Genomic DNA, 218,928 nt, shown 5'->3' on the forward strand with positions numbered 1-218,928 from the left:
TTGCCTCGTGCCTGCGGGACAAATGTCAAACTGTGGTGCCTGAATTTGGCCATTTCTCTGAGCTGAACTGCGCTGTGTACTGGATAAAGCACTCCATCTCCAATTCAGAAACTGATGTTACTGAGCATTGGGCAAATATCAGAGTTTAAGGGCAACTTTCTGCAGGCAGCCTTCCATTGCTGGAAGACTCTTCAGCGTTATTTTCTTGAGGACTGTTTATTATATTTGTTCAATCTGTGTGGTGTGTTTTATTTGATGTCTGCAAACTATTGAGCTGTCTGGTGTTTCAGCTTCTTCTACAGACACAAATGTTATTGGAAAATTATTTAGTGAAACTGCCTCTCCTACTTGCATGGATTTTGAGTGATGATAGGTTTCTAGCACTGGAACAGCAGCACTTTGCTCACCACTCTGTAGTGTACCAGACAAGATGTTTTTCCATAACTGCTTTAACTGCAATTAACATTGGAAGTTGGTAGCTTGTGGAAAGCCTTAGATTTTGTATACTATATATTTTTTTTGTTTATTTATTTATTTCACTTAAGTAATAGGAACCTTTTTTTAAAATGCATTTAAAAAAATACCAACACAAAGATAATGTTAAATATTAATTAGCTCTGGTCACAAGTGTTTCCTAAGAGAACAGAAACAGTGTCATAATTTCAAAATTGGATGGCCATCTTTGGGTAAAAAAAGAGGGATAGTTTGTATCTAACTTTGATTAATGACATTAACTGGATTTTTAAATGCTAGCAGTAAGAATAAGTCATACTGATTTTAGAATTTCACTGAGTGAGCATGTGAGCCAGTATTAACAGTTATCCTGAAGATAACAACAGATTTTAAATTAAAGCGATTTTAAGTCCTAATTCCCTATAGTTCTTCCAATGAATGGATCTGATTTCATTAGGATTGCTTTTGTCAGTAGGGATTTGCAATTGTGTCTAAGAAATCTGTGGCTGACAAAATGTTTATGGTGGATTGACCTTTGCTGAACGCCAGGTGACCACCCAGCAGCTCTGTCACTCCCCTTCCCAGCCAGACAGGGGAGAGAGTAAGGTGGAAAAAAACCAAACCAATTTGTGGGTTGGGATAAGGCACCTTTTTTAAAGCAAAAAGTAAAGCAAAGCTTGTGCGCGCAGAAACAAAAGATAGCAGGGTTTATTCTCTGCTTCCCATGAACAGCAATGGTTGGCCACTCCCGAGCAGCAGGGCTTCGGCACGCATGATGGTTTCTCAGCAGGCAGCAATTAGACAATGAATGTCTCCCCTCCTGCTCCATGCCTTAGCTTTTATATCTGAGCTGATGTCATACGGTCTGGAATATCCCTTTGGTCAGTCTGGGTCAGCTGGCCTACTTGGGTCCCCTCCCAGGATCTTGCCCTCCGCTAAGGAAGGAATGTTACAGTGTTGGTGCTGTGCTCAGCAGTAGCCAAAACACTGGTGTGTTATCAACACCCTTCTAGCTGTCAGTGCAAAGCACAGCACTGTGAGGGCTACTGTGGGGAAATGAACTCCAGCTCAGCCAGACCCAATACAGTGTCCTCAGGTAGAAATATTGTTTTCAGCTCACAGACTTAGTTTTGTGTCGAACACCCGTAGACTGGCAAACTCACACATGAATTGACTGAAAAACAACTGTCTACCTATCTCTGGAGCACAGACTTTCTGCAAAGTATTCTCCTGAGAGATTTGTTGTAGCCAGGTGGGTGTCAGTCTCTTCTCCCAGGCAACCAGCAGTAGGACAAGAGGGCGTGGTCTTAAGCTGTGCCAGACAAGGTTTAGGTTGAATATTAAGAAAAAAAATTTTACAGAGAGAGTAATCAGGCATTGGAATGGACTGCCCAGGGAGGTGATGGATTCACCATACCTGGAGGTTTTTAAGATGAGACTGAATGTGGCGTTTAGTACCATGGTCTAGTAACCACAGCAGTGTTGGATAAGGGTTGGACTTGAGGATCTCGGAGGTCTTTTCCAACCTGGTCAATTCTGTGATTCTATGATTTGTTGTGCAAACACGTTATAACCTGAATGATTCATGGATGAAGTTTTAGGAACTACCACTTGATGCAGACTGATATTACAGTAAAAAAGGAGAATTTATTTACTTGAGTAACCATGTCAGTATGTCATTAAAGCTCCATTAAGTGTCTTTCAGAGCAATGAGACAACTGAATCTGCATGACTTTTGTTTTAGAGACAAATTCCAAGTAAAATGAGGACCAGTGAGATAGCAATAACAGAAATTGCACAAATTCTTTGCAATGTAACAGACTTTTAAAAGAGCATAATTCAATGAAGAACATAGTTCTATAATGGTGTTGGACAACTTGGATGTACCTTTTATGAGTACATGTATTTTTGAGAGCTACATTTTCAAGTAATTTTCACAAAGTTGGTAGATGATTTCAGTTGTCTCTTCTGAGCTGTAGACTTCACATGGAAATACTGCACTACAGCAGAAGTAACTGGAAAAGGTATGTACGAAATGAAAAAGGTGGGAGGATTATTTAGAATGATCAGTTAAATTTTCAGCCTACCTCCTGTTTGTTACAAATGATAATGCTTGTCCTGACCTTTTCACCTGCAGGTGTCCTCATCTCTGTAAGGCACATTTAAAAGAAAGAGATACCTAAAGCTGTAGGCACAATAAAGCCAAATCTTCAAAGGTGAGAAGGATTGAAAAGGTTGATTTCAAGGGTTGATTCAAGGGCCTAAGCTTTATAGTTCTGTGGTATATAGGACCTTAATATGAGTTTCGTAGTCAGTGAGGGCTCTGGTGGTTACTTGTCACAGAATGGTGCTATTTTATTTTATCTTATTTTTGTCCCCCAAAACTGGAACTGGCTCTGCACATGCACTTGGCAGAGGGAGGCTGGTGTGGAGGTGAATAAGGTACCTGTGAATGTGTGGCAACGCTATGTGTTCCCAGGGGCTTACATGGCCTCTTGTATACAGTTCATAGAGTAGTCTACAGGCCTTTGATCCAAGCAGTCTTCCCTCCTACCATCCCTAGAACTATGCCACTTAGAACTGCTACTGCAGTGTTTATCACCATGCCAGCAGCACACACAGCATCCATGACTGGGATTTAAACATAGTGCTGCTATCACCTCAACCTCCTCTCTTGGGTGGCTGGTTTCAGCAGTGTTTGTGTGGAGCCTACACTGGTGAGTCTCCTTTGCTCCACAGGTTGGCTTTGCTCATTGACTAGTTAGATCATAGGTCAGGCATGACTGACAGGTTGCTAGGAAGCCTGGGTTTTCAGTGGCCATAACTCCATCTTTTCTCAGTTTCTCAGGCAAATCAATAAACATTGACTTAGGAAACTCTACAACCTCCAGTGCATGTGACTCATGAATATTTGCATACTGTAAGTTTCTAGGCCCCTTCCCATGGATTCAGGATCTTACTTTCTTTACCTCCCTTTGTTTGTTTGTTTGGTGGTTTTGTTTTTGTTTTTTCCTTTGGTAACCAGAGATCTTGAAGATGCTTATGTGAGCCAGAACTCGAAGCCTTCAGGGATTCTGCTCTAACTTCAGGTCTCAGGGTCCAGATTCCTGGGTCTTGGCTTCAAATGTGAGCTTTGATTTGAAACCAAGAAAGAAGGTAGAAAACCAGCTGAAGGGTTTGTAATGTTTTCCACATCTACAAAATGATGTATTTTAAGTCCACAAAGATGGCAAACTGTTTTTGTGTTTCTAGTAAATTTTTCAGTGCCTATTGATGCTGAAGTGATATGTTAAATCCTTCATCACCTATACTAATCACAGTCCACTTTTGTAGATTCATCTTTGAGATCATTATTATAGCTAAACTCAGGGTAGTGTTACATGGCTGTAGCTGCTCCCCTTGTGTTTGCCACAGTACTTCATTAAAAGAAATGGTCTTGGGGATTACGCTGTGGATAGCAGAAAAGGTTACAGGTTCTAATACCTGTGTAATACTGGGTTAAAGCTGTCAGTGTAGCTGCCTTTGGAAGCAGGTGTGTTTTCAAATCTGAGACTTGAGAAAACAGACAAGTTTAAGCTCTTTAGAGATATTTGCCCAGTCCTTTCCATTGTGTTACTATATTTTTGGTGCCTATTTTGGGCGTGATTAAAAGTGATAAATTTTTTTGTAAAACAGAGGCACAAGCACACTTCTCTGTGCTCTGAACTTTCCAGAAGGGTAATCTGGAGAGGGAGAAGGCAGATGTTGTCAAGGGACCCTTTCCAGCCCTATTTATTGGCTTTAACACCAACTGTTTTATAGTGTCTTGACTCTCCTAAAGAAGAAACATCGTATACCTGGTGTGAAAAATTTAAAAGCTTGTCTTTTCTTCCTTTTTTTAAATTTCTCTACAGTATCTGCACTATCATGTTTTACTTTCTCTGTGGACTAAGAGAAATATACAAAACGGTTTTATATATCTGGGCACGAGAATGTTAACTACTTTTTAATTATGCTGATCAATAATGTATTGAATGATGAAAGTTTTCCATATCCTTTCTCAAGCCTGCTCCCCATTCTCCTATTTTTTTTAATTGGCTCCGGTTCATTTCCTCTTGTTTCATTAGTTAGAGTGATTTTATTTTCTAGCAAATATTTTATTCAACAGGGAATATGGCTTAGCTTTCCATAAATACCAGCTCAACTCACTAAATATCTTTGGTCTATAAAGAGAGATTAAAAAACAAAAATTGGACCAATCATAAAAATCAAAAATAAAATATTAAGTCAGGAAGTTTGGGGGAAGAAACATGTACTGGAGGTGATGGTATTGTCTCTCCCATTTGAGATATTGGAGACCTTAGTTCAAATCCTATATTTGCTTTTGAAAGTGTGGCTCTACATCTCCCACAGGATTGTTGTGACTACAGACTACATAATATTTGGCTTTGTTTCTCTTTTTGTTTCTCTGATAATGCCCTTAGGAGGACAGAAGTTATTGCGTCCTCACAGGTTCTGTGGCTTTTGCCGAGGATGACACAAAGTGCACACAGAGTTAAGAGACGCCTAAAATCAGAGCAAAATGCTTTTGGAGGTAGTTGTAGAGAATATTTTATTCTTCATATAACAAAAATGCTTGAGTTCAATGCTCTCCAGCACCAATGTCTTTCATAGTAAGTGAGGTGTGGAGGGATATTCTTTCAAACTAAGGTAGTTCAGTATGACCCACCCTTAGAACACCATTTCTCTGTTACTGCACCCCACTACCTTTTGGGACTGTGTTGGAGTTCTGGTTTTGACCCTCAGTGATGTCTTGGGAAGCTTGGCACTAGACTTGAACCTCAGAGCTGGAGAACTTCCCTCTGGATGGCTAGCCCTAGGTGCCAAACCCAGATACTTCTGAAGTCTGGGAAAACGCAGATAGCTGCATCTAAATGCTGTAACAATGAAAAGCCCTGGTATACCAGAAGGGTGAGTTTGTGGACTTGTTTCATCTGAGAATCCAGTTGCAAGAATAAGAATCTTTGGCAAGAAAGAGCAAAAGAATGTTTCACAGGCTGCTGGCCTGGTAGTCCCTGGGGACTGTCACAGTTGAATCTCTTAGACATGAAGTCAATTGGCCTGATCACATGACCAGGTTTTCCAGGGAGATAGACCCTGCTCCTTGGTGCAGGTAAAATCACAAGTAGAACATTTGTCACAGTATTTTGGCATTTTTTTCTTCTTAGTGCAAAAGTATGTAAAAATAAAATTAGCTTATTTGCAGAGATTAATGGAACTTATCAGAACTGCTATAAAGGGTTTAATTTGGATTTGGGCAAATAAACAGCCTGTGTCCCTGCTACAGCCAAGCAATTCTTAAACAATGAGCTTAATGGTTTGGGGAAGTTTTGTATTCCTCTTGTTCAACAACATAAAATTAAGAGAAAGCCGGAGACAATGGAGAGGTAAAAACTTCACCAGTATTTTTTTTCTTACTTGCTGTATAATATTCAGTTGGATCCAGCCAAAGGAGAACCATCTGTCATGTGTTAAACATTCAGAACATGTGGTTATAATTTTTTGAGTATTTAGTGGAAAAGGACCAAGAAATAAATGACCAAATCACCTTTCTCACCTAAAATCAATGCTTATAAACTTTGATTAATAATAAAAGACCTCAAACCCCAAAATATCTCCTCAAGCATTAATCCCTATTAGAAAATTATGACAGACTGAAAATCTGACAGGAGCTTTCCCATTTTTCCTGTTATTGCTGCTTTTGCATGTGATCCATGGCAGTAATGGTGGGCTGGATCCCCATGCCTAAACCAGAGATAGATTAGGAAGTCTCAATTTCTTGTTCTCTTCACTGTCCTTTTGTCAACTGTCATTTGAGCTGGGAGACGTTTCTTATGATCTCTGTGTGGTTTTGTGTCTTCCTATATAAATGTGTTAAACCTATACACCCACCTTGCTTTTTCTAATAGTGCAAAGCTTACCTAAATTGTGAAGTTTAATAATTTCTATACATTAGTTACATCTGACCTCCTGCAAGAGAACTTCTTCCCTTCTACCTCTACTGATGTGAAACACAACAACTCACAGTTGTTTTCCTTTACTTCTCACAAAGCCCACTTGCAAGAGAAAAAGGAAGGCAGACTGCTACAACTCCAGTGGAAGTTTTTGTCAGCTGCAGTGAAATTGCATCAGAAAGAAATTTGGCCTTAGGAAACTCAGGGGCATGAGGAGTAAGAGCTGTGATGTGAGTTTGTACAAACTTGTGGTATAACTTTTTTTTTGTCTTCTTTTACTCGCAGATATGGACACACACACACAACCTATACCACCAGCCTGAGATTAAAGTGGGTATTAGGAGTTCAAAGTGTTATTGCAAGAGCTGTTGCAAAAGATGTGAGGCTTTTGTGTGAGAAAAGAAATGCTTACAGATGTAGAAACTATAGGAGTTGGGAGGAAACATGGCCAGATGTTGAAATCAGTCTATTAGGATCATGCAGTAATTGGGTTTATGGGAACAGAATCCTTATACCAAAATCAGTTTTAGAATAGAGACCTTTGATATGAATAAATTTATACAGTAAGAGTAGTCTCTACAAAACACGATACAATCCATATTACCCATGCATTCAAACACCTTGCTAAAAGAGAAATGGTTGTCTGCAACAAGGAAACTTGTTTTTTGCATACTGAATCAGAAAATTAACTTTTGTATTTCTGTAAATGTTACCCACTGTGGTATCCTTTCATAGTAAATTTTAAGGAATTGCAAAAGTGCCTATAGTCTTATGTAATGAAGCATAAAACATCTTCTGAGAAGCTGTTGAGAAGTTTCAGTCTTGTTTCAGTTAGTCCTGGATTATGCAATATCAGAAAAGTTCAGGAAAACCATCTCATTTGAGGCAGCTGTTGGTGGAGGGTTTTTTTGTATGTACCAAGTCCCTTGGAGTTTCTGCACTGCTTTCTGCACTCACTCTGTGTCCTTTCCCTTGTCCTTGCTCACATATCTTTGACCAAATGGATTATATTCTTGTAGTTTTCTTCCTCAGGGATGACTTGGGAGATGTTCTTCAGTGGCTTCTGTTCACAAGCAGCAGCTGATGGGACTGCTCAGTCTATTGTAGCTTCAGATGCTTTAACTTGAATCTGGGCATATAAGAGATCATTTGGCTTTGTTGAGAGGTGTGGATTTGCTACTGATTCCAGTGCCAGAGACACAAATGTCTTTTCTGTAAAAAAAAAGTTTCCAAAAAATTTCCTGAGATTAGCTCAGTTTTTTATAACGTGGAGCTAATAAGGCCAAGGTTGTGTGTTCAATCCCTATTGGAGCCATTCACTTAAGGGTTGGATTTGATGATCCTTACAGATTCCTCCCAACTCAGAATATTCTGTGAAAAGTTCCTGGAATCTGCCTGACCTGATGGGATCAAACTTCATTTTACTGTCCATTTTCCTTATCCGCTGCATTTAATGTGGAACAGTGTCTTTTGGGCAAACTAAAGTTTCAGAGGGATTTGGCCTTCATAACTGATTGCCTAAATGGTGATGAATAATTATTTTCTTAAATAGCCCACAATATGGTGCACTTAAGTATCTTCTGACTTTAGTACCTACCCTATATCTAAACCACTGCAATTTGCACATGACAAGATCATAAGTTATAGGGTTTGAGTGCATGGCCTTTGTGATTGAATTGATGAAGAAGATATAATCCCAAGTGTTTAAGGAAACACTTAGCCCGGGGTATTATACAATTGAGAGCAAATACAAATTAAGTAGATAAATAGAGTTTGTGGGGACAGTTTGAAACTACTGTTGCTTTTCCTTAGCATTTGAGGATGTAGAAGACAGCTTATTAATGCCCATGCTTCCTCACCTGGCTACCTACACCAGACAGTTTTTTGATGTAAAGCCACTGTTTGTGGTTCCTCTGCATGAATGATGGTCTGTTGCTTCCAGCTAATCAGATGGTCATCTTTAGCAAGTATTTTCAGTGCATATGTAAATTCAGTGAAACCAAACTTGCAATACAGACCCCTGTAATGGCTGTGAGTATGCAGAAATTTGCTTTTTAAAAGCTAGAGTCGAAGCAGGCTTTGCTTTGTGAGAGAATTCAAAGGAGGCAGGGGGGTGGCTGGTATATGGCCTTGCATTCTTCTGGTGCTCTAAAGAGAGCACACAGTAACTCTATTATAAAACCAGGGTTATGCAAATTTGAAAAGTAATTTTTTATTTGCTATAGCCAGAATCTGTGCCAATCTATTTCTTATGCAAGGCATCTTGCTCTTTGAGGAGAAAGACCTGTTGAGTGTTTGACTCTTGGCCAAATGATTTCTTGCTTTATATTCACAGCTTTTGAGAAAGACTCTGGCTGATTATTCTGTGCAAAGTACAAACCAGCTTTAACACTCATTTTCTACAATATATCTGAAAATGAAGTTTAATAGAAAATCATAAAAAAACAGAAGTTATAACAGAAGTTGGCCTTATGGCCAGCTACATTTTCTTTTTGACACTTAAGTCTTTTTCTGGCATGATAGAAAATTCTGGAATTTATTTAATGAGCTTGAGAATCTCATTTTGGTAAAATAAGCATGTAAAATACAAACATATGTTGTTATGTTCACCAAGCTTTTGAAATCTAAAAGTAATTACTGGTGTCTTGTAATTCAGGAGATGACAGGCTGCTGTAAAGACTTACCTTAAGAATATGTTACGATAGTCTACATTAATAGCTGATTTTCCATGCATTTCCTGATTTCTTCTCTGGTTTAGGAGAGATATATAAACAATGTAATTATCTCTGAAAACTGGATGACTACAGTGGAAGACAACATGGTCAGTGTTTGCAGCCCACTGAAAGAACAGTAGCAATTAGCTTTTGACAAGTTGTGGCCATACAGAAAAATTCTGGAAAAGAGGGTGACTTCCTGAAACTTTCCACTAAATGATTTGTGTGTGTAAATAGTGACAGATACATCAGCTGTCTGTCCTTTATATTGCATTTCAACATCCATTTTTATTTTCAAGAAAGTCTATATTGTGTTATGCATACCTGAACTCAAGAATTGGAATCCACGGTGAATGTATGTTCACATAGGGTGGTTTCTTCCCATCAGAGTAAAAGGGTCATGAAGAGATCTCTAACACAGCACAAAGCTTTGGGAGAGCTTTTACAACACTGAAGTAAGCATCAGCTGAAAAGAAAAGATGTAGAACTTCAGTCTTGAAACTATGTTGCTCTTTCTTGACAGTGTGTTTAGCATAGAGCCATGGGATACAGCCTGTAGTTTACTAGCTATGTATATAGAGAGTGCTGCTATAATGTTATTCCTCATCAAAGGGAAAATGAGCATCCTCAGTAACCATGAAAACAGCTATTGTACATCAGACTGAACTTTTGCATCATTCAGTGCAATGCTAATGCATATTTGCCTGTATTTAATTTCAAGTTGCAGAGCTGTGCCTTGCATTTAGAATTGATAGTGTAAAACGTATCTATGGCTGATTAAAGGCCACAGTAACAACCCAAGAGATTACAAAAGACAACAGATTTACAAAGTAAGCAGAGCCTAACAGTGTGCCTTATTGTCACAAATGTCATCAAGTTGTAAAACGCTAGTGTTGTCTGAACATGTCTAGGGGGGTAAATCCTTTTCCAGGATTTCCAGAACTACTCTCTCGCAGGCTATCAGTCCAACAGCCTTCAGTTCAAGATCTGGCAGAAGCTGGAAGAAATCTGAGTCCTTCCATTAGCTGACAGTAGCAACGTCTGAAGGGACCATTTTCATTGCTTGACTTTTCTAAGGCCTAAATCCTACTGATACTAACAGAACCAATTCTGTAACGAGTCATCTGTCTGTCTAGGTATCTAAATGCCTTTAAGACTTGGTTGTTCATCTCTACGTGCTTCAGGTTCCTATTTCTTCTAAGAAAGAACAATAAGCACTTTCTTACCACACATTTAAACACCAAAGATCTTGATGACTGTGAACATTACTTACTTTGGGTGGAATGAGGAGAAAAAGAAACAAAGGAGAAAAGAAAAGATTTTTAAGGAATCTGTCCAGATAGTAAATCTCTGCCTATGCAGAGTGTAGGCTCCATGATATCACTCAGAGGTGACTAATGAGCAGTCTGAGTAGAAACTGTTGTTATGATGGATGCTTAATATAATAACAGATGCATTAACAGCCTCTAGAGGAAAAAGCTTGTAAGGGCTGAGAGGGATGTGTGTATATTACCAAAGCTACTGAAGTAACTTGTTTGAGGCAGGGTGTTCTAGAGATCTCCAGGAGTCACCTGAACGATACCCTTGAAAATCTCAATAGTAACAGGCAGGCATCATTGCTAGACATTTTTCTCTAGCTTAAGAGGTAGTAGTGACAAGGAGCAAGCAAAGGCATAACTAAGCCCTCACTGCATTCTGCTGGGCTTCATGTTGATCCTCAGGAAAGCAAACTGTGAATACTGATTATCTGCCACATCTGTCTCTTGGCACAACGGTGCACACGATGACATTGCAGCAGATTGAGCGCTAATGCAACTACAAATACTAAGCCACACACCTAAAATGAAGCAGCTAGTTGCCTCCTCATAGCCCAGAAATGAAATACCAGAAGAATTTCTGGAGTAATTCAGACATGACAGAAGTTAATAGTGATTCTTCAAGAAAATTTTGGTATCAGCCTTGATTTCTTAGGACAGTGCAAAACTACAAATCACTTAGCCACATGACCAGTTCAGAACACCAAGTTTATGAAATCCTTTCTCTCTCCCTCCCCTTTTTACTACCATAATTTGAAAGTCCTTTTCTGTCTTTTGGTCCCTGATCACCAGATGCAAGTGAGAAGAGCTCTTTCTTGGACCCCAGTGTGTAAACATCAGTCACACAGTTGTATTTTTCAATCATGAGAGGCAGACAGGCAGGTGGACTCATAATTGAGAGGGAGAGAGAGCAAAGGCTTTCTGTCGTCTGCCTCCAAGTTGAGCTTGTTTGCCCTTAGGACCTGAGTCTTCCATGGCTCTATGAACTCGAGCAAGCAGCTGCTGTGTGTCTGCATTACTGCTGATACTTTGCTGTTGATGTTCTCACTGAGAAAGTCTAAACTGATAAAGTTTGGGTTAATCAGCTGCTTAGACTTTTTTAGTGCTGTCACTTGTGATGCAGGATTTTGTGGGCTTTTCAGTACTGAAGCTGAATCTCATATGTGTTATTAGACCTAAAGGAATTTATTGAGAATAAAACCATGGGCTTTAATAAGACATTAAAGGGGGCTGTTAGGTCACACATGGAATACTTTTTGGTCCCTGCTATGCAAAAAAAAGATGTGGACAGGCTGAAGAGGGTCCAGAGAAAGGCCAGAAAGATGATGAAAGGATTGGGAAGCCTTCTGTATCAGGAAAGGCTGAGAACTGGCCTTGTTCAGCCTTGAGAAGAGAAGGTTAAGGGGAGATGTTATCACCATGTTCCAGTATTTAAAGGGTGGCTACAAAGAAGATGGAGACTCCCTTTTTACATGGAGTTGCATAGAAAAGATGAGGGGTAATGGGTCCAAGTTACTCCTGAGGCCATTCTGATTAGACAGAAAAGGAAAATTTTTCACAAGAACAATCAGCCATTGGCATAATCTCCCCAGGAAAGTGGTGTATTCCCCAATATTGGACACGTTTAAGATTTGCCTGGACAGATGTTGAGTCATCTTGTCTAGATTGTGCATTTACCAAGAAAGTTTGGAGCAGATGATCCTTGAGGTATCCTATCCTACAATCTGGTATCCTATGATTCACTTACCTGCATAAGTAGTAACTTACGGAATCAATTCAAGAATATTCAAAGCTGGAACAACAGATAAGCATGTTTGAGTATTTGGAAACATGCATAAAATGCCAATAAATTATTAACCTAAGGAGGGTGGTGGCACCCTGTCATCTGAAACTGTCAAAGATATTACTTGAATAAGTAATATGTAATATGACTGTTTATAGAAATGACTGACTCTGAATATGAATAAAATTTTGTGGCTATATTGTAGAGAGTAAATATGCAATACACATTCTCTTTGAACTCATTTAACCTGCTTCATCCATCAATCAACATGACCATTTGACTAATGTTGCTATTCAAATGCCAGTTTTGTTTATAGTAACTGCCTAGTCACTATCTTCTTATTTAAATGGTTTTACAGCAGGTCTTGACAGTTTCTTAAAAAAAAAGTAAACACTAGCAATTAGCATTCATCAGTGGAGAAGTCGCATTCTTACTCATTTTCATTATCCTTAAACAACTTAAGTGTTTCAACTAAGTGATGTTCACCCACCTCTTAATTGCTGAGAAGTGTTCCAGTGTCTTTTAAATTGCATGGTATAAAGATTAGCATCTTCAGGGACATGCCTCAACTTCATGTGTATAAGGATGACAAATTGAAATGTCTAACTCTGACAATCTTTTATTAAGTGAGAAAATATGGCACAATATCTGCCTGCACAATTTTCAAGAAAAAATTATGGCCTACCTATTGTTTGCTTTGCTTGTATGTCCTAGGCATTAAGCTGAAAGTAATTATTCATTCTTATTGTCCATTCATTTTTAGGTGGTGTTGGATCTTTCACAGATAGAATTAACATTCATCAGTATAATCACTAATTAATTGACTAAATTAATACCCTTTTATTTTAACATACTATTTGCATTTTCGTATGATCTTAGTGCAGTTCTATTGCTGTCTTGAGAACACTGAAGGAGATAATGGATTATTCTATTTCTGCTGTGTGCTGACAAAGAATCAGCACAAATACTATGATACTCTAAACCTTGAAAGACCAGAGGCTGAAGAGAAAAATACTTATTTTATGCAAATTTTTTAATTAGCAACAGAAGAGGAGTCAATCTACTCCCTCCAGTATATGAAAGTTTTGATCTATCAGGTATATAATCTTTGTTATTGATGAATCTCAGAGGAATTTTATGGTAAACTTCCTTTACTTTGAAGTGGCTACCAAAAAAACCCTTTAGGAAATCTTTAATTTGCAGCTGTCTTTTTCCAACTGAACTTCTTAGGGGCGATCTAGTCTCTTTTTGTATCAGTGGCTCCCAGTTTGGGGATCCATTTCTTTCTGTTTGGCCTGGAATCTAGAAGGTTATCCACCTCCTCTACATGTTCATTTTTAATTTATGTCTCTGTTAACATGATTGGATTTGGTCTGCAATCTTGTCCAGGTAGTGTAAATAGCAATCAAAGGTTGCTAATTTACAGACTACCTCATAGACTGGTTGTCATCATATTCCAGCTGGTAGCCATGTGAGAGAGTCTCCTATGGAAAATCAATGTAAATTTGAAATAAAGTGAGGTATCTGGACACTATATGGAAGCTCTGGTGCCTTGTGCAGGAAAGGAGATGGATGTTCAGGAGCTAGAACACAGTTTATGTTGCCTTACGGCTACAGATGAACTTCGTATGGGTACAAAGACCTTACACTATTTTGTTTATCTCCATCTTGTTTGGAGGAGACTGTTGTATAAACATCAGATGGTCATATAACTCCTAAAAGTCTGAAGCCTCTGGGAGAAGTTCAAGGTTTTGCACTTTTTTTTTTTTTTTTTTTACTAAGTCATACTGAGAAATAAAACTCTTTAAGGTATCTATTTCAGAGCAGTGAAAATACAGCTTCCTGTTGCTTCTAAAGAGAGGTGGTGTTTAGCATTAAAAAGCAAAAAACTCCATGCAGGCCTTACAGGAGAGTTTCCCATTTTCCGCTTCCAAAAAATGCAGTAAAAGTAAGTAAAATGAAAGATAGCAATCAGAGGAGCATAGGAACATTTTCTACAATGGTATTACAGAAAGGATGAATAAGGAACAGGGCATAAATCAGGCCTGTTTATGGCTGCTGAATCATTGAAAAGATTCAGTTTCTTAACCTAGAGGGTCAGAAAGAGCAGCTGGAAGTAAAAATATAATAGGATGCAAACAGAAGTGGAGCTGAAATAGATCAAGAAAGAGGGGAAACGAGGCAGGTAGCGAAAACAGCAGGTGAAGTAGTGTCTTGGCTTGAGAAAGAATCAATCCATTGATTCCCATGCCACTCTTTCAACCCCCCTTGTGGCTCAGTGAAGAGTTGTTCTGTGGCTAGACTGTGATACTTCTCTGAACTCCAGCTATCCCTCATACCTGGTTTCTGTACTAGATGACATCAGGCACTCACAGGAAACATCAAGTGCCTTCTTGTGATATTGCCGCAAGAGTAGATGGTCCAGTCACTACTGTGGGGGATGATTTGTGATTTAAACCCAGGATATCAGTAAGAAATTGTGAGTCATTCAGGTGTTTGTGAGTTTAGGGTTCTATTGAAAGAAAAATGCTTTTGCTTCCATAGGCTCTTAGTAAGTTGTGGCCATATATGTTGTCAGATGAGGTCACTAATTCTAATTGTACACAGCAGGCTCTTCAGAAAGTGCAATTTCCTGGGTGTTACACAGCAACTGACTCACAGGGTGGCTTTTCTCGTGTGACACACTCCTGTAACTTCAAAAATGTCTTGGCTTCCATTCTGTTGTTTTGCTTTCACAGTTAAGAGTTTTCTGTCTTGGGCAAATGGTAGGAGCTCCAGGTACTCCAATTCATTTTTGGATTGCTGTTTTAACTCAGCTGTCTCCTCAGACAGGTACAAGTCCCCAAGGGCTCTTGAAATCCATTTCTAGTAGCACAGGCACTCTCGTATTCAATTGTCCATTGAATGAAATATCAGCAAGTGACAAGCCATGGTTTGCTGGTGCCATGCTCTGATTTAACAGGGCTGAAGTATGGCCTCTACCATTTTTCATTAGTAGGTGCTTTATTATTTTGACACTGCTTTCTACTGACCTGTTGTACTGGAAATAATGGGGACTTGTAGTGACATGCCTCGTACGTACTTTGCTGCAAACTGCTAAATCTCATGTTCATTAAAGGTGTCCTCTTGTCAGACATCACTAATGCAGGTACTTTAAAATGCAACAAGGGTAGTACTGACATGCACAGATGACTTCTAAGATATATTTCCTTGTACATAGGTACGAATTTGATAGTTTAAGACATAAATAGGTTTGTTTGCTTCCAGCAGCAGTGGCAAATACCTACTTTGCTCTAGGGCATTATATTTTTTTCCCTCCTTACACACCTACATGTTTACTTCTCTTTCTGCCCTATGCCACAAGCATCACAATAATTTCCTCAAACTTGCTTCTTATATGATGCTGGTGTAAAATATCATTGGTCCTACTTTTAGATTTTAAATCTGTAATGATTCTGTGCATGTCCTTTTAAACACTTTCTTTCTCTGATGTTTGAGGATTTTATTTGCATTGAAGCCAAGTCACATTTAACAATTAAATTTAACCCTTTTCTACCTATTATAATTTTAAAGGATAAAGCCTGGTTATTAACAATTACGCTCCATTTGATGTAACTAGTTTTATCTGTGGCACTGATCCCACTTATTTTTTGTAGGGGCTTGCCCTCAGCAATGTCTGCAGCAATCAAAGTTCACATTTTGTCTGATACCAGACAGAAACTTTTTCTTAAAGAGCTTGTGTGTGCAACAGATATAAAATCTAGTTCTGGATATTTTTTCTTCATAGTTCCTTTGTAAAGTACTCCAGAGACCATGTGTCTAACCATCATCAGATATTGCTTAGTTTTTATGGAACATTGAAATCATATATTTGAAACCAAAATACTTTTGTAGCCTTTTTGCTTGTGGGAAAGGTTAGGCTGAGAATTTCCAGGTCCCTTAGGCTGTAAAGAGTTTTATGATTAGTTTTAGCTCACATGGTTCTTCCATGCATGAAGACATGAAGCTTTAATGGCTATGGAGTAAAGCCAAAGCTTCTTTCCTTATTTATATATACTAATTTGTTTTATGAATAAGTGACTGCTCTCAAAGTTTGACTATAAAACTTTGAAAAACTATCAATATTCTCAATAGAAGAATCCAATGACAACCTAGTTTTGTGCTTAGATACCATCTTGGAGACTGAGACATCTTTGGTTAAGGTCTTCAGATTTCCAAATGTTTTTGTAGCAGTCAAATCCTGTCTGTTAACCAGCTTTGTAGAGCAGTATTCAGGATGCCAAGGTGGGTTGACTGAGCACAAATTTCTTTACATACCTTATATTGCAAACAAGTCTGTACTCATTCATCGTAGTGTGTCCAGACTGTATCATCTCACTACATTCACCTTGCTCTGCTGGATATTATTTCCATCATAAGGAATATTTGTTTAGCTTTTGCCCTATATCTTGTTTTTCATGAAAGGTTTATGAGATCTCTGGCTGCATTTTTCTCATATTTTTCTTAAATCAAAATGTCATTTTACAGACTTTTTACTGGATATTCTATAAAAAATGTGCTTTATCTTTCTGTACTGTGTGCAGTCCAAAAGAGAACAGTATCTTCCAAAGAAGGTGTTGGAGCTAGGTGAACATTTGCCTTGCCTGTGTCCCACTTAGAAATGCATTTGCAGTCAATCACCACAACAATGCTTTCTTCTTGTATGTGAGAAATATTTCCCACTGTTTATAATTTTTCTCCCCTGAATCTACCTGTAAGTGAAAACTCCACCTTTTTTTCTGGCAGTGACTAGACCCTCACTGCTGGAGCTCTGCTTGCTTTGGGGTGAAGTGTCTCATCTCCCTTCAGTTCTGAGGCATTTTCTTGGTAGCATGGTAGGAACTTGTCTTTCAATCTCATTCCAAATGTTTCTGAGATGTTATGGGGTTAGATCAGAGTTCTCTGCAGCCCCCTGTGTTGTGTTTGCAACAATGGATGCCCTCAGAAGAATATAAGAATAGGATAAGCAAATCTGCTTCCCTCTCCTGAACTCCAACATGTTGTTCCTGTGTTCCTCAGCCAAAAATGCTATCATTATTTAAGGTAATTTATTTTCTGTTGCTAGTATCCAGATTCTGGCAGTGGTCTAGCTTGTGCATAAGCACACAGTTTAAAAGCTTATACTTGTCCGAATTGCTTCTGGACTAACAGTTCTGTTCTCTGAAGATGCAACATTGTCCATTGCTCCTAATTACATCTACAGAGGTTTCCTCTGCATTAGTGGTGTTGCTGCCATTCTCTTGTTGTTGAGCATGCTCCTGCATCACTTGCAAACTGTTGGTGAGTGGCACTTGCTTGTAGTACCTGCCCCTATTTCCAAATGATGGGTATTGTTCCATCTTCTGTTTTCATACTCTGTATATATTCATACTCTGTATATATTCATATGTTTTTCATTGTGAAACACTTGTTTTTCCATGTATCTTTAAAATCTTTGATTCCCTAAAAAAGTTTTTGTTTGGACTGGGTGACATTCTTTGCTTGACAGATGTGCATTATCTTGCCAAGGATTAATTATGGACCTTCCAGTAGACCACGGTCTACTTTCCTGAGCCAGGACTCAATCTTCCAAAACTGTCCAATGAGACAGTTGGTCAGAGATTTGTCACCTTCTCCTCTGCTTTTACTCTCTGCTTAAAAGCAACACATGCATCTATCTCTTTTTTTTAGGATGCCTCACATTTCTGTAATGAGAATTAGAATTCATCTGTCTTTGTGACACTAATTGAAAACCATGGACAATACGCATATCTTTAAAACTGAATATTATCAGAAACAGTCTTATTTCATCTGTCTCTGCTGCTACCAGTTCCTTGTACATACAGATTATTTACATTTCTGTTCATGGGAGGGTTTAGATAAGCATGGAAATTCCTGAGGTGCCCCTACTTTCTACCAATTTGAGTAAAAAAAATTACCTGCTTTGCAATCTCAGAGCCTCAGCCAAGAAAGTTATTTATGAAGTGATGGAAACCTGGCAGCATTTTTTTGTTTAAATTTTTTTTTTTCTGGTCTTAGTCTATTACTTTGCTGGCGGGACAGTTTATATAAATTTAATTAATAAGCGAGCCAATACTGTCTGTGTTTCTTGCTACCACACTTTTGTAACTGATGTGGCCATACAGGAAAACCTCAGAATGATGTTTACTTCCAAATCATCCAGGTTGCATTCAAAAATTAGCCACTGTAAATCTTTTGAAAATAGTAATTGTTGCTAAACAAAGAGCAAATTAATAGATCCAAATATATGGTTATGGTGAAGAAGCAAATTCTACCCTTGAGCAGTGCATACTTCTCATAGACATCAGTGGAAGATTCACAGAAGGTTAAATAAATTAATTAAAATTTTAGTCTAATCTGTGAATGACAATTAAAAATAGAATGCAGGCTTTTGCCTTAAAAGTACCAGACACACCGGACCTGTCGGGGTTCTAATTTATGTCAGCTCCAAATCTCTCCAGTGCCTGCATCATGAATGGGACTGTACTCAAGACTCAGGTACTACCTGAGTAGTAAATTCACAACAGCCAGAATAAATTATGCTAATTTGGACCAAAGTACTCCTAATTTAGAGTAAGGGTATCCACATGAAGAATCAATCAGAAAGAAAGTATTCTGATTATTAAAAAGAATAGCAATTTTAGCAATAAACTAAATAGCAATTTTAGAATAAACTCTCTATCAAGAAAAAACCACATGCAAACAAATTGAAGGCAGAGTGAATACAGTAATTGAAGGGCTGATGAACCAGAAGAAAAAGGAGTTTAACAAGGAAAGTGATTGAAGAATGAATGCATAAGCTTGCAGGTGGAATGCCTATGCTTTCCTGTGCTCCAGGTCCTCACTGCACGTCTCTCCAACTGAGGCTGTCTTGTGCAGGAGTTAGGTGGTTCTAAGTGAACTTAAGGGTAGAAAAGTGGGTATCTAGGTTGTATAAATTTTCTTTTTCAGGGTAGTTAATGAACGGTCTTTCAGGTCAAGGGGATCATCTCTATCATCTTAAATACGAGCTGAGTTTGGTCCAGGCAGTGTGTGTTATTGAGCCAGCTGCAAGGGAATACTGAGGAGGAGGAACAACCCAGTAAAATGCTGAATTCAGCTTTTTCTAGTGAATACTAATGCCTAAAAAATTTATAGATGATATGTTCACGTCTGAAGCAACTGCCTTATGGATTTGCTGATCGTGCAGGAGCGGTATGCAAAACGAGAGGAGGAGGAGGAGGGAAGGAAGGGAGGGTGGCTCTAGGACCCATACGAGCAGGAGGTGGGAATTCTCCTCCAAGGCAGCAGGAGCCCGAGCCCGAGCCCGGTCTCAGAGCTCCAGCGGAGCCCACAGGAAGAGCCTGGCACGTCTCCTCCAGAGCCGCGGACCCGACCGGGATCTGCCCGCACCCCGCAGAGCCATGGAGCGGCTCCCACAGCTGGTGCTGTGTGTTACCACAGTGGGTAAGTAACTTATTTTCTTCCCATCATCTCCTTATGATGCAAAGTCCCTCTTATACCCAGAGACTCAGACTTATTTCATTGCCACTTCCCTTTTGCTTTAAAACCAGAAAAGCATTATTTTCAGAACAGTGGGGGGGAAAAGGAGGATGGAAAGAGAAAGTACCGGCATGAAACATATATAAAGTGGAAAGACAAATCTCGATGGTTACTGATTCTAAGTAAATTTTGTTCACTGAAATGAATAGGTGATCTGTAGTTTTAGAAAGGCAGTTGCTGTTGAGGCTCCGAGGCTGGAAGCAGACAATGTCATTGTACAAGGGTTCAGCATGAAACTAACAGTTATAACCCAGGACTATTTTGCTTCTATGATTACTGAATGGTTTTCTTTGGGACTATTTTTGAAAGGTGGGTGAAAGTAAAGCTCCAGAGCAGTGAAGGTCGCTTACAGGAAAATGCGTAGTTTAGAGAGGATGTTTTGTATAAGGAGAGAGATGAGGGACACAGATAAAGGGAGAAGAAGGGATTGGGAGTATGAAAGATAGAGTTATGAGCTCCTAGCTAGAAAGTGGTACTCAGGCTGAGTTTGGAAAGAATCTTTGTGCTGCTCTGTTTGTCACTGTCAGCTTTGGTTCTGAAACACAGCAAGAGGAATGAAAGAACAGCAAGAGAGCCAGAGAGATAATAGGAGGGAAGCTGCAGTAAAAGGAGAGAAGTTGTGAGGTGGCAGCATGCACACAAACAATGATGGGAGAAGAAGGTAGGAGTGGGACACATTTACTATTTGTGCACAGTGGCAAGCAAACTCGTTATGAAAATCAGGAGAGAAAAACCTGTATCAGGACATGCTGAACTTTTCAGAGAGCTGCAGGTATGGTAGCACACCCAGTGCAATGACGGGGACTATGACTAGACCCTTAGACAAGGATCAGGAGACTCTTATGTATTTCTCAGTGTAACAAACAATATAACTTTCAGGCAGGAAAGGAGGAAAGGCAAACAGGTTGTTGGACACTCCAGCTAGCTCCTGCTAGTGCAGTGAAATTCCCTCTCTGGCTAAATGATGAACTTGTATATATTTATTTTGTATGAAGACACACTGGGACATCAGCCTTTAAGCAGGTTTCATAATTTATTTCTATTTAGAGTTGTATGCCAAAGCATAGCACAGAGTTTTTAATTGCAGCCTTCTTCTGGCCTATTATTCCTATTGGGATGACAGAAGTTGCATTACTCTCAAAGGGTCCCAGGACAAGGGTACCTCATGCAAGCAGAGCTTGCATGTATGTCCCCATAGCCTCAGTTTTCATGGCATGTGGTCTCATCAGGAACTAAAAAATATCATCCCAATGTTTTTGGTGGAATGACTTTCAACATGCAAGTAAGGGTAATGTAAGGAATATATATATTTATGTTTGCTCTGTATCAAAGTTTGTGATATGAAGCATGACTGTATTAGGAAAGAGGTAAAAAAGGGTGTGTTTCAGAGAGAGCAAGTAAAGAGCTAAATGAAAATAAACGTACATTTTACAATCTCTGTCCAACCTTCTGCCAAAAATAATCTCTATCACCCAGGGAGAGACTTGGATGCATGAGCATTTAACTGTGTAGCTGCCATCACAAAGTTCATGTGGGGTTTGCTTATCTCAAGGGGCTATTATGGTCAGCTTTCAAGCTCTACAGAAATTATTTTAAAAACCACTTGTGTTTCCAAAGAGGAATTTTTCCTGGAGCATATTCTTGGGGTGGTTTCACATTTTCTTTATTTGGAAAGCCCAAGGCCTTAGTGATGAAGGAATTCGTAGGTCTCCTTTTCTCTCTTTTGTTTTACTGGCTGGCATATGCCTTTCTAGTGAGCTCTGTAATGAAAGGATGATTTCAGAGTTCCCATCCATTGAAAATTTTTGGCACACCAAAACACTGGAGAATTTTGGAACTCCTCTTGGTACAAAAATTAAGACTCTATGAGAAAACTCAGAAAGTTGTAGAGAATAGCAGCAGAAAAAAAACCTTAGAAAGAGAACTCCCAAGAGAACCAACAGTAACAAAACCAGGAAAGGACTCAGTGCATGGATGTGCGTTGTTCAGTGTCAAACCAACTTCACAATCGTTCAGAGGCTGAGGTTGCACTCTAGCCCCTGGTCTCAGGAGATGGCTAGGAAGAAGGTGATAAAAGACACCAGATGAATATCTGGGAGAATTTTCTTTTTATTTTAAGCCCCAGTATTACTTTGAGCCTTCATATTGGATGATTTTTTTTTCTATTACTTGAGCTTAATGAAGGGGGTAGGTCAGTCCTTTTCTCTTCTACGAGAAAGCAGGTTGTGCTTGGCCAGGTGTAATACTCTTGCCTTTGAAAGTGGAAAGCAAACTACTTGCAAAATTACAGTACAACATACATCCTGAGCAAACCTCAAACACCTTCCCAAAAATATGGTCATGCTTATGTTGTTGCTCAGAGTTTAGCTGTTGACTATAACCACAGTTGATGAGATAATATTAGTAGAGGCATTTTGTCAGGATTTTCTTTATAGTCTTTTCTGACACTTGTAGTGGGGCTGTCACAGATAAGGGTAACTTACACTTAATTTCAACCTGAGGAATAGTTATGGTTTTGGGTTTTGTTGAACACTTCTTAAGGCATAGAAGAATAGGAAGGATGATGGCAGGTTAAGGAGTAAGACAACCAGCTTTTTTTTTGTTTGTGGAATGGTATATCAGCATGGCAATGATGAATACCCCATTCCTGGATGCTTGCATCTGTCTAACAAACAGTTTTCAGAAACCTCAAATGTTTTGTTTCTCTCCCTGGTTTTATCTACCTCTCAGAACTGAGCTGGCCTGTTTTGTAGAGAGAGTATGAACTGGTTCAAGTTCTGTAAGTCCACATGTACATGAAGATATAGGAGTATCTAATTCTGTCGTAAGCCAGCTTAAAATAAACCAGTGCATCTATCTCACTTAGACAAACCCTTAGTGCTTTGTGTATCCCTTTGTCTGGAGGAGAGCATGCCAAGAGTGGAAGGGATGGGACCTCTTTTGCCTCTTCATTGAAGAACTTCTCTCTTATTCTTCTAGTGCCCAGTTAAAATAGCACACAGGCATAGTAGTGGTTTCAATTAAATGGTTCCAAGAAGGACAGCACCCAAGGATCCTTGAAATTTGTCTTAGGAATTAGATCCACAGTCCTTTACTGTGTAAATGACAGGATATCTCCATATACTGTGCCCAGTCCAGATATGCAGTTCAAGGCACTATGACTGTCACTGAAAGCCAGAGTTGGGTGGAAGCCTTGAAATAAGAGCATGACAGTTCTTTTTAAGTCATGAACATTACAAAGTTGAGGACCCTTTGAAATACAGTGGAGAAGGATAGGAGAGATATATGGAAATCCCACAGTAAGGGGTCACATGCAGACAAACACTGGGGATTTGTAAACTACATCAGGAGGGAGGACTAAGTTGGAGAAGGAAACAATTAGGTAGCGAGCCATGTGTACTCTTTCTTTAGAGCTGAAGACAACATCTTGTGATCAGCCATAGCAGAAATCCATCTTCCTGTCTGTGTTACATAGCTGCACAGTTTCTAATTAGTCCATAAGATCAAAGTTGGAGAAAAGGATGTCCCACTCCAATGAAGTTTCAAAAGCATTCCTCTCCCACCCCCTGGAGTCCAAACCAGATACACAGTAGGGTCCCTGTCTTCAGCCTGCTTACATGAGTGAGAGGGTGCACACTGGCTGTACTGGTGTGTAGAAGTGCATTTGTGACAAGATTGGAGAGAAATTTTCATCTTGAATTAATTTTACTGAAAAATGTTGATGTGGTGATGCTAAAATATTTTGTAAAGTGGTCTAGGTTTAGAGCTGTAATTTTGTTTTTTGTGTGCACCATTAGTTCATATTGAGACATTCAAATGAGTCTACCTGTTTTAATTCCCTTTTTTTTAATCCAAACTTTTACTTAGAGAAGTCTTTCATTCAGAAACCTGAAATCTTTATTTAAAAAGTGTAAAACATGACATAATATCAAATGTTTTGTTTTGACATGAACTGTTCTAGTCCAGTGCTCCCTGAAATGTGTTGGTCTTTGCAATTTTATAAAGCTTCTGAAAGATTTTTAGGTTGACCTGTGAGTGGGTTTGCTTGTTTGTTTGTTTGTTTTGTACTAAATCTGCTCAGTTATTTTTCAGTATCGCATACGGATTTGTACTTAGATTTGTGCATGCAGGTGGTTGTCCTTAGGCTGATGTTCATTACTGTGCATACAGACAGTGGCCGGTACTCTTTGTAACTTGATATTGGATCAAGTTCCTCAGAAATAAAGGAAAAATGTAACTTTTTGCAAAATGTTAGTAAAAGAAGCAGCACAAAGCAGCTGCTAAGAGGAGAGGCAGGTGAGTTTTTCCAGGAATAAATGGAGAGGAAAGAATCCACAGGGTTCATAGTTAACTCAAATCGATAGACCTCTGTGGGAATACAGTTACAGCAGTGTAACATCTTGCCTTTTGTATCCGGAGACTTTTATCTGAGACTCTTACGGGTAAGCATGATTCCTGTATTGAATCCTTAAATCAGAGGAGGAAAATAATGACATTAATTATGTTAATTAATTGGATCAGGCTTACAGTCTTTTCCTGTCTCTCAGCATCAGTCCTTCCTCTTACAATTCCTCTTCCTCTCATTCCATGATAATTGCTTCCCTGCTTCTCTCCTCCCCTGGCATGTAACAAACCCAGTGTTATGATGTGGCCTGCTGTCAGCAGGACATGGTGTGCATAAAGATGAAACCTGTGGCAGGTAGGACAGCAGACCAGCTTGGAAAAAGGGTGAGCTGTTATGTTTGATAAGAGGTGACTTGCAGCTGGTCTGACAGATGTGGTCTGAGTGCATAGGGAGAACTGAGCTCTCTTATGAGAGTGGTGACAGATCACACCAAAGTGTTATGTGTTGCAGGAGGAACACGTAGAACCTTTGTTTTGGACTGTGACTGGTTCAGCATCATTAGGGGCTGGAGGGTCTGTGCCTGGAGAATGTCAGGTTCCTGCCTTTTTATGCTGGATGTGCATGAGGGAAGGTCAAGGGGTAGCTGAGCAAATGTGGCATCAAGACCTCCTCAGGTCTCTGCAAAGCCTAAAGGAGCACAGCTCCCATACAATTGACAGGATGTCCCTGATAGAAACATGTGTGCTGTTTCTAAGAGCTTTTCTCGAGGTGGTGTACCTCCACACTGCAGCTTCCCCCGGTGTGTATCATACCAGCACAGCTGGACACCCAAGGTGTAATGAAAACAGAGGGAAATTACGTAAAAGGTAACAGAGGTGACATTCCAGTCTTCCTCACCTGGAAAAAGCAACTCTGTCAGGTGTACTGAGTAAATAAAGAGCTCAGAATTTCAGGGAGATGCTCACCCTCAGGCTAAGTTTTGTCTTTGTAGGAGAATTTCAGGTTGGTTTTCTATATGTGCTCCTTAACATAAGGCTGGCTGGAAGAACATGAAACTTTACACAATTCTTCACTTGTCAGTTGAAAAACTTGTTGAGATTTCCAGCTCACTTTATTTTAGGCAGTTGGACTGCTTGATTGTTGTAGGTCCCTTCCAACTGAATTATTCTATTCTATGCAAAGGTAAAAACCTCCCTGACAATGGTACTGATTGAGTTTTAAAAGCTACTGTACAGAAGTACAGTAGAGTTAGAGGTAGTCAAGAATGAGACTGAAGTATAGAATTATAGAATTAAAAGTGGTGTCTTTTCAAAAGCACAGATTTATCCTTGCACCTCAGCTTAGCTTTTGCCCTGTCTGATGGGAGAGCTGTGTCTTTTAATAAGACATCACAGATTTTTAGCTAATTGGTATCTGAAGTCCCATAAGCTTTGGTTTATCAGCCAAGAGTGATGCATTTATTCATGCATTTCAGTTGCTCAGTTAGGTTTTTGGTTTTCTTTTTTTTTTTTCCCAGTTTGTAGCACAGCATGTGTTTGAAGGTATAAACAGCCAAACTTTCTGAGGTTAGAGCATCCACACCTCTGTGTCTATGTTTATGATGATACATATTTATATATTAAAAATATAGGAGTGATAAAGTAACTGAGTGAGAGTGACACTAGGAAGTGACATAAAGGGATGTGATGGTGTTTTGTTGCACAGAATCATGTGCAGGAGATGAGAAGTGTCTGTTCCTACATTGTCTTGATGAGTTTTTTTGCTATCTAGAAGCCAAAAGAAACCCAGACTGGAATTTTTTTCTTGCCTTGACTCAGAACTGACACAATAATAGCAGTCGTATTGGAACTTCAAAGAGAACTGAACTGGGTGGGTTAGTGGTCAAGAGTCACAGCTCACTGAAATCACACTTCCCACAGCAGAGATGGCTGTTGGAAGCACCTGCTTCCATGCAGTGATGCAGAGCTCATTTGGGTGGCTCTGCAGCTGTGACCAAGACCTTTTTCTATATGCTGAGGGTGAACTCTTGAGTGCTTGGGCACTTCCCTTTGTAGCTCTGCCTCAATATCTGCTCCACTTTCCTGATCTTAGGGGAAAGGAGGAAACTGTGGGTATGTAGAGAGAGGATAGGAGGTGGCCACATCTGGACAGAAGAGCAGGATGTAGGAACTCTTTTCCAGTGGAGACAAGGAACCCAGCCAGTGTGGCTTTGGATTACCCAAAAAAGGGTTAGCAGCTGTCAACCTGAACTTACGAAACCTCAGGCAAAACTGAATTCAAACTGGAACTGAACAACTGCTTTGCTTTAATGGATAATTCATTTGGCAGTTTTGCAGAACCTGGTGCCTTGATGAATATTTTAGACAGTGTAAAGAGCATGGATGATTATACTTACACACTTTTAATACTTTAGCTTGATTTTTTTTTTCATTTTCTGTTTCTGTTGTTTGATTTCACTGCAGTTTTAATTTTCCAAGTATCTGCTACTTATAGGGTTTTTTTCCTACTGAACTCTGGGTGATTAAAAACCAATTTGCTACTCTGACTTTGGCAAATAGAATCATAGAAAAGCATGACTGCTTGACATTTTCATGGTCTTTAACATGTTTTTAGAGTTTTCTGTGTGGCATTCTGATGTGTATTTTGCTGGAGTTCAGATCTCTTTACCTGAGTAACACTTTTAAATTATGTAATTCACAACAGGAACATTTTCTGTGTTTACAGTCACTGTAGGAGCCCAAATAGTATTTAAAGTCTCCAAAAGAAGCTTTCTTTAACCCCACACAGGCTAACAGCCTAGAGTTTAATGAGACACTGGACTTCACGAATTTTATAAGCCCTGATAGGATAGTCATCACTATGACCATTTTTTCTGACTTTCCTGAAGTCCCACATACCTCCTGAGCCTTCAAGATCTATCAGTCTCCTAATAGAGTTTAAATTTTCCCAGAGTTTGACAGTTTGTGTTTGTCAGTCTGTGGTAGTCCTAGAGAAGAAAGTCAGTAAAATTTGCAAAAAATAACCTTGCAAATTAATTATAAGCACTGACTCCAGACACAAAGATTTAACTTCCCCTCTATAAGCTATTTTCACTTTTTATTTGCTGATAGGTTTTGGACAGGGCATAACTTTTTTTTTCTTACCTTTCTATTTTGATTCCATATATTTTTTTTCCTCTCCTGTGTACCTTCCTGCATATATATATATGTGTGTGAAAATTAATTAAAGGAAAAATCTGGTGGGTTTTTTTTTTTTTCTCTTTGGGGTTTTTGATTTTTTTTTCCTTGAGAGAGAACTATTCTTTTTACTTTTTTTAGGATCTGAAAAGATGTGGAAAACCCGTTTGCTTTGAACAAGTTGTCTTTCCCACTTTCCTCAGTAGATGCAGTTATCCAAAGCTCCTCAATTCTCAGGAATTGCTTGTGATTGTTTGTGACAATATTTTAATAACATATTTTATATATAGATTATAATTTTGCAAGGGTTTGTGTGTCATGTGACTGTATAGTTATCATCATATTATCATCATATTATCATAGTTATCACATATCAGCTATTTTAATCCAGCCAAGAGTTATTTTTCAATTAAGCTTCATCAGAAATTATAATCACTCCTGTACAAAGGTACTTGCGTAGTAAGTTAGAGAAGTTGTTTTATCACTGAAAGGAACTACTTTGTGGCTGCAAGAAGGAGGATTGACCAGAAGCAACAGCCCAATTAAGTGTTACTGACATTCCTCTGCAGAGAACGGTGGGCAGGTAATTTATGTCAAGTAATCATGGTTTAACTCCAAGGACCTTGCTTGCTTTCTCCCCAGCAGGTGGGATTGGAGACAGATTCAGAAGGGTAAAAGACAGAAAATTCTTGGGTTAAAATAAAGACAGTTTTATAGGAAAAGCAAAAGCCACACATGCAAGCAAAGCAAAACAAGGCATTGCTTCCCATGGGCAGGCAGTTGCTCAGCCATCTCCAGGAGAGCAGACCCCCAGCACACACAAGAGTTACTTGGGAAGACAAATTCCACCACTCCAAACATCCTCCCCACCCCCTTCTTCTTTTTTACTCTTCCTTATACTTTATACACTGAGCATGATGTCATATGGTATGGAATATCACTTTGGTCTCTTTGGTTCAGCTATCCCAGCTGTGTCTGCTCCCAGTTTCCAACGCACCCACAGCTTCTTTGCCAGTGTGACGGTACAAAAAGCAGAAAAGGCCTTAGTGCTGTGTGAGCACCGCTCAGCAATATCAAAAACGTCACTATTCTATCGACCTTGTGTTCAGCACAAATCCAAAACACAGCCCCGTACCAGCCACTGTGAAGGAAATTATGTCTACCCCAGCCAAAACCAGCACACAAGTAAACGTAGAACTTCAGAGATAGAAGTTTTGATTCTTCTACAGGTTTCTTAGGGCTCTTGAGACTGAGTGAACATGAAGGAGGTCAACATTTGGTCAGTGTTTAGCTCATCTCTCCAGCATGCATTTCCATCTTGACCACCTTGGCCAGCTCCAAAGTGACAGCATGGTCTCATCTCTCTTGTGTCAGTCAGAGTGTAGGGATGCTTTGAAAGGACCTAGGTTAAAAGCCAGCTTTCTTTTTGTACATAATTTTAATGTTCCAGTTACGATGTGACCCTATACAGCTTGTGTTAGGTACAGCTGAGAAGATGGTGATTGCTAAGCAAGGACAAGAAAGGGAGCCAGTCTCCCAGTGGGGCCAAAAGAAAGGTGAGCTAGGGAGGAAGGAATTGCTCTGGAAAACCCTTAATCTGTTGTGTTTTTTCTGAATCTCTCCCCACAGTCATTGAAATAAGTATCTTGTGAAACTAACCTGTAGGATTAGATGCCTGAATTTAGAGTATGTCTAAATACACCCTGATATAACTGTCTACATACCCTGTCTATATACCTTGGTACAAGGATATCTACTTTCCATTCTCTGCAAGGGAACAAGTGCTTGATGTCAGTGAGCTGACAACAGCCTTATGAATTGGTACCACTGTGAAATTACCTACAATCCTGTTTTACTAAGTAGAAAAATATTGTTATTAGCTATCATCTCGTTCTGGTTTTGACAGTTCCTTATTTTTGGACCATGTTAGGTTTTTTTTTGCATCCAGCTAACAAAACTTTTAACAGTTTTAGAGGATGAAATTCAGACTAATAGTCTGAATCCTATCACTGATGCTACATTACTGAGGAATAAGATATACATCATGGTGTTGTGTGGCCTTCAAGTCTCCCTCTTAGCCCTTCACACAGAATACTCTGTTTTCAACTTTGACCCATACCGTGTAGACTGTTGTTAAGAGGAGGTGCTCTTACATACATCTAAGGATAGGGCTGAACCTGCTCAGAAGGTGGACAGCTGGGGTTAACGTTATCATCTTAAAGGAAGACACTAAAAAATGTTGAGCCCAGGCTTAAATTTTATATTCAAAATATTTCATTAGTTCTGGCATGCACAGAAATGCTCCTAGTTTTTAAAAAAATGTCAGCCACATTTAAGAATACTCTTAAGCATATCCTTTCATTCTTGGTGACCCAAATACACAAAGGAGCAAGAAATAAAGCTGGACAATATACCTTTGCTTAGTCTTTCTGAACTTGGCAAAGGATAAAAGTATAGCAAGCACTGGTTTTTTATGCTACCTAAACTATCCAAGCTCAGGTTTTACATCACAACATAGGGTTAAAAATCATCAAATTAAACCAAACATATTTATGAGCCATCTGGTTTCTGAGTCTTTCCAGTTTGTGTTTGCTATCCTGGGTAACTATTAAGTCATTTTTGTTGCTGTAATTTTCATGTCATTACATGGCTCCAGAAACTGCATGTTTAAGAAAAACACTGTAGAGAACTGAATTCAGCATAGAATTATAAGCACTGGCAGCACTGGAGACATTTGTCATTCTTTCAATCATCCTAACGTACTACTAAAAGTAAATGTACAAAACAAATCAATTTTTTCTGTTAATATGTCCTTAAATTTAAGTTGGACAAAGACAGCTGGAAGGTCGTATTACCTATCTCTTTTACAATATGGTAAGGGGAGTCAAATGTCCAGGGGCTGGTTTCTAATTCTACCACAAGATTCCTAAACAATTTGAGGAAGACTACTTAGTTCTGGTGCCTTAATCCTTGTCCTATTTTGGCTATTTTATCTCCCTTATTCATATGTGGGGAGACATAATATGTTCTAGTCCCTTGAAATAGATCCAGTGTGCAGAATTTTTATTTTCTTTTTTTTCTTTTTTTTTTTTAAGTATAATTAAGGGAATTTTCTAACTCAATTTCAGTAGAAATTTGCTTTGAAAAAAGGTTTATTCTTTCACGTTGAATGTTTGGTTGCTGACAAGTTTTCTAACAGTATTGTCTTTTGTATTGGTGGAGGAAACAAAAATGTTCTCCTTAAAAGTGTGCATTTTTAATGCTTTTTCATAAAGTATCCTTATCTGCTCTTGAGAAGGCACAGCACCAGTTAATAGTAAAATTCCCTCTTGTTTTCCTGGTGACCTGACTGATATTCTTCATACCAGCTTGGTCACTTGTATCACTGAGTCAATTTTCAGAGTATAGTTTCATCTTAGGAAGAAAGAGAAGAAAGCTGCAATTGCATGTATTTGTTTTCTAGGTGCAAAAAATTCTGGTGCTATTTCAAAGAGACACGTTTGTGAATGCTGATTAAAATACTCTAATCTGCTCCTCTTTCTTGGTCCCCCTCATCATTTTGACAGAGCTATTTTCTGAACATTATCAGTTTTACAAAGTCAAATTTGGTTTTATGGGTCTTGGAACCTTTCTGGCTATTTTGCCTGCTGTGCAAACACATTCCCATGTCCCTGTACTTTGACAGCCCTGCTGCCATGTCTTGCTCTTTCTCATATGGCTTGATATCTCTTATACACAGTGGATAGGAGCACCTGGCAGGTTGAGCTCAGTGAAGGATGCACTGGTGTCTTTAGGTGTTGAGAGAAGTACACAGCTTGTTCCTCTGGTTCTGTTATTCACACCTGGCATGAGCTGTAAGAGAACATAAAACAGTCACCTCATGTCTCTATGCCTTTAGCGCCAAAGCCTAAATTCCAAGATGCATAAAGAGGAAGGAATAAGTGTATGCAAATAATAAAGCACACATTACTCAGGCTAATTGTGCTTTGGAGGCAGGCATTGCTTAGAGCAGCAGAGAAAGCTAGCTATGATGCAAGGAAGACGTTTAAAATCTTGGCTGAAAAACTGTTTAATACACTGCTTAAATTAGTGCTCAGTTTCATATTCCACCTTTTTAGCCTCCTCCGAGTGTTTGTTTGACTACTTTCCTCTTCCGGAGTCCAGCTGGAATTGAGAGGCTCAGCTGTTAGGAAGCCCATTTGGGAGGCTCAGCTGGCACTGGCAGACTCCACATGCTGCCAGAGCACTTACTGGCAAAGTTACGGTCCCTACCTTGGAAGCTGGCAATTTCTAGCTGAGGATGTGAGGAAGACGTTTGAAAGGTGTTTGACTCTAGAGCTGACAGGGCTATGCTGGGAGATAACAGCAGGGGTAGGTGTTTGTTGACCTTCATTGGCACGGTAACTGCATCTTCTTCAGAGACTGCATTGCACTGCGTGCTCTCAAAATCTTGATGTGGAGGTGTAGCAGTGGCCATGACTGCCTTCAAAGCCAAATGCAGGCCTCCCTGTGTCCCACACGCTGCAGCCTGCTCCTTCACAAGGCTGTATCAATGAGACCTGCCTTATTGGCCTCCTGAGAACTGAGCTGGCTTCCTGTCATGCCTCAGAGTAACTTCTAGAACCTTGTCTTCTCTGAGAAGACTCTGAGTAGAAGAAAATGAAGTAGAAATTCACTGTTCCAACAGCAATTACTCTCTACCCAGACCTTCAAAAATATTGTGGTATGAAAAGATGCAGTAAGAGATTCTAGCCTTAGATACTTCAGATGTGGTTATGGCACTATGGTAGGTTACACAGCACTCTCTCTTTTTGTTACCACAAGATGAAATTACTTCTCATCTAAGCCGATTCTTATGTGAAGGAACACACATAGGTATAGACATGTACATCTCTTTGCCTGTGTGCATGTGTGACTTGATTATGTATGAATGTTGGTTAATGTGAATCTATAATTGTCACTGTTACAATTACAGTAAATCCTATTAGCTTGCTTTTTAATTGTTGAACCAGTTAATGATTAAGTGTGGCTAAACCCTTCTGTACCCTTATCTTTTATATCTATATCCTTTGATTCTAATTTGATTTTCCTTTGTAAGTTTGACTTGTGGTAAGTAATAGAGTGAAACTTGCCACAGAACTCTGTCAAAGTTGCACTTCCACAAATTTGTATTAAAACTTGCTTTTTGCTAAAACCTGTGATTATTGATACAGCACAAACCACTTATTCTCAACAGAGGGCAAAGCAAACAGAATCACAGAATCATTTAGGTTGGAAAAGACTTCTAAGATGGAGTTCAGTTCTCAACCCGGCACTGCCAAGTCCACCACTAAACCACGTCCCTGAATTCCACATCTGAGGGTCTTTTGACCATTTCCAGGGATGATGATTCCACTACTTTCCTGGGCAGCCTGTTCCAATGCCCAACTACCCTCTTAGCAAAGAAACTTTTCGATGTCCAAGCTAAACGTCGCCTGGGGCAACTCAAGACCATTTCTTCTTATTCTGCCACTTGTTACCTGGCAGAAGAGACTGACCCCCTGCCTGACTACAACCTCCTTTCAGTTTGTTGTAGAGAGCAATAAGATCTCCCCTGAGCCTCCTTTTCTCCAGGCTAAGCACCCCCAGCTCCCTCAGCTGCTCCTTGTAAGGCCTGTGCTCCAGGCCCTTCACCACCTTAGTTGTCCTTCTCTGGACACTTTCCAGCACCTCAGTGTCTCTCTTGTAGTGAGATGTTTCAACATGTGCTTCCAAAAGAAAGTACTATCTACTATTGATTGTGCAGTTCCATCAGAGTGCATATGCTGTGCATGCTCTGTCACACTTCCTTGTTAGCGAAAGTAGAGTGACATTCATAGTCTACTTGCAAAGGAGCAGTAGCTTTATTGACCACATAGCTGGTTGTTGTGATCATAGGGGTTCTTGGAAGTGCTTGGGATACTTCTGGTATTTACAGAGTCATTTGCAACTTTCTGATGCAGAGGAGTTGAGGTTCTTCAGGGAAAGCTGATACAGCAAGGTTGAACACTCTCTCCTCCATTGGGATGGTATCTACTGGAGTACCAGGTGGGCAGTGGGAACTCTTGACAATCATATACAGAAAAGCACAGTACTGCCCCAACATGTATTTGGTCTTTTCCTGTGGATGATAATCTGCTAATTACAGCTACAATTTCAGTTTGTTTAGAGCTGAAAAGTAAAATGGTACGTTGGGTGAGCAGTCCAAGCATGATCTAAATATACGGTTTGGAATTTGGTGGGCACAGTGAGTCAAGGAACCCATCCTTGGTCTAGTAGTGCCTTTCTGGATATGAAAAGAATGTGCACTGAAAGCGCAGGAATTGTGTAGAATTAAAGAATGTTTCAGGCAATGTCTGTGTTAACTGTTATAAACCAAATACCACCGGGAGATGTTTTGTCACCTTGCAAACTGTCTTCTGTAAAAGATTCCATGTTGATATACTGCACTGGAGGCACAGCCACATTTGTTTTAGGACTTGTCATGATTCAGGCTTTTAGTGAGGAGGAACAGAGAAGAAAACACCACAAGCTCTTTACTTCATATTGGTTGTTTTCTCCATTGTGCTGGCAGGTGTCCTGGAAGCAAAGAGCTAAGGCTGTCTGCTGTTTGTCTTAGCTTGCTCATTTGAGGCCTGAGGAAATGAAACCTCATTTTTCTCCCTTGTGTGGACAGGTCTGGAGTGATTCCTTTTCAGCAAAGAAACTCTTGCCACAGGCCAGCAGTAGCCAGGCATTGATCTTTAGGGACACTCTACTGAGATATATAGTCTCTTTCATAATTCTCTGATAAAGGTTTGGTTAAAGCTGAAAGGAGCTGACAGTCTCATACCATTTCCTCTCCTGTCACTTCCAAAAACTGAGTGCTCTTCTTGTGATTCCAAAAGAACTCAGTATTTTGGAGGGTAAGCAGTGGTAAAGCAGGTCTGTCCTCCAGCGGCCAGAGTGTCATGAATTCACTGTAAAGGAGATGTGGGGTTTTTTCTCTTGCATAAACGTACAAGATATCCAGATAATTCAATATTTACATGTTCTCTTTGTTTGTATCCAGTATTTTTTTGTGTGCTTGTTTCTCAGGCATACAGGTACTTTCCAGATATATCCAGAAATGCATCCAATTATGTTTCCCTACTGCCTGCAAATTAAAAAGCTCAAAACTGGTGGAAAGGACTGTTCCCAACCATTTTCTTTCAGTCACTAATGTGTTCATTAGTGTTTAATCAAATTATCCACAGTCTGAAAGGAAGCCAGAAATTTTTCCAAGAACCTTTGTTTCTTTGCAGACTCTCATTCTGGTTTCTCCTATTTGATGTTCTTGCACTGATTTCTCACTGGAGTGGAATTTTTTTTTTGTGACATTCTCATCTCCAGTATGAAGCTTAAGATAGGCTGTGACATCTTTCAAAGGAAAGAATGAGAGGAACCCTTGTCTTAAAATGGGTTAGATCAGTGCTGGTGTGGTCTAACTATCAGTCATTTGGGTTTTCTACTATTCATTCACTTCCATGAAGCTGCCTGAATATAAGAACTGGGGCATATTATCAAAGCAGTTTGGGGTGTTAAGAGTATCAGAATAGCCATGATGATATTGGCTATGCCAGCCTACTAGAATAATTCATTAGGTTGTCAAACCCCAAAGCTCATCCTTGCAGTAATGAGAAAGAGTAACATGAGGTCCTCTTCCATGGTAGGGAAGAAATTCCAAACTTCACCATTTCTATTTTGGCACTGATTTGGAAGGACTCCTTTAAAGGAAAGTAAGAGCTCATTATTTTCAAGGGTTTCTTTCAGAAGTAAAATAAAAGCCTTCGTATGAAATATGGAAATATCCCACATGAACTGCTTTCCATTTGAGAAGTGTGGTATTGTAGCCCAAAGATCTTGTCTCCAACCCACACTTCACAGTCTAAACCACACCATACTCTCTTGCAAGCCAAAAATAAAATAAAATGAAATGCAAGATAGGTAAGGATCCTTCTCGTCATAGTCATTCTTTACAAGACAACTGACTGTCTTCTGTTTTATGTGTTCTGAGAACAGTGGGAACATCATTCCCACCATCTTCTAAATTCCTATACTAAAGGGGAAAACAAATGAAAAAAATGGAAGCAGAGGTGATGTCTCTTCTGTTTGCAAAGTAAGTTTCCTACCGAAAATGGAGTGGTACAATTAATAAATCTTGCTTATGTTGTTTTAGGCCATGAGCAAAAATTGTACCATGTTTTTTCAACACAAAGGTGATTTTTTTGGATCAAAAAATAAAGTTCAGGTCTTGGCACAAATGACAAAAATGTCTTTGAAAATAAGAAACAATTTGCCAAAAAGCCATATAGTAGTCTAAGTCATGCCTGACTTTTAGTCCTTTCAGGAAGTCCTGAATACCAGGGCTGTCCCACACACTGGGAATCTGTTAAACAAAGTTCATTGCTCACAACGGTAATCCCAGTTGCAGTATGAAAAAGATTCTGCACCTGTTTGATTGTACTGGCTGTGAGTGAAGGTATTCATACTGGAGACTCACCTCTCAGATGGTAAATGCTTTGGACAGTGTGAACGAGCTTAATCCTAATCCTTTGCACAAGAGAGCTGTGCAGATTTTAGGATACTGTCCAGACTCACCTTCCATGAAGGCTTGGCTCTCATGCTGCTCTGAAATAGTGAACAGTGAAAACATCCCTCTTTTTAAGGTTCAGCATACCATCAGGGCTCCATCCTTATTAAAAAAGTCTCACTGTTAAGAAGACTGCTTGTGTTGCTGCTGTGATTTGAGTTAGCACCCTAGCCATGTCTGCAGAGATTCATTTCCTGATGAATACTCCAAGTCTTACCTTTTTTCTCCCCAAGGTCCCTGCTGGTTCACAGCTTTTCTTTCCAACAGAGCTTTCACCAGCCTCATACATACCCTAGGAAGTGATATTCTTTCATGCTGCTGTGGCCTGTCAGGCCTCATTGACAAAGAACATCAACTGGGATTTCTAGCCAGCCTCCCACTTCTTTTTGTCCTATTACTGTTTAGGAAGGCCTCGGTCTCTGCTGTCCATCCCTGAGATACTCTTCCCTCTAGTTGAGCCCTTTTCTTTACCTTCCTGATTTTTGACTCAGACTGGAAATGGTGCCTGCCTGCCCCAGCACTGTGATTGTCTTCAGCCTGTCTGCACTGATGAGTCTGAGGTTACCTTGTAACTTGGTGCTCCCACAATTGCTGCCTCTTGCCACTGCTTTCTGTAGCTGTGCACAGACCTGCTCAAGGGCAGACAGTACACTTGTGGCCAAGGCCATGGCAGCGTGGCTTCAGGCAGCTTGTGTACCCTGGCACTTCCCTTTTTTACACTCTACTTGGCCCATCTCTTTTCCCTCTGGGCTGTAGCACACCATGACCATGTGGAGCTGTCTCAGTACTTCAGGTGCATTGTTGTCTGCTCTCTACTTCTGAAAGGGTGTGTTGTGATGATACAAAACTACCACCTAGTAGGTCCTCCTCATCCTCATGTCTCTTTTTGTCTTATGGTCATTATTTTCTGGTATTTTTAATGATATGTTGCCTTTTGAGTGTGTTTAATTCTCCCTTGCAGTTACATCTGTGGCATCTAGGACTAATGTGGCATGGTCTGTAATTTATTTATGGTGCATTTTTTGTCTGGTGCTAGACCATGCAAAATATACTTCCAATTTCTTAATTATAATTCATGTAAACAGGTCCATTTCTGGAGACAGGTTTTAATAGCAGCCTGCGGTGCTAAGATTATTTCTGCAGATAAAAGTGAAAAAAAAAATCATTCTTGCTTTACCAAATGTTGGGTTGAGATTTAAAAAAATGTGAACTGTCCTCTTGTTTATTATGTTATTTGCATGCCTTACACTTTTTTATTTGCATCTCTAATTAAATACATGTTTTTAGGTACACATAAAATTGGAAAATTAGTCAGTTATTAAACTTCAAACAACTCCTCTCTCTATCCCTCTTCTCAATTAAAATATTTTGTTTTAGTCATAACCTACCTTGCAGTGTTCCTTCAGAAACCAATAGATGTCTGATCTAGGGGGTCTCCATTCTGGTTTTCAGCTAATGCACATGTGCTTAATATTTGCTTCTTTATGACTCTTTGTTAATTGCCATGACTGGGTTTCATGATACTGCTTTGTCTCTTCCTTGACGTGATTTCTATCCTCTTCTCTCCATTCAATAAGCAGGAATATCCTGGGCAGTAGGTGGTTAGGGGTCAGTGCAGATTAATTGGAAACACTTTTCACTGCAGTCAGCCTAGTGGTCTACCTAGTCATAGTTGAGTGGATGTTATGTGAGCTCTTTTTCTTCCACATTTGCTGATTCCTTAGCTGGAGGCTGTGCCAGTGCTGATAAAACTCTGCATTTCCCTGGACTGCATGTAGAATTTATTTTTAGCTTCAAATTACTCCCTAGAGATCCATTTTGTTGGAGACCATTTTTTTTTATGCTATGTGACTCCTGGACAGGGTCTGGTTCTTCATCTGTATCTTTTATCTTCAGGATTATTCTTCAAAGTTGCTAGGTGATGTCAAAGTCCTTCACAGCGTGATATAAACATCCTCTCCCTTTTCTACGTCCTAACTCTTTTTGGTGGTATGGAGAGAAAGAATAGGATGTGACCCAGAAGAACTTATAGGATGCATCAAAAAATGAGCAGGATTAAAAGTTCTTCTGCCCTCTTTTTATAGATGACAGTCTGGGCACTAACAGAAGAAACCCCAGTATTGCTAATGCACTGGGGAATTTAATCCAGGCTCTTGATCATGAAGAATGCACGGGATGCTGCCAGAAAATCCAGGTTTTAATTTTGTACTTTTCTGCAACCTACTTTAGCCATCAAAGGGTTAATTCAGACATCAGCCTTTTATTGTCACGTCAGAGGTTCTTAACACATGTTAGGTACAAAGTGAATGTGTGACAAACCAATTCACTGCATGGCATAGGCAATAAAATTCCTTTTGGCCAACTTGAGCCATTGAGTGAGTGAGTAGCTTAAGCTAGTGTTTTAGACTCTTCCTGTAATTCTTTCCTCTCTCTGTTAACTAGCTCAGATTTAACACCCAAGTACTAGGTGGCTGAAGTCATAAATCTCACTCTTATATATTTACTGGACAATTTATAGTAAGAATAGTTTAATCTCTTAACAGCACAGTGCATCCCACCTTTTAGCAACTTATGCCTATGAAAACTAAATTTTGACGTGGAGCAATTGGAATCTCTCCTTCTGGAAAGGAATTTGGCGAATACTGAGGGGAGACTTGTGGCAGTACTTCCATATTTTCCTGGCGATGTTGCAGAGAAATTATAGAGGATGGAATCTTCCATGCTGCTCCACATAGCTGCTGCCAAGTACTGGTGCTAGGCATACTGCTAGATGAAGTTTAGTAAAATATTCCTGTATTTATAGTCTCATATGAAAATATGATTTGAGAAACATGGTGCTTTCTGACAAAGGAAAACCACAAGACTACAAGCTCTAATACAGCTGCATAAATCTGATATGTTAACTGGAAAGCTAAATTAAGACTTGAAATGCTTGTGTTGTAAGGGAAAAGTAGGATGAAGCAAGTTACTGAGAAAAATAGGTTGGGCACTAGAAGGAAAGTTAGGTGGTTTTAAGGTTGCATGAGCTGCTTTTCCCTGGCATACAGACTGTGGACAAGAGTACATAAATGTCAGTGATCAGACAACATTGTTTTAAATATGATGGCACAGAATTCTCTTAAAAAATAAGAAACAGAAAATGGAAAGGTTCTATGCTTCTGAAACCCGCTGTCCATGAACAGACCTAGAAGGTCCCTGTCAAAGGACATCAATTTATTATTCTTTTCTCTTACATGCAGAGCATCTGAATATCACTGTGGAAGGCAGGAGCTTGCTGCCCTAACGCTTCCATGTCTATTCCCTGGAGACTTAACATGTTCTTTGATATCTGTGCCACATAGTGGATTATAAAGAATGCAATACCAAAAAATAAACTAACAAATGCCACTAAAAAGAAAAATTGTGAAGTAAGCAATAATGTACTTTCATACAGATATATCCCAAAAGATTTCGGAAGTAATTTTTTGTTATGTTTTGGAAAGCTAGTGGAGTATGTCCTTGTCATTAGAAAATCACCAGCTGCAGGTGTGATTTTGAATTGATGGGTTTGTTGCAAATTTAGGGTATGGAAAAACTACAAAGAGTTTAGGAGCTGTCTGAAATGTTCATGTGGACAATGCCATTGTAGTCTCCAAAGAATAAGGTGGGTTTAAGACAAACTTTATTCCCTGAAACACTGTGTATTTACATGTATTTCTATTGTTAATTAATCAAACATAATACAATTTTCCCATTATTTTCCTCAAGATTGTAATCAGGATCCAGCATATCACTTGGGTTCCCTTTTACCGTTTTTAATTGTCAAGAAAACGCTCGCTTTCTTTTCATATTGAGATGCTTTCAGCATTCTGAAACTTGCTCAAATGAGTGTTATGGCAGAGGTACCACCAACCAGTTTGTTAAGGACCTTTGTCTAGAGCTCTTGATTTTTAAACTGTTTATGCCTGAGGAGGTAGTGCTCTTACATTCTTATATGGCATTTTTGTACTGGGGGTGGGGGTGGGGGTGTTTCCCTTGTAAATACAGAATCTACTGTTCATGGAACAATTTGCTTTTTCAGCATGATTACTGAGAAACTTAAGATTTCTATTTAGTAAATATCCATATCTTTTTTCTCTTGTGCTCTGTGCTACCTAATATTAAGCCATATGCAGTGAAATCTCCCATGTCTGAAGTACCAGTGATGTTATACAGCGTGTCACTGATTCGTCTCTTCTTTTCTCTAACACAACCTCTCCTGCCTATGCAGATTGATAATCTCATAGCAGCTTCCCTTGTATCTCAAGGGTTTTGAAAAGGTAATACCTGGGAGCTAATTACAGAGACAGATACACCAGTCGCTGGTTCACTGGATATCTGTTAATAACTTGATACTTCTAACCTTGCTGAATGACCTCTGGTTCTCTTTCTTCTCTGTATTAGAGAACTTATTTAATTTCTGTACTGTGGTTATTTTGTTACTCTTCTAGATCCTTGTGGTTATCTGATACCTGTCACTGTCACATGAGAATAAAAGCATCAACCATGACTTCTTAAAGTCAGTTGAGGAAGTTTTGTGCATACATCAGCAAAGAAAAGGGTGAGGAGTTAATAAAAAAATGTTGGTAGATTTGATAGATAGCACTTACAGCTATTACAGATGTGACCAAGTAGATATTGTAATTGTGTGAGCCACTAAGGTGTATTAAAACTCCGGTTGTCCTATCACTACAAGATGCACAACATAGGAATAAATGTTAATTCTTGACTGATGTGAAAAGAATGAATGTTGAATTCTGTGCTGCAAAGTGCCACCAAAAAAAAAAATCTTTAAATGGTTAGACAGCATCCACTATACTTCGTGATAGAAATGTTGCAAAAGTACATAATTTTCATGGAAGGAGCTGAATTAGTAGAAAAGCCTTAAAAGGAGGAGACAACAGTGCAGAGCATGTTAACATCTAAGCATATTCATTCTTAGGTTACCACAATTAAAATTCCATAACAAAGGAGTTCAGATAGCACAAGAGGGTTTTAATGTGCCTGATGAAAGAAAAAAACGAGGGTTTTTTATTATTTTTCACAAAACCTATGTAAGTGGGGTAATTTTGAAATTAACAGAAAGCATTGAATGGAACATAGGGTATTGACTGCTCACTTCTTCATGAGGATAGATTCTTTAAGCACTGACAATAGCAAAGTAAGATTGTGACCAGACCTAGGAAAGAAAACTTTAAAGACTAAGTGATAGGAGTTTGTTTATGGGCAGAAATCACTAAACACTCAAAGCCTGTGTTACAGATACTGTAGCAGCATCTACACTTCAGAAACTGAACACAACATTGCAAAAGTAGTTACTGAGAACAGACACCATAAGTTGTCTTAGAAGCATGCTTGAAACCAGACAAGCTATTAAATCATGGAAGAGTTAACACGAGTTTGAAGTTTGGTGGTTGGGAGGGATTAGGCTGATGTTTAGCTCCAGAAACATCATGTAATGTGGAGTGCCCCACTGTTTCTGTCCCCACCCTTAGACCTGGTTCTCCCTTCACAGAATAAATCTGTGTCTGAATAACGGGAACAAGTTTAAAGAGCAGACTTGGAAATAAGGCTATTTCCAGCAGTACCCATTTCTGGGAAAATGGGACAATAAGAAACAGAAAAAAATCTAATACAGATGTTTAAGAGAGTATTTTATGCAACTGGCCATAATTTCAAGCATAAAGATGTACTGTGCACAGCACTATAAGATTGCTGAATGTTTAATGACAGTATGCAAATGATTGTGTGAATACATAATATAGCATGCAATCAGAAATATCATATCTCAGCTTCAGCACCCAATTTACTACTGAGAAAAAGACAGGAACTTCTAACTTTCATCAGTGTACCTGTTGCCATTATAAGTAAATATCAAGATTAAGAAATATGTAGCCAGTTCTGGAAACTACCTTAAATTCCTAGCAGTGTTAGCCCATAGTGGATGTTACTCTTCTTGAAATAAACAGAAAACGTTTCCTTTTATTAGCTGTTATTCCAGTTTACTTGCAACTGAATTGGAATAGTTTCTAACCAAATGCATATGGGTAAACTTTAATTTACATAAATTAATGGACACGCTGAAAAAGTTGAGGGCAAAATTTATTCTCTCATAAATCAGATTCTCTACTTCCCTTATTTTCTCAGGTGCAGTGGATGGTGGTTAAGAGGTGTGTGAACGTGCATATGAGGTTTTGGGGAGGTTGTTTGTTTTCAGAGCTGCAAGTAGAGATTGTACAAGTTTGGGTGACGAATGGAAAGCAGTGGTTCAGCTGTGAGTTACAGCTATGAACATTCTGGGATCCTTTTAAGTCAAGACGATGCTGTCTATACTATCCAACAATTACTCCAAAGAGAGCAGAAAAGGAGCATCCTTGACATTGTCTTCTGTTCACCCCAGCTGAATAAGGCTTTTGTAACATTCATGACTGCTCACTGCACCATGGGCTCTTTTGACAGTGTCACTGTCATTGGGGTTCTCTGTGGAGAGCCAGGTCAAATTTTGAAAGACAAATGCCAAAGTGCTGTGGTTTTGTTGTGTTTAAATGTTGTTTGTTGTTTTGAAACTCTGGTTAAGGTAGCCAGAAGCATGCTTCTTACAAGAGAATTAGACCACACCAACTATTTCTAGGATGCAGAAGTCACTTAGCTGTCTGTGGATTTATGGTATAACAGGGTTTCTGAATCCCTGAGTAAGTGGAAGTCCATCCCAGTCTTTCTGATTGGGATAATAACCTCGTTTTGTGTAAAAATAAAGTTATTAGGAAGAGGGGCTCTTTCTCATGATTCAGTTGCATTGAACAGAAAAAATATCTCTGGTTTACTTTTGAGTGACTGAGAAGTGAAGACACTTGCCTTGGCTATATCAGTGTAACAGTTCAGTCCTGAGACACTGGGATTAATGCCACCTAGCCTGTCCAGAGAGGATTCAATTCTGTCACTAATCCACTGACTGGCAGACAAGCAATGAACTGCTGTCTAGAGGTATTCTTCTCTTCCAAGTGTTTATATAGGAAGCCTCTAGACAGATCATGTCATTTGGACATCTCCCCATTTAGAGAAGAATAATCTCATTTTACTACTAGTTTTTGTTTTTGTAACAAGCTACTGCACTGTTTGGTGCCAGTAACTGCACTCATCTGCATCAAAGCTTCCAAGATGGCAGAGCAAAAAACCCTCAGACTTAAGTCTCATTCTCTCTTCCTTCAACCTTGAAGCATGGAAACTTCCTTGTTCATTACCCTACAGAAATATGTAGAGGGTGAGCATGATTGAAGTGATGGGAAATAATGCTGTTAATTGTTCCCTGCATGTAAATGAGAACTGGGTAGTGGAAACCAGTAAGCAGGAGAAGAATAGTTATCCAGAGCTAGTACTGGAAGTTACCAGCCTGTTTCAATGCTGACTTTCATCAAACATTTAGGGTTTTGTATGTTAACATCAGAAGTAAGACTAGCAGAGCAATAGTTTGTTTAACAACGATGTGATACAAAAAAGAAGCTTTCTGCACTCTCTTAAAACTTGTTTCAGGGTTTAAAGTCATGTCATGACTTCCACAATAGCTGAACCAAGACCAGTATGCTAGATCAGAACCAAGGTGCAGCTTCATATCAAAGGAAAACAGCCATCACTTTCAATCTCCTGGTAGAGGATTGATGAAAAGCAATTCTGTCTGTTAACTTTGTGATTTGATTTGATTAGCTGATGCATTCATTTGATGATTTCAGAATTTGATTATGTAAGACATCGCCATTAACCTATTTGATTTATTGATCCAAATTCTTTGTGACCTAGACGTGGCTATAGTTAAATTTTAATTTAGAACAGTTAAACTGGTTTTGACCTAGTGATATCTTGGTTTGTTCTTAATATTTACTTACTAATTTTTAGAGAGGCAATCTGTGCAGAAGGTATGAATCTATGTTTTGTTATTATTTGCTCTTTAAAACCCGGAAACCTTCAGGGAAAAAAATGTAATTTACCTCTGATGTTTGAAAGATATGGCACTCTTTAAATTAAATTCTTTGTTTCCACATATTGCACAATACTTCAAGCATTGGGGAAGTTAAGACCCTCTAAGTTGCAATTTATTCATCACAAAATCCAAAATTAACTCATAACAGGTAATTACCCACAAACTTCCAGTCACTCATTTTAGAAAATCTCTTAAATATGTCAGTTCATATGCATAAAACCCAGTCCTTACTGTACTGTGAACTGAGTTATCAGAAATATAAATAGCTAAAGAAAATAATATCTAAACCGCCAACATTTAACTTGACTGAAATATCTTAATGTTGCTCAAAATGACTCATCAAATCCACAGATTTGGAGACTTGGTTGGAAGTCAAAAGCTTTTATATTTAACAGGATTCTTCAGTGAAAGTTAATTAATCCTGAAATGGCTGTGAGTGAATACAGTGTGCTAAGGAGCCAGAACAAAGGGAAAGCTACAATAATGTCATCTGTGGGTGGCAATTGAGACTGGATTTCAGGAGAGAGGTGAAAGGCTTCTACAGATGAGAGTCTGTTCTGCAGGAAGAGGAAATATGTGGTCTGTCTAGGAGGACACTTTGACTATTTATTGCTTGAGAATATTCAGAACATCAAAAGCGTTGCTGTGTCACTAATGCTAAAGCAGCCTTATAGCCTGGTTTCTTCATGGCTTTTTGTCTGGTTTGGTGTTCATGCCAGACTATGTGGACTTATGTGATGGTGGTGTAGCCTGCCAAGGTAAGGAGTCATCAAGTGTGTGACTTACTGACACCAGTTTTACTTGAGCAGCCAAGCATGCTGCGAAAAACAGAGAACTGTAGGATCCATCGAGTCCCTTGGGTTATTGAATACAAACTGCCACAGATCCAGGCAGCCCTGTCATGGAAATTTAGATGAGAAAGGACCACACAACACTCAACCTGTGCTGGGAGTGATGGTAATGCAAAAAGAAAGCAAGATCTAGCTGTGATGCTGAACTCTCAAATCTCTGGCAATTGAGCAGAACTGTCTTACTGGTTTTCTGATCCAGACCAAATGCAGGAGCCAAAGATTAGTCCTGATTTCTTTTCCATCTGCCAATTGTATCATTCCACCTGAAAAAGATAGTTGCCTCATTAAAAGATGATTTGGTTTGAACTGTGCCACAAAGGCTGCTGCAGTATTGCAGGAGTGTCAAACTAAAGTGGGTGACTGAACATGTGCTCTGCTTGTGGGAGCAACAAAAAGCAATAGTATGTGTTCTTTTCACTAGCTTGATTTTTCTAAACATCTGAAATCAATTTTGGACAGCTTAAGTAATAGTATCCCTCATACTAAGATTCTTCCTGTTTAATGGAATACGCTGAAAGGAAATTACTCTTTTTAATTTCTAAAATGCTGATTTAAAACTTTCCAAACAAGCTGTTCTATATACCAGTCCTACCAGTTAGGAAATGAAGTACTAACTGTGCAGTCTGCCTGCTGCCCTGATTTTTTGAGGTAATGAAGAAACTGGGATCATCCTTCCTTGCTCCTCTATAGTTCAGTTATTAGACTGATTGCTAAAGAAAGAGCAGACTTAGGATCTAAACCCAACAACAATATTTTCCATTAATCTCTCTGCTAATGGCATAACACAATGAAAAAGTAAGATGTGCTTTTACGGTGTTTGCTGATTCAAATGAGCTGCAAGTTCAACTGGATGTTCACTGATCTGCCCTTTTCCTTCCTGGTGTCAAATAGCCCAGTTTTACTGAGAATGGCAGAAGAATAATGGGCAGAAGAACCTTTATTCAGTCTTGGATTATGTGTTGAATGCAAAAATCGTCAAGACAGGATGTTGTCCACAAAGTCTTACAGACACCAATAGATTTTGACTTTTTCTGTTTTGTCTTAAAGCAGAGGCCTCTCTTGCTTCTAATCCATCTAACATTGGTGTGCAATTCATGAAAGAAGCAGATGTCCAGAAAGCTCTCCATCATGAACCTTCTCTTAATGGTCATTGCCTTGTCTGCTCTGCTGATTCACAATAACAGAGCTCACAAACTAGGTGGGAGGGGATATCTTTTTGAGAAGGTAGAGGATATATGGTTGACTTTAATTTCTTCCATTTACAATACCTGCTATTTTCCTCTGTCCTCTGAAAACAACCCCCCAACAAATCAAAAAACAACAGTACAAACCCCCAACTAATTGCAAATCAAGTAGCTTTATTGTCTTTTTCTATACGTGGCCAAAACCAAGCTTTCACAACTGGGTGTAAAATTGAGAACCATTTTCTCACATGATCTAGAGGAACGTATCCTGTATATTCCTTCTCCTTTTATATTCCTGGGGGAGCATTTTTAGTACATGATGTTGAACAGTGAATGTCTTTGGTCACGATTTCAATCAAGAAAAGAACTGTGATTTCTGTACTTTGCAGGACCACTGTACTTTGCATGCAGATGATATTTCCTAAGATTCCTTGTAATGACTCATCCTTTTCTCAGAACTGGGGCAAAGTATCCCCAGGAAGAGGAAGTCTGTCACACCTCAAAAGTTTGTATCACCATTAAAACTCATTCCTGCTTCATTTCGTATATTCATCAATATCTAGGCAAGCCTTTGCTTATTTTGAGGCGCATACTATTTCATATAAGGATGTGCTACAGTCTCTGGCCCTTTGAAAAGAGCAGGTAAAGTTTTTTTTGAGCAGGAAAGAGCAAGAGGTAAGTAGAATATGCAGTAGAAAAAGTGTGTTTACAATTTCTAAAATATGATTTTGCAGTATAAAAACTTATCTCCCCTTTAAAGATACAAACCTTCAGGAATGCAGTCTTTTGACTACCTGTTGCCATTTTTACTTAGATTTTGGTCTGCTTTTTTTTTTTTTCCCTGCCTCCTTTGTTTTTTTGCTTTACAGAAGTAAACAGTCTGCCTGTCAGGCACATTGACGGCACATTACAGGTAGAACAGCTGTCCAGGATGTGTGGGGATTGCTCTTGGGTGGTATGAAAAATGACTTAGATCTGAAGCTGCTACCTAAACTCCTAGCAAGACTTAAGTTATAGTGACACATATTCAAGGTCTAAGATTCTGGTCATAAAAATGCCCTTTGGAGTTTTAATAAATGATCAAAAGGGCTTTCCTAACTCCAAAAACAGGCATGGCATTGCATTGGTACAAAAAGAAGTCAGTTTATCTGTTAGGGAAAATTGATCATGACTAAAATTAGTCTCTGTTTTCATTACTTTCTTCTGTGCACAAAGCAAAAGTAATCTCAGTCACTAGTATAAGCAGGTTCACACGTATGCATATTAACATGCATGCTCAGTGACACTTCTAGATAAAATCTATAGTAATGTGTGAACTGTAAGTAACAATATATACTCAGATACTGCCTTCTTATGTGGAAGCTCACCATAATTATGGTGTGGTGTATTTTTCCCTTGTCACTGGGTTTAATAAAGAGTGATAGGTGGGGCTTCTGAGCAAAGTAATTCTGAGGAAGTCAGTATTGTACTGCAAAATGCAAATGCTGCTCCTCTAGAAAGACAGTGGTCTTGTACTCCATTATGAGGTTGCCCCAAGGTATAGCTACAGTCTTGGCTGCCAGCAAATGAGAATCTAAGGAATGGCGCTCTTGGATGAGAACATAGCTTTGTTACAATATAGTATCAGTTTTATTAAGTATGCTCCACCACTAACACTCCTGGTATGTTCTTCAGTTTCCAGGGGGTACCATATCTATTCTTCTGCTTGGTAAAATGGCAATTAACAGCATAGCTTATGACAGCTGAATAGTATTCACTCTGGGACTCCAGTGATGGGTATTACCTAAGGTTGATAGCTAATTTATTCAGTCTCTAGACCACAAAACAAAGCAAACCCCGCCTAAACAAACAAAAAACAACAACCATAAAGAACTCAATCCTCCACCCCCCAAAAAAAAAGAACAAAAACCTAAAAGATTTTAATATTTGAGTGCAATTAAGTTGTGCCTGTCTCTTCTCTCGTATGTGTTTATTCCTCTTCCCTCCATGCATCTTTATTTGCAGTGGTATTTCTTCATTATCTCTTGAGAATGTGAGGTGTAACCTGGGAAATTACCTTCCTCTGCACCGGATAGAGCCTGATTCTATTTTATCTGCATTATCTATGTGGAATGTATTATTGATAAGAGCTTCTGCCCATGCTTAAACTGTTAATAATCTATGGAAGAGCTGAAAATTAGACACAGTTCTTCAGGTCTTGAGGGTTTCTCTTTCCCTCCTGAATTTCTTAACAGATGTTTCACACAGCTCGAAGAAACCACAGTCTCATATAGCTTAAAAAGAGGTGGCCAGCAGCCAACTTTCAAATAAACACACTCTGCTCTTTCATTAAAAGAAAACATTATCATAATATTAAATTACAAGTCAAATGGCAAAGGTATCTTTCCTTGTGTATGAGATATTATGCTTTGAAGTCATAGAGCCCAGAGTGACTTTCACATGAGGGTGACCAAGTAGGAAAAAGGGAAAAAGTAAACAAAACAGTAACATTGGTTGTTTTTCTCATTCCTCTCCTGGTTATAGAAACACACGTGTTTGGATAATAAGTTTCTTGTTACACACATCTTTTTCTTTCCCTGAACTTTAACAGCCCTTATTCTTTATTTCTTGTCTAGGATATGTTACCTTTCTGGTATGCTTTTCTGTATTGACAAAAAGGGCTGACATTGCAGCTGTACTTTTGTGAAATATTCTGAAGTCAGACATTCTGTTCAAACTATCATTGATGCTGTCATGAGAAACAGTGGGAATCTTGGCAGTGAATCTATCTGAGATAAGGGAGAAATTTCATGAAAGAGCTGATAAAAAGACCAATTTTTGTCCTGGTTCCTAAGTAGCAAGCCTTGTTAAATGAAAGAGATGACTAACAACTAATCCCTACTTTTCTTCTTTTTTGAACAATGCAAATAAAACTTCTCACTCACAGGCTGGCACACTAGTCCTCTGTAGAATACAGAACCAGATGGTCAAGATGGGGAGTCAGGGAACTGACCTAGCAAAGCAGTGTGCGAGTCTGCCTAGTTTTACATTTGCACCAATAACTTATTTGGACTTTGGTTTCACAAAGTTTCTTGATCCCTGACCCTTCCCATCTCTGTTGGGGGTTTTATCTGGGGCTGACAAATGTTTTGGTTGGCAGCTCCTGACTGACTGTCTGGATCATCTTGTGTCAAAATGTATTTAGCATTCTAGATGCTACAAGAAAAATAAATGTCTTTTGTCCTTTGGCTTTTCTGGTTCTGAACGATCTTTTAAGAATTCTGGACACTTGCTTTTAATGCAAATTGTGCAGTTGCTACCCATTAAAGTTTACTATTGACTATCTCTTGGAAATTCTATATCCCCTTCTGCTTGCTGGGTAACTGGGTGACATTCTTGGTAATGTCTTGCTGTTCTGGTTCCCCAGCATGGTAGTGTTTAACTACCTCCCAGTTCATGTGTTTTTACATGTAAAGGCATCAAGCATAGGCAGTGACAGTTGCATTCTCCTCTCTTTTGTGAATCTGAATTACTAAGTGATGAATGATATGCTGAAATAACTATCACATCAAAATACTTGTTATTTGCTCAGCTCACCTTGGTACATTTGAAATTTTTGCTTAAATTAATTAATCGAAATTACCACAATAGCCGTAACTATAATAATCCAAATGCCATTTGCAGTGTTTTACTCTGTTGTTAGTGTGAAACTCTGCTTCAAAAGTAACAGTAATGGTAGTAGTTTGTAGTAATAGGTACCATTGCTGAACGGTTCTATACCAGCATCAGACCAAAGACAACCAGGAATATTCCTGTTCTAGCACCTCTCTCGATTTACACCCTATGCTCTGTACCTACTGCCCACTCCTTCTCTGGATGCTTTTTTTAATCAGGCATATTTTTGCTATGTTAGATTAGAGTTTCAATTCTTATTCTTATACTTTCCTACTCAAATCTCACACGTCATGCTTCTGATACCAGACTACATTTCAGTACTAGGAGGACAAGAGCTGGGAGCTTTTCCTATTGCAAGAATTTTTGCCTTCTTTAGAGACTATTCATGTACCAGCTCAAAATTTAGATGTAGCCATGTAGATATCCTTAGAGAATTGGTAATTTAAAAGCATTTTCCACAGTTTCCTAGGAAAAAATCAAATAGCTGGTACCACTACATCTCCTCCCTCTTTGTTAATCACTCTGCTCAAAGTTGTATGTGAGTGTATGGGTTGTTAATTTATTTTCTTTTTAAAGTTGCTTTGGCTGAGGGAGTGGGTTTTGGGGCTTATGTAGTAATTTATCTAATGATGAATCTGCAATGCCTATGAATTACCTTTTTGATAGATTTATTTAGACTTTACCTAAACCCTTGTCCCTCTTTGTGTTGAGATGAAACTCATCTCTAAGGCAGCCTCTGAAGAGATAAAGAAATGAGTAGAAGCAACTAACTAGCATCTCTTTCTGTCTTTTGTCTTTCTATGGGGACAATGTAACTCTTTCTTCTTCCCTCTTTACTTCTTATTAAAAGGAAGCAGAGAGGCATTTAAAAATTATAGATAAAAGCAAGGAGAGCCTAATTTTTTTAATCAGGTCATTAAACATTAGTAAGGATGATGAACAAAAAGGAGCTAGAGTAAGGTCATTGTTACATGATTACTACTGATTCCATAAGGAGAATTTTGTGGTTTAGAAGAGAAAACACAGTATGCCCAATAACAGGAAATTACCAAACAATATTCTTATAGATTGGTATGGTCAAAGGAAATGGGTACTTACTATTTACAGATTATGTGTATTATGTGTATTGGACTGACCTTTTTCTGATTAAACATGTGGGTTTTTTCAGCATTAAACATACCATCTGGTACTTTCCTAAACTGGCTACATTTATCACTGTCATATTTTGGAAACAACTGTATATATCGAGCTGGTTTGTTTATATATCCTCTATTTAATTTAATATCTGAGTGTATTCTCATTGTTAAAAAGAGATGGATTATTTTTCTTGTTTCACTGCTGGGAAGACTTGTGCAATTGGCTTTGTGCATGTGAACATTACATTTGTATGAGAGGACACAGTGTCCAACTGTATATGCCCTCTGCAAAGCAGAACTATCAAGAAGCACTTTGCATACAGTCTGTGCATGGAGCTTTGAGTATTAACATGGGAATATGGGGAGCATGCAAGTTTTTAGGCATTTTTCTTCTGTTACTAGTACCCTCTCAGTGCTGCAGAATTCACTGGTAGTCATGTGCTTTTCAGCAGCGAGTAGATTTTAGTAGGTTTTAATGAAACTAGGAGATGTCATTGTTTCTGATATGAAGTTGCAAAGGGATGGAATTACCTGCCATACCCTGGAGGTATGCCATAATCCAGAAGCCCTGGAGAAGGACTAGTGCTGGCTGAGATAGTTCCTTCTTCTCCAGGTGAACCAGGAGCATTTATAAGGCTACAGTAATCAAGTCTTTGCATCACACTTTTCCTTTGTTTTGCTAAAAGCACTTTCCCCAGGAGGTTGATCCCATCATTTGTGTTGTTATGCACAGTGACTCAGAGGGTTAATGGCAGGATGGGAATGTAAATCCTGCTCCTCAGTAGTGTCTCTGCCAGACAGTGCTGTGCCCTGAAAGCCTCTGTTCCTTATTGGGAACAGTTACCAGAGAAAGGTGTGCATCTAAAAAACCTTGCTTTTAATGATGTATGGAACATCCTTGCAGCTGACTTGCTCTGCTATGTAGGGGTTAAGTACTCAAAGGGGAATCCTTAGATGATGAAGAGCTGTTGGCAGTCATCCTTGTGTCAAAAGTAGATCATGGAAAAAGAAGTGCAGGAAATGTGCCTTTGTGCTTGGATAGCCTTTGAGAGTAGAGCAACCCCTGAGGGATTCTTGGAGCAATGCATAGATTTAGAGCATTTCTAAGGCTCTTACTAGTAAAACAAGAATGGAAAGGGGCAAAAAGCAATCTCAAAGATCAAGGCAGCTCAAGGACAGCTTAAAGTCACCTTTGTCCTCTCCACTTATGTCTGTGAAATCAAGTAATTGAAAATAATTTTCTTTCCACTAAATTGAATTCTACAGGATCAATTCCATATTAATTGTAATAATTCAATCAAAACCTGGATCTGAACATTATATTTCTTTTTATTTCTTGCTGGCACACAATTCCTCTCTTGTTGCAAAATGTTGCACTGCTGTTACACGGAAGATAAAGAGCGGGGACAGAGATGCTCCTGCCACAGGCCACAAAATGCAAAGGCATCCTGAAGCTGGTAGCTGAGCATCTCCCACAGGGCAGCTGTCTAGCAATTATGTATCTCCTTTCTCTTTCATCTAATTGTATTGGTTGCTCTGGACAATTTATGGAAGGTTTTTTTTAGCATCTCAGCATATGAGTCTGATGAAAACTAGGTATTCTGTCTCATGGGAAACTGATTTTAGAAGTCTTCTTTCATTTCTAGTCATGATGGAGACTCAAAATCTTAACATTTTTCACAAATCAAATTGTTCTAAATTCATGCTTTGACTTGCTCAATAAAATGAGTCATTCAGTATGGCAAACAGTCAGTTTTGAGAGCATGGAAGTATTTTTCTTTGGCTAGTTATTACATCATTTTACTGCATTAGTGTTACAAACTCAGAGTAGATTACAGAGTAAAGATGGCATGTTTTAACCTTAACAAAATGCTATAACAGTTTCCACGTGATTATTTGGAAGATATTAGTATTTCCTGTTAATACCAGGAACTGACAGTTTCATACAAAGACATGCCATGAGAAAATGGTCACTGCTCAGCATTTTGCAATTATCAGTAGAAAGAGAGGCTTTAAGTAACCTTGTGAGGGAGTCCTTCTCTTTAGCTTTCTAATTGTCTCTGCATCTGCAGGCTTCATGGTTTCCTTCACCTTCCCTTGTGTCTAATTATGCCTGTCACATCTGCATGTGTGAATTCACACATATACATTTACTTTTAAACTGCAGTGAAAAACCCTCTAAAGATTGCTGTTCTAAAGAAATAAAACAATTATATTTCTTCCTCTAAATTTATGTGAAAGACCACAACAGTTTTGAAGTGCTGTTCCCTTGGAAGACAAAATGTATTTCCATCCAGTATTCTTGGTTCTTCTTTGTAGCTGCTTGAAAGCCTCTATTAAGAGTTGGACACATCCCCCTAAATTTTATTAATCTAAGAGTTATACATCTAATGTAAGGCAGACATCCAAGTTATGTTCCCTCTAGGATGATGGTTCTTTGGCAATTTGTTGTAAAACAGGTATCTTAGGGTGCGATTTCACATCCCTTTTCTCTAATCGCAAAGCCAGCTTGAAAGGCTTGCATCCTTCCTCTCCCCAGCTCATCATCCTTGTGGTTTTGGCAAGGGACAGTGTGGCCTGACTGTAAACTAGATTGAAAATACCTAAAAAAATTAACTGCTGAGAGAGGAAAATTTCCTTTAGAATGGACAGTGTTTATATTGCAGAAAAATAAAAAAAAAGTGTTTTGAGGTTTGAAAACAATAGAAAAGGTTCTGAAAGAATCAAAAATAATTTTTTCCCCTTTCTGATTCACTTAACACTTTTGATTTTATTTATTTTTTTTTTTACTTCTTTTTCCCACCTCTGTTTTGGCCAGTTTTTAGGAACCTAAGAAGATCCTTATTCCTCATGAGATAAACAGCTATGCCTCTCTTAAATTATTTTGTATTTTTCTTTCCCCATGAGTGTGAGTGGAGGATGAAGGGGAGAAAAAGTTCCAGATTAAGAATTCAGGAATTCTGCTGTCTCTGACAGAAGTGTGTTTTTTATATTCTGTCACCACAGGAATGGTCAACTTTCAGATGCAAGACTGTAGCTCAGACCAATGAAATTCTACCAAGAAAACCAAAGTTTCATTGCCATTCAAGCTGTAGGTCGTATGGACAAATCCTTCTTACTCAGAACAAACATTGGTACAGCTTGTGTTAACTGTCAGTACCATGTCTGTACACAGCCAACAAAAGTGCAGTAGGTGCCTCTTCTAGCAGTCACCCCAGTCTGAGAAGAGAAAGTAAAAACTAGAGCAGAATGGAGTTCCTGCAAACAGTGTGTCTTACAGGTCCGTGGAAAGCCTTTGAACTATTGTGCACCGTATGATTGATTCCAGGCAGCCTTAAGAGAGGTGAGACACGATACAAAACCTAGCCCTTATTATATGTGAGTAATAAGCAAATAGTATTATAAAAATAGACATATGAATATTGAGCAGCTGTTCTATAGAAAGTTAAATCTTTCTAAATTAATGTGACAATATACGCACACGAGTATGTGCATATGTACACTGCATCATTAGTAAATTAGGACGATGAAGTAGATGGCATATTTTTGGATTTCAAGAAGTGGTTTTGGCATTCTATTTCTCAAAGGTAATTAAAATAGTAATTCAGATCTATTTCGGTAGGTGTAGCTATACACTGAAAACTGAATAAGAGATCATAATTAGCAAGTTGCTATCCAAAAGCAATATGCCAAGTTAGGGAAGTAGTATCAAGAGGAGGACCCAAGAATTCCATCTTGTATTTTATCCAATAGGTGAGGTTTGTGATAAAAATATAGGTGGCATGGACAAAACTTATTTTTGTGTGAGTGCTATCCAGTAGCTGTAGCACAGGGATGGAAACCTGCAATGTACTGTACTCAGTGCCAGAGCTTAATGAGTTTAATTTTTAAGTGAAGCATGGTGATTTTGTTAGAAACGAGTATTTGATGTATGAAGGGTTGAGTATGCACTCTGCAAAGCTTTGGGGAGGATAGAGAGTGATTGCACAAAATGATTCAGGAAACATCACTATCCAGGGAAGGAACTGGTCACTGAGCGACCGAATAAAGAAGGCGAGGAAATGAGAGACAAAGCAGCACTTTGTGTAACTAGAGGCAGTCAGGAAGCAGGCATGCTGTGAGCAGCAGGAGAGAGGACTGTAGGAATTTTGTGCAACCAGAAATGTCTAGTCATTCAGTATGTCATGGAAACTGCAGATGATCTTTGGCAATCCAAGTGAATATTATAACAGGGAGTTGCTGGTTGTGAAAAGCTCTTCAGAGTGATCCACTTACCACCCTTCAAGAAGATTGTCAGCAATCAGCAGGTGATCAAGGAGGTGGCATTCTGCCTCTGGTGGATGGAATACCAGATGGGACTGCAACATCTGAGAAGGTTCTTTGAAGTAAATTAGAGCGCACTACCACATATAGTCTGTACTAGCATAAATGACTGGGTTTAGTTTTTCAGAATATAACTGACTCTTGGAAATCTTGTTATGGTGCCAAAGAAGGTACAAGGTATGTTCTTAGATATCATTAATGTAAAATAGTACAGGAAGTCAAGTTAGCAAAGGAACAAGTCTGTAAGTATTCTGCTAGGCAGATAATTTGTATAAGACTTGGGTCAATGAAATGCATGTCTGTATTCTCTGATGAAAAGAGAGTGTATGGTTTGACTGGCCTCCAACTCACTGGAAGAGAAACAACCTTCTAGACTTGTTAGGCCAGACTTTTTCTGGTGGTAATTAACTAGCAACCAAGGGAAATTATTGAAAAGCAAGGAATAAAAACACTGGTTTAGCAAAGTCAAGGTGTTAAGAATACAATTAATCAAGGCACCAAGGACTGAAAGAGTTCTTCAACTGCCTACTACCAGCTTGATAAGGCTGGGTAATAAGCAAGTAGCAATGGAATGCAATTGCTAATTTCTAAACCTGGAATTTCTGACTAGGAGGGAGGATTCCCGTGATTGGAATCAAATGTTGGAAGTAGGTTTGGAACAGCATTGTACAGCAGTGACAGAAATGACATTACCTCTTTCCCCAGCTATTGAACAAAATTATCTTGAAGGACAATTAATACCTAAAATAAATGTTGATGTGTTTGCTGATGACTGCTATAGACTGTCAAATTCAGCTAAAGATCTGGATGAAATACTAAGTAGCCTATTGTGTGTAAGGGAGAAGAAAAGCCTTGTGTGTGTGTAGAGCCTTCAACACAACTGTCCTATTGGTGGTTTCATTCTGACAGTATGAGAGCATATTTGCAAATATTGTGGAGATGACAATACCTGAATCCAAATCCTCATGACACTTATTAGGATAATATTTTACACTCGTTCTCAGCAAATAAATAATTGAGGTAAGAACTGAGCTCAGAACTAAACTCAGATGTTCCACAAGTGGAAATGCTGGTGCTTGAATACACCTTTCTTTGAAACAGAACAAAAGTTGGAAACAGCTTGATATGTACTTCAGCTTAGGCATTCAAATAAATGGACTTTAATGCCTAAATAACACCTGAAAGTGCTGTATCTTGGTACTTCCAGAAGCGGTAAATCTCCCAGAATTTAAAACACTGTCACACTAACTAAGAAAGAAAATCTGTGGATAAAAGAATTCAGATAATAATTGAGTTCTTTCTGTAAACAGCTGGAAATACAAAAACCTATAGCTGAAAGGGAATGCTATGCTATTAAAAATTACAAATATATGACATTACTTGCAATAAAAAGAAGTTGAAAAGTTGAAAGTTTAGCGATAGATAAAGAAAGCAAAAGAAATTAAGAAGAAATCAGTAGGAAACCAAAGGAAATTTTCCAAGTGCATTAGTAGCAAAAATATCTTAGCAATTATATGAATCTATTATAGACTTGTGTGGTAGGTTTGTCAATAATAGAGACAAAAAGAAAAAGTGTTCAATAAATATTTGTCTTCTAGGAAAAAATAAACCAAACAATTGATATGTTACTGTCACATAGAAATAATGCAATAGTTTTCTTAACAACCCAGAAGTGCTGTGAAAGAGCAGTTATTAAAATGCCTGCTTTGTAAAAGAACTAGTCAAGACAGCTTGTGTTCAAGAATTTTGAAAGAACTATTTAAGGAACCTTGAAAGACATCCATGTTGAAATTATGCAGTAAGTGTCAGGATGCTGAGGAAAATCTGGGGAACTGGAAGAAAGTTAATGCTGCTCTAGTCTTTAAATGGGGTAAATGGAACATGCTGGATAACTGTACTTAATTACGTTTGCCCTACTCCTACAAATAAGACTGCTTGGTAATACGAAGATAGCTGTCTTAGCATCAGTGAGTAAAAATAACAGAGTATTTGACATCAGATCAGAGAACTAGAAAAGGGTTTATAATCACTTGTTAATCTAAAGGGCTCATATGAAAAGACTTCTTATTGCAGTGTCATTTTTTAAATGAGTTTACCAGTCTGACAAAAGTCATAGTGTGGACATTTCACCTTTCTGTTCTTCAACTGATAACTCTACATATGTACTTTAGTGAGTTCCTGGTACAAATCATTATGTTCCATGTGGGTTTAAAATTGAAAGTATAAATAGGAATCATTGTGGGAATTGTTGTCAATTAGCTCTGCCTATAAGTTTCCTGTAAGAGTAAATTCTGGTTATGTTCTATTTAGCAGTTTAGCAGTAAGTCAGAAGACAATATTAAAACTGTACTGATCTGCTGATAACTTAAGGAAGGAAAAAATAAGGCAGAGATCAACTCATCAATGCGATAAAAATTAGGTATCTCAAAGGGAAATACTACATATGTTGAAGGTAGGAATACCTGTTCTGGAATGGAATATGACACAGAGAGACTTGATGTCAAGGTGAGTGATTGATTAAAATAATTTTTTTTGGCCAAAATTACTGAGATTGTTGCATGGATGAACAGGGATGAGGAGGGAGCAGAATAGTCATTCTGCATAGCATGACATTAGTGTGCACTGATGTTTGCCTTTCTGCCTTTTTCCCTGAAAAACTGGAGAGGGTTCTAGGAAGATCCTGAAATATCACCTTCTATAATAAGCTTTGGCAAAACTGAATTTGGTTGTGTTGTTCCCCTTTCGACCATTACCTGCAATCTATCTAGACAGAGTACAATAAGAGTGATGAAATAAGCAAGGGACATGGAGATGAACCAACTGATGAGCAAAGAATGAAAAGGTCTAATAGTGAGCAGCAGGAGATCACAGTGACATTTTCAAGGTGAAAGATTAGTAACTTAAAGCTGTAAATACTCATGAAGGAGAGAGATTATTTGTTGAGCTGAAAGTGGAAGGTTTAGGAGCCATTGAAAAATACTTGGATAGGTAGGAGACAAAGAGTCTTCTGCTCAGTCTGACTTCCTGACAGTCAGACATATTACCCTGTACATTAGTTTATCTTTCTCAGAGAAGCAGTGAGAAATATTGAGTTGCTATTTTGATATCAGATGGGGAAAACCACTAGAAAATGCTCTAAAGGAAATCCCTACTTTGTCAGGAAGATGTCTTGGCTGACCTGGAATTGATTTCCCATCATGAGTTCTGTAAGTATTTTCTGCAATTTTCTTCTCTTCTACAAAGTAACATCAGGATTCAGGAAACAAATCAGCTCTCCAGATATCTTTTTTCCCTGCAAGATAGTGAAAGGAATGGAATTGCATTCTCAGTGCTGGAGGCTTCTGATTTTACTGTGTTTGTACTTTTTACAGAAAAAGAGATGGATTTGTGCTGTGTTATAAGATCCCATATTTTTTCTGTGACAGTTGAATATGTTACACTCACTGTTTCTTCCTGATCATTTTATGTTCCTTGATGGCAGACTTAGCGTAAAATCATGAATCTCCTTCCTTTCCTTCTTATGGTTTTTTTTCCACTTAAATAATTGACTTTTGCTGATCAATATAGAGAAATCATGAACTTGAAAAGCAATAGTCCTTATTATTTGTTTAAAGTTGAATTTCATGTCAAACAAAAATTACATATAAATGTGTGAAAGGATTATCAGAAGCACCTCTGCAGGCCCCAGTTTCTTTTAGAGACTATCTGCACTAGATTTTTAGTTCAATCAAAGAGGTTCAATGAGTGAGAGAGAAAAATAACAGAGATATATAGTAAGAGTGTAGCCTGGACTGGAGTGCTGTGAGTCCTCTTCTACTCCACCATAGCCAGAAATTCTTTGTGATGAGGAAATAAATGAATGGGTGCATGTTTTTGTGGGTGAATATGAACAAATTCATTGCCTAACACTGAGTCTAGGCCTTCTGTTCAAGTATATTTCACCTGTCAGTGAACTCAGCTGTAGTGACTGCCTTTCCTTCCTCTCATATGCCCAGTTTCTTAAGTGGCATCTTCCCAGAGTGATGAGAGTTGTTACATGCATTACAATGAACACTTTTTTGCTTCTTGTCAAAATTAAATAGGATGCTTTTGTTGGTTTTTTTTACCTTGTTTGTCTCAGCCATCACCAATGGCAATGGAAATTTTTTCCACACTAAAGGAGTAAATTCGTGTTCCAAGTAACTTAAGGCTCTGTTCATGGCAATCTGCCACTGCACCTTGAGCTTGCTAATGAGAAATAAGAGAAACATCCAGAAGGTGTTTGTAGTGGATGTGCAAGTCAAATATATTGATTAAGTTTTAGATTTATCAGAGGGAATGTCTCTAGCAGAACTTCTGCTATGAATGTACTATGTTTTGTGGGTCCCACGATATTCAGGCTATTTCCAAAACACACAAGCAGCTTGGAGTGTGTGAGTGGGTGGAATAGACTTTACAGAAAGCCCTGAGGGAAGTAAATACTGAAGCTGCAGTAGTGCTTAACAAAGGTTAGGAGATACAGAACTGAGCAACATCTCAACAGGCAGAGAATGTAAGTTGGGAGGAGCAGATTCCAGTTGTCAAGTTCTTCTCTTTTCTGCAGCAGAATTTCTTTTAATATGGTGAAATAGATTTATTGGCAAGATATGGTTAATTATTAGCATGGATTATTCATAAGGCAACCCTTTCGTAAGGCTGGCCCATTCTTTTTGAGGATTTCATTATGTGCAATGCAGAATTAACTTTTCCAACAATTATGTCCCTACATATTTGAAAATAGGGTCAGGGGAAAATGTAGCATTTGGCAATGGGTCTGTGGAGACCCCTAGTCTGTCATCAGTATAGCACGTGTCTGCTCTGGCAAGATGCCATTCTGTTCAAAAGTTACCCTTCCCTGGAACCCCTTGAATGACTGTCTTTAATAATATAATAGAAGGTGGAAGGATAGAGCATTTTCATGCATGAAATATTTCACAGCATTTTATTCACTGTGCGACGCAAGTTATCATATGTATTAAACTGAAAATTGTTATAGCAGTGTAAAATCAGACCAGATATTACTGAAAAATGAAACACAGTAGTAAGTGAAAAAGTTGAACACACGTTGAAGTTTGGGGGGGCTTTGCTTTTTATAGATCCTGGTGCATGTTTTCATAATATTAAATAATATTACTCTTCAGATTAGTTCTGTTGAGAATATCTCAGCTGTTAACTGTGGTATATCTATACATCTTTGTATATCAACTGCAATTCATGTGATTAGGATTCCTGTCCTCTGTCATGATCTGCCATTTTTATATTGCTGAGCTCATAACCCATGTGGTCAAAGTTTGAGAGACTTCAGACATCTCACTGTCTGAACATCTTTTGAAAACAAATGTTTATTTTAGCCAACTTGTCCATGATTTCTACAAAAGACTGGAAACTATCTTAAATACAGACTACTGCATGCTTAGTTTGGGACTTTTGTATTTTCACATACACAGGTTAAATAAATAAAATAACCATTGTTGGTATGAGTTGTTCCAAAGAGAAGTCTGAAGGTACTAAATATTTCATTGACAGAAATACTACAATGGGTAGTAATTCTGAATTGTTTTACTTTTAATAACAAAGATGATTCAGAAGTATGCCTTCATTTAAAACTAGCTAATCTTACCATGTTGGATCTACTCTTCACATTGGTGGAGAATAATTTCTATGCTGTTTTATATCTTCTGAGGTTTTGGTCTTTTTCTCCAGCACAACCAAACTTTACATCAGGACTCTACATTTTACATGAATAAAAATGCACAAATGTGTGTAAATTGGTGCTATAATTGTGATCAAATATCAGTTATTAATGGAGGTTTTTATAGATCCATGACAAAGGAATCCCAGAGACAGAGCAGCACAGGGGGATTAATACAAAGGGTATTGGAGAGAGTACATATTACTATATATCAGATAGAGGATTATTGATTCCTTTGGAAAACCCAGCCCTCATGCCTGGCAGTAAGAAAGGAAACTGTTTCCTGGTTGTGTGTAGTGATGGAAAGTTTCATTAGTGTTAGTTTCAGATGGAGTGTTCTTGTGTGGTGAAGATGAGAGCTCTTAAGCACATCCTCCCAAAAGATTGCTGATAAATCCATGTCATGTATTGTATGTTTTACAGTTTAGCTCTTTTTCTGATCATAGAATCATGGAATGGTTTGGGTCAGAAGAGGCCTTTAAAGTTTATCTGTCCAACCACCCTGTCATAGGCAAGGATATCTTTTTCACTAGATCAGGTTGCTCAAAGCCCTGTCCAGCCTGAACACTTTAGGGGTGTAATTGTTGGCTGGCAGGTAGATGTACTGTTACTGCAACATGGGCAGTACTGGAATGTACAGTGGCTAGAGGTTATATACTGGTAAAGATGGGAGTGTGTAAGAACCATAAAGAACGTATTACTAAGTGAAATATTTTGTTGTAGTTATGTTTCTGGGAAGTGGTGGGGCTATCGTGAAACATCATCAGGACAGTACTGCACCAAGAACTGCAATGAGGGTGAGAGTAATATAACAGAGATTTGTTAAATATGTGCTCATTCTTAACAATATGGGAGCATAGTTTTGTACAGAAACATCAAAGGCATCCTCTTTTCTTTTTATTTTGTTACAGCTGTTGTCTCCTGTTCTGGATCACAAGAAGAAAACTCTTCTTCACCAAATCCACCTCAGAAGCTCTCCCTGATAAAAAATAGGATGGTTTCATTGCATCAGCCTGCTAAACCAGGTACCACAAGTCCTCTTCCCTCCATCTTCCTTATTTCTCCTTCAGAGTCTAGATGTAAGATAGATGCCAGCAATCACAAACACCCTTTACCAGAAAGCTGTGACACTTTATTTCTGACTGGAAATGGAACAATGACTCAGAAAGGCCAGAGTAAACTTAAGGGAATCCCTTACTTCCGTATTAAACAAACCCAAACAAAACAAAGCAAGCAAACAAAACCACAAAAAACCTGTTCAACACCCCCAAAAAATAAAAACAAACAAACCAACCATCCCCAACACAGTAGGAAAAGAAAAAGAAAAAAGGAAAGGAAAGAAAAATAAAATATTTTCCATTCAGCACACTGAAATTCACCAGATTTAGGATTGGGAATTCTTAAAATAAAAGCCAATTAGTGGAGCTGCTTTCCCACAACTGTAGAACAAATTGCCTTTCTTGAAACTAAATGAAATTTTATTTTCAACTGGAATTTTCTTTATCTAGGCATTGTAAAAGCACAGTGAGCTGTGCTTTTTAAATTTGTGTCTGTTTCCTCTTGTCCTGTTAGTAGATGCTACTGAGAATTTCCTGGCTTCCTCTTCATTCCCTCTCATCAATGTGTTTGTACACAGTCATAAAATCCCCCTGATCCTTCTCTTCTACGTACTTGAACAGTCCCAGCTCTGTCAGCCTCTCCTCTAATGAAAGATGCTTCAGTCTTCTTTTTGGACCTGTGCTGGACTTGTTCCTGTAAGTCTGTATCTTTCTTGTACTAAGGAACCCAGAGCTTGAGCACAATACTCCAGATGTGGTATCACCAGTGCTGAGCAGAGAGGAAGAATCATCTCTTCATCTACTGGCAATGTTCTTTCTAATGCAGCCCAGAAAGCTGTTGGTTGCCTTTGTTCTAAGGGTGCATTGTTTACTCATGGAGAGCTTGTCCACCACATCACCCAAAGTCCTTCTCTTCAGAGCTGCTTTCCAGCCAGTCAGGCCCTGGTGCAGGGGGTTATACCTTCCGAGATGCAGCAGGAGTTGGCTTTTTCTTCAAGAGGTTCCTATTGTCCCAACCCTCAGCCTGTCTGGATTGCTCTGAATGGCAGCACAGCCATATGGTGTGTCAGCATCTCCACCACGTTTTGTAACCTCTGTGAACTTGCTGAGGGTCCACTCTGCCCCCTTGCTCAGGTCGTTAATGAAGATGCTAAACAATAAAGAAAGGTCTGTGGTGCTAGAAAAGTCATACATTCCTCCCAGGAGGTGGCTAGGTGACCTAGCCTTGCCTGGCTAGGCAATGTTGCTTGCAGTCCCATCTTGCGAATGGTATCTAATTCTTTAAAGTCCTTGGTGACATACCATGGACTGCCAGTGAGCTTTCTTCAATCTAAACTTCTTCAGAGCAGTTTTGTAATGTCTTAAGATATGCCCTTTGCTGATTGTAGTAATATAGATATATTTCTCTATTATACTTAGTTTTACCTTTTCATTTCTGTCATATTATTCCTTTTTGCTGACTTGGACTTGTTCTCCAAGTGCATAGGTGCTAAGAGAAGCTGGATATGAAACATCTGTAAGGTAGTACACAGCCGTGTCAGAGGTTTCAGCTTCCACTTTCACTGTGACCATGAATGTATCCAGCTCTTTAGCTCTGTGATTTATGTTAAACAACAGCTTCTTGTTGATCGGTCTTTCCACCACCATGCAACAACAGAAAAAACAATATTTTTTTTTACTGGATGTAAAAAACTTTCCTGATCTGTTTCAGACTCTTCCAGGTATTCAGATCCTCTCCACCCTCAGCTTGTGGCAGATAGGCTTTGTAAAGCCTAGACAGTATGTGAAGTAGGTGCTTTTTAAGAGGAAAGCTGTATTCACCTTCTGTCTGAGCTGTCAGCTGCTTTGTTATGTGAGGCATGCTCAAAGGATTAAGTCTGTATTGGTACAGTCCTTGCTACTGCAAGTGGAGGTATGGGTAACATTTGATGAAATTATTTTGTCATAAATAATAGTTTCAGTTCAAGTAACTGTCTATTAAAAAAATAGGAGGAATTTTTTCTTTCCTGAGCTTTCCCTTTGGTCTCTTCCACTGTCTTGCTGTTGTGAGAGAAATTGCTTTCTGGGTTTTATGATCAACTAGAAAATTATCTGATAAAAATATTACTTGTACTGACAAGGAGACTGTGGATACTAAGTTAACCTGACAAACTTCAATAAATTTGTAACAGCACAGCAGGTGTGGATCAGGACTCTGCTTTGTCTCACACAGCAATGGAGTTTCTGAGCTATTCAGATCCTTAAAGCTGTTTTAACTGGATCATCAAACCATAGCCTGAAGCTGTGCACAGACATTTTTCCCTAAATCCAGCAGAGCCAGGAGAGTGGTTCATACCTTCCTTCTTGTGCCCTGCTGTAATCTGGCATTTCGTACACAGACACACACATGCACAATTTGTGAGTTCATCTGCTTGTGGCTTCTATTTAAAAATGATAGGCTGAACACTGCAGCAGGCCTTTGCTAAGCTGTGTGCACTGGATAAATTGGGCTAAGAAGATATTTGGATGGTTCACCCAGGATTGAGAAAGGCAGCAACCTCCAGTTCTAACAGGCCAGAAAGGGTTAGAGAGTGTCCAAAGTAATTGTGGAGGAAGACGAGGAGCAATTCTGTAACATCCATGTTTCTCTTACCCATGTACACTGGGTGGTGTTTTGTAAAAACAAAGTTAGAATTAACTTCAATAATTACGAGAAAACTTGTCTCTTTTGAAGTTGCACTCAAAAGATGTTTCTGTTTCCTCTTTTTTTCTGGAAGTTTAGGTGAAGTATAGGAAATCTTGTGGAGGCTCTTATGTTTTTTATTCCTGCCCCACCTGTGTCACCTGTACAACCACATGTCCTTGTTATATCCCTGACCTTAACTCTGCTCTTCATACCTGCCTGTTCTCTTCTTCATTCATGTTCACAAGGTCTGAATACCCTCAGAACATCAGGATCCTAAATATGAATGTTTAGTCTTTTGCTATTTCTTATATGGCCTGGGGATGCTCCAGTTATTACTGTAATATTATTATTACTACTGAAAATAAATATCACGAAAGTTAATATCAGCTCACCATATCTATTCAGCTCCACTCTGTGTGTGGGAGAGCTTTGTGCAGCTAACATCCCTTCAGGGAGTTTATATTAGATTGATGAGAGAACTGAGAATTACTTTTTGTCTGGCTTATAACATGCTGATTAAGAAAAATTCTGGCCAGGATGATCTAGTGTTTTCAGTACTGCAAACAGACTCTGGAGTTTGTTAAGAGGGTGTTCTTATCCATCCTTCTGGAGGAAAGCAAGACTGTTTTTAAAAGATAAAAATAAAAGATTATGTGAAGCTTGTGTTGCTCAGCTCTTCTGCTTGAGACCCTGTCAAGCTCTTTGTTGCTGAGAGAGGGTTGACCTTAGACTATCAGTTCTTTCTCTCTGCCAAAATACTAAATCCATACAGTTTCAATATCCTTGTTGCACTAGATATTATTCTCGTTCAGGATTTTGTGTACTTCTGATCTAGACCTTCCACTGATATAAATTCACTGTTGGTACCAGTGGGAGGATGTTGACTTACACCTGTGAAGAATTTGCAGATTAGTTTTTCATTCTGGCATGTTCTTTGACCTGTTGTGGGAGAGATTCTGTTGTTATTGCCCAAGACAAACTTTCTTTTTTCCCTTCAGCTCTTCCCTTTCTTGGGAGATATAGCCCCCATACACTCTACACCTGTTCATTCATGTGTCTGTGTTACCCTTGCCCCTTGAGCTGTGGTAAAGCTTCAGTGAAACCTTTGGTTTCTCATAACAGAAATCTCTTGTATCATCGGCTCAAGCTGTTCATGGGTGACGTCTACAGACAGTTTTGGAAAACCAGACTGGGTGTTATCGTCCATCGGTGTCCTGGTGTCTCAGGAGAGGCAGCAGCTGCTTCTGGAAAACAGTTCCTCCTGTGGAGATATTGAAGGTAGGCAGTGTTACAGCTCCTCTTGAATGGATATCTGCTTTCTCCCAGCTCTGGTTGCAGCTGTGGGTGGCAGCAGCAGGAGTCAGCAGGCTGAGACCTCAGGTCAATGTGACTAAAAATACCACCATATGCTGGTTATGATGCAGTACTCCTAGAGGTGCTGTCAGTGCTCAAGAGTCAAAAAAAGCCATGTAATGCATGTATGCTGCCTAAATTTGTGTGTATGTATATACCCTTTAAACAGGTAGCCCCATTATATACTCATTTTGTATCTCCACATTTTGGGATAAGTTACTTTTTCTTACAGTGACTGAATTTTTCTTAGGAAACTCAACCCTTCATAAACCAGAGCTGGCTCCACATGTCCGCTGTCTGACTTGCAAAGTCTTTGGCTTTTGTTTTGTTGGACATGTCTTCACTTTGCTTTGTTTGGTTTCTTCTCTTCTCATTTTTTCTATCACTTCTTTACCTAAACCCCCTATTTTTGCTTTATTCTCCTTTCTCTCTTATTTTTTAGGGTTTTGTGCATAGTCCTGTCTTTTATCCTCATGATTCCTTTCTTCAAACTCCTTATCCATTTTCCTCCTATTATCGCTCTTCCATCCACACTGCGTGTCTCTTGTTTTGTTTTGTTTTTCTCTCCTCACAGGGGACATTTTCCTTCTGAACACCAGTAGGCTCCCAGATAGATGTGAGTTCAGCCTGCACAGCCCCATCCTGCTCGGGAGTTTGGACTCCTGCTTGCTGGAACTGGCCGTATGTTCACAGGATGCTGTTCCTCTCCTTCAGAGGTTCACAGTTGACATCAGATATGTGGAGACAAACAAAAATACAGCGATTTCTCTGAGAGTTGGCCATGAGGAGAATGCTGGGTAAGATAATCAGTTTTCAACTGTTACTCCTTTGAATTGCAAGGTAGAGTGGAGTTCCTCCAGGCTGCTGTTTATTGGTGTCTTCTCCCTTCTTGAGATCACTGCTGCTATTACAGAAGAAAATGAAGGTAGAACTCTCAGGACAGAAGCACACAGCTTCCTGACAGAATGTCCACAACAGACCCAGATTTTGTGTCCTCTTTGCAAAGAACACACTAGCATAGGTCTTACTCTTCTTCCCTCTCATTTAGAAGGGTGAAGCGTGGTTAATGCTCTCATTGATGCCAGAACTACAGATGTAAAATGAGTTTAGTCCAAAGACTGACTTGGTAACATGACTGATATCTCTAAGGATTCAGTGGGTCCAATCATTGTTACAATGGTCACAGCTCTCATGTTGAGGTGGGGTTAATTTTACCTCTTTAGTAATTCCATCCTTTCTAGTAGGTTCAGAAGCATCCATTTTTGCTTCATTTGTAGAGTTCAGGGAGGGGAAAAACTGGGGCTAGAGGTAAGAAGAGGTGAAGGAAAACAAAAGAAAGTGCAGAAGCCCCAGATCTTATCCTCTATTCACTTTGATCTTGCCAATATTTTACTTTTTCATTCCTGTGTGTAACAGAATGCAGTAAGGAGGAGAAATGGGCAAAGAGAACAAATCACAACAGGAAAAGAAGGAGAAAAGTCCACGTGTCATCTAATTTTGCCATTTTCCATGTGCTTGTTTTTCCTTTGCTGCAATCCAACTTGTAAGAACCTGGGTCAGACACACAACAGAGTTTTTTATTTCCATCACCTGACTGACTCCCATGGAGAACTTAAGCATTAGATCCCAGTTCTTGTTTTCTTTGAATTCTTTGGCACTCCCCAGGCTGCCATGGAGATCTGTAGCCAAGAGTCCCAGTCAGCCAAAGATAGCAGAGTTTGACAAAAAAAAATTTTTTTTTTTTTTTTTTTCAGATCTCTCTCTCTCTCACTTTTATCTGTTGCTCAGTTCCTTCCTGGCTACTCCTTCCCCATCTTCTTGCCAATTTAAAGGGGAATCTGTTGCATTTTCTGGGATTAGTTTCTAATGTCCTTTTTTACTTACTCAAAGCTGCCTTTGCTGCTTTGAGTATTTAAGAGGCTTCTGCAACTGCAGCTGCAGCTCCATTCACCTATGTAAACTCAGAAAATACTCTTTCGCTACTCCTAGCTGGCCAGACCAGGCTTTGCTAGCATTTGCTGCAGTGTCTCTGGAATGGATCATAGACATTGTTTAGCAGCTTATTTGAGCACTGCAAAACAATTTTAAGCGAAATCAAGATTACAATCTCTCTAAAAGTGACAGTATTTAGAGTTATTAGAATGGAGTTAGCTTTACTGGAAGTTGGCAAAGACACCGGTATTACTTTTTCTTAGTGAGTGAAGTGAAACGTTGGTAAGCTCCGAAAGTTTATTCTTCAGATTTTAAACATGGAAGGTGACTGAGTCCTGTTTGAAATCAAAATACAAAGGAGGGATAGAAAAGACACAAGCGAGAGATAGGAACCACGTTAGATGGTTCCTATCCTAAAAAACCCTTCCTTTTCCCCCTCATTACAGGGAAACTCTTTAAAATCTTGATACAATTCAGAAAAAAATCTGACCATGCAGGCAGAGTAGAATTTGTTTCCAACACAGTGATTGAGCTGCTTCTTGCTAGGCAGGTAGCCTGAAGTGAACATTCTCTCCACGACTAAGATTTTAACAATATTGCTTGCTGATAAGTGAAATCACCCTGAAGTGCTGCCACTTTACAGGGTCTTTCCATACAGAGTAGGAGTTCTACAAGCTTTTCTGTGTCAGCTGAACACTGCTATGCAATTTTGAGCCCAACAAGGAGGACAACGAGCAGACAACGAGATAGATGCCCATGTGTAGTACATAGTGTAAGCATTGACAATCACTACCAAGGGATTGTCTTGAGATCAGAGCAGGAATTTAGACATTAAAAAAATGCTAGATAGCACTTTTTTTCAGATAATCATGCACTCCAGAAAGTCCTGCTTCAGTCCCTCTTGTCACCTCTCAATTCCATGATCAAGCTATACCTCATCATATACTTCAGCTGCACCAGACTCCTTCAGTGAACTATCCTCTTTCTGGACCTAGAAATCTTCTCCTGATGATGTTTTCTCCTTCAGGACCCATCAGCTACACAGTTCTCAAAAGCTTAAATATATGTGTAAGAGAAAGTTGCTGGCTGTCCTGCCCACCTCACTAACTACTAGGATTTATCATTAAATTGGTAGTATTGAAGCTGCCACTATTTTTTTCACATGCATACCTGAAAGAATAAAGAAACGGATGGCCTTTCAGCTCCATGTCCTCCGAATAAGCTGGACAAAGTCACAAAGTGACAGTATTTATTGTTATATACCACATCTGTACATTATGGGTTTTCTAAGTCATTACCATTAGATGGAGACCTGCTCAGGGAGTGAGATGTTTGAGATCCTGTGTATTTACAAAAAATATATAAAATTGTATTTCTCATTATGTGCATAAAGCTCAAACATCAAGAGCCTGTGACCTTGCTTGCAAGTCTAAGCCTTCTTTTTCTGGCACTTAGCTCATAAAGCTGTCGTCACTTTCTCAGGATTGCAGTTTTGGTGCTCATTCAGGTTACAACTAAGGTCTTTTTATTCTGAAATATAACTGGCCATGGTAGTTTCGGTAGGTCAGAAAACAAAAAGTTCACAGCCATGTGCACACATGGGTTTTCAGTTATCCAACCTCACAAAACTGTTTATTTATTAGTTTTTTGTCTTCCCCCTTTTTCTGGAGGGGTGATGGTGATAAAATGCTCCACCACCTTCTGAGACACTTGTAGAAACTTGCCATTTTTGACACTTCTCTTCTACTAGTGGGATTGTTTTTATCCACAAAAGTTATTTAACTTCTCCTGCTGTACAGATGACAAGGGAGTAGTCTGGTAGAGGTCCTCAGAAAATGCCTAATGCATACTGACAACAATGAGCACAGCCGTTTCAACCAAAAAGTGTATCTAGAAAAGGTGAGGCTGTCCAGCTGTTATGTAAGACTATGATTTTTGAACACTAATCTGGGAGTATGATTTAGTTAGTGTCCCTCATGCCTCTGTTGAACTTGCACCCAAAAATACACTGGGCCAAAGAATAACCCTCTAACCAGTTGGTGAAGGCAAGAGGGGTGGGCATGTATTCTGCTCTCTCATCTATTTTCTTTTAAATCCAGTGGTTAGAACTGGATGCTTGTGAGGACTTACAGACAACAACTTCCTTTATGTAGAAAAGTAATGTAAACCTCCTAATTTTTATGTTAACTGATTAAATCTAGAAGCATCTACAATACAGCTTTGTGCAATAACCCATGCAGTGAGTCCCCCAATTTAGAAAATGTTTCAGCTTTCATGTTCTCCTGTATTGCAATTTTCACTCTTAATGAAGAAATGGTTATTCTTTATAATAAATCTTTCCTAAAATTAATCCTCAGTCACCTTTGTTGGATATGGAAAGCCATGGCATAGAAAGGATTGGTAAGGAGAGGGAGGAAAACATTTCTTCAGCAGAGGAGATTGAGAGGCTAATGCAAACCAAAAGTTGAAATGACAAATCAAAAGTTAAAATTAGAAGTTTGGAGGGTTAATCTTAAATTCTCTTGCCTTAAGCATTAAGTGCTTTGCAACTCCAAACTTTCTATCCATGCAAATTTCTCAAAATTATGTCATGCCCCAGTAGCTCTTCTGTGTGTGCAAATCAATTTTAACATCTCTGTTTAGAAGAAGAGTAATATTACCTCATTACTTGAGATCTGGTTTGACATAAAATCAATAGTAAAATTATTGCCAAGCCTGCTGCAATGATCCATCTTCTGCTAGATCAGCAATGGGCTTCATTCCTGATTCCATTAAGAAAATTACATTGGCTCTGACTAGCCCCTGTTTCAGTAGTGGGACCAAGAAAAAGAGGTGTAATTATTTACAGCTTTAGAAATCTTGCTGCAGTTGGATCTAGGGGGTGAGGCTTTCTCTGAAGGGGAATACCCTGATGATGATGATAAGATTCGATACATGGAAGTACTGTGTGATGCAAAGCTACTTGTCATTTTTGCAGGCTCTGGATGCTTGACAGCTTTTACTATGGTGTTATAAATGGAGCAAATTCCAATACCAGAGATACTTCAGTGCAGAGCTAGGATGTTTCATGGAACCTTAGGGCTCTGACTCAGAAGAGTTGCCAATTCACAGTAGCAGTAGTTCAAGACGGTGGCCTTACTCTTCTACCAGATGCCTCAGTTCTCCCAATAGAGCTGACAGAATGGTCTGGTCTTCCTAATTCATGGTATTTCAGAGGTTGGTTTATTGACTTGGATGACTAAAAGTTTTGATTTGTTTTGATATACACAGCAAGTTCCAAAGTGTCTGGCTCATAAAACAGATAGGACTAAGGGGCAGCAGCTGAACTAGTAATTGCTTTCAGCTGTGGGGCTCTTTAGTTGCTACTACTAAATGTGAATCAGAGGCTGTGTAGTGCAGGTTCCTGTGCTCAGGGGTATGTTAATGCTGGCAATACTGTGATGTCTCAGCTGGAGGGTGGGTTGTAACTTGGTAGAGGTTATGCCTCAATGCTTGGAAAGTCTTGTATGCCTAATGGGTAAATTTAAAATATTTTAAGACTGTCTTTACCTTCAGTGGCTCATTGAATCAATTTGATAAAGGTCCATTCATTTTTGTGGCCAGTAGGATGCAATAGGGGTATGAACAAAGCCGTGCCATGTGGCAGGAGTGATTCAGTTCTGGGTCAGTGCCAGATGGTCTCAGATGTGGTTTCACAGTGTGATGGGGGGGATATACTTATAAGAGTATTTATGTGATATATGCAAAATGAAAGAACAGCAGTTGTTCTCCTTTTTTGGGGAGTAGAGGTGGTGCAGTTGTAATTCATACAATTCTGAAGCTGGGTTAAAATATATTGAACTAATTAATATATTATGGTGAATATATTATAATAATTGTTTACATTATTGTCAATTGCAGATGAGTTTTGGGTATTTGTGGATAACTATATGTGTGTACAATGGTGAAAGTGGAAGGTAGGTGGATGCCATAGAAGGGACAGTAAGAAACTCTATCCAGAAAAAGGTATATAATTGATTTACAAAGGGAATAATGCAAATTAAAATTGCTTTGGATTTTTTGCCAGTTGCAAATGAGGTGGTCTGTGATTTTCATGTTGAGTCCAGTAGAAATGTGTTTGTAGTCTGGGTGTTGCCTTCTTATGTATTTCTAGTGCAGGATGAGGGCTAAATGAGCATGCAGCTGAAGGCATTTCTCAAATGAAAAGTAATGCTAGGAGCAAAACTTGAGCAACCTATTTTAACACTTAATGCCTTCTTATCAGCCCACTGGCACTGACTTAGGTCACTTGTCCAGTAGAGCCCTGTCAACATAAGCAATGTGTGCAGTATGGGTAAATTTATCTCCCTATGGAGAAAGAAAAGAGCTTAGAGCAAGAATTCCTTTGTCACTATCCTTACTACAATCCTTTTACAAAACAGTAACATGTAGTTTTAACTGTATTTTATTGTCTTGTTAATATGAGGCACAAGAAGAGTTTTTTAAAATAAAAATGAAGTAAAAATATTTTTAATAATCCTGCTGTATTTTTTTAAATGACACCTGGATACCCTGACTTTGAATGAGGTATTTCAAAAATTCCCATTTTATATCTCTCTGTAGTTCTTGATGTCTTATAAACCATCTTTAAAATCAGAGTGCATGGCACCATCTGTCTTTCTCTGAACTGTCACAAGCGCTGTACAGTTGAGAAACTTTTGTAGTCTAGAGCCTATGGCATTTGTTCTGTAGTGAAATGTAAGTGGCCAGTGCAATCTGCATTTCTTGAACACCACTTCTCTTCTTCCTCTTGCTATATTGGGTGCATAGTGGTTTGTTAAGGTGGGAAATTAGATAGACAACACACAGGAGAAGTTTCTCACTCTTGACACAACCCAGAAACATTCAGGGCCAGACACTTCCAGAACATACAGTGTCAGTGTTGGTTTGAGGAGATCTAGAGACTTGTGCAGCTGTGTGGTTGATCTGTACTTTCAAGAGTAAATAAAACGCAACCATGTATGTGGAAAGCACATATTGGGGTGGGAGGTGTCTGAAACTGATGATAATTTTAGCACCACTTAAGAATCATTGGGAGTGGTTGGATCTTTTCATCATTAGCAATAGGTTCTGCAGCAAAGATAACCTAACATGAGCGTGTTAGGCTGAACATCACTTGTTTTATAGTAATACCCATTTGCAATGTTGGTATTTACATGCATTGACCTATTTCCCATGTGGATACTATTATTTCTCTTTGGTACAGCACAAAATCTGTATGCTGGAGACTCCATGGATTCCAGTGTTCTGCGTGTATGTCTATAGCATTTTGTTATCCTCTAGGATGAAGTGGAGATACCTGGTGGCCCAGATTGGACGAATAGAGAGACCTTTTAAAATCACGCTGCTGTATTCAAACTGTGGAGCACAGGAGGCTGGAGTACTGGCAGTGGGCTCCTTGCAACTCAGGAACTGCTTTCATGGTATGCTGCAATACAGACAGGTTTGGAATAACCAAATGCATCCTCACCAAAATGGATGACTGTGATGAGGGATAGATTACAGATAGGATTTACATGAAAGCTGAGTCTCCTGTGGGATTTTTGGGAGTGCTTACCTGTCAAAGGTCACATTTGTATGTGTATTATGTATATACTTAAATGTAAATGCACTCCAAAGGCAGGGTTGAAACTCAGAGTTCTATAACTTTACAATTTAAGTGATCCTCTCTGCTTTTCAGCTTTGCTTTGCTTGATCTTTGTATGGGAAATACAACCCTAAAACAATCAAACCCAGGGCTTATCCTGCATTCAGCAACAAGAATGAAAAAAGCCTTTACCTAGATCATTGTAGCATTTAATATTTTTACTTCCTAAATAGTCAAGAACAAAAGACTACCCTGTGTCACCAAAGCCTTTTTCATACTTGGACTTTATCTTCCAAATCTATGAAGGAAAGAAACACTGATCTGCATTCCATGAGTCTGTTCACTACTGCCAGGCTGATAATTTCTGTCTACAATAAAAATAGTTGGAATGTAATATTTTCTCCAAAGTACTAAGTGCCCATCTCAGACCTCAGTTTTACCTGGAGCTTACACTTTTGTTGTGAATGTCATGCAAATGATCCTCAATCGCTGTGCAGAACCTTGCTGGTGTCATTTAGGCTTCTTGGAAGTGCAAGAGTCTGTTGGCTCAGGCATCCTTCAGGTTGGAGACATAATCATCTTCACTTCCTGGATTTCATACATTAATATGGTGTTATTGCCTCTGCTTTGGAGACTCTGTAGAAACAGCTTGGAATGTAATGTAAAAAGAAACCCTGGTTTCACGGAGGTGTTTCATAATATATCGTGAGACTGGTTTTGATCATATTAGAGATTTAATTGTATTGCAGTCATTAATCTTTTAATTTAACTAATGCTCTATTTTTAATATATTTTTGACAGTCCTGGAGTTTTGAAGGGATGCATACAGCCTGAAGCACTCTCAGTCTGTAAATAACCTGATGCATATATCTATCACAACACAGTGTCATGAAAAAATACTATTTCAGACTGTGTACCTGAACTGCTGCAGAAGTGTTCTTTTCTCGTTCTTCTGCAATTGGTTCCCTAACTTTTGCATTTTTTCCAGAGTAGTAATAATCCCAGTGGATCTTCTGTGCAGAGCTCTGATAAAGGGCAGCAAGTCCGGAAGAGAACTACACAAACCTGCCAGTCCATAACAGACCTGTGCACAGATACATCCACAGGACAGGCTGGGTACATTAACAGTCAGGCTTTTGGGAAGTATCAGACTTAAAAATTGTGTTCAACCTGTTGATGGGTACCTGTGCAGTCAGTCAAATGCTTCCAGAGTATAACTGACCAGACTAGCTAAAGATCCATAAATAAAGTTCCTGCACAGCGAGTCAACTTGCTGGCAAAGCAGCTATCTTCCCAGGCTGGATGCCACAGCTGGAAGCCAGTACATGAGTGCTCATGCAATGAGTTAAATTAGTTACACCTCAGTATCATAGCATAGCATATAGTCTGCCAGGACTGGAGCTAAGTGAGTATCTCTGCCTCCAGCCCCAGTGTCGTGCAGCATGCCACAGCTGCCTGGCAGGTGCACAGTCATGTGTGTAGAACTGAGGAGCACATCACAGTAGGAAATTGCAAGCTTCTTCATTAAAAAAAAAAAAAATGAAAAAGGAGCAATAAATTTGGTTCTCATGAGAGCTCAGGTGATTTTTAGGAATGTCATTCTGGATAGAAACCTACATAAAAAAGCAGAGATGAGTATAACTTATCATCCAAAGGACAATTTCTGAGGTCCTACATGAGAGGTTAATACTCATGAAGGGTCATACACATTCTGTCAACTCACCTCTGGTCTTCTTTCTCTTTTATTTTCTCCCATTAGATAAAGAAAATCAAGATCTTTTTATATATGACAAAGGCTCCACCTTCCCCTGCCTTCATGGAGGCTGTGTCAGCCACCTACAGGTCTGTGAATTCATCAGTGATTGCCCTGCCAAAGAACAGAAAGGAGAGAGGTGTGGTGAGTATGTGGCATGGCACTTTGTGGGAACCTTCATCCTAAGAGAAGAAATAATTTAGAGTGAAAAATAAATTGATTTTTTCTCTAGATTAATGCATTACTTTACCTCCTGAATTAATTTGGCCCATTTACATTAATTGGATATCCATATTCTCTTTGAAATCACTCTAAATGGAATAAAGTGGATTACATTTTTTTTATTTGTTTGAGTTTTTAAATATTGCAGGAAGGCATAGTTATTGCTACTCCAGTGAAAGACAAATCTTTATTTAGATGTCTGCAGCTGGGTGAGCATTTCCTTTTGCACACAAGATCTAAACCTTTCCTTCAGTGGAAGGTGCTTATCGTCTTTCCAACATCAGCCACCAACAATGTCATAAATCTGTCCTTCCAAGATCCTAGTTCAAAGTCCTTGCACATCAGGGCAGAGAAATTCCCTGACAGTATATGTAGCTCTGAGAAGCACAGTGTAGCTTTGTTGCAAGTACAGTGGCAGAGATCTAAAATAATCTGTTGATTTACCTTCCTTTGAGTGGACAGAGAAAACTGTGATGCCTGCAATGCCATATGCAGCAAGGCCTTTACAAACATATGGCAGTGATTTACCATTCCTTAGATTATGGGAGCTGCAGTTTTGCACAGTATCTAAAGCAGAAAGGATGGTAAAGTCTCAAATATTTCCAGAAGCAAAGTGTTGGCTTTCCGATGGTGACTCTGAAAATAAACAAATGACACCTATTTTGACATTGAAAAACTGTGTAACATAGATTGGGTAGCTTGGACAACCACAATGAGTTTTTACTTTTGCTGTTGTTTGTATTCTTCCATAACTAAGTTTCTCCTATTTTCCTATTTTTATTTATTCTCAATTGTAGACAGCCTCCCAGAGGGCTCACACTGCTCTTTTGAAGAGGGTCCATGTGGCTGGACACTGAATGAAACTGCAGGATCTCCTTGGTCTATTCAGGGCTTTTCTGAAATGATTCAAGGTGACTCATTTGTAGGGTCTACCTTGCAAACCACTGGTGGTAGGTTCCTCATAGTTCTCTCTCTCACTCTCTGTGTCTACATATACACAATAGCCTTGAACTTAAGTTTTTTTAATTGGTTTAAAAATTTTGGCACCATTGCCAAATGAACTTTAGCATCAGTATTATCTATTACAACTTCAAATATATCTAAAATTAGCTTTTGAACTCGATTCAAAACTTATAGTAAACAAGTTCTGCAACAAAATTAACACAGCTATGAGAGGCTAGGATTCTCCTCGCCTTAAAAAGTAATTCAAGGAATTTTCTTCTCTCTATGTAACTTCTTCCCACTTTCTTATTCTTATGATCTATGCAATTGCAGAGTACTTCTACAGCACTATGATAGCTGTTGCATCACAAAATAAAAATTGCCCAACAGAACTAGGCAGTTTGTGAAAACAAATCTTTTGAAGACCCTTGCCAAACTCCACCACTGGGTTTGGAAGAGCATCACATGTAAGCATATCCAAAGTGATCATACACTTTCTGTGCCATAAAATACTACAAAAAAAAAAAAAAAAAGAGTCAAAACGTCCTCAGAAGTGCAGAACTGTCAGCTTGGTAATTAAGAAGGAGGGAAACCAGACTCTCACATATTCAGGTTGAAAGTCAGAAGTGCTAACACACATGAGTCTTGTCTCACAGTTCCCTGTCAAAATCAAGGGTGTCCATATGAGTGTCCTGTTTGTCTCTTGAGAACAAAGACTACAGATAAGCTCTTCCAGCCCAGTGTTTGTGTCAGCAAGAGTCATTGATGCTAATGGTATAGGAATTTGGGCTGTAGGTTGATGTGAGCACCGGTATGGGAAGATCTGGAGTGATATCTGAGGTTTTTCATCCATGCTTACACTTGTGTGCATTTACTTACCTACATTAACATTAATGATGTTAAACTATTTTAAGAGATTACACAAAAAAGCAAATGATCATTTTGTCTTCTCTGATTCACTTTTATATTCACAGGACATTTCCTCTACCTGCGAGCAGACAGCAATCAGACGAGCGGTATGGCTAAGGCTTACAGTACCAGCCTGCCTGCCAGTATTGCCGCTGAAGGCTACCAGGTATATCACTGTCTTAACACCTTTATGGACAAAATCATCAGGCTGTAGGCACTATTTGCACAATTAGCCCATCATCCTGTCCCTCTGCACACTCTGCAAAACTCTGGAAAGCAGAAGAGTTGGCTATACTGCCTAGCTAGCTAGCTGGCTAGCTACTAGTTGAAAACTGGAAAGGAGATGTGAGGTGCAACCCCAGTAAAGTGAAGGCAGGAGTCCCAAAGCAGCCCCTAGTTATGGAAAACTCTCCAGCCAACCTGAATCAATTATTCCTCCAAAAGGTACCCAGCAGCTGAACTGTGTGGGTTAGCCTTGGTTTGTAGAAAAGGGAACTGGTTGGCGGGGCTGTTGAGCCATTCAGTGTACCTGCTGCTGAGACTTCTCTTCATAAATTCTGCAGTAGTTTTGTAGGAGTTAACAAACTTGACAATTTCACTGAGAACAGGAGTGTGAAGTTAGAAGGCATTAGATTTTCTAGAAATAGAAGAAGATAATAAACTTCTGTTTACATTCTTCAGGAATTTCAAAAAGTAAGGGCAACCTGGCCTGGGTAAAATCGCATAAGTTGTCGTGAGCTCAAATCTTTACAAAGAGATTTGGACAGCTCTGAGATGTTGGAATTAAAACTATAAAATATTATTATAGTTATAACACTTCGGAAAATTAAGCTGCAAGTTTGAGCTGGAGCCTCGCTAGGGGAAAAAGAGAAAGCTTTGATGCCTCTTAATTTGAGCTGGGAAAAGGAATACAGTGTAGGTGCCAGAAATGTGGCTTCAGCATTTATACTTATTTATAAACCCAGGTCATGTTTGCTGGCTAATTCCAATAAAATAAAATATGCTTGGAGATAACTTTACAAAACCAGGAGAGGAGAAGCATTAGCTGTTGGTTATTGTCTGGAAGTCACAGGAGATCTAGATCTATTCTCTCCTCCATTGGCAAGGATTTGAACCCACATTTCAGGAGCAAGGAACTTCCCGTGTCTGTGCTTTGCAACACGTGTGTGTGTGCTGCCTTTCCTGCCCATACCAGAGCTCTCAGTAATATAAAGGACAGCTGAGCATTCAAAGCAATAGTAGAAATGACAGTTTTCTCTTGCTCTGTGGCAAACTGGAAGTGGTTGCTCAAAAAAACCAGGAATGACTCCTACTTCAAAATATTCTTTGGCCTTGCCATGAAGTTGTTCACCTGTTATATGGTGCTACAATAGAAATGGTCCTATGAGTTGGAGGAAGTATATGGACCGATGTTTCCTGCTTCTAGAGGAAATACCCCTCATTTCAGGGGTATTTGGGGCAGGACAGCTCTCCCCTCAGAGAGATAGGATAACAAGGAAACCAGTGCTCTCACACCAGATGATGTATGAGGCCATGGATACTGTTGTTGTTGCCAGTGGCTAAAGAACAGTTGTCCAACAGGAGTGTCAGTAGGGTCTTCCCTAAGAAATTCTGTGTTAGGAATGCTGTTGAGTCATACACAATCAATGAGTGGGGGCTTAGTTATCTCTGTTACTAAGCAGTTTGGCTCAGGCTCAGATGTTTGGTGTCTCAAATCCCCAGGGAGGGGAGAAGTGACTACTTTTCCCTTTTTGTCACAAGTTACCATTCTTTTCCCTCTTCTTCCTTTATTACAGATCCAGTTCTCAGTGCATGTATTTGGCAGCTACAATGGTACTGTCTCCTTCTCTGTCAAGGAAGAGATAAAGGGAGCTCCAGTCATTTTGCCAATGTGGGAAAGGGCAGGGAGCTGGAGTGACCACTGGTTTCTCATCACCTTACCAATGCCAGTGCTTCAGAACCGGTAAGGGCTCCAACATCAACATCAATGGTTATGCCTATAGATTTAGTAAATTGTTACTGTCTTTATTTTGAAGTGTTGCTTTCATTCTTACCTTTTCTCAGGGCCATTTCAAGTGGCTCTGCTTGCTCAGAAAGTATAAGTGCAAATCTTTGCGCACATAGCTCAGCTCAACACAAGCCCGCACCATGTGACTGCACTTCTGTGCAGCCTCAAGCAGTACTTAGGTTTTGGGAGTAGGAAGCGTCTGTACTAGAAACATTTTACCAGTCTGAGAAAGCCAGTATGCTCACAGTGGCAAAGTGCTCCCAGTAGGTAAGCAGCTATATTAGCATAGCTGCACCCTGTGCTCCCACAGTAAAAAAAAGTCATGTCAGTCAAATAGGTGGTAAAATCACAGTTTAGCCAATACAACTGTCCAGTCTATGATCTATACCAGTGCAGCCTAGGCAGCTGGAGATCATTTGTTGACACATCACTGATGCAATAATCTCAGGAAAAGACTGTTGCCCAAATCAGCCTTGAAAACTTAAGTTTTCAAGGGTTTGGATTGGAAAATGCAGTGCAACGTTGGCTCTCAAATGAAGTCAAATATTGAAGATTCAAAGAATTTCAATGTGATCTAATTTTATTCAGATATTTCTCTTCCCTCACCCAGTGTCCCTCCATCTCAAGCTCTGTAGATGTTATTTTGCACAACAGGAACATGTTTTCAGTTTCTCCAATCTGTTCTTTTTCATTTTCCTCGGGAAGAACTCCTTCACATGAAACTTAAGACAAAAAAAATCCAAGTCTATACACATACTGAATATTATAAATGGAAATATATCTACTCAATATTGGTAACAAATAATGTCTCAAAATTTCAGGGGATAGAAGGTGTGAGGAAATTCCTTTTAACTTTAAATATTCTTTGCATCTTTATGTAAAAGGCTAAGGTATTTGGGTCTGGAAGTGAGAGAGAGCAAGAGAATGTTTTTTTACCCTGCTCTCACTATTATCATGTGTTCACCATATGCACTTTTGCCATTTATTATTCTTTTAGGGTAGGATTGGTCTGCCTGCTGGCACTGTATTTAGTATTCTTGTCTGACACAGTCTGGAGCCCTGTGGATTAGCATCTGTTTAGTTATGCATATGTAAAGTATGACCCATGAATTTGTCCAGAACAGCTCTTTTCCTAAGGCACTTTCATGTGGACCTATCTGCAGCAGAGACCATGAGGTTCTTCAGCAGTATTTAAGACCATCAGCTTCCTCTCATATATGGTTCCTTATGCTGGTTTCCCGAACCCTCCAATTCCTGTATGAGTGTTTAGTTCTGATACCAGGCATGGAAGTGCCAGGGATTAAAAAATTTAAAAGGCATTTTCTTAAAATTTTGACAGATTCTCATTCACATGGGGAAAAAAGCTCATCTCTGCCATGTGACTCTCTTCCTCAAAAATTTCACATCCCATTTCCAATACCTGGTAGTACAAAGCACTTAAAAATTACCAGCATTTTTGAGCATGGTCAAAATGATGAGCCCTTGCATTTTCTCATTCTCAACACTAGAAAAGTCATACCAAATCACCCAAAATAGAAAAGTTCAGCCTAAATTGCTTTAAGGTTAGTGAAGTTGCAAACAATGCAAAAAAATTGTAAGCAAAGGTGTGTAACAAACATTGTTGTACAATCTTAGTACGTTTTGCTATAAACCTCTGTGAATTACTTTTTCTGCACATTTATGGGTACTGTCAGCTTTCTGTGGTAATGCAAACTCTAGCAATGTTGTGCTTAGGGAAATTTTTAGTGCTGTCACATTGTTTTGCTGTATCCTGAATCTTCTGGAGACTCCTGTCCTTCTCTCGCTAGAGGGTTATATTTTTCCCTGGTTCCTTAAAGGGATGATAGCAGGTAATAAAATGGATAGGAAGGGGACAGATCACACAGGGAGAAGGAGTAGGCATGGAATGTAGCACAAATAGTTGCTGTAGCAGGTCTGAAACTTAATGGACCAGATGTAGAGAAGCCTTAGAGAAGGAATGAGGAAGCCATGGAAGTGATATACAGATAAGTTTTTAGCAAGAGCTCCCTCCAATTAATTTATTTCTTAGGAGAGAAGGAAGACTACACAGTTTGCCGATCAGCCTCCCAGTTGGGCATCTAACTACTTGGAAAACTGCTTCTGGTGATCAGCTGGCAAATTCACTTACTTGGTTCGTACCACACACAGGGGAAAAGGCTACTGTCAGAAGACAATCAAACATGCAAAAGTCCAGACACCAGAGAGCTGGAGAATGTAATCTGCTGCAGTCAGCAAAATGAGCTCAATGAGCAGGAACACTGGAAACCCCTCTGGCTAACACAGCACAAAGTTCAAAAGGCAAATTCTTCCCCTTTTTCTGAGCATGTAGAGCCCAGAGCTTATGAGATGTCTATTCTCATGCACTGGGGGAGGGTGACCATTCCCCAAGTTCCTACTTGTATTCAGCTGGAGCAGAAATTTACCTTATAGTGCAGTGCCATGCACTGCTCTGCCTCCATGGACCAGATGCAGCAGATTGATCTGACCAAAGATATAGTGTCATGTGAGTGTCTAAAGTAAGGAGTAGGTTGTGGTGCTGTATCTATGACTGGGGGTCCTAAAAGTGCCCTAGTTTGGGCTCAGGGTGCTGTGACTCTCTTCCATCAAATGACAGGGAAACTTACTGTTTCAATGGACTTACTCATGAGGTTAGAAAATACAAAACTATCGCTAAACATATTCATGAAGAGGAGTGTTTCTGTAGGAAGGGGATCTAATGAAAAATTCCCCCTCTAACCCCACAGCTAAAAGAGTGGTCATTCAAGAGACCCTTGATTGCATTCACTGCACCAACTCTTACTCCCAGAGTGCTAAGATCCTGTAGGTGTGGATCCTTTCATTTAAGCACAAGGGGTCATTCTTGAGTTAGGGTAAAAGCAGCTTATCCCCAAAGGTTTTGATGCAGCTATGCAACATTATCCTCACGACGGATATCAACCAACATTTGGTTGGTGGGTGGAATACACACACATATTTTATTGCCACTAATTTAGGACAAGTGTGTTCCTAGGCTTAATGATTAATGTGTAAGGCAGGTCAGTGCTCGATCCCTCATAAATCACCATTGAGCTTCACCAGAGATTGCAGTATGCTTTTAATAAGCTCTAAATGGACTAAACATCAGACATTTGTTTATTTCTGAAATTTAATGAAAAACTGTTCAGTCCTATCCATTGAAAGGAGATCCTTCAGCCCATTTTCTTTCTTCCTTGTGAATTCAGAATGTAGCAATGCACGTGGGACATAACAGAGCTCCTAGATAACTAACAACTGGTCACAATGGAAAGAGATGAGACAGCCCAGAGAGCTAACACTTCAGGGAGTTATGGCTGAAATTTAAAATGTCCTGACCTGAAAGAAACTCATGGCATCTTGTTGAGTTACACTGGCTGAGGATCAGGCCCAAGGCCTTTGGATATTGTGTTCATTTTTTACTCTAACTCTCTGGGGTGGAAAGCAGGAGATTATCTTCCCCCCTTCCCTTTTACACGTGTCCAATTTCATAACTGTTTCTGGTAATTTGACATGGAAGGTTGTCTGTGTATAACTATTAGTGGGGGACAGTAGCTTGTATTTCTACATGTGTGTGCAGACAGCAGGGGAAGTAAGTCTGCATTCTTGTTCCCCATTAATTGTGGAATTATATGAATGTTGGTTGGTCCTTGCTAATGTTTGATGAGCATCTAAGACGTTCAGCAAACCCTTTTGGCTACTCAGTAGGGTTTGTCTGGAGGAAACATTGCAAATGGTGACGATTATGTTTCCATGACAAGGAAACATTGTAATTTTAGGGTTGGGTTGGGTTGGGTTGGGTTGGGTTTGGTTTGGTTTGGCTTGGTTTGGATTCGTTTCTTCCCTCTCCTGCACCTTTGTTGGTCTTCCCTAAAACTTATGTCTTATTGCAAAGGTTTGAACTGCAACTCCTGGCAACCTGGGGCTGGAATTCCCAAGCTGACATTGCTATCGACAATATTACATTTGGACTGGACTGCTTCACTGATGGTGAGCCACAAATGTTGCAGAACTTCTTGAAGAATTTGGGTAGTGTAAACAGCATCCCACAGATCTAGGACACATGTTCTATTCTCCCCACAGAGTGCACATGGATCATTTGTGTTAGTTTTTCAGCACAATGCCATTTTATCTCAGACCTACTAAAGACTGCAAGTAAAGGCAATTTTATGGTCTGTTGAACTCTCCTAGTGCTCTTTTTTTCTCTAAGTTGGGATATCCTGTATCATATAGTTGAGACCTGTCCATGTGTCTTGGCAAGAAACACTAGACTTATTCCTTAGCCTCTAAGTGGAAGGATTACATCACACTGTTCTTCCACAGTCCCTGCTGACCTATTACCTCTGGCAATTGATAGCTGAAGGGAATTTGTTGAAATCAAAGGGGAAAGTCACCATATTTTAGTGGAGGAAATGAAGAAAATTAAGGAATAAAGTGACTCTCTGACAATAAAATTTAGATCACTCCAACAAGTTTGTTTTACTCTATGAGGAGGTGCATTAACTGTCACTGCCAGATATACAACAACTTTCCTTTGCTTCCTTACTGTGAACATGACTGACGACTATACATTCCACAGAAAAATGGAGCCATTGCTACCTTGTGAGACATGTTAGCAAGAGCTGGATTTTCTTAGCAAACAAGGGGTGAGAAGTTAGATAATTGAACCACATGCCAATAAGAGAAATGACATTTTTGTCCCATGGGAAAAGACATATGCTCTGTTGTAAAGGAACTGGAGGATATGTAACACTTGAATTGTGACTTCTGTTGAAGACAAAATGTATATTGGTGGTCCTGTGCCACACTTCATGTGTCACCACATCCACTATGTCAGCATTTAGTGTAATATCGTGTCCCTGCAGTGGCTAACTGTAGCCTAACATAGCAAATGGGAAGGCTTATATTAAAACAAACCTATGTTAAAAGCTCATCAACAAAAGCCCCTTTTCCTTCCCATCATTTTCTGATTCAGTCTCCTGTTCTTGGTCCCTTTGTTCTGTGAGCAGAAACCACTCTTCTATAAAATACTAAGACATGCATATTTTAGTTTGAAATTAAGAGATAAAGCTGTTCCTTAATGGTAATGTCATTTGTTCACTCTAGCTCCTTAACAGCCCTGGCTCTGAAACACTTTGGAACCTCCATGCTCACACTTCGTTTTGAAATCTTGAGGAAATTGAGGGTGACTCCAGAAGCAATTGTGCCAGCTGATGTGCACCCAGCTACTGGAGTTTATTGCCTTCCTGAGAGCAGATACAGCCTCCAGTTTACCCACAAACATTTTGCTGGGTCTAGTGTAGATATGCATCCTTTTGCAAATAGGTGGGGTGCAAATGCCCCTGCAGCAATGTTGTCAGAGCTTGTCCATTAGACTGCCCAAGCTACTCCTTATTGTCAACTGGTATAAATTGTACTGATGTCAAGGAGCATCTGGTACTTACCCCACCCGAAGGCATGACCCAGGGATGTGTGAATCACGCAGAAGAAACACATCACAAAGGAAACATGTTTCTCAGAAGCCTTGCACTTGCCACTGTTCCTTGAATCCTCTGTGCAAATTGATGTTTTCTCGCCTCTGAAAGCAACCCCTTGTATTTGTCTTCTCATGATTTTAATTCAGTTAGGTTGCAGAGAAGCCCAGTAGCTCTGCTGTGTTTTCAGTAATGAAATTACTTCTCCCTGGCAAGGGCAGGTTTCAGATGTCAGAGACAGAGCCAATTAAAATCCAAGCAGTAAAGTCTTTTCATAAGGGCAGCAGGAAGGATGTATGGCAGGAAGGAAGGAGTTGCTTCTTGCTAGGATGTAAATATTATTTTCTCCATCTATTTCAATCCTGTAGTTCAATTCTCTACAAAATCCAGTGCAGACTAAAAGCAGTGTTTATGTTTGCAAGATGGGAAAGAAGGTGAAGTTTTCCATACACCTCAAAATGGAAAGGAAAGTTTCAGTAAGATTTAAGAGGAGAAAACTGGGTAGTGAGGGCAGCTCAAGAGACATCAATAAGGAAAAAAACAAACAGACCATTCTTTGGATGGCAGCTTCTGGGCATTGAAAGATGGTTTCTCTGTGAAAAAGGTCAGATGAAACCACCTTCTGGTTTATACGATCACCCTATGTAAGACAGTGTCAGAGACCACATGGCATGTGTCTGGTTCATTGTGAGAACTTTAGATGGACAGGCATAAAGATATTTCATTGTTTTAGTTAACTAGTGTTTTCATGGGAAGAGGTTTGAATTTTCAGTGTCTAAATATGAAAACGTGGACTGACACAGCAAAAAGAGTGCTGACAGTTGTCCTCCTCATTGCCTTTGTTATTACCTTTTTGTGCTCTGAATATTATATTGTTCCAATTGAGATCACAGGTCTGTGATCTATCAAACTACTACTCTGGCCTAGAAACTACATTTCATTCTTTGCATTATTTACAATTTCTCAGAAGACTGGTTTATAAATGAAAAGACTGTCCAAAGAGAGCTTTTGTATAGCATATGTCTAGTTCTTGACTTTAGAGTCCCTGATCCAGCAAGGTCTGATTCTGTTGACCTGCAAGTCTCTTTGCTTGAGGTGAATGGTGGGGAGTGGTTCGAGACTCATTACTGCCTCCTCTCACTGATTCAAGAAGGTGTTCACTAGAAATGCAGTAGATCAGCCAAAAGGATTGGGAAGGAAGAAGCTGGTACAGCTTCCCCATTCTCTGTCCCTCTCCAGGACAAGCTGGAAAGGTGTCCTGGAATACTACAACCTGCATTAGTAAGGTGAGGCATCTTACTCAGATTAATCTCAGCCACAAGACTTCTGTTTCCATTACAGTCCCACACACAGAGAAGTAGGAGTGAAGTACTTTCTCTCTTTGCCTGCAGGAGATGCCTTGTCTTTCTCCTGTGCACTTCTCTCTGTCCTTTTTCAATGGGGAAATCAACAAGATTGGCTAAAACTTGGAGAAAGGAGTTCCGTGCTCTTCATATTTTTCTAATATAGATACACCTAATAGGAATTAATTCTTGTTCCCTTCCATTCATTTACAGTCAACATGTTGGCTGTTAAAAGATGAAGTACAAGCTAAAATACACTGGAGCAGCAGCCCCTGGATTGCAGGACTACACCATGTTTGTAGAAAACGTCACCTTACAGGTTCATGTCGTACAACACACAAAATATCAGCCTTCTAAGAGTTAGCAGCTCATGCAGACAGGGTTATGGTCAGCCTATCTTGCAGTTTGTGTGCTGCTGAACACAGAGGAGACAGAAACTTTCTTCCAGAGAGCGAAGGATTGAGACTGTTTGGAGAAGGAGGAAAGATTGTTTGTTTGGAAATGAGGCTGTGCCTTAGGATACTCAGTTGCAATGCTGAAAAAAATCGCTGCAGACACACAGATCAGCTCTCTGTTTTAGAGAATCATTCACATTCCTTTCCTCTGGTAAACATAAACAGACTTCTTGTACATCGCTAAATATCTGAAACTGTTGTGACCTTCAGGATTCAAAATTCAGTGCAGGCCTTGGGAGCATCTTTTCTGGTCCTTCATTGTGTTTTTCATTCTGTTTTCCTTCTTGTATTTGATTAATTTCATTTGGTTTTGGTTAATTTCACTTTTTACTGGCTTGACAATTTCATCCATTGAAGTTCTCTATCTAAGTATGAACAGAGCGTGTCAGGACAAAGCTTTCTTTTACTTCCATCCATCAATGTGCTTTCAGTCAGACCTGGGGGGAATTTTCTCAGGAGTAAAAGCTCAGCAAGGTCGCCATGCTTCAATTAGTTATTTGGCCTTTCTGACACAGCTAACAAAGGTGTTAATTATTGCTATTTAGAGCAGTGGCTTTGTGGCAGAGATAATTGTCCATCTGGAACTGAGTGAGTCTCTTTTGAATAGAGCATCAAACAGCTGTTAATTCTTACAACTGGAACAAATTGAAATATTTGTAATGTTTTTCAAGTGATGAGAAATGTTCAGTATTAAATTAACTGGGTTCATAACATGGAAGGAAATATGTCCTTTCTCTTATTGAGATTTTCCAATAAAAAATCTGCATTAAAATGGGTAATTTAACTATTGAAATGGAATGCTTACAGATTATAAGGCAAGGGTTCAGTTATTAGTTTTTCCTGTTGTAATGCAGCATTGGTTATGTGGTGTTCTCAGTGCATTCAGATGTTTTAGATCAGCAATTGATTTGAAATCCCTCTCTCTGAAAAGGGCTGATTTTTAAAGGCCTATTTCACTGGTCAGAAATGCAGAGTTTTGCCCTGTGGTTTTCAAAAGGGTTTGTCCAAACATTTACATCCTGTGTCAAGGGTATGCTGCTACTTCATAATTGTCTATGTTAGTGTGACATGTAATTTTATTTAGTATTTTATTCTCTAAGCAAGGTCCCAGGTGCTCAGAGTTGGTTGCCGAGAGGGGAGTGACCTCCAGAGTGACCAGTGTTAGGCTGGTTTACTTGCCATCACACCACTCAGAACCAAAGATAATGATTTTTGCTATTACTCTCCTTTACACCTCCACTGATTGGACTGTCCAGAATTGTCACTTGCCTGTTTGACCAGCAGAGCACCAATACCTGGTATCTGTTCTCCCACACTACATTTTTCCTAAAGTCTGTTGTAATCCCAGTTAGTGTAATTTGCTGGCCAAGGATCTTACTTATCCTGCATGGGATGACATGGAGGGCCTGTGTTCATGTGAAGACCCATTGACTTTAGCACACATACAAGTAGCTAACCCAAGACATGGGCTTAAAAGAGTAATACAAAATTATGATTGTCTAAAACACCTTTTCTGCCTGAGGTAATATTTACTTAATTTAACCAAATGGTTGTACTTAATTCATTCATGTGATCTTGAAATTTTCCATCCCTCTTTTCTACCACCCTCTCATCTCTCTCCTCTATTCTACAAACTATTACAGGAAGACAACCAAATAATATTGGTGGGAAACGCCAGTACCCACGTGAGATTAGTACCAATGAGCGTCTTCTGAAACCCCTGGAAGAGCCCTCCCTCTCAGGTACATGATTCAGTACTGAAAACCTGTCCCTTCATTGTAAAAGGTGGTTCCCTTCCTATCTCCTGTGTGTGATCTGCCTGCCCTGTAGCAATAGGGCAACTATATCCATGGCAAAGATGTGGAGACCATGTCAGGTAGACTCTGTTTCACTATGGGGAAGCAGTTTGCTGGAGCCCAACACACCAGTCTTTAAATAGCAAGTCCTCTTTAAAGAAAAGAAGTATCTCAAAATAAAAGCAGAAGCTTCATGACTCAAATTTAGAGTGCACCAAAGGCAGCTCAGGAACAAAAGGTGTAGACTGGCACAGAAATTTGGGAATAGAGATTTACTTGGATTTGGAGACCAGTGAAGCTGAACAAAATGAGTACAGAATAGCGGTGTAAAGATGAAAATCCAGGGAGGGGAAATAAGTAAGGATCAGGAAACTCACTGAATAGAAAAATTGGATGAAAAACTAGGAGAATGTGGGACTGGGGACTAGTTTACTGATAGTCGTAGAGATTAGCACTCTGCAAGACAGATAACAACTGTCTGGGTGAGAAGAGTGATCCAAAGGAAGGGCTGAAGGGGAGACGTTGTCCTTGAGGCTGTTTTGCAGCTGGCAAGTACCAGTGTGTGACTGTACCAGCTCCTGAAGGCTATGTCCACCTGGAATGTGACAATCTGTACTGCTGTCAGTTCCCTTTAGCTCAAGGGACAGAGATTTCTGTAATGTAGCTGACATTTGTACCGCAGTGATCCATCCACATGTTCACAGGAAGACATCTGTTGGGGATGGTTTTGTTTGTCTTTTCTTTTAAACAAGATTTGAATTTTTCTTTTAATGGTTTGTGATTTTTACCTCTATTTTAATCATTCAGCTCTCTGACAGCTCTACTTTTGACTCTGGCTTTGGTGCATGTGCTGCATCACACAATTTTTAGATATGTTATTGAAATTTTTTTTCTTAGGCCCCATTTACTTGCCTCAGGCTTCTTGTGCAAGCCTGAGACAAGTCACCTAAAACTTTCACCATGTTGCATAGTCATAATGGCAGATGTTTTCCACCCTTATTTCTGTGTACATGCTTTAATTCTCATCTGGAAAGCCTAATATTTTCTTGTTTCATACTGGCACTGAGAAGAGAAATTTGATCATGTCTGTGAGACACTTGGATAAACCTCCACAGAAGTCCTGTCCCTCTCCCCTTCTCACCTCCCCCTCACCTCTCCCCCAAAAAAATAAAAAAAATGATGGGGTTTATCTCCAGTCCATGATTTATTAAATATTGTACAGGAAATAAGGTGAGATGGAGAAAAAGCAAACAGTGACTATACCCAGAGCAGTAGTTGTCCTATGACTAGAACAAAGTGAGGATAACATAAGTACTCTATAATCTTATAATTAAGAGTGATATTTTAGTGGATTGCATTATGAGGGAGCTGCATTAAATTGAATAGATAAAAGCAACTTAAGTATGTACTAACTTTCAAGTCTTCACATTGTAAATGCAAGTTTAAGCATTTTTTGCATGATAATAATAATAATAACAATTATAAGAATGTGATCAAATAGATCAAAGAGATGCATTGAGTTTTAAAACCCTGTAGATAGCAAATACTGCTTCAACGTGGTCTTTCCTTTGATCATCTATTTTTTATATAGAAATGGTTAACGTTCTATGTGAATAACAGTAATAATAATGTGAATTTTGTTATCAAAGGATCATTAAGGAAAGATACCAACAAGAAACGGTTGTTTGTTTTAATTGCACTTGTCCTTCGGTTATGTAGTTCTGTGAGTTATCGCACATGTGGCTGGAAAGCTGCCCGATGGAAAAGGCCCTGGGGGTGTTGGTTGACAGCTGGCTGAGCATGAGCCAGCACTGTGCCCAGGTGGCCTCCATTAGTGCAGGTATTTAAAAGTAGTGTAGACGTGGAACTTGGGGACATGCTTTAGTGGTAAACTTGGCAGTGCTGGGTTAAGAGTTGGACTAAATGATCTTAGAAGTCTTTTCCAACCTAAACAATTCTATGATTGTGTATCTGAGAAATATGGGGAAACTCACACCTGACCTAACTCTTGCTGTTTTGGTCACAGGAGACACAACTGTTGTATTCTGGTGGTTCTCAACATGTGGTGCCAGTGGCCCTCATGGGCCAACTCAAGCTCAGTGCGACAGTGCCTATAAGAACAGCAGTGTGACAGTGACTGTGGAGAAGGAGGGCAGGCTCCGGGGAGTACAAGTCTGGAGAGTGCCAGCCACAAACCGATACAGGTGAATATCAGCGTGTTCTGGAGAGGCAGCCACATTTAACTACTTTTTGTGCGTGTGGAGTTTCAGCAACCATAAGTGTGGGACTATCTGCACTGAGTGGGGACAAAGAAATAGGAGTGGTAGCTACAAGGATCTGTGTTCTGAGCTACTGTGAAGCACAGAAGGGTGGAGTGGTGACTTAGAAGAGGTCAGAACAGGAGTGAGAATGGGCATGCAGCCAAGTAGAAGTGCTGCCATCATTTTAGTCCTGAAGTCTTTGACTCTTAGATTGGGCTATACCAGCTCGTGCTATTTGCTCCTGAAGTCTCTGCCTCCAGTACTCAAGTGTAGAGTTAGTCTGGGTCTACCTGGATCTGAGGCAAAGAATAGCCATGAGCTGCTACAGGAGGGGAGCCTGCTCTTGAGCAATGCCTGTTTGGAAATGAAGGCTGGGGAGACCTTGCAGATGGAGTTACTTTGGGGATGAGAAGTGTGAGAGCTGTTTCTTTAACTACTTACTTTTTCTTGCAGGATTTCTGCCTACGGAGCAGCTGGAGGCAAGGGAGCCAAAAACCACAATAAGAGGTCCCACGGAGTTTTCATCTCAGCCACCTTCCACCTGGAGAAAGATGAACTGCTGTACATCTTAGTGGGACAGCAGGGGGAGGATGCCTGCCCTGGGGTGAGAGCCACCAAACATGTGTGGGCAGAGACCTTGCAGATTTGATTCAGTGGGTGGATTGAGGTTTGGTGATAAAGATAGAAATTCCAGAATCCAGCAATAAAATCGAGTCAAGAGACTGGAGAGAACCAATAAAGCAAGTTAGAAAGAATCTCAAAAATATAAAGAACTCTGAAAAGAAAAACAATCCCAAAATGCACAAACAAACATGAAGCCCACAGGAACTTTGCTTTAAGCTCCTGGTCTTTGAAATAAGTTCCTCATCAGCTTTCTTGTGCTTATTTTAGGCAGGAAGCTAGTAGGTGAAAGTGGTGTGCTCCCTCTCTTGTTTTTCCACAGCCTAGGGTTCTTTCTGTCTGCCAGGATTTCGGATAATTTATTATCATTTGTGGAAGCATCCAGCAGTGTTGTGCCTGCACTGTGTTAAATACTCTCTAGGCTTAGAAACCAAGGTCTGAATTCAAAGCCTATCAAAACAATTGAGAATCTTTCCACTAACTACATTGCCCCCTGGATTAGATATTTGTAATGACAAAAAAACACTTATGAGTACTGGACATGAATACTTATATATGTGTCTTCTAATGCGAGACCAAATGATTTGAAAATCCTTTTATCACATAGGCACAAAAATGCCTCTTTTCAGCATGAGTTCTTTAATATTGCCTTTTTCTAGAAATGTGATCAGTTAACCCCTGCCCAGGAACAAAACTACTTTCTCCTTTCCCCACAGATTGAGGTGTTTCGAGATGCATAAACTATTCTTGTAGGGTTTAAAAATTACTGTTTACCTTGCCCAGAGCATATGATGCCTTACCCAGATGCTGCAACAGATTCTAAAACCAGCTTTTCTTCACTTCATATAGTACAAGAATTGTATCTATGTAAATAAAACATACGTTTGTATATCTGCAGTTCCCTTTTCAGTGCAGTCTCTAGTCTTAGGTCATAATCTGAAAAGTTGTCAATGAATTCCTTGCATTTCATGACTTGTTCTCCAAATTGCAAAGTATAACCCAGCACTAACTATCTCCCTTCGACAGGCTCTGCTGGAAACAGTTTCAGTTTATTTTTCCCATTTCCAAAGCCTAACTTTCTTTGGCTTTGGAAATCCTAATGAATCTGTATATTGGGTAACTGATGTTTGTTTTCCTTTCTCTGAAGAAGTTCTGCAGCTCTAAACTTTGATTCTCTCTCCTCAGATTTACCCCAGTTGCTTTTCCCTGTTCTTCATCTAACCTGTCATCTTTCATTCTCTTATTTGAATCACTCCATTAACTAAGAAAGGCCATGAACCACCACTACCAGAACTGAGAAAGAGCTCTCCCTCTGTTAATTTTCAATGAATCTCAAGTCTCAGTCTTGGGATGAGGTGCAATTGGCAGAAACTGGAACACATGATGTTCCAGCTGAATATGATGAAGAGCTTCTTTTTCATGAGGGTGACTAAGCACTGTAATAGGTTTTTCAGGGAGGTTATGGAGTCTTTTTCTCTGGCGGTGTTCAAAAGTGGTCTGAATTATTTGTTCTGAGGAAGTCTGCTTGAGCAAGGAGGTTGGACTACATGACCTCCAGTGGTCCCTTCCAATCTTACTCATTCAACCATTCTATGATTCCATGTGAAGGAGAGAACACAGGAAGTAAAACTGGTGCCATGCAGGAATAGCAAACTGGGTCTCCAAGTTATTCTTCCAAGACATGTCAGTAGATCATTCTTAACTATGTGCAGTCACCTCTGTGTGCTTTATACGTTTATAACCTTGAGAAATACCTAAAAAATACAGCAGTAAGAAAGTTCTGAGAATTAATCCATAATGAAAACCATTTTAATGTTTTTGGTTATAAGAAGTTCTAAATATGTGAAATATGAATTATGTGGTATCAGTAATGAGTTATCACTATTACTATATTTTCACTTGTATGTATAATGTGAGTTAAAAATCAAGGTAGCAGACAGACCTATCCCTTAGCTGTTGGTCCTTGCAGAAGAATTCACTTTCCACAAAGATAATCTACATACTGGTTTATATATGTCTGATATGTCATTATACTGAAATATACACACAGTGCTCATGAGTTGGACTTCACTGATATTTGAGTACATCTCTCATCTCCTTTCAGAGCAATCCTGAAACCCAGAAGATCTGCCTAGGGGAGTCATCTCTCATTGAAGAAGATTACAGAAAGAAAAAGGATCTGAGGGAATGGGCTGGGGGAGGTGGAGGTGGAGGAGGAGCAACCTACATCTTTAGAGTAAGTATTTCTTCTTTGCATCCTGCCTGAGTAGTGTCCAGCAGAGCAACTAGCTCTCACTGTCAATCATGTCATATGATAACCACTTCTTTAAAAAAAGGTGATGAAAAAGGACTCTGCCTTTCCTGTCTCTATCCCTCCCCTCACCTTCTGTCTCTCTTTGGTTTTTGTCTTTTTAATTATTTATCTCTTCTCATATCCTTGATCATATTTGTCAATGTCACTAAGCTAGTTGAACTGGTTTTTCAGTTCTTAACAGCTCAGATCTGGGAATTACACCAGGATCCCACTTTAATACAGACAGCAGTCCTAAAACAAATGAATCCTAAAATCTTGGTGTTCAGTTAAACAATTACTTTTGTACACAGGAACATGATGTAAAACATTTTCGTAATGATTCTGTGAAATAATCAGTAGCATTGCCCTGGCCTTGGTCCACTTTGGGATTCTTTCATGCTCATTGATGAGTTTATGTGAGTTCACCTATCCAAGGGATGTGAAGTTTTTCTGATGTTTGATGGGGGGTTTTCCAGCAGAAGGATGGGATTTTCGAACCTTTGCTCATCGCAGCAGGAGGAGGAGGAAAAGCCTACCTGAAGGCTCAAGACAGCTCCCTGGATGATGTACCCCTGGAGCAATTTGAGAACAGCACTGCAGTACCTGGAGTCAGTGGAAGGACTGGGGCATCAGGTGAGATGCTAAAACCACACAAGGTCTGAATTAGGTGGCTTAATACACACATTGTCCTGTGGGTATGAAGTGAAGGGCTTCTGTTTTGATCTTTTGGAATTTTTCTATGGCAGTAGTTGTTATAAATATACTGAGTAGTCTGTAAGGATGTTTTTTTATATAGTGTGTCACCAGATAAAAAGAATTCATAAGAAAGGCGATGAGTGCTCCAGTAGAGGCTATTCCATAGGAGGACTCCTCTCTTCTATGAACTGACCCAGTGAAAATGATTTTTGAGGGATGAAGCCCATTCCTTCACACTGCAACAATGGCCTTTGAAGAGAAGACTTTTTCCCTGTTACTCCCCCAAAACCCTACCTCGTGGTTTAGGAGTGATACTTTCCAATTTAGTGCTCTCACTGAGACTCTGGAAACCACATGCCACTTGCTCCCTGCAGTGAGATGGCGAGAACTGGAGGCACAAAAGGTGAAAATCAGGGTTTGAGTTAAGAACAAATTACCGGAAATAGCAGTGAGATAAGAAATGGAACAGTAACAACAACAATATTAATAACAAAGTGTACAAGATAGACAAATGATTCACATGTGATTGCTCAGAACCAGTTTCACCTGACTGCTCCCTCCAGCTCAGAACTGGCGTTATCCCACTGCTCCCTCCACCATGCTTACTCAACTTACTCCCCACAATGGAACTCCCTCCTCCCCCCCAACCCCCAGCAATGATATGAGGTGGTACAGAATAACTTTTGGGTCCTAGACATGCCCTCTACTGGCTATTGCAAAAATTAACCCTGTCCTGGCCGAAACCAGGATACCCTAACGACAAAAGTTATATTATGGAAATTATACCAGAAATGGAAGCTTATTTATAATCTTCTGTTGGATGTGCCTAGAATCCATACCTAAGATAAATCCAGTGGTTGTCCATCTCCTGCTGCAATAACCTCACAGAGGGGCCACTAGAATGAGAGGAAGAAATCCTGTTTATTTTTATTTCCCTGGGGAACTCAGCATCTCACATGGCTGAAAGGCCTAACCAGTTATCCTGAAGGGGAATGATGGGCTCCTTATTTCTTAAATGCCGCTAGAAACTGGTGCTAAGGTATTGGCTTATGCAGCACTTACCACAGGTTGTGCTTTAGATTTCCATTTGGTTATTGCAGCAAGGAGCTTGTGTGTATATTTCTTAAACTTAAAGAAAATGTTACCTTGAATGTAGACACTTAAGGTCTAATCTCTGTCTTTCTACAGAGTTCCTCTGCTTGTCTTTCCCTTACCTATTCTTGTTTTATTTTCTTACTCTCTGAAGGTGGAGGTGGTGGCTGGCAAGATGAGAGTCTTCTTCCTCAGACTGGGAAGTCCCTTCTGGAAGGTGGAGAGGGAGGTCAAGCTTGTCCCCAGGCACTAGACAAGCTCCAGTGGGCCACCTCTGGTGGTTTTGGTGGGGGAGGAGGAGCCTGTACTTCTGGAGGAGGAGGTGGAGGGTACAGAGGTAGGTCTGCTGGAGGAATCGGTCATGGTATCTAATTTTGTACCCTTCAGAGCACCTGCAGTTAAGGGCTAGCACTCAGTGCAGAAGGACACTGAGGCAGAAGGTGACTCACAGATACTTCAAGCTGAACAGTATGAAACCCACCCTACTCTCCACTGTCTCCCTATAACTGGGGAAATCAAGGTTATAGAAGTGTTCCTATGTGATTTAGTATTTGGAAGGTGTGGTGAATCACCCCTTCATCCACTCCCAAGTTATCCGTGTTCCATTTCTTTCTTCTGTTCTAAACAAAAACATTTTTACCTCGCTGAACTGAGAAACCTATATTAAATAAAGTCACTTCACTAGCCTTCGTACTGGCTGGGTCAAGTGAGTGTTTATCCATCAGTGGTATTGTACATACTAATATCACTGGAAGACTGCAGAGTGACCCCAGGTGATAAGTGCCAGGAATGAATGCAACTCTTCAGAGGCATCACATTTTTTGCAGAATGCGGCACTGATCAGCTAGCCATACTCTTCTCTCCCCAGGAGGGCATGCCTCTGATAATGATGATATTACAGCTGGTGGGCAGGATGGCATCTCTTTTGTGAACCCTATTGGAGAGATCTTCTTGCACCCTTTGGCAGGTACAAAATACTTCTTATTCCAGTTTATTTCTTTCCTCCTTTTCCCTTCTTCCTCTCTATTTCCTCTTTCCTGCTCCTTCTTCTCCTGTCTTTGCTTTTTATTAATTTCATTAAAGCTTATTTCATTCTGCAGGTCAGATCTTTAGCTGTGGTCATTTCTTTAAATATTTCCATAGTGCTCTGGGACACTTTTTCCCCCAGTCTCTAAATCAGGAGAGACCCAGTCAACAGGTTCAACCACACATCCTCAGTCCCCGACTTTTCCAGGTCAATTAACTTCAAGACCTCTCTGTTTGCTTAAGGAACCCAGTATCTTCTTCCCTACTGGCCCCAGTCAGACTTCTGACATGTCCACATTGTGTTGGACTACCAGATCTCCTGCAGAGAAGGAGAGAAGTTTTAGGTACCTGCTGGGTTTTGTTTTGTTGGGTTTTTTTACCTTACAGGAACAAGAGAGGAAAAACTGAACTAAGCTCACCTGTTGTGTCTTATCCCTTGTTCAGCCATGGAGAGTCACGGTGAGGTGGAGATTCAGATCTATCTAAATTGCAGCCACTGCCACTCAGACAACTGTAAGCGGGACCCTGACACCAACCTTCCAGTCTGCCAGTGTGAGATGGGGGCTGTGCTGGCCAATGACAATGTCACCTGCACTGGTAAGTTGTGAAATATTAGCTTCATTGGATAACATCTGTATTCCTTATATCACCTCTCCTGGCTTTTTCATGTTCAGTTCCCAAAGTTAGAGCTAGCGGCTCCAGTGGGCATGGTGTTGTGAGAATTGTCAGTCAAATATATGACTGAAAATTCCTGATGACCTTTCCTTACATGCTGAACTGGATCTCTGTCACCATCTCCAACATTTATGTTTGGATTAAGTAGAATGTAAAATATCTATAAAGAGATATGGTGTAAGTTTCCTAAATGGGCTTAGTGTATCAGCTATTTAAGTGTAAATACCTGTCCAGGATAACATACCACCTACTGCTGAGTTATTTAAGCCACAAATTACCTCTTTCCACAGCAGTTTCCCACTGTGTCTGTCAGCTGATGCCTTGTACTCACTGTTATTTCCTGACACAGTCTCTTGGAGTTCCAAAGCATCAAGACTGTAGAAAGTTTCAACTTGTTAACAGTGATGTTACCCATTTATAGAAAACTGAAGAATGTGTTTTATCGGTTAGTTTTCTATCTTCACAATGATTTTTAAACTGTTTAGGCTTTTTTTCCAACCTCCAGCGTTGTAGAGGGATTTGCTTTAATTTTTATAGGATGGTCTGGCCATGACCTCTCTATTGTTTTCTGAAATGCAAGCAACCTTCAGAGAGATGTGTTACGGTAGCTCTGGTTGGTTTCTGATTAATGCACAGGTGTTTTTATTATTTTTTCCAGTGCCTCAGGGTCCTATCCCAGAGGGATACCTGTCTCTCCCCCTCCTCCTAGCTGTGGTGTCTGTGATTGTGGTGCTTGGAATGATCCTCACTTGCGGCAGCCTATCTATCAGTAAGAAACACTTTCTTATCATCCATTGACTTGCTTTTCCCAGTTAAATTAGGCAAAAGGAAACTACTTAACCACATGCCACTGCTTTTAATATTTGGAGCCAAAATGTTGTCATGTCCCAAGTGGATCAGAGGGACAGGGAAAAGAAGTTATAGAAAACAGCACCCCCTGCAGTTACACATAAGCATAGTCCCAAAGGGTAAGGACTGCTCTTCCCTGGTATTTGCCACAGAAGGGAAAAAAAAAAAAAAAACCCCAGCGTGGAAAGCCTTCTTAGTAGCTGTTTCTTTAGCAGGCAGTGCTATACAGGATGAAGTCACAATTTGCATTAAACATATAATTCATTCAGGGAGATGGTTTAATTTTTGGGACTCAACGTCAGCAAGACTTCTTACAGAGCACTCTTTCCTCAGCCAAAGTACAAAGAAGCATAGGAAAACTAAGTTGCTCCCAGGTGCCTGCAGGAATGATTGTTTCCATATCCAGTGTTAAATCACTACAGGGCATAAAGGAGAGAGTGATACTGACAAGCTAAAGATGCTTCTTGAGCATTTATAAGTATGGGGTTTGTTTCTTTCTGTTCTGTGTGGCCAGCATTATCTTTTCTGTCCAGGGATTGACCTTGTTTGTGCATTTTGGTTTATCTCCTTACCTGCAGTTTATCACCTTAAGAAGCAGCAGCTGGAAGGAGCCAGGGCACGACTGCAGAGCCCAGAATATAAACTGAGCAAAATCCGTACATCTGCCATCATGACTGATTACAACCCCAACTACTGCTTCGCAGGGAAGGCTGCTGCTCTAAGCGAGCTGAAGGAGATCCCACGGAAGAACATCTCTCTGCTTCGGTAAGAAAACAAGGGCCACCTATCTGACTAACTGCAAAGTACCTAGTCCAAGTCAGACAAAATACAATAGATATGATAGTTGTTATGTTCTCTATGATATTTTGATGCCATGAAGTTCTCAAGCAGAAGTATAAAATCATGAGTCTCCTGTTCCATGTTCCCACATGCAGCATACAGTATTTTGCCTTTGTGTTTTTATGTGTTGCCCTGGATTGCACTTGCCTCCTGCCAGTAACTCCCTTCCAAATCTATAGCAATGTTTCTTTTTTAACATTTTCCTACCACAAGGAAATTTCCCGTCACAAGGAAATACATGTTAGGTTGCCCTTTGACTCCCTATCATCCAGATGATGTTGATCAAAGTTATAAACCTTGTAAGGAAAAACTTGATCACTCTTACGTGCTGTCTTACACTCTCTTCTGAAGACATCAGTCTGCAGCCATCTCATTCTGTTGCTCTCCATTTTCCTCTTGTTTTGCTATTGCCATACTTGGCGATTGGGCCTAGGATTGAGGAGGCTACTTTATTTGTTCAGAACCATCAAGGATCCAACTGCACTGTTTTAGTGACAGTGACAGAAAATACTGATAAGTTATCCTCAGAATCTTTGAGAGGAAAAAAACTCTGTTGTTGATTTCATGTCTTACAGCAGATTCTATTCCCAGTCTTGGACTAGATGAAGAGAAGAGCTTGGCCAACACTGGACCCAAGTGTATATAATATCTGTTCTCTCTCTTCTTTTCTTGCAGGGCACTAGGACATGGTGCATTTGGTGAGGTTTATGAGGGAACTGTGGTAGGCATTGCAGGGGATCCCAACCCTCTTCAGGTTGCTATCAAGGTCAGTACCGACAAATTTCTTATACAGCAATAATGACCCATAAAAGCCATATTACCTTTTTACTGTTCCACTTGGAGATTCACGTTCATCACATGCATAACAGCATACACAGATGTGTAATGCAGAGTTCCACGCTTTGCTGCATCCAGGAATTATCAACTTTGATTTTTAAGTTGTACAGCACTAGCACCAGCTAGAAAGTAAAGCATCTGTCTTTTTGCTTCATGCCTAATGGCTGTAAGGTGTGGTCTAAGCAGGAAGAGAATCTAAAAGGGGCAATCTGTTTTGTAAGCTCTGTTCCCATTGCTCGGTAGAGATAGAATCAATGCCCTCAGATTGGAAGTTGTGTGAATTAGTCACCTGGAAACTGCATGTTATGATTAGTTAAAACAATTAATTATCTATTAGCATTATTAAATATATCTCAATATATGAACCCAGTTCATCCCAGCAGAGAATCTGCCACAATGATTTATAGTTGTGAATAACCAAGAAAAAAAGAGTCTTAAAGGGAATAAAAATAGTAGTAACAAATAGAATTTTGGGACATCGAGGATTAGAATGGGATTTCTGAATTTTGTACAAAGAAAAGAAAGCACTGGATAATATTAGTATAAATAATTTATGTGACAGTAAACAGTAAACATTTACAATAATGCCTATATATTATTGCTTCTGCATTTCAGTGGGTTTGAGTGCTTTCTCCTAAGTTTTTCACATGATGTTATCATATTTAAAAATTTATGAGTTTTCTCAGTTAGTTTCCTTTACACTGAGGGTAATGTTTTCTACTCTATGTGAAACTTCTGGTAGTCCCTTGTTATTGCACAGTGTTAAATATGCTGTTGTGAATATATATTGTGATATTAAGCTAATTTCCATGTTATTAGTGACAAGAGATAACAGGCTGATTTTCTGTGAAATTACTGAGGTTTCCTCAGGATTTGTCAGTTACTCAGCCCTGAAGTTAAGGATGCTCATTGCCTGCTTTTGTTATTTTATAAGCTTGTGACTCAGAGAACCAAATCTACTTCTATGAGCTCAAGAATGTAGCCTTCATTAATAACAAGAAGTTCTACTGTTATTCATCCTGTCTTTCAAAACCCTCTTAAAAAAAAATAAAAGTGAAAGGATCATGCATTACAGCATTTTATTATGAACTTACCTGTGCCACTGTACTAACGTGAATGAAAACCCAGGGCACTAGCAAGCAGTTGGAACTGCCCAACTCAGTATCACTGTCCAGACTGTAGGAAGCACCAGAGCACAGTGGCAAACAGAAGAAGATGTCAACAGTTTGGAAAGTCTTGGCAGCAATGGCCACTTGTTATCCACATATTGTTTATGGGCCTTCCACCAATTTAATAGATGACCTGCACTGTTCTGTGTGAATCAATCACTTATTTCAGATAGCAAAATGCAGCCCTGCCTCCTGTACCCCACACTACTGATGACAAGAGCTGTTCCCATGCCAGACACACTGTGCTGAGCATCCCACTTCTCTGTGTGCAGTGTGGCCGTGGGCGCTACCTGCAGCTGTGGCCAAACCACCCCCTAATGTTAAAACAGTAGCATGTGCTGCTTCTACTGCTGCCTGTGCACTCTGTTCATCTGTGTCAGCGGAAGGTGCTGTCCAAATCTGCTGGCAGGAGAGAAAGTTATAAGGTTATGTGACACAAATACTTAAATCAAGTGGCTGTATGTGTCATATGACATGCAAGCATGTGCTGCAATGTGGACATAAAGAAAAGGGAGAATAAAATAGCACCCGTAATTTAGAAGAGCTTTCTAGGTCTGTAATTCCCCACCTAATGTCTTTCTTGATGTGTACCTGAAGCTATTTTTACTCCAGAAGTGTGCATAGAGCTAAATTCACACAAAAAATCTTGAAGTAAGTAATTAGTTTCCTCTTCCAACTTTAACTACCAAATGGGTCAAAGGCACTGCAACAAACCCAGCAGTGAAAAGATGAGCCGCTCCTGGTAGGTTGCTGAAGTGATTCACATTACATGCTTGTTCTTTTTTTTTTTTTTTCTGTTGGTGGTCACCTATTCTCAATTCTTTGGTGGGATGGCCCTCGCTGTCTTTACCTCTCAATAGACCCTACCAGAAGTCTGCTCTGAGCAGGATGAGATGGATTTCCTGATGGAAGCATTGATTATCAGGTATAGTTTAAAGTTTTTCTACTGATGGTGGGCAGGGGGAAAAGAATAATGCAGGTCATCATAGAATCATTTATCCACTTGCATTGAAATCCAGTTTTATTTTTCACCAGATGGCATTTTAGTAGCATATAAGTTACTGGTTTCAGCAACTTGTTTATCTCAAGATAACTCAGGTTCTTTTGTTGCCCATCTCTTGTGGTTTAATGCCAGCAGACAACTTGGCCCCACACAGCAGTGGGATGGAGAACAGAATCAGAGGGCAAAAAGAAGCTCATTGTTGAGATAAAAACAGTTTGATACATAAAGCAAAATCTGTGTGTGCAAGCCAAGCAGCGTTAAAGTCATTCAGTACTTCCCATGGGCGGGCAGGTGTTCAAGAATCTGCAGGAAAATGGGACTCCATCATGTGTAAAAGCTACTTGGGAAGAAAAATGCCAAACTCTGAATGACTCTTCCCCTCCTTCCTCCTTCTTTCCCCAGCTGTCATTGCTGAGCATGATGCCATATGGTATGGGATATCCCTTTGGTCATTTGGGGCCAGCTGTCATGGTTGTGTCCCCTCACAACTTCTTGTTCCCCTCCAATCTTTTCACTGAGGGGGAGGGAGATGTGTATGTGAAGAACCTTAATGCTGTGTAAGTACTGCTCAGCAGTAGCTAAAATATCAATGTGTTATCAACACTGTTTTGACCACAAATGCAAAATATAGCACCATATGAGCTACTGTGAAGAAAAGTAACTCTATCCCACCCAAAAAACATTACAACAATTTAACAAAATTTCTGCTGGTTGGTCTTGTTCAGAGGAGTAAGAAGGCACAACATATTTTACAAGTATGTTCTGCATTTGAAATGTTTGTCTTTTCAAAGAATCCTATTACTCTCTTATTAAGTATAGTTCATATTTTAAAGCCCTTGCTAAGCAAATTTTCAATGATGAAATGGAAAACAGTAGGAAAGATAAAGATTAGAGTTACCTGTGCAGTCACTGAGATGTTCAGCCTCTGCAAGAACAGCACCAGAATGGTGCAACACAGGCTGTGTGCTGTGTGCTACCTAGCCTTAGATGCTAGAGCTTAAGCTATATTATCTCTTGCAAATATAAGTTAATAGTTTTTATAGGAGCAGATTTGGCAGCTGAAGGAGAAACTGTGAAAAGCTTTGCCCATTATGGCTTTCAGTCAGTAGCTAAGTGTATGTGCAGCCTTTTTGCTTTTCCTATCTGCAGAACTGTTTGCCATAATAAAGCACTTTTTGCAATGAAGGTCCTGGGGCTTTTACACTTTCTTTACACAAAAATAACTGAGTGATACATTCTGAAACCTCAGCAGGGATAAGGTAGTGAATATGGCTTTGTCTGTGTAGCTTGCACAGGTGGAACAAAGTTCTTCTCTCAGTGCAGCCACTTTTCTTAGATGTGTTCTGGCTTTTGATGCCTTTGCAAGCTTGACAGAACCTTTATAAGGTCCCATCTGCATGACCTTCTGACAGTGAACTGTAAGATCTATAAAACCTGCCTGGAAAAGATAATAGACAGCCATTCCTACTACCACCTGTGCTTTAAATATTCCAGTCCTGGAATTTACTTTGTTAACACAAATACATAACTTAAAACAACAGTACAGTCAAGAGTGGCTTTACAACAGTAGTATAGTCAGGGTTCATTGTAAGTGACTGGAATCTATGCATTTTGAATTTGTGCAATATGAAGTTCCTCTTGCCATTGTCCCGCCCAGCTCATACCTAGATGCTGGGTTTCTGCCATTAAAGCATGAATCTCATGCCATAGCACCCCTTCCTACAGTCTGCAAGAACTTTGGCAGCTGAACAGGAGGTAACACTGATGTATGTTTTTTTGAAGAGCAATTTTAATCAATTACACAGCGCCTTGATTCACTTAGAAAGGAAGCTGGGGAAGAGAAAGAGTCATGTGCTACTATTTTTAGTTCCTTTATTATCCAGGTAATCACTGTCTAAGGGAAGATGTTGCTGTCTAATGACTGAATCTTACTGAGCTTCTTGACAACCTCAGCTTTCTTTTGTAAAAAGCAGAAAGCCATCACATAAACAGCTGCTCCAGCAGGTATGAGCTGAGTCCTTGTTTGGCAGATTAAATAGAGAACGGAATCCACCAAACTAGACAGCACTATATTTAAAATAACCAATGCTGAATTAAAATCCCTATCAGTCAGGACTTTGTTTCACAAATGCCAATAAAATTTTCATGCTTAACTTTCCTATCCCTCTGATATCACTCTCCTCTTTTAGTCAGTGTGTCCATTAAACTCTGTTTTCACAGACAGAAGGCTCTGCTTTGCTTTTAACTTTTCATACCTTCTGTTGAAGGCTTTCTATGGGTAAAAAGATATAATCCTGGTCATAACCAGGGAGGCATTTTGATATGGCTGACGTTTGCTTGGTAACTTGTACCACATCAAGATTTGCTTCTATACAGGTTGATCAAGGCACAGTGAGAGTGTGATGGACGATGGCCAGGTACTAATGCTGTCTTTCTCTTCTGTGTTGCTGTGCCATTGGCTTTCAGTAAGTTCAATCATCAGAACATCGTGCAATGCATTGGTGTCAGCCTACAGACACTGCCTCGCTTCATTCTGCTTGAGCTCATGGCTGGAGGAGATATGAAGAGCTTTCTTCGGCAGAATCGACCCAGGATGGTGAGATAACTTCTCTACTAGGTTTGTGGTTCACTTTAGTATGACTGGTTTTATAGTTTTATGAACTGAATAAAAACACTGAAGCCAAGCTAGGCTGTGTGTGTGTCCCAACTCCTACAGATTTCTGGACACCTATTTCTGTTTGCTTGAAGTAAGAAGGTGTCAGCGGGACAAAATGAAAGCAGAACCAGAACTGCAGTCTATTAGTAACTGAGGAGGAAAGAGTAAAATCCTGTCCTGCCATTCCAGAGTTCTCTGTCAACTGGACTACAAACTAAGGGACTTTCTTTCTCCACTGTCTGCCTGTTTTCTGTGCACTGTGATTATACATGAGGAGCTGAAGTTATAGCACTAATATGTAATAATGGGAATTCATAGCAGGTGTATATGAGCACCCTATGGAGATGCACAAATTTATACTAGTTGAAGAGCTGAACCTAATTTGTTTGATATAACTGTGATTTCTGATCATCTGTGTAAAAATTTCTCCCCACTCTTCCTCAGAGCAATAAAGAAATTCCTAGAAAAACACAGAAAATTTCCCTATGGATAAATAAATGACGGGGTGAAAATAAGCAGGGCTCCTGGAGAAACATTTCTTTATTATCTTAGTTAGGGAAGTGCAGATGGTGAAGGGTTGGTACCAGTCCTGGAGTCCTGTGGTAAAGCGTGCCTTTTTTGCATATTGCTCCTGAGGGAAATCGCTGTTCTACAAGAACAGATATGTTGATGAATGCTGACTGTTGGTGCAGAGATGTGCACTCAAGCATCTTTGCTCTCTCTCTTAGTTCACGTACTAATTTCTCTTGATAGTTTATTGACTCACTATTTACAAGTGGATGGATTTTTTTTCTCTTCCACCTCACCTTTTAAATCTGTTCATCTTTTGATTTACCCTTTACTAGGCTATTCAGGCCAGCTCATATATCTCTCACCAGCTTACTCATGTACTGTGCTCAAGAGAGGGGAAATTTTCTTGACTAAGAGTTCTTAACTAAGAGTTTACTAATTTTCTAACTCTTTGCTTTGATCTGCTTATGTTCCTCTTTGCTCAACCCTTCCACCATGATGAATGTGTGTTTCTCCCTTCCCCTTCTTCTGCCCCTCTCTGTTTATCCCCTGGCTGAACAATATTCTTCTGCTCCACTATTCTGCCCTCACTATTTTCTGTGTGTCTTTTTCCAGAATCGGCCATCCACGCTAACAATGCAGGACCTGCTGAACATAGCTAGGGATATTGCCTGCGGCTGTAAATACCTAGAAGAGAATCATTTCATCCACAGGTGAGGAGAAACAGTCCCTTTTGATGTATCTCAAGTTGCATGAGGCTCATACAGATTTAATTTGCAGTGGATTAGACAGGACTAATCTCCAGGGGAGAGACAGATATTTCCCCTACCAATACAGGCTTGTGCCTAGATGTCCAGGAGGGTCTCACTGGTTTTTGTTAGGAGTTAGGTTCTGCACTGTTCTTTGCACTGCTGGGGAGAAAGGAATCTTCCATTCAAAGTGATCAGTTTTAAGTGTTAATTTTCAGGTGCCTGCAATGTAAAGACATTTGAGATGAGCCCTGTAGTCCACTAGATGGTAGTGTCACTCTGTTTTGGCTGTTTGATCTCCCTATCTTGACTTAAATGCTTTCCCTATCCCACCAGGACAGGACAGCCCATCATAATTGAGCCAATGATTAGGGAAGTGTAGAACAGGGATAATAGGACACAAAACCACAGCTCAGGCTTCCTTCCCAGCTCAGTGGCTGACCTGCTGTGTGGTCTTGGGATGCCCATATTTGTCTGTTCACACTTTTTCCCCCCCTCTTCTGCAGAGCAAAAACCTGTTCATAAGGCAGGCTCCAAATAAGAATAAAATATTACAGAAGAGCTAAAAGTTATTGTAGGTATCCTTAACTCCCAGCTGGACACTGGACTCCTTTGTTCCCGACTATGAACTGTTTCAGCTCATAATGTTCCCAGGCATCACATAAAGCTGAATTCCTTACTATGAACTGCATGCTGAGTTCAGCCCTTATGTGTAAATCAGAGGAGAGACCTGCACAAGAGGGTCACGCAGGCTTTAACTAAACTGAGGTGCAGTCTAGAGATCTGCAAGTCGAGAACTGATTCACCCACACACATGAGCACGTGTACATATGCATGACACTGCACACAGCAAAGTGACAGAAATAGGCTAGAGTGGGTAGAGACTGGAGAAACTTAGGGAAACAAGTGGCAAGCAGCAATCAGAGCAAAAAGCCATGAGGTTGAGGGATGATAATATGTTATGGCTTCATGATTAGATCACATGAAGCAGTTTTCAGACTACTTTACACTGGAACAAGAAAGAAGTTCCTGTGAAAAAGTGTTAGAATTTCCTGTCACTACAAAAGAGCAGTAAGAATGTGCAAGAAGTTTTGGCTCTTAACAATTACAAGGGAAGATCAGTATTTTAACTGGAAACTTCTGAGTTAATTGCTATGGTATTATTTGATTAAAATCCTTACAGTAATACTAATATTCTTTTAACAGCATCTTAAAAATATATCCTTTAGTATAGTAATATCCTTTAACAGCATTTTAAATAAAACCCCTTTGGGTCAGTTTTTGAACTGTTAGATCTCTAGAATAAGCAACCTGGGAATGGATTAATTTGGTTTTACCAACAATCAGTATAGAAGGAATTTCATTCAGGTTCTGTATTAGTATTTTTCGTGGTGTCAGTATTGCTTAGGGTGGGTTGGGAAGTGAAGGTTATCACTATAGGTATCAGGTATCCTAGGAGCAAAAAGTAATGTAGTGGGGTTGCAGAGAGGTCACTAAGGGCAAGTATTGTCATCTAGGAGTCACAGCTGATAATGGAAGAGAAAAGTGAGCCTGACTTCCAAATCCTGAAGGATTTTTCATGGCTGGCAATGGGAAGAAACATGTGAGTTGTTCAAGGAGCTCATTTTTCTTGGCAGTCAACAGGACCCCCACAGTGCTATGATTTTTAATGAGTTTCTTTTCAGAATGCATATTTAAAATGAACACAAATCCTTCAGCCTTGGCCAGGAAGGCATCACTGCCATTTCTCGCAAGCTAAACCTGCACCCATCAAACAGCAGCTCACATATGGAGTTTTGCTTGATTCCATGGGAATATCTTCCCTCTTCTAACACTCATGTTCTTCGCTGCCTTAGTGAAAAAAGATGGGAGTAAGGAGTGTTTGGAAAACACTGAGTAGAAAACATAACTCAAATGCAGTTCAAGAATTGTGGTAAATGATAACTATAATATAGCTGGAATTATTTCTTTTTTTAACAAGGCTCTTCTCATTTGTGTAAAGATGGCTCAACTGAGACTTGCAGGACAGGGTCTAGTCTAATATTCTTTCTTTATTCCTTTAGCTACCTCAGAGTTTAGTATTAGATTTTATTTGTTTATTTATTTATTTATTTTTAAGAGATATAGCTGCAAGGAATTGCCTTTTGACCTGTACTGGGGCAGGACGAATAGCCAAAATTGGTGACTTCGGGATGGCCAGGGATATTTACAGGTAAGTGGAAGGTGATTTGAGTCCTGGGAATAACTCCATAATTTGTATCATTTTGACCAATCTGAACTGTCTCGTGGTAAATCAGTGGAACCACTCATATGTCTGACTTTGATGACCAGTTAACTAACCAGTGTTAACGGACTGTAAATTAACACATCTATGCTTACAAGCTGATCCACTTCAACTTTGGCCCCAGGAAAATGCAAACACATGTGGACACTAAACCAAGCATAGGCAAATTTATTAGATAATTGATCATAAACAATCTTAATTTAAAATGCCCCACAACAACCATAATTCTCAGTTTATTATGTCAAGAAGACTTGCTGCATCAACACCCTGCCAAGTTTGATGTCTTCAGCTGTGTACCTAAACATCCTCAGTTTCCATCTCAGTTGCAGAGAGGACACAAAATACCACCTCAACGCACTATTTGTGTTGATGACTTTTCCTCTTTCTCACTTGGCCCCCCTTGCCGTATGCAATCCCCAGCTGCTGTTACTGTGGTGATAAGATCTTTTATATATGAAAGCCCTTTCACGCTGTGTGACATTCTCTGTGCATTTTATATTTTCCAGAGCAAGTTACTATCGCAAGGGAGGAAGAGCTATGCTTCCTGTAAAGTGGATGCCACCAGAAGCTTTTCTAGAGGGTATTTTCACCTCCAAGACTGATACCTGGTAATAAATGTCTTTTAATCACTTCTGCTACTCACTGATCAGCATCAAAAAAGGTACTGCTCAAGAAAAAAATTGTCTGCTCAACAGGAACCTTAAAAAATGTCAGAATGTCCTAGAAAAATATGAGAAGTCTTCCCTTCTACTGCATTCAGTAGAAGCATGGCTAAAGAATTAAAAAGAATTAAGAAGTCTAATGTAAATGAAGGTAACAAAAGCTTCCCATGCATAAATGTAGTATCATATGAAGCTAATCAAGAAGTGAGAAGTGAAAGCAGATTAGATTCTCTAGAAATCTCAGTTAAAAATCCAGAGAAATACCATCAGCCATTTTCCTCAGCCCTCAGTATTTGCCACTCAATTTCCTTCAGTGACAAGACCCGTTTAAATACCTCTTAAGTGATGCTCTATACCACCCAGGATTACTCTTTTGTATATTGTTTTGTGCTGCATAGAGAATGACAGCAGATTTAATCAGAAATCCTTGTTGGTTGCTGAGGAAAAAATATTTATATCTTGATTTCTCATGTAATTTGAGTTTTCTCTAAAATAAGCACCCCCTCAACAGTAGTACATTCATGCACATTGCTGGATAATGGAAGCTTTCCAGTTGTTTAAGAGTGCCTCTTTCTCTGTACAGTAGATTCTTCAATATACTGTACTGGGACATTCCCTTAAATGCCACACTGACCCAGTTTCCTGAAGTTAGTGGTGCCGGAAGACACAGGACTGCTTATCAGCGCCTAACTGTGAGCAGCCAGCACTAAGTATTTTGAAGGAAAGTGCCACAGTTCCTGTAATAGGCTATTATAAGTACATGCATGTACTGGAAATCATTTTGACCTTTGCAACAAATAGTGACTCCTAAAATTCTGCCCCTGCTGAAGTTCTAATAGAATCCTCTTGACTTCCTTGTGTCTGGACATACACAATTTCCAGTGGCACTGCCTATTTAACCCATGCATGTAAAAAAGCAGAACAACCTAATCAGAACAAAAAAATAAATGCTGCTGCCTTCCAGTTTCACTGGATGTCTCTTACTTGATTTTATTCTTGAGCACCTTGTTCCCAAACACCGATCCAAATGTCAAGGAAATTTCCCTGTCTGACCATCCAGGAGCCAGGCTGGCAGTCACACTTGCACCACTCGCTCCATAGAGGCTCCTTGGCAGCTACACTCACCACACTCACACAGGTTTCCTCACAAACTCAGCCCCAGGTTTCCCATAGCAGAGTGTCAGATGTCTGGATCCTTAAAACAACTTAATTATGGTGCAAAAACAAAATAACAGCTTGAGCTGGTGCCTCCAAAGAGGGACCTCAAACAAAGGAAAACCTGGGGTTCTATATCCTCACACTCTTGGAGCTTGGGCAAAGGTTTTGATTGATTGTAGTTTTTTCATGCAAAAGTTGACTCATAATCACACTAATTGTACATTACTATGGTTGGACTGCACCTTTGAAAGTTTGCTGCTGTGGTGTTACCTACACAGCTTCACACTAGGTTTGTGGAGCACCAATGAAACCTAATTGGTATTGTTGGCTGGTTTCTGATGCAGGTCCTTTGGTGTGCTGCTTTGGGAGATTTTCTCTCTAGGCTACATGCCCTACCCTTGCAAAACCAATCAGGAAGTGCTGGAATTTGTCACCAGTGGAGGAAGAATGGATCCACCCAAAAACTGTCCAGGACCAGTGTAAGTATTTCCTTACTCTTACAAGCCAAGGTAAAGCAGGTGTCAAACATGTAGACAAAGACACCTCTAGTCAGGGATTGGTGATTGCCCTCAGTATCAGGTGGGTATTACTAAACGCCTCTTGAGCTATTGCCTCTTATATACAGCTAAGAGCACTATAGGATTTCCTTTAAGTAGTAGTTCCCTAATGAGACAGGATCCAGGGATGACATATCCACCTTTGTTCTCCTCCTTTCGCCCACGTACCAAGTGCTGTTCCTTGCACCCGTGATCACTTCATACTGAAACACTTTTTTCAAAATTTTCCTTCTTGATCAATACTTTTTTTTTTACTTTACTTACTTAAAGGTACCGGATCATGACGCAGTGCTGGCAGCACAGCCCAGAGTATCGGCCAAACTTCTCTACCATTCTGGAAAGAATCAAATATTGCACACAGGTATTGCTCTTTGGTATCTAGGAGGATGATAATCCATGGAATGCCCACTATCCAAAGACATTGAACACAAGCTCTATGAGGAGAGGCTGAGGGAGTTGGGGTTTTTTAACCTGGAGAAGAGAAGGCTCAGGGGAGACCTCATCACTCTCTACAACTACCTGAAAGGAGGTTGTAGCCAGGTGGGGTCGGTCTCTTCTCCCAGGCAACTATCAGTAAGACAAGAGGGCATGGCCTTAAGCTCTACCAAGGGAGGTTTAGGTTAGATATTAGGAAGAAATTCTTTACAGAGAGGGTGATCTGGCATTGCAATGGGCTGCCCAGGGAAGTGGTGGATTCTCCATCCCTGGAGGTATTTAAGAAGAGACTGGATGAGGCACTTAGTGCCATAGTCTGGTAACTGTGGTGGTAGTGGATCAAGGGTTGGACTTAATGATCTCAGAGGTCCTTTTCAACCCTGTTGATTCTATGATGTTGCTTGAAAACCACAGCTGAATGGTTATTGAGTGGAGAGGGGGAGTGAAATGCCTTGCTGAGTTCACCATTTAGTAGCATTTTAATCCTACAGATCTGGATCCAACTTCCCAAAGGAGAAATTTTATACTAGTGACCCTCAGATTAACCACAGATTTCAATAAAGCACAGCCTCTGCTCAAAGGAGGCATGTAGACAAGAAGGCATTTTTGCAACTCTTAACTCACGTGATATCCAGGTGGAACACAGCACCTTGTATATTGTGCAGGAATATTGCCCAAACCTGATGGCAGTCTCTGCCAAAACCTTTTTCGATCTCATAGCTATTTCTTTTAAAGTGCAGATGTGACAATCACCCTGGAGGTGTAACTGATTCTTGTCTCCGCTTTTAAGGACCCTGATGTGATCAACACTGAGCTGCCCATGGAGTGTAGCCCCACACCAGAGGATGAAGGGAGTATGGTCATCCACCCAAACATTTCCAGTGGGATAGTGCCACTGCTGGTAAGCCCTTCTCTCACACCTCAGACAACACCTAAAACAATGGAATCTCACCATGCTGGGCACAGACTTGTACAATGCCCACAAGAGCTACTGGTGGAGAACCTGAGCAACCGGACTGCCCGAGGACCCAGCCTGCCATGTCTCAGTGATTTCAACAGCGGGTCGTGGTTCCAGCAGACCTCAAACCAGAAGCTGGACCTCAGCAATCCAGCAACCCACAGACTTAAAAACAAAACGAAAAATCTTTGGAACCCAACCTATGGATCATGGGTGCTAGAGAATATCTGTCACTTCAGCCCCAGCTCCAAGCTCAAAGCAAATCCGGAGCGGGAAGATTCAGGCTTTGATGGGAATTGCAGTTCTCCTAGCTCTCGGGCATCTCCAGCATCTCCAAGTCGAAGCAACTGCCCTCACCTGGATATCAGTGGGATAGAACTGGTGAAACTCCAGACTTTCCCCTGTGGCAAAGCAAATTATGCTTACGATGACCTGTGCTACAGTGCTGAGCACCAGCCATTAGCTTTAGCTGAGGTCAGAGCAGCTGTGCTAAGAAGCTCCAGTCTGCACAGAGATGAAAACTCTTTTTACAAAACAGAAAAAACATCTAGAGAGAGGGACTCTGGTCTGTCTTTGTCAGATGACCTGAGTGTTACTCCAGTATAGTAGAAATGTTTTTTCCCAAGATCAGGGAATGTGTGTGTCTGGAAGGACTGCTTCCTATTTCACTTACTTCCTCCATTTTAACTCCTTCAGACGGGTGAAGTTTCAACCTCAGCAATGTTCTGCCTCCTCCATCTACCTGCTGGACCCCAAGATTGTTAAAGGCAATTGCATTTCTATCTCTGTCCTTCAAATGTGTTCCCGCTTAGAGGTGGAGAACAATGGCATTACTTCTCCGAATACCTAAGGAATGGACTCCTCAATATGCTCAGGTGAAAAGAAATGGATCTACCATCCAGCTGCAGCATTTGGATGGAAATAATGACCAACACAGGTTGTGTTTCTTTCTGACTGAAGAATCCAAAAACGTGTGCTGTGCCAGCAGCAACCAAATTGCAAAGGCTGTTACATTCCTGAGACCTTTTTACAGTCCTGATGAATTACTAATTCTCATGTAGTATATGGGAAGTAAAAAAATATAGCAACCACATTTTCATCTGTTTTATTAGTAGACCTTGTGAAAGCTATTGCTCAAATTGGAAGCAGTAGGAAACAGTAGGAAGGATGGAAAAAAAAAATAATCAGACTCCTCTGAGCATGTACTTTGAAAACAAGCAATGAAGAGGAAAACAAATTTACCATTAATAAAGCAGTAGTTGGTGGAGCTGATAGCATCCCTTTGAATAGTGGAGGAAATGTGCTGCTTACCTCACAGTGTAGCTCTCCTCACAGCTCCTGCCATTGAAGGGGCAGGTGGTTTTTCAAGAAAGGGAGAGCTGCATGGCGTGATAAGAAATGGACTGTCTTTATCTTCTAATGGACTTTATTTGAGATTAACTTAATTTTTATAAGAACTTTGATATTCAGGATTAATTCCCTGTGCTATGTTGGTAAGCATTAAGATGAGGTTCTTAGGTGACTGTCTAGCATTTGGTGTACTGGAGTCCTTGGTTTTAATACCTATGTCTCTGAGGTAGAAAGAAAGTCATGCAAAGGAAGGACAGAGTAAAGGGAAACTTAATGCAAACACTACTTGGGGTACTCTTTATACTGGAAGGCAGAGTAGCTCGACCATTTGAGAAAGCTAAAACCATGACTTGGCTTCACACAGCTGAGCAGGTCGTAATTTTTCCTTGCCTTGCAAGCACAGCACACAGACTTGCCGGTAAAGATAGTTGTTTGTTTTGAAGACAGCTCATTTCTAAGGCTTTCTTTGGTTGCTTAGGATCTAAACTGATGTTTACTGGTTAAAGCCTCCAAAATAAGGAGACAGAAAAGGCAGTTTGGATTAAGTCTGAACAGTCTTTGAAGCATTCTGTCTTTGTACCACTCCTGAATATCACACTGCCAACCTACAGTGGCAAATTCCATTACCTTTGTGTGTAATCAAGTTGGGAGGTGAGATGTCAATTGTAGACTACTCTGGTTTCTTTCTGGGGCAAGAGGGTCTCTGGTGCATGCTTTAAGCTTAGTGCTCATCTGCATGTACAGTCTGAAGATACGGGCTAATAGGAGAAGGTTTACTTTGACCACACAGACTTCCTGTCCTTTACATCATTTAGGGATGGACACTACTGAGCTGTGGTAAAGAAAAGCACAGAGTGAAGAGTGTGAATCAGTCCTCAGTGAAATGCATCCTCGGCACAGGTTTATGCTTCATTATCTTACTTTGTATCTGTTCCACACTTCCTATAGTTTTAGGACTTTGACTTTAGAATTAATAGTTTTATATAATGTCATTTCAGTGCATATAAATATCTTAAGAGCAGGTGTCAAGAGGACTGGACCAAAGTCATTCCAGTGGTACCCAGCAAAAGGACAAAGGGCACCAGGCACAAACTGAAACAGAGAACATTCCATCTGAATATGAGAAAAAACCTTGCTTACTTTGAGGGTGACAGAAAACTGGAACAAGTTGCCCAGAGAAGCTGCAGAGTCTCCTTCTCCAGAGACACTCAAAAGCAATTTGGATGTGATCCTGTGCAACCTGCTCAAGGTGAAGCTACTTTAGCAGGGGGGAGTTGGACTAGATGATCTCTGGAGGACCAACCCTTCTGTGACTTCCAGACACAAATGACCACCTTTCAGCAATGGCCTGTATGTTATGGAAATAATTCCAAATCCATGTTGTAAAATGACAGATGGTCAAAAGACAGGGTTGTCTCTGTGTGAGACAAATTCCAGTAGTAGTGTGAGCACTGTGAGGGGCTTAGTAACCAAGGGAGATGGTTGACCTTGCCTCCTGACCTTCCTTCTCTTTCACCTTTGCTTTAGCTCTCTGGTTTCTCTCACATTTAGCTTGTCACCTGTCCTATCTTACATCCAGGAGTTGCTACAGCCCAGTTAGATGAGGCAGAAGAGCCCATTTAGCAAGAAATATTATCATTCTTTCCTCTTGCAGAGCCCAACATTTGTGGTCATGTTTCAGAATGGTCATCTCTGGAATATTCTAGTCAAAAATCAATAGTTGCTCTTAGTTAATCGGAATTTCATCAGTTTATCCTTACCTTTCAGATTATATTAGTCTCACGGTTCATGCATTAGTACTTTTTTCCCCCAAAGGTGACCTATCAAACTCTCCAACAGTTATGACGTGGTGTCAGCAGGTCAGCTGCCTTCTCCCTGAATATGTGATAAGACCACAGCAGAGCGCAGTGAGCCTGGCTCAACTGCAGTGGACATGATGCCACCTCACTTTTCAACCCATGGGTATAGCAGGCTCTGTCCTGAGCAGAGCACTGGTGGTCATGACCATGTTTTTGCAGGCCCATAATGACTTTGTTTTCTCCTTACCCATCAGCATGGGTTGGAAACTGGTGGCAAGAGAGGACACTTGTTCAGAAGCCATGAGAAGTTAACTATACCACTTTCTCTTCCCACAGACTTTTTACATTAAAAATACAGAGAACTGTCTTGTGCCTGCTGCTTCATAAAATGACTATACAACACCCTAAGATTGCAGTGAGAAGCAGGTAGAATACTTGCTCTCCATACGGTTACCCACCTTGAACTACCACTGTCTTCCCCATACACAGCACTTGCCTCAATGTAATTCACAAATTTAGAAAGGCTGATAGGGATAAATCTACGTAAGCCATTGAAAAGTGAAGTGAGAGAAGAGCACAGTTCTATTACCAGTGCCACAGGCAGTCCTGACTGCAGCTGTGCTTCACTTTATAAACAGAATGCAAGTCCAGCACTTTGGAAAAATACCTGTTTTTACTGCATAGCTGCATCAAGGTAGTACAGGAAGCACATAGACAAAGCTGCACTGAGGCACAATAGAACTCTATCCTGACTAGGATCTTATGTCTAAGAGTGCTCAGGAGTGGGGTGTTGAAGAGCAACAGTAAGAGCTGAGTGAGGATGTATTGATTATTTCCTAGACATCCTCTGATGGTTTGCAACAGCATGTAGCTCAGAGCTGTCCTAAGGCAGATGCAGTCTCTTCTAACAAGACAGAATGTGGAGCTGCAGATACCAAATGGGCACTAAAAGAAAGAGCTGGGAATTTTAAAAGCATCTGCACTAACAACCTAAATTTTGTACAAGCTTTTCACTCTCTCAAATGGAACAATCTTCTGTCAGCATAGTTGCCATGAATCTTTGACCTGTAACAGGTTTTTTTTTAGCTGCTTTTTAAAAACCCTCACAGATAAGGAATTTTTAATTAGTATCTTGGAGGAAATAATGCTGAAATTGCCCCTGTTGTGATGCTGAATGCTACATGCTGTCCAAACCATATTATCTCAAAAGAAAAATAACAATGCCACACACCATAACCTTCAGTCCTTAAATTCTGAAACTTACTTCATACAATCAGAGATTTCATAGTGCTCAATTGCAACCATTTCAAAATATAACTTGCTTGAAACCATTTTTAAGGAGACACTTATAGTGATAATCAATGAGAGAACCCCATAGTGTCAAAATTAAATTACTTTGGCAACTGAAAGCTGAAACACAATTTTGATTCCTAGAGGAATGACATGAGCTGGAAACGTGGGATTAATTCAGTCCTGTTATGCATGTGAAGTCTTCCAACACTTCCCACTGCAGAATCAGCCATTATAGGATTATTATAAATTGCTCTTCCTGAGAGGTGTCTTTTAACATGTTAGCAAATTGGTTTTGTATTTGAGTGTATAGAGTTGTTTTTTCTTCTGGGTTCAGCATTAGTACTTTATGTTGCTTCATACAACCTCATACTTACATTTTAAAGAAGGGACTTAAAATAATGCAAATGTTATTTTGTCTTTCTCTGCTTTCTTCTCACATTTGTTGATATTCCTGCTTCTGATTTGTTATTTTTAATCTCAATTTAAGCGCTTTGCATCTTCATTTTTCCCTTGAAAGAAAAAGAATTTTTAATTGCACACATTTAAGGTGTTCCCCTCATATCAACTCTTTTCCTGAGCTAATTTCTCAACAGATTTGCCAATGGGCATGTGTGCACTAAGAAAGCTTTCCAGGACTAATAAAATAGTTAAGAGCTTTTGCAAGTGTAACTTATTCCACCTCCAGTACACTCCCCCTACTTACCCAAAAGAGAAGAAAACACTGCTGCTGCAAATATGGTTTTCAGCAATGTACTTGCGCCTCCACAGCTGGGTCAGCCAGGGATCAGACTTTCTTAGACTCTTGAGCAGCAGAGCTCTGTGAGGCATAGCTGTGCTCTCTCCTCCTGGCTGTCCACCCTTCTCAGTCTGATGAAGAGACCTTAGTGATATCATGTCTAATATCTCTCCATCACATTATCTGAATTTGTTTTGATTTGTCATTACCTCTGATCATGGCAGCACTTCTTGCCAACTTACCTTTCTGGGTGACTACTGTACATAAGCAGATGACAAGCCTGCTTCTATGCAATATAAAGTTGGACAAGTGTATCCTTCTATATTTGCGACACAAAATAAAGAGACACTAATGGTGGTATTTGCTTCCCTCTCTGTTACAGAACACTTTGCACGCAGGTAAGAATACATTCTTTCGTGCTGAGAAGCATTGCCGGTCCTGGCATGTTGACTGTTCCTTCCTGTGGCCATACAAAACTGCCCAGTGGAACAGCTAACTGCTCTGAGTCTGACAAGTGCCTCTTCATGCACATTTTTTTGTATGCTATAGGCTATTCACTGAGATTCACCTCAAAGGAAGCCAACAAGCTTTGTGTGAATCAGGTTCTAAAGTTAACACATACAATGGGGTTTGCGATCAAGCTCCAGTGTTAGCTTCCAGTTGTCTTAGAACTGGTTTTGCTTTAGGAAATACCAAATGCTAAAGACTAAAAGCAAAAGAAACATTGAAATAAATAGTTCTTTGTCCCTTCCCTAAGGAATTTCTGGAAGAAAATACATCATTCCCATGTGACCAAATCACAGCGGCTTTTTTTTCTTCAGTCTCATTTATTTAGTAGCATACACACTTCAGAGTAACAAACACTCATCCAATACAGTCAATGTCAAGAGTGACCATGGTCAGCATTGCATTGTAGTGTTCAGAACTGATGCATGTGGATGATACAGGCCATTTGATCTCAGTACCTTAAGAATAACAAATAACAACAGCAATAAAAAAATAGCAAAAGCCCTCTGAGATACTTAAGGGTTTGGTCCAACTCCCATTGAAATCTTTCCCTTTAATAGGAACTGGATCCTATTAAGTGAATTTCTCCCCCTGTACAAAATTTAGAGGGATTTAATTGTTACCATTTTGGTTAAATTTCAGCCACATTTACATCCCTGTGGGGCCTCAACACCCAACACCTTCAAACTTATCTGATGTATCTCTTTGTGCATTTCTTTCTATATTGCACCTTCCTCCAAATGATCTCACAGCATCTTGCAGGGAACAGTGAAGGACAGACTCACACCATTCCTGTGAGGTAAGTAGGAACTGTTCCCATCTGTAAAATGGGAAAAAAACTGATGCCTAGTTGTCCATGGCCAAAAAACCAAGTCAATGACAAGTTGAGGGAAAGAAGTCCTACTTTCAGATTCACACAGGAATGCAGCAGCTACAGCAGTAAGCATTGCTGCATCTAACCAGTGAGTTTAAAGACCTTGGTGCCTAAGTCAGAGGTCAGCTGTTCAGCACCCAAGTGCCTCTGGGCCAGCATATCTTACCATGCTGTGGAAACACACACACTCTCAGTGTCTCCAGAGCGAGGCACTATCCCAGCAGATGCACTAATGAACGACATCCTGGACTTGCGTGTGAACAAGTCCCTTGGTTACCCTGCATCAGCTCTTCAATGTTACGTACCTGTGCAAATGCATCATGCTGACTCTCTGGTAAAAGCTTATTGAAGGCAACTTACTCCATAGTGAAAGAAGGCTTCCACACACTAGCGAGTGTACACAGACAGGCCCTCTGGTCCATCTGATGAGAAACAAGGTGTCTAATATACCCTGTGGTAGTTGGCTTAGGAACTCACAGCCTCACCCCCCTAGAACTCCTGTGCTCAGTGGGAAATCCTACCCTTAGCAGTTTACCTAGAAAAGCTGCCTATTTCTCTTCTTTCCCATACCAGCAGCAGATCATTGTGATTTCTTCCTTTCTGATCCCTCAGCAAGGCAAAGAGGACATTTCAAAACTAACTCACTAGAACTACGTATATCATCTAGCATGAGTTTCCAGACCATAGTTTGCTATAGCAGAGATTTTCATTTTTCCCAGACCTTTCCAACAGTCATTCTAAAACTTTGTCTTAAATTCTCAACTGACATCTGAGCACCAACCTCTACCACCTAAATCTCTCCTCTAGAAAATAAGTTACACTGATGCAAAAGATTCACAGGTGTGGTAACAGAAGGAAGAAATTTAACTCTGAAGATTAATTAGGCAAACTACTAAATGAATTATATCTTCACAGTGTTATGTCTAACTTTAATAATTTTTTTATTATGGTAGGACTGCTTGCAATTGAAGTCTCATATAAAAAGGTATGTTATTAAAGTCCTCCCTGTGAGACCCATTTACCTGCTATTCTCCTTAAGCACTGTTATCTGGTGGCTTATCTGTTGGCTTCAGGAAAGGAAAAATACTTTTAAATTGTATGAAATTCACCACAGATTCATTTGTCATTTCATAGCAGTTCAAAAGTTAGGAGGCATCATCTGGAATGACATCTGTGCTGTCAATTAAAAAAAAAACAAAAAAACCAAAAAAACAGTGTAAACCCCCTAAAACACTTAAGTGGAAAATTCATTAACATACCATCATGCATATAAAACTGAGAGACTCTGAGAGGCCACAGAAGTCATCTGAATTTGCAGTGAACTGCAAAAATAATTACCAGTTTCAGACAACTTCTCGTTTAGAATGAAATGTTTCCACATGTCATTACTTCCTACAGAATACCTACTCTAAGCCATCTAACATTTATATGACAATTGAGCTTCAGTTTTTAATACTGCTGTTTTCTTTAGAGCTGACGAAAAAGTAATTAAATCTGACTGATCTTTTAGTACAGTAGTGTGTTATCCAAAGTAACTCCTTTTAGAAATTATTTTAGGCTCTTCAGTTCTAATTACAAAAGTTACACATAGATTTAATTCCAAACCTGAACTCTACAGGGTTTTTTTGCTCATGATACTGATTATTATTGAAGTAGCAGTTTCTCAAAGCATGGAGTCAGCTTCATATATCCAAAAGTTCTCAGAATCTCTCCGGAGCACAGGACACCAGCAAAAGACAGCAATTTCTGATCAATGTGCATTACTAGCTTTAGATGCTGAAAGAGGATTAACCATCGACTAGCAATGCAAGTCTAGTCCACATTTTGAAAACTGCATCATCGCATTATTGATGTTAAAACCTGGAATGTGAGTGAACATGAGACTAATGATAGTATTTACACTGCTAGTATTTAAAGAACTGTTCAAGTGACTAGAGGAAACCAAGGAGAAGGTATGTGAAGCTATTACAAGAAAACACTTCAGTCTTAACCTAAAAACTGTGGATTTTCTGTGGCTGTGCCTGAACCACAGTAAAAGAAGGATGAATCACAGATGGCCCTGCAATTCCAGACAGGGACTAGAGGATGTAATATATTGACATTTCTTCACCCAAACTGCCTGGATTTAACAGCTGATACCTTGGAGGAAGGATACCTGGGAATGATCTCATCATTGTGTAATGCTGTGAATGCAGAAACATTACCATCCTGATTGCTGTGCCTGTTTATACACTTAAGTGGCAGCATTGTATTTGAGAACAGGAACATGGCCAAGAAGTCACATATGTTAGGAGACAGTCAAACCATGATCTTAGAGATCACATTGGTTGCTGATTACTAGTGCGTGCATCTGTGTGCTTGTGTATAGGGGTTTTATCCTTATAAACAAGCCTTGGGAAAAAAAATCTTAATTCCCTGATCTGTGTGTGAAAGATCATTAGTGATTTTCAGAAGTGCAGTTCAGCTGCAAGAGGCCAAACTTGCCAAGCTACTAACATTTCAAACAGCCTACCCAGCTGGAAAGTCAAATGGTTTTGGAGACCATAGGCTGCTATTCTCTCCCTAGAGTACTTGTAATCTCCTGAGAAGCTACATAAAAAGCCAAGGCTGTTCTTGGATAGAAGCAAGGCTAGGGTGGGAAGGAGGAGGAATGGTCAACAGCCGTTAGCCACATCAAGCCACCACAAACTGCTGTCTCCCTTTGCTCCAGGTTCACCCATTTCCACCTTGTTCACTCTGTAACGAACGTAATGCGGCAGAAGTTGTTGGTCCAACCAATAGCGTACACAGGTGCAAGAAGACTTGGAATTAGAGAGGAAAAAACCAATCTGGTTTCAAAACTGAAACCATTTTTTCCCTGAAAAAAGATTTTTTTCTGTCCCAAATCCCCAAGCATTTGCCCTGGTTCACTATAAAGTAATCTGGAGTCCAATTTTGCCAGAAATCACAGTCATTCTGGTTTACCACACAGACCTCTTGACTCATGCTGGTGTGATTCCCAAGTATGGAGATCTTCATTCTCTGAGGACCAGTCTCAAGTTCATCTGGTGCAACAGAGACCAATCTGGAGTTATTGTTTACGTCCATAGAGGGCTGATGCAAAGTAATTTTGATCACTAACTGCTGAGTTCTGGATGTAGCTTCCTCTGCACCTCAGGAGCTTGTAGTTAAAGGTTTCCTTCTAACTGAGTTTCCTTCTACTTCAATAAAGCAGAAAATTACAGAGAAGCCCCACAAGTTTTGTGCCATTCTTAACTCATCTTTCAGTGATGCTTTCCAAGATGCCAATCAAATTGTCCAACCCCAACAAGTACCCATCCTCCCTATTGCCTTCTTGCCAGGGGATTCTGTGATCCAGTGTCTGCCCATCAGGGAGAAGGGTAGTCTTTCCAAAATCAATCAGCCACACATTGGCATTCCCACTGCCATCATGTACAAAAAGTAGTGAACTTCCAACGACCTGGAAGACAGATTGAAATGATGAGGTTAAAAATACATCTTCAGCCCTTCCCCATCACGTAACACTTCCTGATAAGAAGGTGACCTCCTCAGATAGCCTGTCACCCAACAGACTTTTGGGCTGCCCTTATCCATTGTTGACAATTTACATGCCCCACTTGCATAACCATTTCAATCAGTAAGGTATAAAAGGGCATGTAGATGAGAAATGGATACAATAGAATCTCACTTAGCAACAGGTCTCAATTTAAGCAATTCAGAAAGGCCAGTGGCTATTTTCAAACAGACCATGACCCATGATTAATAAAAATACCTCCAGAGATAAGAGGACATCAGTAAGGTAAAATAAAATGCCTAATCTCAGAGCTGTAACAAGCAGAACTTTCAATGCTAATGATGCCTTCTGCACATCAAAGCACACAGGGAGAACATCTAAAGCAGAATTATACAGTATTTCAATGTAAATCCATTAGAACTAACACAGTCCTCATTGTCAAACTACAACAGTGCCATTGTACTAAATGCAAACTTCCACACTGCCATTCCCCTGTAAAGATCCCCACTGGAACACACAAAGATTAGAGAAACCGCAGGAAACCAGTACTAATAAACCACTCTGTGCAGTGGCCCAGAGTTCTAAGTGCTGGGATATTATAAAGATGTGAGGATTTACTATTTCTCAACTAGTTTAATCTTCTGTATCATTGTGATCAAGGTTTTGTGGTATCTGTGTTGTTAACATACATTAGTTTTGTTCCTTTCTACTCATACAGCAGGCTATTCTTAAGTACAACTGAGTGACCAAATGAAGAAGCAATGCACCTCCACAACACTCACTGCTCACCTCATGTCGCTTGAAGAAGTCTGAGGATTCAAGAATGACATTAATTTCCTGCAGACGCTTGAGGTATTTTTTCTAGAGGAAGAAGAGAAAAAAAAAAACAAACAGCCCATAAACATTTAACTGAAGACTGAAAAAAGATACTCTATTTGCAAGAGTCAATATAATGAAGAGACCACATTAATTTTAGGCTAGAGGTCCTTCAAAACAACAGGTTCATAATTTGAAAGTCAATCTGAAAATACACTTCAGCAAGCTTTCATAGCGAATGAACAGACTGCAGTTCCTCTGCTGCATGTGTTACACTAAGCATACTTATCTGCCTTGATTTGGATGCAGTGAGGCTTTCTGCATCTGTTTTTTCCTTCTTAATAAAGAGAAAAATGTTTCAAGCAATTAAAAATCTTTCAGTTCTCTACAGTGAAAAGAGAATGAAATTGTGTCAGAGAGACAAGGAGCTTCAAACCATGGTGGGGGCAGTGGCGAGGATAAAAAGAATCAATGCCTAATGTATAAAGCTCTAGTGCACATTTTTAATGGTGCCCTCTGTTACCGTGCTCCTCCTGGAGGGTTAATCTGCTTCCATAATGGCTTCCACGTTGCAGCAAAACACTATGGTATCCTTTGAAGTTTCAAAGACAAGAGATGTGTTATGCCATCTACCACGTGCCTGCTGTGCTACCCATGAATTGCAGTACAGGAATTGCTCTTTGAGATGAATTTCATACGTGTGAGCACAGCCAGTCACGAATCTCACTTCCTGCCTCTATGCTCTTGTTTTTTCCTCCCCAGACTAAATTCCTAAATCACAGGTTTTCCTGTCAACACAATCCTTGCTTAGATATCATCATTCCTCTGATGCAATTAACACATGTGGTCGAAGCTCACGGGAAGTCAGTCTGAATGACAGTTTGCTACCACAAGGCATTTAGGGTGAACTCATGACACAAGCTGACAGAACTGGTCTCAGTCAACTACTTCTCGCAGCCCACCAAGTTCCCATGTCCACCATGTCCTGAGAGAAACTGAAGTCAAAACCATTTACTTCCTTGGTAGTCTAAGTCCTGTTTCACGTACCAAAAAAAGCTTGGCCCTGAAGCAAGTTCACTGGGCCCACGATCAGCTAACCTGAAGAGTTCAAACTCACCAGAATAGTTGTGTTGCCCTCAATGAATTCCACAAAAACCTGTAGAACTTGCTCCTGTGTCTTCGTAGTTTTGAAGTTTGTGTTACATGTTCCATCTGCCTTCTGCACAAACCCACACAAAGACAGAGATGATTTATACCACATGCATATCATTCCCTTCATCAGTCAATCCTCTTGAACCATCAACAGTTCAGCTCTTGCTAACCAGATGAAAGTGAGTAGCTGAACAGGAAGAGAACAGATAAACCAAGAAAGAAGTAGAGGAGAAGAGACACAAAAGCTGATTGGATAACTTTAAATGTCAGTGGTACTTCATTTCCTGTTGAGTACAAGAAAAAAAAAAGCAAACCTCATGATATTACAAGCTTGCAGGAGGTTTTTATCACATGTCAGTGGTAGCAGTTGCAAAGTTCAGTGGGGCAAACCACAGTGAACTCTTTGGTTGTCCTCTTGTCTTGCTAGATGTACTGAAACCCTGGCTGAGGGTGTAAGGGAACATTTCCACATCCAATTTTATTAGACCTTTTTTTTTTTTTTCTATTTGGTGAGGGTTTTTTGTTGTTGTTTGTGGGGTTTTGTTTTTGTTGGTTTTTCTGTTTTTCAATGGGGAAACCAAAGAATCACGGTTAGGACTCAGTTCCCAATACACCTTTGAACATTAATGTGACCTAGAAGTCACAGAATGGAACAGAAGTTGTAGACAGGAACAACCTGGGATTTGCAATGCTACCAGTGACAAAGGTAAGTGAATTTTGGCAGAGGAATGTTTAGGCATGCTTGTTCCATGTGGGTCTTGGAGAAATTCAGAGTATTTTAGTGCTAGCAGTAAGGTTCAGTACAGAAGTATCCTGCTACTGAAAAAAAGTCTTTTTATGTGCTGGTAGTGACCAGCTTGTGCTTCTGGAACTAAAAGTAAAGAAGAACAGTGCATTAACCAGAAGTATCTGTCAACATAGACTATATGAATATGCATGTCTCCAGCAGTATCCCTGCTGCTTCAAGAGACACAAACAGGAGATTCTAGGACAATCGTGTAAAATACAGCAATTACTACAGTTGGTAATAAAAACCCACTAAAACCCTGAAGGATTATCAATCTGTTTTCCTTTCCACTGTATCAGAAAATCCCTCATTTTCATTATAAGACTAAATCAGCAGGTCTTTAAAATGTGTTCTCTCCTACATATTAAGTCACTGTAACAAAACTGGATAAATTCAGCTCCAGTCTCAGCAGGTGAAACAATATTTATTCCACAGCTGAACTTGGCTTCTAACATATACATGAAAAAATTTCAATAATGCTAAAATTCCAGATCTCTCATGCAAGAGAATGAACTGACTGAATGGCAGAGCCATGCAGAACTGCCTCCCACCTACCAGACTTTCTAGCAGCAGAATAAACAGAATTTTCTTCCAAGGCTGTGGGCCAGATACAAGTGTGGCATGTCAGCCTGACGAGATGTGCAAGTTATGCAAGAGCAGTTCAGCAGGTAGGCAGTGAAAGTTAGGAGCCATCTGATCTGATGTATGAGAATATTCAACAGCACACAGAAATTTGGAACTTCATCCGATGCCTCGTACCTCTTCACTGGAGTAAGGTTGTTTTAAAAATAATTTCTCCCTGTGCCACAAATTCCAGTCTGGAATAGCTGCTCTGTGTTCCCTTTTCATCCTTTTTTTCTCTGAACAGACTAGTTGCTTGCTTCCTTGTGGCTGAGAAACACTGCTATGATTTTGCTCCTTTCCAGTGGTTGGCAGGAAATATAACTGCTGCCTGCCTTTACTTGCTGTAAAACAACATCCAGATTTTGAGTGGTACCATCCCCAGGATTCTAAACCAGGGCTCTGCAACCCTCCGGATGTACCTGATCCCCAGGAGGCACCTGCCTGGCCCACTTCTGGAAGTCATACCTTTGTCAAGGACTCCACATACATTCGTGCACAGCAGAGCAGTCCATCACACAGTGCAGCCCATGGGTCACTTGCAACACTTGTCATTACATGTGCCAGTGACGTGGCTAGCAGGGCAAGTTTCACAGCTCCATGAAGTAGCGTTACCTATCTTAACCCGTGTGGTCTCACTCAAAGTCCTCTACAGACTTCCCTTAAAAGACTCTGGGTTACCTTAATAGATACACAAAGATTTATGAATCATATCTGATATCCTCATGGGATTATGGCTATCCCTCATCTATGGCTAAAGGAATGGTACCAAAGGAAGAAGTAACTTTTCAAAGTGTACTGATACTCAGTGATAGAATGGGAAGCCAGAAATTCCAGTTCTTGGCCCCATGAATCTCTGCTCTGCAAAACTATTAGCTTCATATTGTAGAGAAAATGTTGTGATGCCTAGCCTTCAGACAGGCCCTGCCAGAGAGGAAACATGCATTTAGAATCTGGTAGACACAAGATAGCAAGTGTCAGGTTCCAGCTGTGGGGAAACCAAATGGTTTGAATTACTTAGGAAAAGTGACAAATCCCATAAATGAACCTGACATGATTTCAGAGATACGGAAGCAAGACAAGGAAAAGAGGCTGATCAACCCAAAGAGAAAAGGTACTCCACTGATGAAAGAGTGCATATAGTGAATAGAATCTCATTTATCAGCAGCCACGTCACAGAAGGGCTTATATGATTTCACTTTCTTTGATTCTTCTTCTTACTCAAGCAGCCACAGAACAGGAATATTTCTGAATGACCAAACTCAACGTATCTTCTCAGCTAACTCCAGGAGGTACCAATGTGATCAGGGAGAACATCCCCTTTTTCCCAACAACCACTAGCTGGCACCACTTACTCTTATAGGCTCTCCTCCCAAAATGGGGATCCCTGCAGAATGGCTTTGCTTTTCTGCAAATATACAGAATTGGATATACAGTTCAGCTGCAATGAAACAGTGTAAGGAGTACTGACTAACTGTATTGCTTGAGCAACTCACTTTCTGCCACCATTTCTCCATGTAAATAAAATTAGAGAATGACACCTATATATAACGGCCAGTCTTCGCGAGCGAAGATCCGGGGAAGGTCTTTACACCTTCCAGCCTGCGCATTGGATTTTTTTTAGGTGAGACACAGTGTGCGCGGAACTGAGCCCACCCTTTAATCCTAAGGTTCATCTGCCGGGGCCAAGCGAGCTTGGACGGTGGCAGCGAGGTCCTTAGGACGTAGGTGGGTTGCCTTTAAGGGCTAACGAGCTCCATCTGCCCGGGAGTGGCCCTGACCGGGAATCGAACCCGAGTCTCGGTGGTGATTATTAGAATGACACCTACATTCCTCATAACAGCACAGGGAGAAAGAGGGAAAGGTAATGTAATGAAGTACTCCAAAGCATTTCCTGTGCTTAAACAAGGATTAAGTATTCATGTTTTGCACAGTTAGAGCATTGTCTCCACAGAGGGAAATATTACTCAAGTCTTGTGCCATACTGCTCCTACCCATCTCTGACAACCAACAAAACCACAAAGAACAAGCCATGAGACATTTTGAATCTCCCGTGCTCCCTGAGCTCAGTCACTCTCCAGGATTCAGCATAATTTGTACATGTACACTGACCAACTATCTTTCCAAGACATACCTTAAAGGTCTCAAGATCATCTGGGTTTCTAATTCCATTACACAGAGTATACAAAAACCTAAGTGGTATAGGAATAAAACAGGCATCTTGATAATACCGTTAGTTGGCTAAAGGGCAAGACAAGATCCTGTGTCTTGGCTGGACTGAAGCCAGACCATCTACCACTCAGACAGTTCCTGTATGATGATGCCTGTGTCTAACAGCCAGGAGTGGGTGGCACAGAGTACAGAGGGCCAACACACCATGAGCTGGAAGCCCCAGTTCCTCTATCACAGCAGGAGAACCTGTGAATAAGGAAGGGAGAAGACAACAGAGGGAAGCAGAGAAGAAGGGGGTATTTTAAAAGCCTCTGTCCATCAGCATCACCCTCTTTTATACCTTTCTTATTTCTATGTGCTTGAATTGTGAAATGGAAGCAAAACTAATCTAGGTTACAATTTACAATGTCCTAATTGACCTAAATTAAATGTGTATACTCTGGGAACATCCTGACATCACACAGGGTAACCCACACTAGCTTCTTTACTGCTGTCCTGCCGTGCGTTTCAGGTAACAAGCAGTCACCCAGGGTGCAAGTGGGTTTGGACAGCCCTCCTCGTGCTCTCTGCTGCTACAAGTACACCTCTATCTAAACCCAAGCAAACTAGTTTAAGGCTGGCTGTGACAGGCCTATGCAAGCAGAAAACACATTTCTGGATTCCAGCAAGTGCTAACATTCAAGTAACTGAGTCAGGGTGATATTCTGAGAGAAGGCTTCTGGGTAGGTGTCTGACACTGCCATGGAGCACAACACATGGAGGACAGGGAGGTGATTCGAAACAGCCAGCACAGCTTCATCAAGGGTAAGTCCTGCCTGACCAACCTATTGGCCTTCTATGATGGAGTGACTACATCAGTGGACAAGGGAAGGGTTGCAGATGTCTTTTATCTGGACTTCTGTAAAGCCTTTGACATAGTCCCCCACAACATCTTTCTCTCAAAACTGGAGAGATGGATTTGAGGAGTGGACTGTTAGATGGAAAAGAAAGTGGGTTGGATGGTTGCATCCAGAGGGTAGTGGTCAATGGCTCAAAGTCCCAGTGGACATCAGTGACAACTGATGGTCCTCGGGGGTCCGTATTGTGACCAGTGTCATTTAATATCTTCATTGAGAACACAGACAAAGGGATCGAGTGCACCCTCAGCAAATTTGCAGATGACACTAAGCTGAGTGGTGTGGTTGACACACCTGAAGGACAGGATGCCACCCAGAGGGACCTAGACAAGCTCCAGAAGTGGGCTCATTGGTATCTCATGCGGTTTAAGTGCAAGGTGCTGCACCTGGGTCAGGGCAACCCCTGGTATCAATCCAGGCTGGGGGATGAACAGATGAAGAGCAGTCCTACTGAGAAGGACCTGGGGGTGCTGGTAGGTGAGAGGCTGGATGTGAGCTGGCAACAAATGCGCACTTGTAGCCCAGAAAGCCAATTGTATCCTGGGCTGCATCAAAAGCAGCATGGCCAGCAGATGGAGGGAGGGGATTCTGCCTCTATGCTCTGGTGAGACCCCATCCAGAATACTGCGCCCAGTTCTGGGGTCCCCACCACAGGAAGGACAGAGAACTGTTGGAGCAAGTAAAGAGGAGGGCCACGAAGATAATTAAAGGGATGGAACACCCTCTCCTATGAGGAAAGGCTGAGAGAATTGGGTTTATCCAGCTGTAAAAGAGAAGGCTTTGGGGTGAGCTAATTGTGGTCTTCCAGTACCTAAAGGGAACCTATAAGAAAGATGGAGAGGGACTTATTGCAAGAGCATATAGTGATAGGACAAAGGGGAACGGCTTCAAACTGAGAGTAGGTTTAGATTAGTTATTAGGAAAAAATTCTTCACTGTGAGGTTGGTGAGGCACAGAACAGGCTGCCCAGAGAACTCGTGGATACCCCATCCCTAGAACTGTTTAAGGTCAGGTTGGATGGAGATCTGAGCAACTTTTTCCTGTTCCACAGCATGGGGGTTACATGATCTTAAAGGTCCCTTCCAACCTAGGCCATTCTATGATTCTATGATTCTATTTAGTATGAAGAATTAATTGGTAGGAAACAAAATTGCCAAGCTTCTCTTGTGGCTGTAAGGTAGTATGCTAGGAAAGGTACAGGGGCACAGACTTATCTATCAAGAACAAACAGATAGACTTTGTTGATAGAAAAAATTTATTTTGGATTATTTTGGCTTTATTCCAGCTCCATCTATATTGGATATCGTCATGTACTTAAAAGGAAAAGCAATTTTCTCGATCCCAAGAGTATCTAAGCAAATGCTTTTAACGTGCCTTGCAAATAAACGTAACTGCAACAAAACCACTTTACTGTGATTCACTTGAAATAAATATGTATAATTCTTGGATAAAAAAAGTAATTGCTTGGGGAGAGGCGGTTAATTCCTCTGTTCTGAATTCCTCCTTATAACAGTGTCATTTTCATTCTATCTATACTGTGTACCTCCTTAAGGCCTTCCTGCAAGGTCTCTGTGGTGGATTCAAGTACGCCTGATGTGTACTTGAAGCTTAAATTCATTGAACTGCTCTGTTACAATTACAATGAATGCTTTAAAACTGCACTACAGTGAACTCTATGGTTTCAGTTAGTACATTTTCACATAATCCTTTGGACTAGCACTAGCTTTTTGATTAATCAGCACATCAAGCAAAGTTTGGTCTCCAGGAACAAGTAGAAATGAAACTATTACCTTAATTCCTTCAATCCTGAAACCCAGGTTGGCACTAGAGCTGATGGTTTCCCTCCACTGCATATAGCGGGGTTTGGTGACTGCATGCTGGGCATTCTCTTCAGCCGTGGGAGCAAGAGGATCCACTTCAATCATTTTTTTGTACATGTCCTTACGCAGCTTTGGTTTCTCTCGTGCCTTAGTCAACTCTTCCTCCAGGTACGTTCTACAAAAACATCCCATCCCAACAAAACTGTAAGGACTTCCCAAACATTTCTTTTTACAATTTACAAACTGGTCTCAAAAAATATCGACCAGAAAAGTCTGTGTTATCACTGCTCCAGTTTTGCATATGGGGAAACTAAAGAACACAGAGTAATGACTGTGCAGATGTATTTAGTGAAACAGCCGCAGGAATCAGAAACTGTCATTCACTTCTTGTTCTAACTACACCTTTACTTACTGTTACAAGTTATTGTTATGTTCTGGTTACAGAATAGGAGAAAGATGAATTCCTACTGTGACATGAAACAGAACTGTATTTTTAGAGGACAGCTAGGAGAGATCACTTAAAATCAAAAACAAATAGGGCTTCTGAAGACTTACTGCATTCTCTCTCTTCAAAAAAGCTTTAATATCAGTCATGAGTATTCTTTTAGGCCTCAGAAAGTTTAAGTTTTACTTAATGCATCACAGTGAAAGAATCACTCTTCATATAGTAAAAAACTAAAGAGTAAAGCAGATTATCTGAGTAGTTCCAAATCAGAAGAGGTAACTAAGAACAGGAAGGTGAAGGATCACAAACCTTCCATATTTTGCTCTTATCACTCAATCCGTTAATCTGGTAACCATTAGAAATGCACTGCCCATGTTCTCTACATTTCACTGGATTCCTGAAGCTTAAACTTTGTCAGGTGCCTGGAGTTTACTTGCTTCATCACAGTGTAACAAATCAGGATGGCGTTTAGGAGACGCTGTCACTCACTGCCAGAACATCACCTACTCTGAAGGTGTTGATATGTGCTGCTGCAAATCCTTCTCCTCTTCCTTCTGAACATACCAGTGCTACATATTTCTACTCTGATTTAGCTGACAATTCGTTTAAAATTTTGCATCTATTTGAAAAGGAATACCTGCACTCCTGTAAGTAGAGGAACTCATTTATGACAACAACTCTTGAGCATCTGAGCTGACACCCAAAGGATTACTATGACAGTTCATACCTCTCCACTGTTACTACAGACTCCCAACAGATCCCTATCTATTTGTTATGCTTAGATAATATTATTAAGGTTTTCCTCTTAATCACAGGCAAGGTAACAGCAACACCTTCAGATGTCAGAGTAGGGAAAAACACAGGTCAATCATGAGCAGATGGACAGCTCTTTACAGAAAAGATCAATATAAACAAAGACTCATTCAAGAGCTGGAAATGGACTCTCATGCTGCTATTCAGTCATTTGCATTTGGAGATGGGAATTTTACTCTTTGTGCAGCTTTCTGAAACACTGCATACAGAAAAATTCAGTGAACTGTCAGTGAATAAATCTTGTAGTTTTTTTCCCTTGTATTATCAGGCCACTGCAGAGAAACTTTGTCTTAAATCACCCCTGAAAATTTCTTGATGTGGACAGTTTGTGAGTCTATAGATCAGTTAGTTTCCAGAATCCATGTACAATCAGATAATAATGGGACATACTGCCCTCAAGCTGTCCAAGGCAATTGCCACAACAATAGGTTGTCTGTACTGAATCCTAAGGATCCAAAAATGTTACCACACTCCTCCACACAGAGTATGACAACATCTCTCCCTCCTTCAAATGCACACGGGTTAGAAAGCACTTTCTTTTTTATTTACCCCACCTGATCCCCATCTTGCAGTCCATCACACTCGGCCCTTCAAAATCAGTAAGCAAGTCATCCAGCTGAATGTAGCTCTCGCCATCTCTCTCCACCACACCATGGAAGCAAGGGACACAGGAGCGTAGTGGGTCTTTCATCAATCGTTCAAAACACTCTTTTTCATTCTCTGAGAAGCGTTTCAGAATCTTCCCACTATCAGCTGCCTTAAAACTCCCTAAAAAAAGAAATCAAACAAGTGCTGACAAGATTGACATGCAAAAAAAAAAACCTTCCCCCACCACTCCAGCTTCATCTACCTCAGCCTCATGGCACCAGTTAAAGATTTCCCCCGAATACAAGAGATAACATGCTTTTCATAAAATATAAAATACACAGGACAAACAGCCATTGGCAGTAAAAGTACATTTGGCTACATTCCCATGTTAGAATTTATAGCTTTAAGGAGTGTAGCTGCTCCAGGCCATTGGGCTGGTGTTTGCTTTTTTTCCAAGCTAAAGGTCTTTGCTAGGTTATTAAACAGTACTATACTTACTCAAATGCACAGGAAGAAGCCACAAGCCAGAATTCATTAATCCTCTGATAGGCTATTTTAAAGCTGCATAACCCTGCCAGCACTGGCTTTGTCCTTAATCCTCGCACAGGGTATCTATACCTGCTGAGTGTGCACGTACAGAGGCAGTGCAGTCAATCAGTGATCCTTAAACAGCCAGGAACAGGCCAGAAGCCAAGCACTGCCCTTTCTACACACACAGTGACTGCGCAAGCGTTTACCTGCAGGTACTGCCTCTTCTCTGGAAGCCTGCTAATACCCTGCAGGTACAGTCTGTAGTGAAATTGTCTTTTTTACAGTCCTGTGTCTGAATGGTATCCAGTACAAATGAGTCTGCATAGGCCACGATTAGCAGTAAGTAGACTCCAGATGTGTGGAGATTCCTGACCAAACACCCTCCTGTCTTGTAGCCTGCCAATAACACCTGAGGAAAGTACACATTTCATTCAGAGGTACCCTTTAATCTACGTGAAACAAACTGGGCACCACAGTAGGAGCCTTGCTAATCCTGGGGAAAACACTCAACTTTTATCACAGCAGGATCCTTCAGCCACTGCAAACTAGTTCTTCTCTAACAAATTCTAGAACTGGCAGTGCTTCGGCACAAGGGTAAGAGTGGTGATGGCCCAGGTTTTAGTCAGAAAAAACCTGTCATATCAGAGAAGAACAGCTGCAAAAAGGATGGACTAAACACAACCACAGAAAACTATTAAAAGGAAACCAGAACCATATCTCTCCTAATCAGCTTCTAGTAAACTCTTAACCATCCTCTTCCACCCTACTACACAAGCCTCCACAAGGTTATGATTACATGACTAGTACACCACTCCATGCAGATCAAGCCAACTCCATACACTGTCATAAAATCTGCACTAAGACTGGGTCATCTTGGCACTCTGTGTGATTCAAGTCAGCCTCACCAACAACACTGTGCAAAATGCCGCTAGGCAATTTCTAGAGCTAAATAAATTCCTCAGCACAGCTTTGAAGAGCACCATATTAGTGCATTACCATATAAAGAGGTGGTTCAGGTACTGCATTACAGCATGATGCAGCGTAGGTGTCTGCCCACATGTGTACTAATAACCCCCACTAGCACTGTATAGGAATTAAATGAAGCATGAGAGATGCAAACATGATGACTTCCCTTTGTTGGTTTTTTGCCTTACCAACGAAACAAAGCCTATATCAGGAGCACACTCACCAACTTCTACAGACATGAAACTAAAACCTGCCAACTGAGCTGCTCCTTGCACTCATACAGTGAACAGTGATGGGCTCACAATGCAAACACCTGGTCAGCAAGTCAATTTTTACCACATTTGTTTTTCACCCAAAGACCTACACTAAGATGAGGAGTTTGTGGTTGGTGTTAGAAACACTGTCCTTGCCAGGGCTGAAGCACATACAGACATGAACAGTAATCCTTCCCACTAGATAACTAACTATTGGCTACTCAGTCAAGAAAAATGATCTCATACCACAATGAACGACAACAGATGGATTAGGGCTTTAACTGCCCAGTCCCTCTTGTTTCCCTCTAACCTGTATTTTACACATATCACCTTGTAAGGAGGAATCGGGAGCCTGGCCCTTTCCCAGAGTCTCACCATTGCTTCCTTGCTCATCTCATTATTAAGGTGTATCACTCCCTCTTCCCTATCCTCAACACAACTGAAAGATGTTCTAGTTTACAGATTTATGTGATATTGGCTGCTTCCTTTTTACCTGAAGGAAACAGAGAAACATTGTTTTCCTCGCTGCTGCCATCCTCAGTCCAGAGACAAACACATCGAAGATATGCATCTCACCTGTATGCCCAGCCAGCTGCACCCATGAGTAGCGTTTCTTGAAGGGGCTGATGACTGGTAAGTTAACCATGGTTTTAATCGTATGCCATGCCTTTTTCTGAAAATCAAAGAAAAGAAACATTATGTTGGGCAGAAGCTGAAATCCTGACATGCCACAAATGTATCACATTGCTTCATGCACATTGAATTGTTCCTCACTAATTTGTAAGTGCTCAGAGGTGGAACCGCAAAGCAAACACTATGAGCACTGTTGGAAAAATATGCACACAAACCCAAGAATGGACAAATAAAGATAACGCCCTGCCATGCACAAGAAAGCTACTTGTAAGAAATAAAAAAAAAAGTCATACTGCACGTCACAGGCCTGTTCTTAGCCACACCTCACTCTCTCCATGTCTGAGTCACACAGTATGCGGACAGCAGATGTTGAACAAACACACACACACACACGCACATATACGCACATTTAAGTTTCCATGAGACATGCACATAAGCTGCTTGCCGCTGTCAGCAACACTTCCTTTCCCAGAGAACTTCAGCATCACCTCACAATAAACGGCTTTCTCCAAGTCAGCAGGTAAGTCTTACTGTGACAGACACATAGAAAACCTATCTCTAGTTGGACGCGGAACTCACCCAGGTCCCTCAGCACACACTGACCCTGTGCTGCAGAATCTCCTCTAGGTCACAAATTTTCCTGCTCCCTCCCCTCTTTCCCAATCTTGTTACTTTTTAACAAAGCTGGGCATTGCTCTGGCAACCTTTGGTGTACATGGTGCAGCTGTTTGGGTACTGCTGCAGGCAGAGAGGGAAACAGAACAGCTGCTCACAAAGAGCAGCTGAGTGCTCTGTGACAAAAGCAGAAAGGAAAAAAAAAAAAGTAGAAAGTGAAAAAGTCTCATGCTGTGGAACTCAAATGCAGGTGGGAGAGAACCACAGCCCACCAGCATTCATGTTACACTCTGAGGAATCCCGACGTGCTTTACGGACAAGGGGAGCAGCCTTATTCACCAGAACACGATACTCTGCTGGAGAAGAGAAACAGAGCTGCACGATACTCTTGTGTGACAATTTAGCGCTAAGGGGTTTTTGCTGAGATCAAGTATAGTTGGGGATTAGGCTGCATTTACAGAAGTGCTTATCAATGGCCTAGCTGGAATTCACCAAAATCAATGGGAGGCATTGATGTCACTGAAAATAAGTTTAGGTACTAGCTCATCACCTGAAAAATCCCCATTCAAAACAACCATGTCTATTCATGCAATATGAACACTGATCTGACTATTTAGGTGCTTGGGATACCTAATTTTTATTGTCTTCTACACTGTACTCCTGTAGAAGTGAAAAACAGGAAAAGTGACATTGCAGGCAATGATACACAGGCAAAATGTTGCTCTGCAGGTCCCACTCTGACCTGGCTACACTTCCCCAAACTTGTTCGCTTTAAACAACATTTTTTAAAAAGTATCCTCTAGCAACAGTGGTCACCATGTGAGGACAAAACCATGCAGCTATCTTAGAATGTATTAAAATGATATGTCAACTCACAGACACAAGCAAACTTTCTTTTAAGGATTTGTCTTCCCAAGGAATTTTCATGTTAACCTTTGAGTTAAACTGACATACCAATATAATCACCATATGAGCATACTTACTCTGAAATAACATTGCTTCTCCCTATTTAACTTACTTTGGTTTCAAACAGAGTTCAAGCTAAAATGAAGTCACTCTTGGTCAGATATGAGCCCCATGCATCAGTAATACTTTTGAAAACACACGATGCCAATGAGAGAAAGCAGAGAAAATCCTGGATGTTTGAGAATTATGGAGACTCAGTTGTACTTAATAGAACTTCACAGCTGTTACTAGCTCTAGCTAAACTCCAATTTCATAAATAACTTCTGCAGGTTTAAATGACCCTTTCATATGCTATATTATTTGGATTTCATATTTCAGATTATTTGCCTTAAGCTGTTCCAAACTGCAGCCTTATGGTGCTAAACAGCAACTTGCCTCTATGGCAGAGCTAGCTGCTGTTTAGTGAGGATGAGAGACTCTTGTACACCACTTAAACATGTCCATAGACTTCTGGAAGAAAGTGCAATGTAAATATTGTTATTCAAGCAGCAAAGATATATTATTTTTGTATAGTTTATTTGCCAGATTTAAGTGACAGCAAAAGTCCTTTAGTCTACTTTGCTGTTTCTACCACAGAAGGACACAGCTCCCACTTATTTAAAGAATAATTGAAAGTAAACATCACTCTGAAGTAAAATGACCCCTTTGAATGTAACTCCTGCTAAAGATTTAGTTTTTGAAGATCCTATACCAATTTTCAGGGTAACATTGCTTTTTCCCCATCCCTTAATCAGAAGTCAGCTCTGCTCCACAATCCTTCCATAAAGATCAAAATATATTCATCATAATGTTCCACTTTTAACAAACTGCATCCTCTTTCCCAATGACTTGTCATACTACTATATCCAGCAGTAATGAGAAACACAGGTTTTCAAGGAATGCACATCAACTAACTGTCAATGCAACATCCACACTCCAGTGGCTCTCCCACCTCCTCCCTCCCACCAAATTCTAAGAGGCTGAAGCTTTTATTTATACTATGGGTGTGAAAGAGAGACAATGGGCCAAATTCAGCCCCAGCTCAAGTGGACTTTGGCTGCTTAGGCTACAGGTGCCTTGGATGAGTATGTTTAAGTTACTCATCCAATAAATAGACACTGACAATTTTTGTTTACTTTTTTAAACATTTTAAATAATTTCTTCACAAAACCTTTTTCCCCCCTCAAGACAGGGAAAGCATAAAGCTCAAGCTAGGAGAAAAAGGACTGCTTTCAGACCCAAGCTGTGGAGCATGCTGCCATCAGCAGGGGTTCAGCAGTTGCATATTCCTCTGCTGCGACTTCCCTTCTCCCAGCTAACTCAACCAGGATACAAATTGCCAGGATGCAAGCAGAGCTGCATACTGTTGAAGCAGTGGTATGAGTGGGAAGATGAAAACTTTGTGACTGCTGTAGGAGGAATCTTTCTCACTTCTATTTCTAAAGCAAGATTTCTTCTTCTTCTTTGTTAGCAATGGTATTATGTGCTTGTCAAATCACTGTTTTATGCTGCAATGGCAAAGAGGGCTTCTACCACTGTCCATTGGTATTTGCAATCTTTATCTCTCTCAGTACCTGTTTCTTCTAGATTCCTGCTCAGTCTTCCATGATCTTTTGCTCTGCCTGGGTTTCTCCAGGACCTCATTTTTTCTAGATTCCCAACGAAAACTCAGATATCCCTGTATTGTATCTGCATTCATGACTGCCTGAATCAGATGCTCTTGACATCACTGATGCTGTTTTATATGCCTCTTGAGATCAATATACTCAAGAGTTTTCCAATAGTAAAAAAGAAAGCATTCCAAAAGAGTCAAGAGGCAAATATGAAAAGTATTAACCTTCTTAGATTCAGCATATAAATTACTCGAATGTGAATTATAACTGACACACCATATAAACCTCCTTAAGCAATAAAAGGTGTGGAACACTAAAGAGGGGAAAACCTAGTTTCCTGCCAACAGCTCAGCCCATGTGACAGGCTGACATGGTAAATGCATCCCTGGCAGCAAATGGACAAAAATTCAGGGAAGAGAATGGGAGAACCGATTCAAACAATGCTGACACAATGCACGAAAAGGACTGTGGTTTGGTATCTGACATTGATCTGTTATCTGAATTACTCTTTTGAATCACTTCTCTGAATTTGAAGCACAGATTTGAAGTATACATCCGTGCACACTTGCACATGTGGCACACTTGCATTATGTTAGCATGCCATATCCAGGCAAGATGCCAGATGAAGTATTCCCAGCCTACTCAGCCCTGGGTAATGGTGGCTGCTGCCATCATGTCTAACCATTAAGAAAGAGCAAAGAGCAGCAGCAACTGAGCGCTACTGGTTTCTGTGAGAAGCTTTCTCCAGGCCTTTCCTCATGATGAGCGCACAACTTTATATGTTACTAGTATGGAACAGAACAGCCATGACCACAGAATATGCCGAGTTGGAAAGGACCCTGCACAAATACACCAGTAGGACTTGCCTAATCAAAAACCACTAAAATTACTAGGAGGTGTTTAATCCATTTCAAGAGGTTTTGACTCCAGACCTCACTGTCCCCAAGAATTAATCTCCAGAGACTACCAGGCTCTCCTGAAACCCTCCCACAACTTCAGGACAAGGGCTATAACATCCTAATAGCCAACCTCACTGAAGAGATTAGTGCAAACTCCCTGAATTGGGTGGAGTTTTTTTGGTTGCTTTTGTTGTTTTACAGGCAGTATAGAACAACCAGCATCTCTTTGAGCATATGATGAATCCCTTCAGGGACAGGAGAGCCACTCTAAAGGCAACAGGGGATAGGGACCTGAACCTTCCCCTGCTGTTCTGTGGAAAAATAAAATATCTCCCTTATTTAAGGGTAAAATGAAAAGAAAACAAATATCTCAGTTCTGTGAATGCCTTAAACACACGTAACTACCCTCAGGCAAGCTTTGACAAGTAGGTAACATACACAAGATTTTGTTTCACTTACTACTTTTCAGCAATTACAATAATTAAAAACATCAATCATGTGTAAATTAGTAAGTGAGGGGGTATAAGAAAAATCTTTTTTTCAGAAAAAGAAAGTAATTCAGCTTTAATAGTTCTAGCACACTACTTGAAACTATAGTGAGCTAAAGAACAAAAGAACATCAAAATTAACATGAATCAACAGGGTCTTTAAAAGAGTTCATGATTCCACCAGCAGCAGTGGAGGACTAGTTTCTTGCCTGAGCTCGTAAATCTTCATGGAAATTCTACTAGACTACAGTAAACAATGACCCTTGAATCTTTTTTTTCCAGGAAGATTTCAACAGTTTCTTTATCTGAGACCCTGTTGTCTTTTTTTGTGCACTAGCACAAAGCCTACACAAGCCTACAGAGAGCTATTATGACAGCAAGAAACAAAAGGAAAATGAGAAGGTTTTTTGTAATTTTTTTTTCCTAAAAGGCTTTAAGAAAGAGTACTTAATTGTCAGTCATCATTATCTACTGTTCTCTTAAAGTCTTTACATCATTTAGGCTAAATTCTGCCACTCTGGGACATGGGGGCTGAAATCTGATCTATAAGGCTGGTTGCCACTGCCTACTCAGTGTCTCACTAACTCTTAGAAGGAACAAAGTTCCTCCACAGGGACTTGCAAGGAGTACAGAAAACTATAATTATCAAAAAGCAACTACTTGCATTTCAAAATAATCCTGTAAGAGCCCTGTGCTGAAAATGCAGAAGCACTGGAGCACCACCTTGCCTGGGATCTTGGCACACAGAGAGCAGCAAGTACGTGAGAAGGCGATGGGTGTTGGCCTCTTTCGGGGCACAGTAACCACAGTAATAGTGACTGGAAAAGTTACACCTGGGAACCCATCAGACCAGTGGCTGGAACTGCCTTCTGCAACCGGGCCCTAAACTAAGAATTACTAAGCTGGGTATCAGTTATGACTTATCTGTGCACAGTATTAGTCATTCTCCAGTAGCTCACTTTTCTGCTGTGATAGGGGTTTTTTTGCCCCCAATTCTCTTCCATTTTCCTTCCTTGTCACACACTTGCACCAATATTACTCTGAATGACACAAAAAATCCTCATGAGGTCCGTAATATTACTCCCAGAGGTGTCCTAAGTCACAGTGTGAGTAGGTGGTCACTCTCTGTTAATAACTGTTCCTTTTAAACCCTGTGTATCTTACACAGTTTTATCATTGCTTCACAGAATCACAAAAAGGGTAAAACTGGAAGGGACCACAGCAGGTCATCTGTCCAACCTCTCTGCTCAGAGTCATCCTAGAACACATGGCACAGGATTGCATCCAGATGGTTCTTATATATCTCCAATGAGGGAGACTTCATGACATCTCTGGGCAATCTGTTCCAATGCATGGTCACCTGCACAGTAAAAAAGTTCTTCCCTACATTCAGGTGGAACTTCGTGTGCATCAGTTTCTGCTCATTGCCTCTTGTCCTATTGCTTGGCACTACCAAGGGAAGAGCCTGGATCCTTCCTCTTGACACCTTCCCTTAGATACTTACAGACATTAATGAGGTCTCCTCTCAGTCTTCTCAAGGCTGAACAAGGTTCTTCTCAAGGCCCAGTTCCCTCAGCCTTTCCCTCATATGAGAGATGGTCCAGTCTCCTAATCATCTACATAGCCCTCCTCTGGACCTGCTCAAGGAGCTCATGTCTCTCTTGTACTGATGAGCACAGAACTGAACACAGCACTCCAGATGCAGCCTCACTAAGGCTGAGTACACGGGCCAGGATCACCTCCCTTGACCTGCGGGCAAATGCTCTTTCTAATGCACCCCAGGATACCATTGGCATTCTTGGCCCACAGTTTTACTTTCTATAGTATACATAATTACTAAACTGAAAATGTTTTTAAAACCCTCAGAGTTAATTTTATCTACAAAGCCCTTGTTTTATTTATTGCAGTTTATTAAAACAGAAATCAGTTTGAAAGCTAGTTTGTTTTCTTAATTCTCTATACCATTTTATTCAATTATTTAATAATTGAGACAATTAAATTAACATATTCAGATCTGTTCTCTGTTTTCATTAGTATTTGTCACTTTATTTGAATTGGCTTTGACCTGACTTACTGGACCTATATAGGTAAAGAACTTAAATGTAGTTCCAAAGCTACTAACCATATTATCTTAATATGGAACTAAGCCTAGCCCAAACAAAACTTTGTTTTCACCTATTTCAATGTAGTCAATACCTGCCACTACCACAGAAAGCTTCCATAAGAGATAATTTTGAGCAAACCATAACTAAGACATTTACTAGCCTAATTTAATTACCGTTATTAGATTTGCTTCTCTCTGTGAATGTAATCAATAACTACAGTCCTATAATTACAACCTATTAAAAAGCATAATCACGCAACACTTTAGCAACTGAAGTGTATCTACTGCTTTGTCAGAATCACAATACTCTACCAAGACAAGTTGTTATCAGCATAATTTCCCCCATACTAATGACTTTTCCAGGGGCGCAGCCTCACAGCAGCCAGCTTCAATGGTTATTAGGGGTTTAATTTTTTTCAGGGGAGTACAGCTCTGGGACAGCTCATCATCTCATGGAGAGAACTGGGGATTTGAGTGATGTTATATATATTAAAAAAAATTTAAAAATAAAAAAGATAGTGAGAGTTGCTGAGCAACACAGTATCTTTCCGGTTACAGTAACAAAATTTGCCTACCAAGGGACTCTGGTTTTGAGTTCTTTCATTTTGAGGCTTAGTGTAGTTGTCTTTGCAGATCTGAAAGAGGCAGGCAGTTGATTTGGTCAGATCCAGATCCTGAAACAGCAGACATTTTTACGCCAAATGTAAGCAAAGTATAATTATCCTTGGTGTTTCTCCTAGTAATGTATACAGATATATATACACACACAGTCATGCACACTTCTAAAATATCCAAAGCAGATAGTAAAAGCTTTTCATTGGAATTAAAAAAAAAAAAAAAGTAATGGAATTTTGATTAATTGTCCAGACTATAACAACTCCTAGGCTTGGGATCATTTGATATTTGAAGAAACTTAAAACACCTAACAAAGCATGGAGAAAGTGAAGTATACATGACAATTTTCCCTTATTTGTTGGGAGAAATATAACTCAAATATCTACAAAGGTTCTGTGTAGGGAAGCAAGGCATAAGGTTTTCCCATAGCTAAATCAAAAATACTCCAAATAACAACAACAAAAATCCCTGAATTTGTCATACAAGGCACTTACTTTATACTTTCAGCAGCTTGTTTCCATGCTTTTGCCCCTTATTAAAGGTTTGTGGAATCCTCAAGCTAAGGAGATTCTTGCTGCCAAGTCTACTACCCACTTGGCTGAATCAGACATGAATCACAAATTGAGACAAAGATCTCAATGGGTGGGAGGTGAAAGAGCAAGTCAAGAAGAAGGATGTTCCCCAAGCGTATGTGAGCAAACCCTCACACAAACCTTTATAACTAAGTTTCTGAGTGCAACACTTAATTCAGCTCCCAAGATAGGGTAAGGCTCCTACAGCAAGTGACTTAACCCTTGTAATACCAAATTTTATCTTCTCTTGGTCCTGGGCAGGAAACAGGTTCCTGATGCACAGAAACACTAATCTGCACAGTAGTGACTGTTTATCCCTGGACAAAAAGGTATTTAGGGCCAGAATGTTGCTCTACGATACCTTACATCTGGACAGCCTGGTCCAAAGTCCAGAGTCCTGAGCATCAGCTTTACAAAGTCTGCGCCCTGACATGCAACAGCACCATTCTTCAGACTGTCTGAGGTGCTATGGCAACCAATGACAACTGATAATTTGGCCAAATCACTGCAATTGGCCTTTTGCCAGGGCAGCTGTGTTACTTCAAATGCTGTCGGCTGTCGCTCAAGGAATACAAACAGTATAACCATGTCCCTGGTCAAGGATATCCCTGAGCGACCTCCACCTGCTGGACGCCTTGGCAGTCTTGACCATCCTTGTATCTGCTACAGTCCCCAAGGGAACATAACACTCACTGCTTTGTCACACAATTGATCTTCCTGTGCTGTGCAAGTGCCAGCTGGAGCTGTAAGACTGATAACAGCAAGGGAGAACACGTGCTCCTAAAGAATGGCAGTTTGCACGCTACGCAAGCAGCTTCCTGATCAACACCTCTCATCAGACTGCCAGGCAAACTGTGACTACACCTTCTTCTCTCCCTCCCTCTCTTTCACCATTCAGCCTCCAAACCTTTGAGGAGAAACAGTGCTCAGCCTGTACTTAGCCCTTGATATTTCTGGCTTTGCACTCAGCCATGGGTGAGGGCCGCAGCTGCTCAACCAGCGTTTGGCAGGTGTATCCTCTGACTGCAGGGTTTCCATTTCCTGTTTATTCTGCACTCATGATGGGCAGGGCGAAATCTTCAGAATCATAAGAAACACTTAATGCAATAACCAGAAACAACACTGAAAGTCAGAAGCCTCAGGTTCCTGTGTTTTCTCCTCTGTCGTGCCCTACCATGCAGTGAAATGCACGTATTATTTGGCTTTGCTATCCTTTAGAATACTTGGTAAGCTAGCTGAGTGTTCATTATGTCTGGGCAAAAGGAAGAAGTGAAGGTTAAGAGAAATGGATGGCTGGTATTGGACTAAATTACTAGGAGCACGAAATCCCATGTCCCACTCCACAGCTGGATTCTATTTGTAACTCCAGGAGCAAATTCCTCTCCAAATCAGAGGAAAAGGAACGACAAAGATGCAAAAGCATTGCTTGCCTTCCTGGAAACAGCATCAAGAGCCACAGTCTGCTGACTATTCTGCAGGAATCAATGTTGGCATCTTGTTTCTGGTTATAACAAATTGAAATATCTACAACCTCTACATTATTCCCAGGCCAAAAGACAAAATAGTCAAGTATAGATGGCTTTAAAGCTGCACTGTCATAAGGGTTTCCTTATCTCACAGATATGTTGACTGAAAGACAGACTGTATTTTAATACGATAAACATTTTCTGTTCTAAGGGATGCTGAACTGTGTATCTTTCATAGCAGGCATTAAACATGGCCATTATCTCTACTTTCACAGCTTGTGCTCTGCTCTGAAAGACACTGGTTCTCTAACAGGATGGAGCTCTGCCACCTATCCCCACTGAAAACAGGAAAACCGAACCAAAGACATTCTGCCTGTACCAGGGTTTTGCTAGAACATCAGTCTTGCTGGAAACTGAAATTTTATTATCCAAGAAGTAAATGGAATGTTCCTCACTATAGGAAAGTTGACTCACTTTCAAAGCCCAGACATCTGAGATTTGTTCAGGCTGTCCATCACCCAGAAAAAGTCTGTGGTAAATCAAACTTCACTTTAGCAGATGGTGTGAAAGCAGGAAATAAATATTTCTTAACCTCCAAAACAACTGCCGTTTCAATCTTTGGAAACAGTTTAGCAATTTGATAATTCTGTGCCCATCCCCCACTTCTCCTCCACCTGTCATGGGTCTCTGACTGACATCACCAGTTATGAGAAAGGGACATCTAGAAAGACAACACCTTAGATGATAAAATAAACTTAACATCCTATCAGGTAGGAAACAGAATTATCAGTTCCAAACAGGATGAATATTTGGGCATACTTAAAACCCAAACAGATCCACTCCTATCTATACATAGATCAATAAACAGGTTTAGCCTAAAACATAAACACAATTTTTTAAGGTACAAATGTGTCATTTGTGAACTGTGCATGACCTCAAATCCAAATGTACTGCAAGTGCCAATTCATTTAAATCAGGTGTAGTTTCTGCATAACATCAAGAGAAACTGTTTTCTGGCAACAAGCCAGGAAATAACTTCAAGAAGCTAATCTCCCCTGAGTGAACTTGGGAAGATGAAGCATGTGCTTCATCTCACTTGCTATGGTGGTGCACAGTTACCTGGAGATACAGCTCCGTCCTGCCTGCCCAGCAGTTTGGGGCTAGGCTCACCACCAGTTCAACACCCCAGTGATTCAGTGGCCACAAGACAATCTCCACTCCAAACAGATAAAGAGAAATAAAGAAAATGTTGACGCTTATCCTTTATTTACACTTTCCTACTCACCAGGAAACACTACCATCAGACTCCTCTCTTCCTATCTCTAGCAGCTTGGGTTAGTGGACACATGTTGAAAGCTTACTGTGCCCCAGAAGCCATATCCCATATATCTCCACTGAGACTCTGCCTGAAAGAAATATAACATTGTAATAGTGGGAGACTATTGTGCTATAATTAATTTTTTTTCTGTAGGAAACGACGGGAAGCACAAGGATAGAATTAAAGTTGCTGTAAATACCTACAATCTGTGATGATTGTGCTCCCTTTTGTTTGCTATTCCAAGAAAGTTTTGACAAACTGCAGGAAAATCCAGGGATGAATAACAACCATCATATTGCTGAGGACAAAATAATTGTTTATCCTGAGAGGACCAAGTGTGGCAACTGTTTTCTAATACACAACAAGGTTTCATAACTATAAGAGCAGTCAATTGTTCTCCATGACCACTGGGAATGACAAGAACAAATGGCTTTAATTCACAACAAACCCAAAATATTCAGGTGAGATATGAGAAAATGAGTTTCTGGGGTATAAGTGAGTTTTAAAACAATCTTGACAAATGCCTGTAAAGTTATGGTCTAACTCAGACACGGGAGAGACCTGCCACCAAGACAGAACTGGGCTGCTCCCAGTATCAGTGAGCTGCAATACTTTCAAAGGAGTCCTTGTCATAAGCCCCAAGATGGTTCATCATCAGTGGTCTCATGATTACTTATGTCCTGCAGGACTATCAAGAAAGTTACGTGAACCCTTTCTGTGCTTTATTTCCATTTCCTATAAGGTATTAAAACATTAATTTAGAAAATTAAGTCAGGTAAACCAATACTTGTCCACAAATAATATTTTTTTAAATTATTCTACACATGCATGTATATAGCCACATACATATAGAGAGGTTACCAGTAGGTATTGATTTTTAAAATGTTCTTACATAACTTTTTTCCTTCTTACCATAATAATTCAGCTTTTAACATCCTAAAATGTCAGACACCAATTTGCAAAAGACCTGAGCAAAGTCTACTTTTTCAATATGGGATCTAGGTCCAGACATATGTCCTTTCTCTGCTCCAGTTCCCATAACTGCAGGCTGTAACAGCCCTATCTCAGAACTCTGTTGAAGAATTTAAGTAATTAATGCCTGTAAACTAAATTAGAGGCACTCAAACAAGACAGTCAGGTACTCAAATAAGCAGCAACATAGTAGTAAGTGAAAAGGATTATTAGAGTGTAAAAATACGTCATGTAAAAAACAGATCAGACAGACACTGATAGTGGTTTGCTATCTGCTCTTCTAGTCTATCACAAGACAAAGTCCAGTACTCCATCTCTCCTTCCTCATCTCCTCCAAACTCACGCCTCCATTATCCTCCAAAGAAGCATAAGCAGTTACTGCTTCACCTATCTTGCACTCCACTATTCAAACACGGCCCACCCTTTGCAATGGAATGCAAGTGTCAACATGCGATAGGTACTGCTGTTTAGTGGGGTGTGGTATTTACCTTGGAAAAAGCCACATCCCTCAGCAACCACTGTAATAACTCTGAGCTTTAGCAGAGTAACTGTGAGATTCTTCCAAACCACTACACTGAAGGGATTTCATAAGAAAACAAAACAAAACAAAAAAAGAGACAAATAAAAAACCAAAACCACAAATGACAAAACCAAACAAAACCAAAACAAAATCACATGAAATCCAAAATGCAAACAAACAAACAAAATAACCCCAACCAAACAAAAACCCAAATTCCTATTTAAGTTAGCATCAGAACAGAAGAAGTGAGGCCAATGTTCCAGGCAGGATGGGAACTCATTAACGGAACATGGAATGATGAAGAAACCTGAAATTCTACGGAAATGAGGACCCTTCCCTTTATATCATCTGAGCGAGAGGATTAAAAGGTAGTTATTTGTTTTTGGAGCAAACCTAACATTAGAGAAACTCTTCCTGCCCCAAGTCAGCCCTAAGAACTATGTAAGGAATCCAGAGAAAAGATGATTTCTCCCTTCAGCAAAACTACAGGATCAAAAGAGAATTTATGTTAACAGAACAACGTAAGAGAGGCGAGCTGAATTCCTCCTCCGTATCAGAAGTAGGTAGCCCCAGAGACAAGGGATTATTTAAGATTTCAATTTCCATAATGCAGTCTTAAGAAAGAGAATCAAATTCACATCTTACATAAGCACAAGTGACTCAACGAAAGACTGAAACTGAAACAAGGCATCTGTCTTCCTGAAGAGTTGTGGGTGTTCGAACAATAGTGAATGTGTTTTACGGAGCATGTTTCCTCTGCCCTAAAGGTAAACACATGTGTTTAGGATCCGGATACTGGAGATCCCACATTTTTAGAAGCACAAACATCAATTACTAACTATTAAGATGTAAACCCACCTAAAATTAAAGTAAAATAAACAGGGTGTAGTTTATATAGACCATTTATCTACCAAAATTTTTATCTCATAGTAAAAGAGACAAAAAAAAACCCCATAAAACTTCAAAGAACTTCATACTGTTGGCTCCTAGCAACAGAACTGCAAGCCACACTCCCATATCTCGCACAACCACCTACACCGGCCTCCTGAAATATGGAGCAAGCAGCAGCTTCTCTGCCAGATTGGACATAGGCAGCAGAACCCAAGAGCGACCAACATCAATACCAGGGCTCAACAGACAAAGAAAAAACAGACATTTGAAATGTCATTTGCAGATGCTCGATAACCTAAACTGGGCAGAAGGGAACAAGCCATGCAGAGAAGTTACTTCAAAAGCCAAGATTCTGCTGCCCTGTCTGCCCTTTTTCTTTAAGAATGCGATGTAAAAAGAATATTGGTGACTCGGCTCCATTTATCCTATAGCCATCTCCTGTCCCAGACAGAATTGTTGCCTATAAAATCAGGACTGTGAAGGTAGACTAGGATCAAGACACAAAACTATAGCAATGGAAGAGGACATATTTCTACAGATAATGCAGAAAGTACCAACTGATAAATGGGGACAGAAAAAACAGGATGAGTTTTCTGCCACTCCAGTTTAAACATTGGAATGGGAAACCATGCTCAGGAAGTCAGCCAGTCCTACTGCTGGAAAAAGACCTGGAGACTGCTGGCATAGTGATTAACATGCACTGGGCTCTTAGAGAGCACAAGACTTCCTCCCTTCCTATTCTCTTTGTTGAAGGCACACATTCTCTTTGGTCTTGCTATAAATTTTAGGAAAGCAAGTCATGAAACTGTTACAGGGGCCTGATTAGTGCCCAGATCCAGACAGATCACTAGGCCAGAGAGAACCCTAGAGGCTCACTTCTTCCTAACATATTTAGAATATAGTTTCATTATTTGTATTACTGACTGCCTTTGGTAGCCATGTGTTGAACAAGTGATAAGCCAAAGCACCTGGAAGTCAGGAGTCTCCACTTTAAAATCCTTTAATAGGTTTTTTAGCAGAATGGCAGGATATGTACTGAAATGAGTACCTTGGGATTTCATTGCTTACTCCTAGGTTAGTACAAAGAAGGTAAAAAAATTCTTTATCTGAATTCCACAGAGTAAGACAATACAAAGCGTAACCAATTATCATAAAATTCTGATCCGCAGCATTTTCCACTAGGAAAAGTGACAGCTGAAGCACAGGAAGGTTTCTAAATTTCTTCAGAGTACATTTTCCTCTGATTAAAGCTGACCCTTTGTAGGGTTGATGATGCTGTTCCTACAGAACGTACATGGGAGGCAAAGGAGGGAGCCCACAGCAAGCAGAGCTTATAGTGATTAGAACATTCAGGTCAAGCGCACTTAGCCAACAACCCACTCAAACCCCACAGAAGATAACAGCCAATCTGCACGCAAGAACACTGTTCACACAGTGTTTTATCCTTTCTACTGCATCACATAAGCACACAACAATAGAGAAGAATACAGAGGCCACACAGACCTGCTCTAGCTCTGTCTCTTTCAGAAGATCAGGGTCTCAAAACCCAGATGTCCTGTACAGCCACCAAAGCATCAGTGCACAAGAATTCTTTCTGTTTCATTTTCTTGTTATTTGCTCAAAGTCACTCACCTCAAAGAAGGGTAAAATTGGCAAAAACTGGTTTACTTCAGATTGAACAACTCCAAAAAAACTTGAGCTGTTTCCAAGGCTATAAAAAGCTTACTGACCCCACTACAAAATTGCTAATGAATCCTCTGAAAAGCTTTTTAACCCTGAATTTTGAGGAAGAAGCCAGAAATCTAGGAAGAGTGGAGTTTTCAAAGCAGAAGCAAGCTTTGAAGAAGAAGCTTGCTTCTGAAGAGCAGTAGTCAACCTGACCAAATCTGGCAAATCGTAAGAACCTCAAAATAATTTGCAGTAGGCTTTCAGTAGTATTTAATTACCTTCTGTGGAGACTGCTGGGCACAGCACACACAAGGGCTCAATGGAGCTCATCTGTGAGGGATGTGTTCAGGTATCCGACTCTTCAAACAGAGGAGGTGAGTTTGAGGACATTCAGCCATGCATGAGGCAGCTGTGAACCAGGTTTTCCTGATACAAGAGGGCCACCACCTCTCACGGGGCTTGAAGAGCCTCTCTAAGTACAGCACTCTAGTGAGTGCCCTCTCCAGCACAGGCAGGTTAACCAGGCCAGCCAGTGCTGGGCTTGCTCTGCAGCACATGCTTTGGAAATGGAAGGAGGATGAAACATCAATGCCATATGTCAGCACCTTCTGCTACTGAATGCATTCAGATGCAGAATTCCATTTGCAATGGAACTTTAAAGATGTCTTAAATGCAAAACCAAGTATTCCAAAGTTAGAAATCAGAAGAATTGAAGTTTTTGATACAAAAGTTATCCTCTTCATGGCAACGCTTACCATTTTCTGCAGAGTTTATGACACAGTCTTTAATTATATAATAACATACTGTAGTTCCTATTTATCAATGTAAACAAACATAATAAACAGCATTTCTATAAAAATCAGTATTTTTTATTTTGCCCTCGTTGCCTTTACCATTTTTACTTCACCTACTGAAAATCTACTGTAAACATGGTTACTGAGTTGTGTTTGGCATTTTACGACAGCCACCACTGCAGCAGTAGAGTGTTTTCAAAATTTCAGTGAATCAGTTTTCACAATCTTGTTACATGAATTGATTTATTTATATCTTATAGGAAAAATACTGAAGGAAAGATAGGTTAATATGAAAAGTACCCACTAACTTTGAAAGCTTAATCTCAGATGTCAGTTTGCTTTTTCCTAACACCCGGTGTCATACAGCACAGCAGAACAGTGTTGTAGAACATCTCCCATTAACTTTGGTAGCATGTACAGATGTTGAGCATTTCTGCTAGGAAGACCCACACTCTCAAGTCAGTCAACAGGAGAATAAGAAAAATACAGTCAAGGGCCATGGTGAAAGTCTGTGTAAGTAACTTGCTTAGTTTTTCCCAGGGACACTGTGAAAGGCAAGTAGTTTCTCCACATCAGCGTTCAGCAGTGTTAAATGAGAAAGTCAGTCTTTCCCCTTCCTGTGATCTCCTGCATACCCATCTACGAAAAAACAGAGGTCCTGCAACATCATCAGTCACTGTGGAACTGTAACTTGTCCTTTGAGTTGACCGGAAACATCAAACACTTGAAAGTCATGAATTCTGTACATCGCATGCTATGCCCACTTGTAATTAAAGACTGTAGAACATTAATATACCCACACTGCAGGCACTTGAGTTCTTTCCTTACATATATTTCAATGCTTGACTGATGATTTCTTAATTTAGTTGTCACACGTTCTCCTGATCTCCTTTCTTTGAAAATGTATTTTCCTTGGTTTTTAAAGCAATAATAGTCCACTTGCCCATTAAGTTTCGATCTTCCCTCTAGTCCTTCCTCCTGCGTTTCCAATGGCCTTCCCAATCACTCCCCTTCTGCCTGTAAAAGCATTTGCTGCAGAGTAAGCCAGTGCTGGCTGACCCAGTGAGAGATGGCCCTCATATAGGAAAAACTAGTTCACAGCTGCATCGCGCACAGCTGAGCTTCCTCAAGCTCACCTTCTGTGTCTGGAGTGGGCTGGCTGAGCACATCGCTCACAGCTGAGTTCCACTGATCCCTTGCGTGTGCAGGACCTACAGACTTTGACGAGCACCAGCACCTCAAAGGTGAGAAGTAGAAGCCTGCACTCCACCACAGGAAGCAAAAAAAGTAGAGCACAGAAAAGATGGCCTGTCTAGAGTGAACATCACTGAAAAGAACTGTTGGAGTGTTCTCAACTACATGGAGCTGCTTGAAAAGAGCTAAGACACAAAGAAAGCTGTGTTCTCTGTAGCAGCTCAGAGTAGTGAAGGCAGATATATCTATGTTGGAATGTGGCAGAGACCAGGAGACAGAATCAGTTGTATTGATAATGAATGATGAGTTCCTACCATCACTGGTATTCTCTTTCTATGCAGTGTTCAATTTAATTTATCAAGAGGCATTATTCTTATCACATGAAAGTTGTATGAAGACTACAGTAATTTCCTCTGATACATCACAAGTGAACTGTGCCATTCCCACTAACTTATTCACAGAGTTCTGCAACATCCCAGCTTCGTCTTAAACAGGTAATCCTTTGGTGGACTGACAAATCACAGACATTTCATTACCAATTATGCACAGACATAACATGTATGTATACATATTCTTCACCATCTGTAACCACACCTCTGTTATGAATGTGGCTCAAGCACAGATGAGGTCAGAAGACAGTAAGACGAGCAGATTGAAGCTGAATGTGAGCAAAATGAAGGTGGTATCAGTGGGCTGGGGTAAACAGTTTAAAGAGTTTACATTCACTGCACCACCTTATTTGAATATCTCAGCCAGCAGATATGGAGTGTTCCTGGATTCTGGGTTATTGCCAAGCTCCCACAAAGCAGCATCTGTGTCATGCTTGCTATAGTCACCAACTGGCTTGGAGATTCTGTCCCAAGCTCTAAATCTGGATCATGTCAAGTCTATGATAACTGCTTCAAATGATCTGTCAATTGGTCTTTGGCTAACTTCTCCCCCGTCTTGCCAAGGAACAGAAGATTTGGTAACAAGCAATAACAGCCAGGCCTGATGAGTTCAGGGTAGGTTTCTACAGTATCAGTCTCATACCTCCATATTTTGGAACGTAAAAGAAAATTTCATCCCTTGTGAGAAGCTTAGCAATTATCAACACAAAAATCCACTCAAATGGTTATATGTTATCCCAAGAGAAAGAGGAAACAATATACCAGCGTATTTGCGAGTCTGACATTGGATGGACAGGCAGACCCTTCCTCTTCCCAATGCTTTTGTTCAGAAAGAGCTGATGGAGACTAATATCTGCTCACCCTACCCCCCTTTTGTCATTATATTTTTCCCCAGGTATGCTATGTTATGGACAAACAATGTCATCTTGCCCAACTTGTGAGCCCTTCAGAGGAAGCTCTTTTGGTAGGGAAGGTTGAAATGAGCACTTATAAATGCAATTTAAACCTGTGCTATCAAGATCTAAATTAACATGGGCTCACAAGGCAATTTTCTCTGCCTCAGACCCTTTTCTCTGCAAAAACTACACTGAGAGAGAAGGCAGAAGAGAGACAGACAGTGACTTTGTTGCTGCACATAGGATCACTTTTTCCTTCCAAGATGTATAAGGTTAATATTACCTTTTCTGCCATCACATTTTATAGATAATCACCACAAAATGTTGTATCATGATCCTTAGTTCTTCTTGCAGTCACGGTTAAACAACCAACCATCTACAATGTAAACACAGCAGGAATTCTCAGGTTTAAGAAATATTAACTATATTTAATTCCATCACATTGTGAGCATTTAACCAAACTGATTCAGTTAAACACATCCCATTTATAATAAGCTTTAAATGTGACAAGGTTATTTTTGAATGTTAGCTACCACATTAATTAAATGTGGTAGTTTAATTAGTCAATTAAATTAATCAATTAAAAAAACTGTTCACCCTAATCAAACCAGTCTAACAGGGTAATAAGTGTCAGAACCCAAAAATATACATACATGCAAAATTTCAAAGCTATTGCTCCAGCCACTACCCTTATTCCTTTTGAGACTGACACAGGTTTTCAGAAATAAATCTGCTCAGTCAATGATAGCTTGAGAAAAATATGCTGTGACCTCTTTAAATATGCATCATCCAATGATGAGGAGTTGCTATTATTTTTTCCCCTCTTTCTAGCTGTAGTATAACTGCAGAAGTGCGCAAACAAGAGAAACTTCTATAACATACCTAATCCAACAGGTCATAGGAAAAAAATTATCTTTCAATTTTAAACTGTATGCCCAAACAAGATGTCCTTTAACATCTGACAAATGAAATCTATCTAAGTGCAATTGATTCAAAAGACAAGAATCTTGTAACCTTTAAGTCACCATCCCAGATGTATCCATGATCAGAAACTCTTAACTGATAAGACATTTAATTGCCTCTCTCTCAACTGATTTGGTAAGAGCCAACTCATTTCCTTATAGACAAGAATCCACATTACTAATAAACAGTCACCATTAGAGCTGATACTGCTGATGTTTTGATATACTCCACCACTCAAGCGTACGGTGGCAAGGAATCCATCCTCAAGCTGAGAGGTAGCTCTCAATTCAGAATTTGTTCCAATAACTGTGCAACGTGCAAATGTGGAACATTACTGCTGTTCACCTCATATTTGTTCAGTATACAATAGGAATATTTCAGTCTATGGGACTGTCATTATAAATCTGGATTTTTTTAGAAGCATGAAAGGTACTCCCTTAAAAGTAGCTGTTTCGTGAGCAGCAAACTAATGAAGCCTGGTTTCTGCTTGACTGGTATCTTCTGTCCTGCACCTTTATCAGAGTATCTACAGTTTGTCCTCTACAAATTTTTTTCGAAAGCCCACCAATGTCTCTCACATTTCCACACCTCCTGGGAATTTTGTCACCTTTCTCCCGTCTCTTAACTAGTGCATTCATATTCCCTAACCTCACCAGCCCACATCACTGCATACTCCCTTCCATACTTTTCTCCTAATTACCCTCAGTACATGGAGACACTACCTGCTGCAGCTGGATCAAGCACATAAGCACCTCTGGACTAGCCAGTATGCACACACCAATTTGCTAGTCAATAAGCAAAACAGAAGACAACTGCTTAACTCCTCTTACACCTTCTTCCCCAGAGAAGAAAAAGTATGCACTTATTTTGGTTTCCTCTCTTCCACACAGAGTCTGATCTTTGTGGAACTTCAAAGAGCTCTTGAAGAAACTTTAAGATGTCTATACCACTGCCAAATTTGGCTGAAGCCTACTGAAATTGTTAAGATGGAATTGATAGAGTGATTACACAAGCTTTCTTTCCTTTTGAAAGTAGGCTAAAACCCCATTAACAGTCTTACTTATGTCATCCCTTCACTCCTATTCTTCCTTTAAAAATAACAATTTTATTCTACTGCATTAGCTTATGTAACCCACCCCTGAGCCAAAGTAGTTGAAACTTTCAGACTGTATATATTAATTTAGTTAGTTAGTTATTAAGTGTGTGTGCCTCTCTATACACTTGTCCTTTTTAAGGTATTTGGTGTTATGAGAAATAATGGCAAGAAGATCAGTGAAACCAAATACACTTCACTAATGGCTATCCCCCAAAGTTTCTGGACTGGTATTATTGCAGGCAAGAACAGAACTGTTTTTTCCTCTAGCGAACTGTCAGCTGTTCTCATGGTTACAGTTCTAGGAATTTGGAATGACAGGTCGCAGTTATGAAAATGAGTAGATTTATTTGGCATGTTTCTGTCTAGTAAATAACACTCTCCTATAAAGAGGACAAGAGGCTGCTGTACATTATCATGGTTTATTTTTTATGAAAACCACTTTTTAGAGTCTCTGTCCCAATGAAGAAGGTGCTAACCAGACTTCATATTTCTTAAAATTGTTCATTCACAGAATGAAGACAAAAATATATAGCTCTTGTACTCTCTCCATTACTATAAATGCACCACTGGTGTTTTCACTGCAAGATTCAACTGTGTGTATACACCTCCCAGATGGCATGAAGCATGGGTATAAAAGTATGATTCCCATTTAAATGCAAGAGAAGGCAGGAATGTTAGCTGTTGCCATAGGGTAAAATCTATTCTGTCAATTGGCTATGCAAAAAAACCCAATATTTTTTCATTAAGTTAATTGCCAAGATTGACGAAGCTTCAACTATGGCATTATGCTAATTCCATTAGCACCTCTTTGGCACAGCTGGTTTTCACTGAATCACAAGTTGAAGGAACAGGACAACAGAACAGGTTTCTCTCACACTTCTAACTCTTCACTGTTGGAAGGGTCTTCCTTCAGGAAACCCAGGAGAGCCCAGATTCCAAAGTCTCTGTTAATTACTGCAAAATGACATGCATAATGTATGCAGAGAAACTGGAACACCACCCACTGAGCTCCTCTCAAAGGTGGGCCTGCCCAGATGAAAACGTCATTTTGTTCCAGCGGAGCCACGCTGGGACTGCACTGTCACTGTCAGCCACTGGTTCCAAGGTATTCACGCCCCCCAACACAGGCCCTAAGACTCCAGGGACATGCCCACATACTGTGCTCAATAAGAAACAAAAATTTAACATTGTCATTATGTGTCAACCCATCCAACCCAGAATACTCTGTGAAACAACTGAATCACTCATCCTCTTGGAGAGCTGTTTACTAAGTGAGCTGCCAAGGAAAACTGTCCTTCAAGGCATACAGTTAGGGACAGCACTCCCAGGCATACCAGCCTGGGATTTAAGGCCTGAGAACTGCAGGGCAGCAAGCCCTGGACACATAGGAAGGGCTCCAGAGCTTCCCATCTCTCACACGGTCCTGTACAGGTTGCCTGAGAGCCCCCAGTATTTCAAAGACTCAGATGGGTCTTGATCTCCAGGTCAGCACAGTAGAGAGGTCTGGGAGGACCTTCTTCAGCTTATGTTCCTGGATCTGCAGATGGAAGCCTTGAAGCCCTGATAACAGGAACATTATCAGAACTTCTACTCCCACAGTTGAAGTCCTGGGCAACTTTCCAAGGTCCCTGCTAGGCACTGGGGAGCCCTGACAGCCCAGCAGTTCTTTGAGCACTGGTCTGACCTTAATCATAGGTGCCAGGCTCCAAATTAATTTCTAACCTTTCCAAAGAAAAATCTAAAGAAATTCCCCAATACAAGGGAAATTTTAAAATGTCAACACAGTAAGTCTGGCCCACCTCTGATTTCAGTTTCCTTCAGAAAAGTCTCTATCTTTTGTGTTCCACTCTGAGAACAAGCCTTCACCTATCAGAATACACTAAAATGAACAAATGTGAACAAAATATGCCAAAATATGCCTCCATATAAAATCTTCAAAATATAAAATCATTCCTTGGGTTATCACAAAATTTGTAGTTATTTTCACATGTATGTGCCTGCCTTGAACCCAAAGCCTTCCATTCTAAAACACACTTATTCATCCTGCCTCAAGATTTAAGAGTAGAAAGGACACATCCTGTAAAGTTGAACCCTCACAGATTCAAAGCACAGGCTCCTACTTTGGCACGGTATGAACTCCCTACTTCACTAAAGAAACAGTTTCTGTGAACTCTAGATAGCTGAGAGCAAGAATTAATAGTGTCACAGCACTGTCCAGTACCAGAAGACATCAAACACAAGAACAAGACTTTCCTGGATGCCTCCAGGTAGGTATTGGTGAACTAACAGTGGGCCATCAAGAGATGAAGGGCAGTGCATCTGACCACATGGGAAACAGCAGATTCCTGGGATTTGAGGGTAATGCAGAAAGGAAGGGAGGGATGAACTATGTGAGCTCTCACTGAGAAGACAAAATGTTTGGCCCATCTAATTTACTAGGCAGTGCCATGAAGTTCTGCTGGTTTAGAGTCCAAGGTACCAGTCCCTGCTCTGGTTTGACAACTTGTCACAGAAGGGATAATGAAATAAAGAACATCCATCAGAATGCAGGATCATGGTGGGCAGTTTGCCCCATCTTTCCTTACACTGCAGGTATGGAAAAATAACTCAGCCTTTTAAAACATCAAGTATTTTACCAGTTGAGTGAATACTTACTTTACAATGGAGACACTAAACAATTCTGCAGCTGTGCTAAACTTGGGAAAACTGCAAAAAATGTTTTCAAAAACTGAATTATCCTAATGCTATCAAAGTTCCCAATTTCCTAGATGCCTTAATGAACAGGACAATCTTTCAGAGTTAAAACATTTATAATAGAGATATTTTTAATTTGTCTATAAATCATTGTTAAAGATCTGCTTCTTTCAATAGTTTATTTTCTTGTAATTAAAAGGTGACTGAAGCCTTTTAACAGGTGACTTCAAAGATTTCTTAGAAGAAAGTAGTACCGCTCACATCCATTTATGCTGTATTAGATACATGCATGTCAGGCTACAGGGAAGGATATACTTCTAATCATTTAGGACTCAATATTGCATACAATACCAATGATTCCAGAGATGCAAAAGGAAAACCTTAGAGGTAGCATGGCTTCTTGTATGATGAATCAGTTTTGCTTCAATCTATGTTCACAAACAAGTTAACCAGATGCCACAATGCCATTTTGGAGTTCCCCCGTATTGTTAAAGTGTCATCACTTAATTCTTGTTCCCCACTAACCACGCATACAGCCATTGCAATAGCAGGGATATGGCCCTTTTTTATCTTTAATTTCTATTCTCCTGCTACTTTCACAAAATCCCCACTAGCACAGCATGTATTTTAGAAAAGAAAGCAAAACTACAGTAATTTTCCCCCTACAAACCGGATTCTATCTCAGAATGAAAGGTACAAATTAAATATTATTATTACAGGTTTCTTGATATTCAACATGGCAAAGTACAGAACCTTTTTTATTTTTTTTCCTCTTCCAAAACAGGCCACAAGTTGATGCAAACAAAACCAATATTGTGCACAGCATTTTAGCTCCTGTACTGTGCGTCCTCTAAAGTAGTAAATCCACAATTACCATGAGAAAAGTCCAGCTGGAGGTATCACCTACAAGTTCCATTACTTTTTCTTTATACGTTTTTTATTAAAGCATATGTTCTGCTTGAAAACAATTCAGCACCCATGAGCTGGCAGTAGAACGACAATTTAAGTTGTGGTGTCAATAAAGGTAGGAGGGGAAATTCACTAAAGCTGCATTTTCAGGTACAAAAGACTCAGAAGCACACTAAGGAGTCAGACAAATACATATTAAAGACCGTGAAAAAGCAACTAACTATGTGCCTTTAAAAGTGCACTTCATGGATGAAAGCTGCCAAATTACAGAGGGGATTTACTGAGAAGAATGTGTTGCTGCCAGAACGGACAAAAGCATGCATTCTATCCATTCCAAGCTCCTCCCCATCTCCTGTCATGCTCACAGCAAGAAGCAGCTCAAAAATTGACAACCACAGACTCCAGGATTGAAAGAGATAAAAAAATACCTGCTGGTAAGTGCCTGGAAAAATTTTATTTTTAACATCTGACACAGGAGACTGGGGGGAAAAAAAAGAAAAGAAATAACAACTCACTTGTGATCAAAAACCATCTCCCGGTATTCTTGGGACATCAAGCACAATTCCAGAGCGCACACCTGGCCGGGTTTTAGAAGAGCCAACGTGCAGCAGCGCTTTTCCAACAGGCGCAACAGCTTGTGTACGGCAGCGCACCGCTGCCGGCCCCCGGACAGGAGTTTCCCAGACTTTGCGTGGAGTTGGGTCACGGAAACTTCACTCCAAGCGGGAGCGCCTGGTGGCCCCGAGGCGTCCGTGAGACGCCGAGCAGCCCCGTCAGGCGCGAACCGCTCCCCCCGCGCTCCTCCCTACCTGGCTGGTGTCCTCGCCGTGCTCCAAGTGCACGATACCCTGGCTCCTGCACTCCGTGTCGCTCAGCACGTCGTCCTCCGAGTCCTCCAAGAGGGACGAGGAGCCGGTGGAGGAGAGCGAGGAGTTGGACAGCCTGCGGGACTGCAGGTGCAACGAGCTGCCCGTCCTCAGCCAGCTGCCCTCCGGCTTCGGCGGCCGCGCCTGAGGGCTGCCCTGCGTCTCCTCGCTCTCCTCGGCGGTGACGGTGAGCCGGGGGATGACGGGCGGCAGCACCCCGTTGGGGCGTCGGCAGCCCCTCTTCGCCGGGTCGGGCAGCTGGCGGGCGGCGGCGGCAGCGACGGCGGCGCAGCGAGCCTCGAAGAGGGAGCGGAGCTCCCCCACGCTCAGCCGCTTGGCCCGGCTGAGCTCCGGGCTGCTGTGCAGCCCCGCGCGGGGCTCCATGGCGGGGTCGGTGCCGGGCGCCTGCCGAGCAGCGCTCCAGGATCGGCGGCCGGAGGGGTGCATGGGGGAGCGCCTCGCCACCACCGCCGCCGCCGCCGGGAAAACTTCTTTGTGGCTCAGTCTCCGGCCGCAGCCCGAAGCCCGGAGGCGAGGCGCATCTCCAGCCTGCCTTCCCTGGGTAGCTCTGAGTCACCCGCGGGAATAGCCGGAGGCGGCTACTGTGCCCGCTGACCCAGCACCAGGGCCATGGGGGCGCGCTGAGCCCGCCCGCCACCACCGCCCGCTCCGCCTCGGCGCCGAGGGGAGGAGCGAGTTGAGTCGAGACGCGCCGCGGGGAGCCCCTTGCCCGCCCCTTCCCGCTGCCAGCGCCGCCACCCTCCTTTTGGTTTCGCTTTCCCTGAGGCAGCCCCGGGGAGTGGCCTCGGGGTGTCCCGGTGGGATGCCTCGGTGGGATGTCCCGGTAGGGCGCCCCCGCCTTACCTCCGATCGGCGCCGCCTCCCGCCCGCCGCCCCTCGCCGGGCAGCGGCTCCCCGGGCACGGCGGCTGCGCAGGGCGGCGCGCCCCGGCCGCCCGCGGGCCGGAGGGGCGGTGCGGCCCGCCCCAGCCCCCTCCCAGCTGTGGGCACGGCGGGAGGTGTTCTTTGCAGCTCTCTCAGGATTTCGGACCCTCTCGGTCCGCGTGTGATCCCTCCCCCTCGGTGCGCCCTACCAGCCCTCGGCGCACGCCCTGGCCTCCAGGGCTGCCGTCCGAGACCGCGGCATCCTGGGGGTGGCTTAGCGCTCCCCGCGGGGGCGGGGGGGCGACTGGGCTGTCACCAACCCGCAGGGGCCAGATCTCTGTGCGTGAGTGACCCCGCCGTGGGTCCGCCCCGGTGCACGGCGCGGGGCAGCAGCTGACTGAGCCTCCGGAGCGCGGGGGCTCCTCCGGCCGCGCTGGTGGGGCTGCGCGTCTCGCGTGTGACATGCCCGGCTGGCTGCGAACAGGCTCGCCCGCGTGTGACGGGGGCTGCGGGCCAGCGCCGGCCTCCCTTAAAGCCTGAATTTTCCGTCAGTCAGCGCCTTACCTACTGAGCTGTGCTTAATCAGGTTGCCTTAAGCTGCATGTTGCCGAGATACCCCAGCCCCCTTTACGAATTAATTTCAGCATTTGACACCCTCCCGCCTTGGTACTTCTTGCCTCCTTCACTCCCACTCTTTATCTAAAATGTAACCCGTGCTGGGCTGAGGCATGTGTTGTAATTGTAGCTATTAAGACCTTTGGAACAGGAAAGGCGTTCTGAACGTAGGGTTTCATCAGCTGAAATGGTTAGTAAAATTAATAATTTTGGAACCAAATGCTGAAGTCTTCAACTGATTTTTTGCTCATTTATCTCACTGTTTCCTTGTACGCTCCCATCTGTCTCTCACCATCTGCTGTCTCTTGCCTGATACTTGGGCTGTGAGTTCCTCGCAGAAGGGGCTGTGCTCGCTCCACATGTAACAGGCTCAGCCCAGGGCCGCGGGTGGGACTCCTCGGTCCCATGATGCTATAAAATTGTTAACCTGTCCTGTGATTTGTTCAGATTGCTCAGCTGCAGTTGACTATTTTACTGCCCGATCTTACAGGCAACCTTTGAAAAAGTCTCTTTCAAGATGACATGCCTTCTCCTGAGGTGACTGCTGTGCCTCTCAAAGGGCCCACAATTTGTGAATGTTTAGGAGCGGACAGGAAGGCAGCTGGGAAACTTAATAAATAATAATTCAGTCATCTTCAGATGCTTTTCTACAATTTGGTGGTGCCTAACTAGGAATTTGTGCAGTCTGAATTTCCAGTTTAAATGGACAAGTCTTGTGGTGGATTTAGTTCTTTGTGTACAAGCAGTTATGGGAGTTCTCCCAAGGTGTATGTGGTAGCTGAAGCAGGGGTGACAACGCCACCAAACTATGTAAAAACACTACCAGTAAAGTGCAGAGGGAAATGGTTGACAGTGCAGCTTTCCTCCAACAGGCAGAAAGAAAACCAAAGCATCTGTAGGAGAGTATTCCTTCATGTAAAACTGTAATGGATTTAAGTTCCTTCTCAGAGAAGATAGTCACTGCTTTTATTATTAACTTTGTAATTAGTTTGAGATTTCATGATGCAGAAAGGCAGTCTCAAAACATGAAATCTGATTAGGCCTAATACATACCTGAAGTAATAACAGTTTAATCAAATGCATGATTTTATAATTGGTGGTTTTATAAGAAGACTCCCAGTGATAAATTTATAGATAGAGTAGAAAATATAAAGGCCAGTTTTAAATGGGTATCCAGGATTGCACACACACAGGTTGGACACATGACTATTTTATGTCACTGTGGCACCTTCCATCTGTAGGCAAGCAAACTAGAAAAATATATTTATTCACAGCAGACTGATTAAGTGTCAGCTTTCACAGGCCAAATAGGAACCCTTCAGGGGTGCCCTACAGCATGTGGAAGGATATTTCGGTTTCCAGTCTCTATTAGCCGTTGCTCTGTTTGCTGATTCTGCAATGACAGGATTGTGTGTGGTCTATGGTTAGGAAACCTTAACCTTGGCAACGGCTGTGAAACTACCAACTCAGTTCAGTTATAAAATATCACTCTAAAGATTTTACTTTCAGTTAATGAAGGTAGAAATAAAAATACCCAGTGCATTTTTTAATAAATGCATAAAAATAAAAAAATTACCTTTTAATAATATTGATTAGTGGAGATTGATTGGTTTAATCGACTTCTTTTATGGGAGATATGCTTTATGCTTTAGAGAGCTAGTGATCTGAAGTTTGTGTAAGATTTAATTCCAAGTCTTTCAGCACTGCCAGGAGAATAAAGAGATTCTTCGGTCAGTATCACCACATTTGCTTGTAAGTGTACAGCTGTTTTCACAAAAGGAATGGTGCTCTGTGTTCTCCCAAAGTGCTAATGACTTGTACTTTCCATTTGTGAAATCCCGCATTCCTGACAAGACAGGGCTATCGGCGCTCATTAGTGATGCTTGGCAAGAGTTACAAATAAATATGTCTCATATACAGATAAATATGTCTCTGTTTTACAGATGGATAAACTGATAGACAGCACGTGAATGATCTACAGACATATAGTTTGTCGGGGCAGAAACGGGGAGCTTCAAATTTGCTCTCTGCTACTGTAACCGCCAGATCACGTTCCCACCTCCAGGGGTAGTGTTTTGCTTATCGCAGTCGTTCTGATTCATATCGGTATTGCTTTGCACTGCCGGGGTTTCACATTTCACACACTCCTGCTACAAAAAGAGCTTTCTGCCTTTATTTATATTGGCAAAAATAAGACTATTTCATTCCCATGAAATCCCTTTCTAAACATTGTTATCATTAACATATTGCTTATTTCTACTTCCTTTCAGTTTGCGTTCCCATAGGGTGTCTAAGCCTTGACAATACAGAAGCAAAGATGCGACGGACATTTCTAAAGAGATTTGAAAGATTTCATGAAGACAACATTTTAAATATGATCTAGAGGGGAGCTTTGGGTTTAGCTTGGCCTGTATAGCACAAAATACTTCGCTGCCCACATGAGATTTCTCAGAGAGCCTAGAGGATGATATCTGAGAAATGCTGCATTCTTTAATTCTAACCTGAGCAGAACTTAAAACACCTGAAAGGTACTTGAGAGTTGTGAATCACGTCTCTTTTGAATGCAAGACATACAAGCGAGATAGCTTTTATAAGTAGTTATTATATCTCTTTCAGGATATAACTGGGGAGAACAAAAGTTGGGTACATTTTTATACAGAAAGTTCCTTTTTTTCCAGAACAGGAAAAGCACATGGCCTGAGTGCTGGTCGTGCCTAAGGAAAGATCTGAGCTCACCCATGGGCCGTTCATACCTGAGGCGGAGGTTCCCCCCTGTGGCTGAGATGAGGAGCACAGGAAGTCCAGGGCGAAAGGAGTGGATGGGCTGCCTGCCTCTCAGGAGTAGTGTCAGGAGCAGCTCTGCGGCGGGATGCTGCTTCTCTGCACAAAAGAGGGGGTAGCAGAGCAGGTGATACGGTGGCCAGCTGGCCAGCCCAGTGCAGCTGGCAGAGTGAGCGGCAGTGACAACGGGCAGCTTCAGTGTCTTGCCACCAGCTCCCCGGGCTGGGGGCCCCGGCTGAGTGTTTTAATTGGTCTCTCTTTGCTGTTCATTAAACTAAGTGAGCAAGTCAGTCTATGTTACAGTCACATCCTCTTTTAGTCATACAAACACAAACAGATCAAATTATGCAAGTACACAGCTGCTGCGTGCAGGGGGAGAATGAGACTCCAAGGCCAGGTTATGTGACGTGAAAACAGTTGCTGCAATAAATTGAAGCTCCTTATTTTTCAGATTAATTTTTGTAGCCTATTTACCAACTTTCTCTATGCAAGACATGGGGTCTTTTTGATATAAACTCTGGGCACCTGCTACCTACATGAAAGCCATATTAAAAATAAATAACTAAAAAGAGGAATCCTTTCTTATCTAAGAAGCAGCGTAACTGTAACTCAGACAACAATTTTTAAAATCACACTGTAGCTGGATTATTAAGGTGTGCAGTGGCACAAAGAATGCTTCAGCTGTTGCTCACCCTGGACCTTTGGTCCATAATCTATGGATCAACACAGGCAGAAATCACTTTTTGCAGTCCCCAGCCCTGCTGTCAACTCAGTATCCCATAGTATTACTCCCAAGGAACCCAGAGGCTTTGGAAAGTTGATGACCTGAAAGGGAAATCCAAAGCTGCTGAGGAAACACAGGAAAGAAGCTCCTGGGTTTATGCAGTGGAATAAAGTTGGATGCAGGTTCCAAGATATGACAGTTGACTTAACAGGGGATCAAACAGATCCTCAGCTAGGAGGGAGATGTAGGATATCTGTGGATGTACGCATGGTTTTACAGATCTAAGTGCATGGATCAGATGAACCTGCAGGAAAGAGACAATAAGCTGTGAAGGTCCCCTCGTGGCTGGAATTAAAATTGCATTTCCAAGCCACATGTCTGTGCAAAGTACCTCCGACTATTCAGCTCCCTCATAAATAGAAGAGAGGGAGCTAGAGGGGAAGAAAACACACCTCAGGCACAGCCAGATACGACTTCCCCCTTGAAAAAGGGGTTGTAAGTGTTTGAGATCATAAGACGATGGCAGCCATGACAGCGAGAAAAGACACAAAGGACAAGGCCAGGGGGGAATAACGAGTGTCCACAGCATCCCTGCTACCCGAATGACCCACAGTGGTCTGCTGGTATATTGAGTGTAGTATCACTCTATAAGGAAAGGTAGGGAAGTACTATGGGAAGTGAGAGCTACACAGGAGGTGAAGATGATAATGGAGGGAGAAAAACCAGGGAGAGAAAACATTTTTCTCCCACATTTGCACCATCTCATGCTGCAGGCAGCTTCTCTTCTTCATGAAAGGAGAAGAGAAAGGCCTTTTCTTCTCACTTCTCTCTCAGCCTGTCACCACTACTTTTATCCCTCACATTCTTACTGTTGGTCTGGGAGCCAACATATTCAGGGAATAGAATAAAATGAGGAAGGAGAAACAGCCCCAGGTATACTATTCCATCATGAAAAATGTGTGCTGAAAGGTGCAACCAGGTATAGCATCACTGGCTGCAGGTTGTTAGTTTGACGTGTGCTCCCTCAAAGTTCCTGTAGCATGAGATACTCTCAGGTTTCTGCTTGTGTTTTCCCTGTTCATACATAAATGATTTATCTTCCACAACTGTCATTTTATCAGAAAATACACACAAAAATGTCATAACAAAATAAAAAGTGTTGCTGTCGTTTTTGGGATGATTACAGGTAATGGTCACCCTAACAAACACGTTCCTCTTAGTTCCCTGTGAGCTGACTGTGAGAACTTCAATATGAAGGTTTGATGTAAAGATAATTACTCCAGTGAAACCACTTCATGCAAGTATAATTGTTATTTTTGGCTAGCCATTTATAAACCCTTAGAACACCGGGACACATTTGCCTGTATTTACAGTGACGCTACATTAAATTTCATGGATTTATTCTTGGCTCATAATAGTGTAAAGAAGAGCAGGATATGTTTCATTGTAAATACAGACAGACTGTTCCAAGAACTTTAATCTCACCTGTTCGTTCATCCTGCAATCTGTGGGTGTGCTTAAAGAACAAATCATGGTTCTCTCCTATTAGAAGAGATTAAAAGATAGCTCAGCAAGAGGCTTTTCCACTTCTAAAACATTTAAAGGTATAAATTATTGTGGTGGTTTGATCCTGGCTGGATGCCAGGTACTCACCAAAGCCACTCAATCACTCCCCCTCCTGAACTGTAGAGGGGAGAGAAAATATGATGAAAGCTCATTAGTTGAGGTAAGGATGGGGAAAGATCACTCACTGATTACTATGCAAAACAGACTCAGCTTGGAGAAATTGATTGAATTCATTACTAGTTAACATGGGAATAGGACAGTGAGAAGTAATCCAAATCTTAAAAAACACCTTCCTCCACCCCTCCCTCCTTCTTGGGCTTAACTTTATTCCCAGTTCTCTACCTCCTTCTTTGCAGCAGTGCATGGAGACAGGAGTGGGGGTTCTGGTCAGTTCAGCACATGTTGTTTCTGCCACTGCTTCCTCCTCAGGGAGAGGTGTCCTTCCCCTGCTCCAGCATTGGGTCCCTCCCACAGGAGACAGGCCTCCATGAACTTCTCCAAGGTGAGTCCTTTCTATGGACTTCAGTTCTTCACAAACTGCTCCAGAGTGGGTACCTTCCAGTGGGGTGCAGTCCTTCAGGAACAGGCTGCTCCAACATGGGTCCGCCAGGGGTTCCCAGGTCCCACCAGTAAACCTGCTCCAGCAGGGGATCCTGTCTCTGCAGGACCACAAGTCCTGCCAGGAGCCTGCTCCAGTGTGGGCTTCCCACTGGGTCCCACCCTTCTTTAGGGCATCCACCTGCTCCAGTGTGGAGTCCTCCAGGGGCTGCAGGTGGGTATTTGCTCCTCCAGATATCTCCCACATATTTGACCTCCAGGGGAACAGCCTGCCTCACCATGGTCTTCACCATGGGCTACCAGGGAATCTCTGGTCCAGAGCACCTCCAGCCCCTCCTTCTGCACTGACCTTGCTGTCTGTGTATTTATTTCTCTCATGTATTCTCACTTCTCTCTTCTGTGTCTGCAAGTACTTTTGCATAATAACATTTTTTCCTTCTTAAATATGTTATCCCAGAAGCATTACTACCATCACTGATTGACCCAGCCTCAGCCAGTGGCAGGTCTGTCTTGGAGCCAGCTGGCATTGGCTCTATCAGATACAGGGAAAGCTTCTAGAAGCTTCTCAAAGAAGTCACCCCTGTAGCCCCCATGCTACCAAAACCTTATCATGCAAACCTGATACAATTATGAAAACCTCTCTGGATTACAGAAAAAAAATCCTGAAAGTTTGAAATAACTAGATTTTAATAAAAATTAAAGCCAATTTAATGTTTTCCACAGAAACCATTGCAAGTAGTAATTGTTACAAGAATCTGGTATGGTAGCTGAATTGAAATAGTCTTTTTAATGAAGGGTATTACTACACAAATGTGGCCAGAAGTTTATATCTCAACAGTCACAAGCTTTTCCTTTTCAAGAGGGAAATTTCTGGAAAACCCTTAAAGCTTCTTACTGCACAACTGAATACCTGGAGGTGGGAAGGGGGAATCTTAGCACCCTAAATATTTCTTTGTCCACTCAGTTTGCTTTGCCAGTTCATTGACAGAGCTGCACTAAAAGTCAAATACATCCTGAAAAGTCATAGGCACACTCTAGTGAAATTAAGGATGCCACAAGAGCATATTTTAAGAAAAAGGTAAGCAGGAGTATCTACTAAGCAATGAGCAAGCAGCTTTGTTTTAATGTGAGGGTCTGGTTCGTACTTGTGTGAAATTACTCAAACGGTTTGTAGAGGATTTTTTAGGTTATAAAAATGCTCTTTGGTATGACCTAGTTGCAAATTAGTGCCCATGTATCTATAACAAAAATCACTTTTTCCTGCATATTCCCAGCATGCCTATTGGCACACACAGTGCCCAGTTTTGTGGACTAGGCCATATTATGATGAAGAATAATGAAGGATTTGACAGGGATTTTTACTCACAAGACTTGGTTATTTGTTCTCTGGAATCAACTGAAATATAGAATAAAAATAGAAATGCATGATGTAATACAAAATAAAATAATTTTAAAAAATATTCAGGAAACTTTTCTTTGGGGTTTTTGTAATTTTTGTTTCATAGAATTAAATATTTTCATGCTTTATATTTATTTGCATGTGAGAAGCACTTTCTTCACTTAAAGCAGTAAAAACAGATTTAGCACTAATATAAGTATGTGCGTGTTATCACTGTCTTCAAGGGGTTTTTCACTACATCTATCCGGGAAATTTTTTAGGCCAAGAGCATTGCAAAGGAGTGCATTGTGTGATGAATTCCTCCAGTCCAACATAAATGTGTCAGGGAAAAGAGTGACGTATGAAATTCACCAGGAGCAGCAGAATTAAAATATAGGCAGAGAGGACGATTCCCACTCTCGCTGGTAACACGAGCGCCGTGCCGGTGCCGGGGCCGTGCCGGGCGGGCCGTGCCGGGCCGCGGGTCCCGTTCAGCACCGCGGACAGCTCCGCGTCCCGCTCACCGCCGGGAGCGCTCCCTCCTCCTGCCTGAGCCTTCGGCCTCCCGAGCGAGCTGCGAGAGCTTGGTTTGGCAGCGCCAGACATTGTGAGGCTGTTGGTACCAAAGCAGTGTCTCAAACCAACTCAAAACTTAGTGTTTGTACTGAGTGACGTTAGAGGTTCTGTCTTCAAAACAGAGAACACATATTTCATCATCATGAAATCCCCAACACTACTTTTACTACTTAGGCCTCTAAAAAGTTTCTGATAAGGTTCTTAAACAGTGTCCTCATTTGGGCTGGGACAGAGTTAGTTTCCTTCCTAGTAACTGGTATAGTGCTACGTTTTAAGTTTAGTATGAGAATAACGTTGATAACACACTGGTGTTTCGGATATTGCTGAGTAGTGCTTACCCTAAGCCAAGAACTTTTCAATTTCCCATGCTCTGCCAGTGAGGAGGTGCACAAGAAGCTCGGCAAGGGGGGAACATGACCAGGATAGCTGGTCTGAACAGGGCAAAGGGATATTCCATACCACAGAATGTCATGCCCAGTATATAAACTGGGGAGAGATGGCCAGAAGGGGCCAATTGCTGCTGGGGGACAGGCTGGGCATCGGTCAGAGGGTGGTGAACAGTTGTATTGTGTAGCAAACAACACAATTTTTCTTGTGTTTTATTCCTCTCTCTCTTTTTGTTCTCCCTCTCTTAATTACTATTACCATTACCATTAGATTTTACTTTATTTCAAATATTAAATTATTCTTATCTCAACCCATAGCTTTATGTTTTTCAGGTCTCCTCCCCATCCCACCCCGGGGACAGGGGGGAGTTGGAGTGACAGAGCAATTGTGTGGTACTTAGTTGCCAGCTGTGGCTAAACCACTATAAATAGTCAAGCAATGATAATACTGTAACCATAACGATGCTGCTAATGCAAGTGTGATATAACCATCAAGGCTGTGTGATGGTTTTGCTGGCATAAAACCTCCCTATTAACATGATATTTAACATAATGGGAAAAAATGCAGGAAAATTAAGAAGAATTGTCAGAGATACATTACTCGTGAATCTGATACATTATTGCCTCAGGTAAGTACAGTTCTGCAAGGCTGCCTGATGACTAGACAGGAAGCAAATTAAAACACATCCTCTTTGAAAATGCAAGAAGACCTCTGCTTCCCTAGTGGGGTTGTTATTATCAACCTGAAGAAACACTTTTTTGTTTTAGCTGGAGAATTTTTGTTGTTGTTGGTTTGTCATTTGTGTTGGCTGTTTTTTTGTGGTTTTTTTGTTTGTTTGTTTTTGTTTGTGGTTTTTTTTTTTTTTTTGCTTTACAAAGCTGATAAAGGTTGACTATTAATTAGTTATGATATTTACTAACTGGCACCTGATGGTTTTGTAGGGTTTAGGGGGTTTTTATGTCAGTTGGAGGAATGATGAATAATATTTCTCTTATAATGTTATCAAAGTTCTTGTCAACTTTGTTGAGTGTGAGAAAGTGCCTCATGAGGCTATAAGAACCTTCAGAAATGGAAGAAAATGAGCTGAGATGATACAGGGGATTTAATTTTCAGTCTAGGAATTGCATTTTCCTCACAGGCAGTTTTTTGTAATTTTCATGAAAACGTTTTCCCTTTGATACACATGTATATAGATTCCTGGAAAACAATGTTGTTTGCAACTTTCATTACGTAAGCATCAGCAGAATTTTGGCTATTAATAATGGAGGTATTGAGCTGCATTTTACTCAGAAAATGCCTAATGACAGGTTAGATGTTCAGACCTAACCATATACCATACCTGTTTTTCAGATTGTCATATGAAGATAAAACTCATAAAGAGATTTTCAGAGACGGTAAATGGATAAATGTCGCCCTGAAACAATGACAGAGATGAATCACAGCACACAAACGAGAATGCCTTTCCAAATATAGTCAACTGAATACTAACTGTCTTCATATGTCATTTTTATATAACATTGAACCATAAAGTTCAGTTACAACTTAATTATAAATCAAAACTGTAATACCATATTTTCTTGCTCAGTTGGAGGGGGGAAAAGGTAACAAAGTAGGCTTTCACCATGGAAAAAGCTGTGCAACACGGAAACAAGAAGTTCTTGCTAGAGCAGCACAATGTAACTTCCAGTGTCAGCAGCTGGTCAGTCCTCACAACCTAGCAAGGTAGGGAGGAAGGCTTGTGGCAAACTGCTGAAGAAAAAAACTACTGGGACAAAAAAGCCACTATTGTCCAAGTTGAAACTGAATTCTTGTTCCAGGGAAAGAGGAATATAATGAGAGGGAGAGGGACAGAGAAGCAGAGGGAGAGAAAGAACAGGCATGAGAGCCTTGAAATACAAGACTTCAGGTAAAAACAAGAATTTAAACACAGAAGCCATCGGGTACCTCTCTCCGACCGATCCTCCCTTACCGAGCCCCCTTCGCCACCAGATGGCCCCGTAGGAACGCGGATGATAATTGGTTACTTGCTTAAAAGACTTGGCGAGTTTCAATGTCTAATTTCCACCGGTGCTAGCTGCCAAAACGGAATCCAAACAAAACAAAGCAAAAAAGAAACGACCAAAAGCCTGGCCTCATGGGGCTGGAGAGTCTAAACAGGTCCAGGTTCAAGATCTTGGATTAGAATCCACATCTCACATCCTGGAATGTTTGCATGGAGTATCGTGGTTCAGTTTTTAAATCGCAGTAGGTGACACACTCATACAAAGGTTGACATTGAATTGACAGTGGGAATGGGAACTTAATATGTGACATACCTAAATTCATACTTTCAATCTACGTAGCACTTTAAACTCACAAAATACGAAGTTTATTAGAACACAAACAAGGATAAAAACAAAGCAAAGCAAACAGGCATTGCACTACTCTTGATGAAGGCTGCAAGACCTAAATTCATATAAAGAATTTGTAGAACAGTTCACAAATTAAATAAGTGGTTGAAACAGCTATTTCAGACCTATTTTTTATGTATATTATGTATATTATTACTATTTTTATTCTCATCAACTCCCAAAATTGCAATTTTTCTGAACTTGTTTCAGATACAAACAAAGTCCCAAAACTGGAGTAGAATGAAAAGCCTTTGCAGAGGCTGTAAAAAATGCTGACGTAGCACGTGGTCAGCTGCCAGCAGTGAGACAGGATACTCCTGAGTGTCCTGTGGTGTGTAAACCACAGCAACAAGAACTGAGGACACAAATTTCAATGTTGATATGGTATCCAGCTAAGTGGGTGTAAAACATCATTGTGGGCTCTTTTACCACGTAAGCATCCCTGAGGACCAATCTTAAAGAATCTCTGAGGTATCCCTCCCTGTGATTCCTATTTGCTGTGTAAGGTGCTTTGAATGCTCTGGATGGAAACCTGCACAAGGAGTTTAGCAGCTATCACTGTTTCCCTTCTGGCTGTGGTGTTGGTAACCTCCAGCACAGTGACCCCCATGCGTACACTCGGTCCTGACCACAGCACCATGCCCAGCTCTGGGAGCTCAGCTCAGGGGCACAATCTTAAGCTGGGCCATGGGAGGTTTAGGTTAAATATTAGGAAGAAATTTTTTATAGAGAGAGTAATCAGACATTGGAATGGGCTGCCCAGGGAGATGGTGGATTCACCATCCCTGGGGGTTTTTAAGATGAGACTGCATGTGACACTTAATGCCGTAGTCTAGTAACTACGGCGGTGTTGGATCAAGGATTGGCCTTGATGATCTCAGAGGTCTTTTCCAACCTGGTTTATTCTACGATTCCATGAAGTGTTCTAGGAGTGGTGAGCACAGGTGAGGTGTACATGAGTAGTGCTGAAATGGTGCTGAGCCAGTTCCTTTTCACAGACCTGATCCTGTGATGTGTCACTCATTTTTGCTCTGCTGATTCATTTGGAATTTTATTCTCAGTATACTGACTGAGATTTATGATCACTGGAGCTTTTTCCTTTAAAAATAGTTCTTACTAGAAGCAGCATTTTAACTGCCCACCTGTGTACATTTGATGCCTGGTACCTGATATCTAGAGGTACTTCCTGAAATTTCAGACACTTCTATCAGGTAAATTCTATGCGTGTTTTGATTTTATTTGGTTTACATTGATTCATGTAAGTTATATAATTTGATAACTTTTTAGTTTTTAATAAACCATGATCTAATTTATAATTCTGGAAGGAAGGTAGGTAAAAAATGCTGTGACAGGAAGAAATCATATCAGGCCCACAGCACAATCACAGAGCATTAGTGCCTTTTCCTTTTCCTGTTTCCTTTTGGTTTTCTACCCCTATGACAGACAAGTCAAGAAAATTGGAGACCATAGAGCTAAAAGCTTTTGACTTATTAACACTGAATGCAGAAATAGAATCACCTTCTAGTTGTGAGCAACTGCTGTGGAAGAGCAAATGCTCAAAATTTCATTGCTCACACCTTTTATTCTGTTCACAGCTGTCCCACTTTGGGAAGTTCTCTGAACAAGAAACCACTAATCACAGTTTACCCGTTAAGACTCAGATTCAAAACTGTGAAAAATGATGACTGGTTATGGGCAGAATCATCATTTTTAAGTGGTGACATGGTCTCCATTGCTGACATACACTGATCAGCTGTCAGATCTTGTATACTTTCATAAAGAAAGAATGATGTCAGGTTTGTGGATACCTATCATAAAAGTATGTGTGAGGATTTCCATAAGAATGGGAAAGGTCTCTCTTATTTTCTCACTGCTGACAGATTTGTAGGAAAGATACGAGATTGACCTTGCAAGATTTCTTGTGTCTCTTCCTTTTTCCACTTACTTCCATTCCAGCTGGAGCACACATTAGCGTTTGCTAATTCTTTCTATTCTTTAGAAGTCCTGTGGGACAGATATTAATATAGCAATTATATTAATATAGCTATATATTATTATATTAAATATTATATTGATATTAATATACTATTGTATTAATAGATATTAATATAGATATTAATATAGCATATTAATATAGCATATTAATGTAGCAAAGCAGAGCCAAGTAGTTTTGTATTTATTGTTGTCTAATAGTGTGTGGCCTATGTTATGATTTGACAGAACAACTTTGAGATTGGTTTCTTTTTTAAACAGATGTTATTGAGAAAGATGAACAAATAGATTAATGTGTTAAGACACTACAGTTTATTAAGGTAATTAGCAATAAAACATAACAATGGTCATATCACAGGCATATAATAATAAATCAGAAGATGAATTATGGCACTCCCTACACCTTTAAATCCACCCCAGGATCCCTGAGCCTCACCACGCTGCCTACACCCTTGCTCCCAGCAGCAAGCACCCATTTTCCTCTCAGGAAAACATCACCTCAGAGTTAGCATTCAAAGGAAAGAAGTTCCACTGGAGGTTCTTCTCTGAGCAAAAGCCAGCAGGGAGCTCAACTTAGTTTAGAGCCTTGTTCTGGGCAGTGCATTTCTAGGGAAAACAGTACAGGAAATCTCTCTCCCAGGCCACAAAGAGACAGTCATGTTATAATTTTCATCATAATGTTTACAGGTGTCTTGCAGGTGTCTACAAGTGGGCTGACTAGGACAATGCCCAGAGCCAACATCAATTTTTATTACATTACAATATCAAGAAGGCATTTTTTTTTCTATTTTCCAACAGATATCAACCCATTATTCTCATTTTGTTACTGTTGATAATCCACAATTTATACCACTCTTGTATGTTGTTGTTTCCTAAAACTGTTGTTATATGTGCACACATGCACACACATGTCCTCTGCAGTTATTTTTTTGTTCAGAGCCACACCAGCATTACAGCAGCCAGTGATTCAAGGCAACATGCTACTTATAGTTTCCTATAGGCAAATGTCAAAACTCAAAGGCCCTTGTGAATAGCTACACAGATTTTTCTGCTTCAGTAGATACACTTTTGCTACTGACTAGCACTTGTGAAGAATGAATTAGCCATCAGTTTTCTGTCACCGCTGAGGGAAGAATATGTGATCCTGTGTGAAAGAGGAAATAAGAATAGAAAGCCACTCACATCTAACAGCAAGAAACTGGAGGGGGGTGTGAACACTAGAGTGCTGATAGCAAAGACACCTATCAAACTCTGTCAGTATAATTTCTTCAGAGTTTTCCTAGGCTGGCTGGTGGTTTCAGAAAACTAAAATATTTTTAGATATACTTACAGCTTCAGATAGAGCCCTGGAGGGCTCTACCATGTAGAAGTGAGTTACGAAGCAAATCTTATTCCCCTCTATCTCTGCATGATCTGTCAAACAAAGCAGGAGAAGCACGTAGCTGGAGATGGTTCTAATTCAGGAAAAAGAGAGAGAGTTCATCTTTCTGCATAGCCTTAACTTTGATGAGAGTAATTTCCAACTTCCTCTGCCTCAGCAAAACTAGAAAGTAAAAAAAAAAATCTACGTGAACTACAGGATTGCCAGGGTGTCATGACTAATCCAGTATCAGGGGATACTAGGGCTATGGGAACACCAAATATGGTGGTGGTGGGTGCAAGATCCAGAACCATGAATCATTCTTCATAAAATTGTTGGTCTTCTTACTTTGGATCTCTCCTTGTGCCAAGGCTCTTGCTGACAAAGAGGAGTTTGACTCTCAAGCAGATTATGTCTTATTTTCTATTAAAAAAATTAAAATAATTTGTATAAAAATGGTGTTCTAAAATATTCATTGTGAAACAACATCCTTCCCATGTCTCTTACAAATGGACCAAAATCTATCATTTTAAACATGAATCAAATGTATGCCACTAATGATCAACAGGAAGACAATAATTTCATAGGTAAAGTACTGTATGGTACAAGAGATCATGGCAGGGATTTTTTATAAGGGTGTTTAGGATGATACACCATATCTACAAACTCCAGGAAAATCTCAGCAGCAGTCAGTCATCAACCCACCTATCAAGCACCTTTGAGGACAAGTTCAGCCCATTTTTGTACAAAGGAAACTGTTCTTTGTTTAACCTACATTAGTCATTCAGGGAAAAATAATCCTCAAATTTCGTAGTATAGTTGAACAAAAAAAAATCCATTTGATACAATTTTTTGATCTTCTCAATTTGTTTTGAAGTCAATTGGCGGAGATACTCCAAGGTGATATCACCATTAGTTCGTTTCTCTGACCGGTATCTCTTCAGGCTGGGGTATTGCATGCTCTCTGGTGCTCCAATGACCTTCAGAACATGCTCAGAGTCTAATCCAAGAGTTTCATACTTACCCAGAACATCATAATCAATGTTGCAAGGATTGCAGAGCAGAAACATTGGTTTCCAGTGAATGTCAAGAGCATTTGGTGGTTTTGTTAAAATGAAGCTGACAAATTCCTGGAAACTCACTTTTTCAGAAGAATTTTTGTTTTTCCTGAACATTGTCCTAATCTCATTAGCAACAGCGATGCTGTAGAATGGCTCAGAGTGCAGAAGTTTGTCTCTATAAGCTGAAACCAGACGTTCCAAGGGATGTCTGGTGAACATCACTTTGGTGTAATTGCTTAGAAATTCCTTTTGTCTGGCAGGAGGATAAGACCCCAACCTTTTGATCGCTGACGTTTGGTGGATGTGGTTGTGCTCAATTTCGGAAGCTTCTGCATTCAAGTCTGATTGGAGAAGAAAAATAGTTCTCTTCCAGTTGGAGCAGCCTACCTTGGGCACCTCACAGTAGATAAATTTATGCTTGTGCTCCACAAAGAGCTGGTTTGCAACACCCAATGTGCTTTTTAATTTAGTAAGGTTGTTCTTCAGGCAGACAGAAGCCAGTGTGCTTTTGCGACCATTTTGAATTGCCACCCAATTTTCATCAGGATGGGGAAAAGCACCTGCAATCAAGGAAGAAATTTAAACTATTTCAGTGAAATAAGCTTATTTGAGTCTCTTTATTTGTGATAATCATAGCACTCAATCTATCACCCTGCTTACAAAAACTAAAGAAGATGCTAAAATCAATTTTTTGTTTACTGTCACTGGTCTCCACTATGGCAAACATGCAATAAACTATGCTATGCAGTGAAAAGTTTATTAAAATGAAAACTTTCAACATGTTAGCACTATTAGTCTAAGCAAGTCTGATGTTCTAACATCATGGTTTTGTAGTGTTCTTTCTCTCATACGTTGCTGAGATAGCTATCACAGTGACAGGGCCTTGGATATTTTCGTAGTATTGTTTGTCACTTAGGCTCCATAGTTACTTTCTAACACATTTGGCAAAGGTGTCCCTGCTTCTATAAAACATGAGGTCTTATTGTTGACAATTTCTTTACTCACCTGTTATGGGTTTTTGTCTCTTATAGAAAAATCCAAAAAGAAATATCCCAAATATAAAATTTGGGAGAAGGAAAACTAACACTTTCTGGTTCATATTATTTTCACAAGATGGAGTATGGTGTGATCTCTAAAGTGGAAATCTGTCTTTCTGTCAACAAGGAAAGATAATACAAGTTAGACTTCATATGACTGATATAACAAAGATAACGTAATTAATTTACAGATTTATGATAGCAGAAGGACCTTTAAAGCCTTATAAAAATAGGCTTTGTTAATAAGTAAAAATTCTCTTATGGAAGAGACTCACCACAATTACACTGTTAAATCAAACAGACAAATAATATGACTCTTTCATTATGTTCCAAAGTTCACCCCTTTCTCAGAACGATGGCATGTTTATGAGCAATTATTTCTCCCTTCTTCTCTTTTAAAGCTGTTGTTTAAAGCTGCCATGCAGACTCTCTATCCTTTCACACTGGGCAACAATATCTTCATTTAGGACTACAGAGTCATACTTTTCTTATAACCTTTAGAATCTGGGAATACAAAGTTCTCTATAACCTGTGACAGGCATCTCTGGAAAGCCCATGACACCTTCAGAATGAGTTTCTTTCCATCTATTTCCCTGAAGCTTTTGACTTTGTACAAATAAATCAATATTCACTGCAGGAGAAACTCTTCTCTATTCCTCCAGAGAATCCTAACAACAATGGATGAATTCTCCCATTCTATTTCTCCAAAGGCACTGCATCATATATATGTTTGTGCCATTGCTGCTGCAGCACAAGAGCCCCAAAATTATTCATATGACAGGAAACACACAGAAGCAGCAGAGAAAACTACAGAAAAGTTGGTTTTCTGCGTTCACAGATAAAAGAGAGAAGGCAAATGCAGTCCAATATGACATATTCCCTGTCCCGTAATCACTTATTCTGTCTCCTTGCACTTCATGAATAGAGACCTAAGTTCTCTGTGCAATCTTACTCCATTTCCCCCAGTAGAAAGCTCTTCATCATTGTGCTTTCATTTGAAGTTGCAAAATTAAGTGAGAAGCAATAACTGCTGGCAAATGTGACATTCTCTTTCTGTCCCACAAAGTCTGCACCATCAAAAAAAGCCAAGCAACACTGTCTTCATTTTTTTCTTTTCAATTTTTCACCCTGAATCTGCTGGCAATAAAAACATCCTTGCCTGGATTTCTCAAGGATGCAACTTAATTTTTTTCAAATTTTCATATTTTGTATTTTTTTTACAAGATACAATAGGATCATTTTGGAAGTTATTTGTGTGCCACCAGTGTGTCGATGTACATAAACCCCAGCTGCCATAAAGGCAACTGGATTCCTGTATGTTCTGAGACAGCAGAAGTGTCAGCACTACTTAAATTGCTGAAATTGTACTTACACACAAGGCTTCTTCTTTTCAGGGCTGACAGGTGATTATAACACACATCTGTACCAGAATATCTGCACTCATACAGTTACCAGCACTACTGATAACTAAATCTCTGTTAGTGTAGGCATGACCTGAGGAATGAAGGGGGATGAATGTTCATTATCTCTATATTAAAAATGTACTTGTATTTACATTAAACTGTTACAATACTCACTCAAATTAATGCAGTATTCTTACACGTAATGGTACTTGGCCAATATTGTTTCGTTTTCATGGTTGCGTAAGACCATTGTAAGGGCTGCAAGAAAAATTATGGGAAGATCTTCTTCCTTTAACCTTTTCTTCACTGCACATCAATTCTCACTTCACAGTGAGATCCATTGAGTGCTAATACATCAGGGGCTGTTTTCAAGGCCAGTTAAGTCAGTCACATTGTTCATTGACCTCATGAGATTGAATGTTTCCCTTTTGTTCTTTTTGAGAAGCATTTTAAAGACACAATTTCACACTGTATAGCAATTAAAATAAATATGACACCAAATAATTCTGTACAGGGACTCCTTGTTAGAGTATGCTTAGAAGAGATTGGGCTTCATTCACTTTAAATGCTATCACCTCAGAGAAGTAATTGTTATCATACCTGTTTCAGGAGTCAGAAAATGAACAGGATTAATTTTACCCTAATTAGATACTTGTATCATATGTATTTCCTAATTACACTACTGGTAGAGAATATAAGGTCTTCCATAAGACATATTTCACATTGAAACATGTCAATGAGTCACAAGAGGGAAATAGGAGAGACTTACTTCCTTGGGGGAAAGAAAGTGTTTAGGAGATTGTATTGGGTCTGGCTGAGCTGGAGTTCATTTCCCCACAGTAGCCCTCACAGTGCTGTGCTTTGCACTGGTAGCTAGAGGAGTGTTGATAACACACTGGCGTTTTGGCTACTGCTGAGCACAGCACCAACACTGTAACATTCCTTCCTCAGTGGAGGGCAAGATCCTGGGAGGGGACCCAAGTAGGCCAGCTGACCCAGACTGACTAAAGGGATATTCCAGACCATGTGACATCAGCCCAGATATAAAAGCTAAGGCACAGAACAGGAGAGGGGGCATTTGTTGTCTCCAATGGCTGCCGACTGAGGAACCATTACATGTGCTGAAGCCCTGCTGCTCGGGAGTGGCTGGACATCGCTGCTAACGCGAAGTAAAGAATAAATCGTGATATCTTTTTCTTCACTTCGCTTTTGCACACTCAAGCTTCTGCTTTACTTTTGCTTTAAATAAACTGCCTTATCCCAACCCACGAGTTGTTGTGGGTTTTTTTCCCCACCTTAGTCTCTCCCCTGTCTGGCTGGGAAGGAGAGTGATAGAGCTGAGTGGGCACCTGGTGTCCAGACAAGGTCAACCCATCACAGAGCTAGTTAAACTCCTCTTCTAAGACTTATGCGTATTTGTGGAAACAAAAGAATCTTTAACTTAATTCAGTATGGTCAGATCATAAGGAGCTCCAAGATGACAGGTGAAGTCTGTCTGGACTCCTTAGAAAACTTCAAATGCAGACTCATAATAAGAGTGCCCTGAACAGGTGAGGTCAGCATGCAAGTTCAGTAAAGCTACCTTATGGTGAAGTCCAAAGGCTTCTTCAGAAGATGTTTTCTGATGGGAGAATCCAGTGTGGAGTTCTGTGTAATGCAAGGTTTCCAATGATGAAAATCACCTAAGAGAAACCTGAGGAATAGGAGGAAAGAAATTTCTGAGCGCCATTTTGTCAGAAGAGGGACAAGTCACCTGGAAATTCAAAAGGAGGGTAAAAAATCCCAAACAAAAAGCACTTTTGTCAGTAGGTGTCAGTGTCAGTAAATCAGATTAACTCTTCCTTCAGCCTGTTATGTCTTTTCAAGATGCTTTTAATTGTATTTGCTATTTTAAATGTAATGATGTAATGCAAATTTCTATTTGTATTTTACCTCATCCTACCTTGAATTAAGTGTGATTTTAGGTAACTACAAGGCATTCCTAAGTCAAGGAGAGGTGAGTCTATTAATACAAAAACTCCATACTAAATAGACTAATTCTGCTGTAACCAAAGGGCAGCAGTATGGGCTTCCACAGGCAAAATGGAAAGACAGTACGCTAAGACTCAAAAAAACCCCAACAGAAACCTCTTCTAGTGGAAAGTAACAAAGCAAGGAGACAGGAATCTAACTGTCTCTTTGGAACTAACATAACCCCAGAGGAGAAAATGCTAAAAACTAAATATAAGGCCTTAATTTTCTTTGTTCTTGTTACACATAGTTGGGGTGGGGGGCAAGGGTAGATTATTGAAGAAGGAAATGCCAATCATCTCATGCACGTGCAAGATGGGGGAAAAGGCTTGAAGCCTGACTTCCAATTTTCTTTGCACTGCTGATAATTCGACCATCTCCCTCTACTATTCCATTGCTAATTTTCTTCCTAATATACATACTCCTTGTGACAAAACCAAAAAAATTGTATCCTGCTGTTCATATCTTTGTTCTCAAGTTTGCTGTCCATAAAATATTCTTTCCATCCTTCTGTTTACTTCAAGACATTCCTGACAAACCTCTGCTTTTAACTACTTTCAACATCTCCCTTTTCTATATGCTACACTGGCTATGGAGGAGTGGCTGGCAGCCTGCTTGCACATCCCCTGTATGTCAGGCTAGATGGTTTGACTCAGAAGAGCTATCTCAATTAGGATATTCTACTTTTCCAGGAGTCTCACAAAATGTGCTGGAGTTACTGGATATGTTTTTCTGTTACATTTCTTTCTCTTGGTTCATTTGTCTCATACTTGATTTACATTTGTAATACTAAACCTTCTGCAACAATCCCACACATCTGTTACTGGTCTGGATTTTACCTGTTTGACCTTATGTTGCTACATCACAACCACTCACCCAACCATCAGCTTTGGGTTTGTAATGCATTCCTTTTCCCCTGACCAAAACAAGGCCTGATACAGCACCTTCAGTACTATTTGAAATAGGAAATATTTAAACAGTGATAAGTGATAAAGTCATTTAATGATAAAGTCATGTGAGTACACATCTGAGCACTTCACACTCAGATTAAAATTCTTCCTTCTGCCATGAAGATTTACTCCTAGTGCAGGCACCAAAGGAATAGATTCCATTGCCTTGAACAGTTATCACTGGTACTTTGTTCTGTCTTTGACTTGCTGAAACAATGATTGATAATATAGCATTCTCTCATAATATAGCATTCCCTAATCGTTCTCCTGGAACTGCTGAACCATTGCAAGTGAAAAATCTGCAGTATTTAAAGAAATACTAAATAAATAAAAAAAACAGACTGAAAAAACAATATTTTGATACTTTTATAAACAATAAGAAGTATTATAGCTGGAAGTATTGCATATTATTAAGTCTTTCTGTATGACCCCTATTACCCAAGTACAGAAACATATGTACACACATGTGTGTACATATATATATACACAAGCATGTGTGGTTCAGAAACATTAATATCAGTTACACTGGCATATTATTTGCTCAAAGTAAACTAACTAAGTAGGTCGATAAGGTTTTAAAGTCTCCTGGTGATAAATTTACAAAGGTGTGTCTCAAACTAATTTTTCACAGACAGACCTTGGTCAGAGCTGAGCATGCGGGGTGATCCTCTGCACCCTACTTGATGATAAGTGGGACTTCCCAGATTAAAAGAATGAAATTACAACAATACTTATTTGTGTTCCTGATATATTTGAAGCCAGAAGTAAAAAAAAGGTACTAGTAGGGCAACTCAGTGGAAGGTAGGGAAAATGTCTGGAAATAGATAACATTCTCAGTTGCTGAGCCCCTTTCTGTACTTAAGCTCGGTTAATCCCTTCAAAAAGACAACTGTAAATACATACATACTGATATGTGTATGAGTACATAGAAGGTGAGGAGGGGATGACATGTAGAAACCTGTTGGGGAGCCCAGCTGGTTCTGGGCTCTCAGTAAACTGAGATACTGAAGATGGAGCTTCTTACACCTGGCAGAGGGTTAACCACGGACAGTAGGACTGTGACACAGTGGGTTTCCTGTGAGGAATGTCAGCCTATTGTGTTAGGACATGTGGCTGTATGTCCAATCATAAGTTGTTATGATAGTGGTAAACCAATGCTGTGTGTACATGTGTCACCCAGAACTGTATAAAGGTAGCTGTACTGTTGCAATAAAAAAGTTGCTGGTATCATGAAACCCATGTCGCCTCCCCGCCTCGACCGCGACAGAAACCCCCCAGGAGTAGCCATAATAAAGAATGACCAGGAAAAACAAGCTCTGCTGGATGCAGTTCTGCGTGTGCTGTTGTATCAGGGTGAATTACAAGAGCAAGACCCTTGCTCAACCAAATCTGCATCCCCCTTGTTTCTGTACGATTTGTGATGGATGGATAAGAGGGAGGAAGACCCCAGAAACTTAGCAGCCAGGCTGTCTTGGCCCATGAAGTAGAAAATCACGAATGGATTAGGAACCTCAAGCAGGTTGCAGACAGTCATGGGTTAGAAGAACCCTTGTCAACATTTTGTCAACAAGAGACAGGGTCTGACATCTCATTTGCAGTAAAGGCTAAAGGTGTTAGGTAAGAAAAGGTACAAGCTTAGACAACATATGAGCTAGGCTGGGGGCTACTGAGGAAAGGATTGACAAGGGTTTCCTATAGAAGACCACACTTAGAGCACTGAGGTGGGTACAAAGTCACAATTTCCCTTAGACAGCACAAGCTAAAACTCTTGTTCTGTGCAGTGGTCATCTCAGCCCTCCATTACTGCATCAGATTTCTTTCTGGTCTCAGCAACTATAGTGCTATCTTCCTCATTGCCATTGGTAATCTGCTTGCTATTCTTATTACACCATATCTTATGCCTGTCTTTTAGTTTCTTCTCTATTTCATTCCATGTCATCTCCTTGTCTTGCCTTCCAAGATTTTTCTTTATCTGTCATTTCTCATGCAGGGTTAAAAGCTCAACTTTACCTTCTCATCAGTCCTACTGCTAGTCCCTGCTACCATTAGCCCCTGTTAACAAACAAATAGCTCCTACTTTCTCCTCTGCTGCCCTTGTATTTTGGATGAAGTTTATGAAGCACTTCTAGAGCCATTACATTTTTCACCTAAAATCACCTAAAAGTCTTCCTTTTCAGGGATGCCAACACCAGTTAGGGTGCCAGTGTACTAAAACTGTTACCAACCAGCCCACAAAAGAGCAAGCCAAAGGAAGAGTCAATTTGGGTATGAAAAGAACGAAAGTGAGGAGAAAAAAAAGGGAAAAGGCAGCACAGAGTCTAACAGAAAAGCTCCCAGAGAGAGACAGGAAGCAGCAATCAGAGGAAAAGTAGCAGAGCTGGGGCCAAGAGAAATAGAAAGGCTGTGTAGTTAGCTCTGAAAACATTGTGGAAAAGGGAAGTTGAGATTTGGACTGAAAAAGACAAAAAGTATAATTCAGTGAAGTGAAGGTGGAGAAGAACAAATTCAAAGAAATGAGTATAGAAAGGAATATGCAAATTATCCAGTAAATTACCACAGTCGTTTAAAGAGGAATGAGATTATATACACTGCAGTCACTCCTACACTTGAACCCAATCCTTACTGTGTGATCAAACTTGTCTCTCTTTTTCTTCCTGTAGCTGTAGCCAGAAAGGCCATGGATTTTTGATTTCCTATATATACCAGTGATTTTGTGTCTGCTCCTTTACAGAAATAACCTACTTGCCTGAAACATCCTGACACTTACTGACAAACTGTGTGTAGACCTTCTTTTCTCTTCCTACATGAATCTAGGCCTATTTTTCCTTTCCTTTTTGCTCTCCACTGTATTACAGGGCAAGCTGTTCAGCAGAAGTTTAATGCTTAAAGTCTATTTTTATGAAACATGTGTTTACATCATGCTATGGCACATGCAGTATCAAACATCAATAAGTTTGGAGACAGTAGGATTAAAGTGGTGAGCTAAATCATACAACATAAGATGAAGTAGTGCTGGCTTTTTGCAAAAACAGTCTTGAAACTAAAGACCTAAAATTTCAACTATTTGATGTTTCAATACACTGTAAGTTCAAAGTAGTCTTACTGATTCAGTTACAGATAGAAATGCTCAAAAGATCTGCAAATCTGGTTTCCAGAGCCTGCTCAAGTTCCCAAAAAATGGAGAATGGACAGTCAATGAGTCTCTGAAAAGGTGGGTGCCCCACATGGGATTATTACAGCAAACAAAGAACACAATGACTCATCCTTCATACCATTCATGTGGTATCATAACAACATGCACAAAAATCATTCTTAGTGGTGAATCATTCAGCTCCCTTGACCAACCTTATGATATCCACTCTAATGGAATAACCCATGGTGGCAGCAGGTTGCTATCTCCTGAACAAACCCAGCATCAACAGTGACAAGACCCAGTATTACCTGCTGACACCAGCAAAACAGTGATATGTAGGATGCCATTCCTGACACTGAAGGAGAATGGTCCCTAGCACAGCTTGTCCTTGCCTCCCCTGCTCCCACGATCAGCATGGGCTGCCCAGAATCTTTCACTCCTGTTACCATCAATTCCACCTCCTTGCACTCCCCACCCCAGGAGCACTCCAACACTGTTTCACTCCTGCTGAACATATATTTGCTTGGGCACCAGAGCTCTTCCCTTAGCCCCTGTCTCAGCTGTGACTTCTTCTTTCCCAGTCCCTGCTTCCACTTCTCAGGCAAAATTTTAACCCAGTCTCCAGCAAATCCTCACCTCACTTCCAAAAGCCTTCCTCATATCATCCCCAGGCAGCTTGCCCAGCAAATCCTGTTTTCCAGCTTCCCAAACACCCATTAGATCTCACCCTGATTCTGCTGTTCAGTCTTCTTCATGCACAAGCCAGCTCCTTGCTGGCTCCTGCTGCCAGACTCCTCCCTTAGTCTCCTCAGTCAGCCTCACAGCCCCCTACACCAACCACGCTTCCGAGTCCAGCTCATCAGAACGGTCTCTCCTTCTACTTCCAAGCTTCCCACGCAGCCCCACTGCTTCTTGCTCTCACTTCTCCTCAGCTAGTCCCAGGCTCTGCACTTCAGATCCTATAGTTATTTTGGTATCTCCCAAACTAAACTGACACATTTTCCTTTTCTTTCCCTCCCACATCAATTTTCACACCACTCATGAAGGCACAGTTTCTTCCTGCTGATTTTGTTCTCTGAATCCGTTTTGCCAGTGATCCTCAACAATTTTTCCTCAAATGTCTTGCTCATGCTTGCCTTGTTATCTAAAAGGGATGGTTTACTCACTTGTGCAATCTCAGTCCAGTAGAAGTTTCACTGAGTATGTACAGGAGGAAGCCTCTTAACATCATTTTTCAAATGCTTATTTCAAAGCCTGTAACGTACCCGAACTTCTTAGAAGAAAGGTCACTGGAACCATTTAAGATGAGAAAAAAGAGGACATATTCCCTGTATAAAAGTCTATAATCTACTTCTGCTCAAAGGTTTTTAAAAATATCCCGAGGCAGATATCTAACCTGAAAAAATTCTGCTGAAATGTTTGAAATTTGACAAAATCCTATATAGCTGCAAACTGTATGGACATTAGAAGAGTCAAGATGCATATCACTCTTAACAAAGCCAGAAACTGAATGAAAGCCTTTGTCACTTCATTTCAGGCACCAGAATCCCTGTAGCATCAACTTCTTAACTTATGAAAGATATTGCAGTGAATAATAGACTGCCAAAAAATCCTATATAGATTCATTTCATCATGGTGTTATTTCAAAAGCTAAACAGTGTCTCCGTTTATTTCTTGAAAGATTTGATGACAATTTCTTAGAATATAAATAAAAAAACCTCCCAGCAATCAGCTCTGACAAAGAAATCTCTCTTTGCAGAGATTCGCCTACACTTAGAAAATCACAGTGACATGAAAAGCTACTAACAATCCAATTTTACTCACCAATCAGTGGAGATTTCCCATTCCTCTGAGTGACGGTAAATAGGAAATAAAGATTCAGACAAGGAAAGATCAATCCAGAGAGACACATTATTTTAATTTTATGCATAGGTCTGCAAAGGAAATAGGGGAAAGGCTTTGTCTTCTCCTTACCTGGACTTCAAGGCTGGGCACAGATGCTTTCACAGGAGAGCATCTGAAACATTCTGTACACATAATATTTGTCTTGGTTTTGATTAAATGCCCAAGAAAAAGGTGCCAGTGTTTTCCTGTGAGTGTTTAGGTGAGCATCTCCAGTGGCACGTTACAAACCAATGTGCTGTGTCTGTCTCTAGGTATAACGAGCAGCGTTTAACCACTCCCTGCGTATGGTCTACAGCAGCTGTTAGAGCCTGCCAAGTGCTTCAAGAGCAGCCTGCCAACAGGCTGCCTTGCTAAGCAACCAAGAAAGAGGATGGTCGGGAATACGAGGGCGAAGGTAACTTGTTTGAGGGTAACTGTGATAATATATACTATTTTTATAGATGAAAAGCAAGAGGCAAGATGAATTCAAACCCAGCGGACTCTATACAAGAAGGCTCCACTGAACCCTGGGAAGTGGAAGGTAAGTTCTCATGGGAAAAATGGCTAAAGCAGAAGGAATTCAGTAGAGCTGGCAGTTCCCTAAAGAAATTATGTTTACGGTACAAACACAAACAATTCCACACATTCGGAGGACAGGAAGTATAGTCAGAGATCAACTTGGCTAAGCAGCACTGCCTTCAATGACCAAAAACACAAGAAAGAAATGTACAGAAAGTGGAAATCAGGTCAAACTCCTAAGGACAAGTATGTAAGAATAACATAAGATGCTGAAACAAAGTCATAAAGGGTAAAGCACAGATTTAACTGCAAAAAACCAACGAATATGAGAAATAGCAAGAAAACTAATCTGGCAGGAAAAGAAAAACCTAGTGATAGGTCACTTACAGAAGGCTGCAGTTTTCCTTAACTCTTCACAAAAGGATGAACTGTAATTACATGACTAATAAGTAAATTCTGTAAGGAAGAATCTATCTAAAATAGGAAAGAACAGAACTGAAAATAATTTGAAAATACTGCAGTTCACCTCATCCTCAAGTATATCTCTACAGCCTCTCTCCAGAACTCTCTAGTAAGTGCAATAAGTCTCCCTTGACTGAGATAGGAGCTTACTCCTCTGCACAGGTATAGGCAGCTAAAAAGGTGAAATGAGCTCTATACATGGTGAGAAATGCACATTAGGATACCTTGTGATGGAGAGAAACAAGCTCAGATCTGTTAGCTGCATCCGAAAACTCTCAGAAGTTGTGTGAGAAATGTGTGAGGAGGAGAACACAGCAGTCACCTTAAAAAAGTCAAGGAATGAGGAAGAGACCAATTCTGGAAAAAAACTACAATAAATGAAGATATCAAGTATTCATAAGAGGTTGGAGGTAGTTAAAAAAGTTATATAACTTTTTTTTTTTTGCATGTTTGCTATTAATTTCTGTAACAGGGCAACAAGTGTTACAAATAGAGAAGCAGCAGGTCAAATATGGTTTAATTTTAATAACGTTATTGACATTATAATAATGACTCATAACATTTTCAAAAGTCAGTTAAAGTGAAGCTACTTCTGCAAGAGTGCAAAGCTACCTGGGGAAAAAAAAAAGGAAACTGAAACCGAAACCAACCAAAACCAACACCAAAACTGCAGACTAAGATTACTTTTTAATCATTTACTATTAAATTCAAAAACCATAATCAGTGAGATTCTAGCTGGATCTGTTTTGGGCCAAGTACTGTGTAAGGTCAGTAATGACTTAGACAAAGGAATGATCCTTCAACATTGTTCAACAACAAGCCCACGTAGAATTCAACTTAACTGCATGATACACTGAATTCAGAATGCTCTTGACAAATACAAAAAATTATCTGTAGGAGAAAACACATCACAATGCACTTGTATTTACAAGTGTGAGGTTCTAAGGGGGAATAATAGTTCATAAAAATGTGGCAGCCATTCTGCCAAGAAGGGGTAAGAGGGGCAGCAGTCAATCAGAAGCTATTCATGAATGAGTATTGTTACACCAGATATGTACAAAAATGCAAACTGTATATTAGGAACATAAACTGATTTGCTTGTATGACACATTGAAGAATACCTCCTATTATATTTCTGTCTAGCACAGCAACCAGTAGCACTATGTCCTGTTCAAGCAAAACTGTTCCAAGAGAAGGCAGACCAACTGGAAAAAGTCCAGAGAAGAGCAGAGAAAATGCTCAGTTTTTTTGGTGGGAAAAAAAAACCCAAACAAACAAGGAAAAACACTGAAAGGATTGGGCTGCTCAGTCCAAAGAAGAGAAGGACAACTAAATACATGCAAATAGTCACCTATATAAGTTACCTATGAAGAGGTAAGGAGGGATCACATTTTCTATATGGAGTGGATAAAGTGATAGATTCGAACTATGACACTGAAGGTTATATAATTATTAAGAAAATCTTACTAACAATGAAGACAACTAGATACTTTTTCATTTCTGAGGTATAAGTGATTCTCCCTTGGAGCTTCAGAATATACAAGATGAGGTCTTGAGGTCTTTTCCAGTCTCCTTTTCTGTATGTCTGTGCTTCATCCTGTTGTATGAGTTAGAAGCCCCATCTTAACTCTCTAGAGAAATTACATTTATCAAAGTTTTCACGCAAAGTTATACAAAGCCAGACTATTGTTTCAATATAGTGTCTCAGAACCAATGAAGACACTACAGGGCTTAATATAGCCCAGGTTGGCACTATGTCACTCTTTTTCTAGTGTAAGTCTCATTAAGTCTTAAAAGAAATGTGAAGAGTTTTGGCAAAAGGACCGCTATCTTCCAGAGATAGTGTATCTGATATATTTGACAGTTGTGTGCTGCTCCTTCAAATGTCAGAAATGTGTTCTTTCCTCAGGATTCCTATGGAGTCTGCTAGAGAATTCTTCTTATCTGCTGAAGCCTGCCCTTCTGGTGAGCTACTCCACAAACTGGTAATAAGACATAGAGTTCATTTGCCTCGGGGGGCACTTATGATGAGAGATAAGAGATTGCCAGTGAATAGCAGTATTGGACATTATTATGTTCTTATAAGGCTTCAAAGATGAGAGAAGTTAATTTAAACCCTGTTAATTAGTAGCAACAGTATCTAAAACTAAGTAATAAGTAAGATAAACTGCAGTTTTCTCACACTTTCTACTCTTCCAAAGCAAAAGAAGCAATTGCAGCATCTGGATTTAGGATAACTAATGTAGCTTTGGAAAAGTATGTATGCATGAAGCTTTGTAATGATATCCTCTGGCAAGATTATCACTTTTTAAATTACTGATTCTTCATTGATTTTTTTCTCCCCACAGATCCTACTTCAGCTGGAATATAGTAATAAAATAAAATATGGCTTTTACTGGACCTTTTAACAGTTATTTAAGAAACAGGACATGTTATCATGCTGTGTAACCATAATATGGATTGTACAAACATAACTAACCAAATATACGACCAGCTGTGAGCCAGGGCTCACTCACCTTAATAGAATTAGGAACTTCTATAGAAATGAAAAAGAGGATGGCAGAAGCACTTTGTACAGTCACAGTTCAATGTCACTTATCTCTTGGCACCTATCTCTTGCTTTGTCCACAGAACACAGGGATAACTAAATGTATAAAGTATGCCTCTGTTTAACATTTATGTGCTTACACAGAAAATCTGACAATATTGTTCACAAAAATTTCTAACTAGTGAAGCACTCCTAGTACATGTGAAGCCTGAAGGGAAAAAAACCCAAAACAATCCTTTTCAATATTCTTTGTTTCAAATTTGTTTCAAAGATACTAAAACTATTAGTATCTTTCAAAAGATAAAAATTTAAAAAATATTAAAGCAGAGTGTGAAATAGAAGTAGAAGCAAGTAATTAATTTGTATTGTCAACTGGCATCGCCCATTCAAATGCTGAAAGAACTGAAAAAGAGGCAGCTTACTGCTTCCAAAATAGTGTAGGAGAACTCATCCTACAGGTAAAAGTGCTCAGAAGTTTAGAAGTTTTAGCATAGAAAGGTTTCCCAAACAGCTTTAGGTTCTGACACTTAAAAATGCAAAAGGAAAGAGTATTCTGGAAGTAATCTCAAAAACTAAATGACAAGAAAGACTAAAAGAAACTCGTGTGCACTTTTTTATTTTCTGTATGCTTTCATGAATAAGAGTCCTTGCACTAGTATAAAAATAGGTTAATACATCACACTAGTAGATAAAAATGTTCAGAAGTTTGAAAGGGCAAAAATTCTTGTGCCTTAAGAGGCTTTTCTAGGATTTTGCAGCTAAGAGTTTTAGATATCAAAGAAGAAGCTTAAGACATTAAATAAGATTGTGTTCTGGCTTTTAACTGAAACAGACAGGAAAAAATACAGAAAATGTAGAAGGTAATATCCCCTGAAGTTCAAATTAGTCTACAAATAACATCCACATTTCTTCCTTTAACTACTATTATCTAAAAAATGTTTAGCTTTTTATGTGATTTGTGCATCTCCTTTACACTGATAACTACACAAACATTTCCCAGATAATAGGACTTAGACACTGGATATCTAACTTAAATTCTGTGCATTTATTACTTTTTCACTGCAATTAAGGCAATATAATAAAAAAACTAACAAACCACATCAAAACATTAACAATTGCAAAACAAGTTCTGCATCTGAAGAGATCAGTTGGAAAGCCAGTTGCCCTTGACATCACTAAAGCCAGAACTCAATATCTTTTAAAACAAAAATAGAAAATACAAAAGCTTTGATTTGCTAGCAAAACACCTAAAAGATTTTTTAAAAAAATCATACTAATATTCTAAAAGGAATAGATAAAAAAGAAGTACCTCTACAACGTTTTCTGTCTCTGAAGCTTCCTGTCTGGATACAGCCTTGCACAACTCTGCCTGAAGTTTGCTTTCTGTTTACTTAATGCCTTAGCTCAAATAAAAAGAAGGTGTATCCTTGAATACTATACGTACAGCATGACACATTGTGGTCTTTCTTCAGCAAGAGAGCTTGAATTGTTTTCTTAGAAATATTAGACCCTAGAAAAAATAAGAGAAAATACTTGGGCTGAGTGACCTTTACCACCATTTTTAACATTTTCTTTGATTTTACATATATTCCTATTCCTGTACTATGCAACCTTTAAATCTCTACTTCAAAAAGGGTCTGATTCAAAGCTCCCAGAAATCAGTCTGAGATATTTCAGACACTGATGTCAAATACAGTAATTTCTACCTATTCTGGAGTGGTTTGCAATCTTTTTATCTTCTAGCCTGTTTGGGTGCCAAGAGCTGTTTGGTGACCCAAGGATGGACAAAAGTACATATGTGAAGTATTCAGAGAGTATGACAGTGCAAGCATTGGATTCATCCTGAGGTTGACATTGGTAGAACGATTGAAGAAGATGGGAAAAGGAATTAAATACCTTAATAGTATGCATTTGGAAACCTTTTTCCAATATCTGTCCTTAGTTCTCTTGCAACTCACTGATGATATAATGAAATATCCCCTGCCAAGGAGATGTCTAGAGCTCCTGTCATCCAAAGGGACTTGACAGGCTTGAAAGGTGGGCCCATGAAAATGTCACAAAGTTCACAAGGTCAAGTGTAAGGTCCTGCACTTTGTTTGTGGTAATCCCAACCACAAATACAGGCTGGGCAGAGAATAACTGAGAGCATCCCTGAGGATGGTTTGGGGGTGTTATTGGATAAGAAGCTGGACATGAGCTGTCAGTGTGCGCTCACAGCCCAGAGAGCCAACCATGTCCTGGGCTGCACAAACAGCAGTGTGGTCAACAGGTCGAGGGAGGGGATTCTGCCCCTCTGCTCTGCTCTAGTGAGGCCCCACCTACACCTACAGTACTGCACCCAACTCCAGAGACCCCAACATAGAAACGATATCAACCTGTTCAAGCAAGTCTAGAGGAGGGTCACAAAGATGACCAGAGAGCTGGAGCACCGCTCCTGTGAAGACAGGCTGAGAGAGTTGGGGTTGTTTGGCCTGGAGAAGGGAAGGCTCTGGGGAGACCTAGTGCAACCTTCAGTACCTAAAGGGGCCTTATAAGAAAGATAGGGACAAACTTTTTAATAGGGCCTGTAGTGATAGGACTAGGAGCAGGAAGGGGATTGGAGGAGGTAAGCTGGGCTTTGAGCCTGACCCATTACCTGCTGACTCTAACAGGAACTTGAGCTCATGAAAGTTTTAGGTCTAATTTGGGACATGGTAGCACCCTGTAGTTCTGCATCAGCAGCTCTGCCTAGGCTTGTCCTTCATTTCATTTCACACCCTCATTCGTACCTCAAAAATGAGACTCTGCAGTCTACAATAAAGTTGGGTGTTTAGTTTGGGAGATGAAAATCAGACTGCATCACTAGACCACTGTAACTGCCTAAAGTTGTGTATTACTAGTACTCACCTATGCAAAGAGAAGAGCAACACTCTAAGAACTAAGTCCACAGCATGAGCCTGATTTCTTCAATTTCTGTAAAACCTAGAAGTGATATGTTTTCCATTAAAATATACAGAAGTGCAAGTGACTTTCTTGATAAAGTTGCTGATTCTGTGCTTACTAGCAGGAATAGCACTATGTTACCTACTCTGCATTTGAACAAAAAGGAGGAAAACCCACAGAAGTTCACTAGAAGTTTCTCCCCAGTACAGTTGCTTATTGTCTGTGACTTATTAATACTTGGGTGAATGATGGACTTCATTGACTTTATTAGCCAATCACAATTTATAAGATTATAAGGTTGAATAATTTGCAGACAATTTTTTGTACTGTACCCTGAGGCAGAGCCACAACTTATCAGCTGAAACCACAAGTGCTTCAGTTATACTTTATCTATATATCTTTAGAAGTTAAATAAAAACAACTGTGACAAAAGTATTATATACAGGCAATAATTTTCACTTATGACAGTTTTTAAGAGAGTAATATCTAGAGAAGAATCAGAATATCACAGTTCTTGCTTGCATGTATAACAGTAACACAATCCCCACCCAGGAGGCCTAAACTACAAAGGAGTACTGCTGATTAAAAAAAACTAATATTGTTGGAATTTGCTCATTATTAGGGAGCAGAAGCCTCCAACACATCAAGGTAAGTGACTTTGGTATTAGAAGGGGGATTTTCTTCCTTTACTTTTACTCTCATATTTTTATTAAAGCATGTGGCAATATATTGATGGTAGAGGAAATAAATAAATAGATCACTGAAAGGTGGTTAACATGCTTATGTTTCCAGATGTAAGGAGATCAGCAAATACTGACATTGAATAACATGGTACAAACTGAAGAGAATCTTTCAATATCAGTATTTTAAAAAACTCTCCATGTCCCATGGCTCCTGCAAAGTCCTGCTTGCCACATATACAATTCTTGAAGAGTACAGTTGAAAATTTCCCTTACTAAGAGACATAATTTCCCTTTCTAAGAAAGTCTTTTAAAGACTTTCTTAGAGACATATACAGCATGCAAATATCAATGTATTTTCATGAAGTCCCATGATCAGAAAAACATTGATCCCTTTCTGGTTCACATCACAGATTTATGAGAGCTTCTTAGTGAAACTACTGAGAGCTTTAGTTTGGAAAAAATATTCCTAGATGTAATGGGGCAAAGGACTCTGGTTACCTAGGCTAGTCTCTTACAGAATTCATGTTTGATTTAGTTACTGTTTGAAACTAGTGATAAAGATCTGCGCTAAAACATACTTCTCCAAAAATCACCCAACCTGGACTAAGATGCTTTTAATGATAATGAATCCATCCTCCCTTCTTCTATCTTAATTCATTACCATTCAAGTTTTCCTAATAAAAGTTTTCACCTGTTTCCCAGCTTGATTTTGACAAAACTAGGTCACTAGCCCCAGAATCTTGTTAAACATTTCTCCAGAAGAGTGAACAGGCTTCTACCATCAAACTTTGGTCTGCAAAGTAAAACAAAGACAGGAATAAGAGAAAGCCAAGGGCAGCCAGTGACTTTGAAATGTACTCAACATAAACACATATCAGGTATTTTGGTTATTCTTATGACACTCCTCAATTTTCTATATCATCCATAACGTAAAAACAGAAATACCTCAGCTGGTACCAGGAAAGAGCATATATCAGTATCACAGAGACAACATTAATTTCATTAAGTGTTTGAAATGCAGTATTTTCCCAGAATATAACATACAGGAGCCTAAAGGGCTGAATTCATGCTATCTTGTCCTATGATGGCTTCTAGCAGGCATTAGTTATTACACTCTTCATCCTTTATCTTCTAAAACAGTGACCTACAATATAATACACAGATCTTGCTTTGGAAATATCAAATAGACTTAGTTTTAATTGCGAAAAGTAACAAGTGAAAATTGAACATTTTCAATCTGAACAACTAAATTTAGGAAAGATTATGAGTAAGAAATTCTTACAGTGAAAAACAGTTGTGCCACTTTAAAAGTAGGAGTATCTCTATACCCTTTACCTCCATACGTGGATAAACATTAACATGCATACTCACATGATTGTTCAGCAGCATAATAATATCAGTTACATGGAAACCACTGTATTATTTGTCCCAAGTAAACTACTGAAAATGGGTGATACATATTTAAATCTCCTGGAGATAAATTTCGAAGTGCAGGTGTGTCTCAAACAAACATTTGGCAGGGAAAAATCTTGGTCACAGTCAAACAAGGTGATCTTCAGCACTTGATCTGGGGTTAAGATTTTGCATGTAAGAAATAAAATTACAATACCCACATATGTTACTGATATGTTTGAGTGTTGAGGCAAATAGTTGAAGTGACAGGGTTACCTAATAAAAGACCAGCAAGACCTCTGGAAGCAGATAGCAGGATTGGGCTGCATTCTTGGCATAAACTCTGTTAATCTCTGGATGGTAGATAAGCCAGCTGGCTTTTCCATAATTCAAGCTATTTAAATTTGATTATTTAAGTAACCAACACAAAATAAGGTTTGTTTTGGGTATTTTATAATCAAATTCCTTCAATAGTTTTAAAAAACCCAAACCCAAACCAACCAAATAACCGTTCAAACAAACAAACCAAACACACACACAACACCTAAAAAAAATTAATGCTCTGATGCGAGTTTGGACAAGACACGTTTTTCTCCTGACGGGGGAAAGGGGGGAACGTAAAACACACTTGCTACATGTGAAAAAGAAATATTCAATAATGAACATAAAAAGGAAAAGAGAATATGCATGGAAACCTCCACAGTCCCTCCGTTAATACAGCTCAAAAAACCAAAATTCACAATTAGATTTTTGCCCTTCATGCATCAGTAATTACCAGTGTTCTTCTCAGACCTTATTAACTGCAGCCTCACCTTGCTGTAATCACTATATTCAGAAGTCTATCCTGTTACATTTACTGTCTACATCTTCTTGCAATCCTACATTTCAATCTCATCACACATCAGTCACTTGTTTGTGCTCTGAAGACCCCATATGAAGAAAATTAAATCAGTAGCATTTCTCTTAACTAAATAATTTCTTTTAGCAAAGGTATTGGATCAACATAGCATGATCTACGTTTGTTCCATTTTATTGTCATGCCTTAATTATTTTCTTCCTTTAAAATCCGTTCTAAAACTTTGCACACTTTTGAGTCAGACTAATAAACCTGTTGCTCCCCGGATCAGCTTTACTGCCATGCCTGGTCCTTCTTTAATATGGGTACAAAATCTGCTGGAAGAGCAATTGGTAGTCCTGTAAAATGCATGATCTGCAGCAATCCAGCAATCCAGAGCTGCAGTAGATTGAGCACGGCCCATTCCCCACAAGCACTGAAAGAATTTGTATGCTAGGATCTGTATGCTAATAAGCAAACCACAGTTTTTCAAAGGCTTATTTGATCAAAGTGAGTTGTTTCCTTCATTAAAAAAAAAAAAAAAAAAAAAAAAAAAAAGTCAAATCACTCTCCAAAGCCTCGTCAGTACTACAGTTGTTCAAAGAAAATTCAATATAACTTTATTTTCGGTGTGGGCAAAATGCCTGCATTCACCAGACTCACACTCAAACACAGTGTTTTGGCTGGCTTGAAAAGAAAAATAATGCATTCTTTCTTCTCATTTGAACTATTAGTATAATCACGATGCTTTAATTTCTGATTTTCTGCTTTATTGATCTTCAAAACGATTTGATATGCTGATTAACTGAGTGATAAATTATCTTAGGGGTAATATCCCTATATCAAAAGTTCTTCCATTCCCAATGTACACATACTAAAGGAACTGGCATATGCACTTGATCAATTAGAGATTTTTCTCTTTACATGGAATTTGGATTTAGTCTTCTTTCATGTAGGCTAAAATATAGTAATATGTTTCCAAAGTGGAACAAAAGGCATTTTTCTTTAAAGTCCCAGGAGAGGGGCACAACAGGGTAGATCTGAAGATCTTAAAGTATCGCATCTTTTCAAGTACTAACAGACGAGCAGCACCAAAGACTCTAGCTTTGGCAGGTGTAGCTATAAATCTCTTAACTAGTGTTTCCTTTCTGTGGCAGAATTAATCCTCTGCATATGAGGCAATAGCAATTTCTGTAGCCTATTTTCTCCTTTGCTGTGTTCTGGCAGAGGCTAAAACAACATCAGTAATCCATGGATACAGTGAGGGTCACAGATTTTCAAAAGAACTTTTGTGAAATGTTTTGCTTGCTTGCCTATACATAAACTGTATGTACTAATTTGCATGTAGATGTATAAGCATCTTGTTCAAGTCTGGATATAGCAAGCTTAGTAAAATTATATCCTGAACAAAAGCTTCCCCTGAATATCAGAAATTCACATCTAATTTCTGTTTCTGCATTTATGGATATTTATATCATGATCATGTACACCGTTCTTAATATATACTTTCTAGCACCCACTTGATAAGCTTTTTTCAGTTAAATAACAATCTATTATATTTAAGGCTCTTCTAGTATATTCGTAATGCCATTGCATTAGAGGAATGTTTCTGAGTTTAAGTTATGTATCCAAAACCTCATTCCTGAAAGAAGTCATACATTTTAGAGTAGCCAGCTAACAGGTAGAGCAAGAAACAGTGCCAAACATGTAGCAGAAAGTATCAGGTAAGCTCACTCTTACATTACAGTTTGTTTCAGAGAAAAGATCAAGAATTAAAATTTCCAAGAAGGTCTTGACTAAATCTTTATAGGCTAAGCCAACTTTGTTAAATCCATGTTTTATACATTTTTCTACAATGATAAGAACTGCAAGCCTCCACACTGGGTTATTCAGTAAAACATTTGTTTTATATTATAACTTTGTTTCAAGGATTAAGAATTTTCCATGTCTACTTGCAATTAGGGAGAAATAAATTTGCCCCTATATAATTTCTGTCAATTTTTAACTACATGTACATATTTATGTGTATGTATGTGTGCTCCAACTGCTTTTCATACAGTTCAGTTATACTTTGACATTTCTAAATGAAAAATTGCACCAATTTTTTATTTCTTTACTCCTTCTCTTGAGGACAGGGCACTAGGGATGTCCTGTTAATTCAAGAAAGACTTTCTGCAGAGACATCTTTACTGTTTTTATTCTACTGTCTAAATCCTGAGATTTAGTAGTCAATAATTTCAAACTGAAAAAAATAAGCTAAATAAAACATAAGAAATCAGAGATACAATTATCTCAGGGAACTAGCAACACAATACAGAAATGTTTCCCTACAGGCTCTCAGTTCAAAGACCACTCTGAGCAATTAATGAGCCTGTGTACTATTTTCATAGTCAAGAGTCTTCTGACTGCTGACTCCTGAGTTAGGTAGGAGCACACAGATTACTTATTAAATTCCACCAAAATCCACTAATGTTTGCAGAGGCCATTTCAACTTTGTCAGAGTGGTCTTGCAATAATTTAATACTTTACCTTTGTTCAAAATGTAGTATAGTTGAAATGTAGCTTAGTTGAAAATTAAGGTATGTTTCACATTAATGTATTTCACTCTGTGGATTCTTTTGTCATGTTTCTCAAGACTATTCATTGAAGTATTGAAAGAACACACAATGGTCTACAATTCCCCTAAGGAGTTGGTCATCTTTGGCACAAATATTTTCCTGTTCCTTTCACAGATCTTTCTGGTGTACATGAAAGACATTCACATCCACATGGAGCTCTATTTAGTTTCCCTTGATTACAAGTGCCATGTTGCATGCCCAGGAAAAGTCACTGTTCTGCTGAACTGTTCATATTACTCAGTAATTTCTGGAAATTTCCACTAAGAGGATGATAGAACAAGAAAGTTTGATTAAATTTCAGAGTTGGTCAATCTAAGAAGCAGTTTTTTCCTCAATTTTTTTTTTTTTTTTTTTCTGGATGAGTTCAGTCTGTGGGCCTTCATTCTGGAAATGAGTCTAATACCTACAAATTCTACGATACTTTCTCTGGAATAGTAAAACCACTTCTTGCTCTGCAATGTTACCACTGATATTGGGGAATGTTGGATGTTATAGTTCTGTTTTTTTCTAGACGCAATTTCCTTTGTCTAGTTGGGTCAAGGGAGCCATGTTCAGTTGCAGAATAGTTTTGTTTGGCAACTGCAACACAAAACAACCAGCAGTGAGAGGAGATTCTAGTGTTACATTATTAGGATATACACTGAAGGGTTCTCATTATAATAATGACAGCCCTGTATTTTATTCCTGGACTGCAATGTTTGAAATAACAAGTTGCTTATCCTTGTTGGGGCTGAAAATTGAGAAAAGTTCTGAAAACAGAATCTTAAGCCATTTTCCAAAGAAAAATAAAGGCAGGATTTGCTGAGATTCTCCTATGTTTAGTTCAATTTGGGACACAGTGCTTCAGGAAAAACACCATCAAATAGGGCTCAGGAGAGAGGTGAAAATGATTAGGTATCCGAAGACTAGGACCTTTGATAAAGAAATGCAAAAGCTGAAGTTATTAGGCTTAAAGGAGAGAACACTGATATAAAACATGACGGTCTTGAAATAAGTAAAAGGCACTTTTGCAAAGAAAAGGAAATAATCTCTTGTATTTAGAAGGAATGAGAAATAATGTGTCTGTACTACACTAAGGAACTTCAGGTAGATATTAGAAATAAAATTTCATTTCATTTCATTTTTAGAATTTCATTTCATTTTTAGAAATAAAATTTCGTTTTTGGAAATAAAACATCACATTATAGTGATAATGTTGGTAAACTCCAGCAAGAGACTGTCCAAGCAGTCTGCAGCTTCTGTGCCATCTGGGGTTTTCATGGCTGATCTGCATATTTCCCTTCCCTACTTTTCTGTGACTTTCACAATACGGTTTTCTTGGTTCCCAGTGCTTCCCCTAACTAGGATCAGAATTAATGAGATGCAACCCTCTGCATCAGAGGTCAGCTCTGGTTTTCTCTTACTTGAGGGAGAAAGAGATTTCTTTGTGCTGTTCTCAGCCCCAGCCCATGCAGCCACGTAGCTGCAGTACAGCAGCTGCCTCTGGAGAGCCATCATTACCTCCCCTCACAAAGAAGATTTATTCTGTTATGGTAACCTACAACAGGGCCCAAAATTCTGTTCTGCTGTGAGAAGTCCATGCACACACATACACACACTAGGACTGCTGCTTTTTCATGCTTGACGGTGAACACCACACAGTGTGCACATCAGCGGCCAGGGACAGACAAGAACAAGGACTTTCTTCCTAACACAAAAAACTGCTAGAAGAGTGCTTCCAAAAGCCTGAAACATACACATTAAGCTCTCAGAAACAAGAAATCTTCATTTTTTTCCAGCTTTATAAGCATTTCTCAATCAAGTCAGGTGTCATGATTTTGTCAAAGATCACCTGTTTGCACACTGAGATGATTATCTTGTCACATACCTCTACAGATGCGGATATACCACCAGGTGTGCATTATGCAATAGGTGAAGAAAATGCATTTAACAACTGGGCAGAAGATTTGGGACATGAAAGTTATGAATACACAGGAAAAAAAGGATAGATATTCTGTAACTGCCTTGCATCCACCTGCTCAGACTCCACAGAATGCTTAGTCTGAGTCCATTGTGATGAAGTTACAATAATGAATAATGTAGTTTCTCTAGTTCAAAAAGATCAGGCCACTCTGAAACTTTCTGCCTTCCAAAGCAAAGGGAGAGTTCGTAAAGAAAGGTATGGATGCAGTTCAATTCTTAAAGTTCAATCACCTGTGGCTCAACTGCAATAATTAAAATAAAGCTGGCACCAGTCAGTATAATAATTTTAGAAAGCTTCTGACAGTGCTCTACTAGCTGTGACAGAAATCAAGAATGGGGTTGTCAGAAGTTAGTGCAATCTTTTGTTCCCTTCTTTTACTTACTTATTTAGTACTGATACAAGAATGTGGGTGAGCAGTCCTTGGATCCCAGCCTTCAGACCATAATTTTTTATCTACCCACAAAATTGGTTCATTCTTTTTAAAAAGAAGTTTCCTCATTACATCAACTGCATCCAGTTTTTCTTTTTTTTTTTTCCTAAACAGAGACCAAAGTTTCCCGATAGTCTGTATGCTTTACTTGGAATATTTACTTGCAATATTCTCTGCTTCAAAAACTTCATTCTTGGTTCAAATGCTGTCTTTGTGCTGATAGATAATTAGTCAAAGACTACATAATTAAAAAAAAAAAGAAAAAAAGCATGAAGAGATGGCCAGAAGGGTCCTCTGAAAGTCACCTGGTCCAACCCACTACTCAAAGTGGAACAATCACCACTATCAAATCACATCACCCAGAGACCTGTCAAGTCTTAAAAAACTGAAGCACAGCAAGTTAGAAGATAGCATAGGAGGGTACTACTACAGCTTGTCAGTGTTTGTGTTCATTCACTGGGAATGTTTCACTGAGATGTAGTAATGGTAAGAAAACAAAAGCCCTTGGACACTGTTCTGAACACATTTATTTCTACTCTCTAGTCTGAAAAACCTCTCTAGTCTGAGGGGTTGAAGACACCTGAAAAGAATAATCCTTTGTTTAGCTTTTGCATCTTTTGCAATACAGAATGAACGACCATTTCCACCAGCTGAATGTTTATGATTGCTTTGATAAAATCCCAGAGCAATGAGGATCATTTAGCACAAACCTGACGTGAACAACAAGGTGTATTAAGATGAGCAGTGTTAAACAATAGCTATTTTCTTCCCTGTTTCATAATAAAGTTTGCACCCAAACAACTGCTCCAAATTAAGGTTAAGGTGGCCCTTCCTCATCAGTCCTTTGCCTGATTCTGGGAAGAATGAGCCACTGTGTCACAGCATGGCCGCCTAAGTCAGCTACAGTCTAACAGAGAGACTGCTTTGGACCATACACTGCACCTCCAAGGACTGGATGCCAGCAGGCTAATTAAGATGACTTACAGGGAGTTTGGTTTTGCTACAGGCACTGCCACATCCCCATTGTAGATACAGAGAGTGACTCCTGTGTGTGGGAAGAAAGTGGGTATTTCGTGAAGCACTATGCCAGCTGTCCACAGCCAGTGCTCCCCATAGATGTTGGTAATGGTGTGAAGAGGGAGCTTTCTGAGGAGAAATGGAGAGGGCTCTGGGCAGGTCAACTTTAAGGAAAAGGCAAGATAATATGTATAGGGCTATCATCTCAAAGCTGCCCTTGGAGCAAACAAATTTTAGGGCAGCTAAAATATGTAAGAATCCTTTCAAATAAATGCAGAGAACATTTCCTCTTCTTGTCACCAAAAGTTTCACAAAAGTAGTATTCTTCTCTGCCATACACAGGACTCCAGTCCTTGCAAAAAACTGGAAAAAGTGTGCAAGCACTGGGCAGTCTAACACATAAGCAACTGTCAGACAAACTGAGGAAGAAAGTTTATGGTTTTGTTTAAAGCTATCTTCCAACACCAATAGTTGAGTATCTCATAATAAGAGAGAATAGGCTGGGCTTTTGCCCACAGCTTGCAAAAATGTATTAGAGGTCTCGAAGGTCTGTTGAAATTATCATTAAATCACAGAATTTACATGTAGATGACAGTTAGAGGCAATTCTTACTATTGCTTATCATTTCATGTGTCTGAAAAGTATGAAATAAGTTTTAAATTTCACTAAATAAAGTGGAAAACTGAGGCCCACAGAATGATCAAATTACTTTCAGACTCTCTTTGCAGGGATTTGACTGAATATTGATTTGGGTAGGCATATGAAATATACAGAAACAGTGAGATGATAAAGTCTGCCCTAAACATAACCCTCCATACTCCAGGGAAAATCCTGAAGTAGTAAAACACTAGAAGTGCACATTGAAAAGATGTTACCTGTGGAAAGTTACCTGAGAGACTTCTTGTATTCAGGAATGCAAGACTATGTCTTCACTCACAGAACTAGGCAATTTTGATATTTAGATCTTCTGCCAGTTTTTCTTCCTCCTACATGACTCTTAACTCTGGTATCTGCCTGGAGCTAAAAAGTGAGAATTTCAGGCATCTTGCTCTTCTGAATGTGATACATGTTCAGAAGCTTGTAGATGTTTGGTTTCTCCTTGTCTAGCTATTCCATAAAATCCCAAATTATCTGTAATTAAGAAAACAGATGCCTCATTAAAAAAAGTTTTGTACTGTAAATAAATCTTTTGAACTGCTGGACAAAGATGGGTCAGAACTGACCAAAGGATGGTGACTATTGTGTGTTCTTCTGATCATGTAGAACTCTGTACTATATTTTCAGGAAAGTGAACTAGAAAAGCAGTTTTTATATTCCAATTAGGCCTTCTTTTTGCTGATTGCTAATATGAGACAGACATTTCACCATGGTTTTCTATAAATAACCTGATCTTGTATCTTCTGGTACAGACTGACCAAGGACAGAGGTTTTTTTGCAGACCCTAAAGTGTTAGATTTAAAGCTTCCCTGATTAATGTAGGGGATATTGGATACTCTTTGGGGAAGAAAACAAGAACCTTCTTGTGAACAGAAGAAATAGAAGAATTTCAGGTAAAGCAGTCTGACGGTAGTCTTGGGTACCACTACTCTCAATTATTTGAAAAAGAAGCAGGAAAAAAATCTCTGTCTTTAAAATACAGTATATGTACTACATTTAGAAATCAAGGCTTTTACCTAAGCTAGGCCAGAAGAGAGCTAAGGGGAGGAGGAAGGGAGTTAAAAGGCAGACACGCTGCCACCACAGACTTTAGCATTTTACCTTCCACAGGCAGAAGTGACAGCAGGAGGGAGCTGGGGGTTTCAGATTGCACAATACACAACCACGAGGCAAAGGTGCGACCTGGCTGGCTTAGAAACAGAGTCACATTAAATGTACTACTCACCTCCTTACTTACTTGTCATAGCACAGCTTTGCACTAAAATGACTGGAAATTGAATCCATGACCCTTCCTCACGGCAACACTCCTTGAGTGAAGAAGATTGCATGGAGAAACTCCTGCTTCCCCAGATGGAGAGCAGCATGGCAGCTGCTCCTGCAGAGATGGGTACAAAGGGATCCCCAGGGTGGCAGGGCCTGTCCTGACGACAGAAGTGACAGCTCGGTCTGACTGACAGGAGCAGGCTCCTGGTGTTGGGGCAGGACTGGCCAAAAAGCCAACCCACAGAGCTCCAGGCATGGCCATGGGGACAGGCCATGCCAGGGCACTGGTCCAGAGCAAGGTGTCCCACGGGCACAGCTGAGCAGTAGGCCAGTACCTGCCAGGGCAGGCAGAGGTTGAGGGCCCTGGGCTGGGCTCACAGTGAGACCCTTGGCTGTGGAGAGGCTCCAGCTGAGGTTGGTCTGTATCCAGTGGTGTCCCTGAAGCCAGCAATGCTAGTATGGAGGAAGCCTAAAGCTGACATCGGTGGTTACAGTGAGCTGTGGGCATGACCCATCTGACAGTCTCACAAAATGTCTGTTAAGGCTCTTCTCTTTCTGTTTTTTATACTTCAATATTTCATTTATGCAATTCTTGTTTTGCATTTTTTTCATTTGTTGGCTGCACTTTGTGAAGAAAATTTTTAGTAGAGTTCCTTAAACTCGGTCCTTTGATCGTGCCGGTTGGTCCTCCGAGTCAGCAGGATCCCACTCACCTCTGGGAGCCACAATTTCCCTAAATCTATGGCTGAAAATAATCCATGGACTATTTTCTCCATAGGTCCCCATATTTGTGTTGGAGATGAACCACTCGTTCCATCTAAGCTCTGGTTATGGTGAGCTCTCTGTGGCCACAGCAGCCTGCACAATGCATTCGGTGCAAATTGCCCCCGTCCTTCTGGTGCTGCAGCAGCAATTGCGTTGATGAGGCTTACAGGGCTTTGGTTTCCCATGAAATGCCTCAGAGTCCTTGTTCTCTTGTGTGCACGGAGTTAATTATTTTTGAAAAGCAACCTTCTCTACAAAATGCCATATCTGCTGTTGTAGCTTTAATCTCATTTGCCAGAGAAAGTAAGATAAACAATGAATGGAAATAATCATATTTCTGTGCCATAGCTGCATATTTTCTTTACATTCAGCTTCTAATAGACCTTTGGTTAACCCTCTGAAATGTTCAGTTTGGAATTCAAGTTTAAAATCTTTATTTTTTGTTCCTTACCTTGTTTGTTCAGTGCCTCACTCCCACTATTCTGCAGAAAAAGGAGAGTGTGAGTAAGTCAGCCAGAGATAACGCATACACCAAGCTGCTACTATTAATTCCCCAGTTAGACTAATACAGTCTAATTTAAACTCTGGTTTTCCTATTTTATTTCCTGTATAAAACATGGCACTCTTTAATCTATCACACCAAAACTTCTGAACTCAGTGTCACCGTTAAGTCGTGACGGTCCAATAAGATACACACAAGAAGGCTGATTCAGGGCAACATAAGAAAAGGCCCTCCTCTTTATTAAATCCCAGCTCCTTTTATATCATTTTCAAAGAGCAGCAAGCAAGCAACAGCATCCTAACAGGCCATTCATCATTACTGATACACTTGGCAGCAATCGTGGGACACCTGAAGATGCCCAAGGCCAAGGCTGTGGTTCTCACACACCGAATCTACAGACTCACAGCCTGCCCTTGCTCCTCAATTAGCCTGAGTGTAAAACTTACTTATCTTCAAGGCCACACTTGAAAGTTTCCCAAGTCAATCTCCTCTTCCAGGGAGCTAACACACCAGCTGTAATTAACCTCCACATTTCCCCCTTTCTGTATTTGTGCTAGGAAAATTGCCTGGGTCATCCTTTGCAGGGCCCTTTGCAAACACGACACCAAACATGGTAACATTACAAGCACAACTACAATCATCACTAAAATCAGGATCTCCGTTTTGAGCAAAGACAGTAACCATCCTGAAATTCCCCAGCTAGGCAACCATGTCCATGGGCAAGCAGCAGGAAGTCAATAGCAGCACAATACTGCAATGTAGCATCTTACACTATCTACATCAATGGCAAGTTTGCAATGCAGCTTAGCACGGAAGCATTACAAGCTTTTGTCAACAGAGTGGACAATCGTGTAACATTAGAAACAAGTTTCACTGCATCAGAGTTATTTACAGGTGCTCCAACAAAGCACGTATGAAAAGGCAGTTCTGGTTGCCTCAGTGAGGTGCAGAAGGTATTTTGATTCAGTGCTTTCATCAGGGTCACCCAGACATTCTTGCTGTTCCATGGCCTGAGGCGTTTGAGCTGTTCCCCATAAGAGTTGTCAGTGCTGGTCTCCCCGAGACAGGACGCACACACCGAGCAGGAACCCACAGCGGTCCATTATCTGCCTTAACTGCCTCTCTCCTCACTGCTTCCCAAAAGGTTCTCCAGTTACGAGGCATAACAGACACAACGGACGGCGGCAAAGTTCAAGAGCCAGATTTACAACTCTTGTGTTTACTTTTCTCAGGAGCATAACAGCAAGGCCTGCTTTGTGCAACAGCCTGCACCACTCGCATTGACTCCTTGTTGTCTGAGTAGGAGAGGAAGGAGGGCAAAGGTGGATAGCACCAGGCAGTATCATCCCGTTCCCCTTCCACATCCCCTCCGGAGTCTGTGTCTGAGCTGGAGCTGGGAGAGGGGGGGAATTTTTGACTTTCGCCTTCTAACAAGCTGTTGCTGTGGGGTCTTATAGCATTTCTTAGGTGGATGCACTGCAGAGAGATAACTTCTCTTAGGGGGGATCCACCACAGACAGATAAGTTTTCTTCAGTGGCGAAACAGCGGCAGACAAGGCAGTCTTTTGCAGCAAGGATAACACAGGGGGAGAGGGAGCTACGCTTTTCATGGGAGTCGCAGCAGGGGCAGACCCAGGAGAAGTGCTCTGTGTTGAAACGTGAGAGCAGTCCAAAGCTCCCATGGCTTGCACTAATGTACTTTGCTCCTCAGAGTCCTTGTCTTTTACTGAGTCCCCCATCTCTTTGCCCTGCTCTTTTTGCCACTCTTGCAAAGTAGTTAACACCAAACACCAGGTAGTCGGCAACCCCTCTGAGCCGGGCTCTCCCTTGGAGACAGATTCACAGAGAGCCTGCCCAACCTTCTCCCACACAGTCACACTAAAAGCCATAGAAAAAGCAGCTTTGTGTCCTTGCTCATGGCACCACCGCAACAAATGCTTTAAACTATTTTCATCTACTTTCTCATCCCTTTTTCGGAGCAAGGCTTTCCAAGTAGAAAGTATATGAGATTCCTCTTTAGTTAATGAATGCCCCACGTCGCGATTATGTTCTCAGTGGCTCGCTTGTATATCATGTGTCACAATAGTGGTCTGGACCCAGGCAGCTCCTCCGCTGCTCTCTGCTGTGCCGAGCACTGTCACCACCGCACCTCACCCTGCGGTTCAGATTCCTCGCTGGGAATCGTGATTCCTCACTGGAAATCACCACTGTCCCAACCCCTCGGAGAGGGTCGCATCCAATCCCTCAGTGGGGATCACGTAACCTATGGAGTTTTGACCCCTCAGTGGGGATCACGTTGTTGGTTTTGATCCTTTGCTGGAAATCACGTCGCCGCTTTCGATCTCTCGTTGGAGATCACGTTGAGGGTCACCATATGTCGCCATTAAGTCGTGACGGTCCAATAAGATACACACAAGAAGGTTGATTCAGGGCAACATAAGAAAAGGCCTCCTCTTTATGAAATCCCAGCTCCTTTTATATTGTTTTCAAAAAGCAGCAAGCAAGTAGCAAGCAAGTAGCAAGCAAGCAACAACATCCTAATTGGCCACTCATCATTACTGATACACTTGGCAGCAATCATGAGACACCTGGAGATGCCCAAGGCCAAGGCTGTGGTTCTCACACACCAAATCTACGGACTCACAGTCTGCCCTCGCTCCCCAATTAGCCTGAGTGTAAAACTTACTTATCTTCAAGGCCACACTCAAAAGTTTCCCAAGTCAATCTCCTTTTCCAGGGAGCTAACAGACCCACTGCTAACAGACCCACAACTCTGAATCAAAAACTCATAAGAAGGGTGTATTTTTAACATAGAGTTAAATGACTCTGGTGGAGGGAAAAGGGAGCTTAGCAAAGCATGAAGAATTGACAGAAATTTGGTATATCTCGCATTGCCTCTCATTAACGGTTGATCTGGGTTGATAACGCTAGTTTCAAAAAGGAACAATTATCTTTATAACCCCCTCTTCCATAAGGAAGAAGATTACACAAGGCATTTTCAAATGCCATTTAATAACTTTCCAAAACAGCTCCTAGCATTTGCTTTCTATAATGATTGGCTCCCTCCTGTCCCTAAAAGATGTCAGATTTTAACAGCTTGTCCTGTATTTTAATTAGAAAGTTCTACTTCCCTTTTTCCCCCCTTCCTACTTTTGTGAAAGAATTCAAATATTCACTGTTGCTTTTATATACCTAATCAGGTTCAATAACACTTTTGTAGAAACCTGATGAAAATTTAGAAAAGCCTCCAGTATTTTCCAACTTGTTTGCCACTGTCTCAAGTCTGCTTTTTTTCAAGATCATTTTCAGTTTTATTTTTGCTTGTACAAGTAACAGATTACAATATTCACATTTTTATACTACTAATTACACTGTAAAGAAGTCTAGTTTTCAGCTTTTTATTGAAAATTACCTAGTTTCAAATATTTTTAGCTATGTCAATTGAGAGTTCTGCCTTAACTCTCTAGTCTTAAAATGTCTGTACTTTTTTTTTCCTATGGGAATATTGGATTGTGGATAGTCTACACTTGATAGAAAATGGGTACAGTAGTATTCTTTCTTCAAAAATTTGAACTTAGAGTAATCAAATTGGGTACTATTTATAAGCAATTTTCACATTTAGCGCAGCATCACAAACATACCAGATACTATTCATAGCTCTTTTTAAAATGACATTATGTATTTAGTACTTGATTTCTGTGAATTGAGAAAATAATCCAAACTGCTAGAGAATTTCAAGCACATGCAAGTAAACATTTTCAACTGCCAATCTAAAGTTTCTGCAGTTATCATTGATAAATTTTCCTGGGTATTTCTGATTTTTTTCTCCCCATTTCTTGTTCTTTGATATATTTTAAAATCTATATTCGAGACTAACAGTATCTAATTTTAGCAATTCTTATGTTGCATTAGTCCCTGGAGCTAAACCTACACAAACATTTACACCTTCATTTGTCATCATTACTACAGAATTAAGCCATTTAATAGACTTCCTTTTTTTGCTGTTCTATTTATCAAATTCCCCTCTACATTTTTGCTGGAGCACTAAAGAAGTATTTGTAGGTTTGTTGTGGTTTTTTGGCAGTACAGTTACATCTTGTATTACAGCAATTTCCTTCTCACATCTTTTAAAATATTTCTAAAATGACCATTATGTCTGTGAATATACATCTACATAATGTACACTTTCTCCTAACAAGCCCTGGTACGTCTACAAGCACGGAATAAATGTTTTCTTTTCTACAACAATTGTAGGCTATTTATTTCCAAGATTTTATTTTATCTTTATAGCTAGATTACCTATGCCTGGAAAATTATTTCTGTGCAGTACATTTTGAGTCACACTTAATAAGAATACATTTTTTCTTAACGCATATTAACTTACTACCTCACTGCCTGATAAATACTTCAGCCAATAAGTAGATGTTCCAGTTTCTTGACACAGCTCTTCCTTTAATGTTTTCAAAATAATTATTTTGTGTTGTATAAAATACATTCAGTAAGTTTCTTGGCAAGCATTTTCAGTCCTTGTGTTTGGGCTTTGTGAAATAGTTTTACTCATGACAATTGTACTATCCCTAGAAATGCTGGGAATCACTTCAGCCTCTGTTACTTCTTTGTGCAGCCCCACATACTGCTCCCTGTTAGTGAGTGCTGACTGCCTTGTGAAGACTCCTCCTTGGATCTTTCAACCTTCATTCATTGTTGCTGTTTTGAGTGTTTATTTAATATCATCCAGGACAGTATAGGCTTTTTCCCTTCCAACACCTGGAGATTTATTGGTTTTATTTTGCAGTCTGGTGCTGTTTGGTTGTCATTTGCTAAGCATAAATTGGGTAATTCTAACTATATTTTTCGTCAGTTGGGGATAGCATATTGTTGCAAGAAGGCCTTGGATCAGATAGTCTCTCCCCAGTATCTTTTTACACCTTTTATGTAAGGACTTTACCTGTATTTATTTCTTTCTGGCAATTCTGTTTTCTTAGGCACCTGATTAATTTAACTTACCTTGTGTTTTTGACAGATACCCAGCCTCTGAGACTTTTTTTTTTCAACAGTTGCTTACTTTCCTTTCACATGGCACTCAGGGTTAAACAGAACTTGCACACAGGCACCTTCAATTTGCTTGCCACCCTCCTGCAGAGTTTCAGACACTCAGGGGTTTTGGTTTCCTCTACTTGTACACAAGCTCTTGTGCAGCTTCTTGACACACTCTTTTTCCTACCCTGCTTCTGGCACAATTGCTTGTGTTTGGCTGCTAGTGAAGATGATGCTCCTGGTGGCAGGTTCCTCTTCTGTGGTAGCTAGAAAAATGTCAGAGTTTGTGGCTTAGAATGCAGAGGAGCCCTTAATAAAGCCCCATCAGCTCCCCGCTGGGCACCCGCATGCCTCTCTGCCTCTTTCCCTGAGGCTTCCTCTTGGCAGGGCAGGCAGGAGGCCCTGGCAGCATCGCTATGAAGGAACCATGAGAGCACAGTGTGTGCTCCCTGAATAGACACTTTCCCCTGCAGGGTTGCAAGATGAGCACTGTTCACCAGCACCATGTTCATCCAGAGTAAACAGAGGCTAAGCCATTGCAGATCATAACATTAACAAATCAGGTTGTCATAGCATACAATGTTGAGATTTCAGCTGCTCCTGAGTGAAATTTAAATCTTTCTGTTGTACTGTTTTCCTTCTTTCTGCACCAAATGCACGGGTTTAAATCTATTATCACGAGCCTGGACCACAGACTTTTTTGAATCTGAAAGGATGGATTTCCATAGAGGACAGTCATAGTTTTCCTCATTCCTCAGTTTTCTGTGAAAGCCACATTCTGTGTGTCAGAAATACTCAGTCCTAAGCCTAATGCATTTCATGTCTTCACTTAGGCCATGAAGTGAAGCTGAAAGCATGTTGAAGCTTGGAGAGAGAGAGAGGGAAAGATATGATGAAACACTCATTGTAGTATACCATTGTTCAACTTGAGAACTGCGTGACCCTTGAGTTTACTGAGAAATACAAATAAACATGTGAACATAGTGAACCATTTCTCTTCTCTGAAAGCTTATTGTGTCGTTCAGGTTTTTGGAAGAGACTTCTGCAGCATTTGTTTTTGTCAAAGATAAAAGACAATTCCTCTGAGCTACCTTTACTGAGCCCCAATGCACACATTGTGTAGTTTTTCCCATAGAGCATGAAAAGAAACAGCAACTCCAGTGAGATAAATATTTGAAGAGAGACTAGAATTTTCTGTCCCTATCATATATTCTTAAAATAAGGTTGGTTTGATTTTGTTTATGTTTTCCCAGGAGGCACAAGCAACTCTGCAGAACTAATCTAAATGAAGCAGAAAAATATGTGAATTATGGCAGGGAAAGATGAAAGTTACCAATAGCCCCACAAGGGCACGATGGATACATTTACAAGCAAAAGGCCCAGGATAATGTGAATGACAGGGAACACAAAATCAGCAAAATGGGGTTAAGCAAGGTCACCTTAATTGCTTACAAGCAATTGCATGTAAGCAAGGAGTGCCTATAGGGAAAACCCACCTGCATGACAGTGTGCCCCTATGAAGTGCCTGCACACTCATGGGTGCAGCATGGGGAATGAACATGAGGAGTTTGAGACCTGCCTAATGTCACAAGGCTATGATCTTTTTGGGATCACAGAGACATGGTGGAATGGCTATCATGGCTGATGTGCTTCAACAGAGGGATGCAGGCTCTTAGGAAGGACAGGTTGGGAAGACAAGGAAGAGTTGCCCTTTTTGACTGAACAGCTTGAGTGCACAGAGCTTTGCCTGGGGAGGGATGATGAGCCAACTGAAAGCCTATGGGCAATGTGAGTGTCACCTGACATGGAAGAACAAGTGGATGAGGACTTCTGCCAACAAATATATGTAACTTGACATTCCCAGCCCCTTGTCCTCTCAGGGGAATTCAACCACCCTGATAAATGCTGGAGGAATATCACAGCAGGGCACAAACAATCCAGGAGATATCTGTTCTTAGAGAACATCGATGATAAATTACTGACCAAAGTGACAGTGGAACCAACAAAGACAGGTGCTCTGGTAGACTTCATACTCACAAACAATCATTAGTCATTGGGAATGTAAACATCAAAGGCAGACTTGGCTGCAGTGACTGTGAGATGATGGACCTCAGGATCCCGAGTGGAAGGAACAGAGCAAAAAGTAGGATCACAGTCCTGAAATTCACAAAAGCAGAACTTGGCATCTTCAGGGATCTGCTTTAATGAGTCCTATGGAAGAAGGTCCTGAAGGAGGAGCCCACAAAAGCTGATTGATATTCAAGGATCATCTTTTCTAAGCTCAAGAGAACTCCATTCCAAAGAGCATGAAGTCTGTGCCAGGAGGTCAGCGTGGATAAAGAAGAAGTTCAGGGCAAAAAGTGGCAAAAGAAAGAACAAGGAAAATGTGGGCCTGCTGCTGAATAAGGCTCTGGTGACACAGGACATGAAAAAGGCTGAGATATTGAATGCTTTTTTCACTCCAGTCTTTTCCGGAAAGACCAGCATCTGAAATCCCAAGCCCCAGAGGGCAGAGGGAAAGTCTGGAGGAAGATATACCCTTGGTGAAAGAGGATTGGGTTAGAGGATACTTAAGGAAACTGAACATATGTTAGTCCATGGACCCTGATGGGACACACCTACAGGTGCTAGTGACCTGACTGATGTCAGTGTGAGGCCACTCCATTGTCTCTGAACAACCATCATGCTTGGGGAGAAGTGCTTGAGAAGTGGAGGAAAGCAAATACCATTCCTGTAATCAAAAATGGGAAGATGGAAGAGCTAGAGAACTACAGGCTGGTCAGCATCACCTTGATCCCCAGGAAAGGGATAACACAACACAACTAATCCTGGAAACCATTTCCAGGCACATGAAGGACAAGGAGATTATTGGAAACATTCACTATGGCTTCACCAAGGGCAAGTCATGCTTGACTGGCCTGATAACCTTCTACAGTGAAAAGACAGGCTTGGTAGATGATAGCAGAGCAGTGGATATTATCTACTTTGACTTCAGGAAGGCTTTTGACACTGTCTCCCATAGGATCCTCATAGCTGATGAATTGTGGGCTGGATGAGCAGATAGTGAGGTGACATGAAAGCTGACAGAATGGCAAGCCCAAAGGGTGGTGATCACTGGCACAACATCTAGTTGGAGGGCCAGTAATTAGCAGTTTATCCAAGGTGTCAATATTGGATCCAGTACTGATCAACAGCTCCATTAACGATCTGGAAGATGGAGCAGAGTGTACCCTTGACACATCACTATTAGAAGTAGCTGATACAGTAGATAGATGGTTGTCTTGCTATTCAAGGAACCTGCTATTCTGCAGGCTGGAGAACTGAGCCAATAGGAACCTCTTGCAACTCAACAAAGAGAAGCACCAAGTCCTGCACCTGGGAAGTAATAACACAGTTACCACTACATTCTGGGAGCGAACCAGCTGAAAAGCAGCTTTGCAGAAAAGGACCTGTGAGTCCTGATGGACATCATGTCAAACATGAGGCAGAAATGTGCCTCTGTGGAAAAGAGTAAGTTAACATTGGCCTGGGCTGCCTTAGGAGGATTGTTGCCAGCAGGTTGAGGGAGGTGATCATTCCTCTCTACTCAGCTACACCTGGAGTACCGTGTTCAGTTCTGAGCTCCTTAGTGCAAGAGAGAGATGGACATACTGAGAGTGTCCAGAAAAGGCCATTAAGATGATTAAAGGACTAAGGCATCTTCCTTTATGAGGAAAGAGTAAGAGCTGGGGACGCTTAGCTTGGAGAAGAGAAGAATCAGGGAGGATCTCATCAGTGCATATGATATCCACTGATCTCTGAAAGGACAGTGTAAAGAAGATGGAGCCAGGCTCTTGTCAGTAGTGTCCCCTGAAAAAAGAAGAGGCAATGGGCACAAACTGAAACTTATAGGATGTTCCCTGTGAACATCAGGAAATACTGCTTTACTGAGCACTGGAAGAGGTAGCAAAAGAGAAGTTGTAGTGTCTCCATCCCTGTAGGTATTCGAAAGACATGCAGACATTGTCTTGACATTGTCTGTGACACCACTTGAGCAGGGCAGGACATCTCTTCCAGCCTCAACCATTCTATGACTCTGTGATTATACAAGAACTCTAATAGCTGACTAAAGAAAAGTGCTGACTAGCTAATCTAGGGGAGTCTTGGCTTTGGTGTAATAAAACAGTAAAAAAATTAGTAAATTACAAGTCCTGTTGGTATGAGTCCTTCCAAACTACCACCCTATAAAGTCTGGAGATACAGCAGGCAATGAACTGCTTTTCTTCATAATAGGAGCAATCTCTGAGCTCTAATCATAACAACGTAACTATTTCAGAATGTTAATAGAAATGTTAAAGCACTTCTGAAAAACAGCACCTGGAATTTGAATGGACAGCACTGTCTTCCAAGGCCACAGAATGCCACAGTTAAGTTTCATTATTGCATTGGACAATGCCCTCTGTCCACAGAAAGATGCCTATTCAGGATGCTGGAAGTGGGCACAAACAAAAAAGAAGAAATGTTTTGAGACAAAAATTTTCATTCAAGCCTTATGATTAACGCAAGGAAGTACTGGAATCATAAGAGCAATCAAATAACTCATATATATGGAGTCACGTAAAACACATTCACATAAGAAATTTGCTTTGTTGATTCATATGATAAATACCTCAGTAAAAATTCTCAAGTATTGAACAGAGTAAAGGGATCAAATCATTGTGCCCTTCCTGTGATACTGATCTGACACTTTTTACAAGAGTTGCTCTATGGACTTGATGGTAGAATGTTAGATATGTTGGAAATATTTGTTTGCTCCAAACTGGATTGACACTAACAGACAAGAGATCAGTATCTTTGAAATTATATGTCCATTACCTATTTGAGTGGTATTTGAAAAATGAACTCACCTGGTCTACACTACCAGTTCCTATGCCAGTAAGATCTAGAGATTACACTTTCTTGTACCCCCTTTAAAAACATTCTGAGATTTTGGAAAAAGAAGAACATTTTAATCAGTTTATTTCTGTACTCATTTACTCCTAAGAGGAAAAGAGAATGTGTGCTGCACTTAAAGTGCAAAAATATGTCATATGGAGAGAGGACAAGTTTATTAAAAAGTTGTAAAAGAACTACCAAAAAACCCACAGTGATTTATTGATCCTATTTTTCATCATAAAATTGAGTTTTCAAACATCCTTACAAAAACCTCAGGTTTGAAGAAAGGATTTGTGGAAGGAGAAAAGATGTGGAATGCAATTCAATTATTATCTTTATGGAAGATGAGGAAAGAAATATTCTGAAAACCCAGTATATGGATATAAACTTCTCACATGGAACACTTTTTAGACTTACAGCTGAGTTTCCTTTTCAAACACATTAAAAGAATAGTTAAATTAAAAAATAGCAATCATAAAGAGGACTGGCCTCCTGAAACGTTTAATACCTTTACTGATGAACTGAATGAGGGGATCGAGTGCCCCCTCAGTCAGTTTTCAAACACCAAGTTGGGTGGGAGAGTTGATCTGCTGAAGGCTCTGCAGAGAGATCTGGCTCAATCTATGGGCTCAATCTATGGGCTGAGGCCAATTGTATGCAGTTCAACAAGGTGAAATGTCACGTCCTGCACTCGGGTCACAACAACCCCATGCAGTTCTTCAGGCTGGGGGAAGTGGCTGGGAAGCTGCCCAGAGGAAAAGGACCTAGGGGTGCTGTTTGACAGCTGGTTCAATATGAACCGACAGTGTGCCCAGGTGGCCAAGAAGGTCAATGGCATCCTGGCTTGTTATCAGCCCTACTGAAGCCAGCAGGACTAATGCAGTGATTGTCCCCCTGTATTTGGCATGGTGGGGCCGCAGCTTGAACCCTGTGTTCAGTTTTGGACTCCCTACTACAAGAAGGACATTGAGGTGCCGGAGCACATCCAGAGAAAGGCAACAGAGCTGATGAGGTGTCTAGAAAGTAAGTCCTATGAGGAGCAGCTGAGGGTGTTTAGCCTGGAGAAAAAGAGGCTCAGAGGACCTTATAATTCTCTGCAATCAGTTGTAAGATAGTTGTAGCGAGGTGGGAGTTGGTCTCTCCTCCCAGGTAACAAGTGCTAGGACAAGGGGAAACAGCCTCAAGTTGTGCCAGGGGAGATCAGGAGATCAGTAAAAGTTTCTTCACTGAAAGGGTGGTCAAGCACTGGAACAGGATACCTAGATAAATGTAGAATCACCATTGCTGGAAGTGTTCAAAAAACATATGGATGTGGCAGAGACATGGTTTTCCAACCCAAATTATTTTATGATTTTCTTATCCTGCTGCATTTGCACAGAACTGAGCTGCTTAAAGTTGTCAGTGATGGGAAACAGCAATTCCTTATTCTCTCCTCTGAGATGCATCCCTTAAACTCCACAGAACATGCCTGAGGCATGTCTGGCATCTTGTCCCAAGGCCTTTTATTTGCCCCTGATGTAGTAGCGAATGTTACCCTGGGAAATGAGCTTCTACTGAACAGTCTGAACTTGAGCTGGAAAACCTGCTTTCTTTTAGCCTTTAGCCCTTTACATAAAGGCTGTCCCAATGGCTCCACAGGTACTAAAGGATCAGGAAATATAGCTGGATTTGAAAAAATTTTCCTCTCTGCTTTAATTACTATGGTTTGTCACAGAGGATTAAGTTTTCTGCTTTTCCCCCCGTATCTGTTCTCAAGACAGGTCTGTTCTTTATTTGCTCTATGTTACCTTCTCTTCTGCAAAGGAAACCTTGGCACATTTTTCCCAGAACCTATCAAGTACAGCAGTGTTATTACAAGCTTGTGTCAAAGGCATTTGGAGAAGGTGCTTATGAGACACTGCTGAGTTGTGGGAGTTTTTCAGCATGCTCAGTAGCAACATTGCCTCCTTGCTCTCCTGAGCTCAGGGGACTGAAAAAGCAAGTCAAGGGACCATAAGTGGAGCCAGGCCCTACTTCAAAAGCACAGTTCCCAGGTTTCAATGGCCCAGCCTTTGAGGCGCTGCCTTTCATTCTCTTTGCTCCCCAGGCACCACAGTCCCAGGAATATTAGAAGCCCTCACCTTGTACCAGCACCCCAGACCTTGTCTTCTCTGAGCCCCCACACACAGAAAGGTTAGACAAGCAACACTCAGAAAGGTTGGTCAAGTAACAACATTGCTGTGTCTCCTTCCTGGTTTCTGTGTGTTTTGAGAAAGCCCATATTTAGATCAAGACTTTGAAATACTTTCCTGCAGCCCAGACCATTTGCTCTATGACAGCCCACTCAGCCTCTCCTTTCAAAGCTGGGTTCAGATCACATTTGTTGTATTTCTTTCCAACTCCCACTTCAATTCAGCCCTATTTTAACATTTGAAAAAACATCTACTGTTTTGCTATGGCCATCTGCTACCGTCCTCAAGAAGTCAGGTCAAAAATACCCAAGGAATTTGAAGAACAGTGTTAGCTGAGACATACTATATGTAAAGATAGTCCAACAAGTGGCTTATCATAAAATCTTTTAGGAATGAATGCAGCTTAGTTGCTACCTCCATGGTCAAGTTAGCATCACTATTGCCTTTGAAATGGGACTGCAGTAAAGGGAATTAATATACCATATAAATATGCAAGGTATGGTAAAATGAAGAATTTGTTCAAGGTGGAAGTTCGTGAGCAGAAACAGAGAAAAATAAAGGGGCAATAAGCAGCCTTCAGAATTTAAACACTCTCTAGTTTTATAGTAGTAACCAATGGTTATTACTATTAACCAGGCATCAACAAACATGTCGTAGGTGATGACTCACTTCATGATAGATTACAGTGGATTCTATTATGCATCACTTCCTGAAGAGTGAAAGACCAGAGGAACTACCCAGGCTGTCTCTGCCAAGCAGTCAAAATTCTAGTGTGTGGCAGTCTACAAAGACCTCCACATTAGCTTTCAGTAAATAACACAGAACAATCCACAAGACAAACCACAGAACAGTCCTGCCCTGAGACTTTGCAATTCAGGTCACCTGGGAGTAAAAATATTCCTCATGAGGACTCTATCCAGTTTCACTGCCTCCCACAGAATCTTCCCATCCACTGTAACACTGGCTAAATAGGCCATAATATAATATTTGGTATTGTATTTTTTCAGGCTTCTGGGCATTCAACCCTAAAATGTTTCAAGATACAATTTATAAACATTTTTTTTTTCTCTGTACTCTGCCTCTGGACAAGTACTAGCAGTTGTGAACAGATTGTGCAAGCTGAAACAGGCAAGGAACAGATACAGAAAACCCAAGAGTACATTCTGTAACATTAATGTTGTAAAATTAAAAACTCTTCATTGCTAAGCAGTAAAGGGATTTTAGCTTACAGTGAAAGTTTTTGTTAAAGATCTTAAAACCCCTGCTGTTACAACAGTTTATTCCCACTTCCAGACTTTGGTTGCTAAGCTAAATTGCCAAACTTCATAGCAGATCCTGTACCAGGAGCTAGAAGAGAATGTTACAAAATGCTAAAATGGTACTCAGCTTACATTTAAATTCAGTTTTTGCCATCATACTTTGCTATCTTCAACTTCCTGTCTTTGACCATTTGGAAAATATTGTGGAAGTTTGCAATGGAAATAAAAATCAACAATCAAATTAATAATCAACTAATTCTGATTAAAAATTGAAAATGACTGCTTTGTGTTTAAAATCTACCTAGCCCTTTTCAGATGACAGCGCCATTTATTCAAATGTTCAAGTTTACCTTAATAGTGGAAAACCAGTTTGCCTCCTTAGTCCATTAAGATACTTGCAAGGGGAGAGCTTCATTATAGGAAGAATCACTCCTCTCAGTTTTTCACGACTGGTAAGTCTTCAAGAGGAAAGCATGAAAAAAAAAGTTTGTCTTTTTCCTTTTAAGTGTTTATGTTGTATATGATCTGCTTTTTCCATTCAGGTAGATCAGGTTTTTTACTCAAATCAAGGAAGCCTACAATAATAAACCATCTGTTGAGCTTGTGTTTGTGCTACCTGCAGCCAGAAAAAAACACTGCATTAGTGCCATTCTTGGGAATGTAATTTTTCATCGTAACCTTCTAAAGCACATTTGGGATATAAGCAACATTTTTTTTCTAATTGCCATACCATGAGTCAGCACAAAAAGTCAGTTGTTGCTTGAATAAGATGAGAAATACCTGGTATGGGTAAGCAGCAAAGGCTTCCCTAGAACTGCCACCTCTGAAAATGGCCATGCATCATCAGCTGCCAAGTCACTGGTGTTCAGACTGCTTCTGTGCATCAGCTTGTAGTCCTCCACCACTGCTTCCAGTCAAGGGCCTAAAAACTGAGTGCCACACATCTAGGTTTAGAAGCTGAGCTTTCATGTAACAATTGAACCTTGAAAAATAATGGAAGCAAGTTACCTGTTGGCAGATATACCACCAGGAAGAATTACAGAGAAGGGGTGAAGTAGACACCATTTACACTGTTGCACTCAAGGCAATTACTTTTGTGCACCAGGTGGGGTATGAGGCAATTTTACATTTGTCCACAGTCATGAAGGAGAGCAAACAAATGACTGAAGAATGGTGCTTTCATAAAGATCAAAGTCATAATCATCACAAATGTCAGATAAAATTTTATCTGTTTAATTTAGTGCCATATTTTATAGCCATTGAGATTTCTTCCTCCCCACTCTCAAGTGGAGATACTTTGAATTTCTTATCTGAAGCAGGTGCAGTGAAACAAGCCATAGTGATCTTATTCATGCCATTCACAAAGGCAGATCACTCTCAACCTGTAATCTTCTACTCTATTGCCCCTTCCTCCAACCCACTGAGACATAAATCCAAACTACCCAAAGACTTGATGTATTTTGGTCATTGTACATATATACTCTTGC

General features: G+C 40.3%; 3 protein-coding genes across 11 annotated transcripts; 1 reads left to right on the forward strand and 2 right to left on the reverse strand.

Moving 5' to 3' along the window:
- The first annotated feature begins 19,631 nt into the window (after nucleotides 1–19,631).
- On the forward strand, nucleotides 19,632–117,508 carry LTK (leukocyte receptor tyrosine kinase). 2 transcript variants are annotated; one of them, XM_050335528.1, is made up of 29 exons: nucleotides 19,632–19,744; nucleotides 61,753–61,866; nucleotides 65,687–65,842; nucleotides 66,492–66,714; nucleotides 73,172–73,311; nucleotides 75,235–75,372; nucleotides 76,248–76,361; nucleotides 77,367–77,467; nucleotides 79,098–79,264; nucleotides 83,238–83,332; nucleotides 88,258–88,356; nucleotides 90,437–90,614; nucleotides 91,125–91,275; nucleotides 93,397–93,528; nucleotides 94,062–94,218; nucleotides 95,528–95,710; nucleotides 96,242–96,340; nucleotides 96,844–96,996; nucleotides 97,733–97,843; nucleotides 98,502–98,688; nucleotides 99,439–99,529; nucleotides 101,630–101,694; nucleotides 104,239–104,368; nucleotides 105,554–105,651; nucleotides 107,807–107,899; nucleotides 108,478–108,579; nucleotides 110,136–110,270; nucleotides 110,619–110,709; nucleotides 111,574–117,508. In XM_050335528.1, the coding sequence occupies exons 1-29, from the start codon at nucleotides 19,702–19,704 to the stop codon at nucleotides 112,345–112,347; spliced, it is 4,320 nt and encodes a 1,439-aa protein (XP_050191485.1). In that variant the 5' UTR covers nucleotides 19,632–19,701; the 3' UTR covers nucleotides 112,348–117,508. The 2 variants fall into 2 exon arrangements, with proteins under 2 accessions (XP_050191485.1, XP_050191486.1); XM_050335529.1 differs by lacking the exon at nucleotides 97,733–97,843 and having other exon boundaries at nucleotides 76,248–76,400.
- A 195-nt stretch (nucleotides 117,509–117,703) lies between these two features.
- On the reverse strand, nucleotides 117,704–159,430 carry ITPKA (inositol-trisphosphate 3-kinase A). Of its 2 annotated transcripts, XM_050335530.1 has the most exons (8): nucleotides 158,739–159,430; nucleotides 158,358–158,408; nucleotides 134,252–134,348; nucleotides 131,891–132,104; nucleotides 130,049–130,253; nucleotides 123,748–123,849; nucleotides 122,604–122,675; nucleotides 117,704–121,760 (listed from the first exon to the last, which is right to left on the reverse strand). In XM_050335530.1, exons 1-8 carry the CDS (start codon nucleotides 159,240–159,242, stop codon nucleotides 121,557–121,559), a joined length of 1,449 nt encoding a protein of 482 aa, XP_050191487.1. In that variant the 5' UTR covers nucleotides 159,243–159,430; the 3' UTR covers nucleotides 117,704–121,556. The 2 variants fall into 2 exon arrangements, with proteins under 2 accessions (XP_050191487.1, XP_050191488.1); XM_050335531.1 differs by lacking the exon at nucleotides 158,358–158,408.
- Nucleotides 159,431–172,939: 13,509 nt separating this feature from the next.
- On the reverse strand, nucleotides 172,940–185,770 carry LOC126651094 (carbohydrate sulfotransferase 8-like). Of its 7 annotated transcripts, XM_050336634.1 has the most exons (6): nucleotides 185,575–185,770; nucleotides 185,425–185,449; nucleotides 179,090–179,200; nucleotides 177,477–177,598; nucleotides 176,073–176,220; nucleotides 172,940–175,627 (listed from the first exon to the last, which is right to left on the reverse strand). In XM_050336634.1, the coding sequence occupies exons 5-6, from the start codon at nucleotides 176,164–176,166 to the stop codon at nucleotides 174,783–174,785; spliced, it is 939 nt and encodes a 312-aa protein (XP_050192591.1). In that variant the 5' UTR covers nucleotides 176,167–176,220; nucleotides 177,477–177,598; nucleotides 179,090–179,200; nucleotides 185,425–185,449; nucleotides 185,575–185,770; the 3' UTR covers nucleotides 172,940–174,782. The 7 variants fall into 7 exon arrangements, with proteins under 7 accessions (XP_050192591.1, XP_050192592.1, XP_050192594.1 ...); XM_050336635.1 differs by lacking the exon at nucleotides 185,425–185,449; XM_050336637.1 differs by lacking the exon at nucleotides 177,477–177,598.
- Between the last annotated feature and the right edge of the window lie 33,158 nt (nucleotides 185,771–218,928).

This window comes from Myiozetetes cayanensis, unplaced genomic scaffold, assembly GCF_022539395.1.
Source record: "Myiozetetes cayanensis isolate MyiCay16 unplaced genomic scaffold, myiCay2020 scf6-25, whole genome shotgun sequence".
NCBI lineage: Eukaryota > Metazoa > Chordata > Aves > Passeriformes > Tyrannidae > Myiozetetes > Myiozetetes cayanensis.

Bases quoted from the DNA above. Each gene is read 5' to 3' on its own strand.
- LOC126651094 (XM_050336635.1), bottom strand. From the start codon at position 176,166: ATGAACCAGAAAGTGTTAGTTTTCCTTCTCCCAAATTTTATATTTGGG. The intron at 175,628-176,072 runs GTGAGTAAAGAA...CCTTGATTGCAG, and splicing joins GAGACAAAAACCCATAACAG to GTGCTTTTCCCCATCCTGAT.
- LTK (XM_050335528.1), top strand. From the start codon at position 19,702: ATGGAGCGGCTCCCACAGCTGGTGCTGTGTGTTACCACAGTGG. The intron at 66,715-73,171 runs GTAAGATAATCA...GTTATCCTCTAG, and splicing joins GGCCATGAGGAGAATGCTGG to GATGAAGTGGAGATACCTGG. The intron at 96,997-97,732 runs GTAAGTTGTGAA...TATTTTTTCCAG, and splicing joins TGACAATGTCACCTGCACTG to TGCCTCAGGGTCCTATCCCA.
- ITPKA (XM_050335530.1), bottom strand. From the start codon at position 159,242: ATGCACCCCTCCGGCCGCCGATCCTGGAGCGCTGCTCGGCAGGCGCCC. The intron at 132,105-134,251 runs GTGAGATGCATA...TTCTTTTTTTAG, and splicing joins GCAGCTGGCTGGGCATACAG to GGAGTTTTAAGGCAGCTGAT. The intron at 123,850-130,048 runs GTAATAGTTTCA...GGGTTTGTGCAG, and splicing joins TCAGGATTGAAGGAATTAAG to AAGGCAGATGGAACATGTAA.